The 247,359-nt window shown below is 41.4% G+C and overlaps 4 protein-coding genes and 1 non-coding gene across 7 annotated transcripts; 1 reads left to right on the top strand and 4 right to left on the bottom strand.

Annotated features, from left to right (window-relative positions):
* Nucleotides 1–7,045: 7,045 nt before the first annotated feature.
* Nucleotides 7,046–152,987, bottom strand: SAXO1 (stabilizer of axonemal microtubules 1; the record flags this gene model as incomplete). The annotated part of the gene is made up of 4 exons (XM_007176788.2): nt 7,046–8,049; nt 18,885–19,087; nt 35,187–35,366; nt 152,644–152,987. Coding segments are annotated over 4 exons (1,731 nt in total), but the record flags the coding sequence as incomplete, so codon positions are not given.
* Nucleotides 152,803–154,402, top strand: RRAGA (Ras related GTP binding A). Its single transcript, XM_007176789.3, has one exon. It carries the CDS (start codon nt 153,033–153,035, stop codon nt 153,972–153,974), a length of 942 nt encoding a protein of 313 aa, XP_007176851.3. The 5' UTR covers nt 152,803–153,032; the 3' UTR covers nt 153,975–154,402.
* A 1,617-nt stretch (nt 154,403–156,019) lies between these two features.
* HAUS6 (HAUS augmin like complex subunit 6) lies at nt 156,020–203,172 on the bottom strand. Of its 2 annotated transcripts, XM_007198565.2 has the most exons (17): nt 202,724–203,172; nt 198,041–198,136; nt 196,645–196,723; nt 196,000–196,132; nt 193,153–193,300; nt 191,687–191,752; nt 191,335–191,383; nt 183,186–183,356; nt 181,547–181,740; nt 180,685–180,811; nt 178,472–178,574; nt 172,036–172,117; nt 167,369–167,435; nt 166,900–167,076; nt 164,647–164,782; nt 161,680–162,726; nt 156,020–159,878 (listed from the first exon to the last, which is right to left on the bottom strand). In XM_007198565.2, the coding sequence occupies exons 1-17, from the start codon at nt 202,849–202,851 to the stop codon at nt 159,784–159,786; spliced, it is 2,898 nt and encodes a 965-aa protein (XP_007198627.2). In that variant the 5' UTR covers nt 202,852–203,172; the 3' UTR covers nt 156,020–159,783. The 2 variants fall into 2 exon arrangements, with proteins under 2 accessions (XP_007198627.2, XP_057404078.1); XM_057548095.1 differs by lacking the exon at nt 191,687–191,752.
* On the bottom strand, nt 167,518–167,651 carry LOC114237029 (small Cajal body-specific RNA 8). The gene has a single exon (XR_003622833.1). It is a non-coding gene; the product is annotated as a small Cajal body-specific RNA 8 (non-coding RNA).
* Nucleotides 203,173–208,494: 5,322 nt separating the features above from the next.
* Nucleotides 208,495–226,731, bottom strand: PLIN2 (perilipin 2). 2 transcript variants are annotated; one of them, XM_028165105.2, is made up of 8 exons: nt 225,602–225,655; nt 225,320–225,515; nt 223,608–223,690; nt 222,163–222,448; nt 221,195–221,376; nt 220,152–220,286; nt 218,915–219,205; nt 208,495–208,872 (listed from the first exon to the last, which is right to left on the bottom strand). In XM_028165105.2, exons 1-8 carry the CDS (start codon nt 225,629–225,631, stop codon nt 208,732–208,734), a joined length of 1,344 nt encoding a protein of 447 aa, XP_028020906.1. In that variant the 5' UTR covers nt 225,632–225,655; the 3' UTR covers nt 208,495–208,731. The 2 variants fall into 2 exon arrangements, with proteins under 2 accessions (XP_028020906.1, XP_007176854.1); XM_007176792.2 differs by lacking the exon at nt 208,495–208,872 and adding an exon at nt 226,645–226,731 and having other exon boundaries at nt 218,350–219,205.
* Between the last annotated feature and the right edge of the window lie 20,628 nt (nt 226,732–247,359).

Genomic DNA, 247,359 nt, shown 5'->3' with positions numbered 1-247,359 from the left:
TGTAAGAGATGTTACAATGCTTAGCCAAGGAAAGAGCCCCTCCAAGTCAATAGTAAGCATTGCGCCCTGCTTAGAAACTTCAAAATGAAAAAGTTTTGTTGTTGTTTTTTTTATGTCCAGGAGAGCCTATAGTCCAAAAAAATTCCATTTCTTAGTTTATAAGTCATTCACTGGCATAGATGTCAAATTTCAGTCATTTTTCAGGTATTTTGTCTGTCTATAACTCTCAAGTAGCTGCTTGCCTGTTTAAGGAGTATTTGTGGGCTCCCCTGTTTTACGGTCCTATAACATGAAATGGATGGGGTATTAGGGACATCAGGGAAGAAACCAAGCTTCCCCCTTGTCGTTGAAAGAACAGCCTTGGTCCTGATGAGGCAGGCAGGTCACAGGTGTGCAGGCGGGCTGGCTGGTCTTGGGCAGTAAAAGCCCACAAAAATCAGTGTTTTAGATTCAACCACAGGAATGGAAAGTTCCTGAATCATTTCAGTTAGCATCAAGCTGGGTTTGCTGCCACACTTCGAGGCTTGACAAGGAAAAGCCATCAGTACGTCTCATGTCGGCATCCAACCTTGTGACCCAGAGGTATGGCTTAAAGAGAAGCCCAGCTTAGCATTGCCCTGATGCCTTTTCCAGAATCCAGAGCACATGTTCTGAAAGGCTCCCCCAGTGCACCCCCAATGTGGGGAGGAACCAAGCACCTGCTCAGCCAGCCATGTGGAAACTCTGAGCCTGCCTGGCCAAAGTAAACACCCCTGTCTGTCCCCACCCCTGGTGTTTATGCTCAGAAGGGCCTCTGTCCTCCACCTCACTTCAAGGCCAGAGGACCAGATGCGGACCTGGGTGATGGCTAGGCAGGAGTGAGGAGCCAGGGGGCCATTTAATCCGCAATTAGGACCTATACACACCCCTCACCTGCCCTGACCACTTCCTCTTGACAACTGCACAGCTGAAGAGCACTTTTGGAGGAAATGGATTGCTCAGTTCATCTTCATGCCCTAAATGACCAGATCCCACAAAGGTGCACCCCTCTGGGAAGGTTCTGTTGTGCCGATCCCATTGCCTTGGAGCAGTTTGCTTCACTCCTGCATTAGTGGCAGAAGTAATGGAGCGGGATGGGGAGGACAGCTGCTCTAACCGTGTACCTTACTGCAAACACTTTCAGGGCCGTGTGACTATAACGAAAAGGCATCTGGACACAGAGCAGGGAGTGCTTGCTCCCCCGCCACCGCCCGCAAGGCCCTGGCCGGGACAGCCGCTCCTGGTGTCAGAACTGGGCTGTGATTTCCGCTTAGTGGAGGGCTCTCTCTGAGCCCCCAGACCCTCCTCCATGAAATCGCTGGTGATGTCTGAAAGGGGTAGGGAGGAGGGTGACTGGCGCCGAGGACGGAGTAGGAGAGCACTGTCTGATGCCGTCTGCACAGCCTTGGGGAATGGCCTGGGGCTCAGAGGGTAGTGGCCCAAGATCCAGGGCTCTCATCACTGCATACACTGGTTGGCCTGGCACTTACTCTACACGGACTGCCCAGGTTTGCCTTTCGGTCCCATCAGCAGTAAAAGTCACCCTCCAGGTGTGCTTTCCAGTGGAGAAGACCCCACAAAATTCCATTAGTGCAGCCCACCTTCAACGGGCCCTCTGCCCACGCAAGTGCCTTCCCTCTCCCTCACATATACCATTCAACTCTAATAAAGCAATAATGAAATCATGAAATACCACAGGGAAGAAGATGGGAGGAGGGTCATCAGTGAACAAGGGTTTTCAAGAAAATGGAAGAAGATGGGAGGTAGATGGCAGAATGAGCGTAGAGCAAAGCCCAGAATAAAAATGCTGCAGACGGGGCTTCCCTGGTGGCTCAGTGGTTGAGAATCTGCCTGCCAATGCAGGGGACACGGGTTCGAGCCCTGGTCTGCAAAGATCCCACATGCCGCGGAGCAACTGGGCCCGTGCGCCACAACTACTGAGCCTGCGCGTCTGGAGCTTCTGCTCTGCAACAAGAGAGGCCGCGATAGTGAGAGGCCCACGCACCGCAATGAAGAGTTGCCCCCGCTCGCCACAACTAGAGAAAGCCCTCACACAGAAACGAAGACCCAACACAGCTAAAAATTAATTAATTAATTAATTAATTAATTAATTATTTTTAAAAAATGCCGCAGGCATGCTAGGGCTAATAGGGAGCAGGTCTGCCAGGCAGAACCCAGTAGGGGCTCAGGATTTGAAACAGCAGGTACCATTGAAAGCAGAGGGACAAACGGTGCTAGAAATGGGGATTCAATAGCCAGGACATGGAAGCAACGTAAGTGTCCATCAACAGATGAATGGATAAAGAAGATGTGGCACATATAATACAATGGAATATTACTCAGCCATAAAAAGGAACGAAACTGAGTTACTTGTAGTGAGGTGGATGGACCTAGAGTCTGTCATACAGAGTGAAGTAAGTCAGAAAAAGAAAAACAAATACCGTATGCTAACACATATATATGGAATCCAAAAAAAAAAAAATGATCAGAAGAACCTAGGGGCAAGATGGGAATAAAGATGCAGACCTACTAGAGAATGGACTTGAGGACAAGGGGAGGGGGAAGGGTAAGCTGGGACAAAGTGAGACAGTGGCATGGACATATATACACTACCAAATGTAAAATAGATAGCTAGTGGGAAGCAGCCGCATAGCACAGGGACATCAGCTCGGTGCTTTGTGACCACCTAGAGGGGTGGGATAGGGAGGGTGGGAGGGAGGGAGATGCAAGAGGGAAGAGATATAGGGACATATGTATCTGTATAACTGATTCACTTTGTTATAAAGCAGAAACTAACACACCATTGGCAAAGCAATTATACTCCAATAAAGATGTTTAAAAAAAAAATTTTTTTTTAAATAACTAATTATGCATCACATCTAAAACACAAATTCTCAGCCAGACTGAATCAACATTTCAGTAAAGCAAATGCTATAAATATGAAAATAAAAAATAAAAATAAATAAATAAATAAATAAAAATGGGGATTGTTGAAAGAATCACTGACAACGGGCCCCACCTTCCCCAGCCTCTAGACACTGCCTGGCATAAGATCTCAAAGCCAAGCCAAAACAGGGGGCCACATCTTCAAAGACTTTGACCCCTGTGAAAATGCAACAAGCAGTAAAAGGGAGATCCTTCAAGCTATTCTTGGTGCTGTATTTATATCATAATTGGGAGGCCAAATCGAAAGACGGTTCCTGATCTTCAAAAACTACAAGTGTTGTGCCAGGGTCTTTATCCACACAGGTGGCCCCACTGTAAGGTGAACCAGGGGACAAGGGGTTCCTTGGCCACCTAGCCTTTTGACACAGGGCTGCCCCATACAAAGCACAGGCAGGAAGACACCATCGTCAGGAGTGGGACATCCCAGCAGATGCCCCCGGGCACCATATGCTAAACCAGCAGACCACATCCACCCCACCCAGGGTCTCCACACCAACTAATCCCACTATCTCTAGCCAATCAGCCTCACGCTGGGGCCCCGCCTTCCTTAAGCAGGATACAGTTTGCCATGTTTGGGCTTTAAAAGCTCCACCTGTTTTCTTCTCCAGAGCCCCATCCTCAGAGCATATTGGATTCTGCACTGGAGCAGGTTCCCTGCTTGGCCATAACTTTTCTTCGTGTTCGATTTTTGGTCTCTAATAATTTTTCTTTTATAACATGCTGAAAGCCTTGAAAACCCTGTGCTTTGGTAGGTGATTAAGCTCCCACATCATTCCCACAAATGAAAAATTCATGAAATAAATTATAAATGTGTGTGTATTTCAAGAGAAGGCAACGTGTTTGAAGTCTTCCATCATTGGAGCTTGTTGAATAGGATGCTATGGGGTATTAGAGCAGTGTGTGCACGCATGTGCATGTGTTTTCACAGCTGTTAAAGAATCTTTCTCCCACAAACTCTTATATGGGAGCCCAATACACAGAACTGATTACAAGAAGCTGCCATGGCAAAGCAGGGGAGGGGAATCAAGGCCCCATCTGCTCAGCTCACCTTCTCTCCCCCTTCTCGTGGCCCAAGTAACTTCCTAAAACGACATTTCCAGGGAGCACCGTTAGCGACCCTGCCTCGGAACAACTAAAAAGTAAATTTAACTATATGAAAAAAAGGAGGCACTTTAACTTTATAAAATATACAAAATTTAAAACATGAGCAGTTATCCTTACCTGCACACTTGTAAACACTGACCAATAAAATCACAGGTAAATTCAGCCAGGCGGAATTCAGCCATCACCACCACCGTCTTCACCACCACCGTCCTCATCCTCACCTATGTTTAATAAATTAAAGGTGAGCCAGGACTAAGTGACTGATACATACTCAATCATTCAATCCAAACAACAAAACCATGAGACCAGTATTGCTATTATCCACATTTTAAAGAATTGGACCAAGGTCTCATAGCTAGTGGGTGACAAGGGCCAAGATGCAAGCCCAGGTCTGCTGGACTCTCCTTGCACACTCTTAGTCATGGTGTTCCACTAGGACCCATAACAGCCACTTGTGTCCTTCTTTATGTGTTTTATGAATTTTTTTTACTTGCATTAACCACTTTCATAAGAAGGAGGACAGGTAGTAGAGGGATAGCCAACTCCTTAAGTCCTAAAGAGACAGGCAAGGCAGGGATGCCCTGGGTGGCTCACCTAGCCTGGGGTCACCACGGAGGTGACCCCAAATGTCCCAAAGGAAGGGCTCAGAGGAAATTTCTCACCCCAAGGGGACTCAGTGCTCCTGAATCTGCCAGGTCTGCACATCCTTCTTCAGCTTTTTCCCTTCTTACTCATCAGAAACATTAGAAAAGCTTATTAGTTTTGATATAACCACACACTATCATGTAACTATACTAAGAAGACGGGGGAGAGAAGGAAGGGATGTAAAAGAATTAATATTCCTAATCTACCAAAACAGACAATGTCTAAAATTGATGAGTCAGGGACTTCCCTCATGGTGCAGTGGTTAAGAATCCGCCTGCCAATGCAGGAGACACGGGTTCGATCCCTGGTCTGGGAAGATCCCACACGCCACGGAGCAACTAAGCCCGTGCGCCACAACTACTGAGCCTGCGCTCTAGAGCCCGCGAGTCACAACTACTGAGCCCGTGAGCCACAACTACTGAAGCCTGCGCCCTAGACCCCATGCTCCACAAAAAGAGACGCCACCCAATGAGAAGCCCACTCACCACAACTAGAGAAAGCCTGCACACAGCAATGAAGACCCAATGCAGCCAAAAAAAATAAATAAAAATAGTGAGAAAATATTTTTTAAACTTTTTTTTAGTTAAAAAAATAAAATTGATGAATCAACAGACAGCACTATATGTATATTATTTAGGAATTTGAAGGAAAATATTAGCAGAAACAGATCCAATAATTTACAATTGTTCTCTGGGGAAGTCATAGTAGAGGCCAAGGGGCAGCTACTTAAGAGACTGCTACATTTTTATAAGCATTTTAGCACCATTTGATTTTTCAAATCAAGTGCCAATATTTGATTTGTGAAAATGAAACAAAAATAATAAAACCTACCCTCCTAAGTGGTCTCCTTTAGCTTAATGGACTCCAGAAAGGAGTTCAAACAGACAGTGCGGTTTGATGTGGTTTGTGGAGCCATGCGATCTGAGCCACTGCAGATGGGGGGTGCCTGGTGTTGGGTGAAGAGCCCTGGATCTTGAAACAGAAGATCTGGGTTCCAATCCTGGCCTTGGTGCTCCAAGCTCTGTGGCTTTCAGCAAGCTGCATAATCTCTCTGAGCTTCTTTACCGCATAAGGGCAGGCATCCAGACCTGATATAACCAAGAGGATTAAATAATATAGATCCCAACCCAGTGAAGCAAACCTCGTGAGGAGAAAAGGGGTGGGGACCTGAATGTCTGGGCCAGGTAGATGAGAGCCATGGAAAGACAGACTTGGATAAGAGACATAGGTTTCTTGCCCATGAACAGGCACTGAGCTGAAATTTCCCCTCTCCCCTCCACACTGTTCCCCAGTTCTCTGAGACCATGGAGTATATTTTAGGGTTCCACAGACTCAAAAGAGAGGAGGGTATCCCAGGTGTCAATCTGCATCCCTCTGTATGAGGCTCACCCAGACCTTGAATCCATCTGATCCAGGCCTGGGCCCTCTTGAACAAAGTCCCTCCTTGACTCTTCTGAATTAAAAAAAAAAAAAATCTCCAAACTACTTAGCCTTAGGATCAAACCTTAGGCCCCAAAGAGAAACCTCCAGCCCTTTCTCCAGGACAGGATCCAGCTCACCACTGTGTCAAGCCTTGTGAGAGGTCTGGTCACAACTGTCATTTTAGGACAAGCAGGTCCAGGAACCAGCCCAAGTTGAGGCCATTTTTTCCAGGTTCTGAGCATTTAGAAGAGCTCACAGCTCAAGGGCCAGCTGCCGACTGGCAGACAACACTGCTCGTGCTCATATGTCATGATATGAAGAGGTAGAAAGATGCCCTGTGCAGCAGCCCTGGGCAGAGAGAACCCAAAACAAGACTCCAGATCAGGCCCAAGGCACTCCCACCAGGACGCGGAGGCAATGAGAGAGTCAGGCTGAAATCTCCCCGAAGGTTGCAAAGAACACAGCCTGCTCTCTGTGTAGACAGCATGTGGGGTGAACACACAGACCTGCAGATTCAATCCCCCCAAAATAAAGTTTATATTCTTCGGCACTTCATACTTGGCAAGGGTTAATCATAATGTCAATTAATACAATGATTAAATTAATAAAATACTTCTGGATGGGAAAAAAACCCTCAGAGACCAGCTTTGATTCCATGAGCACACGGTAAAGGACCCAAGAGGGGGAGACAGCAGAAGGAGGGTTAAGGGGACTAATTAGCCAGTGATTAAATGTCATTTTCCTTGAGTCAAGTGATTCTCATTTTATTCAAGTGTGCTGGAAACGATGGTGAAGATTTCTTTTTTTTCATTTTGGGGAATTCTTTTTTTTTTTTTTTTTTGTCCAACGAATAACTCAATCATCTGCTTTTAAAAGTAGTGTGCAATTTCTAAATTACAATCTTTAAAAATCAAGCTGACACTGTCAACTCCTGCTGGTTAGGATTTTCTGAATCACCTACAGAAAGACGGCTGCTCCGCCGAGAACCTGTCTGGGAAACTGGCCTGTATATTCTGTGCCCCAAAGCATCTGTTTCCTCAAAGATGTAGCCAGGAGGCTCAGGGTATGAAGCCAGGCACCTGCTCATTGCCTTAGGAGTAAAGCTGGTGGTATATGTGGTGTGGCCCTCCACAGGGATATCTCCTCGGGGGCCAGACCAGGGGGGCTTACAGCTTTTGGTAGTGATGGGAGGGCAGGGCACATAGTGGGCTCGTGTGGTGGTCAGGCAGTCCAAGGGCTCGGTGGGAAGGTTGAGCTGGGGGATGGGCTTGACTGGCTTGGTCTGCATGCTGGCCCACTGCTTATAGTCCTCTTTGGTCGTGGTGGAGCTTTCAAAGCGGCCACCCTTCTTGACCGAGAGCACCGGTCGGTAGGACTGAGCTGGGGCACCCTTAGGGTACGTGTAGTGGGCCCGCACTGTCGTCAGAAGGTCCATCTTTTCTTCAGGAGCAACAAAGGTGGCGGGAGCTTTGGAGAACATCTGGGGCGTTGGCCAAGCTTGGTACTTATCTCGAAATTCGGTGGTGTTAGAGAATGGCGTGTCTAGGGCACTAGGCCTGGCTGAAGGTTTCAAGCTCTTGGCTGGCTCTCCCATCAGGCCCCGGTATGACTCATTGTGAGTGGTAAGGCTTTCAATGGGGATTTCACAGGGTCTGAACTTCTCCGGCTCATACACATAGCGTTTCTCCATGGGGTGGGCCATGTAGCTCATCTTGTAGTTTGTCAGATCCTCCAGGGGGATGTTACAGAGCTTGAGTGCAGCCAGAGGCTTACAGCTCATGGTGTTCACCAGGCCCTTCATGGAGTAGTCATCCTGGTGTGTGGTTCGGCTATCAAACTTGGTGGACGCCGGCCGGTAGTTGCGTGGCAGACGAAGCATTTCTCGTCTTGGTTGGTTCCAGGGTAAATAATCAGCTGAAAATAAAGCAGAAGTGGTAATCACTCATAAATCCAGTCACTCAACCTGCATGTATTCCAAGAAGCCCCAAAGCCACAAGCCAATCTCCAGTGAGATGTTCCCTGAGACAAAGAACAGAGTAGATCCCTGCTACCACCTCAACCAAGGCCTTGGTGTTCCAACTTTGTGGTATTTGAGGGCTACTGTGCAGAAGAGACAAATTTATAGGAGTCTCATCATACCCACAATGCTGCATGCAGGGATTTTAGAGGGTCCACGGCCATGGGAGGATCCAGGGAATCGATTCCAACAGAGAAGTCCAACCGTTGGTTTACCCTGATCCAAGAACAGTTCCACTCCTCTAAGGGGAAGGTGGCCTCTGTGAATCAGCAAAGAGTGACTGGGAAGGTACATGCAGGGCAGTGAGACAGGGGGTTCACAACCCACCACTGCTGGGCCACCAGCCAGACCTACCAGGCCTCCCTGGTCATCTGTGGAGTGACAGCCATTAAGTCCCTATAATCCACACAAATCAAATATGGCACTCCAAGGGAATAAGGGCATTGTGTTGGCTAGCCAACTCTGAATCCACAGGGAATTCTCTTGCCTACAAGAGAATTTACCTCTTGCCTACAAGAGGTTTTTACAAAGAAAACAAAAACAGCTTCCCAGGAGTCTTTGAGGTATATAGCCAACACCAGTGGAGTCCACAGGCACACTTTCTTTAAACAGCTTTATTGAGGTATAATTTGTGTAACATAAAATGTACCATCGTTCATACACAATTCAATAACTTCTACAGAGTTGTGCAACTATCTATAATCAAAATCTAGTTATACTGAGTCACCTTGCTGTACAGCAGAAATTAACACAACATTGTAAATCAACTATACTTCAATAAAAAAATAAATTTTAAAAATCTATTTGTAAAACATTTCCATCAACCCAAAAACTATCAATCAAGCCCATCTGCAATCTTCATTCCCATCCCTGGGCAACCATTAATCAGTTCTTGGTCTCTATAAATGTGCTTTTTTCTGGACATTTCCTATAAATAGAATTGCACAATAGGTAGTGATTTGCATTGGCTTCATTCACTAAGCAAGTAATGGAGGTTTATCCCTGTCATAGCATATATCAGTTCACTCCTTTGTATTGTTGAATAGTACTAGAGTATATGGATATACCAAATTTTGTTTATCCATTCATCGGTTGATGGGCATTTGAGTTGTTTTCACCTTTTGGCTATTATGCAAATTTCTGCTATGAACATTGATAGACAAGTATTTGTGTGGATATATCTTTTCATTTCTCTTACATAGATACCAAGAAGCAGAATTGATAGGTTATATGTTAAATCTATGTTAACTTCTCAGGATACTGCAAACTCTTCCAAAGTGGGCGTGCCACTTTACATTCCTACCAGCAATGTATGAAGCTTCTCATTTCTCCACATCTTCAACACTTGTTATTATGGTTTGTTTTTTTAATTATAGACATTCTGTAGTGGGTGTTTAGTGGTATCTCGTCGTATTTTAATTTACATTTCCCTGATGACTGAAAATGTTGAGTATCTCTATATGTGCTTATTAGCCATTCATGTGTCTTTTTTGGTAAAATATCTACTCAAATCTTTTGCCCATTTTTTAAAACAGTTGTTTGTCTTATTTTTGAGTTATAAGAGTTATTTGCATATTCTAGATACAAGTCCAATAGCAGATATGTGATTTGTAAATATTTTTTCCCAGTCTATCACTTATCATTTCATTTTCTTGCTGGTATCTCTTGAAGCACACAGAGGTTTTGAATTTTCATAAAGTTCAGTTTTTTCCCTATGTCTTAGCCTAAAAGATTTAAAATTTTAGCTTTTACATTTAGGTTTCTAACACTTTTTGAGTTAATTTTTTAGTATGGTGTGAAGTAAGGCCTAAGCTCACTTTTCTGCATGTGGATATCTAATATGTCAGCACCATTTGTCAAAAAGACAAATTTTCAGCTCTTTTGGTTTGATTTTCACATATAAAATTTAGGATCACTTTGCCAATTTCTGCAACAACAAGAACAACAACAACAAGCCTGCTGGAATTTTGATAGGAATAGCATTAAATCTATAAATAAATTTGGGTGGAACTGTATCTTAACTGTATTGAATCTTCCAGTCTATGAACATGGACTCTCGCTACCTGTTTCCATATTATTTCTCTCAGCACTATTTTGTACTTTTCAGTGTACAAGTCTTACATTTATTTTTTTAAATTTATTACAAATATTTTATTCATTTTGAGGTTATTATGAAAACTGTCTTCTTAATTTTGTTTTCAGATTTTCAATGCTAATATATATTTTTTCAATGCTAATTTTTATATATTGCTCTTCAACACTGACACATTGATGAATTCATTCTAGTAGGGTTTTTGTGGATTCTTTAGGATTATCTTAACTGAGAATAAAGACAGATTTACTTCTTCCTTTCTAATCTAGATGCATTTATTTATTTGTTTTTCTTGCATTACTGCACTGGCTAGAACCTCCACTACAATGTTGAATAAAAGAGGTGAGAACTGCTATCCTAGCCATGTTCCCAATCTTAGGGGGAAAGCATTCAGTCTTTCCACATTAAGTATGATGTGAGCTATAGGGGTTTTTGTGGAAGCACTTTATCAGGCTGAGGAAGTTTCCTTCTATTCCTAGTTTCTTGAGAGCTTTTATGGGTATCAGATCTTGTCAAATGCTTTATCTGTGGCTTTCAATCATGTAGGTTTGTCTTTTACCTTATTAATATAGTATATTACATTAATTGATTTGCTGATGTTAAACCAATCTTGCACTCCTGGAATAAACCCCACAGTTTTATAATTATTGGTTCTGTAATTGTCTTTTAATTTAGAGAAAAGTATATATTTACCTATATAAGCAGTTTTATCAGTGTTCTTTATTCTTTGCATGGATTTGTGTTAACATTCAGTATCATTTTCTTTTAGCCTGAAGGACTTCCTTTATTATTTCTTGTAAGGCAAGTCAGTGAGCTACAAATTCACCCAGTCTTTGTTTATCTGGGAATATATTTTCCCATCATTTTTTTTAACATCTTCATTGGATTATAATTGCTTTACAGTGTTGTGTTAGTTTCTGCTGTATAACAAAGTGAATCAGCTATATGTATACATATATCCTCATATCCCCACCCCTTGCGTCTCCCTATCCCACCCCTCTAGGTGGTCACAAAGCACTGAGCTGGTCTCCCTGTGCTATGCAGCTGCTTCCCACTAGCTAGTTATTTTACATTTGGTGGTGTCTATATGTCTATGCCACTTTCTCACCTAGTTTCCCATCATTTGTGAAGCATAATCTTTAATAGTTATAGAATTCTTGGTTGACAGGTTTTTTTTTTTCCTTTCAGTACTTTGAGTATGTCACACCACTGTTTCTGATGAGAAGTTAGTTAGTTATTATTGCCATTTCCTTGTATGTTATAAGTTGTTTCTCTTTTGCTTTTTTCCAAATCTTTGGCTTTCAACAATTTGACTGTTATGTGAATAGGGGTGGATCTCCTTGCATTTATTCTCTTTGGATTGTGCTTCTTGGATGTGCAGATTAATATTTTTCATCAAATTTAACAGTTTTGACAATTAAATATTTTTCTGCCCCTTCTTCTTCTGGGCCTCCCATTATCTGTCTGTTGGTACACTTAATGGTATCTCACAAGTCTCCGAGTTCATTTTTCTCAATTTTTTCTCATTCTTCAGATTGGATAATCTCTACTGAGACCTCCATTTTCATGGATTCTTTCTTCTGTCAGCTCAAATCTGCTATTAAGCACCTCTAATGAATTTTTTTATTTTGATTATTGTCCTTCCAATTGCAGAGTTTTCATTCAATTATTTTTAGGATTTCCCATTATAGTATTCTCTATTTGATTGGAAATTGTTGTTATATTTCCCTTTATTTCTTTAAGCATGGTTTCCTGTTGTTCTTTGAACATATTTATAATAGCTACTTTGAAATATCTGTCTGCTAGGTCTAACATCTGGGCCTCTTCAGAGATAGTTTCTATTAACTGCTTTTTTCCTGGATCACACTTCCCTGTTTCTTTTTATGCCTCATCATTTTTTGTTAAAAACTCAACACTTTGGACAATATGCCGCAGCAACCCTGGATTCTGATCTTGCACTGGGAATAGTTTTTGCTGTTTGTTTAGTGACCTGTCTCAGTAATTCTGCAGAGTCTTATCTCCCCTGCAATGTGCAGCCACTGATGTTTTTGCTGAGTTTTTTCTTTTTAATTGATTTTATTTTTAAGCCTAGGTTCCTAAGAGCCACCCTCTATCAGCATAGTTTAGCAATCAGCCTATGATTAACCAGAAGTTACACTTAATCACCTTAAGCCACTAAGGCTTTCACCATTTGCTAATGGATCTGTGTGTGGGTTGGAGAATATAGTCAAAGATCAGGCAGTTAACAAGTCTTCCCTGGCTTTTATTTTCTGCTGGGCTGTCTCTTGTCTCCTCTGCACATGCACCAGGCATCATATTCAGCCAGGAAAGATGAGTAAATAACTAGACCCTTTCTCTGATCTCTTGAGCCTGCACACTGCCTTGCCCATATGCACAGTCTTCCAGACCACCAGGAATATGTATGAGCTTATCAAGGCCTACTCTGTGTCTGTCTCATACTCTGGATCTCTTTGGTAAATTTCTGACTGTTCTACTGGACTGTTGCTTGCTTCAAGCAGTACTGCAACCTCAGACTAACTGCATAAGTTGTCTTCCCTGGTTGTTTTGCCATTAATACCACTATTGTTTTTATTGGAATGCCTGGGTATGTACTTTACTCCAATCAGCCCCCATTGGCAGCAGAGCATCTGGTTTTCACAGCCCAGCCTGCCCAGGCAGAACTACCACACGGATGGAACTTGGGGGAGGGGTGATGGAAGCAGCCCCAGGATAAAACACCACACACCCCCACTGTTCATAACAAGGTTTAGTAGTTTTTCTTGAATAAATGGTTCTCAATTTGTTGTATGCCTTTGGTTGACTTCCAGAGTCCTAAAATGGTTGGTTTTTTACTATTTTGTTGCTTTTTTGGGAAGAGAATTTGTCAAGCGCCTCACTCTACCACTCTGTAAGGCCTGACATACCCACCCCCCAGGCACACTCTTAAGCTTATTTTAGGCTAATAATACTACCAACTATTTATTTTAAATTGGCTTCATTTTAATTGAAAACCTAATCTTTCTCCAAGAGCCATTAATGGCTCTATCAGCATCTTGAAAGCATTAGGGGGCCTTACAGGGAACCATCTCGCTGAATATAAACCACATGTTTCCCCCTCAGACTTTAAGTCTCACTGAAATGGGGTCATCTACCTGTAGATGCCTACACACTGCCTCAAGGTGCATGGCGGTGGGTAGGACAGGGTTTTCTGGCCCTCCTCTGTGACGGATGAAGTGTTAAGAAAACAGGTTCCTAAACTGAAAGTTGCCTCATGTGATTTCTGATACCCAACAATACAGTTGAAACCACATTATTATCTAACCTCCTAACTTCCTCCACCCAGCATATATTACAAAAAACCTCCACAGGACCCTGAAAACCTCAGAATTGCACATGACAAACGATTCACACGCCTGAAAAGCCACCAGTAAAAGCCCTTCAGGGCCAGAGTGTCATGTGCATAATTGGCAAGAACTTCTTTAAAAGAGATTCCATTCAATAATGTGCCTTTAAAAAAAAAAAAAAAAAACTTAGCTAAACCTAAAGCTGAGTATCAACTAATTACACTCTCAATCTTTCCAATTGCACAGTGTTTTGAAAATGTCAAAATTACAACCAAATGCTACTGGAGCATATATTACAGGTGGTTTTCTGCAGCCCAGGGAAGGCGCTGGCCATAAGAGTAGTAAGAGAAAACTTTGAATATTTTTCCTATGGAACGATAGTAAGCAGAGCATATAGACATAATATAGATGCACCCATTGAAATACATATATTTAATGACCTTGGTCTTTGATTTCTTTTTTCCACAAGAGAAACAAGTCATCAAATGAGTGATAAACCAAGAGATAAGGCAAGGATGTGGACCCTCGAAGATGCATGAGGTTGTGCAGGACCAACCAAAGGGCAGAGTAAATGTCATGGGTCTTCTCTAACCTTCACTCCTGCTCTTGGCCTGCACCCACAGAGTAACAGACCTGGTGGGGATTTGTGCAAATCTAATGCCAAACGGTGTCACCTGGAGCCCTTGTAAACAGTGATCCAGAACAATTCGTTCATTTATTCCCTCACTAAACACATCTTTGTTGCTGCATCTCCGGTGCTAAAAACTGTGAGTACATGTTTGGCATTCAAGACCAAGTTTTGGAAGCCACTATATCATATAGGTGTAATGGAAAAAATAAACCACTGAGATTATATGATATGGCAAGTATTATTCAAAAAACTAGTAAGACACATAGGTCGCAAACTGACACCTATAGGTGAATTCTAATGACAAATATGTTTTCTTTGACTACAAACTGATTTGTTTCTTTTTAAACCTGAATTTCAGAGGAGAACTATGAAATCCACCCTCAAGTACATATGTAGCCAGAATAAAACCAAAGGGTCGGGACTTCCCTGGTGGCACCGTGGTTAAGAATCTGCCTGCCAATGCAGGGGACACGGGTTTGATCCCTGGTCAGGGAAGATGCCACATGCCATGGAGCAACTAAGCCTGTGTGCCACAACTACTGAGCCTGTGCTCTAGAGCCAGCAAGCCACAACTACTGGAGCCCATGCACCAAAACTACTGAAGCCCACACGCCTAGAGCCCGTGCTCCACGACAAGAGAAGCCACCGCAATGAGAAGCCCACACACTGCAACGAAGAGTAGCCCGCACTCGCCGCAACTAGAGAAAGCCCATGTGCAGCAACAAAGACCCAACACAGCCAAAAATTTTTTAAAAAAAGAAAAAAAAGAATCTGCCTGCCAATGAAGGGGACATGAGTTCAATCCCTGGGCCAGGAAGATCCCACATGCTGCAGAGCAACTAAGCCCATGCACCACAACTACTGAGCCTGCATGCCGCAACTACTGAGCCCACATGCTGCAACTACTGAAGCCCGCGCACCTAGAGCCTGTGCTCTGCCACAAGAGAAACCACTGCAATGAGAATCCCGTGCACCCCAGCGAAGAGTAGCCCCCGCTCGCCGCAACTGGAGAAAGCCCGCGCACAGCAACCAAGACCCAACGCAGACAAAAATAAATTAAAAAAAAAAAACCAAAGGGTCTAAGCATGCCTGGTTCAGAAGAGTACTGTTGCTACTTCACTGGTATACATTCATTAAATATGTGTAAGTAGATAACAGTTAACAGGTGCCAGAAGTTTAAGAAAAATAAAAGAGAAGAAAATAGGGTTTTCTCAATCTTAACTTTCTCAGTAGGGAAAAGTCAGCCATGATTCAGTTTTAGCAGCGGAATATTGTTCTCTGGTTTGCAGAGGGCAATTTGAGATGTAACTGTTTGGAGAAGGGGAGGAATATGGGAGAGCTGGAGGTAGGAGAGATTAAAACTTAAGTATTAGATTGTTGTTTTTTTTTTCTGTGTGTTGATTTTGAGGGGTGAGTATTCTGTGGGAGGAAGTGGGGGGACTTTCCTTAAAATAACACCACTAGGCTACTCCATCCTTGCCAACCCCTAAGGAAAGCAAGGAGCATTTCTCACCCGTAGACCTCTCCTTGCACGTAGGGCAAGGCGGGGAAGGAAAACTGAGCTGAGCAGGCAGTTGTTCTGAAGAATCTCTAACTATTCCAAGATTTGTAAATCCAGGCAGCCCATAGGGAGGATGTAGAAAGTAGAGGATGTAGTTGGATGAGCCCTACCAAGTCCCTGCCCCCTCCCCCGGTGAAGGCAAGTGCTCACTCCGGCTTTGTTTTTTCCTGCTGCCCAGTGTCCATTTTTGGCCCTCCTGTAAACACTGGATGAAAAGGGAGACAAACGAGCCCTGCAGAGGCCTGAGTGCCACCCCACCACACGCCTGGTTGTGCTGACCCCTTAGTAAAACATCTGCTATGGTGCCTGCTTTGTTGAGGGTAACGGGCAAAGAAAAAGATCCCTGCCCTCCAGGAGCTTGCAGTCTAGCCAAGGAGACAAATGTTAAACAAAATTACAAAATGAATTACAAAACAAGGGAGTACAAGACACTCTTAGAGCACCTAACAGGGTGTGTTTGGTCTGGCACGGGGGGAAGGTCTGGGACTCCCTCTCAAGGTGTGATCCTTCCGCCACTCGCTGAAGGATGATGCTGGACCGGAGACAGGAGGACAGCTCTCTAAAGAGGGAAGAGCAGTGCAAATGCCCTGAGACAGAAAAGAAATGGAGCAAAGGAACTGAAAGAAGTTCCTGTGGCCGGAGCAGAGGGGCTCAGGGAGAAGGAACCAAATCTGCAAGGAAGCAGAGGAGTTGGTAAAGGTGTGGGATTTTATCCTAACAGCCATAATAATTACTTAAGGAGTTTTAGGCAGAGGTCATGTGAGACTGACGTCTGCAAAAGCCCTCTCTGCTTCCATTCTGTGGATAACGGAGATGAGCTGACAAGGTCGGAGCGATGCTCAGGCCCATGTCCAGGTGTAGACATGGAGAAGACAGGGTTCAGTTGCTGCTAGGAGGAAGCAACCGCAGGACAGAAGAGAGAGGGAGTAAGAGACGGGCTGCAGTGATATAACGTGGAATAGGCTGTATGACAGGCACAGGCGGGGCTGACGCTGAGAAGGAAGGTTGAGGCATCAGTGGGCTGGAGATCCCAGTGAAGCCAAGGACTGCCAAGGTGGGCGTAAATAGGGGAGCAAGCCAGAAGGACCCGACGGTGGAGGGCGCGAAGGTGGAGCCATGTAGGGGTATGACAATATCCAGAATGTGGCTTGGCAGAAGGCGGCTACAGAAGCGTGGAAGAGGACGACTCTGAAGGTAAGAAAGTAAAAGGACGCACACACACACACACACACACACACACAAACACACACACACACACACACACACACACAAAGAAAGAAAAAGCAGAGAAGCTAAGCCACATGCAGAATCTTCAAGAATAATAGATTTAGAGCTCCTGGAAGGGCTTCAGGAAGATTCCTACACCCCCTCAAGCCTCCCCACCTCCCCTTGGCTAAGTGTTTGGCATGGCTAAGTAAAAGCCATTATCATCACAATCACATAGACACCCACAGACATGTGACAGGAACAGTTTAGCACAGGAACAGTTTAGCACATACTTTTAAGGCAGCCACGTGCATCGTAAGCAGCAAAGTTAATGGTCACAAAGCGGGCCTCCATCCCCAAGCTCTCGGCCCTGCAGCTCGTGCTCCACGGAGTGAGCGACACGCTGCCTGCGCTACCACACCCACCACTCCACACCCTCTCTCTCCTACTAGACCATCAAGTCAAGGGCAGGTCGTTATGCTTCCTGCACAGTTCCCAATACCATGCCTGGAATGCAGGAGGTGCTCAATGAACAACGCAATCGTCCCATTAAAATGAAGTTCAAAACTGGCAAAACTAATTTATGAAGTTAAAAGTCAGCATAATGGTTCTATCCTGGGTGGAAATGGTAACTGGAAGGGAGTATCAATGCTATATGTCTTGATCTGCCTCCTGTTTCCACGTGTATTTACTTAAAATTCACTGGTCTGTATCATTATGTATTTGTACATTTTTTCTGTATGTTACTTTTTCATAATTTTTTTAATGAACCAATCTATCAGTCAGTGGTGGAACCCAACTAAGCTTAAACTTGAAATGCTTCCCTCATATAGGATGGGAACGGCAAACTGAGGCAGGGGTTGGCAGGTATTTTCTGTAAGCGGCCAGATATTAAATGTGTTAGACCTCGCATGCCATATGGTCTCTGTCTCAGCTCCTCAGCTTTGCTGCTGTAGCACAAACGTAGCCATAGATAACAGAGAAACCAAATGGGTGTGGCTGTGTTCCAGCAAAACACAGTCATGATACTGAACTTTGAATTTCACTTACTATCCACATGTTCTAAAGTAATAGTCTTTTTCTCATTTTTTTTTAAGCATTCAAAAATTTAAAAAGCATTCTTAGCTCCCTAGCTGTACAGAAACAGGCTGCAGGCCAGATTTGGCCACAAAAAGTACTCTGCCCAGCACTATTTACAATAGCCAGGACATGGAAGCAACCTAAGTGGCCATCGACAGATGAATGGATAAAGAAGATGTGGCACATATATACAATGGAATATTACTCAGCCATAAAAAGAAACAAAATTGAGTTATTTGTAACGAGGTAGATGGACCTAGAGTCTGTCATACAGAGTGAAGTAAGTCAGAAAGAGAAAAACAAACACCATATGCTAACATACGTATATGGAATCTAAAAAAAAAAGACGGTTCTGAAGAACCTAGGGGCAGGACAGGAATAAAGATGCAGACATAGAGAATGGACTTGAGGACACGAGGAGGGGGAAGGGTAAGCTGGGATGAAGTGAGAGAGTGGCATGGACTTATATACACTACCAAATGTAAAATAGATAGCTAGTGGGAAGCAGCCGCATAGCACAGGGAGATCAGCTCGGTGTTTTGTGACCACCTAGAGGGGTGGGATAGGGAGGGTGGGAGGGAGACGCAAGAGGGAGGGGATATGGGGATATATGTATACATATAGCTGATTCACACTGTTATACAGCAGAAACTAACACAACATTGTAAAGCAATTATACTCCAATAAAGATGTTTAAAAAAAAAAAGTACTCTGCACAACCTCTGCGCTGAGGGGGTGTGTGTATAAAACCCATTTCCTGGCCAGCACTCAGGCTCAGCCCGTCCTTCCCCCAACCTGCCCCTCAAGCACTCTCCCACCTTTATAAGTAGGCAGACACTCCATCTTGTCCCCGCATGGATATTTACTGTCCCGAGGTTTGATGGGGTCCACTCGACTGACAGGGTACGGGTTGTAATCTTGTTTATGCGACGTGAGCAGATCCATATTCTCTCCACTTGGGACAAACGGGTTGGGCTGGTGGATCTTCACCGGTAACACCTTGTGAGGCCCAAAATCTCTCCTGTAAGGAAAATAAGCACACATCTTGGGGGCCCTTGCCTTGGAATAAGGCTCATGGTTTCCATTCAACCCAGTTCTACAAATGCTTGCTGAGAAGTCATCCTCTCCTCTATCCCTTAACCGCTCTTCCTCCTGTTTCCCACTTTCGAGAGAGATACCGCCATTCACTCCTCTCTCAAGTCAGATGCCTTCATGGTCCAGTCGTTCACCAGGTGTGCCCACCTCACCAGCTCACCGGTGTGTCTCTCCCCCTCAGTTCAGACCCTGACCATTTCTCATGTGGGTCATGTGATAACCCATCCCCCGGGCTTCCTGCATCGTTCCCGCCTCTCCTACTTCTATCCTCATAGTGAGGTCAAAATCAACTCTCTAAAACTAAAATTGTACCCTTTCACTCCTCAGCTTAAAAATCTTCCAGATAAAACCCAACTTTCCAGCATAGTATGCAAGCCTTCCTGGACCTGCCTCGGCCTCCTCCCCAGCCACAGCTGCCCCCTCTCTCTCCCACTTCCCACGCACATTCCACCTCAGCCACCCTGGACCCCTGGGAAGGTCTCCCCTGTGCTGCTCTCTCCACCGCCCTCCCCCAACCTGTTCACTGTGGAGCTAACTTCTATTTTTCAGGTCCCACCACCTCCTTCTCTGTGCTCCCAATAGCTCCTGCTAAGATGTATCTAGTGCCTCTATTCGATCTCACAGAAAACCCAGTAGAAAAGGCCAATAAATGGAGGCAATGAACCTTTCACTTCTCAGCTCTCTGGCATCAGCACCCCCATTATTTCAGGATATATGAAAACAATGGCATAGGAAAAGCATGACACTCTTTACTAAAGAGTTTAAGAAGCGCTCTCTTCCCAAAGCATCCCACAGTTCTAAAAAGGCCAAGATGCTACTGCACCACCACCACGAAGCACCCTGCAGCACCAGGGCTCAGCCTGGGCACCCACTGCCTACCCGGGCTGTCTCCGCCTCCCACTGCCCAGGGAAAACCCTCTTCAGCTAACATTCCCCCCATCCTCCGAGAACTTCTGCTTTACACAATGGCCGGTTTTTGCCTGAAACCCATTTATCCAACTGGACAAGAGGAAGGTAGGTTTTCCCTGATGGTGCTTGCCAAAACAACCTCACCAAGGGAAGGGGAAGGCTTCCGGACAGGAAGACATCAGGCCCGAACACCAATAAAACCTGCTTCCTGGCCAAAATGCGGAGCAGCATTACCGAGCCATGCTTGACTAGCAGAGGTGACACGCTCCACTGTAACCTGTCTTGCATGAATTATACACATGGTTGTCGATAAACCCAAACCGGGGCCTGAAAATGTTTGCTGGGATGGGAGGAGGGAGTTAGGAAGCCGGAGAATTAGTCTCTCTAGGGCTCAAAGGGGGAAATAGGAGATGCTTCGGTTGAACTCCCTGTAATACCCTCTGGGTAGGTTTAAAAATACATCTCAGCAGCAGTTACCGGACCTGCAGCCTGGGCTGCCTTCTCGGGGGCCCCATGTTGGCAAATGGCAAGAGGAAGCCGAGTGACCTGAGGCGGCCGGAAGCTGACTGTGTAAGTCAGGGTTGATGGGGGGAATGGGCTAAACAAGAACCCAAGAATCAACTCCACGCTCCTACCCTTCTTAGTGCGCAAGTACCTCACGCTGGCGTCTGTTCAGTGCTAAACCAACTGCAGCAGGGAACTAGAAGCGTCAGGCCCTAGGCTTCAGAGAGAAATGGAAATGCCCAGAAAACCCTGGCTGAAAACCAGTTAACTGCAAAGTGGCTTTCGTCAGAAAGTCTCTGTTCTCAGGGAAGGGCTCCTGGGGGGAGGTGGCTCTCCTCACTCCCCAAAGGGGCGGAGTGGGGTTGGAAGCAGCCTGAGACCACACAGCTCCGTACAAACTTGTCTTCACTGACGGCTACCCAAGGGTTCAGCCCTCTTTGCTTCCAACAAAGGAGGTACCAGGGTTCAGCCCTCTTTGCTTCCAACAAAGGAGGTACCAGGGGATACCAGGGGCAGGCACTGAGAACCAAAGCTGAATGCCCAAGTTGCCCCGTGGAGCCCTCTGAAGCCCAGAGCAGCCAGGAGCGCTTTCCTGTCATGGCCCTGTCGCACCCTGGAACCCTGCACACAGCCCACAACGTTCTCTTCTGCTGTTACTTCTACTGAGGGAACCAACTTCCCCCGAGAGATACTGCAGGAACCTTCCTATAAGGCCTGCCAAGCTCTCTGGCAACTAAAACGTGCTTAATGCCCCCATTTCCTGCTGCTACAAGAAAAGAACAGATAAATGCCCACAACCAAACTCACCAATTCATGGACTTTCCTGAAGCTGGTTTCTCAAAAGCAAAATGTGATGCAGCAAAATCCTTACTTACCACGTTCAGGGAATGAAATTGTTAACTGAATCTCCTTCTCTGACAAAAAATTTAAGTTATTGTAATGAAAGTACATTTATGGGTTGAATTTACTGAGGTAGTGATCTACCTCTGAAGAGAGGAAAGAAGTTTAAAGTTTAATTCATTTCTCTTCCACCCAAAATTATTTACTGTGGCTTAAGGGTGAATTTAATCAGAATTTATGTGTTTTCTCATTATGTTTTTATGTTCAGAACATTCACTGAAACCTATCATTAACCACAACATAACTGCAGGTCCCCAACCTCACATAATCTTACAGCCTTTAAGCTCACGTAAAAGAAAAATATTTTATCCTTCCCAGAAATTGCTCAAATTTAGTAGCTTTTTTTTTTGTTTAAGAACACTCCCTTCTCTTCCTGTGGTACATTTCCTAGTCCCTGTGCCCATTCTGACTATGAACCAAAAAAAAAATTGGTCAAAGATGTTAAGTTTCTTTTAGGTGCATAGCCATAAAAGTTATCTAGTATGGAAAGCCCCGAGTTAAACTCCGAGTTAAGTAAAGGTTAAAGAGAACCTGCTGGGAAGCCATAACAATTTGACTTCCCATCATTAGGCAAAATTAAAGAAAGGCATTTGACAAGAGTCTGGCAAAAGGAAAGAAACTGTAACGTAACAGCTAACTAGGGTCATGAGCCTGGAAGAGGGAAAAGGATATTTTCATCATGATAAAGAGGATACGCAATACTTTTTTTTTAATCTATTTTTAACGTTTATCTACACAAACTTCAGAATTTGTGAGTATGCCCAGATAGTTCATCATATTAAATGGAATCCATTTTAAGAAGAGCTCCTGCCTGGAAATTAACCCATGAACTTATGATCAATTAATCTACAACAAAGGAGGCCAGGATATACAATAAAGAAAAGACAGTCTCTTCAATAAGTGGTGCTGGGAAAACTGGACAGCTACATGTAAAAGAATGAAGTTAGAACATTCTCTAACACCATATACAAAAATAAGCTCAAAATGGATTAAAGACCTAAATGTAAGACCAGAAACCATAAAACTCATAGAAGGAAACATAGGCAGAACACTCTTTGATATAAATCGTAGCAATATTTTTTTTGGATCTGTCTCCTAAAGCAAAGGAAATAAAAACAAAAATAAACACACGGGACCTAATTAAACTCAAAAGCTTTTACACAGCAAAGGAAACCACCGACAAAACAAAAAGATAACCTATGAAATGGGAGAAAATATTTTCAAATGATATGAGCAGTAAGGGGGGTTAATATCCAACATATATAAACAGCTCATATAACATCAAAAAAAACCCCAAAAAGCCTGATTAAAAAATGGGCAGAAGCCCTGAATAGACATTTTTCCAAAGAAGACATGCAGATGGCCAACAGGCACACAAAGAGATGCTCAAAACTGCTAATGATCAGGGAAATGCAAATCAAAACCACAATGAAATATCACGTCACACCTGTCAGAATGACTATCATCAAACAGAACACAAGTAACAAATGTCAGAGAGGATGTGGAAAAAAGGGAACCCTTGTACACTGTTGGTGGGAATGTAAATTGGTACAGCCACTGCAGAAAACAGTATGTAGGTTTCTCAAAAAACTAAAAATAGAACTACCATATGACCCAGCAATTCCACTCCTGGGTATATATTTGAAAGAAATAAAAACACGAATTCAAAAAGATACATGCACATCAATGTTCATAGCAGCAGTATTTACAATTGCCAAGATATGGAAGCAACCTAAGTGTCAAACAACAGAGGAATGGATGAAGAAGATGTGGTACATATATACAATGGAACACTACTCAGCCATGAAAAAGAATGAAACTGCCATTTGCAGCAACATGGATGCAGCTAGAGATTACCATACTAAGTGAAGTCAAAAAGAGAAAGACAAATACCATATGATATCACTTATATGTAGAATCTAAAATATGACACAAATGAACCTAGCTATGAAACAGAAACAATCACAGATATAGAGAACAGGCTGGTGGTTGCCAAGGGGGAGAGGGTTGGGGGAGGGATGGAGTGGGAGGTTGGGAGGGACTCTGAAGGGTCGGGCGAGAGGCCTCTGCATTTGGCACCCTATGCGCAAGTGAAACTAGATGATGCACAAAGGAAAAGAAAAAAAAGGTTCTGCTGTTTGCCTTCTGCCACAAGAGTAGCATGTCCCCAAAAGGAGCTTCTCTTTGACTCTGGTACTCCAGAATAAGAAGACCTCTGGAACAGAGTAGCCAATATGTAGCAACTGCCATGCAAGACTTAATGACAAAAACACAATCTGGGGGGACCTTCAAGATGGCGGAGGACTAACACATGGAGATCACCTTCCTCCCCACAAATACATCAAAAATACATCTACATGTGAAACAACTCCTACAGAACACCTACTGAATGCCGGCAGAAGACCTCAGACCTCCCAAAAGGCAAGAAACTCCCCACATACCTGGGTAGGGCAAAAGAAAAAAGAAAAAACAGAGACAAAAGAATAGGGACAGGACCTGCACCAGTGGGAGGGAGCTGTGAAAGAGGAAAAGTTTCCACACACTAGGAAGCCCCTTCACTGGCAGAGATGGGGGGTGGCGAGGGGAAGCTTCAGAGCCACGGAGGAGAGCACAGCAACAGAGGTGCAGAGGGCAAAGCGGAGAGATTCCCGCACAGAGGATTGGTGCCAACCAGCACTCACCAGCCCGAGAGGCTTGTCTGCTCACCCGCCAGGGTGGGTGGGGGCTGGTAGCTGAGGCTTGGGCTTCAGAGGTCAGATCCCAGGGAGAGGACTGGGGTTGGCTGAGTAAAGACATGTCTGAAGGGGGCCAGTGCACCACAGCTAGCCAGGAGGGAGTCCGGGAAAAAGTCTGGACCTGCCTGTTTCGCAGTGCGCGAGGAGAGGGGATTCCTTCCCCATGTGCCCACAGAAGGCAGAGCACCGCCTAAGCGAGCACCAGAGATGGTCGTGAGCCATGGCTATCAGCTCAGACCCCAGAGACAGGCATGAAACGCTAACACTGCTGCTGCTGTGCAGCATGCCACTGCCAGGGTCCCGAGATCCAGGGACAACTTCCCCAGGAGAACACACAGTGCGCCTCAGGTTGTTGCAATGTCACGTCGGCCTCTGCTGCCGCAGTCTCACCCTGCATTCCGTAACCCTCCCTCCCCCCAGCCTGAGAAAGCAAGAGAGTCCTAATCAGCTACTGCTTTAACCCCCTCCTGTCTGGGCGGGAAACATGCCTGAGGGTGACCTACACGCAGAGGCGGGGCCAAAACCAAAGCTGAACCCCAGGAGCTGTGCGAACAAAGAAGAGAAAGGGAAATTTCTCCGTGCAGCCTCAGGAGCAGCGGATTAAATCCCCACAATCAACTTAATGTACCCTGCATCTGTTGAATACCTTAATAGACAACGAATTGTCCCAAAATTGAGGCAGTGGACTTTGGGAGCAACTGTAGACTTGGGGTTTGCTGTCTGCAACTGATTTGTTTCTGATTTTTATGTTTATCTTAGTTTAGTTTTTAGTGCTTGTTACCATTGGTGGATTTGTTTATTGGTTTGGTTGCTCTCTTCTTTTTATTTTTTTTTCCTTTTCTTTTTTTTATTTTATTATTATTTTTTTAATTTCTTTTTTCTTCCTTTTTTTTCTTCCTTTTCTTCTAAGCTGTGTGGCTAACAGGGTCTTGGTTTTCCGGCCGGATGTCAGGCCTGAGCCTCCAATGTGGGAGAGCAGAGTCCAGGACATTGGACCACCAGAGACCTCATGGCCCCACGTAATATCAATCAGCAAGAGCTCTCCCAGAGATCTCTGTCTCAATACTAAGACCCAGCTCCACCCAGCGGTCAGCAAGCTCCAGTGCTGGACTCCCCATGCCAAACAACTAGCAAGACAGGAACACAAACCCACCCACTAGTACAGAGGCGGCCTAAAATCATACTAAGTTCACAGACACCCCAAAACACACCACCAGATGTGGTCCTGCCCACCAGAAAGACAAGATCCAGCCCCACTCACCAGAACACAGGCGCCAGTCCCCGCCACCAGGAAGCCTACACAAGCCACTGAACCAACCTCACCCACAGGCGACAGCCACCAAAAACAACAGGAACTATGAACCTGCAGCCTGAGAAAAGGAGACCCCAAACACAGTAAGTTAAACAAAATGAGAAGACAGAGAAACATGCAGCAGATGAAGGAGCAAGGTAAACACTTACCAGACCAAACAAATGAAGAGGAAATAGGCAGTCTACCTGAAAAAGAACTCAGAATAATGATAGTAAAGATGTCCAAATCTTGGAAATGGAGAAAATACAAGAAATGTTTAACAAGGACCTAGAAGAACGAAAGAGCAAACAAACAATTATGCACAACACAATAAATGAAATTTAAAAATTCTCTAGAAGGAATCAATATCAGAATAACTGAGGCAGAAGAACAGATAAGTGACCTGGAAGATAAAACAATAGAAATAACTGTCACAGAGCAGAATAAAGAAAAAAGAATGAAAAGAATTGAGGACAGTCTCAGAGACCTCGGGGACAACATTAAATGCACTAACATTCAAATTATAGGGGTCCCAGAAGAAGAAGAGAAAAAGAAAGGGTCTGAGAAAACATTTCAAGAGATTATACTTGAAAACTTCCCTAACATGGGAAAGGAAATAGTCAATCAAGTCCAGTAAGCACAGAGAATCCCATACAGTATAAATCCAAGGAGAAACGTGCTAAGATATATATTAAAAAACTATCAAAATTAAATAGAAAGAAAAAATACTAAAAGCAGCAAGGGAAAAGCAACAAATAACAAACAAGGGAATCCCCATAAGGTTAACAGCTGATCGTTCAGCAGACACTCTGCAAGCCAGAGGGAGAGGCAGGACATATTAATGTGATGAAAGGGAAAAACCTACAACCAAGATTACTCTACCCAGCAAGGATCTCATTCAGATTTGACAGAGAAATTAAAACCTTTACAGACAAGCAAAAGCTAAGAGAATTCAGCACCACCAAACCAGCTTTACAACAAATGCTAAAGGAACTTCTTTAGGCAGGAAACACAACAGAAGGAAAAGACCTATAAAAACAAACCCAAAACAATTAAGAAAATGGTAACAGGAACATACATATCGATAATTACCTTAAATGTAAATGGATTATATGCTCCAACCAAAAGACACAGGCTAACTGAATAGATACGAAAACAAGACTCATATATGCTGTCTACAAGAGACCCACTTCAGACCAAAGGACACATACAGACTGAAAATGAGGGGTTGGAAAAAGATATTCCATGCAAATGGAAATCAAAAGAAAGATGGAGTAGCAGTTCTCGTATAAGACAAAATAGACTTTAAAATAATGACTACTACAAGAGACAAAGAAGGACACTACATAATGATCAAGAGATCAATGCAAGAAGAAGATATAACAATTGTAAATACTTATGCACCCAACATAGGAGCACCTCAATACATAGGCAAATGCTAACAGCCAAAAAAGGAGAAATCAACAGTAACACAATCATAGTAGGGGACCTTAACACCCCACTTTCACCAATGGACAGATCATGCAAAATGAAAATAAATAAGGAAACACAAGCTTTAAATGACACACTAGACAAGATGGACTTAATTGATATTTACAGGACATTCCATCTAAAACCAACAGAATACACTTTCTTCTCAAGTGCTCATGGAACATTCTCCAGGATAGATCATATCTTGGGTCACAAATCAAACCTCAGTAAATTTAAGAAAACTCAAATCATATCAAGTATCTTTTCTGACCACAACACTATGAGATTAGATACCAGTTACAGGAAAAAACTGTAAAAAATACAAACACATGGAGGCTAAACAATATGCTACTAAATAACCAAGAGATCACTGAAGAAATCAAAGAGGAAATCAAAACATACCTAGAAACAAATGACAATGAAAACACGACGACCCAAAACCTGTGGGATGCAGCAAAAGCAGTTCTAAGAGGGAAGTTTACAGCAATACAATCCTACCTCAAGAAACAAGAAAAATCTCAAATAACACCCTAACCTTACACCTAAAGCAATTAGAGAAAGAAGCATAAAAAACCCCCCAAAGTTAGCAGAAGGAAAGAAATCATAAAGATCAGAGCAGAAATAAATGAAAAAGAAATGAAGGAAACAATAGCAAAAGATCAATAAAACTAAAAGCTGGTCCTTTGAGAAGATAAACAAAATTGATAAACCATTAGCCAGACTAAAAAGGAAAAAAAGGGAGAAGACTCAAATCAATAGAATTAGAAATGAAAAGTGAGAAGTAACAATTGACACTGCAGAAATACAAAGGATCATGAGAGATTACTACAAGCAACTATATGCCAGTAAAATGGACAACCTGGAAGAAATGGACAAATTCTTAGAAAAACACAACCTTCCAAGACTGAACCAGGAAGAAATAGAAAATATAAACAGACCAATCACAAGCACTGAAATTGAGACTGGGATTAAAAATCTTCCAACAAACAAAAGCCCAGGCCAAGATGGTTTCACAGGTGAATTCTATCAAACATTTAGAGACGAGCTAACACCTATCCTTCTCAAACTCTTCCAAAATATACCAGAGGGAGGAACACTCCCAAACTCATTCTACAAGGCCACTATCACCCTGATACCAAAACCAGACAAAGATGTCACAAAGAAAGAAAACTACAGGCCAGTATCACTGATGAATATAGATGCAAAAATCCTCAACAAAATACTAGCAAACAGAATGCCACAGAATATTAAAAGAATCATACACCATGATCAAGTGGGGTTTATCCCAGGAATGCAAGGATTCTTCAATATAAGCAAATCAATCAATGTGATACACAATATTAACATATTGAAGGAGAAAAACCATATGATCATCTCAATAGATGCAGAAAGAGCTTTTGTCAAAATTGAACACCAATTTATGATAAAAACTCTCCAGAAAGTAGGAATAGAGGGAACCTACCTCAACATAATAAAGGCCATATATGACAAACCCACATCTAACATCATTCTCAATAGTGAAAAACTGAAACCATTTCCTCTGAGATCAGGAACAAGACAAGGTTGCCCACTCTCACCACTATTATTCAACATAGTTTTGGAAGTTTTAGCCACGGCAATCAGAGAAGAAAAAGAAATAAAAGAAATCCAAATTGGAAAAGAAGAAGTAAAACTGTCACTGTTTGCAGATGACATGATACTATACCTAGAGAATCCTAAAGATGCCACCAGAAAACTACTAGAGCTAATCAATGAATTTGGTAAAGTAGCAGGATACAAAATTAATGCACAGAAATCTCTTGCATTCCTATACACTAACGACAAAATATCTGAATATAAAATTAAGGAAACACTCCCATTTACCATTGCAACAAAAAGAATAAAATACCTAGGAATAAACCTACCTAGGGAGACAAAAGACCTGTATGCAGAAAACTATAAGACTCTGATGAAAGAAATTAAAGACAATACAAACAGATGGAGAGATATACCATGTTCTTGGATTGGAAGAATCAACATTGTGAAAATGACTCTACTACCCAAAGTAATTGTCAGGTTCAGTGTAATCCCTATCAAACTACCAATGGCATTTTTCACAGAACTAGAACAAAAAATTTCACAATTTGTATGGAAACACAAAAGACCCTGAATAGCCAAAGCAATCTTGAGAAAGAGAAATGGAGCTGGAGGAATCAGGCTCCCTGGCTTCAGACTATACTACAAAGTTACAGTCATCAGAACTGTATGGTACTGGAACAAAAAACAGAAATATAGATCAATGGAACAGGATAGAAAGCCCAGAGATAAACCCATGCACATATGGTCACCTTATCTTTGATAAGGAGGCAAGAACATACAATGGAGAAAAGACAGCCTCTTCAATAAGTGGTGCTGGGAAAATTGGACAGCTACATGTAAAAGAATGAAATTAGAACAATTCCTAACACCATACACAAAAATAAACTCAAAATGGATTAAAGACCTAAATGTAAGGCCAGACACTACAAAACTCTTAGAGGAAAACATAGGCAGAACACTCTATGACATAAATCACAGCAAGATCCTTTTTGACCCAGCCCCTAGAGAAATGGAAATAAAAACACAAATAAACAAATGGGACCTAATGAAACTTAAAAGCTTTTGCATAGCAAAGGAAACCATCAACAAGATGAAAAGGCAACCCTCAGAATGGGAGAAAATATTTGCAAACAAAGCAACTGACAAAGGATTAATCTCCAAAATACACAAGCAGCTCATGCAGCTCAACATCAAAAAAACAAAGAACCCAATCCAAAAATGGGCAGAAGACCTAAATAGACATTTCTCCAAAGAAGATATACAGATGGCCAACAAACACATGAAAGGATGCTCAACATGAGTAATCATTAGAGAAATGCAAATCAAAACTACAGTGAGGTATCACCTCACACCAGTCAGAATGGCCATCCTCAAAAAATCTACAAACAATAAATGCTGGAGAGGGTGTGGAGAAAAGGGAACCCTCTTGCACTGTTGATGGGAATGTAAATTAATACAGCCACTATGGAGAACAGTATGGAGGTTCCTTAAAAAACTAAAAATAGAACTACCATATGACCCAGCAATCCCAATACTGGGCATATATCCACAGAAAATCATAATTCAGAAAGAGAAACGTACCACAATGTTTATCGCAGAACTAATTAAAATAGCCAGGACATGGAAGCAACCTAAGTGTCCATTAATAGATGAATGGATAAAGAAGAGGTGGCACAAATATACAATGGAATATTACTCAGCCATAAAAAGAAATGAAACTGAGTTATTTGTAGTGAGGTGGATGGACCTAGAGTCTGTCATACAGAGTGAAGTAAGTCAGAAAGAGAAAAACAAACACTATATGCTAACATACATATATGGAATCTAAAAAAAAAAAATGGTTCTAATGAACCTAGGGGAAGGACAGAAATAAAGATGCACAGAATCTGCATTAAAGTAGAGAATCTACTGGAATAAAGTAGAGAATGGACTTGAGGACATGGGGAGGGGGAAAGGTAAGCTGGGACGAAGTGAAAGAGTGGCATGGACATATATACACTACTAAATGTCAAATAGATAGCTAGTGTGAAGCAGCTGCATAGCACAGGGAGATCAGCTCGGTGCTTTGTGACCACCTAGAGGGGTGGGATAGGGATGGTGGGAGGGAGGCGCAAGAGGGAGGGGATATGGGGATATATGTATACATATAGCTGATTCATTTTGTTATACAGCAGCAACTAACACAACATTGTAAAGCAATTATACTCCAATAAAGATGTTAAAAAAATTAGAAAACACAATCCAAAAAAAAAAGCAATGTACACGGGCTTCCCTGGTGGCGCAGTGGTTGAGAATCTGCCTGCTAATGCAGGGGACACGGGTTCGAGCCCTGGCCTGGGAAGATCCCACATGCCGCAGAGCGGCTGGGCCCGTGAGCCACAACTGCTGAGCCTGCGCGTCTGGAGCCTGTGCTCCGCAACGAGAGAGGCCCGCGCATCGCGATGAAGAGTGGCCCCCGCTTGCCACAACTGGAGAAAGCCCTCGCACAGAAACGAAGACCCAACACAGCCAAAATCAATCAATCAATCAATCAAACATACGCATCTGATTCAAGATCCTCATTAAAAAAAAAAAAAAAAAAAAAGCAATGTACAGGATCAATCCAAATTTCTTGACATACACAGGGAAAATGTGACCCATTCTCAAGGGAAAAAAAAGATAACCATGAAGACCAACCCCAAGCCGACCCAGATGTTGCAACTAGCAGGCAAGGATTATACAGCAGCTATTTTAACTATGCTTAGTTGCAAAATGGAAAATAAGGTCACAATGAATTAAAAGGCAGGGAATCACAGAAGAGAAAGAGAAACTATATATAAAAAGAACCACATGTAAATTCTAAAACTGAAAAACACAACGTCTAAAATAAAACACTCACTGGATGGGCTTAATAGCAGAATGGAAATAGAGGAAGAAAGAAAGACTCAGTGAACTTGAAAATGGATGAATAGAAGCTCTCCAATATGAAGGATAGAGAGAGCAAAAGATTGGGGGAAAGAAATGAACAGAGCCTTGGGTACAGAAAAAATACTTAAAGAAAGAATGGCCAAAATGCCCCCCAAATTAATCAAAGATGCACATCAAAGGCTCTTAAACTACCCAAGCAAGTCTAGTGCTGAGACCTTTTACTGTATGTCTTAATTCTCAGGTCCAATCTATAGAGGTGAGGAAGTATATCCCCACCGAGATAGCTGTGAGTGGAGAAATATGTATTTGAACAGGAAATGTGTAATATTCAATAGGTAGGAAAAGACTCAAGCCTACTACCGTCTTGCTTCTTTCCTGGCTTTTCTAAAAGCCCTTTCACTTTTAGCTCTTCCCCCTCACACTCCTGTTTACCAAGGAGTCTTGTCAATACATGAAGGAATCTGTGCCACCAACTTTCTGCCCTCTTCCCTGCGCCAAACCCATCAAGTGTGAACCCGATTCCATCCTCCCCCTCTGCACCTCCATTTCACCCTACCCTCGGCCCCTCTCCCTTTAAGAAGAAAGGTCTAACACCATCTTGAAGACTCACCTCTTTTTTCAGAGGCTGTCCACTTTGCCCATCTTTAGGGATCTCACTTAGCTAACAAAATAACGTCCCAAAATGGGGCCCAACTGTTTTACATGGTGACATGCCTAAGGGGAAATGAGGCTTGAAGTGCAAACCTCTTATTCATAAATTGGCCTCAGGTCTACCCGAACCAAAGGCAGATCCTCTGTGAGAGAATTACTAAGGGCTGCAAGAAACAGTTCAACGTTAAGAAGGGCTGAAAAGCACAAGCATTCACCTCGTGGCACCTGCTGTAAATCCCCAAGATTTACAGTCAGTAAGAGTTGTGTGCAGCTGTAATCATGCCTCATGCTGGGATGATAACCTTTCCAGAAACCAGGTGTTTTTTGTGTCTGAGCTTAATCGCCAAACCTAGCCAAGCCACGGGCCACGTGACTTTTTCATGCAGCAGGTGGCAGCCCCGCGTCCAATCTCAGAAACTAAGCCAGGTCAGCCTTTAGATAGGTAAGCGGGTCGGACATTCTAATCATCGGAGTTCTAAGGCCAGAGGATGACAATCCGCACAGACACAGAGGTGTGCAGACACAAGGCTGACCCATCCTCTCCCCAGCGTCCTCTGGCAGAGAACCTAGATGACAGCATCTCTGCATTTCCCAATGGGGAACAGTTTTACTGTATGTATTCAGATATGGGCCAGAGTCTCTGCCGAGTTTATAAGGTTCAGAAAAGGTGGTTAGTAAAATCTTGATTTTTGTTCATTTATGTCAATAAAAGCCCACCGAAGCTCAAAAAAAAAAAGGAGGCATCCTGATAGGGGTATAGGTTTTTTTTTTTTTCAGCCTATGAAAACGTGCCCAGCAGGGTAGGCACGGGGCTGAGAAATGATGAGATTGAGGGACGGGGGAGAGAAGAGATGTCTTCTGCTCATCTCCCCCTTAGTCCTTTTTCTGGGGAAGGAAATAAAGGAGAGGAGAGAAGCATTTCTGTTCTTTTTTCTTCCCATGGGTAACCATGATCCTGGCACTTTTTCTTTTTAAGGCTCTTACGATCATTAATAAGTTGTTTTGGAAATTCTTTCAGTATCTTCATTCTTCCACTCTGGCCATATCTTAACATGAATGATTTTGTTATTCTGGCCTTGGCAGGGACAGAGAGACTTTCTGGGTGATATGTTTATTGTTGTAAGTGACACAAGGCAAGGATAATTTAGGACAGGTCAAAGGGCAAGTTTTTGTTTTGCGAAGCACCAGCGGGAAGAGGGTGGGCGTGTGGGGCTCCACTGGGGGCCTCAGAGCTAGGGGATGGGACAGGACGCCTGCTCCAGAGAAAGGATTTGTCCTCATTCTCCTGAGCTTGTGGGCAACAAGCAGAAAGCATCCCTCAACGTCCAACCCTCCAAGTACCCAAATATTTCCAGGACAATATCTGAAGCTGGCCTGTACTCTGTATCCCACAAGGCACTCTTGACTTCCTGCAAATTGGGTACAAAGAGAAGTGAAGACCAGCATCTAGAAACTGAAGGTGATGTTTGTAATCCATCCCTCAACACTGCTCTTATCCCTTCCTACCAATTACGTGTCTCTTATACATAAGCCTAGTTCCTTTCATGAGCATTGACTGTGGTTTCTTAAAACGGAAAGCAATGCTCCAGAATGATCCACTTCTCTTGTTGTGGTCTTTAGACTCATAGAAACAAAGAACGCTGTTTTCCTGGGGAAATGAAGCCCAAACTTTAAGGTTTATATTGTTTAGTAAGTCACAGGTTGAAAAACAGGTTGCATAGATTACTTTTTTTTTTTTTCATGAATCAGGACCCAGAAACCTTGTGCTGACCTCAAATCATTTAATATAACTACTCAGCATAAAGGTGACCTGATTCAAGTCAAGAGTCAGATAAGACCCTCGACTCCCTCTCATTCTCAAGCTGCCCCTGTCCAGGGGTTCCCACAAAGCCGAGGAATCCCTGGGCTTCATTCCCCACATTGTGGGTCTTTTCTGCCCCATAACCCAGACATGGACTTCTTCCTTTGGATCTAGAAGACAGCAGCTTTTAGGAGGAATACTTCATGCCTCCAACCCACATTCTCAACAGAGGACATTTCCAGGCCTATCCTGGGGGAAACTGAATGAACTGGTGTTCTGCTTAGCCAGGGTCACCTGGAACCTTTACAGAAAAGCACAAAATTGCGAGGCAAAGGGGGAAGCAATAGGAAGAAATTTTACCAGGTCTTGCAAACCTGTAATGTGCGGGCATCGTGGTAGAACAATTTCACCTCCACCGCACAGCAATCCTGCCCTGTAGGGATGAGGAACTTGGGAGGCAGAGAAGGCGCCCAGCTCTCAGGTCTCATGTGGGGACTAAGCGCTACAACCTGAAACACTGCCCAACTGACTCAAAGATGTTTCTACTCCTCTGGGTCACCAGTCACAGGTCATCACCTGGAGATCACTAACTGAGCTGTCAACAGCAGATTCTGTTAGAGCCCTGCAACACATGGAACAACCCTGAGACTGACCATGTGTCCCCATCCCCTCAGTACAGATACCTCTGGCAGGCCTGACACGCTGAGCCACGGGGTTCAGTCTCCACACAGAGCTGGAGCTCAAGAATCAGAGTTGCTAAGTCAAGGGTAATGTAAAAGGAAATAGTCTTTGTTCATATTCCTGAGGAACGTTCAAGGGGACCCCAACTCAAACTCTATAGCCTAATTTCAAAAAAGCTCAAGTTCTCTTTCACCATGACCAACATCACTACCACCACCCAAGCTGACCTGGAGCTTCTGTGCAGAAGCCCAAAGCTCCTTTTTCTGCAGGAACCACGCTCTTTCTAGTTATTATTTTCCTTTCATACTTAACTTAACCTCCCACCCTTTTGATGTAGATCAATTTACAATTCCCACCCCACAGCTCCCCCTTCCCCTGCCCCAGCCCCAAGCAAGAATCCTTTCTCCTTAAGAGGGGGCTAGGGAAAACTAAACAGGCTAATAAATGCAGGATCTTCTTTCAGAGATACAGTAAATTAACATTCAGGCATTAATAGCATGTATTGATAGTGCACGTCAATGCAATCTGAACATTAGGTTAATGCTGTACATTACTCCATTAGTGGTGTGCATTTATACGTTCACACTATTGCCCTCACCTCGATGTGGTCAGGCCTTCCATTGGCGTGCACCCTTTCTGGTACTCCAGCTTGGGCTTGAAGGACTCTCTGGGCAGGTAAGAGTGATAGAGAGGGTAGTTCCCGGTATATTCGGAGAAAAGACATGGTTTCTCTGTTTTATCATAAATCTTGGTAGGGAGGTGTAGACAGTGATGCCGCCTAATTTAAGAAAAAGAAAAAAAAAAAAGGAACGTTAGGTTGGTTACCTTCTTGGGAAGAATACATTCAGTTTGCTACCTCCTCAAAATCTGACCCAGAGTATAAAATCATGACTGCCGGCATTGAAAACAGCAGTTTAACCCTTCCTTTTCTCTACTGAACTATGTGAAGCGGCCAGAATTTCTTAAATGATCTGTAACTGCAATTGGTCAATTGTCAAAATTCCTTGAACCATAAAATGACGCACAAGCATGGCTGATGACCAGCCATCACACGTGCCATGCTGCTTGTTTAAATACTGAAATACTTCCAATACCGTAATAGGTGAATGGCTGTGGCCCCCAAGGCATCTGAGTGCCAACCTAGTCCCTCCCCTGAGACCCTCCCTCCCAATCACCCAGCAATTAAGGGCTTAACAGCTGCCCTAATGGGGGCTCCAAGGCTGTGCTCTAGGGCCAGGCTACTGTCTTCCCTCATTAGTTCCTGGGTCAGTTCAGAACATCACCCTCGCACACAAGTGGCATCACACATAGCAGAACCACCTCAGTTCTGAGTATACTAAACACCATTGACTATGTGAAACCATTTCTACATTGAAAGTCTGGCTCCTTTATTCTTTCAGGTCTCACTTCAATTGTTGCCTCCTTAGGCTTCCACTAATCATCTTTACCTAAAATACACCCCTCCACGCCCTCACCTCTCAAACAGAGTTTCTCTCATCACGTGGATGCCTTTCCCATCACTTACTCCTATCTGTAATTGGCACATTTGTGGCTGAGTTTATTATCTGTCTCATCTATCAAGCTCAGAACCTTTTTCTATCTTGTTCACTGCTACATCCCTAGTACCTCTCACATCCTGCCTGGCACAGAGTAGGCATTCAATAAACATTTATTAAACGAATACTGAACATATGAATGAATGATTAAATAAACTTTGTGCCTCATTATGCAGGTAGATGATAGATAATAATTTGAAGTTATAATTTATAGTGAGTTTTTCCATTTGACATGCATGGTAATAAATGACCTGATTATTCTACTTATAGGTGAATAAAGGGCAGCTATTTGAGCTGTCCAAAACAAAGTAGTGTATCAATTATTTAAATGCCCACATACAATCCTTGCAAACCAGCTAGGGTACCTCTAATCATCAGACACCAGCACATCAACAAAACTCCATGTTAGCGATCTCCAACTTAGTTATATCCAGAAATGGCATAGAATTTTTTTAAATGTTTTACACTAAACTGATTCTGATTACAGAAACTAAGATACACAGTATTCTGGGGCAGCACATCAGAGAAAAGAGAAAAAGAAACAGACATACAGAGAACTCATCACTGCTCCAATCAAAAGCTGGTTTCTAGGCAACAATTAGCGTGCTGCTCCCATTGTTAATAAGTTCAACCCTCTACATAAACATTGCTGCCACCACTGTTATTACTGTGTGCCTCTCTTCAACCTCCAGCCACCGTCCCGCCACCCGACCCCCCCGGGGAAAATGGTCAACACCTGCATGGTTCGTATGGATAGAGCTGCATATGAACAAGTTTATCCCTATTTTCATTTCACGTGTAGATTTGTGTATCAGATTAGGATTCCTACAAACCTCAAATCAAAAGCCAAGAAGTGCTAGTTACTCAAAAATACCTCTGCAGATATATTTTATTCAGCCACACTCTGAGAGAAAAAAAATCAAGATTTTATTAAGGGCAACTTAAGATGTTACAAATTTGTTATATTTACTTTTCACTTTTGCTATTATAAAAGTACTACTGGTTCATGGTGAATGTTTTCTATTTTCCTAATTTACAAGAAAATTTTCCATAAAATGCAGTCCTTATGATACGAATATCTGAATTTCAGTGTCAAATACACTGAAAAGTTTCCTTTTCCTTTTTTTAAAATGTACGTTGTTGGCATTTAATGTGCAAAGATCCATATTTATATTTTATATACATTTAATGAAGTATCTCCTAAGCATAGGTACACAAATAAGTGCTTTCTTTTGTTTACTAAGAAACACATTTCCCACAGTATATGTTAGACGTTATTACCATTTCTATGCTCAGAATCAGTCCAATTATCTGAGATTTCAATTTGGGCCAATTAGTACCCTATCATTTTAGGATTCCTACAAACCTCAAATCAAAAGCCAAGAAATGCTGGCGACCCAAAAATACCTCTGCAGATGTATTTTATTCACCCATACTCTGAGAGAGAAATCAAGACTTTATTAAGGGTAACTTAGATTCAGGCACTTGCAATAAAGTGGACTCCACAGGCCTAACAGTATTTTCCCTCTCTAGTGCCCTTGTTTTTTAAACCAGTAAAACTTTGCTTTTATATAACCCCCTTTCTGTATTGTTACTTTTTAAAAATGTAACATATTGTAAAGGCTCATTCCAAAAGAAAAATAAATTAAATGGCAAGAAACTACATTGCAACTGGTATTATAAGAGGGGATTTCAGTATAGCAACACACTTGCATCCAGACATTGATGTTCCATTAAATGGAATTACATCTAATATATATTTATAGGGCAGATTTTATTTATTTGACATGTTGGTAGTTAACTAAGACCTTGTCTCACTTTGAAACATCAAAAACGCTCAACCGAAAGTCAACTTTTCATCGCCTAGTGTACTCATGGTACCACCCTCTTTCCTCACCTGTGCCCACCCCAACTTGAATGTCCCTCTCAAGACAGGAAGCACCGTGTATTCACCTTGTTGGTGAAGTTTAAAGGCGGAACCCCTTTATCCAGGAGTTCCTCAAGGATAAAGACCAAGTCTTCTACTTCTGTGTTCTGGAAACTAGCCCAATACCTGATATATTTTATTTAATAGCAGATGGATAGTGTATAAGAGGATGAACTGATGAAAGAAAGATATTTACAAAGACATGACTGATTTGTTCTAACATTAGTAGAGCCAAAAGGGAAAATACAGATCAGATTCTCAGTTTTTATGGACCTAGACAGTGTCTAAATAAAGTTTATGGGATCACCATGCATGGGGTATTCAAAAGCAGTCTTAACAGTCATGAACCAAAGAAAGGAGAGACCTCTTCTCCCAGTTCTCTGATGCTTGTACTATTTTAAAGGAGCTGGTGGGCCACCTTGCTCAGGAGCACACTGAAACAAGCCAAGATGGGCCAACAGACAGAGAAGAGAAGGAGAGTAAGAAGGTTTCCTTAATCTATCAGAACTCTGAAGTCTTTCCACTCCAAGAATTACTAAAGGACCACAAGTAAGAGGAAATAATCCCGACTTTTTCTGACATTTGGTAAAGAGAGCAGTAGAGACCTTTCAATGGAACCCAGAAAAAGTTAATAGTTGACACCAAGCTAGAATCATAGAATTTTTTAATTGAAAGGGGCCATGGAAAATATCTGATCTAACGTCCCCACTACACAGATGAAGTATCTGAAGCTCAGAGAACCATGTATGTAACCTAGCCATAGAGAGAACCTAGGTCTCCATCACATCTGAATGACCAAGTATGTTTCCTGAGGTGCATCCAGCTCAAAGCCATCTAGGACTCAGATGACCCTAGAATGGATGATAGAACTTTAAGTATATAACAAGTCCCTCCAGAATAGCACCATCCAATAGAAACAGAAGGCGAGCCATGAATGAGAACCACACATGTCATTTTAAATTTTCTAGTAGCCACATTAAAAAGGTAAAAAGCAGGTGAACTTAATTTTAATATTTTACTTTTAATCCAATCTATCCAAAATACCATTTCAACATGTAATCAATACCAAAAATTGAGATATTTTACTTTCTTACTATGTCTTCAAAATCCAGTGTGTGTCTCACATTGACAGAACATGTCAGGACGACCACGTTTCAAGTGCTCAACAGCCATATGTGGCGGTGGCTTCCCTACTGGGAAGTGCAGGTACAGACAAAAGAACTGCAAGCACCCTTGTGCTGGAAGCTCCCCTACAGATGGAGGAAAGACAAAGATGCTTAGAAATATTTTTGTTCAGAAAGAGGGTATTTGCCTCTTAGACTCTCTGACCTGCATTCATGTAACACAATCAAAGGCATTAAAAGACATGAAAAATTAGTTGGAGGATTTTTTTCATTATCTCCTCACTCCACAGAGCTGAGCTTCAGTTTTATGCACCTGGAATGCACCCTGTAGCTGCTCTCTTTCCTGCCACCTCCACTTTCCCAACATGTTTCCCTTCCTTCAAGGCCCATCTTGAATGCTGCTTCCACCACCACCATCACCGCCATCACCACCACCACAGGAAGCTACTGATGATCCCACTGTGCCCTGCTACTGGCCATGACTCTCTCTCCTCTGACTGTGCATGGTGTAGTGTCCCTACCTCTTTCAGGACCCTTTACCTTCTGCTCTGCCTTGCATGGTCCTCTACTTATAAATTTTCAGGTTAAGAATTTTCATGGTTGCAAACAAAGCTGTTCATCAGGGGGAAAGCATGGTAATTCTTCCTGCCCCCAAGAGGCAGCATGAACAGTAGCTACTAGAACACAGCTCTGGACTTTTCAAACAAATGAACTTCCAGTAGTTCTTTAGAACCCAACCTGTTTGTAAGCAGAACAGCTTTTGGTGGATATGGGTGACTCGTCTTGCCTCTCCCATGGTCTTTTAGAATCCCCCGCTGAGCCCAGCCTGCTGTGGGCAGTGAGGAGGGCTCTCCACTCCAGGGGGCAGAGGGCATGGCAGAAGGAGACTCTGGAGGCAGGGAGATGGAGGTTTCCAATCCTAGCTCTGGCACTGACTGCTTGTGTAATGTGGAGGACATTATTTAACTCTTCTGAACTTCGATTTCCTCCTCTGTAATTTGTGGCTAACAACTTCTACTATTTAGTGTGATCGTGTGACTTTTTCCTCAGATACCAGAGGGAAAACGCCTAGCTCAGTCTAAGGCAAGCACTCTGATTAAGAGGCTATGTTTATTGAGCAATTACTGTACACCACATGGGCTAGGAGTTCTGTATCTCATCCCATCTAATCCTTACAGCAACGCTATGATGGAAGCACTCTTACTTTCCTCATTTTACAAACATGAAGACTGAGGTTTAAGAGATGTGATCTCACTCAAGGTGACAGAGCCAGATGGTAATGAAGTCAGGACTAGAACCCCAGGCCTTCTGCCTGGTTCCAAAGCCTGTGCTCTTAATCACAGCCATACACTGTGTGGCTTAATGGGATGCCAGCCTGTACCAAACACCTCTGTTTCCTGGCTGCTCTGATAAACCTAACGGCAGTCAATTAATAGGCAGTTCTTAGACCTACCCATTCCCCGTCCCCCTAGCTACACTCAGCCTTCCAGGACAGGATGTGCTCCTCTTTCCCGAGGACCCCAAAACCATTCTAATATAAACCAACAAATAGATGCAATTCCAAGTGCTTTTTAAAACGCTGATCATTCCACAGAACTTTCTTTACTGTCTAAACAAGACAGTGTCATTAGATAAAGTCATAACAGTAACAACCAGGAAAACAAAGAACATGGAATGCTGGGTCTCAAAGGACCCTCAAGATCAGCCAACCCTTCAGCTTCGTCAGGCAGGTGTGGGCACTGAGATGGAGGGACGCCAAGCTTCTGGCCAAGGTCACACGCTGGTCAGCGGCAGCGTCCACCCTGGGTCCCACACCACCTCCCACATAACTGACTTCCATTTACAACCTGACTTAAAACTCCAAGTACAGACTCTTAAAGGATTTGCAGCCCAGTTTTCCTTTTGTCCGGTAGTTGGGAGCCTGTGACCTGTCACAGCTGCCATGCGAGGGAGGAAAACACTTAGAGCAGAAAATGCATTCTTGGTCTAGAAGAGGCGAAGGTGCCAACCATCACCAAACCTCAAGTCAAAAAGTCATCATTCTAGGCCGACGGTTTAGAACGATTTCAGGGTGTCTGGAGTAACAAGAACTCTGAGATCCTAGAGGCAGGGTCCTCTCAGATGAGGACCTACATCTCTGGAACGGTCTTCTCCCTGAACAGCTCACAAAGCCAACCCAATTAGCCTCTGAGGATGGACAAAGCCAGTGCTTTTCCCAACGTGCATGTGTTATCTACCTGCAGTGGCTTATAAACTTTTTAAATGTTTACTAAACTTTGTTCTCTCCTATTTAGAATATACCCAGAGGCAAAGGGATAAGTGAGAATGCTTTTATGAACTGCAAAATAAGACCACTGTTGAACATACATAGATATATTTCATACCAATCTTAAGACAAGACGACTCACATTCCCCCTACCTACATCTTCTACCTAGATCTTTAAAGAAACGTTGCATTGTGAGAACTCTGAATAACTCCAGCTTATACCCTACCCATGGTGCTAGGAAATTGGGCAGGGATTATAAACTGAACCTTTGGTGGTGACTAATCCTTCAGGGGACCAGATTCTGGGTAACAGAAAGCAGGGCCATCTGGTACAAATATGACAGATAGATGCAACTGATGTACCAACTAGCGGTGGCTGCCTGAGAGCCATACTGAAAAATTCATAGGTCACAGCCAAGTTTAGTGAGGATGACCGTCTTGATTGATTAGCCATGCCTGTCAAGGGTGCTGGGGTAGGGAAGTGGGGATGGGTGATAAATATATGAATGAACCTATCAACAAAAGGCAAGGAAAGGGAGGGAGGGAATTCTGGTGGAAATGTCCTAAATGGTGACTTACAGGAATCACACGTTTGGAAGACATCTAGGAACAACAAAGCCATAAGAATACAAAGTTGCCAAGAGGAGAAAAAAGGAATTAAAAACAAGGCCAAAATCTTGAAGAACACCACATTTAGGAAGCAGGATAAAGAAGTCTCAGGAGGAAAAAACTGACAAAAAGAAGAAAATTCGGTGACAGATCAAATAAAAGATTTTAAGTGTTCAACAGTTGAATGCCTCAGAAAAATGTCACAGGTGACTAGAAAGCAGCTTCAGTAGAGTGGCTGTGCTGGATCCAAGGAATGGGTGCCGCTGAGGAAGTGGAGGAGGGGAGAGAGACCATGCTGAAAAACCTGGTGACAAAACCAACAGGAAAAGTCCAACAGGAGTTCAAGAAATTACCCAGGACATACACAAGAACTGTAAACTATGTGATTATCTTCATGCGGTATTGGGTAAAAGACGTGAAATCAGATCATCTTTGTAGGTAGAGGAACAGAGTAGCAGACAGGGATTCTTTGATGAGCAAAAACAATTGCTGGAGCCAGAGCCTGGACTACAGAGGAGGTATGATTAAGGGGGGGAAGGCGGGCGGGGTTCAAGAGACAATTTGAGAGGAGAGATGGGAATCTGAGCAGCACCAATCTGGTGGCCTTGACCCAGGACACAAAGGCATCAAGAGAAAGAAAGCGGATGAAATGAAGAGGTTCAAGGCATGCACAGGGCACTCTAGGGAGTGTGTTGAAGGGGCAGCTAGAAAAGAGTGCAGACTCGCTTCCAAGGAGTAGTGATGCCAAGGGAGAGGGGCCCAACTAGGACCTTGTGCGGCAATGCTCAGAAGCTCTGAGGGAAGATACTCTGGTTCAGCAGACTGTGAGGCAGAGGGCCTTGTGGGATGGCAGGCACCAATGAGAGGAGCTCTGCTGGGGCATGCAGCCATCAGGCTGAGTGGGCAGGAGGGCAGTGAGAGCCAATGGTCCTTTGAAAAGCCAAGAGCCTGGAGAGAGCAGCAGACAGTTATGTTCAGAGCCACAGAAGAGCACCCCAGGGGCTCTCCCTGTCCCTTCCTCCTTGGCAGTCAAAAGGAAGAAGAGTTTCTTCAGTGAAAAGAAAAATAGATGAATTGAGGAAACCTCTTCAAGAAGGTGCAACTGGTCAAGGCATCCTGAGGAGACACAGGGCAGGCATTTTGGCAATGGCCCCACTGAGTCTTGGAGAGACACACAGAAAGGACCATGCCAGTCACCAAGGCACCTTCTCTTTCCACCTCTTAGACAACCAACGCTCTGGGGGAAGGCAGGTGCCACCTGGGCTGTTCCAACTTGGCATGTCTCCTCCCCACCAGCCCTGACAACACTCTACCCAGACCCCTAGTCCTACCTGACCCCTTTCACTGCCTTCAGATTTCAGTTCAAAAATCCCTCCTGCCAGGAGGACTTCACAGACCCCTAGTCCTACCTGACCCCTTTCACTGCCTTCAGATTTCAGCTCAAAAACCCTTCCTGCCAGGAGGACTTCCCAGACCCCTCATCAGATCACGGCCACTCTGCTCATCCCCCCATTCTCACACCACATGCTGGCAGCCCCCTGCTCAGTCTGACGTCCTGGCAGGCGGGTCTTCGGTACCACCTTCGTGCCTGGCACATGGTGGGCATTCAATACTCGATTGCTGAAAGCAGGCAAGAAGAACAGGGTCAAGTACCATATGCGGCTAAGTTGTGTCCATTGTGGCCTGAGCCAGCAGCACACCTAACAAACTGTTTAAAAAGAAAACCCAGCGGCTAGATTCATACTTGTTTACCCTTGTGGCATGGCCCTTCCTAGGTAAACATAGCTTAGAAATTGGTTTTAAAAAAACAAATCCTTGACCCAATCTCAAATCACACACATACATAATTTGAGCTGGATCACAGCAAACCCTAATGTGCAAGCTAGAATTACAAAGTTTTTAGGGGAAAACACAGGCAAATACCTTTGTAAGAGTAGAAGGCAAAGATTTCTTAGGTCACAGAAAGTAATAACCATAAAAGAAGGAATTGGTTAAGTTAGATAAAGTCAAAAGCTTCTGCTCATCAAAGATACATTTAAGAAAATAAGCAAGCCACACATTTGGAAATAATATTTGCGAAACAAATATCTAGCAAAGGACTGTTATCCAGGATGTATAAAATCATCTATAACTCAATAATAAAGACACAAAAATAACAAGCAAAAATCTGAACAGACACAAAAAGATATACAAATGGACAATAAACATATACAAAAGTGCTTAACATCATGAGTCATCAGGGAGAGACAAGTTTAAACCACAATGAGATACCACTACACACATACCAGAACAGCTAAAATTAAAAAGACTAACAAAACCTACTGTTGGCTAAGTAGAGTACCAGCATTGTCATTCACTGTTGGTAGGGATGTAAAATGGTCTAAACCAATTTGGCAAAAGCTATGGCAGTTTCTACATGCTGGCCTACCTCCCAGCCCAGCAATTCAATTCCTAGGAATTTATCCAAAGAAATAAAAGCCATACATTCACAAAAAGGAGTTGGACAAGAATATCCAAAGATGCTAATTCATATAACCAAAAAATAGAAACAGCCCAGGCATCCATCAATGGGAGGATAGATAAATCGTGGTATCATCATTCAATGGAATACTAATCAGCAATAAAAAGAAGCAAACTACTTGCAGCCACAAAGCAGCAGACACATAACAGCATGGATGAATCCCACGAACACTTTTGTTGAGTGAACAGAATCAAGAGTGCATACTTTACGATTCCATTTATATGAAATTCTGGAACAGTAGGAACTAACCTATAGTAGAAAAATAATCAGCTCAGGGGTTACCACAAGGAGAGAGAGATAAGAGAATGACTGGGAAGGAGTATGCAGGAACTTTCTGGGGCGCAGGTATGGTTCTACATCTTGATAGGGATTAGAGTTACACAGGCACATGAATTTGTCAAAATTCAGCCAACACCTCAAGATCTGTGCATGTCATTGTAAATTTATCTCAAACGAAAAAGGAAACCAATATTAAACTGTTAATGACACGAATGCTGAACTATTTAGGGGAGAAGTTTACTGATGTATGTGATTTACTTTGAAATACATAAACGAGACGGACTGACAGATGGATGGAGGGATAATGGGAGGACTAGATGGAGAGGCGTGTCGATGCGGATGATAGCATCTAGGCAGTGGATATACAGCCGTGCACTTTCAAATTCTCAACTTTGTCATATGCTCAAAAAATTTATTTTTATTTTTTTATTTTTTTTGGCTGTGTTGGGTCTTCTTTGCTGTGTGTGGGCTTTCTCTAGTTGCGGTGAGTGGGGGCTACTCTTCATTGCAGTGCACAGGCTTCTCACTGCAGCGGCTTCTTTTGTTGAGGAGCACAAGCTCTAGGTGCACGGGCTTCAGTAGTTGTGGCACGCGGGCTCAGTAGTTGTGGCTCACAGGCTCTAGAGTGCAGGCTCAGTAGTTGTGGCGCACGGGCTTAGTTGCTTGGCGGCATGTGGGATCTTCCCGGACCAGGGCTCGAACCCGTGTCCCCTGCATTGGCAGGCGGATTCTTAACCACTGCGCCACCAGGGAAGTCTGCTCAAAATTTTTCATAATAAAATGTTGGAGAGGAAAAAGAGCAAGAACAAGTTTCTAAAAATCCTCCGTAGATGTGATCATGGCATTGTGGTTACGTAATATAGTGTCCACACGTTTAGAGAAGCACGGTGAAGTACGTAGGGGTGAAATGACATGATGCCTGGAATTGATGAATGAATCAAATGTGACAAAATCTTGATAATTATTGATGCTGGAAGATAATTATTGACGGGGGTTCATCTCTATTCTCATTTTTGCAGATTTAAATTTTTTTAATTAAAGAAATATTAAAACAAATCCCTAAGAGGCAGGGCCTACATGAAACAAGCATGTATCTGCTTCAGCAAGAGTTTCCCTGAGGCCAACACGGCTTTAATCCAACCACCTGGGACAAAACAGGATCTTGATTTAAGCTGATGATAAGTGCAGAGCCAGCAACCAAAGGAAGCTTTCCTTCTCACACTCTGAAGTCTGTGTCAGCTGCACCGGGCTTGTTCCCATGTGGCCTTTTAGGGTCCTCCAGCCAAAAAGCAGCAAGCTCACATACTTAACCGGAGTTTCACTCTCTTCTCAAGAAATCGAGTGAGTACCCCGTGCATTTTAGATGAAACCCAACAGCTGTGCTCAGCAAATCTTCCCAAGGCTCTCTTCCAGGCATTGCCAAAAAAAGAAAAAAAAAAAAAACCAAAGCCTCTTTAATCCCTATTTTTAAATAATAACTGTCTTTGACCCACCACCTCACCCCTAACCCAAGATTGCGTTGATGTCGAGCACACTGTAATTATTCTTATCACAGCATTTATCCCACAGTATTACAGAATGCTTGTTTGTTGCCCAGACTGGGCTCCTTGGTATGGGGAGTGGGGGGGTATCTTGTTCACTATTATATAACCAGCTAAGCATGATGCCTGGAACACCTACATGCTTCCTAAAATAGTTTTGGGTGGCTGGGTGAACAATTTGTAAAACGTGCACAGTTCACAGAGCTTTTCCATATGGTCTCCTTCTTCCTGCCACCCTAAGAGCTAAGCAGGGCAGAAATTATTCGCCTCCCCACAATATCCCAGATAAGGAAACAAGGCCAAGGGGGCATTCAAGATGCGCTCAATCTCACAGAACAATCAGTGGTAAAACCTGGGCCAGGGCCAATTTTGCTAACTCCTTGAGATGTTCTTTTCATCATATCAAATTCCTTTCTGAGGAAAATTCAAGTTGATCACTCAGAAGACGAGACACTTCTCTAACCACGATCAAAACGCTTGGAGTTACGGATCCTGTGGCCTCTGAACTGACTAAATTTAAGAGTGAACAGGACCCAATGAGCATGGATCTTCCTCGGAAAGCAGGGAGAGTAAACAGCTGGATAAACGCCACTACCCATAAAACCCCAGATGTTCGGCTTGATGTTTCAACATATTAAATGTCTCATCTAATTAATTAAGGTAAAAAGACAACAGGGGCGCTGTACACCATGTTAATCTCCACCAGCCAGCTGACATCAGCTGCTCGACATGCATTAATCTGTTGCAAAATTTCTCCCTCCAAACACGCCCCTTCCCTCATTTTGCATAAACAACAACCAAGTGCTGTTTTCATAGCCCCTTTGGAAGAATCAGGGGCTGGCTAGGATTACCCTGAGCTGTCATCTTTGAGGTCAAATTACCCCCAAGCAGCAGTTCACACAAAACTCGTCCTCTTCTCTTAGCTTCAAGTTGGGGGAAAGAACTGGAAGTTCTGGTGAATCTGTAAATAAAACACTGGCCATCAGCTGAGGTGCATGCCCTCCCCGAACCCATCCACGCACACATGAAATGCAGCCCAATATTCCTGCTTTGAGTTTCAGCAGGTGAACTGGCAACAACTTGCACGGGGCCAAAGGTCCAAAGAGCAGGTCTCCAGGCACAGCCGCGCTCCATCCCCTTCAGAAAAGCAGCCCAGCGTCCCGTCTCTAGGGTACGAGCATGCTTTATATGTCCTATACGGAGTTACCAACAGGCCTGGGAGCTGTCAAGGGCCTTGTGAATTACTGTGGAATTACCAGGAACTTCACTGTATTTATTGATATTCCATTGCCTTGGGCTCCAAAACTTGGTGCTGAGGTATCTTAGCCTCCATGCTAGGTTTTCTATGCCAAGGTCTTGTTGTGTGAAGATTTCTGGGAACCTTTCCTTCTCTAAATGTGGACCTGTCTCATGCTGTGGGTAATGAGGAGGAAATGGTTCCCATCACCTCTCCCCAGCCCCAGCCCTCCTACCCAATATCATTTCCCACCTAAGCAACCACAGAAAGGAGTACTTTTGTCCTTCACAGCAGCAAGTGGCCAAGCAAGACACGCAGACAGAACAGATCTGAATCTAGTAGCCAATGCCTAATTTCAACTGTGAGGATTTTCTCCACTGCTTGCTCATAAGCTACTGATTTTACCATCATAAACTGAGTATTCCCCGTGCCCCACTGCTGCTTGCTTCAATTCTAGAAACCTTTGGAATTTCAACTGATACCAAAATTTCAACTACTGTTATATCCTCCATCAAAAAAGATTCACCAATGCTAATCTACATTTTTTTGTCCTCTGTCTCTAAGGAGCTTCTCAAAATTTGAGCCAAACCTCCTATAATGTCATTAAAGTGAAAGAAAAATAATTTAAACAATGAGTGGAATGATTTTAGAAAAGTAGCCTTATTGAGCTAAATTTATTCCTTTGAGTACCAGAAATATTTTTAAACAAGCATTTGATTCTTAGGGACTGAAGTCACTGTTACAAGATCACCCCCCCCAAAAAAAAAAGCAGGAGGCTGAATTTCCAGTTTAATTATGACCACAGATGAGCAGCTGGAATGAAATTACTTCACTGTGCTGTGTGTTCATAATTCATATCCAAGTGATCTCTGACTTCATTAATGATTTTTCTCTACTTCTCCTCAGATGTTTAGCTTAAAGGGAAATTTTTTAAATTACCTCTTTCCAACTGTACTTTTTCAATATACTCTTCACTCTGGAAATTAAAGATTACTGATATTAACTTTATACTGATAGTGTAAAACGCACTCCTTCGATAAAACATGACCTTATAAAATGTTAAAGGCAACCCACTCTTATCTCTGAACAAATATCCTGCTTTATATCAATTGCCCAATAACCAATAACAAAAGATTCAAGTTTTACTTTGTTACCTGACAAACACACAAAGATTTCTAGCATAAAAAACCAAGTTACAGGGCTTCCCTGGTGGCGCAGTGGTTAAGAATCCGCCTGCCAATGCAGGGGACACGGGTTCGAGCCCTGGTCTGGGAAGATCCCACATGCCGCGGAGCAACTGGGCCCGTGCGCCACAACTACTGAGCCTGCGCGTCTGGAGCCCGTGCTCCGCAACAGGAGAGGCCGCAACAGTTAGAGGCCCACGCACCGCGATGAAAAGTGGCCCCCGCTCTCCGCAACTGGAGAAAGCCCTCGCACAGAAACGAAGACCCAACACAGCCATAAATAAATACATAAATAAATTTAATTAAAAAAAAACAAAACAAAACCGAGTTACAGAAATTGTACTTTTTCCTTTTTAGGTTTATATGTTTTAGCTAAAATCAGAACTTGTTAAACCCCTTGGGCTTCTGGAAGAATGCAGCGGATTTAAAGAGCATTTCTTACTGGACCTCCCAGATGCTGGCAAAGTCCTAGGGAATGAGGAGGTTAGGAGAGAACAGGCAGATATACACACACAATGGGTACTAATTCCATTCTTGATTTCTGGTAGAAGACAGCCCTTTACCAAAAAAAATGAGATTCACAAAAATAAAATTCTTGGCTCACTATCATCTTTGCAAAGTGACCTCCTCTTTCTCTTCTCAAACCACTGAAGAAATAAACACCATACGTTTCCATTAACCTGGATGAAAACTGTTCTCCATGGGGCCTTTGGCTTTTCATAAAGGTAGAAAATCCGTACACCGGTAGATCTGTACACCTTCAAAGGTAACAATATGAATACTCAACATTTATTGAGCACTGACTGTGTACAAGGCACAGCCCTTAACTCTTTATCTGTATTATCTCCGTCTTTACAACAACCTGCCCTTAGACCAAAAGGCTTACAAAAGACCCAAATCCTCAGGTTGTGAGTCAGGCTGCACAGAGCCCAGGGCTGCCAAGGGTAGTTAGAGGACCAGCTCAATGCAAAAGGCACACAAGGGCATGAACGAGGGAGTGAACCTGGGTGCCCATCTCTGAACCTCTAAGAAACCTGAGGTGCCAAGGGTGGGCCTCCCCCAAGCTTCCATGAGACTCCATCCCTTTCCTCATCCTCTCCCCTTTGCTCTTCACCTAGCTCTTTTTCTCCTCTTGGTGCCCACACTACTCTAAACCTTGAGTCCTTCAGGATTGACGGCAGAGACCATCCCTAACCTAGACAACACTCAGGCAGAGAAAGCCCACTGAGAGAACACAGTGTCAGCGGCCTCAGGTACTCAGGAACCCGACCTTCTGCAACCAGACAAAGGAAAAGTGAAAGCTACTTCCCATAAACCTTTTCACTAACTGGAATCAGGTCATAAGCCACACCCAGCAGCAAGGGGAGCTGTGAAGTCAAGGATCAGGTTTCTTTGGTCACCACAGTGGGCAACAGGCGAGACAGATGGGGATACTTTGAGTGGTCACCCAACAGAATCTGTTGTCAAAGTGATTCTAACAAAATAAGGCATTTTTATGTATTGTCATGTAGTGCATGCAGGTACCATGTAAGCATTGGTGAAAACTCTAATGGAATGATAATGGGTTTTAAGTATTCACAAAACTAATATGCACATTTATTTCCAGTTGCACACTATTAGAGAGGATTCTAAAGCACTAGCACCTTTACACTAGCAACTGTCTAGCAATTGTCAACATAGTTGCCGTAAAGTTGCACATCCCAATGGAGTCGGACAGAAATGTCATGAAATACTGCAAGCTAAATAGAATTTCAGAAATCACATAGGGGGACAAGAACTATTTACTCTGGAGTGTTGCCTTGTATTAGCTCTAAAAGACACACACACACACACACACACACACACACACACACACGAATCTCAAACAAAATGAAGCAGCCAAAGCTCAGACTGTGTCTTGCACTTGTTCCCATCGTTATATCATTATACCTCCTGGTTAAAGGGTCCCCTGGAGCTGTGCTGGATACAAAGACAAGCTGGTGGCCTCATCTGTCAACTGACTGCTGAGTTTCATTTAGCTTCTCTGGCTGCTTGAGCAGGTATTCCCATATCTGCTCCTTTCCCCTGTAGCCTTCCAAAGCTGCTTACAAAGGTGAAAAGAGACAAAAATCTTCCCGGATAGAGAAGATGCTTTGGTCTTACCTATTCTATTCTCATCCTCTGATAATCCCAACATAACATTCACAAGATAAACAATGCACAATAGTAGTACAAGTTTGTTTACTCTTCCATTTGTTCACTGATCCATTTATTCATTCGTTCATACAGCATTCATAAAGTTCCTATTATATCATGTACCATGTTGGGTGGGGAAAAGAGAAAGCACATATTCCCTGCCTAAAAGCACATATCCATTACTTCTTATCTCCACTTTTTAACATTGGTGCTCAGCATTCAGAAATGTGGGGAGGCAAAAGAAGAAGCCCTTATGCCTTATGAAGACATTGGTGGCAGCATCCCCAAGGGCCAAGAAAGCAGGCGGTAAAAGGCAGCCAGACAGTCAGGAAGATTAGTTACACTGAACAAATAAGTAAATATAGTGAGAATAAAAGGAGTCAGGTTTCTCACTCTGAGAAGGGATTTCTGAACATGGAAAGAAGGCTGGAAAGACCTCTGAGGTGTTAGATTGGAATCAGAAGTATTGGTGTAAAGTGATGGGTTTTTAAATAAAAAATAGATAAAATATTTATTTTTTCTGTATTTGTGTGTTTGTATACATACATATTTATACGCACGACTGTGTGTGTGCATACAGAAGCAATGAGCACAGTGAGAAATCAAATTTTGGTTTCTAAATATCACCCTCCACTAAAATGAATCAGAACAATTTGAAGAAAAGTTGATTTCACAGTGGGAGCAGAGAAAATACAAGATGATCCTGGGACATCTGTGTCAGAATATAAGGAAATGCTTAATAAATGATGGGCATCTGTCAAGAGGACAGAGCCAGCTTGAAGAAAACAAATCAGGAACAATTTGAGGATTAAAATGATAGTTAACAAGTTATAACCCATTGGTTAAAACAGAACCATGAATCCATACTGAACATACATATATAAATGGAGGAGAAGGGAACCCTCTTTCTTACAGTAGAAAGCCAAGTAATAAATGCAGAAATGGTGGAAATAGATTATTTCTATTCAGCAACCATGGTGGTGGTGCATGCAGGTGGGAGTCGACCATGGATGCTAAGGTTGATGGGTGATATTTTGATGAGGAACAGGATATTAGTACAGTACTGTATACCATAGTAATTAAATACAAAGGGAAAATGGCAGCTGTACAGTGGAGACACCTGGCAGACCCCATCATGACCAGATGATCAAGGTTAACATCACCAGTGATAAGACAGGTCATCATCATGTGTCTCTTGACGTGATACACCAGGAATATCTCAGTGCACGGCCTGAGTCTAATTATGAGGAAACACTGGACAGACCGAAGTGAAAGGTTGTCCTACAGAATGAAAGGCCTTTCAAGGGCATGAGACACAGGGAAAAGACAGAGGAATGTTTCCAGGTTAAAATATACTGATGTGGTAAGATAACTAAATAGAATGCATGTTCCTAGATAGGATCCTGGACCAGAAAGGAAAAGGGGACATTGTTGGAATGCTCGGATAAGTCTGAATGGGGTCTATAGACTGTACAGTGAGTACTGTTGTATCGATGCTGATCTCCTGATTGGGATGCTTCTACAATGATAATGCAGGAGGAGAGGTCCTTGTTTTGGGCGACATTACTGGTGATGAGCATCTCAGAAAAAAGATGTGTGTCATGTGTGGCCACGTGCATGTGCAGAGAGAAAGAGGGTGACCGGAAATGGAGGTGAAATATTAACAACTGGAAAATCTGAGTGAGGTGGAGGAGATACAGAATTCTTATACTGTTTTTACATTTTTTTGTATGTTTGAGACCATTGCCATTTTTTATAAGAACGCATGATATAAGAAAGAGGCCCTGATGCCACTAGGACCTGAGTTTTAATTCTAACTCAGTAATTTATTTGATCTATGACCCTAAGGAAATAATTTGAGGTTCAGTTACAGCATTTAAAATTAATTCTTGGAGATTAACCAAGAGGGCGGAGTAGAAGGATGTGCTCTCACTCCCTCTTGCGAGAGCACCAGAATCACAACTGGCTGCTGGACAATCATTGACAGGAAGACCCTGGACTTCACCAAGGAGGATACCTCACGTCCAAGGACAGAGGAGAAGCCACAGTGAGACGGTAGGAGGGGCGCATTCAGAGTAAAATCAAATCCCATAACTGCTGCGTGGGTGACTCACAGACTGGCGAACACTTATACCACAGAAGTCCACCCACTGGAGTGAAGGTTCTGAGCCCCACGTCAGGCTTCCCAACCTGGGGGTCCGGCAACGGGAGGAGGAATTCCTAGAGAATCAGACTTTGAAGTCTAGTGGGAATTGATTGCAGGACTGTGACAGGACTGGGGGAAACAGAGACCCCACTCTTGGAGGGCACACACTAAGTAATGTGTGCATCGGGACCCAGGGGAAGGAGCAGTGACCCTGGGGGAGACTGAACCAGACGTACCTGCTGGTGTTGGGGGGTCTCCTGCAGAGGCAAGTGGTGGCTCTGTTTCACCGTGGGGATAAGGACACTGGCAGCAGAGGTCCTGGGAAGTTCTCCTTGGTGTGAGCCCTCCCAGAGTCTGCCATTAACCCCACCAAAGAGCACGGGTAGGCTCCAGTGTTGGGTTGCCTCAGGCAAAACAACCAACAGGGAGGGAACCCAGCCCCACCCATCAACAGTCAAGTGGATTAAGGTTTTACTGAGCTCTGACCGCCACAGCAACAGTCAGCTCTACCCACCACCAGAGCCTCCCATCAAGCCTCTTAGATAGCCTCAACCACCAGAGGGCAGACAACAGAAGCAAGAAAAACTACAATCCTGCAGCCTGTGGACCAAAAACCACAGTTACAGAAAGACAGAGAAGATGAAAAGGCAGAGGGCTATGTACCAGATGAAGGAACAAGAAAAAACCCCAGAAAAACAACTAAATGAAGTGGAGATAGGCAACCTTCCAGAAAAAGAATTCAGAATAATGATAGTGAAGATGATCCAGGACCTCGGAATAAGAATGGAGGCAAAGATTGAGAAGATGCAAGAAATGATTAACAAAGACCTAGAAGAATTAAAGAACAAACAAACAGAGACGACCAATACAATAACTGAAATCAAAACTACACTAGAAGGAATCAATAGCAGAATAACTGAGGCAGAAGAACGGATAAGTGACCTGGAAGACAGAATGGTGGAATTCACTGCTGCAGAACAGAATAAAGAAAAAAGAATGAAAAGAAATGAAGACAGCGTAAGAGACCTCTGGGACAACATTAAATGCAACAACATTCGCATTATAGGGGTCCCAGAAGGAGAAGAGAGAGAGAAAGGACCAGAGAAAATATTTGAAGAGCTTATAGTTGAAAACTTCCCTAACATGGGAAAGGAAATAGCCACCCAAGTCCAGGAAGCGCAGAGAGTCCCATACAGAATAAACCCAAGGAGAAACACGCCGAGACACATAGTAATCAAAGTGGCAAAAATTAAAGACAAAGAAAATTACTGAAAGCAGCAAGGGAAAAACGACAAATAACATACAAGGGAACTCCCATAAGGTTAACAGCTGATTTCTCAGCAGAAACTCTGCAAGCCAGAAGGGAGTGGCATGATATACTTAAAGTGATGAAAGGGAAGAACCTACAACCAAGATTACTCTACCCAGCAAGGATCTCATTTAGATTTGATGGAGAAATCAAAAGCTTTACAGACAAGCAAAAGTTAAGAGAATTCAGCACCACCAAACCAGCTCTACAACAAATGCTAAAGGAACTTCTCAAAGTGGGAAACACAAGAGAAGAAAAGGACCTACAAAAACAAACCCAAAACAATTAAGAAAATGGTCATAGGAACATACATATCGATAATTACCTTAAACGTGAATGGATTAAATGCCCCAACCAAAAGACATAGACTGGCTGAATGGATACAAAAACAAGACCCATATATATGCTGTCTACAAGAGACCCACTTCAGACCTAGGGACACATACAGACTGAAAGTCAGGGGATGGAAAAAGATATTCCATGCAAATGGAAATCAAAAGAAAGCTGGAGTAGCTATACTCATATCAGATAAAATAGACTTTAAAATAAAGAATGTTACAAGAGACAAGGAAGGACACTACATAATGATCCAGGGATCAATCCAAGAAGAAGATATAACAATTATAAATATATATGCACCCAACATAGGAGCACCTCAATACATAAGGCAACTGCTAACAGCTATAAAAGAGGAAATCGACAGTAACACAATAATAGTGGGGGACTTTAACACCTCACTTACACCAATGGACAGATCATCCAAAAGGAAAATAAATAAGGAAACAGAAGCTTTAAATGACACAATAGACCAGATAGATTTAATTGATATATATAGGACATTCCATCCAAAAACGGCAGATTACACGTTCTTCTCAAGTGCGCACGGAACATTCTCCAGGATAGATCACATCTTGGGTCACAAATCAAGCCTCAGTAAATTTAAGAAAATTGAAATCATATCAAGCATCTTTTCTGACCACAACGCTATGAGATTAGAAATGAATTACAGGGAAAAAAACGTAAAAAAGACAAACACATGGAGGGTAAACAATACGTTACTAAATAACCAAGAGATCACTGAAGAAATCAAACAGGAAATAAAAAAATACCTAGAGACAAATGACAATGAAAACACGACGACCCAAAACCTATGGGATGCAGCAAAAGCGGTTCTAAGAGGGAAGTTTATAGCTATACAAGCCTACCTAAAGAAACAAGAAAAATCTCAAGTAAACAATCTAACCTTACACCTAAAGAAACTAGAGAAAGAAGAACAAACAAAACCCAAAGTTAGCAGAAGGAAAGAAATCATAAAGATCAGAGCAGAAATAAATGAAATAGAAACAAAGAAAACAATAGCAAAGATCAATAAAACTAAAAGTTGGTTCTTTGAGAAGATAAATAAAATTGATAAGCCATTAGCCAGACTCATCAAGAAAAAGAGGGAGAGGACTCAAATCAATAAAATCAGAAATGAAAAAGGAGAAGTTACAACAGACACCGCAGAAATACAAAACATCCTAAGAGACTACTACAAGCAACTTTATGCCAATAAAATGGACAACCTGGAAGAAATGGACAAATTCTTAGAAAGGTATAACCTTCCAAGACTGAATCAGGAAGAAACAGAAAATATGAACAGACCAATCACAAGTAATGAAATTGAAACTGTGATTAAAAATCTTCCAACAAACAAAAGTCCAGGACCAGATGTCTTCACAGGTGAATTCTATCAAACATTTAGAGAAGAGCTAACACCCATCCTTCTCAAACTCTTCCAAAAAATTGCAGAGGAAGGAACACTCCCAAACTCATTCTATGAGGCCACCATCACCCTGATACCAAAACCAGACAAAGACACTACAAAAAAAGAAAATTACAGACCAATATCACTGATGAATATAGATGCAAAAATCCTCAACAAAATACTAGCAAACAGAATCCAACAACACATTAAAAGGATCATACACCACGATCAAGTGGGATTTATCCCAGGGATGCAAGGATTCTTCAATATACGCAAATCAATCAATGTGATACACCATATTAACAAATTGAAGGAGAAAAACCATATGATCATCTCAATAGATGCAGAAAAAACTTTTGACAAAATTCAACACCCATTTATGATAAAAATTCTCCAGAAAGTGGGCATAGAGGGAACCTACCTCAACATAATAAAGGCCATATATGACAAACCCACAGCAAACATCATTCTCAATGGTGAAAAACTGAAAGCATTTCCTCTAAGATCAGGAACGAGACAAGGATGTCCACTCTCACCACTATTATTCAACATAGTTCTGGAAGTCCTAGCCACAGCAATCAGAGAAGAAAAAGAAATAAAAGGAATACAAATTGGAAAAGAAGACGTAAAACTGTCACTGTTTGCGGATGACATGATACTATACATAGAGAATCCTAAAACTGCCACCAGAAAACTGCTAGAGCTAATTAATGAATATGGTAAAGTTGCAGGTTACAAAATTAATGCACAGAAATCTCTTGCATTCCTATACACTAATGATGAAAAATCTGAAAGAGAAATTATGGAAACACTCCCATTTACCACTGCAACAAAAAGAATAAAATACCTAGGAATAAACCTACCTAGGGAGACAAAAGACCTGTATGCAGAAAACTATAAGACACTGATGAAAGAAATTAAAGATGATACCAACAGATGGAGAGATATACCATGTTCTTGGATTGGAAGAATCAACATTGTGAAAATGAGTATACTACCCAAAGCAATCTACAGATTCAATGCAATCCCTATCAAATTACCAATGGCATTTTTTACGGAGCTAGAACTAATCATCTTAAAATTTGTATGGAGACACAAAAGACCCCGAATAGCCAAAGCAGTCTTGAGGCAAAAAAATGGAGCTGGAGGAATCAGACTCCCTGACTTCAGACTATGCTACAAAGCTACAGTAATCAAGACAATATGGTACTGGCACAAAAACAGAAACATAGATCAATGGAACAAGATAGAAAGCCCAGAGATTAACCCACGCACCTATGGTCAACTAATCTATGACAAAGGAGGCAAAGATATACAATGGAGAAAAGACAGTCTCTTCAATAAGTGGTGCTGGGAAAACTGGACAGCTACATGTAAAAGAATGAAATTAGAATACTCCCTAACACCATACACAAAAATAAACTCAAAATGGATTAGAGACCTAAATATAAGACTGGACACTATAAAACTCTTAGAGGAAAACATAGGAAGAACACTCTTTGACATAAATCACAGCAAGATCTTTTTTGATCCACCTCCTAGAGTAATGGAAATAAAAACAAAAATAAACAAGTGGGACCTAATGAAACTTCAAAGCTTTTGCACAGCAAAGGAAACCATAAACAAGACGAAAAGACAACCCTCAGAATGGGAGAAAATATTTGCAAATGAATCAACGGACAAAGGATTAATCTCCAAAATATATAAACAGCTCATTCAGCTCAATATCAAAGAAACAAACACCCCAATCCAAAAATGGGCAGAAGACCTAAATAGACATTTCTCCAAAGAAGACATACAGACGGCCACGAAGCACATGAAAAGATGCTCAACATCACTAATTATTAGAGAAATGCAAATCAAAACTACAATGAGGTATCACCTCACTCCTGTTAGAATGGGCATCATCAGAAAATCTACAAACAACAAATGCTGGAGAGGGTGTGGAGAAAAGGGAACCCTCTTGCACTGTTGGTGGGAATGTCAATTGATACAGCCACTATGGAGAACAATATGGAGGTTCCTTAAAAAACTAAACATAGAATTACCATATGACCCAGCAATCCCACTACTGGGCATATACCCAGAGAAAACCGTAATTCAAAAAGACACATGCACCCGAATGTTCATTGCAGCACTATTTACAATAGCCAGGTCATGGAAGCAACCTAAATGCCCATCAACAGACGAATGGATAAAGAAGTGTGGTACATATATACAATGGAATATTACTCAGCCATAAAAAGGAACGAAATTGAGTCATTTGTTGAGACGTGGATGCATCTAGAGACTGTCATACAGAGTGAAGTAAGTCAGAAAGAGAAAAACAAATATCGTATATTAATGCCTGTATGTGGAACCTAGAAAAATGGTACAGATGAGCCCGTTTGCAGGGCAGAAGTTGAGACACAGATGTAGAGAATGGACATATGGACACCAAGGGGGGAAAACTGCGGTGAGGTGGGGATGGTGGTGTGCTGAATTGGGCGATTGGGATTGACATGTATACACTGATGTGTATAAAACTGATGCCTAATAAGAACCTGCAGTATAAAAAAAACAAACAAAACAACTAATACTAAACTTTCATTGGGTTATTTGTATGGAAATATGTTAATATAAATGTTTCAGACATTACATGAAATTTCTAAAAATCTTATATTTGTATTTGTATGGAAATATGTATGGAAATATGTTAATATAAATGTTTCAGACATTACATGAAATTTCTAAAAATCTTATATTTGTATTTGTATGGAAATATGTATGGAAATATGTTAATATAAATGTTTCAGACATTACAGGAAACTTCTAAAAATCTTATATGTTCTGGTATAATGTTATAAGTAATAATCCTAGTTATTACTTTAAAATGTATATCTCAGAAATAACTAATTTTCTTGTCAACTGCATTATTATGAACTTTCATCAAATCTTTAACCATGGTCATTTTTAAGTCTTTTGTCATTTACAGACAGTTCTGGGTGTACTCTGATGATTTTGCAAATATGTTCCTATAAAAGGGTTTCATCTTCAAGAAATTCATGGAAAAGACTCTGACAAGTACAGGTTTCTGGTAACTGACTGTACTGCTGAACTGAATGAATAAGCATTTTCAGAACTCTAATGAAAAACTGATGAACTCATAAAAGTGCTAACAAAAGATCAAGATGAAAAAAAAAATTAATTACATGGGACTGAGTGAACTGATGAGGATGAGTATAATTTTTGTGACTTTCTGTCTGAATTAAAAAAAAAAAATCCCACAAGGACTCAGAGGCAAAGAATATACAAATCAATTTTCACTGCAAAGTAAAGGAGCTGTTACAGTGGAGGATTACTGGACTGAATGTCAATATTATGACATAGTATGAGTGTGTTTCATGTTTGGTAATTGCAATCATTGTTGCTTTTGTTGTGGTCATCCATGTACAATGCTTGGTGTCAGTTTATCTCTTGTAAAAATAAAATACAGTGTGTGTGTGTGGGAAAAAAAATAAATAAATAAAATAAAATAAAATTAATTCTTACTGTGCCTCACAAAATTGAGATTAAAGTAGATAACCAATAATAGTCACCATTTACTGAGGACTTAATATTGTATGCTCGCATTTTAGAAATCCTATTTCTAAACCACTCAACAACCTGGCATAGTATTATGATTCCCAATTTACAACATGAATAGCCTAAGACTCAGAGAAATGACATGTCCTCTCCTTAGTAAAAAAGCAGGGCTCAAGCCAGGAAGTCAGCTTCAAAACCCTACCTTCATTCTACTGCACTGGGCTTTTCAGATGGGCAGCTCTTCCCAGTGTATTTAGGACGCTGAAGGAACTCGATCAACATTGATTTTCCTACCAACCACCTAGTAGAAGAGCAGATATATGATTAAATGATTATACTATAATGTGTTAACAATATTATGTATATGCAAAATGCAATGAGTAACTAAAAAAAGAACAAAGTGATTTTGTGGGGTCTGGCTCTGTGGCAAAAGGGTGAGGAGGGTTCAAAGGCAGTTATACTTAATTGATCAAGGGTGAGAAGGCAATGGAGAAGCAAGGGGAGGCAAGAGGCAAGGGACTTCAGGCAGAAGTTCGGCAGATACAAAGCCATGTCGGCGTGGTGGCCGGGGTGTTGGGGAAGCAGTGCACAGAGGGAGGAAGCCAGCTGGGGAGGGGTAAGTGATAGGTGGGCAGAAACCAGATCAGGAAGAGTCTGACATGCCATGTTTAGAAGTTGACACTTTGGGGCTTGCCTGGTGGCGCCGTGGTTAAGAATCCACCTGCCAATGCAGGGGACACGGGTTCGAGCCCTAGTCCAGGAAGATCCCACATGCCGCGGAGCAACTAAGCCCGTGCACCACAACCACTGAGCCTGCGCTCTAGAGCCCACACGCCACAACTACTGAAGCCTGTGTGCCTAGAGCTCATGCTCTGCAACAAGAGAAGCCACGTCAATGAGAAGCCCGCGCACCGCAACGAAGAGTAGTCCCCTTTCCCTGCAACTAGAGAAAGTCCGCATGCAGCAACGAAGACCCAATGCAGCCAAAAATAAATAAATAAAATAAATAAAATTTTTTTAAAAGTTGACACTTTGCCCTCTTGGCTAGGGAGGACACGGCACATCTGCTACCAGCGCCTCTCCCTACACGTCAGACATTACAAATCATCGCACTTTATGACACTTCAGACAGCCACTACCAAATAACTGGAGTTGACATCTGAAATAAAATCGTTTGCCGCCCCTGCTCTAGACAACGGGGAAACTTACAGGGGTTTTAACAGGTGGCTGGTAAGATTGGCTCTGTTCTTAATAGAGCACAACCAGCACAGCAGCAAAGATTGGTCAAGAAACAGACTGCAGGGAACTTCCCTGGCGGTCCAGTGGTAAAGAATCCGCCTTCCAATGCCGGGGGCGCAGGTTCGATCCCTGGTCAGGGAACTAAGATCCTACATGCTGCGTGGCACAGCCAAAATAAATAAATAAATAAATAAAAAAGAAACAGACTGCAGGCATGGTGACAGGTGAGAAGGCCACTACAACAGTCCTGTGCGATGTATAAAGGAAAGGTGCACATCCAAACAAAGTCAGGATTTGGTCAAACTCCAAGCTTTCATCTAGCCATTGTCAGAAGGCATATTATGGTGGAGAAAGCACATAAAGTGCTCTTCAAACAATAAAATCCAAGGCAAGCTGAAGGCTGTGCTCAGGGGACAGTGAGACCCAGGAAAACAGACTACACTAGGAGTGAAGCAGGCAGACCAAGAGAGATGTAAGTTTCACTAACCTTGAAATTCCACGCAAACATAGTTGCAAACTGACCACAGCAGTACTGTAACACCTATCAGGTATCAGGTGCTGTCAGACTATTAGTCATTCCCGGCAACACTGAGGTGCTCAATTAAAGGATATTATTGAAATGCAACTACAGTTTCTACATCTTGGGAAAAGACATGATACTTAAGCACATATTTTTTTGTTTTTTTAATTAATTTTTATTGGAGTGTGGTTGATTTACAATGTTGTGTTAGTTTCTGCTGTACAGCAAAGTCAATCAGTTATACATATACATATATCCACTCTTTTTTAGATTCTTTTCCCATATAGGTCATTACAGAGTACTGAGTAGAGTTCCCTGTGCTATACAGTAGGTCCTTATTAGTTATCTACTTTATATATAGTAGTGTGTATATGTCAATCCCAATCTCCCAATTTATCCCTCCCCCCGTTTTTCCCCCTTGGTAACCATAAGTTTGTTTCTGACATCTGTGACTCTTTATCTGTTTTGTAAATAAGTTTAAGCCCTTAAATTAAAATGCACACACATAGATAAACCCCTGTGTGCGCAGACCTAGGACACAATGAGGAAGCATTCCAACCCAGGATGTGGTTGAGAAACTGGTTTCTTGAGTTTTAGGAGCAGTGGAGTGCTGGGTGTAGTCAAGAGTACTGGGTAGAACTGGGTTTCATCTCTTCTCTGGGCCTCGGTTTCCTTGACTGGAAAGTGAGAGAAGGATAAAGATAATCTCTTCACACATAATAATGCTGCCTCTGAACTCTCCTCTCAGAATGAAAAGAGCAAGGTTTGGGAGAGCGTTCTTGCTATGAGCACAAGAATGTCAGGCTAAATCCTCCTGAGTGCGAATCTGGTGAGGGTAGCAACTCATGTCACATCCAGAAACTTGGTAATACGATTGAGAAAACTGGAAACACATTGCAAGGGAAAGCCTGGGGAGCATACTACATTCTGCTTAAAGATGCTGACTGTTTTCGAAATAAAACTTTAAAACATGCCGTAAAAAGCAACTTTTCCTCTGGGGAAAGAGTGGCCTAAAGTGTCTTTGATTGTAACTATGGGAACGGCTTTCATCTGCGCTCTTTATGAGGTTAATTGTAACTCTCCCCCAAGCTCAGAATCTTTCTGAATCTTGTGGTTGTAATCTTACACTCTGCGTGATAAACCTTCGTGTTCAACAGGCACATTCCAAAATGTTTGAACTCGTGGCTCAGAAAGCAGTCAAATGAGTGAAGGCTGATAAAAAGAAGCTCTGTTTTTGCTAGCCTGCATGCGTGTGTGCGCGTGCACGCACGCACACACACACACACAGCCTGCTGACTTCCAGCTACACCCAGTGAAAGTGCTTTATGTTTGACTTCTGCTCTTCTAAGTGATCAAGCTTCATCAGAAAGGACACCGCAACCCGCACAAATGTGAGGCACTTAGCACAATGCCTGGCTCACAGTAACCCCTCAGCAGCTCATAACTGTTATCATTTATCCTTCTTTTTCTTCATTATTGCTGATGGACTATAACACTGTTAGTATTTAGCAGTCATTGCGAGATTTATTCCCTCCAATGAGATCATCTTCGTGGAGCACATAACCACAGAAACACCCCTATGGAATGCTGTTGTGGTAGCCCTTTTTTACCAATGGGCAGAAGACAGTTACCATAAAGGTGTTGTTTATACAGAAAAAAAAAGAAAAACCCACCATGTTGTTCTTCACATTGTTTCATATAACAAGGACCTCCACTGAAAACTGTGGTTCATTTTCTCCTCCCAGATGCTAATAGGAATTAATCTCCTGCTGTACTTTCAGGGCTCCCTTATAACAGGCTCACTAGTAATAATTATGTGTGAACATTTATCGAGCATTTGCCACATGCCAGGCCCTGTGCTAATCGTTTTGTTTATTATTTCATCTTAACTACAACCCCATAAAATGCTGCTGTTATTCTCACCTACATGAGATGTCTGAGGCTTAGAGAGGTTAAGTTATCCAAGATCATTCATTCAGCGAGACACATAGCTGGCAAGGGGGTGGAACCAAACTCGAACCAGGTGTTTCTGAATCCAATGTCCATGTTCATGTTTTTCACTAGATTGTAATTACTAAATAAAGGGTTCTTAACTTAGAATCCTTAAATGAACTTCAAGGGATCCATGAGCCCCCTGGAATTGTATGTAAAATGGTATGTGTATGTCCACATTTTCCTTGGAGAAAGTCCAAAACTTTTACCGTATTTTCAAGAGTCCAGGACTCAAAAATATATATATATATATATTTTTTTTAAAAGCCCAGACTCAGGGCTTCCCTGGTGGCGCAGTGGTTGAGAGTCTGCCTGCCAATGCAGGGGACACGGGTTCGAGCCCTGGTCTGGGAAGATCCCACATGCTGTGGAGCAACTAAGCCCGTGAGCCACAACTACTGAGCCTGCGCGTCTGGAGCCTGTGCTCCGCAATGGGAGAGGCCGCGACAGTGAGAGGCCCGCGCACCGCGATGAAGAGTGGCCCCCGCTTGCCGCAAGTAGAGAAAGCCCTCACACAGAAACTAAGACCCAACACAGCCAAAAATAAATAAATAAATTTAAAAAAAAAAAGGAAAAAACTCAACTATATGCTATAAAAAAAATTTTTTTTAAAAAGCCCAGACTCACGTGGGACTATATCTTACCATCTTTATATTCTGCACCACCACTCCCCTCACTGCCCCCAGCACCCAAAAGCAGTGTCTAGTACATGATAAGTACTCAACTACCAGTTATCTAATTGACCCCATTCTCTTCTCTGGTCCTTTCTTAGTCTTTTCCCCCATGGAGACGCAATCAGAGTGATGAATTTTTTACAGTTCTGTTTTTAAGCCACACACATGTGAGAGCTCCATTAGCACAGTTCCAGGGCCCAGCCTTTCACACTGTTGCCCTTCACAGCCACACGCTACAAAAGAGCAAACAGGACCCCATCCTGCCTTCTCACCTCAGAAAACCACACATCTGCTTGTTCTGGCCTGAAAAGCTCACCTGCTGAGGGAGAAATGCCCAGCACGGCATAGCAGCACACCTGGCCCTTCTGCGTGAGCCCGAGCCCCATTTTCAGAGTCAGCTGTCAAGTAATCCTCTGCTTTATGAACAATCTCACATTTTAATAAAAGTCATTGTGCAAGGTGAGCTTTTGAAATATGTAAAGTTGGTTTGCAGTCTGCAGCTGCACTTAACAGATGCCCCAATTTCCAACTGAACCGTGTGTAATGGCTAGGAAAATAATAACCCATTATTGCACTTTGGGCATGCCTGTGTGCCAGGCACTGTCCTAGATCCTTCCATCCATCATTCTGCAATCCTCACAAGAGCTTAGGCAGATATTATCAACATTTTGCCAACGGAGAACCTGAAGTCCTATCAGAAAGCTTCAATAACTTCTCAAGAGCCAAGATCTGACCCCATGTTGGGCCAACGCCAAAACCCTAACACATCTCTATCCCTGCATGCCCCCATTTTCTCATGGAACCAAAATTATTCTGTTTTTTAGAGAAAGTTTACTCAAGTTGGAAAGTAGCAAAGATGTCCAGGCCTCAACATCTTAAGTAGCTGCAAAACTATCATTTCACAGCACTCTATCAATACTAAAATGGGATAGCATAGAATGTTTTCCACTCTTCACGAGTAAAGGTAAGAAACAACTAGTGTATTTCTTAAATCTATTCTAGATGCCTCATTAAAAGTCATTTTTGAATCCCATTATTCAGTTACATTCAACAAACAGAGGAGGTTCAAGGCACTCAGCTAGAGAGTATGGAGAAACCCAAAAGAGTGAGGGAGCCTTGGCCCCTCCATGGACCTTCCAATCAGCTGAGCAGACGAATCCCCAGATTGTTTCATACATTGCTAAAGCAAGAGAAGAACAATTTCCTAGCATGCTAATGGACCTCAGAGGAAGGAAATAAAGACAAATTGATTTTCATGGGGGCGGGGGTGGGGATGGGGGTAGGGAGGAAGGTACATAATAAATACAGAATTCATGAGGAGACAGCACCCAAGCTGAGAACGAGCAGGCTGTGGCCTGTGAGGGATGAGTGGACAAAGGTGAAGGGCGGTGTCTGAGCAAAGGCTCAGGGAGAAGGCACAAGGCCCTTGACACGATGGTCCACAACCACTCTCTGCCGGGAGTGCGTGGCCTGGAGGTGGCCGTGAGGCTGGGAACTGCACTGGGAAGGGCTCACCGACCAGCTCCATTCAGTGAGGGCAATGGGAGCTCAATGAAGGTTTTGGATTGGGAGTGACCCGATCAGCTCAATTTTCCAGCAGGATTGATCTGGTGGAAGTGTACAGAGGGAGAAGAGTCCAGAAGCAGGGGGACCAATTACAGTCATCTGGTGGTGAGATGACGAGGCCTAAACTAGAATGTGGAAGTGAGAAAGTAAGGAGTTAAGAAACGGCTGTATCAGGGGGATGCAAGGAAATTCTCCACCAGAGCAACAGTCTGAAATGGGGTGGTTAGAAAGGGAGTTTTGCTTGAGAAAGGGAAGGATTTCAGGTTTTTAAATTGATTGATTCTGATTGATTCAAGCATTTACACGTTAGGATTAACAATTTAGACTAATTTCAAAGTTTAATTGACAGGGAGACCTGGAAACGGGGTCATTCTGGAGTCATTTTCATGCTCTGAGGTTGCCGAGCTCTTTCATAAAGCTGTTTTCTGGCACCTTTTGGCTTAAACGCTCAGAAGCAATCGTAGGAACAGAGGCGCTGCTTGGGAGCGTGTGTTTAAGCAAACAAATCAGAAGTACAGTGGGAGGTGGAACATGGCTGTGGTAGGTTGTGTTTGGAATCTGCCGTTCAAAAGGAAGCTTCAGGAGATGAAGAAGGCGAGTTTCAGCAGCTCATTAATCCTCCAGACGCACCGAAACTCGTATGTGATGCTCACCAAACTCCCCGCTCCGTAAGGAAGGCCTGGCCTGCAGGGGAGCCTTGTGGCCACTGGCCCAGCTCCGAGCAGCTGCGGGAGAGGACGGAGGGGGGCCCTGTGCTGAGCTCAAGGGAAGTCTCCACCTGGGTGGGCCCAGCTTGCCTTTGGGAATTTTCCAGATACACTAGGCCTCTTCAGTATACTGGCAGATCACAAACTTTCAAAATCCCTATTTCTCCAATCTGAAATAGCATTACATTCAATTTGCGTGAGGAGGTCCATATATTTTTTGGATTCCAAACAACAAAACTTGTTCTTGAAAGGTTGCAAAGTACAGAAGAAGGGTAGAAAGAAAAAAAGAAAAACTCATTGAGAACTCAAGTATGAACCATCAGTCAACATTTTGGTACTTTACCTTCCAGTCTTTTCCACCTGCATTTTTAACATAGTCAAGAGATTTTCACCTTTAAAATGTGGTTACCCTGTAGAGCGTTATCTAAGAGCTGAGGAATACATTGACTCATGGACTTGTGAAACTCAGATCTGACCAGCCCCTAGTCCAGCACCTGACAGCAGAACAGGTGTCAAGTGTTAAACCAACTTCAAAGTCTCTCCTCAGAACCTCTGGAAACGGATATGACCACATTGATGAGCAATCACTTCAACAGAAATGCTTCTCCCCCGTGCTCCTAGTTTATTTCTTTGTGGCTATGATGATTAAATAGCTTGCTCATGGAAGGAAGGGGGAGAGAGAGGACAAGGCCGCCCCCCACTCACCCCCACTCTCAGTCATAAGATACCCTGTGGTGTTCTCATAACAACACTTGTGCATCTACATCATTTGCTTTTATGTCGACAAACACCTTGGGAGGTGAGCGAGGCTGGTCCTCACCAATTTCCAAAGGAGTCTGGAAACTGAGGCAAATGGAGGGCGAGTGACTCACCAGAGGTCATACAGGTGGTTGGGGGGCAAAGCCAGAACTAGAACTCAGGCAATGTGCCCCCTCCACCCTTTCCAGAGGGGCCCCCGAGCAGACGCCCTGGAGAAGGGCGTAGATGGAAGCTCCTCACGCAGCGGGGAACACTCCCTGCACCGGTGTGATACGAGTCATCACAGCCATCTCACCAGTCCGGCGTGCAAAACCAACTCACTCTCCCTTTCCGCACCTCCGCAGACTTCTCAAATGCACTGAAAGAACAGATATTCACAATTGAGAGTAATAACTTTTGCGCTCCTGATGTGCATCACATTTCATCTCACAGCAACCCACAAGGAGCCTGGGCCCTATTTTATAAGTATAAAAAACCAAACAGAAGGGCTCCACAACTTCTCCAAAGTCCTGCAGTAAGTTCCAGAAACAGGATCCTAAATGCAGCTCTGCACAGCTCTGCATTTTGCCACACTCTTGAAGTTCCGAGGCATTCAGCTCCCGGAAGCTGGGTGAGCTGGACCTTGTCACCCGGGAAGAGGAAAACCTTATCCCAACAGAGGCTCTCAGACCTCTCACACGCTACCCCGTGTCCCCACCGTGGCCAGGCAGGGCTGCATTCCCGAGGGCGGCCTGCAGGATGGGCGGCAGAGCCCTCACCAACCCACTCAGCCAAAACTGGCCGCAGGCCACAATACTAAGATGCCCAAGCAGTGAAGATACAGTTGTCCCCAAATCTGGAGAAAATATAAGCCCTGTCGTGTGAAACCAAGAAAACATTTCACTACAAAATGCAGTGTGATGAACTGACATGTCCTGCACCACCCCGAGTCATCGGCAGACTTCAGAAGCGTCACCATCGCAGTGGGGGGTGACCCTGAGCAGTGCCTTCCTTCAGGTGACTTTGTATGTAACATAACATAGGAGAGAAAGCAACAAGCAGAGACATGAAAAGGCAGTTCAGCTGATTTTTCACCAAGATACCTGAGCTTTTTCACCAAAGCCATTCCATTCTAGGTTAACTTGCCAGATTTAGAGATACCCGCCTTTGAAAAGAACGGCATTTGAAGACTGACCTTGGTAATCTCTCCTTAATTCATTCATGGAACTTCTATATACCCAGTTTGTGAGAGTTTATGGAGATATGAATTAAAAGCTATGATCCTTGACCTCAAGGAGCTCCAAGTCCAACAAGTATTTACGCTCCTAGGTAATTGCTTTGATGGCTGTGTTTACATAAAGCTCAAAGGGAGCACAGAATGCTGAGTGCCTCAATCAGGAGAGGAAATCAGGGAGGGCTTCCAAAATGAGGTGGTATGGGGCTAAGGAGAGTTAGCCAGATCGACCATTCGCAGGGAGGACATCCAAGGAAGAAGGAGCAAAGGTACGAAGTGAGAGAGAGCAAGGTAAATTTCCAAAATCACCATCAGTCCTATATTCCTGGAGCATAGAATGACAGGTGAGAAAGGTCAGGAGACTAGGCTGGACAAGGAGGCAGAGGCCACACCTTGAAGGGCATGCAGAGAAGCTGAACAACCTTCAGAGAAGTTTCCATTATACGCTGGAGGTGACAGGGACCCCAAATGAGTACCGAGCAGGGAAGAGAAGGTCACGTGCCTTTCAAAGATCTGTCTCTGGTTACAACGTAAAGGGTGGATTGGAGAGCCCAGGGAGGCCTATTCGGAAGCTCCTGCACCAGTTCAAACACAATTCATGGGATCCTGAAGCAGGCAGGGGTCTCAGCAGTGGAGAGCAGAAATGTTACGAAGTAGAATCGTCAGGACTTGGAACACTCTTCAGCATTCTCTGCTGTTAAAGAACCAACGCAGGCCTCGCTCTAGCGAGTATTTTCAGTGGAAACCCGAATGTTGGAAGTTTAATTACATACAGTGTTGTACATACAGTGGGACAATGGGAGCTGGACTGCATGGAGAGGTGAGGTCCATTTTGTTATTTGGTTTGTTAGCTAAACAGAGCAGCCTTGGGCTTAGGTTATGGGGCTCCCCAACTTCACCTCCTGGCACGGCTGCCCAAGGAAGAAGCGGGCCCCTGCAGCTCAGAATGGAGCCCAGAGGTCTCCTGCCAGAAGAGGTGAGAGTATTCGGGGCCACCTCTCCGTCTCTGTCTCCCCTGCCCCTTCTGTTCCGGCAGCTGCATTCCAAAGACTAATGAGAACAAGATGCAACATGGTTTAACAGTTTTGATACATTCCTTAGCAAAACATAATTTCTTTAAAAATACATGGACTGCCTTACAGTGACTCCATCAGGCAAGACACATGTCAGGGAAAAAGCATGAGAAAATTTGGCAGGTACATATAACGTGTCAATAAATTAAACAAAGTTTATTTTCACAAAACCAAATGGTCGGACTTGCGTGCAGTTTCCTACAAAGGACTAAGAATTACTCCCTAGAGAGAGTAATCAAAGTGCAATTAGAGCAGTCTTGGAATTTTTTTAAACATACTATCCTTTCTTCACACATGATTGCTCCTGCATTTTTAGCAAGGGTCCTTAACTCAGAGAAGTAGTAATGGGCTTTTCTAGGTTTGGGTCCTTCTGTGATAACATACAGTCATAAAACAGGTTTTGTGGGGGTTTTTTGGGTTTTTTTACATAAGCAATTGGTTTACAGTTAAGGCTAAATGTCCTTCACAATGTATCCACTCATCCGTTCATTTAACAAATAATAGCATTGCCTGTTGGGTTGGTCTATTTCAAATGCCGGCAACAAAAAATTTATTTTCCTAATGATGTCAATAATTTTAAGCCCCCCGGCAAGACTTTTACCACTCTGGATATTTCATTAAAATCCTAAGTTATTTGAGTAAAAGGTTTTTTTAATAAAAAGAGACTATTGTACCAGGGTGACTCCATATTTTCAAAATGCAGCAAGTGGTAAAAAACTACAAATAGAACTAGCATACGACCCAGCAATCCCACTACTGGGCATATACCCTGAGAAAACCGTAATGCAAAAAGACACATGTACCACAATGTTCATTGCAGCACTATTTACAATAGCCAGGACATGGAAGCAACCTAAGTGTCCATCATCGGATGAATGGATAAAGAAGATGTGGCACATATATACAATGGAATATTACTCAGCCAGAAAAAGAAATGAAATGGAGGTATTTGTAATGAGGTGGATGGAGTTAGAGTCTGTCATACAGAGTGAAGTAAGTCAGAAAGAGAAAAACAAATACAGTATGCTAACACATATATATGGAATCTAAGGGGAAAAAAAAAAGGTCATGAAGAACCTAGTGGCAAGACGGGAATAAAGACACAGACCTACTAGAGAATGGACTTGAGGATCTGGGGAGGGGGAGGGGTGAGATGTGACAGGGTGAGAGAGTGTCATGGACATATATACACTACCAAATGTAAAATAGATAGCTAGTGGGAAGCAGCCGCATAGCACAGGGAGATCAGCTCGGTGCTTTGTGACCACCTAGAGGGGTGGGATGGGGAGGGTGGGAGGGAGATGCAAGAGGGAAGAGATATGGGAACATATGTATATGTATAACTGATTCACTTTGTTATAAAGCAGAAACTAACACACCATTGTAAAGCAATTATACTTCAATAAAGATGTTTAAAAAAAAAATGCAGCAAGTGGTCAAAGAACAAAGAAACCAACAATTGAGGAAGTTAAATATAGTTTTCAAACAAATCAGACTAAAGATGGATGATATATGTCTCAGAAGATGGCAAAGAAACTTCGCCTTCCAGTGGCCTAACAGAACTGAAATCATCTTCTTCCAAAAAATAATATCCCACCAGGTTTACAAAGATTTTCAAGATTTTTATCTGGAAATATCTGTAGAATTTCAAAAAGATTCAACAGTAGGAGGCAAGGGGAACAAAGGCTGCTATACACAGTTGTACAGGTTATGTACTGCACAAGGATGACAGGGTGACATCTAAGAGGACACCGTTCACTTTGGAGACATCGTCAATTTATAAATTTAGACAGTTTTTCAGCAGACACTAGTGAAAGGTATTGCTCTGAAACTCAGCATGACAATTTTCTGACAGGTGGAAGTAAAACACATTGAGGAAGGGGGTGCCTGTTTCTAATTTGCACAAAGGCTTCATATGGGTAACAGTGGCTCTGGTGGAAAAGTTATGATTTCTGGATGACACAGTTCAAGTGATTCTTTGGAATGAACTGCTGCTTTGAGTCAGCTTTCCAACCCAGTGCCTTGCACATAGCACTCCTTAAATGTTTATTAAAACAAGCCACCAACATGAGTGTCAGGTACAATCAGCTCAGGTGATTGACCAGGATGTTACTGAAGACAGCATCACGATTCAATTGTTGTAGAAGCAATTGTCTCAGCACCGAGAAGAGCAGGCGAGCTTGAGACCACACACCACACCCCTTAATCCAGGGACAGCCACGTGCTTCCTCTCCCTCTTCCTCAAACCTGGAAACAAGGAACTCCGAGATGGCTGAGCTGCAGGATGGCAGCAGCCCTGATCCTTTGGTCACTGCACAAAAAAGAGCCTCTGACTTTGATAAACCTTTGTCATAACTAATGAGATGACAGGGCTTGTTTCTGCAGCACTGACTAGTATTACTTGACTAATACACTAAGGTCAAGACATGGGGCCCTGCGTCCCCCTTCCATGCACTCTCCTCAGGCTGTCCGCCTGCCCAGCCTGCCGTGACCACCTGTATTCAGTAATGCTACGGGGAAGGGGGAGGGAGGAGGAAGAGCAAGGACTCAAGAGTCTCTTACTCTCTGAACCCTCACAGCTGAAGTCTTCTCTGAGGACTGCACGCTTGCAGACACTAACAGTTCCCTTTGAGAGTGACCCCAAGTTTGAACACTGCTCTAGGATGCCTGAAATAATCTTGATGCCATGTGCTTATCCCAAGGAAAAATGTCAGGTCCTCATGGTGTATCTGAAAGGGCACAGAATGAGGAATCAGGAAGAACAGGTTTTAGTGTGGGATTTACAGCCTCCTAGTGACAGAGTGACTCTGAAAGTGCCCCTCATCTCTGATCATCACTGCCCTCTTCTTCAAAATCGGGCTAATGGTATCTTCTCTAAAGGTGATAATGAGGCTACAAAACACATGTAAAAAGAACATTTGAAACAAAGCATGTAAGCGTAAGAAATATTAACAAAAGAAGAAAAGCATCCGTTCAAACTTCCCTATATAACCTAGTTCATGAGTCACCCAAACCCCCAAATGTCCTTCCAAATTCTCAGGAGAACAAAAATATTCCTAACTAGACATTTAGGAATGTCTTATTGCACGTGTATTACGTTAGGCTATATGCACAATGCTAATAAAATTTCAGCTTACATCTGTATAACACTCTATAGTTAAGTTCTTTCATATACATGAAATCATGGCAGAGCTGTGCATTTTATATGCTGAATGTATGTTTTATAAAGCACTTGGGCCTTTGGATAATCTGTGTATATACTACATGCATGCCCATTGTATGTAACTAGGAGTATAATATTATTTAAATTATTACACGATGTATTATCATTGTATCTTTATTTTTATAACATATTAGTGGCAATATATATGATTTATACCATGCTGAGCACTTTGTCAGGAATAAAACCCCTAATTAAAGCTAGATTCAGGGACTTCCCTGGTGGCGCAGTGGTTAAGAATATCTTTATTTTTATAACATATTAGTGGCAATATATATGATTTATACCATGCTGAGCACTTTGTCAGGAACAAAACCCCTAATTAAAGCTAGATTCAGGGACTTCCCTGGTGGTGCAGTGGTTAAGAATCTGCCTGCCAATGCAGGGGACACAGGTTCGATACACGGTCCAGGAAGATCCCACATGCCGCAGAGCAACTAAGCCCATGCGCCACAACTACTGAGCCTGCACTCTAGAGCCACAACTACTGAAGCACATGCCAAAAATCAATCTATCAATCAATCAATCAATCTAGACTCCTGTGGGAAAATATGATTTGCTTTATGATGATTCATTTTATACTGGTTTCCAGATTATATAGCTACACAAATCAGGGTTCTACCTGAACACAGTTTGTGAAAATAATTAGAAAAAGAGGATATTAAAACCTTTGGAAATTTCCTCTGTTTTTAATTTTCCCCTATGGAATTTATAAGTTTTTTATTTTTAAAAGGAAGTGAGATCATTTGACTTTAAGTGCACAAAAAGCAGTTATAGAAGGAAGTTATATTGATTATAATAAGGCATGAATAATCTCTCTCTCCCATCATCTATCATTACTTTCCTGGAAAATGGCAAATATCCCACCTCCTTTTAACGGAATCATCTGAGAATGGTTTTGAGACTAGAAAATTAATAAAACAAAACGATGCCAGAACCTAACATTCTATGCCTCTTTCTTTCCCTACCCCACTGCTTTTTAGGTGAAACTAGAGAGGAGACTCTTCATCCAATACCAAAAGACTAATTCAATTAAGCTTAAACAGAAGTCCTGTTTTATATGGATATTAGTACAGTCTGCACTGATGTTTATAAAGAGCTTAGAGATTTTTAGGTTATTGATGTTATCTGAACCCCAAGTGCTCAAATAGCCATAGTTATTAATGCAGATTTATCTTAGAGAACTTCAAAAATATACATTTAATTTCTAAGGATGACCAATTCATAATTAAAGAATACTAGCTATAGGAAAATTTACTTTTTTAGCCATCATGCACACACACACCCCTGTCTCATGATACCTCATTCTTCAAATGTTTAGTCCTTTCAGACATTTTTTTTAAATAAACAACTCAAAAGTTATATCACCAAAAGAACCATAAGAAGAATATCAAATTCACTTCGTACTATGCTGAAATAAAGTTTTGAATCTGAATTATGTCACTCAAAGGTTCTCAGCATGTAGGTGGTGGGTAGCTTTCTCCGGAGTATAATTTAAGGGGCACAATAAACTCTTAACCTATCCCAAAGCAACCTCCACATCAAGCCTGAAGCGACCAGCACCTGAGCCACTGACAGTTGAGGAATGGGGAAGAGGGGAGGAGAGGAACTTTTTTGTTTGTGAGTAGGATGTACCACATAGAAGAGGTGTTTCTTTACCTATGTTATCTTCCTTAAACCTTAAAACAGCCACTTGGGCAGGTAGCATCACCTTTGTTTTATAGAGAAAGCAGATGCTCAGAAAGTAACTGGCCCAAGGCCACACAGGTACAAGTGTCAGACTGAAGCCCACATCTGATTCCAGATGCCAACCACCTCCTAAATTCCGAGACGGATTTTAATTCATAGATTTTAATTTTTCTTCTATCACCAAATAATCTGGGTCCTACTTCCTATAACCTACAATGACAGGCATTCAAAAGTAAGGAAATCAATAGGTACTTAAAGGTTATTGTATAACCTAACAAAGACTCCCTCTTAAAATGGTTACCAGAGAGGGTCCTCAGCCCATTAACACATACTAACCTATTAGGATGGGATGGTTTTGCAGATTATCTGTTTTTCACTGAGCACATTGTCTGGAAATAAAACCCCTAATTCAACTAGATTTCCATAGGAAAATATGATTTGCTTTACATTAAGGTTTCTAGATCTATGGCCACAGAAACCAGACCTGGCTCAACAGCTTCTAAAGAAATGCAAACAAGGGACTGAAAAATGCAAAAGTGGCCCAGGGCTGAGGAAGTCTGGGAATCTATGCAATAACAGCAAAGGGACACCATCAATAAAGGTCTTTTCAAAATGCGAGGCACTATTTAATCCTCAGAAGAACCCTATGAGATAGGTGTGATTTGTCACACCATCCCATTCTACAGATAAGGAAATAACGCTGAAAATTTTAATAAATTTGACTGCTTCACATAATATATTTGTTTCCTCCAAAACAAAGTACCACACACTGGGTGGCTTAAACAACAGAAATGCATTGTCCCACAGTTCTAGAGGTTAGAAATCCAAAATCAAGGTGGTGGCAGGGTAGGTTCCTTCTGAGGGCTGCAAGGCAGAATCTGTTTGTTCCACACCTCTCTCCTAGTTTCAGGCAGCCTCAAGCATTCCTTGGCTTCTAGATGTTCTCTCTGTGCATTCACATCATCTTCCCTCTGTATGTGTCTGCCTCTGTCCAAATTTCCCCTTTTAATAGGGACACCAGTCATATTGGATTAGGGCCCACCCTAATGACCTCACGTGACCTTGATTACCTCTGCAAAGACCTGATTTCCAAAGAAGGTCACATTCTGAGGTACTGGGGGTTAGGACTCTGACATCTTTGGGGGGGACGCAATTCTACCAATAACACACAGCTATTAAGTAGTCAGGCTGGCTCTGATTAACCACTCATCTATAAGCCTGAGCTCCTTGAGGAGGCCAAGCCCACTCAGGGGACAGAGTAGAGCCTTCCAAGCGAGAGGGCTGGAGAGAGATAAGGGGAGCAGGAGGCAGCAAGGGTGAGGAAGACAGGGACCACCTCTTGAGCGTGTACTATTCTACTGATTTGTTTCAAAAACCACCCCACAAATCCACTGAGAGCTTATCCGAGATCACACCTGCTGTGTGGGCAGTATGCATTAACGTCCTGTAGGAAATGCAGGGCTTGTTCAGCCTCAGCGTCTGTCCTCAGACAGCCTTCATTCAGTGGCTCAGCCGGGGGGGGGGGGGGTGCGGGGGGTGCGATACACAGAGAGCTCCTCCATAATCACTACAGTGAAAGACATCATGTCCAAGACCACATGGGAGGGGCGGAAGGTACAGCGCACTATGGAAATACAGAGCAGCACAACTTCATTCCAACTGGGGATGGCTTCAGGAGAGGGCAAGCTTTGCTATGGGCAGGTGTCAACATGAGAAGGTGTAAGACACACATCTAGAAGGCAAAGAAAGCCAATACCTGTTGAGAGCTTTAGATGGAGGGCCTATGATGCGGGGCTCTCGTGGAAGCTACCACCCTCAATCCTTACAATAACTCTAGGCAATGGGTATTCTCCGCAATTTACAGGTGAAGAAGCTGAAGCCTGGAGATTTCAGGGAGGGGAATAAGGTGAGAATCCTAACCTCCAACTCATCTGGAAACCCAAAGGTCTTACACAGCACAGGACTCAGAGCTGGCTCTCAAGAGCTACAAAACTACAAAATGAGTAAAGCCAATTCATCTTCGTATCATTTCTGACACTAAAAACAAAAGCAAAAGTATGGTTCAGCATGCAAAATCAGAAGGATTTTATTTCAAAAATACCAAGTCTGCTCAAATCCACTGCAGTATGAAATAAAATCATTTCCTGTAGCCAAAGTAGAAAAAAAATTCAGAAATGTATAAAATTGGTGATTTCTAGAAACAGAAGTGATCATGTAGCGAGCTAGGGTAGCTATGCATATGTGGGTGTGTTTGTGTGTGTGCTTTTACGTGTACATTTTTTCCTTTAAGCCATTAGAACCTTAGGAAAATTTTGACAATGATATGCCATGTACATAAAAGACAGATGGGTTAAACTTACTGTTTTCTTAGGATCTGTCTGGAGTTTGACAGCCGCACACCAGTGCACTAATCTGGGAAGATTTAGGACCTCTGCTGTAAAATTATTTATTAGTTGTTATTTATACTACGTGCTCACCAGCAGACCACCCAGTGCTGTAACAACAAAAGCAGTCACGCTGCATCTCTCCAAAACAAGCAAAAGACTACAGGGGCCACCTCTGGGTGTCACCACTGAAAGATGTGGCTTCCGGCAGGAAAGTATGTTCTATGTTCTGAAGGTGCTGCCATCCTAACAGAGACCAAGTAAATGGAAAACGCTGGGCTCAGCATGAGGGGGCTCTGGCAAAGCTGTCCCTTTGGAGGTCTCAGTTCTGTCATCTGTAAAAGGAAGGGCTGCACCAAAAGCCTCTCAGATCCCTTCCCCTCTGAATCCTGGATGTTTAGAAGACGAATCTGTTGGCAGTTGCACACTAACCCTCAGATGTGATCTGGGGCTAATCTCAGTGCCTGGGGGCCTCAGGATCTGACAGGCTGCCAGCATCTTTTTGACCTCCCAATTTGGCTTGAGTAAGCTAACAAGGCATATCTGAACATTCTTAAAGGCTTGAAAAGAAAAGCTCTTTGTATACTGCTTAATTATGATGTATTAAATATGTCAAGGTTGTGGTTCCACTAGACCATCCAAGAAGAGATCGAGTTTTTCTTTTTGAAATGTAGAAAGTAACTATAGAATGCCATGTTTCTACCACTTACACTGATTTAAACGAATAAGTATAAAAATAAATGAATAAAGTAAGCTTCTCCCCCCACCCCCCGCCCAAAAAAAAAATCCTTTGATAATCTGTAGTTTTCTTTTGAGCTATTTGTCTAAACTTTCATCAACCTAATACACAAACATCTTCTTCGGTACATGGAATTATTCCACATTAATCCCCTCATTTTTAGTGGTCAACATCTCTCTCTCAGGTTGAAGCTGGCATCAGCCAAAGTTTCATCATGAAATAACTCATTCAGGGAGCTCACCACTGGTATGGTTCAGTCTCCTAATTTTTCTGAGAGTGAAGTTACCTGTTCAGCCAAAGTCATCTAGGTCTATGGCCTGGAGTGGAACTTCTGATTCCAAGTCCTGCTCTCTTCCCATTAAAGCAAGATAGTCTCTAGGCTGGAAGGAGGGAACACAAAGGGATGTTGCCCCCATGCCCTTTCTGAAGTCTTGTTCATATTTAATGATTCCCAAACCTGGCTGCATCGCAACCATTTCTGGGGACTAAGTCCCACTCCAGGCCTGATGAATCTGTCCTACAGAATCTGCACTTTTTTCAAAGCTCCCTCAAGTCATTCAGGTTTAGAAACTGCACACTCATAATACCCAAGAAATCACAAGAATCAACTTTACCAACTTCTAAAGGCAGGAAGAGCACTTTAAGCAAGAGTGAGTCTCTTAACAAACAGAAAAAATATAAACAGATACTTATTCTATCTTGGGAAAAGGCAAAAGCATAATATAGCTGGATGTTGCAAAAGAACACAGTAAACCCTAAAATGAGGAGAAAGTAAAAGTAATCAAAACAATAATGAATTTAAAATAGAAATTTTAATAAAGGCATTCAATAATGTAAAACAATAAAATAAGTACCCTAATAAAAGTTTAATTTCCAAACATACTCAAAAGTAGAAATAATCATTTAATAAATTTCCAAAGCATCATCCATTCTCCACAATTATCCAGATTTTGCCACACTTCAAACCCCCTTTTTTCTTTGCTGAAGTATTTTAAAGTAAAGCTCAGAAATTACCCTTGTATACTTTAATATGCATGTCTACAGAAAAGGCTTTTCACAAAATTCAACATCCTTTCTTGATTTAAAAACAAAAACAAAAACTAGGAACAGAAGGAAACTTCCACAACATGATAAAGGCCATATATTAAAAACACAGACGGGCTTCCCTGGTGGCGCAGCGGTTGAGAATCTGCCTGCCAATGCAGGGGACACAGGTTCGAACCCTGGTCTGGGAAGATCCCACATGCTGCGGAGCAACTAAGCCCGTGAGCCACAACTACTGAGCCTGCGCATCTGGAGCTTGTGCTCCGCAACAAGAGAGGCCGCGACAGTGAGAGGCCCACGCACGGCGATGAAGAGTGGCCCCCGCTCGCCGCAACTAGAGAAAGCCCTCGCACAGAAACGAAGACCCAACACAGCCAAAAGTAAATATAAATAAATAAATAAATTAAAAAAAAAAAAAAAAAAAACACAGAGCTAACATGATACTCAATGGTGAAAGACTGAAAGCTTTTGCCCTAAGATCAGGAAAAAGACAAGGATGTCTACTTTCACCACTTCTATTCAATATAGTATTAGAAGTCCTAGCCAGAGAATTAGTCAAGAAAAAGAAATAAAAGGTACCCAAATTTGAAAAGAAGTAAAATTATTTCTGTTCACAGATGATATAATCTCATATGTAAAAACACTAAAAAAAATTGTTTTTACTGTTAGATCTAGTAAATTCAGCACAGTTGCAGGGTAAAAAGATAAAATAAAAACACAAAAATCAGTTGAATTTCTGTACACTAACAATGGACAATCCAAAGAGGAAATTAAGAAACCATTCCCATTTATAATAGCACCAAAATGAGTAAAATACTTAGGAATAAATTTAATTAACAAAGGTGGTGAAAGACTTGTACACTAAAAACTAAACTGTCTGAAAGAAATCAAAGACAACACAAATAAATGGAAAGACATTTCCATTTCCATGTTCATTGATTGGAAGATTTATTAAGATGGAAATACTACCAAAAGTAATCTGCAGATTCAATGCAATCCCTATCAAAATCCCTGGCATTTTTTGCCGAAATAGAAAAACTCATGCTGAAAATCATATGTAATCTCAAGGGACTCCAAACAGCCAAAATAATCTTGAAAAAGAAGAATAAAATGGGAAGACTCATACTTCCTGATTTTTAAACTTTCTACAAAACTACAACAGTAATCAAAAGAGTGTGGTACTGGCAATAAGAATACATATATAGACCAACAGAATAGAATAGAGCACTCAAAAGTAGACCATCGCATATATAGCCAAATGATTTTCAGAGGGTGTCAGGACTATTGATAGAATCTTCAACAAATGGCGCTGAGAAAACTGGACATCCACATGCAAAAGAATGGAGTTGGACACTTACCTTACATCATATATAGAACTTAACTCAAAAGGGAATAAAGGCCTAACTGTAAAAATAAAAACTATAAAACTCTCCGAAGAAAACACAAAGGGAAAGATTTGTGACACTGGATTCAGTAATGATTTCTTGGCTATGACACAAAAACACAAGCAACAAAAACAGATAAATTAGACTTTATCAAAATTAGAAACTTTTGTCATCAAAATATACTATCAAGAGAGTGAAGAGACAACCCACAGAATGAGAGAAAATATTTGCAAATCAAAAATCGGATAGGGTATTAAAATCCAAAATATATAAAAGAACTCCTACAACTCAACTACAACAACAACAAAGAAAAACACAATTAAAAAATCAGCAAAGGACTTGAACAGGTGTCTTGCAAAGGATTTATACAAATGGTCAATAAGCACATGAAAAGATGCTCAGTATCATCAGTCATTACGAAATGCAAATCTAAACCACAATGAGATACTACTTCACATGCATTAAGATGGTTATTATAAAAAAAAAATTTTAATAACAAGTGTTGGTGAGGATGTGGACAAATTGGAACCTTTGTGCATTACTAATGGGAATGTAAAAAGAATGCAGCCTCTGTGGAAAATAGTATGGAGGTTCCTTAAAAAGGTGAACATAGAATTACTATTTGATCTAGCAATTCCACTTCCAGGCATATACACTAAAGAATTGAAAGCAGAAACTCAAACAACACTTGCACAGTAATGTTCATAGCAGCATTATTCACAATAGCCAAGAAGTGGAAACAACCACTTTATCCATCAACAGATGGATAAACAAAACGTGGCATACACATAAAATAGAGTATTATTCAGCCTTAAAAAGGAATGAAATTGTGATACATGCTACAACATGGATGAACCTTGAGGACATTATGCTAAGTGAAATAAGCCAGATAAAAAAGGACAAATAGTGTATGATTCCACTTATATGGAACCTGGAATAGGCAAATTCTCAGAGACAGAAAATACAATAGAAGTTATGAAGGGCTAAGGAGATGGGATAATGGGGAGTTATTATTTAACAGGTACAGAGTTTCTGTTTGGGATGATGAAAAATTTCTAGAAATAGATAGTGGTAATGTTTGAATGTACTTAATGTCATTGAATTGCACATTTAAAACTGGTTAAAATGGTGAATTCTGTTATATTTTATCATACTAAAAAATGAAGACAATGCATTTCTTTAAAATATGGTTATTTTCCTAATCTGGTGACCTATTTTTAAGCATTTTAGAATATGTGGCCTCAAAACTTCATCAATTCTTCTAAATATTTTTAGATTCCCCTTCCCTCTGCCCCATTCCTAAATCTCACCCTAGTTGACCAACTTCTATTTAGAACAGCAAAACATTACTTTCTTTTCTTAGAGCTTATTTCTAACAATCATCATCTAAATTAGGAATCAGCAAACTATAGCTCTGGGGCCAAATTTGGCTTACCACCTGTTCTTGTACAGCATGTAAGCTAAGAATGATTTTTACATTTTAAAATAGCTGAAAAAATTAAGACAAATATTTTATGACACATGAAAAATATATGTGATTTAAATTTGTGTGATAATAAAGTTTCACTGAAACACAGCCATGCTCATTCGTCTATGTACTATCCACAGCTGCTTTCATACTACAAAGGCAGAATTGAGTAGCTGCAACACAGAGGACATGGCCTGCAAGGCCCCAAATATTTACTATCTGGTCCTTTACAGGAAAACTTCGCCAATACCTGATGTAAACAATCAACTCGAAAAAGGCCAAACTGCAATGTAAAACCACACTGAATTTTCCACTGAGCTAATGCAGCACTTGGTCATTTTTTTTTTTAATAGATCTGACATGGCCATTTCAGATTGAACTGACCTTTACTTTCACAGGTCAAATCAAAATTTCTGAAAGAAGCACAAAGTTATTTTAAAGACCATGGTGAATAAGAAATCCGGGGGGGTGGGGGAGGATGGTCACCACTATATTTGAAGAGTTGAGTAATTGTGGCAGAAAATGCTAGTAGCTACCTACCCCATTATCTATATTCCCCTTCTTCTGTGGTAAAAGAATCCCCAATTTTTAGCTGCACCAGCTAGAAAGGCTTGTATGACACTTCTGTGAAGTGTACATGATTTGGGAGTTAAGGGAGACTACCCTTTCCTGCAGCCTAGAATATGGATGTAATGGCTGGAGGTTAAACAGCCATATTAGATTATGAGGCAAAGCACTAGAGAGGGCAAGTCATGAAGACAGAAAGATCCCGGGCCCCTGACCCTGTGAGCTGCCCTATTAGCCCTGGACTTCTCTTAGGGGAAAGAAAAACAACCTTTTATCTTGTGTAAGCCACTGTCATTTCACATTTTCTAACACATGTGGTCAAACCTTGTCCTAAATACTTCAGCGGTATAAAGAAATAAAGGTACGGACTTCCCTGGTGACGCAGTGGTTAAGAATCTGCCTGCCAATGCAGGGCACATGGGTTCAAGCTCTGGTCCGGGAAGATCTCACATGCTGCAGAGCAACTGAGCCTGTGCGCCACAACTGCTGAGCCCACACGCCACAACTACTGAAGCCCATGCACCTAGAGCCCATGCTCTGCAACAAGAGAAGCCACCGCAATGAGAAGCCCATACACCACAACAAAGAGTAGCCCCGGCTTGCCGCAACTAGAGAAAGCCCGCATGCAGCAACGAAGACCCAACACAGCCAAACCTAAATAAAATAATTAATTAATTAAAAATTTTTTTAAAGTCTTGATTAACAGTAAGGTGAAAAACAATGAAATGAATAAAAAATATTAAAAAAAAAAAAGAAATAAAGGTAAAGTTGACCCTAAAACACAATTCTGAATGAGATGAATTTTAAGGACAAATATATGGCCTATTTGGGAATGGCTGAGGGGAAGGAGTCAGGTGACCCATTTGGTCAGGGCCTTACATTAACAGAGCATAACAAATGGGCATATTATGTCTCATTTAAAAAGTAGGCTGCAATTTGTACATATGCTTGTATATTTATAGAAACTCTCAGAAAAGATACATAAGAAACCAAAAACAGTGGTGCCTTAGGTAAAGGGAACTGGGGGACTATTTAAACTTTTTAGTCATGAACCTTCATTTCCTTTAAAATTGTTTTTCTTAAATCTTAAATTTCTGAAAAATAAATTAATAGTACAAATGCTGCAAACTCAAGCCTAAATTCCCTAGAATGCTTGAAATAATAATGATGAAAGATTTGGGGCAGTCATTTGTATTTTAAGATGGATTAGTTTAGTCAGATTGCTTTCCATCAATAGACTAATTATTCATTTATTCATGCAAATACTCATCGAGAGACTACAGTGTGCCACTGTCTTTATGGAAATATAACCATAAGTCAGTCACCAAACAAGTAAAACGCAAGTTGCAAATAACAAAAGGGCATTTCAAAGTCAGGAAAGAAAGGAGAAGTAATGGTAGAGCCTGGGACACAGGGGGTGCAGGCAGCCCTGGGTCTCACTGGGGGTCTTTGCACAGCCACAGGACACTGAACTCCTGAAGGATGGGGCAGCAGACAGCTAGGAAGGGGATGTGATAGAAGGACCACAGGGACCTGTAAGACATTTTCCCAAGTCTCATGTCTGACCTCTAACCCCCTGGCAAGCTGCTGCTACTGTGATGGCACTCAGCCCACCTGTGGTGTCACAGGGTGAAGAATGGGACAAATGGAGTTGGGGGCACAGAATGTAAATTGGTGCAGTCGCTATGGAATACTGCATGGAAGTTCCTCAAAAAGTTCAAAATAGACCTACCATACGATCCAGCAATTTCACTTCTGGTTATACATCCAAAGGAAATGAAAATAGGATACCAGAGATATCTGCACGCCCACATTCACTGCAGCACCATTCACAATATCCAAGGCATCGAAACAACCTAAGTGTCCATCAAACGATGAGTGGACAAAGAAAATGTGGTATCTATACACAGTAGAATATTACTCAGCCATGAGAAAGAAGGAAACCCTGCCATTTGTGACAACGTGGATGGACCCTGAAGGCATTATATTCAGGGAAGTAAGCCAGGCAGAGAAAGATAAATAGTACTTGATAACATTTATATGTAGAACAACGCAGTCAAATGTCAAACTCATAGAAACAGAGTAGAAAAGTGGTTGCCAGGGACGGGAGGTAGGAAAAATAGGGAGAGGTTGGTAAAAGGTACAAACTTACAAACTTCCAGCTGTAAGATGAATAAGGTCTGAGGAGCTCATGTATAACATTATGACTATAGTTGATAACACTATATTGTATAATTGAAATTTGCTAAGAGTGGAACTTAATGTTCTTATAAAAAAAAAAGATAAATATGTGAGGTGATGGATACATTAATTAACTAGATGGGAGGAATCCTTTCACAATGTATATCAAACCATCACGATGTATATTTTAAATATCTCAGTTTTATTTGTCAATTATACTTCAATAAAGCTAGGGAAAAAACTGTAAAAATAAAAAAATCTTTCCAATAATGGTTTAAAAAGGGGAGTTGCGGAGAGGGAAGTGTGCCCTAGCCACTGCGGGGACCTTTTCAAGGGCAGGCCAGCTCTCTGGAAGCACTTTTGAGCAGGCATGCAACTTAGCCCCTCAGCTAGGTGAACGCTGATGACAAGACCCAAAATTCATTAATCCCCAAATCAAAAGCAATTCATCATCCAGCTAATTGATGGATCAGTTTAGTCAAAATGGCCAAATTTCATACATGCAAACTTATCTCCAAACAAAAATCCATATTTTACCTTCAAATAAACAAAGATGCTTCATTTTAATCAGTGCCACACAGCTCCGGCAGACAGAACTGAATCTTATCTTTATTGCCCGTCCTTTTCCTCTCTGTGTTCAGAGAATAAAAGACTGATGCTGACAAGGTTACACTAAAGCTACTTTCTGCATCTGCAGAGGAAAAAATAATCTTTATTTTTAAAAATCTTCCAAATTTAAAAAAAAGAAAAGAAATAAAAATCCCAGCAGAGATGAGAAAGGTCAAAAGGGATTTTCAAAAATTAAGTCACCCCAAACCATCACAGCAGAAAACTCCCCAAGAAGATGTTGGTTTTTAAGCAGGGGGAGAGGAGACCCACCACTTCTGAGATTCCAGCTTCAGCTGAAACTAAAAACTCAACTAGGAATACCCAGAGATATAGCGATGATGACATAAACAGTTCACAAAGAAGCCCCCAGTTCTAAGACGTGGGGGAAACAGCAGATGCTTTTTTGGCTCTCTGCAAACTCCTGAGACCCCAGGTGGAAACTGTGAAGTAAGAGAAGCAATTTGGTATTTAAATCTGTGAGGAGAGGAGTACACAGAACAAAATGGAACAAGTATCAGGGAAAATCAAGATTTCTTGTGGTGTTATTCCCCAAGTGCAAGCACTCTGCCTACTAAAACAGCTGTGAGAAATCCTGACTTTCTTACACTCTTTCATTACCAAAGCCAGTCAGATTTTCCTTTACTCATGCAATTTCCATCACCTTCAAAAGAGAATATTCACTCTTTCAAGAAGCAAAGTCCATTAAAGTTTTTGGGGGTCGGGGGGGTGTTGGTTTACAAATAAACATTATTAACCTAAAAAAAAAAAGTCTTATATGAAGTTGAGACGTAGTAAGTTCATTTTCACTCATTCTGCACCTTACTCTTCCCAGGAGGGTCTAAAGTGCCTCAGTAGCTCTGAAGACCTCGTTGGGCGTTGAAAGCCGCATTCCGTGCAGAGACAGCCCTGACAGTGTGAGGGCCGGAACCCCCATTTCCTGCCTGCTTATGAACCAGGCTTTGCATCATGCTCACCTCGGATGCGAAATAAAGATGATGCAGGGGCTACTCACTGTTTCTTTACATTTCTGGTCCTACTACACAAACACTCCACGTAGCCACATTCCACACTTCTAGAAATCCCAATCTTTCAGAGCACGGCCAAGAAGGTGCGAGCGATTGGAGTACCCCCCAACACTGAAGATCTCCCAGAGCAGGGAGATCTTATGAGGCCTCCTGCAGGCCCTTTACTTGACTCCTTTGTATACATTGTTTGGTTAGCTGATTCTCCAGAACAGAAGCAGCTTATTAAAAAACAGGGATTAGGGCTTCCCTGGTGGCGCAGTGGTTGAGAGTCTGCCTGCCAATGCGGGGGACGCGGGTTCGAGCCCTGGTCTGGGAGGATCCCACATGCCGCGGAGCGGCTGGACCCGTGAGCCACAACTACTGAGCCTGCGCGTCTGGAGCCTGTGCTCCGCAACAAGAGAGGCCGCGATGGTGAGAGGCCCGCGCGCCGCGATGGGGAGTGGCCCCCGCTTGCCACAACTAGAGGAAGCCCTTGCGCAGAAACAAAGGCCCAACACAGCCAAAAATTAATAATAATAATAATAAATAAATAAATAAAAAACAAAACAAAACAGGGATTAAAAAAAAAAACAATTACAGGCAGGCACACTGACTTCAAACAAGGCACCTTTTAAGAGAGGATCAATGGGTCCATATTTCTGTCATCAGAAAAAAAGTTTATTAAAGAAATAGAAATGGTATATAATAGTATTTTAGGAAATTTTCTTTCAAAGTGATTTACCTGAGCAGTAAACATGGCAAACCCTGCCCTTCTCAATAAAAGGGCATAAAGAAACATTTTATTAGACCCAATTACTATGATTATCTACCAAATATTGAACTTTTAACCACATGCCAGGCTCTAGGCTAAATGCTCTACATACATTATCTCATATAATTTTTACCCTATCAAGGAACTAAGACACAGAAAGTTTAAAAATAAATGCAGGGGGCTTCCCTGGTGGCGCAGTGGTTAAGAATCCACCTGCCAATGCAGGGGACACGGGTTCGAGCCCTGGTCCCGGAAGATCCCACATGCCGCGGAGCAACTAAGCCCATGGGCCACAATTATCGAGCCCAAGTGCTGCAACTACTGAAGCCTCGCACCTAGAACCCGTGCTGCGCAACAAGAGAACCCACTGCAACAAAGAGTAGCCCCTGCTCGCCGCAACTAGAGAAAGCCCGCGCGCAGCAATGAAGACCCAACACAGCCAAACATAAATTAATTAATTAATTAATTTATAATAAATAAATAAATAAATGCAAGTCTGTCTAACTCCAGAATCCCTACCCTAGTCACTACACTACGCCGTCCTGCATTGCTCTCTCATTGCTTTATGTACATGACGAAACTGCATAAATTTTAAACTCTACAGAAATAGGAATTAAGTCTTCTACTTATCTACATAGTGCCATGAAACTCAAGCAAAGGTCAGCGCATCAAAAGGCATTTAAATACATGCCGACTGGACTTCAGTAGCAAATAACTCATTTTTTAACAGTCCTATTTCTGCAAATCCTCTAGAACTACCCAAGGAGGCATCCAAGCCATGGCCCCCTCTCTGATGAGGGAGGCAGGGATGGGCACAGTCACAGCATCAACACACACGTGTCTCTTCCTCCCTCTGCACTGAGAACCCAAGGACCATGGGTGATTTTAGCAACAAACGGACCCAAGGAGACATACCCTGGAGGCTACGGAGATTCCCCCTCAACTAAACTGAGCACAGGAGTGAAAATGACCAGAAATGTTTCCCAGTCAGCACTCACACCCCTCACCTGTCCAGAACTAAGTCTTAGACTGTAGGACCCGAGGCTCGGTCAACAGCCTTTCTGACTGAAGGCAAATTAGTGGAAAATGAAGGCAAAAATAGGATTCATAGGCTAGTATGTTATGTATCTTTAATCAGTATTAACTTTACCTAATGTCATGTGGCTATTTATTCAACCCAAACTGACACAGAAAAAAATTTACAAGTTTAACAGCCAGTTTTTTAAAAACCCAAGACCCAATTATTCCATATACGCTCTTTCTCTTCCCCCACTTTTCCAAACTTCCACATTCTTATTAAACCATTGCAAATATTACCAGCATTTAGGATGGATAAAAAAAGAAACGAGAGGAAACAATGAGGCAAAGATGAGCCACTTTGTTGCTTTAACCAAAGGCAAGCAAAGAGAAGAAAGCCAATAGAGAAAGTAAGATTTGGAACCTTTGTTTTCACTTAGCTGTACTTAAGTCACCATATGCGGTTAAGAGCTAGTTTTATTTTCTTAAACCTTTGTGATACCTTCAGGTACACTCAAAGGTGCTAAGGGGCCTCAACCCTAACACCGTCCAAAATACTTAGGCCTAAATTCATAAAACCATTTGTAATATGGGACGTCCCTGGTGGTCCAGTGGTTAAGACTCCGTGCTTCCACTGCCGGGGTCGCAGGTTCAATCCCTGGTCGGGGAACTAAGATCCCATGTGGTGCAGGGCACGGCCAAAGAAAAGAAAAAAATCATCTGTAATAGCTAAGATGTAAACAGGACCTAAAGTAAAAACTGGCACATGCGAATGTAATTTAATAATTTATGGCGTTATCTATTGACTTGTACATCTGGCACAGACCATAGGGGCAGGGCGCAGACTGAGTCAGAGGCAAACGTGGGAAGGCACCCATAGCACTGCTCCCACAAGGAAGCCTGGCAGAGATGCTCCACGCAGCCAGCCCCTCACTACAGGCAGGGGCGTCAGAACACCACAATGGGGCCTCCAAATGAGCAAATCAGAGCACTCCCCTTGCTCAGAACTCAGACAAGCAACCTGGCAACTATATTTTGGCTTCTACTGTTAATTTTTCTAAAAGCAAAGTACACTCTGGCCAGCAAAAGTGAGTTTCTAGGGCCCCTCGGCAGATACGTCTCATTCTAAATTGAGAAATAGACATTTTGGTTAACACACCAGTCTCTATTGGCCTGGTTAGTGTTAAGGCACGTCCAGGGGTGACGGCTCAGCTCTTGGGGTGCTGACAAGCAAGATTCTGTGCCAGTGAGAAGCACTGCCGAAAAATGTTAGGCTGTCTCCATGCATCAGGCATTTTCCCAGAAACAATCCTGCCTCATCAGCCTCCATCAGACCTCCACGACCCCCACCTAGGCTGAGAGGCAGCTCCCGAAGCTAACTGGAGGCCCTGCTTGCACACGCTTAGCTCAAACTGGCTTTCAGATTAACTGATAAAGATCAGGAGGGGAAAGGAGTTCGTGAAAGTGTGAAGAGCACACAGCCTGCTGCAAGCCCATTCAGCATGCAAAACGCAGGTGGGCGCCCAAATAACTTCACTACGGTGATAGGGCCAGGCTAGCAGCTTCTGCAACTTTTACTTTTTGAAAGATTATATTGCCCTCTTGTGGGATATGGGAAGGTAAAGTTTCAGGGCTCTTCCCCTTCCCTGTATCCAAGGACACTATGGAGAGAACAAGCCCCTGCTTGGGGCAAGAGCAAGACGGTCACCACTTAGGAATGTGGGCAATGGTAACTGTCACATCTTTTACTTTTTCAAGAGAAACAAAGTCCAGACTTCTTAAAAATTGGGAAATATCACATTTTAGCAACCAATTCCTTTTTGGAGGAAAAATATTTGGCAAGCTCCCCATTTGTGAACTGGGTATTGCACACTAGTCTGTAGAACAGTCTGATGAGCCTGGAAAACAGGGTGTTAGAATAGTTAGCATTCTGAGTATGGTTAGTATACAAGGTGTCAGCACAGCTTGGGGAGCCTGGGACACAGGGTGCATGGTAGGGAATAGCTGGAAAGGCAGGGTAGGGTCTTGAATGATGGAGAGTTGGTTCTTTGATCAACGGGCAACTACCAAAGGCTTTGAACCAAAGCCACGTGATCTGAGTTTTAGAAAAACTGCTGTGGGAAATAGCATTGTGTCTAGTCCCAGCCAGAGCAGAAGTGAAAAAGAGAACCAAGGAGCTCAAGTAAGCACCCTGTCCCCCAAACATGGTAGAAAACTGCAAGATGCTGTGTCTGTGGGTGGAATCTTCTTGCTGAGATTTAAGGCTTCCTGAGAGAAGAGCGCAGAGGCTCAGGAGGGCCACAGCTCTGTCTGTCGCAGGTATTACCAGATGTCTCCTCCACCCACAGTTAGAATGCGGGACCTCCCACCGTGGAGGCTCCACAGGCGGAATGAAGCCAGCGGTGCTGACTCTGCTCCTGCGGAGGTTACGGCGTCCGTGAACGAGACCACTAGACAGGCCAGGGAGAACTGGAAAGCATTAAAAACCTCCCTGCGAGGTTTGACTAATACTTACGGGGGGGGGGCGGTGGCGGTTGAAGTGAAAGGTCCTTTCCCAAGGGGGACTGAGAGGCAAGTCAGAGCTCCAAACAGAAGACACTTCTCGCTGACGGTGACGGAGGGCGATGAGTGCCCGCATCACATGTCAAGGCTGCTTCCAAACAACCCTTGCCAAAAACTCCTGTAAGAACTGACTACATCTTTACCTTGTTTCTTTTTAGTCAACAACTGAAAAGATCTGAAAGCCTCAAAACCGTGTCTCTTCTCCTTTTGTTTTTGAGGCCAATACTCCATGAAGGAGCTATGTGTTTCTTAACGGGTGGTCTGTAGCCCACCTGCATCAGAATCACGAGGGTTCATTGTCAAAACTTGCAGATTCCTGGACCCTCAGGGCCACAGAATCAAACTATACGGAGGCAGGGCCCAGGAATTCACGTCTTTCAAAGAGCTCTCCGGCGGATTCTTCAGTACACTTAAGTTGAAGAACACTGAAATTTCAGACATTTGCATGCAGGGGAAGGGCACCAGGTGGGGAAAGCTTTGTCTCTCTCCAAGGACAATAGTATAAGATCCGTTCCTGTGATACAGCCATCACTGCAAGGCTATCAAATCATAATCCGTGGTTTGAGAATGCCTCTAGCCCAGTGATTCTCAACCAGGCCGATTTTACCCCTCAGGGAACATGTGGAAATATCTGAAAGCATTTTTTATTGTCACACCTGGGTGGCTGCCACCGACATCGAGTGGCCAGAGGCCAGGAATCCTGCTAAACATCCCACCATGCACGGGACAGACCTCCACATCAAAAATACCAAAATGTGCCACAGCTGAGAAACCCTGATCTAATTTTATTTTCCTAAGTTGGTACCGAAATGTAAACAAATTAATTTTCAGCAATTTCTTATTTTAACTGCCTAACATCCGAAACCCTTCCTTTAAGGAACTCCCAACCATGTTCATCTTGTGAGAGGCGGTGCCCACCTCCAGAAACCAAAACGTAAAACACCCCTCCCAACACCCAAGTCCACAGTGAGGCCTGAGCACATGACCGAAGCACAGCAAATCAGAAACTCCCACCTGGAAATTTGAATATAGGACAAGTGATGCAAAAATAAATAAATAAAAAGTGGGGTGAGAGTGAAGAATTTGCTCCAGGGGAGTGACATCGGCAGGGCCAGGGCTACGTCCAGGGGCAGTAGCTACGTCAGCAGGATCCTCACCAGATGGTCTTTGGAGAATGACTTGGGCTGTGGCTCTGGCCTCCTGGCCTCTTCTATACCTTCCCATCTGCCATCCTCGGCTCTCCACCCTTCTCAATCATTCTGTGCATTGCACTACAGCTTTTCATTTGTTTAAATCTGCTTAAACCAGCCAGTGTTGCTTCAACCAAGAATCCTGAATACTATAACCATCCTAAAAGCTCTCGTTAGTACCAGCATCATCGTTAAAAGATAGCCACACCAAGTTCCTACACCTTATGCAGGGACTTAGAAGCTTGAGAAGCTAAGGACAGCAAAACAGAGACCCTAAATCCACACACGATAATGACTCAGAGAAGGCACCCAAGTGCACTATGGGGATGGAAGATCTGGACCTAGTCACCATGTTTTTCTTTCCTATGGTACTGTATTATGTGACGTTATTTAAGATTCCCCAAACTCCTTTTGGGGAAGAAAGCACCTTGATAAAATCCATTTCTAAATAGAGCAGTAGAAGAGAAACAGGAAGTCTTGATTCATGGAAGTGTTAGAATTTCAGGAACTGCCATCACTGGCAGCAAGGAGGGGCTTTCAAGCCCACAGCCCAGCTTAGAAAAGGCCCCAAGGTGGTGTGCAGTGAATCGTCACAAGGCGAAAGAAGCATGGGTCACTCCAGCATTGCAACGGAACACGTTTCAAAAGTCCCTACGCTGCTTGTTGGACTTGAAATACATTTCCCACTAAAGTATTGCTTCATGTGATGGCTAGAGTCCCAGGCTAGCCCACGAAAGCCTCCTAAATATGAACTTCTACATGTAGACATAATCAGGGAAAGTTATGGAAGCAAAAAACTGAAGCTCCTTTATACATTAACCGAAGGTTATCAAAGGGCTCTCAGAAAAGAAAGGGCACCAAGTAATGAGGCAGGTTCAACAGGAGCAGTGGATGGAGACAGAAGGCTCAAGTCTGCACATGTGCTTTATGCATTAAATATGAACGTCTTAATAACCCTCTTAACTTCCTTGGTTTTTCAGGCACATATGGATCTCAGCTTATTCTTCGTATCACATGTACCCATAGTTCTTTCCTCTGCAGTAGTCTTTCAAGTTCAATCATCATATTAAAATAAATGCTATGCTCCCCTTCCAGAAATCTGGGTTTTCAGTGCTGAAAGGGACCCTAGAGATCCTTTCGTCAAAGCTCCTGTCCAAGCAGGAATCCTTTCCACAGCATCCCAACAGGCACATGCCCAGCTCAAGGGTGAAAGGCAGTCCCCTTCAAGTCCCTACGGTTCTAACTGCTACAAAATTCTTCTTTCTTCGTATTCACCTCGGATAAGCTTTCCTGAAGTGACCACTCAGTGGTCTTAGTTCTACCCTCTGAACAACCCTGAACAACCCAGAACAAGTACAGGCCCTCCTCTGCAGAATATAGCCTAGTTAACTGTCTATCTGTCTACTGACCTTGTCAAGTTCAAGTTCTCTCACTTCCAGAATGCACTCCCCATAACCTGGCCTTTGTGATCACTTGCTGGTATTCTTTTAAAAATACAGTGCCCAAATGGAAAAGCATCTTTCAGTTGTGATCTGATCAAGCCCAAGTCCAAAGAAGTAATTACATCTGCTGACTTGGACACCCTATTGTCATTTAGCATGAAACGAAGTTAATGTTTCTTATCAGTCACATCATACCATCAAGACCATATGAAACTTGTGGTTAAGTAAAACCCCCAAGACCTTTTCACAAACTATGGCCAAGACAAACCTCTCCCATTATGAATATGTAGAACTGATTTTTCATCCCAAATGCAGAACTTCATGTTTACTCTTGTTAAGTCTCAGCTTGGTTTCAGGCCCTGCATTCCAGCCTGTCAAGATAAGTTTGAATCTTGACTCTGTCGTCTATCACTTGCTATCTTCTTCTCATTTTGTGTTTTCAGTACATTTGATAAGGATGACTTCTATGTCTTCGTCCAAGTTTTGATAAAAATGTTGAACTGACAGAGCTAACGATGGAGTCCTATGGCATGGTACTAGTGAAATTGTTCCAAGTAGGCAAAAAGCCATCAGTCAACACTCTAATGGGTCTGCTTGTTCAATGAGCTAGGAATCCACCTCATTATACTATCATCCAATCCATCTTTCACCAATTTCATCTTCAAGGATATCTCGGCAAGAGTCTTCAAGACGCCATTCATTTCTCCTAATCATTCTTCTTCCTACCCATTCCCTCTTATACAAAACAGCCCCCTCCCCCAACTGCCCAGTTTTTATCATGTAACTCCCACAGCTCAGCTGACTGGACCAAGAGGAAGGACCCCGGATGCCAGAGGAACCAGGTCACAGGCTGATCCAACCAGGCCCTCTTCCCCTTGAAATGTGGAAACAGTACACTGAATTCTAGTCAGTCTCTTTGGTTACCTGAAATGGTAAGCAGTGTAAAGCGAGGGCTGGGCAGCCACACATGGCCAAGGTGCCGAGTGCTGAGAGGAAGCCAGATAAGACATGCCCCCAAGATCACACTAGGCCACAACGAGGCCTGAGAAAGACATTCATTCTCAGCAGCTACTGAGTAATTTTTGGCAAACTCAAGAGAACATCTGTCCATCTTCAGCTCTGTGACACATCTCCACTTTTCCCTCACTTCTCCAAGATCACCAACAGAAGCCCCAGGAGACCTCTGCAGACACCTTCAGAACCCTGAGATAGAAATTCTCTGGGCCTAGAAAAAAAAGCTGTTATGGACAATAGGGGCTACTGCATTGGGACTTCCCTGGTGGCGCAGTGGATAAGACTCCGCTCTCCCAATGCAGGGGGCCCAGGTTCGATCCCTGGTCAGGGAACTAGATCCCACATGCATGCCGCAACTAAGAGTTCCCATGCTGCAACTAAGGAACCCGTCTGCCGCAACTAAGGAGCCCGCCTGCCGCAAGTAAGACCCAGTGCAACCAAATAAATACATATTTTTAAAAATTAGGGGCTACCTCACTGTCTGAAGATCATTAATTTTTTATTTTAGTTTTATTGTGATAAGAGCACTTAACATGAGATCTATCCTCTAAATTTTCAGTGCACAGTACAGTACTGGTGACTACAGGTACAATGCTTTACAGATCTCTAAAACGTATTCATCTTATACAACTGAAACTATATGTGTTGATTAGAAACTCCCCATTTCCCCCTCCCCTCATCCCTGGCAACCACCATTCCACTCTTTAATTCTATGAATTTGACTCTTTTAGACAACAGGATGAGTAGAATCACATTTGTCTTTCTGTAACTAGCTTATTTTACTTAGCATAACATCCTTGAGGTTCATCCATGCTGTCACATATTACAGCATTTCCTTGGTTTTTTTAAACTAAAGAATATTTTATTGTGTATATATACAATATCTTCTTTATCCATTCATGCATCAGTGGACATTTAGGTTGCTTCCACATCTTGGCTATTGTGAATAGTGCTGCAACAAACATGAGAGTGCTAAGATCTCTTCAACATCCTGATACCAATTCTTTTAGATAAATACCCAGAACTGGGATTGCTGGATCATATGGTAGCTCTATTCTTGCTTTTTTGAGGAACCCACCATACTGGTTTCCATAATGGCTGCACTTCGCGTTCCCACCAACAGGGTGAAAAGGCAACCTACAGAATGGGAGAAAATATATATCCAATAAGGGGTAACTTCCAAAATACCTAAGGAACTCATATAACTCAATAGCAAAAAGAATAACTTGATTTCAAAATGGGCCTAGGACTTGAATAGACAGATATATGGAAAAAAATGTTCAACATCACAAATCATCAAGCAAATGCAAATCAAAGCCACAATGAGATACCCCTATTATTAAAAAACAAACACTAGGCTTCCCTGGTGGCGCAGTGGTTAAGAATCCACCTGCCAATGCAGAGGACATGGGTTCGAGCCCTGGTCCGGGAAGATCCCACATGCCGCGGAGCAACTAAGCCCGTGCGCCACAACTACTGAGCATGCGCTCTAGAGCCCACGATCCACAACTACTGAAGCCTGTGCAGCTAGAGCCCGTGCTCCGCAACAAGAGAAGCCACCGCAATGATAAGCCCATGCACCACAACGAAGAGTAGCCCCCGCTCACCACAACTAGAGGAAGCCTGTGCACAGCAACGAAGACCCAAAGCAGTCAAAAATAAAATTAAATAAATAAATTTATTTTTTTAAAAAATACTATTTGTTTTTTAACAATACTATTATCAAAAAACAAAACTGATGATCACTGATTTTTAGAAGCCCAGACATGTTAAAGGACCTGAACAAGTTCACAAACCTTATCATTCATTAAAACCGGGACTAGAATGCAGACATTCTGACTCACTGTCCCAAATTCTTTCCTTAACACTACCCACTGCCCTCCCATTTGAAGCAGGATACAAAACAAGGGATTCAGTCAATTCTTTGCTTTTCATCTTGAGCTCTTGTTCACAGATTTATATAGACTTTATCTGGAGAACAGAGTTGAGATATACTTGAAAGAGAAAATGGGTCGTTTAAGAGGAAAAGTTTTGATTTTTTAAAATAATCATGTAAATGGTAACGTTTCCAAACTAAGTAACTGACCAGCACGGGCAGAAACTTAACTTGTTCCTTACCTTACAACTCAATTTGTTAACATAAGAACGAGGGGCTTTTGGATATCCTGGATATCTAAGATACATGGATATATTTGGCTAAGTGGTTAACTTGACAGCTGTTTAGAAACACTGCCATTTCCTTTTACAGAAACAATCACAGATACTTCAAAGTTATTCTGAACGAGCCCGTAAAGAAAACTCCAGAACAGAATGGTAGAGTATGCTATGCAGTGAGGATGCCTTTAATCCCTGGGTCATTGTATTTAAGACTTGGAAAGCTCTAAACTGAACAGAAACTCAACCTTAATGTTTGTTAATGTCAGTCAGAACTTGAGAAGTATAATCATTGCTGGACTCAAGGGCAGACGGCCCTACAAGGGCAGAGGGCCTCCCAGCTGTGTCAAGAGCAGATTCAATCTTTGCAGACCATCCCTATCCTCCACATTTAATCGAGGCCCCCAAGCACTTCAGCACATCACTCTGCTTTCATTCTCTGCAGAGCATTTTTCACTACCTACCAGTGAATAAACAAAATTAACACTCTCCCCTAGAGTGCAAGCTCTTCATGAGAGCAGAGATCTTGTTCACACCTCCCAGAACCTCATGACCTAGAACACAGACCAGCATCTTATTTATATTTAAATAGTAACACTTATCTATGCCTTCCGATGGACGCCAGGCATTGTTCTGTTGGCTTAATAAGGACATAAGCCTCACAACAACCCTATGAAGTAGGCTCTGCTGTCATCTGCATTTTACAGATGAGGACCCTGCGGCACACAGGAGACTGCTGTAAGATGGGTCAACGAGACACAGCTGGCAAGTGGAAAGGCTGGGATTTGAACCCAGGTGGTCTGGCTTCACGATCTGTGCTAACTCCTATACTCAGCTGGCTCTCATAGTAAATTCATCAATAAATTATCTGTTGAATTTTTTTAAATGCCAAGAATAGAGTGGAGATTATACATTTTTTTAAAAAATATTAACGAACTACAAATCCATTCAGGAGATCTAACTGAATGACAGGCTTAACGTCAGTCTGATTCAGACACTGGACATCTATTTTAACAGAAAAAAAGAGAAGGGGGGGTAGAGAGAGAGAGAGAGAGAGGGAGAGAGAGGGAGAGAGAGGGAGAGGGAGGGAGAGGGAGGGAGAGGGATAGGGAGAGGGAGAGGGAGAGGGAGAGGGAGAGGGAGAGGGAGAGAGAGAGAGAGAGAGAGAGAGAGAGAGAGAGAGAGAGAGATAGAGAGAGAGAGAGAGAGAGAGAGAGAGAGAGAAATGCTGCTTCTTAAGTACTTCTTTTGGGGAGGAGTGTTTTATCTGTGATTCACCTGCTCCAACCCGTCAGTGGCTCTCTTTGCTGTGTGAGCTCACATTCTGAGGCACGGACAGGCCCCCGTGCAACCTGCCTCCGTGGAGCTTCTGGTATGATCCCCCGCTTCAGGCCCGAGCCCTCAACGTGGGTGTGATGTCTCCATGTCTCTGTCCACCAGGCCCCTGCAGCTGGTGCAGACAAGCCCTCAGCAACATAACATTTTCCTTCAGAGCTTGCCCCGCCTGTTAAGGTATGGTTATTACCCCTGTTTTCAACTTGCACAAGCTTGCACAGTTACAAAGCGGCAGAGCCAGGATTCGAAACCGGGCAGCCTGACTCTGGAGCTTACTTTCCTGACCACCCCAAGCATATCATTTCCCCTTCCTATAGCTTGCACGGTACCCCCTCCCAGAGTGATCTGTCCCACCCCTGAAATCCTACGTCACTTATTTTATTCATCTCGTTCATTTGTAGCTTAGCTATGATTTCCCTCCATGGGACATGTCATCTCCTCAAATGAACTTTATCACCTGAAGGCCAGTCTAAGATATTTTAATATCGATGGAGGGAAGGGTGTTTAAAACTACCCAGGGCAGGACGGAATTGGAGTGGGGTTCTCTAAACTCATCCACTTAGAAACTCTAAGACTGAGTAGGTCATTTTAACGACTGTAATTTGAATTACTACTAAGCTGTACTCTGCAATTTCCTAATATCTGAAATTTGACTAATTATATATACTGACTTATATTCATTTTATAAGATTAAGGGTATATACAAACAAATATTAATTCTGATATCACAAAAAATACCATTATTTTTGATGAGCATATAACATTCAAGTGCATAAGTTCTACAATAAAAATAATTCAGTGTTAAAGTGAAAGATTGTTTTTTTTGTCTTGGCTTCTCTATCTGGATTCTGTTAAAGATAAAAAGTCACCAGCAAGCATCTATTAAAAGCTGTTCTTTGTCTTTTTTTCTTAATCAGAATTTATGAAGTCAATTTTATTTAAATTAAAAACAAGAATTCTTCTTGAAACATGTAATATCAAACCAACTCCTCGATTTTTTTTCCTTCCTCTTAATTTATAACAGAGACTCTAAGAAAATAAAATCTAAGGTTAAGGAAATTTCCATCGATGTGAAGAAAATATTTTCCAAAATTAAAATAACAAGTGCCTCCCTGGTTAACATAACTGATTTAAGTTGCAGATACATGGCTGCCCCTGAGATCACCTTCCTCCCCAAGGTCTGTGAAAAGGCCAAATCCACATCCTTTTCAACAATTTGCAAGTCCTCTATGGGACTACCTTTTTTATGAAATGCTGCACATACTACCAATGCTACATAAATATTTCATGATACATTACCCAGTCCTGGAATTTCCTGCAAGATTGCACAAAGTCTTTAAAACAGTGCACTGCAAGCCATAAAATAATCAGATATAAAAGTAAGCTGTATCAATCCCTTGATTAACCACAATTTTTTTTTACAAGAATTTCAGAAAAAGTACTGTTACTACATCTTAATCTCAGGAGAGAGATTTGCTATTTATATTACTTTACTAAAAGGCTTTTAGAATTACACCTCTTTTTTTACATCAGGTAATATTTCTCAAATGGACAGGAGCCTTTCCGTTATAATCTACGTTCAAAAATTACCCATTGTGACTTGAAAACAGATCATAGACTGAACTGTAACATCTAGCAGAGTCTGATACACAGTAAAAGATGAAAAAAATTTAATTGTTGACCTAATTGTGCCTAAAGCTTAACAAAATGTGTTCTTGTATATTAAAATTAACCTCAATGCTTCAAATTCCTTATCTGTAAAATAAGAGCTAGAGACCCCTAAGATTCATTTCAGATTTAAAAAGCTAATTAGCGGGACTTCCCTGGTGGCTCTGTGGTTGAGAATCCGCCTGCCAATGCAGGGGACACGGGTTTGAGCTCTGGTCCGGGAGGATCCCCCATGCCGCGGAGCAACTGAGCCCGTGCACCACAACTACTGAAGCCCGCGTGCCTCAACTACTGAGGCCTGCATGCCTGGAGCCCGTGCTCCGCAACGGGAGGGGCCGCCGCAATGAGAAGCCTGCGCACCCCAACGCTCGCCGCAACTAGAGAAAGCCTGTGCACAGCAACGAAGACCCGACACAGACAAATAAATAAATAAATAAATAAATGTATTTTTTTAAAAAGCTAATTAGCAATTTATTTTATCTACAGCCCTCCCCAGAACCCTCCTCCTCCCCACCCCCAGTTGCAAATTTAGTAATCTGGGACAAGAACAGCTCAGTAAACAGAAACCATCCCCAGGGAAAATGAAGGCTAAGATCAAGGAATCAAATTTCCAAGCTAAGCAATGCTCCCCATGTTGAGGGACCACCCCCCGCCAATCCCGAAAGATAATAATGTATAAGAAAGTGCTTTTAAAATTTTCGAAACACTACAGAAATGTAAGGTAGTATAATACTGAAAACTGTGAAAGGTGGCATTTTTTTCAGTAACAGGAAGTACTGGGGACATTCAGATGATCTTATTTTCTCATATACAAAAGTAGGGTGACTACAATCAAACACTCAAATCCCCCAATGTAGCTCTGTTGTGTCAAGACGATTAAGTGGTAGGATGGTTAGAAACAATTTTTAAACTGTTCCATTACTGTATCTCTACAACTCATGAATATTTTTGCTTACTTGGCATTGATTGCACTGAAAAGAGATTATAACACTTTATGGTAATAATACCGATCGCCAGATCTTGATTGTCAAGTGGAGTGCTGCTGTGGATGGAAAGCCTTGAGCTTAATTCAGGAGATGGAAAGCCTTGAGCTTAATTCAGGAAAATGCGTCTGGTTTTTTAAAACCTGCAAAGCTCATTAAAAAGTTTTATGAGGGGTTGGAATCTCCAGATTTAGATATTTGCAACACCTTCACTTTGTCATCTGTGATCTACTCTCAAGGTATACCACTTCCTGAGCTCTGCTGGGCCCTAAACTCTAATTGCTCATTCTATAAAACTTAAGGTAAATCTATAAAAAATTAAGCTGAAGAAAAACCCAGAACGAGGTGTTGCTTTCCCTTTAGGCTGATCTGGCAGTGAGAGTTGGTTGGGAGAAGGCTGCCATCTTGTGGCCAAAAGAAAGAACTGGCTCCAAGAGCGCCGCCCATTCCTCGAGCCTCTGACAGCTGCTCCCACAAAGGAAGCCTACCTATCCAGCTCTCCGTGTGCATCCTGAGCCTCCTCAGTAACAAGAACGGAGTCTTCAAAAATTAAAGTCGAGTACTTCGCTGGTGGCGCAGTGGTTAATAATCCGCCTGCCAATGCAGGGGACACGGGTTCAAGCCCTGGTCTGGGAAGATCCCACATGCCACGGAGCAACTAAGCCCGTGCACCACAACTACTGAGCCTGTGTGCCTCGAGCCTGTGCTCCGTAACAAGAGAAGCCACCGCAACAAGAAGCCCGCGCAGCACAACAAACAGTAGCCCCCGCTCACCGCAACTAAAGAAAGCCTGTGCACAGCAACAAAGACCCAATGCAGCCAAAAATGAATAAATAAATTTTTTTAAAAAATTAAAGTTGAAAGGACATTAAAGAACTATTTGCTCAAACAAAGCCTTAGGAGGAAAATGCAGTGGAAGAGGAAGAAAGAGATGTGGGCTTCCTTCCCTCCCTGGCAGTCCCAAGAGCCTCCACAAGTCTCCTGATTTTAAAAACTTGGAGGAACTGAAGCCCTGGGAGATCAAATGACTCACTCAGAAACCCCAGGCTCCCCTCTCCCACTGAAAGACTCTCTCCTCTGACCAGCAGTGTTCATCTTCACACATGCTTTTCCTCCAGATTTCTCATCACTTTTTCCCATAATCTCAGGCTGGCAAAGTAAAATATCTTCGACTTCTAAAGCTTAGAGAACACCTATATAATTCCTCTCATTCCTTCCCAACCCATTTCTGAGCAGATTTAATTGGGGGTGAGGAGGAAGCCTTCCAAATAATGAGACTCTAGGTCAGGGTCGTCCAGTGTAACTCTGCAATGATGGAAATGCTCCCTATTTGCACTGAGTAATAGAGTAGTCACTGCACACGCGTAGCTACTGAGTGTTTGGAATGTGGCTACACACATGACTGAGTACATTTTATTGAATTTCAAACAATTCAGATGAAGTTGCCACATGTTGCTAGTGGCTAACCTATGGGACAGCACAGCTGTAAACCCTGCCTCCCTAATCCATTCCGGTATAACACCTTGACAAGCAAAACCCATCTATTTATTCAAAAGGGTATGTTTTGACTGCTCTATGGAGAAGAGTTTGTTAGTATTATACGGCACACACACAAACAGAAAACATGGGCTCTGCTTTCCAAGAGTACACAAGGAGGGGAGAAAGCATGCAGACAGATAACTAGAACCATTAACAGAAAATGGGGTCCCTCTCCAATGGGGAGCTACGAGGCTCGATTAATGAGACATGCAACAGGAGGAGGGGACACAAGCATTTTAGAAAGGGGGAAGTAAGGGCAGGGGAACAGAGACGGGGGCGGGGGTCACAAGGTCTGCTTAGGGGATGCCAGGAAGCCCAATCCAGTATGAGTGGTCTTATGTAAGGGGGTCATGGAGAGAACTAGAAAGGTACATTAGGACCAGTTTCCAAACATAAAAATTAGAGACCAAGGGGAGAAAAATGAGAATAAAAAGGAAGGAACCAATATAGATTGCAAAGGAGGATGGTTCGAGACTTTGGAGATGATATGAATACTGGGGATGGTGGAGGATAACAGATGATTCAAATTTTTAAACCCAGGGTAAAAAGACAAGGATGTCCACCCTAGCCACTTTTATTCAACATAGTTTTGGAAGTCCTAGCCATAACAAACAGAGAAGAAAAGGAAATAAAAGGAATTCAAATTGGAAAATAAGAAGTAAAACTGTCACTGTTTGCAGATGACATGATACTATACATAGAAAATCCTGAAGATGCTACCAGAAAACTACTAGAGCTCATCAATGAATCTGGTAAAATTGCAGGATACAAAATTAATACACAGAACTCTCTTGCATTCCTATACACTAACAATGAAAGATCAGAAAGAGAAATTACACAAATAACCCCATTTATCATCACATCAAAAAGAATAAAATAGCTAGGAATAAACCTACCTAAGGAGGCAAAGACCTGTACTCAGAAAACTATAAGATACTGATGAAAGAAATTGAAGATGACACAAACAGATAGAGAAACAGACCATGTTCTTGGATTGGAAGAATCAATACTGTCAAAATGACTATACTACAGAAAGTAATTGACAGATTCAATGCAATCCCTATCAAATTACCAATAGCATTTTTCACAGAATTAGAATTAAAAAGTTTACAATTTATATGGAAACACAAAAGGCTCCAAATAGCCAAAGCAAACTTGAGAAAGAAAAATGGACCTGGAAGAATCAGGCTCCGTGACTTCAGACTATACTACAAAGCTACAGTAATCAAGACAGTATGGTACTGGCACAAAAACAGAAATATAGATCAATGGAACAGGATACAAAGACCAGAGATAAACTCACGTACCTATGGTAACCAAGTCTATGACAAAGGAGGCAAGAATATACAATGGAGAAAGAGAGTCTCTTCAGTAAGCGGTGCTGGGAAAACTGGACAGCTACATGTAAAAGAATGAAATTAGAACAGTCTCTAACATGATATACAAAAATAGGGGCTTCCCTGGTGGCACAGTGCTTGAGACTCCGCCTGCCAATGCAGGGGACACGGGTTCGAGCCCTGGTCTGGGAAGATCCCACATGCCGCGGAGCAACTGGGCCCGTGAGCCACAGCTACTGAGCCTGCGTGTCTGGAACCTGTGCTCCGCAACAAGAGAGGCCGCGATAGTGAGAAGCCTGCACACCGCGATGAAGAGTGGCCCCCGCTTGCCGCAACTAGAGAAAGCCCTCGCACAGAAACGAAGACCCAACACAATCAAAAATAAATAAATAAATAAATATTTTTTTTAAAAAATTTAAAAAAATAAAAATAAAAAAATAAACTCAAAATGAATTAAAGACCTAAATGTAAGACCAGAAACCATAAAACTCTTAGAGGAAAACATAGGTAGAACACACTGTGACAGAAATTGTGGCAAGATCTTTTTTGATCCACCTCCTAGACTAATGAAAATAAAAACAAAAATAAACAAATGGGACCTAATTAAACTCAAAAGTTTTTGCACAGCAAAGGAAACCATAAACAAAACAAAAACACAACCCACAGAATGAGACAAAATATTTGCAAACTAATCCTGACAAGAGATTAATCTCCAAAATTTACAAACACCTCATGCAGTTCAACATCAAAAAAACAAACAACATGCTGAAAACAACTGGCAAAAGATCTAGACAGGCATTTCTCCAAAGAAAACATACAGATGGCCATAAAGCACGTGAAAGGATGATCAACATTAGTAATTATTAGAGAAATGCAAATCAAAACTACAATAAGGGGGACTTCCCTGGTGGCACAGTGGTTAAGAATCCACCTGCCAATGCAAGGGACAAGGGTTCAATTCCTGGTCCGGGAAGACCCCATGTGCCGCGGAGCAACTAAGCCCATGCACCACAACTACTGAGTCTGTGCTCTAGAGCCCACAAGCCACAACTACTGAAGCCTGCATGCTCTAGGGCTCACGTGCTATAACTACTGAGCCCACGTGCTGCAACTACTGAAGCCCACGTGCATAGAGCCTGTGCTCCGGAACAAAAGAAGCCACCGCAATGAGGAGCCTGCGCACCGCAACGAAGAGTAGCCTCCACTCGCCACAACTAGAGAAAGCCTGCGCGCAGCAACGAGGACCCAATGCAGCCAAAAAAAAAAAAAAATTGTTAAAACTACAATGAGGTATCACCTCACACCAGTCACAATGGCCATCATCAAAAAGTCTACAAACAGTAAATGCTAGAGAAGGTGTGGAAAAAAGGGAACTCTCTTACACTGTTGGTGGGAATGTAAATTGGTACAACCACTATGGAGAACAGTATGGAGGTTCCTTAAAAAACTAAAAATAGAGCTACCATATGATCCAGCAATCCCACTCCTGGGCATATATCCAGAGAAAACCATAATTCAAAAAGATACATGCACCCCAGTGTTCACTGCAGAACTATTTACAAAAACCAGGACATGGAAGCAACCTAAATGTAAGCAACCACAGACAGATGAATGGATTAAGTAGATGTGGTACATATATACAATGGAATATTACTCAGCCATACAAAAGAATGAAACAATGCCGTTTGCAGCAACATGGATGGACCTAGAGATTGTCATACTGAGTGAAGTAAGTCAGACAGAGAAAGACAAATATCATATGATATCACTTATATGTGGAATCTAAAAAAAAAATGGTAGAAATGAACTTGTTTAAAAAACAGAAATAGAGTCACAGATGTAGAAAACAAACTTGTGGTTACCAAGGGGGAAAGGGGAGGGGAGGGATAAATTGGGAGATTGGGATTGACATATACACACTACATAAAACAGATAACTAATAAGAACCTACTGTATAGTATAGGGAACTCTACTCAATACTCTGTAATGACGTATATGGGAATAGGATCTAAAAAAGAGTGGATACATGTATAACTGATTCACTTTGCTGTATACCTGAAACTGACACAACTATAGTAAATCAACTATACTCCAATCAAAATTAATTTTAAAATGAATAAATAAATAAACCCAGGGTAAATGGACAATAGACGGCACCATTAATGGGGCAGATACTGGAGAAAGGGAACGTGGTGACTATCTGAAGGTTGTTGAAGTTGAGGTTGACGAGATAACCAGATGGACCAACAAGCACTTTGAGAAGTGAAATGAGACTGAAAGAAGAGAAGAGAGGCTGAGGGATGTGAGAGTCAAACCAGAGACCCCTGACTGAAATGGGAGTAGAGGGGCAGGTACAGGAGGAGGAGAAAGGAAAGAAGACACCCATGGACAGACTCTGCATCCAATGGGAAATAGCCCCTTTTCAGGGGTGAAGGAGAAACAGACAAGGAACGTCCCCTACTACACGGACAGGACGGAGACTTCTCACTGCACACCCTCTGTACCTCTTCAATGAGCATTCCGGGCTTCCTAACTGGAATGCATACTGGGCAAAGATGGAGACTGGATCAGATATTTCAATCCCAATGTCCACAAGAGAGCAAATTAAGCCCCAGTCCTACCTGAATGACTCAATACCTCAAGAGGAGAAGGGAGGGTATGGAAAGGGCCCCAGCAGAGGGTGAGCCGTAGAGCTTTTGCCTCAGCAGTGTGGAAAATTAGCCCTAGATTAAAACACTGCTCTGGATCCCCCTAACAAACCTTAAAAAGCAGGACCCGTGCTTCTATGTGATCTAGTTCAGTGGTTCCCAATCCTGGCAAATGGGGAAATCACCGAAAGACTGCCGGTGGGGCCCACCCACAGAGAGGATGATTTAACAGCCTGGGAAACCAGCATCACTTTAAAGCTCCCCAGGTGACACTAGGGAGCAGCCAAGGTTGAGAACCACCCACTGACGCCAGAGATGTGTAACATTTCTCACCCAGTTATTAGAGTCCCCTGTTATTCTCCCCACTACTGATGACATTTGCAATATTGATATAACAAAGTTAGCAAGCGTTTTTTGCAGCTTTCAAGATGCTAACATATTTTAAGCACAACCCATTAGCAGGAGTCTCACACACCTTATCTCAGTGACTACTTAGAGAATCCTGGAGAAGTTCAGTTACCTGCCCAAGACCCCACAATTAGCAACAGCCCACGAGCGCTGACCCCAGGGCCGCCCCTCTTTTCTGTTGCTCCTGTGCTGTCCTCAAGCCCAGCAATTCTTAGATGTCCTAAGAAGGAGGTGAAAGAAGCACCTCAGGCACTGGAAAATACAGGAAAGGAGTCAGCGGCAGAACTTTGACTACAACCCATGATTTCTCCCTGGAACCACCTGCTTCACCCAAGCATGGTTCATAAAGGCAATGGCCAGGAGAGACACCTGGCAAGGCCAGGACAACACAGTGCAAAAATAATTTCCTTTCCTTATTCTTGTTCAACTCCATACCAGTGTGGACATGAGTTTTGGAAGTACCTTACACCCCTAAGTAGTAAGAATTTCTCTGAATGAGAAACTCAGTTACATGAAAGGATTCCTCTTCCCCAAAAGGAGACCAACAAAAGATGCAAGACTTGGCCCAACCTGGCCAGGGGGGTTTGTATCCTTGTCTGACACTCTCCAGGCTGCAGGGAGGGGAGCACAAACTCTGCGGGTCTGTGCCCAATGTCAACGTCCGTGCAGCTCTGGGCGGAAGGAAAACGGAGAAGGCCTGAGAACAGCCACGTTCGTCGGGGCTGATTCAACGCGGCGCGTTAACTGCTAACACAAAGTCAGCGGCAGCCTAAAAGAGGCCGACAAGTGGGCGCATCCACCGTGGTGCTGCCTGAGCTCGAAGCTCAGGGTCAGGGCTCAGCCTAGCTTTCAGAGTCTGAAATGCCAGGTTCCTGGGCCCTAGGCGCGGGCGCGGCCGCCTTACCCGCAGGAGCACAGGTCGCAGATGCACTTCCTCTTCACCCGGGCCATGCAGAGGCCTGCAGGACGGCGCAGAGCATCCCGCGCCGCTGCCTCCTAGACCCCGACCGCCTCGCAGGGGGCGCGCCGAGTCTCCTGGGCCTTGCCAAATATCCTGAATACTGACTCCAGAGAAAACTTAAGTGACCCTTTTGCAAAGTCCGCTCTTCCGTTTCCTTCCCTGAGCAGGCCTTGCACGGGAGCAGAACACAGCGTGGACCACGCGGGCCCGGGCGACCTCCCCCTGCACGCACCGCCCCGGCCTCTGCACGCACCGCCCCCGCCTCCGCCCGCCCTAGGCCCGCTGGGCCTCTGTGACGTCACCGGGAGCACGGGTGCACCTGTGAGGTCAGGAAGCTTGCAGCAGCTTGCCTGGCAGGCCCAGGACAAAGGTCCCCCATTGGGCCTTGTTGAAACCTCAGGAAAAGCGAAGACTATGACGACTTTGGAAAGCTCGTGGGTGCGCAAGTCGGCAAACGCCCTGCTCACTTGGGCAAAAAGGCCGAAAGCCCCACCCCCATCACACTGGGTGGCATTTTCTATCTCTAGGATCCATGGTGCCCCTTGGTACAGAAAGGCGTCCATTTCCAGATCTTCCTCGTGGAAATCGATGCCTTCAGCTCTTCACATAGACCTCGCACTCTGAGAACAAAGCAGTTTCAGGGCGCCTCGGCCTTGACTGCTCGGGTGGGTGCTCAATCACTGCCCCAGGTGATAATAATGGTGCCGGGGCAGTGGTCCTCAAGTTTCCGTGTGCATCAGAATCACCTGGCTTGATAAAAGCCAGATTGCCACACCCCACCCCCGAGTTTCTGATTCAGTGGGCCTAGCAAGTTCTGAGCCACTCCGATGCTGCTAGGCCAGGGGCCACACTTTAAGAAGCGCAGTTTGGGAGATTATTTTGCCCTCTCTATAAGCAGCCTTCCCCTATTATAGTGTTTCTTCAGCTCACCTGACCCTGAGAACCACTACAGATCCTACCTAGAAACCACTGGCATCAACATCTCTAATCTGGGACCCTAGTTTCAACAAGAAGCCAGGTGATTTGAATCACAGAGCAAGCTCAGGAGACACTGCTCTGATGGGTGGTTTGGAATTAAACAGGATGACTTCCCCATTGTGGGACATGGGAGCTTCAAGTATTGACAGTCCTATGCTTGTTTTTCTTTCCCACACTTCCTCAGTCTTCCCATTAGTTGTTTTTTTATTTTAAGTATTTGTTTATTTATTTATTTATGGCTGTGTTGGGTCTTCGTTTCTGTGTGAGGGCTTTCTCTAGTTTTTTTGGCAAGCGGGGTCCACTCTTCATCGTGGTGCGCGGGCCTCTCACTATCGCGGCCTCTCTTGTTGCGGAGCACAGGCTCCAGACGCGCAGGCTCAGTAATTGTGACTCACGGGCCCAGCTGCTCCGCGGCACATGGGATCATTCCCAGACCAGGGTTCGAACCCGTGTCCCCTGCATTGGCAGGCAGATTCTCAACCACTGCGCCACCAGGGAAGCCCCCCCATTAGTTTTTGTGAAGGAGTGAGTCAGTAAGTCAGAGGCATTTTAGACCGCAGAACACTTAATATTCAGTTTTTTGGATTTTTTTCTTCCATGTTAGGCTCTAGAATAGAGATCAGCAAAGTATTGCCAACAGGCCAAATTCAGCCGGCCACCTGTCTTTGTACGGCCAGCAGGCTAAGAATGTTTTTTTACATTTTTAAATGGTTGGAAAAAATTAAAAGAATAATACATGACCCATGAAACATATAAAATTCAAGTTTCGGTGTCTACAAAATTTGTAGAAATATTCCTGATTTTGCCTCTTGGCCCACAAAAGCTAAAATATTTACTATATGACTTTTTGCAGAGAAAGTTTGCTGACCTCAGCTCTGAAAAGTCAACGAGGGAGATCCAGAGGGGAGCAAAGCTTACTGATCATTCTTAAGACCAGGGGAGGGTGAAGCTGCTCCTCGCCTTCTCAGTAGGAGGTCAGGGCCCTAAAGGGGAGGATGGAAACCTGAGGGGACAGGATGGAGACAGGGGAGCTATTGGAAGCCGAGGAAAAGCCTGCATGCCATCCCCTGCCATTGACAGAGAACATCACATGGGCCTTACACAGGAACTACAGTGATGAACACCAGCCTTCTCTTGACAGCTGTCTAAACATTATCTATGAATCTTCCAGAAGAAAAATGTCACACTCATGCCCCCAGACTTGGATGAGAACCACCCCCCCCATTCAAACTGCCCTTGTGGATAGCAGCATTGTCAACAACCCATGGCACTCCCAACTTCTCCCATCCCTGCTCTCAACAGAGGGTGGAGATCTTGAAAGATGAAGATGGTATGGATAAAATGGCATCAACACTGGTACTTTTGTAGAGCTGGTGCTGGACAAGACAAGCTTTCCTCCCCCTCCTTGTTACAATTACTGCCCATATTTTGTTAGTTCCAGACAACTCTACCCTTACTCATATAAACAACTCTCTAACCCTGTTCCAAAACATCCTTGCCTATGAAGAACTTACTGTCACTTGCTATGCATTAAACACCTTTGCATACTTTCCCTTAAGCTCTCTTGTCTATCTCTTAAAACTGACATAAATCTATCTTACCCATATTGCAAACAAAAACACTGAAGCTAGGAGGTAAACTCACTCAAGATCACACAGCTAATGAGTACTAGAGCTGAGATTCAGGCCCACTTTGAGCTTTCTTTTCAAACTTTTCCTCCCAGGAAAAAGAATGAATGGGTAAGCTAGAGATCTTAGGGACCACTGCAAATGGTATTTTATCTTAATTTTATATTTACTTCTTAATATGTCCATCTTTAATATTTCCCCAAAATCTTTTTGTAAAATTGACACTCAGTGAACCTATACAATTTCCTGTGGCCTTAAAACCCATCCAACCCCAAACTCACAGCTGTATACCATCGGAAAATCTACTCTTTGTAGAGCACCGTTAAAAATCTATAGTTACTCCTCTGAGTACAAAGCACTTTGGCAAACATTGCCTTTTTTTTTTTTTTTTTTTAATGAGGATCTTGAATCAGATGCGTATGTTTGATTGATTGATTGATTGATTGATTTTTGGCTGTGTTGGGTCTTCGTTTCTGTGCGAGGGCTTTCTCCAGTTGTGGCAAGCGGGGGCCACTCTTCATCGCGATGCGCGGGCCTCTCTCGTTGCGGAGCACAGGCTCCAGACGCGCAGGCTCAGCAGTTGTGGCTCACGGGCCCAGCCGCTCTGCGGCATGTGGGATCTTCCCAGGCCAGGGCTCGAACCCGTGTCCCCCGCATTAGCAGGCAGATTCTCAACCACTGCGCCACCAGGGAAGCCCCAAACATTGCCTTTTATACCATCTTTAATTATTTGCAATTGCTAAACTTCATTGGCACCAGTAGAAGACTAGCCCATCATGACACATAAATCGGGCATCTACCATTCATTCCACAAACACTTATTGATCTCCTATGATGAATCAGACACTGTGCTGAATGACAGAGACAAGGAACAGGAACCTCATGGAACTTAATATAGAAGGAGAAGCAGGTGACCAAAATAGTGCCCAAGTGTATCATTATCAACTATGTTAAGTATCAAGAAGGATAAATAGGGGGACCTGGTGAATTCTATCAAATATTTGAGAAAGAAGTAATACCAGTCCTACACATGATCTTTTAGAAAATTTAGGAACACTTCCCAGTTAATTCTGCAAGGCCAGTATTACCCTGATTCCAAAGCCAGACAAAATTGTCACGTGAAAACTACAGACCGCTATCTCTTGTAAATAGAAATGTAAAAATCCTTTTAAAATATTAGCAAACTGAACCAGCAATATATATCAAGGATTATATGCCATGACCAAGAGGAGTTTATCCCAGAAATACAAGGTTATTTTAACACTGGAAAATCAATTAATGTAATATACCACATCAATAGAATAAAGGACAAAACTACTTGATCTTCTCAATGATTCAAAAAGGCATTTGACAAAATCCAGTAACCATTCTTGATTTTTTTTTTTTTTTTTACAGAATCCTCAGGAAATTAGGAAAAGAATGGAACTTCCTCAACCTCATAAAAGGCATTTACAAAAAAGCTACAACTACCATCAGGCTTAGCAGTAAGACTGAATATTCCCTGCCACTGTGAGAAACAAAACAAGATGTCTGTTCTCACCACTTCTATTCAACACCCTACTGGAGGTTCTTGCCAGTGGAATAAAAAAAGAAATAAAAGTTAAAGGCATTGGGTTTCCCTGGCGGTGCAGTGGTTGGGAATCCACCTGCCAATGCAGGGGACACGAGTTCGAGCCCTTGTCTGGGAGGATCCCACATGCCGCGGAGAAGCTAAGCCCGTGCACCACAACTACTGAGCCTGCACATCTGGAGCCTGTGCTCCGCAACAAGAGAGGCCACGATAGTGAGAGGCTCGCGCACCACGATGAAGAGTGGTCCCCACTTGCCGCAACTAGAGAAAGCCCTCACACAGAAACGAAGACCCAACACCGCCATAAAATATTTTTAAAAAATAAATAAATTTAAAGGCATCCAGATTGGGAAGGAAAAAATAAAACTCTATCTACAGATGACATGGTCCTATACGTAGAAAATCCTAAGAACTCTACACACACACACACACACACACACACACACACACACAACTACCAAAAACAAAAAAGTTAAACAAAGCTGCAGGAGACAAGATCAATTACAAAATCAATTGAATTTCTACATACTAGCAACAAACAATCGAAAAGTTAAATTAATAAAACAACACAATTCACAATAGCATAAAAATGAATACAACACCTAGGAATATATTTATCCCTTAAGTACAGGACTTTTACAGTGAAAACTACAAAGCATTGCTGAGAGAAATTAAGATATAAATGAATGGAGAGATATACCATATGCATGGATCAGAATATTTAATATTGTTAAGAAGGCAATTCTCCCCTGATTTACAGATTCAGTGCATTCCCTGTCAAAATCCAGCAAACTTTTTGTTACAGAAATTGGTGTGCTGATCCTAAAAATGTATACAAAAGGCAAAGGACCTAAACTAGCCAGAAAATTCTGAAAAAGAACAACAAAAAAGACTTAAACCCCCAATTTCAAAATTTAGTATCAAAACGATAGCTAAAGTAATCAAGACAGTATGATATTAGCTAAAGATAGACATACAGATCAAGGAAAAGAATGGAGAATCCATAAATAAACTCTTAGATTGGTGGTCGATTGATGCCAAAAATGTGTCATGGCAATTCAATGAGGAAACGATGGTCTTTTCAACAAATGACACTGGGATAATTGGACATCCATATACAGGAAATTAAAAAAGGAACTTAAACACTCACGCCACCTCATACAAAAATTAACTCAAAATACACCAAAAACTTAAATGGAAAACCTAAAACTCTAAAACTTCTAGAAGAAAGCATGTAAGTAAATCTTTGTAACCTTTGTTAGACAAAGATATCTTAGACATACACCAAAATCATGATCCACAAAAATAAAACACTGACGTATTGGACTTTACAAAAATAATTTGCTCTTCAAAAGACACTATTAAGGGAACTCCCTGGTGGTGCAGTGGTTAAGAATCTGCCTGCCAATGCAGGGGACATGGGTTCAATCCCTGGCCCGGGAAGATCCCACGTGCCGCGGAGCAACTAAGCCCATGCACCACAACTACTGAGTCTGCGCTCTAGAGCCCGCAAGCCACAACTACTGAAGCCTGCATGCTCTAGGGCTCACGTGCTATAACTACTGAGCCCACGTGCTGCAACTACTGAAGCCCACGTGCATAGAGCCCGTGCTCCGGAACAAAAGAAGCCACCGCAATGAGAAGCCTGTGCACCACAACAAAGAGTAGCCTCCACTCGCCACAACTAGAGAAAGCCTGCGCACAGCAAAGAGGACCCAATGCAGCCAAAAAAAAAAAAAAAAAAATTCTTAAAACTACAATGAGGTATCACCTCACACCAGTCACAATGGCCATCATCAAAAAGTCTACAAACAGTAAATGCTAGAGAAGGTGTGGAAAAAAGGGAACTCTCTTACACTGTTGGTGGGAATGTAAATTGGTACAACCACTATGGAGACCAGTATGGAGGTTCCTTAAAAAACTAAAAATAGAGCTACCATATGATCCAGCAATCCCACTCCTGGGCATATATCCAGAGAAAACCATAATTCAAAAAGATACATGCACCCCAGTGTTCACTGCAGAACTATTTACAAAAACCAGGACATGGAAGCAACCTAAATGTAAGCAACCATAGACAGATGAATGGATAAAGAAGATGTGGTACATACATACAATGGAATATTACTCAGCCATACAAAAGAATGAAACAATGCCGTTTGCAGCAACATGGATGGACCTAGAGATTGTCATACTGAGTGAAGTAGGTCAGACAGAGAAAGACAAATATCATATGATATCACTTATATGTGGAATCTAAAAAAAAAAAATGGTACAAATGAACTTGTTTACAAAACAGAAATAGAGTCACAAATGTAGAAAACAAACTTGTGGTTACCAAGGGGGAAAGGGGAGGGGAGGGATAAATTGAGAGATTGGGATTGACATATACACACTACATAAAACAGATAACTAATAAGAACCTACTGTATAGTATAGGGAACTCTACTCAATACTCTGTAATGACGTATATGGGAATAGGATCTAAAAAAGAGTGGATACATGTATAACTGATTCACTTTGCTGTATACCTGAAACTGACACAACTATAGTAAATCAACTATACTCCAATCAAAATTAATTTTAAAATGAATAAATAAATAAACCCAGGGTAAATGGACAATAGACGGCACCATTAATGGGGCAGATACTGGAGAAAGGGAACGTGGTGACTATCTGAAGGTTGTTGAAGTTGAGGTTGACGAGATAACCAGATGGACCAACAAGCACTTTGAGAAGTGAAATGAGACTGAAAGAAGAGAAGAGAGGCTGAGGGATGTGAGAGTCAAACCAGAGACCCCTGACTGAAATGGGAGTAGAGGGGCAGGTACAGGAGGAGGAGAAAGGAAAGAAGACACCCATGGACAGACTCTGCATCCAATGGGAAATAGCCCCTTTTCAGGGGTGAAGGAGAAACAGACAAGGAACGTCCCCTACTACACGGACAGGACGGAGACTTCTCACTGCACACCCTCTGTACCTCTTCAATGAGCATTCCGGGCTTCCTAACTGGAATGCATACTGGGCAAAGATGGAGACTGGATCAGATATTTCAATCCCAATGTCCACAAGAGAGCAAATTAAGCCCCAGTCCTACCTGAATGACTCAATACCTCAAGAGGAGAAGGGAGGGTATGGAAAGGGCCCCAGCAGAGGGTGAGCCGTAGAGCTTTTGCCTCAGCAGTGTGGAAAATTAGCCCTAGATTAAAACACTGCTCTGGATCCCCCTAACAAACCTTAAAAAGCAGGACCCGTGCTTCTATGTGATCTAGTTCAGTGGTTCCCAATCCTGGCAAATGGGGAAATCACCGAAAGACTGCCGGTGGGGCCCACCCACAGAGAGGATGATTTAACAGCCTGGGAAACCAGCATCACTTTAAAGCTCCCCAGGTGACACTAGGGAGCAGCCAAGGTTGAGAACCACCCACTGACGCCAGAGATGTGTAACATTTCTCACCCAGTTATTAGAGTCCCCTGTTATTCTCCCCACTACTGATGACATTTGCAATATTGATATAACAAAGTTAGCAAGCGTTTTTTGCAGCTTTCAAGATGCTAACATATTTTAAGCACAACCCATTAGCAGGAGTCTCACACACCTTATCTCAGTGACTACTTAGAGAATCCTGGAGAAGTTCAGTTACCTGCCCAAGACCCCACAATTAGCAACAGCCCACGAGCGCTGACCCCAGGGCCGCCCCTCTTTTCTGTTGCTCCTGTGCTGTCCTCAAGCCCAGCAATTCTTAGATGTCCTAAGAAGGAGGTGAAAGAAGCACCTCAGGCACTGGAAAATACAGGAAAGGAGTCAGCGGCAGAACTTTGACTACAACCCATGATTTCTCCCTGGAACCACCTGCTTCACCCAAGCATGGTTCATAAAGGCAATGGCCAGGAGAGACACCTGGCAAGGCCAGGACAACACAGTGCAAAAATAATTTCCTTTCCTTATTCTTGTTCAACTCCATACCAGTGTGGACATGAGTTTTGGAAGTACCTTACACCCCTAAGTAGTAAGAATTTCTCTGAATGAGAAACTCAGTTACATGAAAGGATTCCTCTTCCCCAAAAGGAGACCAACAAAAGATGCAAGACTTGGCCCAACCTGGCCAGGGGGGTTTGTATCCTTGTCTGACACTCTCCAGGCTGCAGGGAGGGGAGCACAAACTCTGCGGGTCTGTGCCCAATGTCAACGTCCGTGCAGCTCTGGGCGGAAGGAAAACGGAGAAGGCCTGAGAACAGCCACGTTCGTCGGGGCTGATTCAACGCGGCGCGTTAACTGCTAACACAAAGTCAGCGGCAGCCTAAAAGAGGCCGACAAGTGGGCGCATCCACCGTGGTGCTGCCTGAGCTCGAAGCTCAGGGTCAGGGCTCAGCCTAGCTTTCAGAGTCTGAAATGCCAGGTTCCTGGGCCCTAGGCGCGGGCGCGGCCGCCTTACCCGCAGGAGCACAGGTCGCAGATGCACTTCCTCTTCACCCGGGCCATGCAGAGGCCTGCAGGACGGCGCAGAGCATCCCGCGCCGCTGCCTCCTAGACCCCGACCGCCTCGCAGGGGGCGCGCCGAGTCTCCTGGGCCTTGCCAAATATCCTGAATACTGACTCCAGAGAAAACTTAAGTGACCCTTTTGCAAAGTCCGCTCTTCCGTTTCCTTCCCTGAGCAGGCCTTGCACGGGAGCAGAACACAGCGTGGACCACGCGGGCCCGGGCGACCTCCCCCTGCACGCACCGCCCCGGCCTCTGCACGCACCGCCCCCGCCTCCGCCCGCCCTAGGCCCGCTGGGCCTCTGTGACGTCACCGGGAGCACGGGTGCACCTGTGAGGTCAGGAAGCTTGCAGCAGCTTGCCTGGCAGGCCCAGGACAAAGGTCCCCCATTGGGCCTTGTTGAAACCTCAGGAAAAGCGAAGACTATGACGACTTTGGAAAGCTCGTGGGTGCGCAAGTCGGCAAACGCCCTGCTCACTTGGGCAAAAAGGCCGAAAGCCCCACCCCCATCACACTGGGTGGCATTTTCTATCTCTAGGATCCATGGTGCCCCTTGGTACAGAAAGGCGTCCATTTCCAGATCTTCCTCGTGGAAATCGATGCCTTCAGCTCTTCACATAGACCTCGCACTCTGAGAACAAAGCAGTTTCAGGGCGCCTCGGCCTTGACTGCTCGGGTGGGTGCTCAATCACTGCCCCAGGTGATAATAATGGTGCCGGGGCAGTGGTCCTCAAGTTTCCGTGTGCATCAGAATCACCTGGCTTGATAAAAGCCAGATTGCCACACCCCACCCCCGAGTTTCTGATTCAGTGGGCCTAGCAAGTTCTGAGCCACTCCGATGCTGCTAGGCCAGGGGCCACACTTTAAGAAGCGCAGTTTGGGAGATTATTTTGCCCTCTCTATAAGCAGCCTTCCCCTATTATAGTGTTTCTTCAGCTCACCTGACCCTGAGAACCACTACAGATCCTACCTAGAAACCACTGGCATCAACATCTCTAATCTGGGACCCTAGTTTCAACAAGAAGCCAGGTGATTTGAATCACAGAGCAAGCTCAGGAGACACTGCTCTGATGGGTGGTTTGGAATTAAACAGGATGACTTCCCCATTGTGGGACATGGGAGCTTCAAGTATTGACAGTCCTATGCTTGTTTTTCTTTCCCACACTTCCTCAGTCTTCCCATTAGTTGTTTTTTTATTTTAAGTATTTGTTTATTTATTTATTTATGGCTGTGTTGGGTCTTCGTTTCTGTGTGAGGGCTTTCTCTAGTTTTTTTGGCAAGCGGGGTCCACTCTTCATCGTGGTGCGCGGGCCTCTCACTATCGCGGCCTCTCTTGTTGCGGAGCACAGGCTCCAGACGCGCAGGCTCAGTAATTGTGACTCACGGGCCCAGCTGCTCCGCGGCACATGGGATCATTCCCAGACCAGGGTTCGAACCCGTGTCCCCTGCATTGGCAGGCAGATTCTCAACCACTGCGCCACCAGGGAAGCCCCCCCATTAGTTTTTGTGAAGGAGTGAGTCAGTAAGTCAGAGGCATTTTAGACCGCAGAACACTTAATATTCAGTTTTTTGGATTTTTTTCTTCCATGTTAGGCTCTAGAATAGAGATCAGCAAAGTATTGCCAACAGGCCAAATTCAGCCGGCCACCTGTCTTTGTACGGCCAGCAGGCTAAGAATGTTTTTTTACATTTTTAAATGGTTGGAAAAAATTAAAAGAATAATACATGACCCATGAAACATATAAAATTCAAGTTTCGGTGTCTACAAAATTTGTAGAAATATTCCTGATTTTGCCTCTTGGCCCACAAAAGCTAAAATATTTACTATATGACTTTTTGCAGAGAAAGTTTGCTGACCTCAGCTCTGAAAAGTCAACGAGGGAGATCCAGAGGGGAGCAAAGCTTACTGATCATTCTTAAGACCAGGGGAGGGTGAAGCTGCTCCTCGCCTTCTCAGTAGGAGGTCAGGGCCCTAAAGGGGAGGATGGAAACCTGAGGGGACAGGATGGAGACAGGGGAGCTATTGGAAGCCGAGGAAAAGCCTGCATGCCATCCCCTGCCATTGACAGAGAACATCACATGGGCCTTACACAGGAACTACAGTGATGAACACCAGCCTTCTCTTGACAGCTGTCTAAACATTATCTATGAATCTTCCAGAAGAAAAATGTCACACTCATGCCCCCAGACTTGGATGAGAACCACCCCCCCCATTCAAACTGCCCTTGTGGATAGCAGCATTGTCAACAACCCATGGCACTCCCAACTTCTCCCATCCCTGCTCTCAACAGAGGGTGGAGATCTTGAAAGATGAAGATGGTATGGATAAAATGGCATCAACACTGGTACTTTTGTAGAGCTGGTGCTGGACAAGACAAGCTTTCCTCCCCCTCCTTGTTACAATTACTGCCCATATTTTGTTAGTTCCAGACAACTCTACCCTTACTCATATAAACAACTCTCTAACCCTGTTCCAAAACATCCTTGCCTATGAAGAACTTACTGTCACTTGCTATGCATTAAACACCTTTGCATACTTTCCCTTAAGCTCTCTTGTCTATCTCTTAAAACTGACATAAATCTATCTTACCCATATTGCAAACAAAAACACTGAAGCTAGGAGGTAAACTCACTCAAGATCACACAGCTAATGAGTACTAGAGCTGAGATTCAGGCCCACTTTGAGCTTTCTTTTCAAACTTTTCCTCCCAGGAAAAAGAATGAATGGGTAAGCTAGAGATCTTAGGGACCACTGCAAATGGTATTTTATCTTAATTTTATATTTACTTCTTAATATGTCCATCTTTAATATTTCCCCAAAATCTTTTTGTAAAATTGACACTCAGTGAACCTATACAATTTCCTGTGGCCTTAAAACCCATCCAACCCCAAACTCACAGCTGTATACCATCGGAAAATCTACTCTTTGTAGAGCACCGTTAAAAATCTATAGTTACTCCTCTGAGTACAAAGCACTTTGGCAAACATTGCCTTTTTTTTTTTTTTTTTTTAATGAGGATCTTGAATCAGATGCGTATGTTTGATTGATTGATTGATTGATTGATTTTTGGCTGTGTTGGGTCTTCGTTTCTGTGCGAGGGCTTTCTCCAGTTGTGGCAAGCGGGGGCCACTCTTCATCGCGATGCGCGGGCCTCTCTCGTTGCGGAGCACAGGCTCCAGACGCGCAGGCTCAGCAGTTGTGGCTCACGGGCCCAGCCGCTCTGCGGCATGTGGGATCTTCCCAGGCCAGGGCTCGAACCCGTGTCCCCCGCATTAGCAGGCAGATTCTCAACCACTGCGCCACCAGGGAAGCCCCAAACATTGCCTTTTATACCATCTTTAATTATTTGCAATTGCTAAACTTCATTGGCACCAGTAGAAGACTAGCCCATCATGACACATAAATCGGGCATCTACCATTCATTCCACAAACACTTATTGATCTCCTATGATGAATCAGACACTGTGCTGAATGACAGAGACAAGGAACAGGAACCTCATGGAACTTAATATAGAAGGAGAAGCAGGTGACCAAAATAGTGCCCAAGTGTATCATTATCAACTATGTTAAGTATCAAGAAGGATAAATAGGGGGACCTGGTGAATTCTATCAAATATTTGAGAAAGAAGTAATACCAGTCCTACACATGATCTTTTAGAAAATTTAGGAACACTTCCCAGTTAATTCTGCAAGGCCAGTATTACCCTGATTCCAAAGCCAGACAAAATTGTCACGTGAAAACTACAGACCGCTATCTCTTGTAAATAGAAATGTAAAAATCCTTTTAAAATATTAGCAAACTGAACCAGCAATATATATCAAGGATTATATGCCATGACCAAGAGGAGTTTATCCCAGAAATACAAGGTTATTTTAACACTGGAAAATCAATTAATGTAATATACCACATCAATAGAATAAAGGACAAAACTACTTGATCTTCTCAATGATTCAAAAAGGCATTTGACAAAATCCAGTAACCATTCTTGATTTTTTTTTTTTTTTTTACAGAATCCTCAGGAAATTAGGAAAAGAATGGAACTTCCTCAACCTCATAAAAGGCATTTACAAAAAAGCTACAACTACCATCAGGCTTAGCAGTAAGACTGAATATTCCCTGCCACTGTGAGAAACAAAACAAGATGTCTGTTCTCACCACTTCTATTCAACACCCTACTGGAGGTTCTTGCCAGTGGAATAAAAAAAGAAATAAAAGTTAAAGGCATTGGGTTTCCCTGGCGGTGCAGTGGTTGGGAATCCACCTGCCAATGCAGGGGACACGAGTTCGAGCCCTTGTCTGGGAGGATCCCACATGCCGCGGAGAAGCTAAGCCCGTGCACCACAACTACTGAGCCTGCACATCTGGAGCCTGTGCTCCGCAACAAGAGAGGCCACGATAGTGAGAGGCTCGCGCACCACGATGAAGAGTGGTCCCCACTTGCCGCAACTAGAGAAAGCCCTCACACAGAAACGAAGACCCAACACCGCCATAAAATATTTTTAAAAAATAAATAAATTTAAAGGCATCCAGATTGGGAAGGAAAAAATAAAACTCTATCTACAGATGACATGGTCCTATACGTAGAAAATCCTAAGAACTCTACACACACACACACACACACACACACACACACACACAACTACCAAAAACAAAAAAGTTAAACAAAGCTGCAGGAGACAAGATCAATTACAAAATCAATTGAATTTCTACATACTAGCAACAAACAATCGAAAAGTTAAATTAATAAAACAACACAATTCACAATAGCATAAAAATGAATACAACACCTAGGAATATATTTATCCCTTAAGTACAGGACTTTTACAGTGAAAACTACAAAGCATTGCTGAGAGAAATTAAGATATAAATGAATGGAGAGATATACCATATGCATGGATCAGAATATTTAATATTGTTAAGAAGGCAATTCTCCCCTGATTTACAGATTCAGTGCATTCCCTGTCAAAATCCAGCAAACTTTTTGTTACAGAAATTGGTGTGCTGATCCTAAAAATGTATACAAAAGGCAAAGGACCTAAACTAGCCAGAAAATTCTGAAAAAGAACAACAAAAAAGACTTAAACCCCCAATTTCAAAATTTAGTATCAAAACGATAGCTAAAGTAATCAAGACAGTATGATATTAGCTAAAGATAGACATACAGATCAAGGAAAAGAATGGAGAATCCATAAATAAACTCTTAGATTGGTGGTCGATTGATGCCAAAAATGTGTCATGGCAATTCAATGAGGAAACGATGGTCTTTTCAACAAATGACACTGGGATAATTGGACATCCATATACAGGAAATTAAAAAAGGAACTTAAACACTCACGCCACCTCATACAAAAATTAACTCAAAATACACCAAAAACTTAAATGGAAAACCTAAAACTCTAAAACTTCTAGAAGAAAGCATGTAAGTAAATCTTTGTAACCTTTGTTAGACAAAGATATCTTAGACATACACCAAAATCATGATCCACAAAAATAAAACACTGACGTATTGGACTTTACAAAAATAATTTGCTCTTCAAAAGACACTATTAAGGGAACTCCCTGGTGGTGCAGTGGTTAAGAATCTGCCTGCCAATGCAGGGGACATGGGTTCAATCCCTGGCCCGGGAAGATCCCACGTGCCGCGGAGCAACTAAGCCCATGCACCACAACTACTGAGTCTGCGCTCTAGAGCCCGCAAGCCACAACTACTGAAGCCTGCATGCTCTAGGGCTCACGTGCTATAACTACTGAGCCCACGTGCTGCAACTACTGAAGCCCACGTGCATAGAGCCCGTGCTCCGGAACAAAAGAAGCCACCGCAATGAGAAGCCTGTGCACCACAACAAAGAGTAGCCTCCACTCGCCACAACTAGAGAAAGCCTGCGCACAGCAAAGAGGACCCAATGCAGCCAAAAAAAAAAAAAAAAAAATTCTTAAAACTACAATGAGGTATCACCTCACACCAGTCACAATGGCCATCATCAAAAAGTCTACAAACAGTAAATGCTAGAGAAGGTGTGGAAAAAAGGGAACTCTCTTACACTGTTGGTGGGAATGTAAATTGGTACAACCACTATGGAGACCAGTATGGAGGTTCCTTAAAAAACTAAAAATAGAGCTACCATATGATCCAGCAATCCCACTCCTGGGCATATATCCAGAGAAAACCATAATTCAAAAAGATACATGCACCCCAGTGTTCACTGCAGAACTATTTACAAAAACCAGGACATGGAAGCAACCTAAATGTAAGCAACCATAGACAGATGAATGGATAAAGAAGATGTGGTACATACATACAATGGAATATTACTCAGCCATACAAAAGAATGAAACAATGCCGTTTGCAGCAACATGGATGGACCTAGAGATTGTCATACTGAGTGAAGTAGGTCAGACAGAGAAAGACAAATATCATATGATATCACTTATATGTGGAATCTAAAAAAAAAAAATGGTACAAATGAACTTGTTTACAAAACAGAAATAGAGTCACAAATGTAGAAAACAAACTTGTGGTTACCAAGGGGGAAAGGGGAGGGGAGGGATAAATTGAGAGATTGGGATTGACATATACACACTACATAAAACAGATAACTAATAAGAACCTACTGTATAGTATAGGGAACTCTACTCAATACTCTGTAATGACGTATATGGGAATAGGATCTAAAAAAGAGTGGATACATGTATAACTGATTCACTTTGCTGTATACCTGAAACTGACACAACTATAGTAAATCAACTATACTCCAATCAAAATTAATTTTAAAATGAATAAATAAATAAACCCAGGGTAAATGGACAATAGACGGCACCATTAATGGGGCAGATACTGGAGAAAGGGAACGTGGTGACTATCTGAAGGTTGTTGAAGTTGAGGTTGACGAGATAACCAGATGGACCAACAAGCACTTTGAGAAGTGAAATGAGACTGAAAGAAGAGAAGAGAGGCTGAGGGATGTGAGAGTCAAACCAGAGACCCCTGACTGAAATGGGAGTAGAGGGGCAGGTACAGGAGGAGGAGAAAGGAAAGAAGACACCCATGGACAGACTCTGCATCCAATGGGAAATAGCCCCTTTTCAGGGGTGAAGGAGAAACAGACAAGGAACGTCCCCTACTACACGGACAGGACGGAGACTTCTCACTGCACACCCTCTGTACCTCTTCAATGAGCATTCCGGGCTTCCTAACTGGAATGCATACTGGGCAAAGATGGAGACTGGATCAGATATTTCAATCCCAATGTCCACAAGAGAGCAAATTAAGCCCCAGTCCTACCTGAATGACTCAATACCTCAAGAGGAGAAGGGAGGGTATGGAAAGGGCCCCAGCAGAGGGTGAGCCGTAGAGCTTTTGCCTCAGCAGTGTGGAAAATTAGCCCTAGATTAAAACACTGCTCTGGATCCCCCTAACAAACCTTAAAAAGCAGGACCCGTGCTTCTATGTGATCTAGTTCAGTGGTTCCCAATCCTGGCAAATGGGGAAATCACCGAAAGACTGCCGGTGGGGCCCACCCACAGAGAGGATGATTTAACAGCCTGGGAAACCAGCATCACTTTAAAGCTCCCCAGGTGACACTAGGGAGCAGCCAAGGTTGAGAACCACCCACTGACGCCAGAGATGTGTAACATTTCTCACCCAGTTATTAGAGTCCCCTGTTATTCTCCCCACTACTGATGACATTTGCAATATTGATATAACAAAGTTAGCAAGCGTTTTTTGCAGCTTTCAAGATGCTAACATATTTTAAGCACAACCCATTAGCAGGAGTCTCACACACCTTATCTCAGTGACTACTTAGAGAATCCTGGAGAAGTTCAGTTACCTGCCCAAGACCCCACAATTAGCAACAGCCCACGAGCGCTGACCCCAGGGCCGCCCCTCTTTTCTGTTGCTCCTGTGCTGTCCTCAAGCCCAGCAATTCTTAGATGTCCTAAGAAGGAGGTGAAAGAAGCACCTCAGGCACTGGAAAATACAGGAAAGGAGTCAGCGGCAGAACTTTGACTACAACCCATGATTTCTCCCTGGAACCACCTGCTTCACCCAAGCATGGTTCATAAAGGCAATGGCCAGGAGAGACACCTGGCAAGGCCAGGACAACACAGTGCAAAAATAATTTCCTTTCCTTATTCTTGTTCAACTCCATACCAGTGTGGACATGAGTTTTGGAAGTACCTTACACCCCTAAGTAGTAAGAATTTCTCTGAATGAGAAACTCAGTTACATGAAAGGATTCCTCTTCCCCAAAAGGAGACCAACAAAAGATGCAAGACTTGGCCCAACCTGGCCAGGGGGGTTTGTATCCTTGTCTGACACTCTCCAGGCTGCAGGGAGGGGAGCACAAACTCTGCGGGTCTGTGCCCAATGTCAACGTCCGTGCAGCTCTGGGCGGAAGGAAAACGGAGAAGGCCTGAGAACAGCCACGTTCGTCGGGGCTGATTCAACGCGGCGCGTTAACTGCTAACACAAAGTCAGCGGCAGCCTAAAAGAGGCCGACAAGTGGGCGCATCCACCGTGGTGCTGCCTGAGCTCGAAGCTCAGGGTCAGGGCTCAGCCTAGCTTTCAGAGTCTGAAATGCCAGGTTCCTGGGCCCTAGGCGCGGGCGCGGCCGCCTTACCCGCAGGAGCACAGGTCGCAGATGCACTTCCTCTTCACCCGGGCCATGCAGAGGCCTGCAGGACGGCGCAGAGCATCCCGCGCCGCTGCCTCCTAGACCCCGACCGCCTCGCAGGGGGCGCGCCGAGTCTCCTGGGCCTTGCCAAATATCCTGAATACTGACTCCAGAGAAAACTTAAGTGACCCTTTTGCAAAGTCCGCTCTTCCGTTTCCTTCCCTGAGCAGGCCTTGCACGGGAGCAGAACACAGCGTGGACCACGCGGGCCCGGGCGACCTCCCCCTGCACGCACCGCCCCGGCCTCTGCACGCACCGCCCCCGCCTCCGCCCGCCCTAGGCCCGCTGGGCCTCTGTGACGTCACCGGGAGCACGGGTGCACCTGTGAGGTCAGGAAGCTTGCAGCAGCTTGCCTGGCAGGCCCAGGACAAAGGTCCCCCATTGGGCCTTGTTGAAACCTCAGGAAAAGCGAAGACTATGACGACTTTGGAAAGCTCGTGGGTGCGCAAGTCGGCAAACGCCCTGCTCACTTGGGCAAAAAGGCCGAAAGCCCCACCCCCATCACACTGGGTGGCATTTTCTATCTCTAGGATCCATGGTGCCCCTTGGTACAGAAAGGCGTCCATTTCCAGATCTTCCTCGTGGAAATCGATGCCTTCAGCTCTTCACATAGACCTCGCACTCTGAGAACAAAGCAGTTTCAGGGCGCCTCGGCCTTGACTGCTCGGGTGGGTGCTCAATCACTGCCCCAGGTGATAATAATGGTGCCGGGGCAGTGGTCCTCAAGTTTCCGTGTGCATCAGAATCACCTGGCTTGATAAAAGCCAGATTGCCACACCCCACCCCCGAGTTTCTGATTCAGTGGGCCTAGCAAGTTCTGAGCCACTCCGATGCTGCTAGGCCAGGGGCCACACTTTAAGAAGCGCAGTTTGGGAGATTATTTTGCCCTCTCTATAAGCAGCCTTCCCCTATTATAGTGTTTCTTCAGCTCACCTGACCCTGAGAACCACTACAGATCCTACCTAGAAACCACTGGCATCAACATCTCTAATCTGGGACCCTAGTTTCAACAAGAAGCCAGGTGATTTGAATCACAGAGCAAGCTCAGGAGACACTGCTCTGATGGGTGGTTTGGAATTAAACAGGATGACTTCCCCATTGTGGGACATGGGAGCTTCAAGTATTGACAGTCCTATGCTTGTTTTTCTTTCCCACACTTCCTCAGTCTTCCCATTAGTTGTTTTTTTATTTTAAGTATTTGTTTATTTATTTATTTATGGCTGTGTTGGGTCTTCGTTTCTGTGTGAGGGCTTTCTCTAGTTTTTTTGGCAAGCGGGGTCCACTCTTCATCGTGGTGCGCGGGCCTCTCACTATCGCGGCCTCTCTTGTTGCGGAGCACAGGCTCCAGACGCGCAGGCTCAGTAATTGTGACTCACGGGCCCAGCTGCTCCGCGGCACATGGGATCATTCCCAGACCAGGGTTCGAACCCGTGTCCCCTGCATTGGCAGGCAGATTCTCAACCACTGCGCCACCAGGGAAGCCCCCCCATTAGTTTTTGTGAAGGAGTGAGTCAGTAAGTCAGAGGCATTTTAGACCGCAGAACACTTAATATTCAGTTTTTTGGATTTTTTTCTTCCATGTTAGGCTCTAGAATAGAGATCAGCAAAGTATTGCCAACAGGCCAAATTCAGCCGGCCACCTGTCTTTGTACGGCCAGCAGGCTAAGAATGTTTTTTTACATTTTTAAATGGTTGGAAAAAATTAAAAGAATAATACATGACCCATGAAACATATAAAATTCAAGTTTCGGTGTCTACAAAATTTGTAGAAATATTCCTGATTTTGCCTCTTGGCCCACAAAAGCTAAAATATTTACTATATGACTTTTTGCAGAGAAAGTTTGCTGACCTCAGCTCTGAAAAGTCAACGAGGGAGATCCAGAGGGGAGCAAAGCTTACTGATCATTCTTAAGACCAGGGGAGGGTGAAGCTGCTCCTCGCCTTCTCAGTAGGAGGTCAGGGCCCTAAAGGGGAGGATGGAAACCTGAGGGGACAGGATGGAGACAGGGGAGCTATTGGAAGCCGAGGAAAAGCCTGCATGCCATCCCCTGCCATTGACAGAGAACATCACATGGGCCTTACACAGGAACTACAGTGATGAACACCAGCCTTCTCTTGACAGCTGTCTAAACATTATCTATGAATCTTCCAGAAGAAAAATGTCACACTCATGCCCCCAGACTTGGATGAGAACCACCCCCCCCATTCAAACTGCCCTTGTGGATAGCAGCATTGTCAACAACCCATGGCACTCCCAACTTCTCCCATCCCTGCTCTCAACAGAGGGTGGAGATCTTGAAAGATGAAGATGGTATGGATAAAATGGCATCAACACTGGTACTTTTGTAGAGCTGGTGCTGGACAAGACAAGCTTTCCTCCCCCTCCTTGTTACAATTACTGCCCATATTTTGTTAGTTCCAGACAACTCTACCCTTACTCATATAAACAACTCTCTAACCCTGTTCCAAAACATCCTTGCCTATGAAGAACTTACTGTCACTTGCTATGCATTAAACACCTTTGCATACTTTCCCTTAAGCTCTCTTGTCTATCTCTTAAAACTGACATAAATCTATCTTACCCATATTGCAAACAAAAACACTGAAGCTAGGAGGTAAACTCACTCAAGATCACACAGCTAATGAGTACTAGAGCTGAGATTCAGGCCCACTTTGAGCTTTCTTTTCAAACTTTTCCTCCCAGGAAAAAGAATGAATGGGTAAGCTAGAGATCTTAGGGACCACTGCAAATGGTATTTTATCTTAATTTTATATTTACTTCTTAATATGTCCATCTTTAATATTTCCCCAAAATCTTTTTGTAAAATTGACACTCAGTGAACCTATACAATTTCCTGTGGCCTTAAAACCCATCCAACCCCAAACTCACAGCTGTATACCATCGGAAAATCTACTCTTTGTAGAGCACCGTTAAAAATCTATAGTTACTCCTCTGAGTACAAAGCACTTTGGCAAACATTGCCTTTTTTTTTTTTTTTTTTTAATGAGGATCTTGAATCAGATGCGTATGTTTGATTGATTGATTGATTGATTGATTTTTGGCTGTGTTGGGTCTTCGTTTCTGTGCGAGGGCTTTCTCCAGTTGTGGCAAGCGGGGGCCACTCTTCATCGCGATGCGCGGGCCTCTCTCGTTGCGGAGCACAGGCTCCAGACGCGCAGGCTCAGCAGTTGTGGCTCACGGGCCCAGCCGCTCTGCGGCATGTGGGATCTTCCCAGGCCAGGGCTCGAACCCGTGTCCCCCGCATTAGCAGGCAGATTCTCAACCACTGCGCCACCAGGGAAGCCCCAAACATTGCCTTTTATACCATCTTTAATTATTTGCAATTGCTAAACTTCATTGGCACCAGTAGAAGACTAGCCCATCATGACACATAAATCGGGCATCTACCATTCATTCCACAAACACTTATTGATCTCCTATGATGAATCAGACACTGTGCTGAATGACAGAGACAAGGAACAGGAACCTCATGGAACTTAATATAGAAGGAGAAGCAGGTGACCAAAATAGTGCCCAAGTGTATCATTATCAACTATGTTAAGTATCAAGAAGGATAAATAGGGGGACCTGGTGAATTCTATCAAATATTTGAGAAAGAAGTAATACCAGTCCTACACATGATCTTTTAGAAAATTTAGGAACACTTCCCAGTTAATTCTGCAAGGCCAGTATTACCCTGATTCCAAAGCCAGACAAAATTGTCACGTGAAAACTACAGACCGCTATCTCTTGTAAATAGAAATGTAAAAATCCTTTTAAAATATTAGCAAACTGAACCAGCAATATATATCAAGGATTATATGCCATGACCAAGAGGAGTTTATCCCAGAAATACAAGGTTATTTTAACACTGGAAAATCAATTAATGTAATATACCACATCAATAGAATAAAGGACAAAACTACTTGATCTTCTCAATGATTCAAAAAGGCATTTGACAAAATCCAGTAACCATTCTTGATTTTTTTTTTTTTTTTTACAGAATCCTCAGGAAATTAGGAAAAGAATGGAACTTCCTCAACCTCATAAAAGGCATTTACAAAAAAGCTACAACTACCATCAGGCTTAGCAGTAAGACTGAATATTCCCTGCCACTGTGAGAAACAAAACAAGATGTCTGTTCTCACCACTTCTATTCAACACCCTACTGGAGGTTCTTGCCAGTGGAATAAAAAAAGAAATAAAAGTTAAAGGCATTGGGTTTCCCTGGCGGTGCAGTGGTTGGGAATCCACCTGCCAATGCAGGGGACACGAGTTCGAGCCCTTGTCTGGGAGGATCCCACATGCCGCGGAGAAGCTAAGCCCGTGCACCACAACTACTGAGCCTGCACATCTGGAGCCTGTGCTCCGCAACAAGAGAGGCCACGATAGTGAGAGGCTCGCGCACCACGATGAAGAGTGGTCCCCACTTGCCGCAACTAGAGAAAGCCCTCACACAGAAACGAAGACCCAACACCGCCATAAAATATTTTTAAAAAATAAATAAATTTAAAGGCATCCAGATTGGGAAGGAAAAAATAAAACTCTATCTACAGATGACATGGTCCTATACGTAGAAAATCCTAAGAACTCTACACACACACACACACACACACACACACACACACACACACAACTACCAAAAACAAAAAAGTTAAACAAAGCTGCAGGAGACAAGATCAATTACAAAATCAATTGAATTTCTACATACTAGCAACAAACAATCGAAAAGTTAAATTAATAAAACAACACAATTCACAATAGCATAAAAATGAATACAACACCTAGGAATATATTTATCCCTTAAGTACAGGACTTTTACAGTGAAAACTACAAAGCATTGCTGAGAGAAATTAAGATATAAATGAATGGAGAGATATACCATATGCATGGATCAGAATATTTAATATTGTTAAGAAGGCAATTCTCCCCTGATTTACAGATTCAGTGCATTCCCTGTCAAAATCCAGCAAACTTTTTGTTACAGAAATTGGTGTGCTGATCCTAAAAATGTATACAAAAGGCAAAGGACCTAAACTAGCCAGAAAATTCTGCAAAAGAACAACAAAAAAGACTTAAACCCCCAATTTCAAAATTTAGTATCAAAACGATAGCTAAAGTAATCAAGACAGTATGATATTAGCTAAAGATAGACATACAGATCAAGGAAAAGAATGGAGAATCCATAAATAAACTCTTAGATTGGTGGTCGATTGATGCCAAAAATGTGTCATGGCAATTCAATGAGGAAACGATGGTCTTTTCAACAAATGACACTGGGATAATTGGACATCCATATACAGGAAATTAAAAAAGGAACTTAAACACTCACGCCACCTCATACAAAAATTAACTCAAAATACACCAAAAACTTAAATGGAAAACCTAAAACTCTAAAACTTCTAGAAGAAAGCATGTAAGTAAATCTTTGTAACCTTTGTTAGACAAAGATATCTTAGACATACACCAAAATCATGATCCACAAAAATAAAACACTGACGTATTGGACTTTACAAAAATAATTTGCTCTTCAAAAGACACTATTAAGGGAACTCCCTGGTGGTGCAGTGGTTAAGAATCTGCCTGCCAATGCAGGGGACATGGGTTCAATCCCTGGCCCGGGAAGATCCCACGTGCCGCGGAGCAACTAAGCCCATGCACCACAACTACTGAGTCTGCGCTCTAGAGCCCGCAAGCCACAACTACTGAAGCCTGCATGCTCTAGGGCTCACGTGCTATAACTACTGAGCCCACGTGCTGCAACTACTGAAGCCCACGTGCATAGAGCCCGTGCTCCGGAACAAAAGAAGCCACCGCAATGAGAAGCCTGTGCACCACAACAAAGAGTAGCCTCCACTCGCCACAACTAGAGAAAGCCTGCGCACAGCAAAGAGGACCCAATGCAGCCAAAAAAAAAAAAAAAAATTCTTAAAACTACAATGAGGTATCACCTCACACCAGTCACAATGGCCATCATCAAAAAGTCTACAAACAGTAAATGCTAGAGAAGGTGTGGAAAAAAGGGAACTCTCTTACACTGTTGGTGGGAATGTAAATTGGTACAACCACTATGGAGACCAGTATGGAGGTTCCTTAAAAAACTAAAAATAGAGCTACCATATGATCCAGCAATCCCACTCCTGGGCATATATCCAGAGAAAACCATAATTCAAAAAGATACATGCACCCCAGTGTTCACTGCAGAACTATTTACAAAAACCAGGACATGGAAGCAACCTAAATGTAAGCAACCATAGACAGATGAATGGATAAAGAAGATGTGGTACATACATACAATGGAATATTACTCAGCCATACAAAAGAATGAAACAATGCCGTTTGCAGCAACATGGATGGACCTAGAGATTGTCATACTGAGTGAAGTAGGTCAGACAGAGAAAGACAAATATCATATGATATCACTTATATGTGGAATCTAAAAAAAAAAAATGGTACAAATGAACTTGTTTACAAAACAGAAATAGAGTCACAAATGTAGAAAACAAACTTGTGGTTACCAAGGGGGAAAGGGGAGGGGAGGGATAAATTGAGAGATTGGGATTGACATATACACACTACATAAAACAGATAACTAATAAGAACCTACTGTATAGTATAGGGAACTCTACTCAATACTCTGTAATGACGTATATGGGAATAGGATCTAAAAAAGAGTGGATACATGTATAACTGATTCACTTTGCTGTATACCTGAAACTGACACAACTATAGTAAATCAACTATACTCCAATCAAAATTAATTTTAAAATGAATAAATAAATAAACCCAGGGTAAATGGACAATAGACGGCACCATTAATGGGGCAGATACTGGAGAAAGGGAACGTGGTGACTATCTGAAGGTTGTTGAAGTTGAGGTTGACGAGATAACCAGATGGACCAACAAGCACTTTGAGAAGTGAAATGAGACTGAAAGAAGAGAAGAGAGGCTGAGGGATGTGAGAGTCAAACCAGAGACCCCTGACTGAAATGGGAGTAGAGGGGCAGGTACAGGAGGAGGAGAAAGGAAAGAAGACACCCATGGACAGACTCTGCATCCAATGGGAAATAGCCCCTTTTCAGGGGTGAAGGAGAAACAGACAAGGAACGTCCCCTACTACACGGACAGGACGGAGACTTCTCACTGCACACCCTCTGTACCTCTTCAATGAGCATTCCGGGCTTCCTAACTGGAATGCATACTGGGCAAAGATGGAGACTGGATCAGATATTTCAATCCCAATGTCCACAAGAGAGCAAATTAAGCCCCAGTCCTACCTGAATGACTCAATACCTCAAGAGGAGAAGGGAGGGTATGGAAAGGGCCCCAGCAGAGGGTGAGCCGTAGAGCTTTTGCCTCAGCAGTGTGGAAAATTAGCCCTAGATTAAAACACTGCTCTGGATCCCCCTAACAAACCTTAAAAAGCAGGACCCGTTCTTCTATGTGATCTAGTTCAGTGGTTCCCAATCCTGGCAAATGGGGAAATCACCGAAAGACTGCCGGTGGGGCCCACCCACAGAGAGGATGATTTAACAGCCTGGGAAACCAGCATCACTTTAAAGCTCCCCAGGTGACACTAGGGAGCAGCCAAGGTTGAGAACCACCCACTGACGCCAGAGATGTGTAACATTTCTCACCCAGTTATTAGAGTCCCCTGTTATTCTCCCCACTACTGATGACATTTGCAATATTGATATAACAAAGTTAGCAAGCGTTTTTTGCAGCTTTCAAGATGCTAACATATTTTAAGCACAACCCATTAGCAGGAGTCTCACACACCTTATCTCAGTGACTACTTAGAGAATCCTGGAGAAGTTCAGTTACCTGCCCAAGACCCCACAATTAGCAACAGCCCACGAGCGCTGACCCCAGGGCCGCCCCTCTTTTCTGTTGCTCCTGTGCTGTCCTCAAGCCCAGCAATTCTTAGATGTCCTAAGAAGGAGGTGAAAGAAGCACCTCAGGCACTGGAAAATACAGGAAAGGAGTCAGCGGCAGAACTTTGACTACAACCCATGATTTCTCCCTGGAACCACCTGCTTCACCCAAGCATGGTTCATAAAGGCAATGGCCAGGAGAGACACCTGGCAAGGCCAGGACAACACAGTGCAAAAATAATTTCCTTTCCTTATTCTTGTTCAACTCCATACCAGTGTGGACATGAGTTTTGGAAGTACCTTACACCCCTAAGTAGTAAGAATTTCTCTGAATGAGAAACTCAGTTACATGAAAGGATTCCTCTTCCCCAAAAGGAGACCAACAAAAGATGCAAGACTTGGCCCAACCTGGCCAGGGGGGTTTGTATCCTTGTCTGACACTCTCCAGGCTGCAGGGAGGGGAGCACAAACTCTGCGGGTCTGTGCCCAATGTCAACGTCCGTGCAGCTCTGGGCGGAAGGAAAACGGAGAAGGCCTGAGAACAGCCACGTTCGTCGGGGCTGATTCAACGCGGCGCGTTAACTGCTAACACAAAGTCAGCGGCAGCCTAAAAGAGGCCGACAAGTGGGCGCATCCACCGTGGTGCTGCCTGAGCTCGAAGCTCAGGGTCAGGGCTCAGCCTAGCTTTCAGAGTCTGAAATGCCAGGTTCCTGGGCCCTAGGCGCGGGCGCGGCCGCCTTACCCGCAGGAGCACAGGTCGCAGATGCACTTCCTCTTCACCCGGGCCATGCAGAGGCCTGCAGGACGGCGCAGAGCATCCCGCGCCGCTGCCTCCTAGACCCCGACCGCCTCGCAGGGGGCGCGCCGAGTCTCCTGGGCCTTGCCAAATATCCTGAATACTGACTCCAGAGAAAACTTAAGTGACCCTTTTGCAAAGTCCGCTCTTCCGTTTCCTTCCCTGAGCAGGCCTTGCACGGGAGCAGAACACAGCGTGGACCACGCGGGCCCGGGCGACCTCCCCCTGCACGCACCGCCCCGGCCTCTGCACGCACCGCCCCCGCCTCCGCCCGCCCTAGGCCCGCTGGGCCTCTGTGACGTCACCGGGAGCACGGGTGCACCTGTGAGGTCAGGAAGCTTGCAGCAGCTTGCCTGGCAGGCCCAGGACAAAGGTCCCCCATTGGGCCTTGTTGAAACCTCAGGAAAAGCGAAGACTATGACGACTTTGGAAAGCTCGTGGGTGCGCAAGTCGGCAAACGCCCTGCTCACTTGGGCAAAAAGGCCGAAAGCCCCACCCCCATCACACTGGGTGGCATTTTCTATCTCTAGGATCCATGGTGCCCCTTGGTACAGAAAGGCGTCCATTTCCAGATCTTCCTCGTGGAAATCGATGCCTTCAGCTCTTCACATAGACCTCGCACTCTGAGAACAAAGCAGTTTCAGGGCGCCTCGGCCTTGACTGCTCGGGTGGGTGCTCAATCACTGCCCCAGGTGATAATAATGGTGCCGGGGCAGTGGTCCTCAAGTTTCCGTGTGCATCAGAATCACCTGGCTTGATAAAAGCCAGATTGCCACACCCCACCCCCGAGTTTCTGATTCAGTGGGCCTAGCAAGTTCTGAGCCACTCCGATGCTGCTAGGCCAGGGGCCACACTTTAAGAAGCGCAGTTTGGGAGATTATTTTGCCCTCTCTATAAGCAGCCTTCCCCTATTATAGTGTTTCTTCAGCTCACCTGACCCTGAGAACCACTACAGATCCTACCTAGAAACCACTGGCATCAACATCTCTAATCTGGGACCCTAGTTTCAACAAGAAGCCAGGTGATTTGAATCACAGAGCAAGCTCAGGAGACACTGCTCTGATGGGTGGTTTGGAATTAAACAGGATGACTTCCCCATTGTGGGACATGGGAGCTTCAAGTATTGACAGTCCTATGCTTGTTTTTCTTTCCCACACTTCCTCAGTCTTCCCATTAGTTGTTTTTTTATTTTAAGTATTTGTTTATTTATTTATTTATGGCTGTGTTGGGTCTTCGTTTCTGTGTGAGGGCTTTCTCTAGTTTTTTTGGCAAGCGGGGTCCACTCTTCATCGTGGTGCGCGGGCCTCTCACTATCGCGGCCTCTCTTGTTGCGGAGCACAGGCTCCAGACGCGCAGGCTCAGTAATTGTGACTCACGGGCCCAGCTGCTCCGCGGCACATGGGATCATTCCCAGACCAGGGTTCGAACCCGTGTCCCCTGCATTGGCAGGCAGATTCTCAACCACTGCGCCACCAGGGAAGCCCCCCCATTAGTTTTTGTGAAGGAGTGAGTCAGTAAGTCAGAGGCATTTTAGACCGCAGAACACTTAATATTCAGTTTTTTGGATTTTTTTCTTCCATGTTAGGCTCTAGAATAGAGATCAGCAAAGTATTGCCAACAGGCCAAATTCAGCCGGCCACCTGTCTTTGTACGGCCAGCAGGCTAAGAATGTTTTTTTACATTTTTAAATGGTTGGAAAAAATTAAAAGAATAATACATGACCCATGAAACATATAAAATTCAAGTTTCGGTGTCTACAAAATTTGTAGAAATATTCCTGATTTTGCCTCTTGGCCCACAAAAGCTAAAATATTTACTATATGACTTTTTGCAGAGAAAGTTTGCTGACCTCAGCTCTGAAAAGTCAACGAGGGAGATCCAGAGGGGAGCAAAGCTTACTGATCATTCTTAAGACCAGGGGAGGGTGAAGCTGCTCCTCGCCTTCTCAGTAGGAGGTCAGGGCCCTAAAGGGGATGGAAACCTGAGGGGACAGGATGGAGACAGGGGAGCTATTGGAAGCCGAGGAAAAGCCTGCATGCCATCCCCTGCCATTGACAGAGAACATCACATGGGCCTTACACAGGAACTACAGTGATGAACACCAGCCTTCTCTTGACAGCTGTCTAAACATTATCTATGAATCTTCCAGAAGAAAAATGTCACACTCATGCCCCCAGACTTGGATGAGAACCACCCCCCCCATTCAAACTGCCCTTGTGGATAGCAGCATTGTCAACAACCCATGGCACTCCCAACTTCTCCCATCCCTGCTCTCAACAGAGGGTGGAGATCTTGAAAGATGAAGATGGTATGGATAAAATGGCATCAACACTGGTACTTTTGTAGAGCTGGTGCTGGACAAGACAAGCTTTCCTCCCCCTCCTTGTTACAATTACTGCCCATATTTTGTTAGTTCCAGACAACTCTACCCTTACTCATATAAACAACTCTCTAACCCTGTTCCAAAACATCCTTGCCTATGAAGAACTTACTGTCACTTGCTATGCATTAAACACCTTTGCATACTTTCCCTTAAGCTCTCTTGTCTATCTCTTAAAACTGACATAAATCTATCTTACCCATATTGCAAACAAAAACACTGAAGCTAGGAGGTAAACTCACTCAAGATCACACAGCTAATGAGTACTAGAGCTGAGATTCAGGCCCACTTTGAGCTTTCTTTTCAAACTTTTCCTCCCAGGAAAAAGAATGAATGGGTAAGCTAGAGATCTTAGGGACCACTGCAAATGGTATTTTATCTTAATTTTATATTTACTTCTTAATATGTCCATCTTTAATATTTCCCCAAAATCTTTTTGTAAAATTGACACTCAGTGAACCTATACAATTTCCTGTGGCCTTAAAACCCATCCAACCCCAAACTCACAGCTGTATACCATCAGAAAATCTACTCTTTGTAGAGCACTGTTAAAAATCTATAGTTACTCCTCTGAGTACAAAGCACTTTACCAAACATTGCCTTTTTTACCATCTTTAATTATTTGCAATTGCTAAACTTCATTGGCACCAATAGAAGACTAGCCCATCATGACACATAAATCGGGCATCTACCATTCATTCCACAAACACTTATTGATCTCCTGTGATGAATCAGACACTGTGCTGAATGACAGAGACAAGGAACAGGAACCTCATGGAACTTAATATAGAAGGAGAAGCAGGTGACCAAAATAGTGCCCAAGTGTATCATTATCAACTATGTTAAGTATCAAGAAGGATAAATAGGGGGACCTGGTGAGTTCTATCAAATATTTGAGAAAGAAGTAATACCAGTCCTACACATGATCTTTTAGAAAATTTAGGAACACTTCCCAGTTAATTCTGCAAGGCCAGTATTACCCTGATTCCAAAGCCAGACAAAATTGTCACACGAAAACTACAGACCACTATCTCTTGTAAATATAAATGTAAAAATCCTTTTAAAATATTAGCAAACTGAACCAGCAATATATATCAAGGATTATATGCCATGACCAAGAGGAGTTTATCCCAGAAATACAAGGTTATTTTAACACTGGAAAATCAATTAATGTAATATACCACATCAATAGAATAAAGGACAAAACTACCTGATCTTCTCAATGATTTAAAAAGGCATTTGACAAATTCAGTAACCATTCTTGATTTTTTTTTTTTTTTTTTTTACAAAATCCTCAGGAAATTAGGAAAAGAATGGAACTTCCTCAACCTGATAAAAGGCATTTACAAAAAAGCTACAACTACCATCAGGCTTAGCAGTAAGACTGAATATTCCCTGCCACTGTGAGAAACAAAACAAGATGTCTGTTCTCACCACTCCTATTCAACACCCTACTGGAGGTTCTTGCCAGTGGAATAAAAAAAGAAATAAAAGTAAAGGCATTGGGCTTCCCTGGTGGTGCAGTGGTAGGGAATCCACCTGCCAATGCAGGGACACGGGTTCGAGCCATGGTCTGGGAGGATCCCACATGCCGCGGAGAATCTAAGCCTGTGCACCACAACTACTGAGCCTGCGCGTCTGGAGCCTGTGCTCCACAACAAGAGAGGCCACGATAATGAGAGGCCCGCGCGCCGCAATGAAGAGTGGCCCCCAATTGCCGCAACTAGAGAAAGCCCTCACACCGAAACAAAGACCCAACACAGCCATAAAATAAAAATAAATAAATAAATAAATAAATAAAGTTAAAGGCATCCAGATTGGGAAGGAAAAAATAAAACTGTATCTACAGATGACATGGTCCTATACGTAGAAAGTCCTACGAACTCTACACACACACACACACACACACACACACACACACACAGAACTACCAAAAACAAGAAAGTTAAACAAAGCTGCAGGAGACAAGATCAATTACAAAATCAATTGAATTTCTACATACTAGCAACAAACAATCCAAAAGTTTAATTAAACAACGCAATTCACAATAGCATAAAAATGAATACAACACCTAGGAATACATTTACCCCTTAAGTACAAGACTTTTACAGTGAAAACTACAAAGCATTGCTGAGAGAAATTAAGGTATAAATGAATGGAGAGATATACCATATGCATGGATCAGAATATTCAATATTGTTAAGAAGGCAATTCTCCCCTAACTGATTTATAGATTCAGTGCAAGCCCTGTCAAAATCCAGCAAACTTTTTCTTACAGAACGTGGTGTGCTGATCCTAAAAATGTATACAAAAGGCAAAGGACCTAAACTAGCCACACAATTCTGCAAAAGAACAACAAAAAAGACTTAAACCCCCAATTTCAAAACTTAGTATCAAAACTATAGCTAAAGTAATCAAGACAGTATGATATTAGCTAAAGATAGACATACAGATCAAGGAAAAGAATGTAGAATCCATAAATAAACTCTTACATTTGTGGTCGATTGATGCCAAAAATGTGTCATGGCAATTCAATGAGGAAAGGATGGTCTTTTCAACAAATGACACTGGGATAATTGGACATCCATATACAGGAAATTAAAAAAAGAACTTAAACACTCACACCACCTCATACAAAAATTAACTCAAAATACACTATAAACTTAAATGGAAAACCTAAAACTGTAAAACTTCTAGAAGAAAGCATATAAGTAAATCTTTGTAACCTTTGTTAGACAAAGATATCTTAGACATACACCAAAATCATGATCCATAAAAGTAAAAAACTGACGTATTGGACTTTATAAAAATAATTTGCTCTTCAAAAGACACTATTAAGGGACTTCCCTGGTGGCGCAGTGGTTAAGAATCTGCCTGCCAATGCAGGGGACACCGGTTCGAGCCCTGCTCTGGGAAGATCCCACACGCCGTGGAGCAATTAGGCCCGTGAGCCACAACTACTGAGCCTGCGCGTCTGGAGCTTGTGCTCCACAACAAGAGAGGCCGTGACAGTGAGAGGCCCACGCACCGCGATGAAGAGTGGCCCCCGCTCTCTGCAACTAGAGAAAGCCCTCGCACAGAAACGAAGACCCAACACAGCCAAATTAAATAAATAAATAGCGTTTCCTTTAAAAAAAAAAAAAAAAAGAATCTGCCTGCCATTGCAGGGGACATGAGTTTGATGTCTCGTCCAGGAAGATCCCACATGCCGCGGAGCAACTAAGCCTGTGTGCCAAAACTACTGAGCTTGCATGCCACAACTACTGAAGCCTGCGTGCCTAGAGCTCGTGCTCCACAACAAGAGAAGCCACCGCAATGAGAAGGCCGTGCACTGCAATGAAGAGTAGCCCCCACTCACTGCAACTAGAGAAAGCCTGCACACAGCAAGACCCAACGCAGCCAAAAATTAATTGATTAATTAATTAATTTTAAAAAAAGACGATTAAGAGAATGAAAAGACAAGTACAAGCAATCCTGAGAAAGAAAAATGGAGCTGGCGGACTCAGACGCCTTGACTTCAGACTATACTACAAAGCTACAGAAATCAAAACAGTATGGTATTGGCACAAAAACAGAAATATAGATCAATGGAACAGGATAGAAAGCCCAGAAAGAAACTCACGCACCTATGGTCAATTAATCTATGACAAAGGAGACACAAATAAACAATGGAGAGAAGACAGTGTCTTCAGTAAGTGGTGCTTGGAAAACTGGACAGCTATATGTAAAAGAATGAAATCAGAACACTCTTTAACACCATACACAAAAATAAACTCAAAATGGATCAAAAACCTAAATGTAAGGCTGGATACTATAAAACTCTTAGAGGAAAACTTAAGCAGAACACTCTTTGACATAAATCACAGCAATATCTTTTTTGATCCACCTCCTAGAGTAATGAAAATAAAATAAATAAATAAACAAATGAGACCTAATTAAACTTAAAAGCTCCTGCACAGCAAAAGAAACCATAAACAAAATGAAAAGGCAAACTTCAGAATGGGAAAAAATATTTGCAAATGAAGTGACCAACACAGGATTAATCTCCAAAATATACAAACAGCTCATGTAGCTCTATGTCAAAAAAACAAACAACCCAATCAAAAAATGGGCAGAAGACCTACATAGACATTTCTCTAAAGAAAACATACAGATGGCCAAAAAGCACATGAAAAGATGCTCAACATCACTAATTATCAGAAAAATGCAAATCAAAACTACAATGAAGTATCACCTTACAACAGTCAGAATGGCCATCATCAAAAAGTCTACAAACAGTAAGTGCTGGAGAGGGTGTGGAAAAAAGGGAACCCTCTTACACTGTTGGTGGGAATGTAAATTGGTACAACCACTATGGAGAACAGTATGGAGGTTCCTTAAAAAACTAAAAATAGAGCTACCATATGATCCTGCAATCCCACTCCTCGGCATAATCCTAAACCATAATCCTAAAGGATACATGCACCCCAATGTTCACTGCAGCACTATTTATAGTAGCCAGGACATGGAAGCAACCTAAATGTCCACTGACAGCAGAATGGACAAGGAAGATGTGGTACATATATACAATGGAATATTACTCAGCCATAAAAAAGAATGAAATAATGCCATTTGCAGCAACATGGATGGACCTAGAGATTATCATACTAAGTGAGACAGAGAAAGACAAATATCATATGATATCACTTGTATGTGGAATCTAATTTTTTTAAAAAGAAAAGAAACAAATGAACTTGTTTACAAAACAGAAACAGATTTACAGATATTGAAAACAAACTTATGGTTATCAAAGGGGAAACATGGCAGGGGGAGGGGAGGGGAGGGATAAATCAGGAGCTTGGGATGAACACACACACACTGCTATATATGATAGATAACAAAGGACTTCCCTGGTGGTGCAGTGGTTATGACTCTGCACTCCCAATGCAGGGGGCTGGGGTTCAATCCCTGGTCAGGGAACTAGATCCCACATCCATGCCGCAACTAAGAGTTTGCATGCCACGACTAAGGAGCTGGCGAGCCGCCACAAAGGAGCTGGCAAGCTGCAACTGAGGAGCCTGCTGCAACTAAGGAGCCCACCTGCCACAACTAAGACCCTGCACAGCCAAATAATAAATAAATAAATAAATATTAAAGAAAAAATGATAGTGCCTACTTAAAAAAAAAAAAAGATAGATAACCAACAAGGGCCTACTGCATAGCACAGGGAACACTTGTCAATATTCTGTGATAACCTATATGAGAAAAGAATCTAAAAAGGAATGAATATATATACATGTATAACTAAATCACTTTGCTGTACACCTGAAACTAACACAACATTGTAAATAAACTATACTCCAATAAATTTTTATTTTATTTATTTTTTTTATTTTAATAAATGTTTATTTATTTATTTTTGGCTGTGTTGGGTCTTCATTGCCGCACGCAGGCTTTCTCTAGTTGCGGGGAGCAGGGGCTACTCTTCGTTGCAGTGCGCGGGCTTCTCATTGTGGTGGCTTCTCTTGTTGCAGAGCATGGGCTCTAGGCACGCGGGCTTCAGTAGTTGTGGTACATGGGCTCAGTAGTTGTGGCTCATGAGCTCTAGAGTGCAGGCTCAGTAGTTGTGGTGCATGGGCTTAGTTGCTCTGCAGCATGTGGGATCTTCCCGGACGAGGAATCGAACCCATGTCCCCTGCACTGGCAGGTGGATTCTGAACCACTGCACCACCAGGGAAGTCCCTCCAATAAAATTTTAAAAAAGAAAAAAAAAATTGCTACTATGTGAGTGACCACTGAAGCAACTTGGAACTGATGTCAGTGATAAGGCCAACAGAAAGAAAATAATTTAGTGAAAAATTAAATAAAGAATAGTTGATAAAGGAAAATAAAAAAGATAAGTATAGACTGAGAGAAATACTTGCACATCATTTATCTGATAAAGGACCATATCCAGAATATGCAAAGAACTCTTACAACTCTTAATAACACAACCCAATTTTAAAAGAGCAAAAGATTTTAAGAGATACTTCATCTAAGAAAATATATGAATGCCTAACAAGCATATGAAAATATACTTGTGCAGAAAAGAGTTAATAAAGCAAGCCTGAGACTGCTATGCTTAGAAAGTCCTACTTGCAAGGATTGCCCTTGTCTAAGAACTTGGATCTCAGGAGAGTTCCCACCATTCCCTAGTAACAATAACTCACTGTGCCTAAATTGTAAACAATGTAGTTTACACTGAACACCTACTTTCCTTCTAGGAACCTGAAATTTTGGTGCATGGTAGGTAAATGGTGCCTACATGACTGGCCCCCAATAAAAAACCTTGGGCCGGGCTTCCCTGGTGGCGCAGTGGTTGAGAATCTGCCTGCCAATGCAGGGGACACGGGTTTGAGCCCTGGTCTGGGAAGATCCCACATGCCGCGGAGCAACTGGGCCCGTGAGCCACAACTACTGAGCCTGCACGTCTGGAGCCTGTGCTCCACAACAGGAGAGGCTGCGATAGTGAGAGGCCCGCGCACCGCAATGAAGAGTGACCCCCGCTTGCCGCAACTAGAGAAAGCCCTCGCACAGAAATGAAGACCCAACACAGCTAAAATAAATAAATAAATAAATTTATTAAAAAAAAAAAAAAAAAATCCTTGGGCCCTGAGTTCCTAATGAGATTTCACGGTAGACAACATTTCACACGTGTTGTCACAACTCATTGCTGGAGGAATTAAGTATATTTTGTGTGACTCCACTGGGAAAGGACTTTTAGAAGCCTGTGCCTGACTTCCTCCAAACTTTACTCCATGTGTCTTTTCTCTTTGCTACTTTTGTTATGAGTTCTTTTACTGTAATAAATCATAGCCATGAGCATGACAACATGCTAAGTCCTGTGAGTCCCCCTAACAAATCATGGAACCTGGGGGGTGGTCTTCAGGACCCCCAACACAATGTATGACATCAATAATCATTAGGGATATGTAAATTATAACCATAGTGAGACTCCACCTCACATCCATTAGAATGGCTATGAACCAACATTGTTCCCAAGGAACTGAAAAAAGTGGAACTCTCATGCATTGCTGGTAGGAGTATAAAATGCGTCAGCCACTTATGAAAAAGTTTGGTAGTTTCTTTAAAAGTTAAACATATACTTACTGTAACTCTACCCATAGGTATTTACCCAAGAGATATGAAAACATGTGTCCATACAAAAACTTTAATATGAATGTCTATGGTAGCATTATTCATAATGGCATAAAAACTGGAAGCAATTCCCATTTCCATCAACTGGTGAATGAACAAAATGTAGTAGTATATATTCATACAATGGAGTACTATTTAGCAATAAAAATAAATGCAATACTGAAACATGTTACAATTTGGATGAACCTCAAAAACCTTATGCTAAGAGAAAGAAGCAAGATACAAAATAACTATATGATTCCACTTACATAAAATTTCTAGAGAAAGCAAATCTATAGAGACAGAAAGCAAAACAGTAGTTGCCTGGGTCTCAGGTTGGGAGTAGAGACTGACTGCAAACATAAGCAAGAGAAATTTGGTGGGGGGTGGTGTGATAGAAATATTCTAAAAATGAGCTGTGGTAATGGAAATGTACCTTATATACAATGGATGAATTATGGTAGGTAGATTATACCTCAATAAAGTTTTTTTAATATTTCAATTTCAGTGGTGTATAGTTGATTTACAGTGTGTTAGTTTCAGGTGTACAGTCAAGAAAGATTTTTTTTAATTTATTTATTTATTTATTTTTGGCTGTGTTGGGTCTTCGTTTCTGTGCGAGGGCTTTCTCTAGTTGCGGCAAGCGGGGGCCACTCTTCATCGTGGTGCGCAGGCCTTTCACTGTCATGGCCTCTCTTGTGGCGGAGCACAAGCTCCAGACGCGCAGGCTCAGTAGTTGTGGCTCACGGGCCTAGTTGCTCCGCGGCATGTGGGATCTTCCCAGACCAGGGCTCGAACCCGTGTCCCCTGCATTGGCAGGCAGATTCTCAACCACTGCGCCACCAGGGAAGCCCAAGAAAGATTTTTTTAAGAAAAAAATCACTTGTAAAAAGTCCCCTTCCGTGTCATTATCAAATTATTATTTAGTTTTGAATAATTTAGGTAAAGATTTTTCTTATTTCCCAACAAGGTGGTAGATTAAACATACAGATTTATCTTTCTCTCTCCAAAATCCCACCAAAATGAGAGTAATGGGAGGACAGGGTATGGACAAAGATAGAATAAGAGATAATAACATCAAATTTGGGGAAGCAGAAAAGCACAGGGAAGAATGGTGCCTGACTTAGCTGACCCAAGAAAACTGAATCCTTAGCCAACAGCAAAGAAAGCCAGGAAGAAGAATTATTTTTACCACAGAACCTCCAAAATGTTCAAGATTCAGCAGCATCAGTGACAGTAAAACACTAGAAACAGAAGGACTGATTGAAGACCTGTTTAAGAAGCAGTTAGAGGATATATGGTACAACACAGGGAATGTAGCTAATATTTTATAATAACTATAAATGGAATATAACCTTTAAACATTGTGAATCACTATGTTGTATACCTGAAACATATAATATTGTACATCAATTATCCCTCAGTAATTTAAAAAATGAAGCAATTAGACCCACAGATCCCCTCCCCAATTCCAGATAGCCAGGCAACTGCTCCTCTCCCACTAATCCCAAACGCTATCAGTTTTTATTCCCTGAAAAGAGTAAACCATAGTGTCTCTGAATTGGGGGAACACCAAGGACATTGAGGAATGGAGTACCATGTTGAAAACAGGAGGATTAAGTGAAGTCTGCCTATAAACTGAATATTAGGACCCTGGTTTTCTTCTCCTAGAATGACCAGAATGTTATTTATCAGGCTTATATTCATCCCAGCCCAGCAGAAGAATCTTGGAAGAATCAAAGCAAATAGAACAAGTCTAAAGATGCAGGCAACAGAAGTTTCCTCAAAGAAATGGCTCAGCCAGATGACTTTCCAATGAACCTCATAGTCTGCCAGTGCTACCCACAGGCTTTAAATGAATTTAAATAGGAGTAGACAGCCAAAAATCACTAGACAACTGAGGAAAGTTTCTAACATGAAAAAGACAGACTAAAACAAAACAAACCAACAAAAGAAATTTGGAAGAAATCAAGACTAAACAGAGATGAAAACTTTCTTTAATGTTATCAATATCCTCAAAGAGGTAAAAGATGTTTTGTCCAAGAAAATAATTTATATTTGTAAAGGAACAATCAGAAAAATAAATAGCCTATGGAAATTTAAAATATGATACCAAAATTTAAAACTCCAAAGAAGAGATAGAAGATTAAGATGATGAAAATCTCCTGGAAAACAGAACAAAAAGACAAATAGAAAATAAGAAAGGGAATATAAAAGCATTAGAGGATAGTTCATGAGATCCAATATCCAGATCACTGGAGTGTTGATAAGAGAGAACAGAGAATACAGAAGAAATGTATCATCAAAAAAGTCCAGAACATTTTCCAGAATTAAAGGACATGAGAAGGCCCAACACAAAGCAAATTGGGGCTCAAAGTTTCAGAATGCCAGAGATAATGAGAAAATCTAAGTTTTTAAGAGAGAAAAAATAGATCAATAATAATAATAGTAAATAGATCAAACACAAATTAACGGGCATCAGACTTACTAGAAACTAAAAGACAATGGAGTAATGCCTCTAAGACTTTGAGGGAATATTATTTCCAACCAACCGAATGTCAGAGTAAAAATAAAGACAATTTCAGAAAGGCGATGTCTTGAAACTTTTATTGCTCTCATGCTTTTTATCAGGAAGCTACTGGAGAATGTGTTCCACCAAGTGAGTGAATAAGGTAAAAAATGAGGAACGGATAGGATCAAGGAAAAAGGGTACTTAAGAAAGGGGAAGGAAATCCCAGGATAGTGAAAGGAGATCATTTCACCTATAGAGGAGACACTGAGGATCCCAGAACAGATGTCACCAGGGAGATGAAATTGAGTTTGAATGTAATGAGATTTTCCATACACTATTTTGTATTATGACATTTTGCTGTATGTTTTATTTCCATAAACTAGAGCAAGGGAGCATTTTTTAACTTCTTGTCTTGTACACATGTTAACATAGTGCCCTACACGTACTAGATATTCAAAATTTTTTTTAATTACAAGGTATTGTTTTATTTTTTTTTTATAATTATTATTTATTTTTAAAATTTTTGGCTGCGTTGGGTCTTTGTTGCTGTGCACAGGCTTTCTCTAGTTGCAGTGAGCAGGGGCTACTCTTCGTTGCGGTGCACAGGCGTCTCACTGCAGTGGCTTCTCTTGTTGTGGAGCATGGGCTCTAGGTGCACAGGCTTCAGTAGTTGTGGCTCGCAGGCTCTAGAGTGCAGGCTCAGTAGTTGTGGCGCACAGGCTCAGGTGCTCCGCGGCATGTGGGATCTTCCTGGACCAGGGCTCAAACCCATGTCCCCTGCATTGGCAGGCGGATCCTTAACCACTGTGCCATCAGGGAAGCCCAATATTTTTTATTTTATTTTATTTTTTTCTGAAAAGCAGCACTGTTTTTAATGAGTTTTAGTCCAGAATACAAAGCAAGGTGCTAGTTGTTGCCTCAATGATAGTACGATGATAAACAATGGCTTTTTCTTCCCCCATTAGGCAAGTTACAGATGTGTATCAGATGGACAGGATGAGACATTTGAATAAGTGAATGGAAGAATGGAATACCTATATTTGTAGAGTATAGCACACTAAAAAGGGCTGTATGGTGGATCTGGAGTATCCTAACTTAGGAAGCTTCAGTATCCTGAAAACACTGATAAATTCTGAATGAATGATACTGAATAACACTAATTCATTCATCTACTTAAAGACCAAGGACAGAACAATGTTATATTTTTAGGGGGGCAGTATGGCCTATTATTAGGCAAGTAGACCCTGCAGTTACTCTATATGAGTTCAAATTTCCATTTCAACAACTATAACTAAACTATATTAATGGACACATACTATTAATTGAGGTAAATTATGACATCAATAGTATAAAATGTGGAGAAGAGGTAAAAATGGAGAGTTCTTATACGCAAGTGAAGTTAAGTTTTTATCAGCTTATTTTAAGTCTATTTTAGACTGTTAAAACTATAAGATATTTTATGTAGGCCCTTTGTGATCACAAAGCTAATGCCTATAGAAGTTACACAAAAGAAAAAGAGAAAAGAATCGAAACACTACAAAAAAAAAACACAAAGGAAGATAACAAGAGAGAAAAGAAGGACAAAAGAACTACAAGACAAAGAGAAAATAGTTAACATAATGGCAACTGTAAATCCTTCCCTATCAATAATTACTTTAAATGTAAATAGACTAAACTCCCCAATAAATAGATACAGAGTAGCTAAAAGAATATGAAAACCAAGATTCAACTGTATGCTGCCCATAAGAAACTCACTTTAAATCCAAGAACACACATAAGCTAAAAGTGAAGGGATGGAAAAAGGAATTCCATGAAAATGGTAACCAAAACAAACAGGAGTGGCTAAACTTCTATCAGACAAAGTACACTTTCAGTCAAAAAAAAACAAAAAACAAAAAACTGTCCCTAGAGACAAAGAAGGTCACTACATAATGATAAAAGGGTCAACTCAACAGGAAAATATAACAGTTATAAATGCACGCACATCCAACATCAGAGCACCTAAATATATTTTTAAAAAATATTGACAGATCTGAGAGGAGAAATTAACAGCAATACAATAATAATATGAGACTTCAATACCCCACTTGCAATAATAGACAGAACATAAAGACAGAAAATCAATGAACAGTGGACTTGAACAACACTATAAACCAAACAGATATATACAGAACTTTTCACCAAACAGCAGAGGAATACACATTCTTCTTAAGTGCATACAGAAACATTCTCAAGGATAAATCACATTAGGTCACAAAACAAGTCTTAAAAAATTTAAGATCAAAATCATACCAAGTATCTTTTCTGATCAGAATGGAAAAACTAGAAATCAATAAAGTAAGAAAGCAGGAAAATTCACAAATACATGGAAACTAAACAACACACTCTTGAATAAATCACTAGGTCAAACAGGAAATCAAAAGGGAATTCAAAAAATGTCTTGAGACAAAAGCAAAAACACAACGTACCAAAACTTATGGGATGCAGCAAAAGCAGGACTAAGATGACTTAGGACGAAGTGATGAAAACCTACCTTTAAAAAGATCTCAAATAAACAACCAAACTTTACACCTCAAGGAACTAGAAAAAAGCAGAATAAACTAAACCCAAAATTAACAGAAGAAAAGAAATAATAAAGATCAAAGAAGAAATCAATCAAATAGAGAATAGGTGGAAAAATCAACAAAACTAAGAGTTGGATTTTTTGAAAAACTAAAACCAACAAACCCATAGCTCGAGTAAGAAAAATGAGAGAAGACTCAAATAAAATCAGAAACGAAAGAGGAGACATTACAATGGATGTCTCAGAAATAAAAAGGATCAGAAGGGACTATTATGAACAATTATGTGTGTATAAATTAGATAAGCTATAAAAAATGGATAAATTCCAAGAAACATACAACCTACCAAGACTGAATCAAGATGAAATATTGTAGAAAGCCTGAACAAACCAGTAACATATAAGGAGGCTGAAGTAGTCATCAAAAACCTCCAAAGAAAAATCCAGGACCAGATGACTTCACTGCTGAATTCTACCAAACACTAAAAGAAGAATTAATATCAATCCTTCTTAAAATCTTCCCCAAAATAGAAGGGACTTCTGTGGTGGTCCAGTGGTTAAGACTCCATGCTCCCAATGCAGGGGGCCCAGTTCAATCCTTGGTCAGAGAACTAGATCCTTCATGCTGCATCTAAGAGCCCGCATGCTGCAACTAAAAGATCCCACATGCCACAACTAAGATCCCACATGCCACAACTAAGACCCCATGCAGCCAAATAAATAAATAAATAAATAAATAAATTTTTTTAATGGAAGTAAAGGGAATACTTCCAAACTCATTCTATGAAGCCAGCATCACCTTGATAACATAAGAAAAGAAAATTGGAGGCCAATCTCTCAGATGAACACAGATGAAAAAAATCCTCAATAAAATACTAGCAAACCAAATTTAACAACACATCAAAAAGATTATACCAATTTCAATTTATCCCTGGGATGCAAGGCTGTTTTAACTTATGCAAATTAATCAATGTGATACACCACATTAAAATGAAACATAAAAATCACATGTTCATCTCAATAGATTCAGAAGAAGCATTTGACAATGTTCAACATCCATTTGTAATAAAAATTCTCAACAAAATAGGTACAAAAGAAAATTTCCTCAACATAATAAAGGCCATTTATGAAAAGTCACAGCTAACATCATAATCAGTGGGGAAAAACTGAAAACTTTTTTCCTAAGATTCGGTACAAGGCAAGGATGCCCACTCTTGCCACTTCTATTTAACATAGTACTACAAATACTGTAAATATCAATCATACAAAAGAAAAAAAAAAGAATAAAAGGAATCCAAATCAGAAAGGAGGAAGTAAAATTCTCACTGTTTGCCAATGACATGATCCTATACATAGAAAACCCTAAAGACTGCCCCCTCCCAAAATTCTTAGAACTAATAAACAAATTCAGTAAAGTTGCAGGATTCAGAATCTATACATCTATACACAAAAATCAGTTGTGCTTCCAAAAACAGACACATAGATCAATGGAACAGAAAAGAGAGCCCAGAAATAAACCCACACACTATGGTTAATTAATCTGTGACAAAGGAGGCAAGCATATACAATAGAGAAAAGATAGTCTATTCAATAAGTGGTGCTAGGAAAACTGGACAGCTACTTGTAAAAGAATGAAAATAGAACATTCTCTAACATGATATACAAAAATAAACTCAAACTGGACTAAAGACCTACATGCAAGACTGGAAACCATAAAACTCCTAGAAGAAAACATAGGCAGGGGCTTAAGAATCCGCCTGCCAATGCAAGGGACACAGGTTCGAGCCCTGGCCCGAGAAGATCCCACATGCCGCGGAGCAACTTAGCCCGTGCGCCACAACTACTGAGCCTGAGCTCTAGAGCCTGCAAGCCACAACTACTGAGCCCACGTGCCACAACTACTGAAGCCTGCGCACCTAGAGCCCGTGCTCCGCAACAAGAGAAGCCACGACAATGAGAAGCCCGCGCACCACAACGAAGAGTAGCCCCGCTCACTGCAACTAGAGAAAGCCCGCACACAGCAACGAAGACCTAACACAGGCAAAAATAAATAAATAAATAAATTTATTTTTTAAAAAAAGAGAGAAAGAAAATATAGGCAGAACACTCTTTGACATAAATTGCAGCAATATTTTTTTGGATCTACCTCCTAAAGCAAAGGAAATAAAAGCAAAAATAAACAAATGGAACCTAATTATACTCAAAAGCTTTTGCACAGCAAAGGAAACCATCAACAAAACAAAAAGACAACCTATTGAATGGGAGAAAACATTTGCAAATGATATGACAGATAAGGGGTTAATATCCAAAATATATAAACAGCTCATACAACTCAACATAAAAAAAACAAACAACCTAGTTTAAAAATGGGCAGAAGACCTGAATAGATATTTTTCCAGCGAAGACATACAGATGGCCAACAGGCACATGAAAAGATGCTCAACATCGTTAATCATCAGAGAAATGCATGGTAAAACCACAGTAAGATATCACCTCACAATGGCCATCATTAAAAAAAAAAACAAGTAGGGACTTCCCTGGTGGCCCAGTGGTAAAGAATCCGCCTTCCAATGCAGGGGACGTGGGTTCAATCCCTGGTCGGGGAACTAAGATTCCACATGCAGCGGGGCAACTAAGCCCACATGCCACAAACTACAGAGCCCACGTGCTCTGGAGTCCGAGTACCACAGCTAGAGAGAGAAAAAACCTACACACCACAACTAGAGAAGAGAAAACCCGCACAGCACAACCAGAGAAGAGAAAACCAGCACGCCGCAATGAAAGATCCCTCATGCCTCATCAAAGATCCTGCGTGCTGCAACTAAGCAACTAAGACCCGACACAGCCAAAAAACACAAAACACAAATAGATGACCTAAATGGGAAGGAAATCCAAAAAAAGAGGGGGTATATGTATACATATAGCTGATTCACTTTGCTGTACAGTAGAAACTAATACAACATTGTAAAGCAACTATACTCCAATAAAAATTTTTTTAAAAAACACCACAAATACCAAATATTGGTGAGGATGTGGAGAAAAGGGAACCCTTGTACACTGTTGATGGGAATGTAGGTGCAGCCACTATGGAAAACAGTATGGAGGTTCCTCCAAAAAATTGAAAATAGAATTGCCATATGACCCAGCGATCCCACTTCTAGGTATATATTCAAAGGAAAGGAAATCACTATCTCAAAAAGATATCTGCACCCTCATGTTCATTGCAGGATTACTTACAATAGCCAAGATGTGGAATCAACCCAAGTGTCCACTGATGGATGAATGGATAAAGAAAATGGGATTGATATTAATATATCAATAAATATCAGAGAGAGAGGAGAGGGAATTCAGCCATAAAAATGAAAGAAATCCTGCCTTTTGCAACTACAAGAATGGACCTTGAAGGCATTATGCTAAGTGAAATAAGTCAGACACAGAAAGACAAATCCTATATGATCTCATCTATATGTGGAATCTAAAAAAACCAAACTCATAGATGCATATTGGTAGTTGCCAGAGGTGGGGTGTGAGGAGGTTGGAAAAATGGGTGAAAGTGGTCAAAAGGTACAAACTTCCAGTCATAAGATAAATAAGTTCTGGGCATGTAATGTACAGCATGGTGACTATAGTTAACAATACGGTATTGTATATTTGAAACTTGCTAAGAGAGTAGATCTTAAAAGTTATTATCACAAGAAAAAAATTGTAACTATGTGAGGGGATTGGGTGTTAACTAAGCTTATTGTGGTAATCATTTGGCAATATATACATATATCAAATTATTACATTGTATACCTAAAACTAATACAATATTACATGTCAAGTATATCTCAATAACACTGGGGAAAAGGGGGAAAAAATCACCATAATCCAATATATGTACTAGAAGAATTTAAATAAACTGAATGCTAAAGACCAAAAATGTTCAACTTTTCTAAGGAACAGTAGGAATTCTTCCGTTGATATATTTTAGCTAAAATTTATGTAAATATCCACTTGTAGAATATGGTGTTACAGAACATTCTTACTGGCTCAGAAAACTGAAGATGTGTTAAGTTTTAAACAAAGAAATCAAAAGAAATTTTTTTACATTAAAAAAAGCAGAAATGGAGGTTTATATATACAACAAAATATTATTCAGCCTTTAAAAGGGGGATCCTACCATTTGCAACAACAAGGATGAAACTGGAAGGCATCAGCCTGAGTGAAATAAGCCAGACACAGAAAGGAAAAACCTTGCATGATCTCACTTGTCTGTAGAATCTAAAAAAAGTCAAATACATAGTAGCAGAGAGGAGAATAGTTATTACCAAGTAGGGGGAAGTGAGGGTAATGGGGAGATAATGGTCAAAGGATACAAAGTTGCAGTTATGCAGGATAAGTAAGTCTAGAGATCTAACCTACAACATGATGACTATAGTTAACACTGTATAGAATACTGGAAATTTACTAAGAGAGTAGATTTCATGTGCTCTCACCACATACACACACAAAAATGCTAACTATACAAGATAGGTTAGCTTGACCATAATCATTTCACTGTGTATATCAAATCATGGACACCTTAAATATATACAATTTATATTTTAAAAATAAATTGCATTTCATTATGTAATAGACGTGTAACTTCGTAGAGTTACCTAACCCCTGTAAGCTTCGATTTACTGACTTGAAAATGAGGTTATTTATTCATAGGGTTATCGTGAGGAGTAAGTAATGTTCTATATTAGAGTTTCCTCAAGCTTTGGAATTCTGATTATAAATCCCAAAGTCTGAGACTACCGAGAAAGCAAGTGTAAGAAAGGAACTTGCTTCCAAGTGGAAAAAGCACTAACTGGGAGTTAGGATATCTCCCGGGAGGGATTCACTACCATTCAGCTGTGTAGCAATGGGCAATCACTTACTTCTGAACATCTGTACAGTTTTTATCTCCCCTGTCCTTGTACTGAGTAAACCAGGGAATCTGAGGAGGCCTAACTGGGCGGAGAAGTTAAGCCTTCTTCGGCTTTTCCCTGTCTGCTGCTCAGGCCTAAAACCACGCAACAGCACACCGCGCTCTTAAAGCGCCTAGTGGTGCGCTGGGGTTTTTTCGGCCACGAGATGGCAGCATTCTCCCAACTGCCCACACACGTACAATTTGCAACCGTAAGCCCCGTTTAAATAGGAGAACAGAACACCAGAGTCCTGGGTTCACCTTCCATTTTCTCTTTCGGGTGGGCCCTGATGCGTTTCATTAAAACAGCGGTTTATCAAAGCTCGTTGGGCAGCCACGGCCGAGAGCGCGGGTTCTCGCGAGATCGCCGCCGGAAGTGGGTGGCAGCGGAGACGCAGAGACTCTCTTCTCCGGAAGGCGAGCGTTTCTCTGTAGCGCCTGCAACCGTCTATCCCACGGCGCTCTCCCCCGAGAAAGAACTCACCGGTCGCCGCCTTCCCAGCCCCGAGCTCGCACCTTCGGCTTCCCCGGCTGCACAGCTGCACGGCCCGGCTGTCGGACCCCCCGCAACCCCCGGCCCCTCCCTCCCTCCGACCGCGCTGCAGTTAGGCCGCGCCCTGAGGCCCAGTCCGCGGCAGCTCCGGCGGGTGATGCCAAATACAGCCATGAAGAAAAAGGTGCTGTTGATGGGGAAGAGTGGGTCGGGGAAGACCAGCATGAGGTCCATTATCTTTGCCAATTACATCGCTCGCGACACCCGGCGCCTGGGTGCCACCATTGATGTGGAGCACTCCCACGTCCGATTTCTCGGCAACCTGGTGCTGAATCTGTGGGACTGTGGCGGTCAGGACACCTTCATGGAAAATTACTTCACCAGCCAGCGAGACAACATCTTCCGTAATGTCGAGGTTCTGATTTACGTGTTCGACGTGGAGAGCCGCGAACTGGAAAAGGACATGCATTATTACCAGTCGTGTCTGGAAGCCATCCTCCAGAACTCTCCTGATGCCAAAATCTTCTGCCTGGTGCACAAAATGGATCTGGTTCAGGAGGATCAGCGTGACCTGATTTTTAAAGAGCGAGAGGAAGACCTGAGGCGTTTGTCTCGCCCGCTGGAGTGTGCCTGTTTTCGAACATCCATCTGGGATGAAACGCTCTACAAAGCCTGGTCCAGTATTGTCTATCAGCTGATTCCCAATGTTCAGCAGCTGGAGATGAACCTCAGGAATTTTGCCCAGATTATTGAGGCCGATGAAGTTCTGCTGTTCGAGAGAGCGACGTTCTTGGTCATTTCCCATTACCAGTGCAAAGAGCAGCGTGACGTCCACCGATTCGAGAAGATCAGCAACATTATTAAGCAGTTCAAGCTGAGCTGCAGTAAATTGGCCGCTTCTTTCCAGAGCATGGAAGTTAGGAATTCTAACTTCGCTGCGTTCATCGACATCTTCACATCAAACACGTACGTGATGGTGGTTATGTCAGATCCGTCGATCCCTTCTGCAGCTACTCTGATCAACATTCGCAATGCCAGGAAACACTTTGAGAAGCTGGAGAGAGTGGATGGTCCCAAGCACAGCCTTCTTATGCGTTGAATATTGCCAAAATGCGCTCTCTGAAAATGCTGAATTGCCTTCCCCCTTTTTCTTTTAATATTCATAATGTCGTGTGCTTAAAAGTGGGCTTTGAAATGTGTGCTGCTTCTTCCATCCCTTTCTTCCCTTCTCCCCAGTCTTTAAGCCTTGGACGCTATTTACTCAGCTATCCAGTAGAGCTTCAAGATGGCCTTTCTGAAAAGTTGGTATGGTGTTAACACTAAAGTAGGTGGTGGTGTATGTGTGTATGTGTGTTCTGATTACCTGGTTATAATAGATATACACATCAAAGCCTTTACAATATCTTCCTGTATTCCTTACAAGGTTGCAAAGGTGGAATGTTATTTTATCAGCAAGGTATTAAAATGCATTTATAAATTCTTTTTGGCTTCAACCATGAATAAACATTTGCTGTTAGCAATTTAAAATATGGTCTTATTTGAAATAATTTGAAGGTGGTTAATATTAAAGCTATAGATTCTGACTGCCCGCAAGTATTGCTTAACTGGTAAGTATGATTTTCTGATCTTGGCTCCCATCACCTTAACGATGTTTCACAGCAACTGTAGCAGTGTGGTTAAGAGAACGGTCTCTGGAGCTAGACCACCTGAGCTGAGTTAGTATTCTAGTCCCTTCACTTACTAGCTCTGTGAACTGGGCAAGGTACTTAATTTTACTGTGCTTGTTTCCTCATTTGTAAAATATGGATAAGGATAGCACTACTTCATTGGGTTAAGATTAAATTAAAACAACATGGAAAACATTTAGAATGGTACCTGGCACATACTCAGTAATGTGTCAGCTGTCAATACCACCCACTGAGCCATTCTTCCTCCCCACTCCCAAATTACTGGATGTGAAGCCTAGCTAAATATTTAAGCCCTTACTAAATCCCAGGTATTCTTAAATACTTGATGTGCATTTTCTTACTCAATCCTCACAACCTGTGAGGTAGATTACTTTTATCTGTTAATAGATGAGAAAACTGGTAGGACCTTATAAGGTTATACAGCTGAACCTAGGCAGTATAATTGCAGATCCTCCCCCTCTCCTAACCGTTACATGCCACTACTAACTCCATTGACAGAAAAGTTCATCATAAAAATCCTAGCTTTTTAGCTGTAAATTATTCCTTCATATAAGTTCCCTTATTTTATAGATTGAGTAAACTAAAGCCAGGAAGTTAAGTGACTTCTCTCAAAGAATAGTGTTTCGCTTTGGGCAAGATCACTTTCCCATCTGTATTTGTCTGGAAATTGGATAATTTTGAATCAGATTCTTAGATTACATACTTTTGGGAATGAATTCTAAGGTTCCTATTTTGAATTGGCAGTGTGGTATAGTGAAATCAAAAAACAGACCTAAAGTGCCCCGTTTCAGCCGCCTCATAGATTGTTTTAAATGAAATCTAAGTATCTTAGAGCTGAAACACCTCTGATCAACTCCTCTCACCTCTCATTTTACAAATGAGGCATTATCTCTATTTACAGACATTAAATATAAGTGATAGGGAATTTCCAACCTTTATAAAGTTATTTAACATTTATTAAATCCTTTATAGCAGCACCTGTGAATGACAAGATCCCTACCCATAAACAGCAAGAAGCTGTTCAGATATGTTATTAAGCTAGTCTAATTAGGGCCTTTGGCAATAAACTAATATAGACTCCAAATGAACTCTGAGGGTATATATGTACTTTTAAAAATCATTTTGGGGCTTCCCTGATGGTGTAGTGGTTAAGAATCCGCCTGCCAGTGCAGGGGACACGGGTTCGAGCCCTGGTCCAGGAAGATCCCACGTGCCGTGGCGCAACTAAGCCCGTGCGCCACGACTACTGAGCCTACGCTCTAGAGCCCCCGTGTCACAACTACTGAAGCCTGCGCGCCTAGAGCCCGTGCTCCGCAACAAGAGAAACCACCGCAATGAGAAGCCCGCACACCACTACGAAGAGTAGCCCCCGCTCGACGCAACTAGAGAAAGCCCGTGAGCAGTATCAAACACACAGCAAAGCCAAAAATAAATAAATAAATTTATAAAAAAAAAATCATTTTAAAATACATTTAATAAATCTAGAGCTAGGTGGTATGAACGTTTATTCAAGACTAGTATGTAAAACATTTACAGATAGTCCCATGGAGGACTCACAAATATTTTAAATTCAGGATGTGGATTTAACATTCACAGTGCATAAGGCAAAAGGTTTATCAACTATGTATCTGCAACTTAACGTGAAAGAGAATTTTACTTTAGCAAATACTTTCTTTACATTAAGGAAAATGTCCTTAAACATATCTTCTTTCATTTTAGTATACTCAGAGTAGGGGAAAAACAGGGTTTCCTTTTATACAGGTCTCAAGAATTTAAATAAAATTGACTCCATAGATCATGTCCAAACACATGGTAAAGAATGGTTTCAAAATAATTGTATTTTTGTTTTCAATTAAATTCCCCCAAATTGATTTTAACAAATAGTCTTTATTCCACTTGGTAACATTTTTCATGTTAAGCCACATTATATGCTTGTCCTCTTTAAACATTTAAAACAATTAGGACATAGGGGCATTATCTGAAGTTTCAAACTGATAGAGAAGTCAGTTTACACACCATCTTATGAATAGTGAATAAAACAAGGTATATTCTGCTGTGAATGTAATGAGAAAAAGTACTCTTACAGCAATAAAGTAGCCCTCCCTCTTTACCATTACTTTAATTCCATCACACAGAAGGCAAAGAAAACAATTCCAATACTTCAATATTGATCTGCTAAGGATGATCTATGGCCCTTGGAGTATATGTATGTATGGACACACCCCACACACACATCTATGTAAGTATATGTCTGTATGTATTTAATCAATACAACTGGAGAAGTCACAACCATGAAAAAATACAATAAAAGCAATAAATGAAAAATACTAAGTGAATAAAAGTTAACATAAGCCATAGGAGATTTCAGAGAACGGACAGTCCCATGGATAAGAGACTAAAACTTCAAGGTGAAAGTGAGATTTGTTCTGAACCCTCAAGGACAAACTATTAACTGTGAAAGGCTGGGAGGTGAAGGTAGGATATTCCAGCTTCAGAACTGTGCATTAAGATTTTTAAAGACACATGCCCACCAAAGCATTTCAGTAAAAAAAAAAAAAAAGGGAGATCATAGTGGAAGGGGGAAAAGAGGAATCTATGGCGAAGACCTTATTTATATACCTTTAAATTTGAACTCAATTCTGGAATTAACAATGAACCATTAATGGAATTTTAAACCAAGAAGTGATATGGTCAAAGCAGTCCCTTAAGGTCAAAAGGCAGGTACGCAGGCAATATTGGATAAGGAAGAGGAGTCATAATCAAAATGGTTTAGGAGAAAGTGACAAATCTAATATACTTTTCTTTATACTACTGGCATACAAAGGACAGGGAAGAATGCCAAAAACTGTCAGCCTATCACAGGTGTGACTCACTTAACAACGATGTGGTTTTTGTAAATCCATTAATATCCAAAGATATTTTGGTCTTGTGATTCCCAGTAATTCAGGGCCCACACTTACTGGTGAACTTCAGCTTCCTTATCAGAGAGCTAAGATCTCTAAAGCAGAATGTAATAGTGTACCTAACTTCTTTAAGATACCCCAGAGCTAAATGTGAATCTGTATCCCCTAGCAGTGGCTCTCAAGCTTTTTATTGAGCCTAAGAATTACCAGGGAAGCTATTTAAAATGCAGATTTCCAATCCTCACTTTGGACCTACAGAATATATTTCTTAAGATGTATCCCAGGTAATTCCTCAAGTCCATCTTAGACCTAAGTCATTTAAGCTCCCTAGCTTTGGTATCATAACCTGTAAAATAGGTACAATATAACTATCTTACAGAGGTCTAAGAATTAAATGATATATGTATTATTAAGTATCCAGGAATAGCTCTGGCACTTTGTAGATGCTAATATGATAGCTCTACCGTCTCCTTAGCATGTTAATTTTGGATTTACCGATACTAGGTTTCTTAAGACTGGAGGACAGTTTCCCAGTAGACTTACACAGTCCCTATTTGTTCTGTTAATAAAAGAATATGGCACCTTAGGAGAAGCTTTTCTCTTCCTCTTTCTTTTCCACTGCAAAGAAGGTAGTTATTTGTGCTTTTCTTCGGTCATTTCTCACAAAAAAAGACTGGCCTTCAAACTTGGATCAAACAAGCAACACAGAGAAAGTAAGCCAAAATGAGTGAAGAAAGACGAAGTATTAAGCCCATCCACTTCCAGAACTCTTCCCTTCAACTTTTCTCCTCTTCTTGCCAGTTTCTTGGCAAACTGGACAAGGCTGTGATGGTTAAGAGTTGAGGCTAGACACAGGGCTGCTGTAGGTGCTACCACCCTTCCAGTGTGTGCTTAACCTCCTGGTTCGCAGAGGGCAATGTCATGTATTCACTTGGATGCTAAAGACAAGCCCTTTTCTTGGCCAGGGGGTCTGACTACATGAGGCAGGACACCGTACAGAAGGCCTCACATCTGACTCCCATTTAGAGTCCAGAAGGCCCACTCCTGCAGCCATATCCGACATCCTGGCCTTTTAGTTACTTCTAGGAGGTCTTGTTGGTATATTAAGGAAGGAAAATAGGGTCAAATCCTAGCTTCACTACTGACTTAGCTGTGTAACACTGAACAAGTTATTTAACCCCAAATTCAATTTTCTCAAGTTAATTTGAAGCTATTCTGTAGGCAGTGGGGAACTGATGGTTTTTCAGGAGGAAAGTAACAATCAAAATTAGCTCCCTTAACCTGCTGTATAGCACAGGGAGCTCAGCTTGGTGCTCTGTGATGGCCTAGTTGGGTGGGATGGCGGGTGGAGGGCAGGGAGGTCCAAGAGGGAGGGGATGTGTGTATGAATATAGCTGATTCACTTCACTGTGCAGCAGAAACTAACACAACATTGTAAAGCAATTATACTCCAATAAAAAATTTTTTAAAATAAAAAATTTTTTTAAAAACTAGCTCCCTTCCCCAAAAACAGTGCCCCTCCAAAAAAAACCAAACACAGACTAATTTTTTAATTTACATTTTTTGTTAAAATAAAAAACTAGAGTTAAATTCTCAAAGTCTAAATTAGACTAAATATAAAACTGCTATACAACCCACTGAATGGATTTATAGTTAGTGTCCCTCAAAAGTATCTAGTCATCTTCCACCTTTTTCCTTTTTTCTAAATTCATTCTGCTCCAGTCTTCACTATCATCACATGCACTTTATTCCATCAAACATCATTTTTCAGGATCAACCTACCTGAATAATCATTAAGCCTCTTTAGAGCTTTCCCAAACTTATACTTTGTCATTTTGATTATACACCCCAAAGCATTACTTTCCTCACTTTTTTTGTTTAGTACCAGAATGTTGTAAAAAGAAACAATAAAAGTTGTTTATTTCCCTAAAAAGAAAGATCAGTATATCCAATGGCTATTAAGTTAACCACTTAATAAAACACATCAAAAACTACTCATCCTTATGTTAATTAACTGAAATTAGAACATACTGAATTAGTTAACCTAATACTTTGCCATTTACTTCATGCTTACAAGATTATGCAAGAAACCAAAATGGCTTCTCATAACTTGTTTGCTTTCCAAATACTTCACATTTCAACCCCATATCCATAGAGAGAAAATCCAAACATACTCTCCTTACTTAAAATCAGTAGAGAAGGCTAAAAAGCATTATTTAGGACTTTTTTAGACCCTGAAAAAGTTACACTTCCAATGTGTATTTAAATTACAAATGTTTTTATCCTGTGACATTGCTTCAACTTAAGTTCATCATAGTTAAGTTGACTGGGCTACTGCTTCATCTTTCAAGTCAGATGGAGATTCTTTTGCATCAAGGCTCTTATTCAAGATTTCTTCTTCTGCAAAATTGACTTCAAAAAGAGAAAAAAGGGTAAGCAAACATTATGAGGAAAATATAGGACAAATTCCAAGTAGTAGCAAATTTCAGTAAAAAGTTCACATGCAAATATGTAACTGCAATAAAATTACCATTATTCTGGGACTTCCCTGGTGGCACAGTGGTTAAGAATCTGCCTGCCAATGCAGGGGACACAGGTTCCTGCCCTGGTCTGGGAACATCCCACATGCCGCAAAGCAACTAAGCCCGTGCGCCACAACTACTGAGCCTGCGCTCCAGAGCCCGCGAGCCACAGCTACTGAAGCCTGCACGCATACAGCCCGAGCTCCTCAACAAGAGAAGCCACCGCAATGAGAAGGCTGCGCACCACAACAAACAGTAGCCCCCACTCGCCACAACTAGAGAAAGCCCGCACGCAGCAACAAAGACCCAACTCGGCCAAAAATACAGAAATGAATTTTTAAAAAAAAGTAAGATGGGAGTAGGATGGGCCCTTAACCTACAGGACTGATGTCCTTATAAGAAGGTACACAGAACACAAGGGGAGAATACCATGTGAAGATGGAGGCAGAAATGTGTTATGCTGCCACAAGCCAAAGAACAACTGGAGGTTATCAGAAGCTAGAAGAGTCAAGAAGGATCATCCTCTAGTGCAGGGGTCCCCAACCCCCGGGCCGTGGACCACTACCAGTCCGCAGCCTGTTAGGAACCAGGCCACACAGCAGGTGAGTGGCAGGCGAGCGAGCGAAGCTTCATCTGCCGCTCCCCATCGCTCACATTACCACCTGAACCTCCCCACCCCCCCACCATGGAAAAATTGCCTTCCAAGAAACTGGTCCCCGGTGCCAAAAAGTTGGGGACCGCTGCTCTAGTGGCTTCAGAGGGAATACGGCCATGCCAACATCTTGATTCTGAATCCTAGCCTCCAGAACTTGTTTTCTCCAGAGACAAAAAATTTGTTGTCTTAAGCCACCCAGTTTGTGGTACATTGTCACGGCAGCCCTAGGAAAGTAATACAATGACCTACCTTGTTTTGTCACTGCACCGCCATCAAATTATTTCAAATGAAATCACAGATACTATATTCTTTTATTTATTTATTTTTTTAAATTCAAATTTATTTATTTATTTATTTATTGGCTGTGTTGGGTCTTCGTTGCTGCGCACAGGCTTTCTCTAGTTGCAGCGAGCAGAGACTACTCTTCATTGCGGTGTGTGGGCTTCTCACTGCGGTGGCTTCTCTTGTTGCGGAGCACGGGCTCTAGGTGCATGGGCTTCAGTTGTAGTGGCACATGGGCTCAGCAGCTGTGGCTCGCAGGCTCAGTAGTTGTGGTGTGTGGGCTTAGTTACTCCGCGGCACGTGGGATATTCCTGGACCAGGGAACGAACCTGTGTCCCCTACATTGGCAGGCAGATTCTCAACCACTGTGCCACCAGGGAAGTCCCACTATATTATAATGATATTTAACATAGCGTTTCTCAACTTTTTTAGAACCACCTTCCATTAGCCAAAAAGATTTTGACAAGGTTTACTTTCAGTAGTTCGTATTACAAAAGCAACAAGTTTCGGGCTTTTGGTTTTGTTTTCCACCCCTGTCCGATACCAATTGTAAGCTATATAAAAATCACTAGACATTCTGAAAGTACCCATAAAAATGATGGGTTCACTCTTCTCATCCTAGGTGAAGGAATAAGGAGCATATTTTGTCACATTAACAATAAAGATCGTGTAACATTCACTGCATGCTATTTTTAGGAGAAGGTGAGAGAAAACTTCAGCAGGTTAATATGCACATTATCTAGTTAAATCTTACCTGTTAAATTAGGTAGAAGTTCTCCAAGACTACATGGTATTGTGGTCCTCAATCTTTGTTCCACTGGAGAAAACTTAATTAGTGGTGAAAGAGACCGTTTTCTTTCACCAAGGGACATGCGTGAAGATGGTTTTGTATAGTCAATGTGCAAATCATGAGTGCCCAAAAAGTTAAGCATATCATCAGTTTGCATGTATTGGGAAGTAAGGCTCAATTCTGGTTTGTGTCTTTCAAGTGTTTCAGGATTAGAGAGGCAAATTTCTTCCCTTTGCTTGGACAGAGATTTCTTCAGAGCTTCATATCCACTGCAAGTAGCCTGTAAATTAAAGTCTGATTCTGGAGTATTCTGTCTTCCTCCCACAGCACCTTCTGGGAAAATGCCACTGTGCATAGGACTATTTGGTTCCAGTTTAAAATTGGCCTCTGTACTACTGGAGCTATTAAGACTTAAGTGACCAACTTCTTCTGGAAGAGTTTCATGTAATATGCCAAAATCACTATCTTTAAAACTGGAACTAATTCCACTTGATATCTGAAAAGAGTTCCATAACATACTTTTATGCATGGAAAGATCTTTGTAAGAAGCTCTCGAGTGGTCTGATATTTTAATATACTCTTCTTCACTGCGACCTATCACATCTCTCCTATTGCCTACAGCAGGGGAGAATGTCTCTATTTGGCTAGTTTCTAAAAACTTGTTCTGTAAAGCTGTACATTCCAAATCTTGCTTACAAATTATGTCCTTATTTAACAAATCTGACAGATTTTGTGTTGTTGGTTCACCTATGCAACTGGTTACCACAGGTTTCTGAAGCACACACTTGAGGCAATCTGAAACAACTTTCTCTTCAGGCAAATGAGAATGGCTAGAATCGGACACAGTGGTTGCTGAGAAAAAACTGTCCACATTAAGCTCTTTTTGATTATGCACCACAGGTAAGGATTCTGGCAATACTTCTCTATGTTCAGTATCCATTTGAATTGGTTCTGTACTTCTGTTATCTTCTATTTTAACAGCTTTTCTCCATGAGCTCCTAATTTCACTTACTAATTAAATGAAGGGGGAAATAACACAAGTTATTAATAAATTCCCAAACAGAACATGCAACTAAACATTTCATTTCTAGTGCTTAAGATAAAACTGCTGACTCAGTACATGTTCATAGATATGCCAGTTGGGTGACAAGGCTCCACAATATACCAAAGCCCAACAACATCAAAGAATTCCATCTCCAACTGACCATACACAAAAAATGAAAGGTGTTCCTGAAATGTGCATATACTTTCACACAGCACATACAAATCACATGTATTAAAGAGATATTTTCTTAACCATAATTCAAAAAGAGTCATGTACCACAATGTTCACTGCAGCTCTATTTACAATAGCCAGGACATGGAAGCAACCTAAGTGGCCATCGACAGATGAATGGATAAAGAAGATGTGGCACATATATACAATGGAATATTACTCAGCCATTAAAAGAAACGAAATGGAGTTATTTGTAGTGAGGTGGATGGACCCAGAGTCTGTCATACAGAGTGAAGTAAGTCAGAAAGAGAAAATCAAATACCGTATGCTAACACATATATATGGAATCTAAAAAATAAATAAATAAATGGTTCTGAAGAACCTAGGGGCAGGATAGGAATAAAGATGCAGACGTAGAGAATGGACTTGAGGACAAGGGGAGGGGGAAGAGTAAGCTGGGACGAAGTGAGAGAGTGGCATAGACTTACATATACTACCAAATGTAAAATAGATAGCTAGTGGGAAGCAGCCACATAGCGCAGGGAGATCAGCTCGGTGCTTTGTGACCACCTAGAGGGGTGGGATAGGGAGGGCAGGAGAGAGATGCCAGACGGAGGAGATATGGGGATATATGTATATGTATAGCTGATTCACTTTGTTATAAAGCAGAAACTAACACACCATTGTAAAGCAATTATACTCCAATAAAGATGTTCTTTATAAATAAATAAATAAATAAACAAATAAATAAATAAATGGAAAAAAAGATATATTCTTGCCCATCTAGGCCAGGGTTTGGCATGCTTATTTATTTATTTATTTATTTATATTTATATTTATATATACTTATATATATACAGCATACACACACACACACACACACACACACACACACTTTTTCTGTAAAGGGCCAGACAGTAATACTTCAGGTTTTGCAGGCCATCTTATCTGTGGAAACTACTCAGCTCTGTCACTGTAATGTGTAAGTAGCCATAAACAATATGCTGACAGATGAACAAGGTTGTGTTCAATACAACTTTATGTACAAAAACACACAGGGTGGGCCAGATTTGGTTTGCAAGACGTAGTTTGCCAACCACCAATCTATACAGTGGCTAGGTTCAACCTGAACTGAATCCATTTAACTTTGGACATGTCATTTCTAGTGGCGTAATGGAAATTATATTTAATCACTCACCCAGGATGATGCGCCTACATGAGGACAAGAACATCAGAACTCTGCCCACACAATATAGGTTGTAAGAAGAAAGTACGGGCGAGTCTGATTAGCTTGGGAGAGGTAGGTAAGATCTCTGTGCAGAGTTTCTGGCTGATGCTGCTGGTTGCTGACTGCAAGAGTACAGCCTCCAAACTCTATAAATGTTGATCACAGATCAGATGTGGAGGCAGAGGGTATTTCTGAAGTGATCAACTAAAATATTTTCCAGGAAAAAGCCAAGTAAAACAACTAAAACAAAATTGTACAGTTCTAGGGCAAAATAATACTGCTGAAGGACTGCCATATAAGTGACAGTGCCCACAGTTGATATTTCAATAAAAGTCCCCCACAGGAAAACAAACAGAGCCAATGCCACTAAATTCAAAGATACAGAAAAAAGTTTTAAAGTGAGTTTCCAAAAGATCTGTCAGACCATGGTTCTAATAGTAGTAATGTCTAAGAAAGAAACTAGTGACAAAAAACATTATTAACTTACTCAAGTTTTCTGGAGTTCGGGGAATTTGATTCCTTGTTAAGAACGGGTCGGAAACTAGAGAGTCAATTAGTCCCTCTAATATTACTTCTTCTCCTTTAGAAGGCTGTGGTGAATCAGATAAAACTGCCCTTGCAACCTAAAACAGAAAAGAAAAAGTAAAGCAAAAATGACCAAGCCCACTGGTAGAATGCAACAAAGGCCCTGATAAGAACAACAAGCACAAAAATAAACTCAACAATGTAGCTCCCAGACACTGCATATAGACTCTTCAGGCACAATCCTATTAAGGTGAAATCAAACCCCAAACCCGTTTCCTCTCTTATCTTAAATGGATATCCTGTTACACAGGAGAGAAAAGATAAGAAATCTTTATACTTGGAAAGATTTAGATATAGTTCTGACTGCAGTGATCTGAACTACTATCTGCCACACTTTTGAGCTTCACAATTCCATATCTGCTAAAATGACTGGTTCTAAAGCATGCAGGTTCTTCTTAATCATAATCCACCGCATGGTAATACCTCTACTAATAAACACAGTACATTCTGACAACAAACTTCTTGGCCAGAAACCTCATCATCAGACATAAATTAGTGAAAACATAGGGATACATTTCTAAAATAGAGAAAAGAAAGTGTACAATATGAAAACAGCACTCTGTATTAACAACATTTTAATAAAACCAGAAAGCAAAAAACAAGCAAATTAAAATCTCTGCACCCTGAAATCCCTAAAAAAGAAACTGCCTACAACCATAATCAAACTGACTCCAATTCACCCTCCTCCATGAAAATAGAGGGCTCCTTAGAATTCTAACACTAAATATTCCTTGTCATAAACACTATTAAAGAGAATTAATTTCACTTTACTTTCAGAGTTTTATGAGATTTTAGGGCTCTCCTCTTGCATCCTATCTCATTCCACTGCTACTGTAAATTCTTTTAACCAGAAAATGTGCCTTTCCTCCCATATCAGGAAAGAAAAAAAGAATGACTAATCATCTTTTCTTTAGTATAGAGTCAATCAGCTAATACAGAGAAACAACAGAACTTTAGAGATTTAAAAATATTTAGAGACCATGAAACTGGTCCAACTTCCTCAAGTTGCAAACAAGAAAAATGACTGACAGCCAGCTCTCTTATTTGGACAATATTTATTAACTTTTTTCAGGATCAAGATAAAGGAGGGAACTCCAATACCTCAATCAATATGCACTAAACCAAACTTTTCTTTCAGTCTCTCAGGAATGTAAAACAGCTGATTTATTTTCTGGCTGTTTATCCAAATTCAAACAATGGGAAATATGTAATAAAAATAACATTAAAGAATGGCCTGACCATTTCATTTGTATAAACTGAGTTCTGTAATACTCAGCAATAGTCGTATTATGTGGTCACTTGCCCGTGAAAAGTAGAAAAGTATTAAGGAACAGAGCTGGTTAAGAAAACCAAGATCATAAACAATCATGTATTTATTCACTTTTGAAATATTTAAAAAGCAGAAGGACAAAACCTTCACTCGGTGATAATATATTGTATAGTCTTTGTTCTAAAATTCAAAAAAAGAGGAAGCTCAGCTAAGCAACAGATAACATTCACAGAGTATTTTAACAAGTATAATCATTGGGTGTATTTATCCAACAATTTATGTAATGGTTAATTCCAAAAATATTATACATGTATTATTTTTATACTTTTGGATAGATATAGAATGGGACATGGGTTCTAAACCATGGATATAATCTTAACTAAATAAGTTTATTTTATATCTATTTCTACTTTTGGGGAGGGCCAATTCTGCTTTAACCATGATTTTTATTATCTGTGACCTCCTTTCCCAAATTACACCTAATCAATAATTAACTGTGGGCTTCCCTGGTGGCGCAATGGTTGAGAGTCTGCCTGCCGATGCAGGGGACACGGGTTCGAGCCCTGGTCTGGGAAGATCCCACATGCCGCGGAGCAACTGGGCCCGTGAGCCACAATTACTGAGCCTGCGCGTCTGGAGCCTGTGCTCCGCAGCAAGAGAGCCCGCGACAGTGAGAGGCCCGCGCACCGCGATGAAGAGTGGCCCCCGCTTGCCACGGCTAAGGAAAGCCCTCGCACAGAAACGAAGACCCAACACAGCCATAAACAAATAAACAAATAAATTTATTTAAAAAAATAATAATAATAATTAACTGTACTTTACTTATAACCCCAACACCATTGAGAAAATGACATTTCAGTATACTTATTACAATATTTTTCTAACCTCTTCTACCAGATGATCTTGCTCTTTTTGGAATGGATCACTTTTTTTAGCTGGCAGAGACCCTCCAAATGCACTACTCTCTGCAATATTTGATGATGAAGAGTCTTCAGCTTCAAATTCTGGTGTTTTCTTAGAAACTGTTTCATTTTTCTCTCTAGGAGTTGTCAACTTCGTGTCCTGAAGAAGATACACATGTAATGTTAAAACCTTAATAATTGTACCTCATCTTCATTAATGTTTATCTATAAAAGGTTAACATTATTGTAAAATTAAATGTTCACTGGCAGTTTAAAAATTCCAGTATTCCCATTTAGAAGTAATAACTAATGTGTAAACAGGAATGGTACATAATGTGCACATACTAGGAAATGTGAAAATATAAATTTAATTGGGATATCAACTAAAGTAAAGAATATTTTATCATATGTGAGTATGGTCAGAATTAATTTTAAATTGTTTTAAAATGTACCTTTTCAAGTAGTGTAACACTGTTTCTATCTGATGGTGAAATGGGCTGCAACAGAAAAGAAGCAGGGCTAAAAGGAAAAAAAATTAATAAATCCAAGTTATGAGTAAGAAAGAATTCCATTCACTTGATGTATTTGAATATTCTAAGGAAACTGTCTGCCCCGTATCTGTCCGTTACGATTTCACTCAATTCGTCCCGGTCATCAAAAGGCAGTTTATTATTCTAGGGAAGTACAGTGACAATTAGAGCAGTACTTCAGCCCAATTTGTGTATCAGCCTCCCAAATTATGAACATTATCCTTACCCACTATGTATTTTAAGTCAACAGCATTTTTTACAAGGGTTGGATGACTTGATGAACACTCAAAAACTTGAGTACAAGGTAAAAACAAATTCAATTAGGGACTTCCCTGGTGGCGCAGTGGTTAAGAACCGCCTGCCAGTGCAGGGGACACGGGTTCGATCCCTGGTCTGGGAAGATCCCACATGCTGCAGAGCAACCAAGCCCATGAGCCACAACTACTGAGCCTGCACTCTAGAGCCTGTGAGCCACAACTACTGAGCCCGAGTGCCACAACTACTGAAGCCCCTGCGCCTAGAGCCCATGCTCCGCAGCAAGAGAAGCTGCCGCAATAAGCCCGTGCACCGCAACGAAGAGTAGCCCCCGCTCGCCGCAACTAGAGAAAGCCCATGCACAGCAACAAAGACCCAATGCAGCCAAAAATAAATAAAGAAAAATAAATTAAAGAAAAAAAATTCAATTAACTAGAATCACGTTATTACAATGTCCTCAGGCTTCAGACCACAGAAGCACTGTAGCAGAGACTGTAAGATTCTTTTGATATTTCAGGTCCAGAATCAATTTCTCTTATGCTGAATTTTCTATAGCAAATACATTACACTTACAGTAAAGTCAATCAATGCGAATTTGCTGCATTCCACACATAGTGTTCCTTAATCTCTTAGATTCTCTTGTCCCTTTTGGTAAACATGAAAACCTTATGCATCTTTTCACTATAATTACAAAATAAGTTGTTAAATTTTTTAAGCCTTCAAAGTAATGATAACTTTATTTATCTTCATCTTGAAAGTGCCTTCAAATTCAATCATGGATTGGGTCTGCTCACTGACCAAAAAGCTTTTCTATTCTAGGTAAAATGGAGGCAGGATTACCACAGAAACCAACTTCAACATCAAGCATGCCGGTGTTTTTCTTTCTGTTCATAGACAGAAAAGTACAAAATTAACAACTTTGCAAATATTTTATATAATAGCAAATATGCCTTTCAAACTTTTTCAAATGTGCCCTTCTTGAAATCTACCTTCCAAACATAATTCAAAATCACTGAAATTGCTCGTTTCAACTTCGCCTCGACAGGATATAATCTAGATATCTAAGGCAAAAGATTAGTGATTACTATCTAGTGTCATTTTATCCACATTCTTCCCCAAAATTGACATTAAAATGATCAGAAAGCCCTCTGAAGCAGGGCCAGCAAGCTATGGACCAACGCCACTAAGATGCCACCAAAAGACTGGTGAGCTCCTTGAGGATGAGGACTATGTCTTACCAAAGGCTATTCCCAAGTCCTAACACAGTGCCTGGCGCTTGGTAGTGCCACACGATGGATCAATGAATAAATGTCACTTGAAGATGAGGTTCTATGGATGCCACCAAATTTTTCTATCTGAATCATTCTTGCAGAGTCTCATAATAGAGAAAAATGGAACCACATTCTACACCTCCTCTCTCTCATTTCTGAATTGGCAACATGCTATTAGCCTTGTGAATATCTCAATTCAAGTCAACTTCAAAGCAGCCCTGGCTCAGTCCTTACTCTCTACCCACTTGCCAGGCCAAAACTGAGGCCCATGAAATCCAGATAAAAAGGGTATTGATCCCACTGTGGAAATTAACCCTAAAAGCACTACCAAAAGAAAAAAGACATGCTTTTTATAGCAGCAAAAATTTTGAGGAAAACCTAAAGTCTAAAAATAAATGAAATGTTAAAAAGCTATTTTAAGCGGTAATATAATGTTAAGTAAACATACACATACACTAAAAAAACTGCATTTATGCTATGTTAATGTTGAGAAAATTTTGTATTTTAGAATACAAGACTTTGGAATTGGAAATAAAGTCTAAAAAAGAACTTGGGAAAGAATCTGAAAAGTGATTTATTGGAAATTGGAAATTTTAGCTAATTATTTTTTATTTTCACTTCTTGTTGTTGTTATAATATGTCTACAATTAACAGAGAAATAATAAAAAGAGAAAGGAAATAATAAAATGAGATTAGAATTCAATTTCTAAGACTAAGGATGTTTGTTTGGAATGCATGCAAGATCATACTGCCCCATCTCTGAAATGTAGTAAAGGAGAAACTGTAGAGGTTAAAGGTCTAGAAGAACTGTATCACCACCACTAGAAATATCATGGAACCCTCCTTTCCAGAAACCACTGCAAAGAAAGGTAGTACCCAGAGTGTATAGCAAAGGCATCATCAATCACTGAATTCTGATTGTAAGTATGGTGCAGCCTCCATGAGCTCACTCTGATCAAAACCAAGCCAGGAGATTTATGGAGAAGACTACTTAATATTTTAGTACTTGCGAATGAAAACCACATGTGAAAGGGCAAACAACACACTTACTCTAAAAACTACATTCATCTCATGTTTTTTAACTGCATAATTATATTAACCATATCCACATATGAATTTCCCAATTAACTACACTGATATTGATGTAAGATGATGCCACTACAAATAAAATATTTAGTATAATAGCTGAACTACATGCCAAAAAAAGGGTATTTCTTTAAGTGCAGTCTATCCACATTACACATGAAACATTTTATTACAAAATACCTTTTACAGTAAAGAATTCTGAGCAACATGTTTACTTCCATATCCCAGTAACTCAACTCTTTACCTCTCTTCTGTTCTATTAGGCAGTAATAATCTTTCATTTCCCATTAAGCGTTTATCCCTCATCACCAAAAGCCTTCCTCTACCTCCTTTCAATATCCCAACCTATAAGTAAAATAAAGCGTGAAAAGACAGTTAAAAGATCCAAGAGCTTAGAAAAGGATAAATGTGGAAGTCAAAATTATTTAATACAACTTTTTCCTATATTAAGAGAATTCTATTTGAATTAAATTCTTAGGGGCTGAGCATCTGGCTCCTGTAGAATTCTGACAGTACATCTTAGTACAAAATTCTACTTCAAGAAAGAATCTTGAGGTTGAATGGAGTTCATAAATAAAATCAGATTTGTGAATTAATCTACTAACTCCATCAATCTTTAGTCCAGCAAGAGACTTTAAATCAAAATATTTAATCTGCTCTCTCAAGGACAGACAGACCAAAAACATAACTGAGATCAGGAAGCACCAACTATTTCCCTCTAAGAGGCATGCTTTAAGAACAACTGTGATAAGGGGGTAAAATTAGCAAGCCCAATAACTTTACAATTTCTTCACTTTACAAGGTCTTCACTGCAGATTTCATTCTATTTCTTTAGGTACTCAGAAATTCAACATCACACCCAGATCTAAGAACAAAAATAAAATTCTCCCACAAGTAGTCCTGACCTCCTGTGAACCAGAAAATTTGCAGAGGAAACTGCCAATAGCATAATTTCACATGTAAGTTTTACTCTAGTTATGGTATTTCAACTTATTAACTTATTAAGAGTATACAGAATGAAGGGGGCCTCAAGTCACTTAAAATTTAGAATTTTCTTTTAGAATTATCCTAAGTATTTTGTTTCCATATCTGTGCTTCATTAACATGGGGAAGTTGAACTGAAAATCAACTATTTAAATCAAAGGTTAATCAGAAAAAGCAAAATAATAAAGGAATCTATTTAGCATATCTGTGTTTGACTGCTACCTAATGTTTAGTTTCAATAAGGGACAAACACATTCACATTTAGTTTAGAGATTTCTGCTTTTATAATCCGGCATCAGTTTATTTAAGGGATAAGTAGGATAATAGAGGAAAAAAGACAATAAAGTAAGAATACTCCTAGTTACAACAAACTAACTAGGTTCAGTTTTTTCATATGCTAAATTTTGGGATTAGATTGAATCAGAAGTCTTCCCAAAAAATTTTTTTTTAAGTACAGAACTCTTTTTATCAAATGGCATATAAAGCCCCAATATATAGTACAGATAAAGGAGTAGGCTGCTCAGGTTGAAGTGGGAAAGGCTGAAACAGTCACAGGTTAAATTTGATTCATCCACAGCACCAGAGGGCGCTGCAGAACACAGACTGAAAACTACCAACTAGATCATCTCAGAAGTCCCTAAACTCTTGGATTTAGTCAACAGCCACAAGTGATTTCAAAGACGTTCACAGACACAAAAAGGCAAAAATTCCCAAACTTGCATTAGATAATTTTCATACATGTCTTTTTCTTCAAAAATTAGGTAATCCCCGTGAGTACCAACATTTAGATAAGAATAGAAGGAAAAAAATGCCCTTGCAAAAGAAACGTTGAATCTTTCCTGAAAACGTGGATCCACAGTAGGAAAACACTGTCTGGTTAAGAGAAGAAAGTTATGAGCTATCTCACAGTGCAGAAGCTTGAAAGCTGGCTGAAGATGGGACTAAAATTAATTAAGAGAAAAAAAATCAATATGAAAATCAAATTTCTTTTACCTGTTGGCTAGATCACATTTAGTTTCCAGTATATCACTTGCCCTTCTGCAATCATTTTCCTGGATATCTTGCTTACGTGTATCTAAAGGAATAGAAAAATTAATTACTCTTTAATTATGTTTGTACATTCTAATATTCAGAGATCTCTTGAAGTTCTACAACAACTTCTAAACAGAAGAAAACAAAAATAAATCCTAATAGGAAAAGACAATTATTCAATTATTAAGTATAAAGTAGTATGCATGACAGTGATGGAGAATATGTACAATAGGCTTTCCTAGAAAGACAGCTCACACAAACTTTCCCAAAAAGGGACAATCCATAATTCTCAAGTATTATACAGCCATGCTTCATGTTTAAGTACACAGATAATGCAATTACCACATAAACCAGCCAAAAAGTTATAGTACTTAGCATATTTTAGCCCAGCACCTAGGACATCAGTCAACCTATGTATTTATTCTTCAACATATCATTTAATAACTATGTGTCGTTACTGCACTAACAATGGGAAAAAGAAATTAAAAATGGAGATCTGTCTTCAAGGAGTCAGTACAGGAAAGACTATTGACAAGTACATACAGAATTATGGTATACTGCTACAGTATTATGATACAAGTATGCACAGAATGCAAGGAGGCAGAAAGGCACCTGGCCCAGAGTGGGGAACATGAAGAAGCCATGAAAGTACTAAGAGAATAAGTTGCATGTTTCGTGTGCCACAGCATAAGGTATATCTAGTGGAAGCATGATAGGCATTGAAATTGATGACAAAAGCCATGGCTGTATTTCCAAGGATTTGATATTCCAGGAGCTCCTCTTCTTTCAACATGTTAGCTTCTGAAAGACTATTTATACATGTGTCCAAAGTGTTACTGTATAAGAAGCCAATGTGTATACTATGTAAAGTTTTCCTTGTAATTCATCATAATGCCACCTCATAACATTCTCAATACCCTATGCTTTTGAACCTACTAATTATGATGGAGTTACTGTTATTTATAAAACATTCCAAAAATAAGCACAAATACAACTATACCACAAACTTAGTAGACAACCATTAACTAAAATGATGATGATATAGTCAACATCTTGTTATAACCTGTAATGTTAAAGAATTGAAAAAGAATATATGTGTGTGTGTGTATATATATATATATGTTCCTTTTCAGATCACTGAATCACTTTGCTGTACACCTGAAACATTGTAAATCAACTATACTTTAATTTTTAAATATTTTAAATTTAAAGATTTTTTTAAAATAAAAATGATGATGCACAACTTTAAACACTATCTGGTGGTGGTAGGCAGAGTTCATGCACATTTGTTCTGGTATGAAAGAAAGTCTGTAAGGTAAAAGCTGCTAAGTGAAAAAGCATCTAGAGCCTTTTTCTCTTTTCCAAAGGTGATGGGTGATGGAAAGCCACTGGTGGGTATTACACCAAGAGGTGAAAAGGATCATATTTACATTACAGGAAGATCACTGACAGCCATTTGGAATATAGAACAGATAGACTACTGGAGGCAGAGTAGCTAGTTAGAACACAATCACATGCAAGAAATGATGAAAACTAAACTTAAGATGCAAAGATAGCAAAGGAGGGCACAGTCATAATAGTGCATTTAGGAGGTTAAACCAAACTGAACTCACCACTACAAAGCAAACGAAAATAAAGCAGACACTGACTCCTACCGTAAAGACACTACAACTACTAAATAAAATGTAAGAAAAAAGGAAAGCCCAGAAGAATAAAAATCATCACGTGACAGAACCAAAGATGGAAAGCACAACAAGCAGGGTAAACTTAAACTGAGAAACAAGGGCTCAGTGAGGCAGGCTCCAGGGGCTGAACACAGGAGATTTAAATGCCTACATGGTAACAAGAAACATCATCTCAGGCCTCTCAGGCTGGGATCTGAGAGACTGCCATAAGACAAGACACTGCAAAGACTGCTCTGCCTCTGAAAAGGGATTACAAAAATTCTGCCAACTGGACAGGGAAAGCCTGCTGTCTACCTGGACTCCTTGGTGAAAAAAAAGTATAGAAGGAAGGAAGGAAAGTCATCTAAAACCTAGCCTATTCAAAAGGAGGTGTGAAATCCATAATTATACTGGCTACTTGTTTTAGGAATCCCAAACCAAAGACATTAACTGGTCTAGTTCAAGAGAAATCCCTGGGACTCTTGGCCACTCTGTAGAGACCCTTCTGCAATCCTGGGCCCACATGACTCCTCCAGAGGTGAGGGACCCACTGAAGTTGACATTTCATTCAAATATTTTAATATTAATATTTCAATAGAACATCAGCAGGCAGAGTCTACAGGAGAAGTACCTGAAATGAAGAGATACTGGGAAAACTGATAAAGATAAAAATCAGTACATTTAAAATGGTCAACAAAAAAGAAACAACAGGGGCCATAATGAAAGAAGATGACACCATGAAAAAGAATGGGCAGTTTTGAAAAAAGAAGCAAATAAAGAATACATTCATGAAAACTAAATACTAAATGGACAGGTGAAAAAGGAGATTAAACATAAATAAAGAGATAATTAGTGAACCATAGAGAGATACAAAGAAAATACCCAGAATGCAGGTCCAGAGTTACAAAGAGGTTGTAAATATGAATGAGAATTTATGAGATATGGGGGACAGAATTAGAAGTCCCAATAATATGAGGTATAAAAGAAAAGGACCAAAAGAATGAGAGAGGGGGGTAATATTACAAGAGATATTAGTGAATAAGTTTCCAGAATTGAAGAAAGATACGAGCCTTCACACTGACTATGCACACACAAGTTCCAAGCAGGCTAAATAAAAATCAATCCACATTTAGATTCAGCTCAATGAACCTGCATAATACAAAAATAAATAAGTCTTAAAAGCAACCGGAGATCAAAAATTACCTACAAATGAATGACAATTAGACCGACAGCAAATGTTTCAAAAACAAAAGAAGGCAGAAAGCAATGAGATCATATTATTAAAGTCCCAAGGAAAAGTAAGTGTTGATCTTGAATCCAAACTATCATTCATGAGTAAGTAAAAATACAGACATTTTCAGAAAGACTAAGAGATCTTACTATTCAGGGTCTGTCACTAAAAGAAGTGAAAGATATACTTCGAGATATACCTCTCAAAAGGAAGGAATAGAACAAAAGTAATATTGACAAAAAAAAATCAGTATATGTACTGGTAAATCACACACAATGATTGTTAAAAAGAATATCTATCAATGTCATTTTTTTTTTAAGGGGTAGGGCATTATCCTAGAATAAAAGTCAGTAAGAGGACGAAACAACCATATACAATGAGTGAACCCTCCTTGGATCCTGGTTCAAAAATAAACATTTACAAAGAACATGTTGGGGGATAAGAGAAATTTTATTTATAAACTTAAGAACAGGAGAATGGTATATGTATGGTTAGATCCAAAGTAAAATTATTTTTATAAACATATATCAGAATAAACTTAAGATTTAGGATAGTGGTTACCTCTGCAAATGCAGAATGAACGGTCAAGGACAAGGGGTTAATATCCAAAATATACAAATAGCTCATACATATCAATATCACAAAAACAAACCCAATCAATGCATGCCACAACTAAAAGTTCACATGCCACAACTAAGGAGCCCGCAAGCCGTAACTAAGGAGCCCACCAGCCGCAACTAAGGAGCACATGTGCCACAACTAAGGAGCCAGTGAGCTGCAACTAAGGAGCCTGCCTGCCATGACTAAGACCCGGTGCAACCAAATAAATATTTTTTTAAAAAAAGGGCAGAAGATCTAAATAGACATTTCTCCAAAGAAGACATACAGATAGCCAACAGGCACATGAAAAGATGCTCAACATCACTAATTATTAGAGAAATGCAAATCAAAACCACAATGAGGTGTCAACCTCACACTTGTTAGAATGGCTCTCATTAAAAAGTCTACAAATAATAAATGCTGGAGAGGATGTGGAGAAAAGGGAACCCTCCTCCACTGTTGGGGGGAATGTAAATTGGTGCAGCCACTATGGAGAACAGTATGGAGGTTCCTTAAATATCTAAAAATAGAACTACCATATGATCCAGCAATTCCACTCCTGGGTATATGGGCGGAAAAAACGAAAACTCTAATTTGAAAAAACACATGCACTCCAATGTTCATAGCAGCACTATTTATAATAGTCAAGACATGGAAGCAACGCAAGTGCCATCAACAGATTATTGGCTTAAGAAGATGTGGCATATGTATACACACATACACACACAATGGATATTTCTCAGCCATACAAGAGTGAAATACTGCCATTTGCAACAACATGGATGGACCCAGAGAATATTATGCTTAGTGAAATAAGTCAGACAGAGAAAGACAAGTACTATACGATATCACTTATATGTGAAATCTAAAAAATAATACAAATGAATTTATATACGAAACAGAAACAGACTCACAGACACAGAAAGCAAACTTACAGTTACCAAAGGGGAGAAGGAAGCGGGGAAAGGGACAAAGGAGTATGAGATTAACAGATACAAACTACTTTAATACATAAAATAGATAAGCAACAGGATTTACTGTATAGCATAGGGAATTATAGCCAATATCATGTAATAGCCTATAATGGAATATAATCTGAAAAAAAACCCCAAAATCACTATGCTCTACACACCTGAAACTAAAATAATATTGTAAATCAACTATACTGCAATTAAAAAAAAAAAGAATACTCAAGGAAGGGTGGATACTCAAGGGTTAACTACACTAGTACTTTAAAAAAAAATCTAAAGCAAATATTACAAAGATTTGACAAGAGTGTTCAGTAAACAGGTATTTATAATATTCCTGTACTTAATATGCTGAAATATAATTTTTAAAATCCACTGAAAAGAAAAATCACTTCAAGAAAGATGTAATATGTAAGGTATAGGAGGGAAAAAAGCTGTTTTACTTTAAGCAAAGTAAAGTGGTTTACTACAAAAAGTATAAAATAATGTTGAGGTTCCCCAGCCCAGACCAAGGCTCTAGAGGAAGAAAAAAAAAAGGAATCCCAAGAGAACAAACTCTGCAATGTCTGAAGGAAAGGGTTACCCCCAAAGATCCTATCAAACACTCTTAAAATGTGGACTTCTAACTAAACTTCATAAACAGACAAATATTCCCTCACTCTGAAGGTGACATAGAAATCTCCAGATGGACGTGAGGACGATTTCATGGTTTCACAGGGCCTAAACTAAGTATGCCAAGAGTACAAAGGCCCTTTCCAAGCTGAAGTGAGAACACAATGGCAACCAAATATGCCAAGAACTATCAAAGTAATTCTATCATCATAAGCAATGCTCTGTATCTGAAGCTCTGTATCTGAAGATCTTTTTCATTCATCAAACTATGCAGTCTTTTGTGTCTACTCTTATGCTGGCGCCTATCCTTGACCCTTGCTCTCTGGTCTATGATCCTTCCCAACTAGTGTCCTCCCCACATACACCTGACTCCCAAACCAATCACCTATCCTAGCTGTGTTCATCCTTTTTCTTCCTAAGTCCTGTGCTAACTGCTGCCACAACCGATGGCCTGCCTAAACTCAACTGTGACCTATACTTATTACCTGCTCCAGACTGGCTACATAATTCATACATTTTTTATTCATTTATCCCTCCACCTATCTACCTTACATTTACTGAACCCAATAAAAATTTCTTGTACACAAGTACCAGGCAAGTGGTGAAACTGAGTATGAAATGGGTATTAGATATTGTAGAGAAATTAATTTTTTAGGTGTGATAATGGTATGATATTTGAGGAAACTGAATGAGATAATTATTAATTTTAGGTGTAATATTAGTATGGTAATTAAAGAGGAAAAAGTCCTTATTTTCATGGGAATGCATGCTGAAACACTTAGAGTGAAGTGTTAAGGTCTCAGACTTACATGGTTTAGCAAACAAACATACACATTTAAAGCAAAAATCTCAACTGTTGAAACAAGCAACAGTTAAGTATTCAGGTAATTACTGTACTATTCTTTCATGTTAAAAAATTGTGGGCTTCTACACAAAACTTGTAAACGAATATTTATAGCAGCATTACTCATAATAGCCAAATGGTGGAAATAACCCAAATGTCCATCAAAGGACGAATAGATCAACAAAATTCAATTCAATCATACAACAGAATGTATTCGAACAAAGTAATGAAGTATCGATACATGCTACAACTTGGATAAACCTTGAAAACACTGTGCAAAGTAAAAAACTGTGCAACTGAAAGAAAGGAGACACAAAAAGCCTCATGTTAACTGAGGCTCATATGACTGAAATGCTATGTGCATTTCACCACAGTAAATAACTGGGAAAAAAACATGAAAGTTTATAAAAGAACTATTATGATAGTGAGAAATATTAATGAGAGGGAAGTTTAAAAGAGAAAAAAATAAATAACCAACCTGGAAGTGAAGCAGGGTACTGCAAAAGAATACTCTTCGCATATGCTTCTTCTGAGGCAGGATCAAACGAAAGGGGAGACATAGGTGGTAAAAGATCCACAGCCTTAAAACACAGAATTTGTTATTTTGAAATATACACACTTTACTCAGTACCACAGTAACAATACTAAGTAAATCTATGAATGGATGATATTTTTTTCCCACAAAGAAAGAATTAGCAAACATACAAATTATCCTGTAACTATTTTTAAACTAAGGAGTATGATACTAGGAACAAGAGGGCTACTTTGTCCTCCAACTATGCCTCAAATGTAATAGTACCTAAAATAAAGAGGAATGTCTCAATTTCTTTCTTTTTTTTTTTTTTAAATTGTAATCCTTACTGTTACCGGCCAAAAACTCGGGACCTAAACCCTGTTGTCTTTGTTGAAAGATGAACCAACTGCAGGGAGAGGTTTGAGATGCACTGGCAACAAAGTGAGACTTGCTCTTCACTGAGATCAGAAGTATTAAAAGGGGATTGCACATTGTCCTTGTTTAAGTCACTTATTAAATGCCACTCGGACTTCTAGTCCGGGTGTGTCCCATGGAGACTCCCCCCACCACCACCTCCCGCCATAGTTGTGAAGATCAGAGCAGTGCTTTGCAACAAACTAAATTCTCAATGTGTTCATAGGGATTGTGGGGCTTGGTCTTTGGTCAAAGGCTCAGCCATTCCGAGGAGTCCTACCATATTTTTGCTTCCTGCTCTAGTAGGTTTAGTTTCCTGGGTTTGGGGTGAGACATGTGGACTAGAGCTGTTAGATTGCACAGGGGACTGAGTGTTCTTCAAGTTCTGCATCTCCGGGCATGCACAGACCCCCAGAGGATGGTCCAGGTCCCTTCGTTCTGACGGGCAACTTTACCATGTCGAGCTGTTGTGTTTACCATGTGCGTTTGTTACCTTTTCATCCTCATCTTTCTCATCAGAAACTTGTGGTTTTACTCTTTCAGGTTCTTTTTCTTCTGGTCTCTGTTTGCTAGCTAGATCTTTGGGTTCATTTCTGTGCCTCTTTTCATTTTTGTCTTCTCCTTCATTCATTTCAGCCTGAGCTCCTCCAGGCCTCACATCTCTGTCTGGCTCCTCCTTAGATTTCTGTTTAGGTGTTAGTCCTTCGGTTTGACTTCTGAGTCTCTTTTCTTCCTGGAGGTGACCACGCTTTACTTTATCAACTCTTTCTTCTTCTTCCACGTGTGTTCCTGGTCTTACTCTTCCCGGTTCTTTTGCAGGGAGTGGTCCAGCAACTTGTTCTCTGGATGTAACTCTACGTCTCTTTTCCTCCTGGTCTTTTTCTTCTTCACCGACAGAATCATCTGATTTTGCTTTTTTTAGGGTCTTCCTCAGGCTTCCGTTTGGCAGGGCCCCTTGTGAAATGAGATGTGATGGTGGTCTGCCTGGTAGTTTGCCTTGTAATCCTGGGGCTACATGAGACTTCAGATTTTCTTTCTCCATCGGACTTGCTTCTCCTGGGCATGCAAAGTTTGGAAACAGGTCTGGGGGACTTGTTTTTCTCTGCTATTTCCACTCTGCGGCCCTCACCACTTGTCTGGCTCCCGTTTCCTAGACATCCATTCACTTCTCGACTGAAAGCATGAGCTCCGTTCTCCAAGGACAAATCTTTATCTTAAAGGGATTTGACTTTAGCCAGGTAGCCCTCCTCTGATAATTCTTCTTTATGTAATTTGGTTTCCAATTCACATAACTGATTCTTTATTTCTGTCTGCAGAAATTCAGGCAAGAGAATTCCATTTCTCCTTCACGCATTCCTTTTCTGTTAAACTATCTCTTTCCAAATCTTTGAGCTGGATGGTCTCGATGATTTCATGAGCAGCATCGTGGGGTTTGTTGTAGACCGGCAGCGGCCACGGGTAGACGGCAGGCTCGGCCCCCACGGGTGACTTGAGCCTCAGCTCCAGTTTCTCCCCGATCTCATTTTCTTTTTAATACAATCCACTGAATCTAAAAATATTAACTATATCACAACAGCAGCTTAATGAACATTCTAATATGTATTTAGAAAAATCACAGAAACCAAAATATTTGAACTTTAGGCTCAGATGCAAAGATGACAAGCATACACACATATAGCATTTCCAGGTCATTTGTAACATGATAAATCAAGAGTTTGCAAGAGATTAAACTACTCTCCAAAAGTCAAGTCAATATTACTTACTGGAGTCCAACCTTTAATTAGACTGAAAGGAGACAGGCCAAGAAATTCTTCCCAATTTTTATGCCATTCTTCTTGTTTTTCAACAATAGAATGTCTTATAGTTGTGAGATCTTCTTTTATTTTATACCTGTAATGGCATAAAAAAGAACTTCATTCAAAATATGAATATATAAAAAGAAGCACTGAGAAAAAGTGTTGAAGTAAGAATACTATTGTTTGTAGAGAAAGGGCAGAAAGTATAACTGAAAGTTCAACCAATACAGCACACCTAAATTGCATAAACTCTCCCATTGAGAGTTCAGAATCTAAAATACCTTCTTTCCTTTTAACACCAAATAGCAATCATACATCTATACTCCATTTATCTTTAAAAATATTGGGTTGGCCAAAAAGTTCGTTCGGGTTTTTCCCTAAGATGTTACCCAAACGAACTTTTTGGCCAACCCCATACAATTTTTTCCTGGTTCTGAACTCAAGCTGAAATTCTACTCCTACTCTCTATCCATTTCTAAAGAGAACTCATACTTCCCGGTCACCCTGCTCAATACAAACAATTTTTCTGAAACCTAGTTTTATTAGTAGACCCTACAAAAGAAAAGCTAGAGAAGTCAGCATTATCTGATAAAGAATTAACACTCAGGGCAAATAATATACTCCAGACAAAAGAAAACTACATTAATTTTCCTTGCTACTTCATGTGTCTCTCTAGAAGTTGGTGACAAGGTTTTTGAGTACAAGTAAAATTTTCACACTTGTTTGCCAAAGCTACTGAGTTGTTAACTAAACAAGAATTGTGCTGAGAAATTATCAAAACCACCCTACTCCTACCCCAATGAAATAACAGAAGAGCTTTCTAGTGTACCTCATATGCTTCAGATCTGACAATCTTTCTCTCTGAACTTTGGTCTCTTTTTCAAGGAAGTGAAGGTCTATTGTCAGTCTTGCTTGGTTAGCCTGACAATGTTCATATTTCATTACTTTCAAGACTTCATTTAATAACTGAATAACTGTTAAGAGATTCAATTTTCCAGCCTCATAAACATTTCCTATGTGCAACTGAAAAAAAATAGTGGTGAACTACAGATTGTTAACATAATAAAATGCTACAAATATATATTTACATTTTTCACTATTATATAAAAAGGTTACCTTAAAAAAGAGGGGAAAAAAAGAACAAATGTCTACCCAAAAATAAAACTATGTAAATAATTCTGGCCCACAGAAAACTACTGTGGAAGAATTAACACGCCATGCTACATTTTTATATCATGCAAAAAAAGCTGAAACTAGAATAAAAGAAATGCAAATAAGTGGAAAGCAAACTAAAGACTGAGGAGAAAGATCAGGTTTGGAGAAAGATCATGAATTCATGTTTTACCGAAAGTTGCAAATTAAAGGACCCCTAAAGGTTGATTCCAAACTTAGACATGTTTATTTGGCCTGCACAGTTCCAATGTGTTAAAATCATCTGAATTAGTTGCTAATATTTTTTAAAATCACAGATTTCACACAAAATTAGTTCCCCAAAGATCTCATCATTTCCTACTTTACCCCTATTGTTACACATAATTAGTGTACTTCATTTATATAGTATTACCTGCCTAGCCCCTGTAGGAATCTGAGTTTACAGATCCTGATTTTTATGTACTCTGAATTTGAAGTGCCTGACATGTTACCTATTAAAGTGAAAACTCTTCAGGGTCACAACAATATTTTATCTTTATATCCCCTTCACTATAATAATACCTGGCACATAGGAGATGCTCTAAAAATTTTAAGTTTACTAAGAAAAAAAAAACGTAGGCTATTCAGATGGAAATGTCCCATAAGCAAGTGGAAATAATTTGATGTAGTTTGGGTTGAAGGGGAGAGACTGGAAATACCAATCTGGTAATATTATTGTATAGGAGGCTGATGAAGCCATGGAATTGGGTAAGAAAATACAGATGGATTTATAATGTGGGAAAGAAAAGGGGGCATTAAAGGAACCATGGGGAACATGTTCATTTAAAAGTTAGAGAAAAAGGAACCAGTGGAAAACTGGAGACAGCAGTCTGAAACACCACAGGAAGGCAAAGACACTGAGGTCACAAAACCTAAAGGAAGAAAAAACCTTAAAACACTTAATAGCATCAAGATGAAAGAAAAACGAGAGAATAGAAGAGTTTTTATAAAGAAATTTAGCATTCAGGAGATCATTGGTGCTCTCTTTGAGAATTTATAAAGAACTAGGTATCATATCATCTTCCTACTAAGTACCTTCTACTCTCTACACTATATGATGTAGTGCCGTACAAGGTACGGACAATGAATAAAGGTTGATAGATGTGAATATAAACACATTCAACAGTACCCCTCTTTATGAAAGATTTACCAGATATATTCACAAAGGTAAATTCCGAAAACAGTAGATAAACATTGTGAGAAAAACAATATACAATATATAAAAAAATTATGTGAAGGGAGTTTTCTCAAAGCTCCCTTAATTATCGAATGCTTACCTGACACATTTGTTTCTCAATTTTGTCAAGTAAGAGCCTTGGAATATTGATAGCAACATTAGTTCCATCTAAAGTATATTGGTTAACAACACTAAGGACTGAACTAACAACTTCTCTCTCTTTTTCCAAAACCATGAGTGTTTCATTCACTGAAGCCCACAAAGACCGAACCTTCGAAAACAGAGACAAATTATTAAAGTCTATATATAATCTATACATAAAGATATGTAAAATACAAATATATGTTCATTCCTAGGAACAAATTAGGTATTCCTGGAATGGCTTCTGGTAAGAAAACTAACTATTTTAACAGTCTAAAAGCACTGATATTACTTTCAAGGGCACTTTAAAACTAAAGAATTTCTCAGGAGAATCTAGCCCACTATGATTTGCAAAACGTATCTAAGAAACCTTATACTACGGAGATGCAATTAGCATTTCCTCTATTCTGACATGCCATCAGGGAAAATAAAAGATTTTCAGGAGAAAAAGAAAACACTACACATCAATTTTAAGGGTCATTCAAGTTTCAAAAAGTTAAAATGCTGAAAACCATATATTAACCTAGGTTTATTAAATTCACATACAAGAATGTTCACAGCACTCCTATTTGTAATACTCAAAAACTGCAATCAACCAGAAGAACTACCTTGAATAAAAAATATACTTTCCTATAATCATAAAATAGAACATTATACAGCAATGAGAATGAACACATACAACAGCATGGATAAAACAGCATGAGTGACAGAAGTCAAACACAAAAGAATATATTCTATACACTACTCATTTACACAAAGTTCAAGAACGGGCAAAACTAATCTTTAGCATAAGAAGTGAGGATAGGGCTTCCCTGGTGGTGCAGTGGTTAAGAATCTGCCTGCCAATGCAGGAGACACGGATTCGATCCCTAGTCCAGGAAGATCCCACATGCCGCGGAGCAACTAAGCCTGTGCGCCACAACTACTAAGCCTGCACTCTGGAGGCCGCAAGCCACAACTACTGAAGCCTGCGTGCCTAGAGCCCATGCTCCACAACTAGAGAAGCCATCGCAATGAGAAGCCCATGCCCACGCATCACAACGAAGAGTAGCCCCTGCTCACCGCAACTAGAGAAAGCCTGCATGCAGCAATGAGGACCCAATACAGCCAAAAATAAATAAAATAAAATAAAATAATTTTAAAAAAACAAACAAAAAAAGAAGCGAGGATAGTGTTTACCCTTGGAAGGAAATGGTGGTGAATGAAAGGGGGCTCAATGCTCCTGGGGTGAAGGTAACATTCTGTTTCTTTAACTGGATGCTGGTTACATGGATGTGTCCACTTTGTGAATTTTGTCAAGCTTCACACTTACGATTTTGGCACATTTTTATATGTATGTTATGCCTCAAAAGAATTTACGTAAGCGGGAAAGAGGAGGGGAAACACACTAATTATATTTGTGTTACTGTCTGTGTCTTCTCACAGTACAAAGTAAAGTTGTTTCCCCAAAGGAAGACTCATTGGCTGGGCATCTAAAGATCTCATAGGATGGCATTTCCTTGGTGAACATACAAAGATCCAGGATCTGGTTCTCAGATTTTTCAAATCTAGAAGTTTACCTTCTCAATGGCTCAAAGTTGAATGGACTCAGGGAAAACCGAACATTACCCAAACTCAAGAGAGACTGCTATGAAAACTCTTAATGGGTTTCATACCAACCTAACCTATTAAGCCTACAATCAAAAATACTACATTCAGGAATAGGAATATTCATATTCACTAAACTGGAAGCTCCATAAAGGAAGTGACTCTGCCTGTCTTCTTCAGTGCTCTAGTCCATAATATCTAGAAGAATGCCTAGCAAATGGCAGGTGATCAATAAATATTCACTGAATTAATGAATAATTACTTCCTGAGGAGGGCACTCACCTTTTCCAGTGACAAAGTGCCTAAAAAGCCAAATTAATACCCCAAAGCAGCTTGGTGACCACAGAATCAGAACAAAGAGCTTGAGAGAGATTTCATCCAAACACAAAGGCCTAAGAAAACACTCCTACCCACATTTGTTAAAGCCAACCTCTGAAAGCCTCAGATCATTTATATCTGCCAGATTCCTCTCTACTGCCATGTCAGCCTCAACATGACTTCTCATCTTTCTTCCATATTTACCATCTGCCTTCACGTAATGTATTTTATTTAGATAAATATTACTGATTAAGTTAGAATCAAGCTGAATTTTCCCTGCTGGCATGAAAGATTTTAAATTAACCAAATTTAAACTGGTTAATTTAAAACTGCTTTTGTATATATTTAGTCTGATAGATTATAAGCTAATTTTTCCATTATATTCAAGTGTTTTAAAGGCACCCTGTTAATACTTTTATACATATATCACTTATAATGAGTAAAAAAAGAAAAACAAAAACACTGTTACAAAGAGAGATATACGAGTTCAATTAAGTAAGTAAACACTGCATAACACAAAAGAAAGATTAAATTTCTCCCTTCAAAAGTTGTCTTGACCAGTCCCTCCCATCAGGAAGCTTCCACAAGCCTCTTAGGTAGCCTCACCCACCAGAGGGCAGACAGCAGACGCAAAAAGAACTATAATCCTGCAGCCTGTGAAACGAAAACCACATTCACAGAAAGACAGACAAAATGAAATGGCAGAGGACTATGTACCAGATGAAGGAACAAGATAAAACCCCAGAAAAACAACTAAATGAAGTGGAGATAGGCAACCTTCCAGAAAAAGAATTCAGAATAATGACAGTGAAGATGATCCAGGACCTCGGAAAAAGAATGGAGGCAAAGATCGAGAAGATGCAAGAAATGTTTAACAAAGACCTGGAAGAATTAAAGAGCAAACACCTAGAAGAATTAAAGAACAAACAAACAGAGATGAACAATACAATAACTGAAAAGAAAAATACACTAGAAGGAATCAATAGCAGAATAACTGGGGCAGAAGAATGGATAAGTGACCTGGAGGACAAAATGGTGGAAATCACTGCCGTGGAACAGAATAAAGAAAAAAGAATGAAAAGAAATAAAGACAGCCTAAGAGACCTCTGGAACAACATTAAACACACCAACATTCACATTATAGGGGTCCCAGAAGGAGAAGAGAGAGAGAAAGGACCTGAGAAAATATTTGGAGATTATAGTTGAAAACTTCCCTAACATGGGAAAGGAAATAGCCACCTAAGTCCAGGAAGCGCAGAGTCCCAGGCGGGATAAACCCAAGAAGAAACATGCCAAGACACAAAGTAATGAAATTAACAAAAATTAAAGACAAAGAAAAATTATTAAAAGCAACAAGGGAAAAACAACAAATAACATACAAGAGAACTCCCATAAGGTTAACACCTGACTTCTCAGCAGAAACTCTACAAGCCAGAAGGGAGTGGCACGATATATTTAAAGTGATGAAAGGGAAGAAACTACAACCAAGATTACTCTACCTGGCAAGGATCTCATTCAGATTCGATGGAAAAATCAAAAGCTAAGAGAATTCAGCACCACCAAACCAGCTCTACAACAAATGCTAAAGGAACTTCTCTAAGTGGGAAACACAAGAGAAGAAAAGGACCTACAAAAACAAACCCAAGGGGCTTCCCTGGTGGCGCAGTGGTTGAGAATCTGCCTGCTAATGCAGGGGACACGGGTTCGAGCCCTGGTCTGGGAAGATCCCACATGCCACGGAGCAGCTGGGCCCGTGAGCCACAATTGCTGAGCCTGCGCGTCTGGAGCCTGTGCCCCATGACGGGAGGGGCCGCGATAGAGAAAGGCCCGCGCACCGCGATGAAGAGCGGTCCCCGCACCGCGATGAAGAGTGGCCCCCGCTTGCCGCAACTGGAGAAAGCCCTCGCACGAACCGAAGACCCAACACAGCCAAAAATAAATAAATAAATAAATAAATAAATAAGAAAATCCTTTAAAAAAAAAAAAAAAACCCAAAACAATTAAGAAAATGGTCATAGGAACATACATATCGATAATTACCTTAAATTTGAATGGATTAAATGCTCCAACCAAAAGACACAGGCTTGCTGAATGGATACAAACACAAGACCCATATATATGCTGTCTACAAGAGACCCACTTCAGACCTAGGGACACATACAGACTGAAAGTGAGGGGATGGAAAAAGATATTCCATGCAAATGGAAATCAAAACAAAGCTGGAGTAGCAATACTCATATCAGATAAAATAGACTTTAAAATAAAGAATGTTACAAGAGACAAGTAAAGACACCACATAATGATCAAGAGATAAACCAAGAAGAAGATATAACAATTATAAATACATATACACCCAACAAAGAAGCACCTCAATACATTAAGGCAACTGCTAACAGCTATAAAAGAGGAAATCGACAGTAACACAATACTACTGGGGGACTTTAACACCTCACTTATACCAACGGACAGATCATCCAGACAGAAAATTGATAAGGAAACACAAGCTTTAAATGACACAACAGACCAGACAGATTTAACTGACATTTACAGGACATTCTATCTGAAAACAAAAGATTACATTTTCTTCCCAAGTGCACACGGAACATTCTCCAGGATAGATCATATCTTGGGTCACAAATCCAGTCTCAGTAAATTTAAGAAAACTGAAATCACATCAAGCATCTTTTCCGACCACAACTCTGAGATTAGAAATAAATTACAGAGAAAAAAACGTAAAAAACATAAACATATGGATGTTAAACAATACCTTACTAAATAACCAAGAGATCACTGAAGTCAAAGATGATTATCAAAAAATACCTAAAGGCAAATGACAAGAAAAATACGACAATCCAAAACCTATGGGATTGGGTGGGATAGGGAGAATGGGAGGGAGACGCAAGAGGGAGGAGATATGGGGATATAGGTATATGTATAGCTGACTCTGTTATAAAGCAGAATCTAACACACCATTGTAAAGCAACTATTCTCCAATAAAGATGTTGAGAGAAAAAAAAAAACCTATGGGATGCAGCAAAAGCAGTTCTAAGAGGGAAGTTTATAGCAATACAATGCTACCTCAAGAAACAAGAAAAATCTCAAAAGAACAATCTAACGTTACACCTAAAGGAACCAGAGAAACAAGAACAAACAAAACCAAAAGTTAATAGAAGGAAAGAAATCATAAAGATCAGAGCAGAAATAAATGAAATAGAAACAAAGAAAACAATAGCAAAGATCAATAAAACTAAAAGCTGGTTCTTTGAGAAGATAAACAAAATTGATAAACCTTTAGCCAGACTCATTAAGAAAGAGAGGGAGAGGACTCAAATCAATAAAATTAGAAATGAAAAAAGAGAAGTTACAACGGACAATGCAGAAATAAAAAGCATCATAAGAGACTACTACAAGCCAACTCCATGCCAATAAAATGGACAACCTGGAAGAAATGGACAAATTTTTAGAAAGGTACAACCTTCCAAGAATGAACCAGGAAGAAACAGAAAATATGAACAGACCAATCACAGGTAATGAAATTGAAACTGTGATTAAAAATCTTCCAACAAACAAAAGTCCAGGACCAGATGGCTTCACAGGTGAATTCTACCAAACATTTAGAGAAGAGCTAACACCCATCCTTCTCAAACTCTTCCAAAAAATTGCAAAGGAAGGAACACTCCCAAACTCATTCTACGAAGGCACCATTACCCTGATACCAAAACCAGACAGAGATACTACTAAAAAAGAAAATTACCAACCAATATCACTGATGAACACAGATGTAAAAATCCTCAACAAAATACTAGCAAACAGAATCCAACAACACATTAAAAAGATCATATACACCATGATCAAGTGGGATTTATCCCAGTGATGCAAGGATTCTTCAATATACACAAATCAATGTGATACACCATATCAACAAATTGAAGAATAAAAACCATACGATCATCTCAATAGATGCAAAAAAGCTTTTGACAAAATTCAACACCCATTTATAATAAAAACTCTCCAGAAAGTGGGCATAGAGGAAACCTACCTCAACATAATAAAGGCCATACACGACAAACCCACAGCAAACATCATTCTCAATGGTGAAAAACTGAAAGCACTTCCTCTAAGATCAGGAACAAGACAAGGAGGTCCACACTCGCCACTATTATTCAACATAGTTTTGTAAGTCCTAGCCACGGCAATCAGAAAAGAAAAAGAAATAAAAGGAATACAAATTGGAAAAGAAGAAGTAAAACTGTCACTGTTTGCAGATGACATGATACTGCACACAGAAAATCCTAAAGATGCTACCAGAAAACTACTAGAGCTAATCAATGAACTTGGTAAAGTTGCAGGATACAAAATTAATGCACAGAAATCTCTTGCATTCCTACACACTAACAACAAAAGATCAGAAAGAGAAATTAAGGAAACAATCCCATTCACCACTGCAACAAAAAGAATAAAATACCTAGGAATAAATCTACTTTAGAAGGTAAAAGACCTGTACTCAGAGAACTATAAGACACTGATGAAAGAAATCAAAGATGACACAAACAGATGGAGAGATATACCATGTTCTTGGATTGGAAGAATCAACATTGTGAAAAATGACTATACTACCCAAAGTAATTGACAGATTCAATGCAATCCCTATCAAATTACCAATAGCATTTTTCACAGAATTAGAACAAAAGTTTACAATTTGTATGGAAACACAAGACTCCGAATAGCCAAAGCAAACTTGAGAAAGAAAAATGGAGCTGGAAGGATCAGGCTCCCTGACTTCAGACTATACTACAAAGCTACAGTAATCAAGACAATATGGTACTGGCACAAAAATAGAAATATCGATCAATGGAACAGGATAGAAAGCCCATAGATAAACCCACTCACCTACAGTCAACTAATCTATAACAAATGAAGCAAGGATATACAATGGAGAAAAGACAGTCTCTTCAATAAACGGTGCTGGGAAAACTGGACAGCTACATGTAAAAGAATGAAATTAGAACACTCCTTAACACCAAACACAAAAATAAACTCAAAATGGATTAGAGACCTAAACGTAAGACCGGACACTATAAAACTCTTAGAGGAAAACAGAGGAAGAACACTCTTTGACATATATCACAGCAAGATCTTTTTTGACCCACCTCCTAGAGTAATGGAAATAAAAACAAAAATAAACAAATGGGACCTAATGAAACGTGAAAGCTTTTGCATAGCAAAGGAAACTATAAACAAGACGAAAAGACAACCCTCAGAATGGGAGAAAATATTTGCAAACGAATTAACGGACAAAGGATTAATCTCCAAAATATATATACAACTCAATATTAAAAAATGCAGCTCAATATTAAAAAAACAAACAACCCAATCAAAAAATGTGCAGAAGACCTAAATAGACATCTCTCCATAGAAGACATACAGATGGCCAAGAGGCACATGAAAAGCTGCTCAACATCACTAATTATTAGAGAAATGCAAATCAAAACTACAATGAAGTATCACCTCACACCGGTCAGAATGGGCATCATCAGAAAATCTATAAACAATAAGTGCTGGAGAGGGTGTAGAGAAAAGGGAACCCTCTTGCACCGTTGGTGGGAATGTAAATTGATACAGCCACTATGGAGAACAGTATGGAGGTTCCTTAAAAAACTAAAACCAGAATTACCATATGACCCAGCAATCCCACTACTGGGCATATACTCAGAGAAAACCATAATTCAAAAAGACACATGCACCCCAATGTTCACTGCAGCACTATTTACAATAGCCAGGTCATGGAAGCAACCTAAATGCCCATCGACAGACGAATGGATAAAGAAGATGTGGTACATATATACAATGGAGTATTACTCAGCCATAAAAAGGAACGAAATTGGGTCATTTGTAGAGACGTGGAAGGACCTAGAGACTTTCTTATACAGAGTGAAGTAAGCCAGAAAGAGAAAAACAAATATCATGTATTAACGCATGTATGTGGAATCTAGAAAAATGGTACAGATGAACCAGTATGCAAGGCAGAAATAGAGACACAGATGTAGAGAACAAACATATGGACACCAAGGGGGGAATGGGGTGGGGGGGGGGCGATGCATTGGGAGATTGGGATTGACATATATACACTATATGTATAAAATACATAACTAATAAGAACCTGCTGTATAAAAAATAAAATAAAATTCAAAAAAAAGTCTCACCTTTTGAATTTTCTCTTGTATATTACTTTGGTCATCATAGGGTTCCATTCTAGTTAAAAATTAAATAATCTCATTAGTCAATAAAAAAACCATATGGTAATTTACCATCCAAAAAGCTAATTAATCTGCAAATCCACCCGCTAACAACCATTCCTATTAAAAGCCAAAATAAAATTCAAGCTCAAAGCTATCATAATTTATTAGAACTGGACTAGGAATCAGAATTATGTTCTTGTCCTATTATCAACTAGCTATTGATATGTTATTTTAACTAATCTCAGTTTCCTTACCGGTAACATGCAGGAGGCTAAACTAGTATCTCAAGGAACTTTCAACTCTAAAAGTCACTTACTTTTTTATCTGGTTTTGCTGTCCTATACATTCTGATCTCAAATTTTGTATTTGTTTAACTGATAATCTGCAAGAAAACATAAAAAATGACAACTGTAAATCTATTACAACTAACTAGTATAGCCTGCTTTGATATTTTCCCTCATTTCATATCTTTGCTCAAGGCCTCTGAGGACTACTCTTCCAAATATACCCAACAGCCAGTCATAAAGGGACTCTAGACTCCCTTTAAGAGTTACAGGAGTGGTCTAACATATAGGCAGCTATTGAAATGGACCAGGACTTCTTGGCTCATATACTCTCTGACTTCAAGTAAAACTGTTGGAGGTCAGTTAAGACTACTCCGCTCTCTTATCCTTATCTCACATACCTAGGGGATAATTTTAAATGTTACCTAAAACAGGCAACATTGTAGTTTTAAGGAGATTTCAAAGGATTTTGTAGCTTTTGGAATAGATAACAGCATTTAAAAAGTTATCTTACTATAGTTGTTTATAATTGTAAAAAATTGGACACAATTTATGTCTTGAGAGTAAGAACCTTGCTTGTCTTGTTTAATGTTGTAGGACTAGTGTATAACCAATATCCAGCACATAGAAGTAACTCAAGAAAAAAAAGTGCTGAATAGATGAACGTAAATATAAGACAGTATAAAATGGCTAAAGAAACTATGGAATACCTCTTCAACTAAGACACTAAGTAGAAATTAAAAGTAATACATTATGGCAATATGGAAAAATTTATAGAATGAAATATTAAGAGAAAAAAGGATACAAAATAGAATAAGCACTATAATTACAGCTTAAAAATTTATTTCCATGTTTAAAAGAAAAAGCACCTAAAGAAATTGAGTTTTTGAACTAAAATGATATCTTCCTTTTCTCTAAACTTTCATTTACAGTATGCCTAAAGTTTTAAAACATTTTATTCAGAAGTTATCAGGTTTTAAAATGGAAAGATAACAGCCAGGGGGTTTGAGGTAGACATGAATTATTGCCATTGAAAGGATATTGATGAGGGACTTCCCTGGTGGCGCAGTGGTTAAGAATCTGCCTGCCAGTGGAGGGGACACAGGTTCGAGCCCTGGTCCGGGAAGATCCCACATGCCGCGGAGCAACTAAGCCCGTGCGCCAAAACTACTGAGCCCACGTGCCACAACTACTGAAGCCCGCGCGCCTAGAACCCGTGCTCCGCAACAAGAGAAGCCACCCCAATGAGAAGCCCGTGCACCGCAACGAAGAGTAGCCCCCACTCACCGCAACTAGAGAAAGCCTGCGCACAGCAACAAAGACCCAACAGTCAAAAATAAATTAATTAATTAAATAAATAAATAAATACTGATGGAATTAAAAACTAAAAAAATAAAGTGCATACATCAATGGGTTAAAAAAAAAAAGAAAGGATATTGATGACATTTGTTCAAAAAGAAAGGAATTTACATTTTCTAACTTTCAAAGTATTACTTACTGTGCATTTTCCTGGTATTTTCGGGTAACACAATCTTCTCTTTGCAAAATTTGTAAAAATCTGTTACGTGCTACATGGCATCTGGCAATGCACTTGTGCAAATCTTGTGGCTTTAAGTTAAATGTCTCTGTAAAATGTACAGAAGAATCTACACAGAACACAAAATATACAAAACTTAGACTTACAAGCTAATAAATATAAAAATGTGAGATTATTGAGAGATTAACAACCTCATTTAACTAACAACTCCTTAAAAGCTGGTATGCCGGGCTTCCCTGGTGGCGCAGTGGTTGAGAATCTGCCTGCCAATGCAGGGGACACGGGTTCGCGCCCTGGTCTGGGAAGATCCCACATGCCGCGGAGCAACTAAGCCCGTGAGCCACAATTACTGAGCCTGCGCGTCCGGAGCCTGTGCTCTGCAACAAGAGAGGCCGCGATAATGAGAGGCCCGCGCACCGCGATGAAGAGTGGTCCCCATTTGCCGCAACTAGAGAAAGCCCTCGCACAGAAATGAAGACCCAACCCAGCCATAAATAATAAATAAATAAATTTAAAAAAAAAAAACCCGCCTGCCTTGCAGGGCCTGGGCCGGCGGGAAAAAAAAAAACCAAAACAAAACAAAAAAAAAATATATGGTTCTCTCCATTTAAAAAAAAAAAAAAAAGCTGGTATGCCACATACACAAAAAGATACAACTAATTTCAGCAAAAGCAAGGATGACCTATTTTTAAAGGAGGCAATAAAAAAGGATATCTGAAGTTGAGGTATTTTACATAATTAAAAATTCTCAGAGTCCATGTGCCCAAAGTAATTCTTAATATCACAGCGTGATACATCCATGAACAAATACATCATTACACATAAGCAACTTCTTAACTGATCTTTTAACAACAAAGGAAGAAAATCAATTAAAAGAGATGAGGTGAGATCACATCACCTTCACTGCTGCCATCAGCGTACCTTTCTTCCTAGTAAGACCAACAGGACAAGACAACCAAATAAAACCAATCTCCATTTCTCAAGTAATTCTTGGCTATGTTACTAATGATCAAAGCAGACCCTGAGAACAATCCATCTAAACATTTGACAGGCCAGGTTTTCACTGTAATAAAATGTAATAAATCCTACTTTAAGATTGCAATACAATAAAGATGGATATTCTGGAAAATAGTGACCCCCACACCACACTTAACATTGTAAATCCAGGTCCTAGATTACCCGCAAAGAAATAACCAAAACTCCTAAATATTTAACAGGGGATGAGTTCGCTGGATGTAGAAGTCACCTAGAGACTGAATATGTTGAATGAAACTGCTTTAAATGAGAAATATGACAACCCATGCTTAAAAGCCTTATGTACAATAAACTCTTGCTAAATCCAAATACACATAATTCATATAAAATAGTTTGGGTTACATGTAACTGGAATAAATCATCTAATAGAAAAGCTGGTAAAATGCTTACATTACATTAAATTTAAAATATGTAAATGCTTATAAAGCAAGATCACATGTACATGTTTTAAAAAATCACACACAAAAGATAAACTGGAAAAAAGGTATGTGTTTGGGTGCATATATACATATATATATATGCACACACACACAATATATACTTGAACATACACAAAATGATATATGTATAAAGTTTGTCACTGTAGCATTGTTTTTATAGCAAAAGATTAGGAAAAATGCCAACTGTCAGCAGAACTGATTTCAGAACAAATGTGTGATTAAATACACTGACACATCCATTCAAATATGCAGTTCTTAAGAGAGAGACAGAGTAAGGAAGATCTATGAACTGACATGGGATGATCTCCAATGTACACTGTTCCATAAAAAACACAAGATTCAAAACCAGATGTATGTCACCATTTAGGGTTTAAAAAAAAAGAATATATACACATTTGCTAGTATTATTCATTACAATGGTTGCTTCTGGGAAGGGAAACTAGGTAGTTAGAGATGGAAGACAGACTTTTCACTTTCTGATTTTTGAATCATGAGAATCTATCATTTATTCAAAATAATTAAAACATATAATATGTGCATTAAAAAAACAAACAAACAACAACAAAAACACCTAAAAGAAAACAAACCAAAATGTCAGCAATGGTTGCCTCTAGAAATTGGAAGATGGGATATTATTGCATCAACTTTTCCAGTTTTTACCTCCCATGTTTTATGAGCATAACTCAATTAAACTGAGCAGCATACTTAGTAAGCTACAAATAGCATTCTTTTAAGTCTTAGCTGAAAAACCCAATATTTTGTTTCTGTAATTTAGCAAATAGATCAAATCCCTTTAAAACAGCAATTGTGAACCAAAATATTCCAACACATTGCCAGTAGCCAAAATAAATCTCTCACAAATTCAATACAACATTTAATACAATGAATTATAGGTAAACTATAACCTGCAGGTCTAACCTGGCCCACTGGCTGTTTTTCTGAGGTCAGAAAGCTAGGACTGCTTTCTACATTTTTAAGGGGTTATATTACAAAAAATAAAAATAAAAAAAACCTCACAAACAGGTATATGTGACAGACACTCTTATGTGGTCCACAAAGTATAAAATATTTACTGTCAGGCCTCACACAGAAAATGTTTCCCAACCCCTGTATTAGAACATAAGAAAATAATCTGTATTGCTACCTATGTTCATTACAAGAGGATTTCAAACTACAGTTCCAATAAAATATTAACCATTTGCCTTTGGAGGTAAAGTAATATTTTTATCTTATTTTATTTTATTAAAATCTCTTAATGATTCACAAATTGTAAAAAAATAATAAAAACTTAAGAATCAAAACAGAAAAAACTCCTACTGTAAGTTTAACTTACTTTTAGAATGGGTTTTTATATAATTTATTGCAACAAATCTTGCAAAGTGATACATCAGATGAATAAACTTAGGACCACCAGGAGAAAGAAATAGTGAACCAACAACTTGAGGGAAGTTACTTCCACATTCAGCCTATGGAAAAAAGAAACAAGATGATTTGAAGATCTTAACAACAACAACCTTTATATTTACATCATACTGTTTTGAAGCATAACAGGGTTTACCAGAATTATTCCATTTGAACCACAAGTTGAATTTTTGAATCCTGCTAAACTCTTGGTGGACTCAGTCACAAAAAGCAATTAAAATTTAAAGCCACAATTATTGATACTATTTGGGGATATAAGCTAAAATAATCTATGGTAAAAAAAATTTTTCTTTAAACAAAAACTGTGATATAGATTCCCAGGAATTCAAAAATCTATTTCTAATGCATTTAGCCAACAAAGCTGGCTTCCCAGAAATATACAGAATCCCAACCAAAAACCACCAGAAAGTATTATCCTGATTAGTATTTCTTACTTATACTGTTAGCATAAAAGCATTAAAAAGATTTCACCTCTAAAAAAATTAATGTACCTCAATAAAGCCAGAAAAAAAATTACCTCTTAAATGTTTGCATCTTTCAGAAAGAAAATACTTACAGAAATCTTTTTTAACCATTCACAGCAATGTTTTCGGAATTCAGTATCACTTTTTTGGTCAAATGGAGGCCAACAAAGTCTTTAAAACAAAAATAAAAATTAGAATTATGAATAAAAAACCAAACTCAGCAAAATTTTAAAACATCAAATTTATCTCCTATACTAGAAATATTAATGCTAAATCAAGGCTAACATTCATAAATTTCAACTAAAGAGAAACACCAACCTGTAAGAAATTAGGTCTTTTTCTTTATGAATATCTATAGGGTTGAATTCAGTTTAGTGCAAATAATCAATGAATATATAAGTTAAATATAGGGATGAATCACTATTAAAATTACTGAAAATCAGCTAAAGAAGACAACACTCAATGAATTCACTGGACTAATGCATAAAGATGGTAAAAATAAATTAGGATAATAATGCCTGGGGAAAAAGAGAGAAAAACACATGGTTACACATGAAAAGCACAGAAAGAATGGCATAAGAGATCATGACACCTAGAGATAACCTATATTACAGTCAGGGGTGCTACTGTTTTGTGGACAAACAAGATATGAAATTATTAAAAATTCAGTTTTAGTCAAAAATAATGAACTCTAAAATTTGCCTATTGCTTTCACCTTATAATGTTTTGTCTAAATTTTTATTCTGAGGCAATTATTTGATTAGGGTCCCATTTTTTTTTGTATTTCTATAGCATAACATACATGCTATATTCATAGAAAAATATTAAGTATGCAAAGAAAAAAAGACTAAAAAGCTGGAATGTCAACAGTGATATTCTCTAGTTGGGTTTAGCAATAATTTTTACTTCCTTCTTTAACTTTTTCTGTATTTGCCGAACTGGTTAAAGTAAGCTGTATTTTGTTTATAATCTAGAAAAAAAATCAAAAAATCTATTTTTATTTGAGCAGAGGAAGCCCTATACCTTAATGATAGGGATTTCGAAAATACGTTTCAAATACACTTGTTCTCCTGGTCACTCATAACTTTACCTACAGGCAAAATATTAAAAATAAATTATCACAAATAAAAACAATGCCCTAAACAATGGACTTACTATATAAGAGGATGAGGGCACAATATAAATATTACAACAAATTTGAACACTTTTTCTTATAGACGAAACCCAAATCACATGCAAAATAACTCAGAACCAAGGCTAGTGAATATTCACATTTTTATATTTTTATTTTAATTTACAATAATTTTACAAAAAAAAATCACTCAGATTTATAAAGGGTAAGTACTAAATTTGTAAGACTCAAGCCTAATTTTTATAACATCCATTCAAAATAATAGTTGAAGTCCAAAGTTGAAATTCTGGCTTATATAAAGTCATAATCCCTTTTTAAATCCCTTACAAAAAGAAAATGAAATAACTTTTACTCACTTGAAAACTTCTTTAGTGAGAGACTGGTCAAGTGTTTGAAACAAAAAATAAGAAACTATCTGAAAGGCATCACGGTTCAACTTGTCAAACATGTTCCTAATGGTTTAAAAAGAAATAGAAGCAGGAAAAAAAAAAAAGAAGAAAAGAAAAAGGTTAATAAAACTAAGCATCATCAAAAGCTGTGTAAGAGTCTGACCCATTAATATTTTTCATTCTGTTCAAGAGGTCAAGGCAAATTAATTTTTCTAATTCATGTATATATTTATAAACAATTAAACACATACAAGTTTTTGTTTTCATTCTGAAAATGTAGATCGAATAGAAGAAAACTAGTAGAACTTGGCTTTACCGCAATGAAAACATTCTACAAAAAGAAAAGGAAAGCCTACTCAGGTAGAGAGAAAACCATGGCCTAAGATATGGTGAAAATGATGATACACACCAACATGTTCTGACAATAAAAACAGCTAAATATTTATTGAGTTTATTATTTATCAGATATTATTTTAATTAAGCCTTTTACAAGCAGCAACTCATCTAATCTTCATTGCAATCATATGAAGTTAATACCTGTGCTTGCAGCTTTAACATGAAGTATTTTATCTAATCCCAACATTAGAAAGCAGTTTGATTATCCTCATAATACAGATGACATGACAAATAGATCTGAGTAGTCCCGTGAACACATAAAGCTATTTTCCTGAAATAAGCTTTTTTGAGTTGGAAAAAAAGAGTTAACATTAAAATTCCCATGCTTATACTTTTGTCAAACAACTCTTTTATCCTTGGAATGTTTCTATTCCTCAACAAATACAAATGAAGTTCCTACCTCCTTATCATCTCTCAAACCTGTTATTTTTTTCATATAGTATACTGTTCTCTTCAACACTTCTAATTTTTAAAAAGATATTTGTTAAAGGTTTGCTCACCCACTGGACTGAAATTTTATACGGGAAAAGTTTACGTTTGCTCTGTTCACCACTGTATACCCAGGTCCAATACTGTGCTCAATTAATATCTGTTGAATAAACAAATGAATGGGGGGCTGAGGTGCCTTCTGGTTTGCTCCGGGCAACTGAAGGCCTAGTAGAGCCTGGGCTGATTCCATGGAGGGGGCTGCTTATGACCTTAAGGGTCGGTGTGCTAGAGAGAACTGCAGGCACCTCCACCCTCCTCCACATTTAAAAATGCAGCTGGAAATTAATGGACGGAACAATCTGATTCAACAAAAGACTGCTGCAGCCATGTTCGCCCAGCAGATGCAGTTTACGCTCCAAAATGCTCAAATGTCATCACTTACTTCTTTTCCTGTGACTCCACCCCTGGCAGCTAATCCTGCCATGGCTTTCAATCCCTACTTACCACATCCTGGGATGGGCCTGGTCCCTGCCGAACTTTTACCAAATGCACCTGTGCTGATTTCTGGAAACCCACCTCGCCCACTGCCAGGAGCTGCTGGTCCAAAACCGATGTGTTCAGATAAACTGGAGGTATTTGTGCAGAAATATATAAATCTCTATAGGGCAGATATTAACCTTATGCATAAACATTCTTAGAGCCCAATGTTTTGAATGCTTTAAATAAGTACATCTGAATTTTAAGCTTATGGAATATAACCTCAGAAAAATGTTAGACAATTTACTACTGCAATTTTACCCTGTTATAAAGTGCACGGTTGTACAGTAGGTCAAACAATATCTTAGTGTACCCAGCCACAGACCGTGCATCTCCTTTGCTATGGCACAGAAAGTCTGGTGGGAATGCTCCTTTTAGCCAGCCTCCAGCTTTGCAGAATGGGGTTACTGTGTTCGTTGATGAGTCTCTACTTTCTAGAATAATCAAAAAGTCAGCTCTATTGGCAGCTCCTTAAATGCCTTGCCATGTATTGAACTGGAATCTGTACATGTCCTTTAGTCATGGTCCACAAGTCTGCTTGTAAAAAGCACATTGTGGGACTTCCCTGGTGGCACGGTGGTTAAGAATCCGCCTGTCAATGCAGGGGACATGGGTTCGAGCCCTGGTCCAGGAAGATCCCACATGCCGCGGAGCAACTAAGCCCATGAGCCACAACTACTGAAGCCCGCGTGCCTAGAGCCTGTGCTCTGCAACAAGAGAGGCCGCTGCAATGAGACACCCACGCACCGCAACGAAGAGTAGCCCCCCGCTCGCCGCAACTAGAGAAAGCCTGCTCGCAGCAACAAAGACCCAACGCAGACAAAAATAAATAAATAAACAAACACACACACACACACACACACACACACACACACACACACACACATTGCTGTGTGATAAAGACACATCTTGGACCCTAACAAAATAACCCCCTCTTGCAAACTTAGCTAATTACACTTCAGGCTGTGTATCAAGTGGAGGATTAAAAACTGGTTTTCAGCAATACTTGCATTTCAATGTAAGGAAAGCAGGCAAAGTCTTCCTTTGGGAAGACTGGATTTTTTCTTCCTTGGAATAGAAATTTTGTTTAGGTTTATATCTCATAATGAATATGGCTCGACATTATCCTTCAGCTTTTAAAATTTTTCCTAAATAGATGACAAAAGAATGTATACTGTTGCTTTTATACATTCACTGGCAAAATAAATAAAAGCGAATCACCTTCCAAGCAAAAAAAACAAAAAACAAAAAAACGAAAAAACAAAAAAAACCCACAAATGAATGAATGACCTTTCCTTTCCATTCCCACTGACTCCTTAGTTTAGGTCTACCTAACTGCAAAGCCCTGATTCCCCCTCTAATCCATTCTCTGTAATACAACCAGAATGATTTTTCCAAAATGCAAATCTTTCGGGCAAATGCCTAGGAATGGAATTGCTGGATCATATGTTAAATGTACATTTAACTTTATAAGAAAAGTGGCTACACAATTACATGCTCACAGAAACTAGAAACACATAGAACTGCACACCAAAAAGAATGAATTCTAACATATGTAAACGTAAGTGAATCAAAATTTTTTTTTAATTTTGAAGTAAATTTGATACCACATTCATGCTTAAAGCATTTTAAAGGGGACATCTGTTTTAGTATATCCCTCCCACTAACGAACTGAGACAACTCTAAAGACATGGGGCGGGGGGGGGGAATCTATGAAAATGTTTTAAAAAAAATATATCATCACTGAACCAGAACTTGACAGATTTTATTTAATTTTCAAAGGCAGAAAGAAGACTGCAATTGAATAAGCCAGAGCAGAGAAAACTAAGATTGCCAAAACAATAGAGAGGATGCAGTGGCAATGGGAACCATCCTCAGGGGAGGCCTGGGAGAAGCTTTAAGCTTCTCTGCCATACGGGGGGCATCAAATCATGTGAGATAGGTGGCGCATTTATTAATACATAACCATAACCTGATAAATGCTACCCACTGGTTGTCAATTTTTATTTATTTATTTATTTATGGCTGTGTTGGGTCTTCGTTTCTGTGCGAGGGCTTTCTCTAGCTGCGGCGAGCGGGGGCCACTCTTCATCGCGGTGCGCGGGCCTCTCACCATCGCGGCCTCTCTCGCTGCGGAGCACAGGCTCCAGACGCGCAGGCTCAGCAGCCGTGGCTCACGGGCCCAGCTGCTCCGCGGCATGTGGCATCTTCCCAGACCAGGGCTCGAACCCGTGTCCCCTGCATTAGCAGGCAGATTCTCAACCACTGCGCCACCAGGGAAGCCCAGACTGGTCGTCAATTTTTAGACTAGACTTCTAGACAAAACCTTTCTACATGTAAATAGTAGTAACTTCCAAACAAATAGTTACCAAACAAAACTTAATTACAGCTCTAAACCTTGACAGTAAAACAGTGCTAATACAGCTGAAAAAAGTCAAGAGGGAGAAAGCAGAGGAGGGTAGGTAAGCGTAGGTGCGCTAATTATCGTATAAAGAATAGCGGCCTTCACTGTGAAATTACATCGTGGGGAATCCAGAGATCCTTTTGAGACTGATACATCAAGAAACACAGGTCTAAGCACATTATTTAAATACTGCCACAAGAAAAACGGAAATAACGTAATTACAAAAGTCAAGAAGATTGAGAACAGGAGATAGCCTATGTATCCCAAATTTTCCTTGGCCTATAGTGGGCAAGATAATAGAGGCTGTCTAAAGTTGATAAGTTAAGACAAAGAAATATAAACAAAGCATTAAGTTCTATGATGAGATCTGTAACATCTGTAGCAAAGCAGGAAGAGGCTTTTTTTTTACTTTTCATCTTAATACCACTCTCTACTAGTTTTTGGCTAATTGTGGCAGGCTTTCAGCCTGCTATTTCAGTTAGTGAAAATTATAAACTAAAGATCAACTACCTTGAAAGTCTCCCTCGAGTCCTAAAGGCGTTTGCACCTAACGGAAGGCGTTCCCGAGTCCCTCCATTACCAAACCGCCACCTCTCCCTCGACTTCACAGACCACCCGGCTTCACTACCAAAGCAGGAATAAGCCGCCCCTTCAGTTTCGCCCCAACTGCAGACTCTACTCCCCTACAAAGCGCTCCCGGCAAGGTCCCGTAACAGTCTCTTGCCACCCGGCTAGCTGCCACTGGGAGCAGGTACTTTGCAGCCAGTGCCGGGCCACAGTAACCGACTACTTAATTCATCAACCTACGAGGTCCGCAACAAGGCGGGTCACGCCAGCATGGCCAGGCTCAGACTCCCCCGCCCCGCCGGCCCCGGCCTCCTTACACTCCGAGGTGCGTGTGCGACACGATCTTTCCACCGGCTACGGTCGCCGAGCCCGGCTCGAAGCCGAGCGCCTGCAGATACATCCAGAGATGCTCCTTCTCGAAAGAAGGGACCCAGGCCGAACTCATCTTCGCGGTAGGCAGGGCCCGGCAAAGGAAGAAAGCGCAGGCTCCAACGACTGAGAGGGCCCCTCAGGCTTTTTGCCTACGGGCAGCCTGAGATGGCGGCGGCCCCTCCATTGCCACCGCCGGATCCTCTCTCGCCCGGAACCATTTCGCCTCAAATGGCCTCAAATGCCTCAAATGGCCTGAGACTCTAAAGTCTCAGGGAAATAGAGCCTCTAACAGTAGTACGGCACAGCGGCCAAAGCACAGTCACCACAAAACGAGCGTCCCGCGCTTCCGGAAAAGCGGTTTGCGCCGGCGCCGCCCGGCTTCCGGGGGAGGAGGGGCTTCTTTAGAGGACCTTGTCTCCCGCCACGCAATGCACCCCTGCCTCGGTCTTTTCCGGTCAAGACCAGCCGAGAACCTACAAGACCCACAAGGCTTTGCGGGGCTGGCGAACTTCCTGGTGATTGCACGCTTTTGCTGGCGTCCTGCGGCTTCGCGTTTTCTGATCTTTTTTTCTGATCTTTGTGGTTCCTTTTGCCTATTACGTCAAATAAAAACCATAAGCTGGTCACTGTAGTAGAAAAAGCATTGGATTTCCTCAGCTGTTCGCACTACATGTTGTAACCTGAGCAAGTCGCGTAACTTCTGAGCCTGGGATCTATTATGAGTAAAATCTTGTTTGCCCTCAAGTGCTGAATGTTCCTTTCATCTCCTTGCTTTAAGAAATCTGGGGCTTCCCTGGTGGCGCAGTGGTTGAGACTCCGCCTGCCAATGCAGGGGACACGGGTTCGAGCCCTGGTCTGGGAAGATCCCACATGCCGCGGAGCAACTGGGCCCGTGAGCCACAATTACTGAGCCTGCGCGTCTGGAGCCTGTGCTCCGCAGCAAGAGAGGCCGCGATAGTGAGAGGCCTGCGCACCGCGATGAAGAGTGGCCCCCGCTTGCCACAACTAGAGAAAGCCCTCGCACAGAAACGAAGACCCAACACAGCCATAAATAAATAAATAAATGCTTAAAAAAAAAAAAAAGAAATCTGGCTCTCCCCTACGCATACACCTTTCCCTTGCAGCCCTGTCAATTGATGACTGCTTTCTCCTCCGCATGCCATATACAGCAGAACCTGGAAATGGGGTGGAGAGCCTACTTATTTCTCATTAACACTTTAGGCAATTATTGCCTCACTAAAACCACCAGCTCATTTGAAAAGTATGCTGTCACCCACAAGTCTTCCTTGTGGAGGTCAAGTGTAAGATCTCCAGGTTGCTGGACCTCATTCTGAGATTTAGCCCTTAATTCTCTGTCTCTCCCAACATCACTCCTGGAATAATTTTTGATGATTTCAATATCCATGTAGGTAATCTTTCCAATGCCCTGGCCTCTCAGTTCCTCGAACTCTTCTCAGCATCCTGGCCCCTTTCTGTCTTTGCCAGATTTATCTGGCAGAATCCAAATGGCTATTATATCAATTCTCTGCCTACTCCGTACCTGCAGCTTAGCAGCTAAATGCAATTATGATGCCTAGCATTACCCAAAATTAATGACAACTGAAATAGACTCTTAGGCCTGCCCTCTCCACCCTATTTCCCCCAAATCTCACTCTCCATACAATTACATGTATATTCTTCCCTCCTTTAAACTTCCAATACCCCCTTCTTCCTCCTCACTCTCAATGATGTCCTTTGTTCTTAATTGATAGATGCTTCCAAAAAAGAACCTCCATCAACAGTTTACCAACCTGCCTATATCTTTGCCCATATAGTCTTCCTTGTCTTTTGGTAATCCGGGTGAATCAGGTTGTGCCTACCTAAGACCAGTCCTCTCACACATTCGATGGACTGTATTCCCTTTCTCACACACAAGGAGTTTGCTCCAGCATTTGTCCTCTACTCTCTCCTGCAGCATCATCAGTTCTTCCCATGTATATAAACATGATGTAATATCTTCCATCATTAAAAAAAAAAATCCTTTGACCCCAATGCCTTTCTAGCTATCAGTCCATTTCTCTCCATAGCAAAACTTCTCCAAAAAAGTTATCTATATCCACCTCACTGCTAGTGGTAACTTTCCAAAGCCACTTGAATCAATTAGGGTTCTTTGGTTGCAAGCAGCAAAACTGACTCTGAAGGAGTTTTATCGGATGGTCCTGAATAGCATAAATAAAGAACGGAAAGGCCAGATAATAAAGCTCAGGAAACAGCAGGCCCATGTGCCACGCCACTCAAGATTTATACCCCAGGCACTCCAATTTACTTTTTAAAAATAGCGTAATGTATCATTATAAGTGAACATCATCATAACTATCACCCAGAACAGGAAATAAAAGTTCTCCATCCATTCCAGAAACCTCTCTTTTCCCGAAAAATAACCACCATCCTCACTTTTATAATAACAACTTCCGGGACTTCCCTGGTGGCGCAGTGGTTAAGAATCTGCCTGCCGATGCAGGGGACATGGGTTTGATCCCTGGTCCAGGAAGATCGCACATGCCTCAGAGCAACTAAGCCCGTGCGCCACAACTACTGAGCCTGAGCTCTAGAACCCACAAGCCACAACTACTGAGCCCGCGTGCCACAACTACTGAAGCCCGCACGTCACAACTACTGAAGCCCGTGCACCTAGAGCTCGTGCTCTGCAACAAATGAAGCCACCGCAATGAGAAGCCCGCACACTGCAATGAAGAGTAACCCCTATTCACTGCAGCTAGAGAAAGCCCATGCGCAGCAACAAAGACCCAACACAGCCAAAAATAAATAAATAAATAAATTTATATTGAAAAAATAATAATAACTTCCTTGCCTTGTCTTGTAGTTTGATCACCCAAGTATGCTTCCCTAGACACTATAGTTTAGTCTTGCTTTTTTTTTTTTTTTTTGGTCTTGCCTCTTTTTTTATTTTTTTTTTAGTCTTTCCTGGGTTTGTTTGTCTGTTTTAAGTTTTTATTGGAGTATAGTTGATTTACAATGTTGTGTTAGTTTCAAGTGTACAGCAAAGTGATTCAGTTAAACACATACATATAGCCACTTTTTTTTTTTTAACTCTTTTCTCATTTAGGCCATAACAGAGTATTGAGTAGAGTTCCCTGTGCTGTACAACAGGTTCTTATTATTATCTATTTTATATATAGTAGTGTCTATATGTCAATCCCAATCCCCCAATTTATCCCTTCCCACGACCCCTGGTAACCATAAGTTTGTTTTCTACATCTGTGATTCTACTTCTGTTTTGTAAATAAGTGCATTTGTACCCTTCTTTTTAGATTCCACGTATAAGCGATATCATGATATTTGTCTTTCTGTGTCTGACTTAACTTCACTCAGTATGACAATCTCTAGGTCCATCCATGTTGCTGCAAAAGGCATTATTTTGTTCTTTTTTATGGCTGAGTAATATTCCATTGTATATATGTACCATATCTTCTTTATCCATTCCTCTGTTGATGGACATTTAGGTTGCTTCCATGTCCTGGCTACTGTAAATAGTGCTGCAATAAACATTGGGGTGCATGTATCTTTTTGTGTTTTTTTAATTACACATTTTTCTCATTCCCCCTCCCCTTTTTCTTACAATTAATCTGTTGAAGAACCAGGGCTATTTGACCTGAATAATGTCTCCTGGTCTGGGTTTCACTGATTGCATCCTCATGGTACAGTTCAACATGTTCCACTGTCCCTGTCCTCTGTACTTTGTTCGAATTGGCACCTGGATCCAGAGGATTGATTGGACTCATGTATGATCACTTTGGCAAGATTAGATGATGGTTGGTACATGCTTTTTCATCAGGAAATATGTAATATCTCTGTTTATGCCATTGACAAGCAAAAATGCTAAGTGCTTAGATCCATTATTCACAGGTGATTGCAAAATGTTGAAATTCTCATTTATCATTTGTTATGGGCTGAATGTTTGTGTCCCCCCAGCCAAATTCATATGTTGAAACCCTATTGCTCAATGTGATGGTATTAGAAGGTTGGGTCTTTGGGAGGTAATTAGGATTAGATGCAGTCATAAGAGTAAAGCCCTCACGCATAGAACCATAAGAGTCACAAGAGGGTTTGCTTCCTCTCTCTGCTCTTTTCCATGTGATGATACAAAGAGAAGTCAACTCTCTGCAACCCAGAAGGGGGCCCTCACCAAAACCTGACTCTGCTGGCACTGGCACCCTGATCTCAGACTTCCAGCCTCCAGACTGTGAGAAATAACTGTTTGTTGTTTAAACCACTCAGTCTAAGGTAATTGGTTAGAGCAGTCCTAACTGACTGAGATATCATGTCTTTTTCATTTGTCAGAAGGAATACTTTTATGAGAGAGGTTTTCCCTCATTTACTATTTGTTTACCTAGTGATGAAGACATAAAGAAGGATAAATTATTTTTTAATTTTTTTTGCCTCACCATGTGCAGCTTGCAGGATCTTAGTTCCTGGAACCTGCACCCCCTTCAGTGGAAGTACAGAGTCCTAACCACTGGGCTGCCAGGGAATTCCCAAGAAGGATAAATTCTTGATTCTTTCATTTTATTTTTTTAAACTATACCTCCAGCCCTAATCTTTTCTTTTTTTTAATATTTATTTATTTATTTGGTTGCATCAGGTCTTAGTTGCGGCAGGTGGGCTCCTTAGTTGTGGCTCAAGGGCTCCTTAGTTGTGGCATGCGAACCCTTAGTTGCAGCATGCAAATTCTTAGTTGCGGCATGCATGTGGGATCTAGTTCCCGGGCCAAGGAACAAACATGGGCCCCCTGCATCGGGAGTGCGGAGTCTTAACCACTGCACCACTAGGGAAGTTCCGGTTCTTTCATTTTATTTACCAGTTTTCAAGATAATAATTGGTTTGCTATCATCCCCTGAAAGTAATCAATTAGGTTGTTTATATATATAGACAGATATAGATATATTTAGATTTTGATGGGGTTCATGTTTGCTGGGGTTCAATCTATTGCAATTATTATCCTTATTGAAGTTCAGATTGTCCCATCTTTAGTCAATGGGAACCTCTTCAAATCAGCTTCTTTTCTATCTGAAATAGCAAGAAGTTCAAGGCTCATTTTGTACATTTCCTGCCTCAGACCTGGAATCAGCCATTTCTCCAAGAAGCACTGATTTCTTTTAGTGGGAAAAGGTATTACAATACCTTTTTCTGACAAATGAAAAAGAATTACAATCTGGACACTGGGGGCGCTCCTCAATACTGGTTTGGCCATTGTTTCTATAATTTATTTAACTAATACTTATTTAATGTTGTTCTGTGCCAGGCATTGCTCTAAGATTTTATAAATGTTTATTTATTCTTCATAACAAACCTACTATTATCCTTATTTTACAGATGAGGAAATTGAGGTACAGAGAAACTAAGTTATTTGTTTAAAGTGACATAACTAGAAAGTAGAAGAACCAAGATTAGAATCCAGAGTCTGAGCCTTTACCCATCATTATATGCTTCCTCCCAGTTGACCTGTTTTTTAGTCATATGCCTACCCCCTAGGCCAGGGGAAAGCAAAAAGACCTTGACTAGCAGACGCACTGAGACCCACCCCCCCCCCCCAAAAAACATAAAGGCGCTGTTACAAGAAGAAACAGGAATGAATCCTGGGAGGAAAAAAAATAGTCCACTATATCAGTTTTTAAAAAAAACACTCTGATTCAAGATTATACAGCCCATTTTTATTATAGGCATTTCAAAGATTAAACTTTGAAGAATTCTATAAAATAATATATGATGCAGAACGAGACTCTTTTCCAAAAGTTTGGGTCAATCAGAGTTTCATTACAATTAAGACCAAGTAGCCAAAAAAGAGATTAACTCCCAACAGATTAATCCCCAAAGCCACAGGAATAAATACATGAGCAAACATGAAATTTAATGTGACACAAACTGTGTATTCAGCAAAAGGAGATTTTTCTTATTAGTTATTCAACATTTTGCCCTGAGAAGGCTGAGGGCCATTGGCATGTGAATGATTTGGTCCATCCTCCTCTTCCAAAGCTATAATATCTGGAATTTCATCAGTCTCAGATGTCAAGTCTGTGATACTGAAATCAAGTACCTGTAAAAGAAGAATCTTGGATATTAAAACAAACACTAATGAAGTGAGTTGTCAAGTCCAGGTGAGCTCTTAGAAACATAAATTACTGCATGTGCATGAACCTTACTTTGTCCGTAACTATGCTGTCTTCAATATGTTTATAGTCTTATTCCCACAATTCACTCATATTATAAAAGCACTAAGGAAACTTCTCTTTAAAAGGAAACCAACTAGGGCTTCCCTGGTGGCGCAGTGGTTGAGAATCTGCCTGCTAATGCAGGGGACACGGGTTCGAGCCCTGGTCTGGGAAGATCCCACATGCCACGGAGCAGCTGGGCCCGTGAGCCACAATTGCTGAGCCTGCGCGTCTGGAGCCTGTGCCCCGCGACGGGAGGGGCCGCGATAGAGAAAGGCCCGCGCACCGCGATGAAGAGCGGTCCCCGCACCGCGATGAAGAGTGGCCCCCGCTTGCCGCAACTGGAGAAAGCCCTCGCACGAACCGAAGACCCAACACAGCCAAAAATAAATAAATAAATAAATAAATAAGAAAAATCCTTAAAAAAAAAAAAAAAAAGGAAACCAACTAGTGGTAGAACGAATTAAATGAAAGCTTTTGAAAATACAAGCTATAAAGCATTTCTGGTTATTCATCTGTCTATTTTTCTATTATTCTCTTAAAACCAATAATACTCCTCTTTTCCATAAGTTTGATTTCCAATACTATAAACCCTTTGGGAAGTGTCTAGGAACTAAGGAAGCAAAAAGGTCTTTGAATAGTTGAAATAGCCATCACAAACCCTAGCTCTTCTCTGCATAGGAAAGGCTTTTAGGGATAAGAAGTTCTATTAACTGTTACTTTGCATACAATTTTGACAAGCAAAGTAATACTTCTTAACCAACAGAAGATTAGAAGCAGAAAATTAGTAAGGTATAACAAGTTACTAAAGGCTAAATCTTGATAGCAGAGGAAAAAATTTGACAGAGGCAAAACAACTAACAGTAACAACAACAAAAAATATCCATCGAAAAATAGAAGGGAAAATAAGGAATTATTGTTTAATGGGTTTATGCTTGGGATGATAATAAAGTTCTGGAAATGGATAGTGGTGATGGCTGCACAACACTATAAATGTACTTAATGCCACTGAACTGTATGCTTAAGAATGGCTAAAATGGTACACTTGATGGTATGTATATTTTACCACAATTTTAAAAAATAGTTAAAAGACAAAACACAAAGCGAGAATCTTGCTTTTTATCGGGTCCCTTACCTGGCTGTTTGTGGCCGTTATTGCACTTTTCCGTAAGAACCCAGGTACTCAGAGGACTGTCTGGTCTGAGGTAAAAACTTCCACTACTTATTCCTGAGCTTTCTGTTTGGGGAGATCAAACTACATTCTAGATCTTCATGAATGTTCACTTTTCAAAGATTATACCCAATCTGACATCCACAAAAGCCAACATTGCTTATATAAATTGATTCAGGGCATTAGCCAGGCAAGTCAACTATTGTAATTTTAGCCTTTTTAAGTTAAAAGATGTACCTTGCTTAGCTCTCTGTTTGGATCTATTTCTATTAAATGTATATTTTAACATCCATTATCACTCTGTTTTTAATAAATGTAAAATAGAACAGGAAGCTACAACACAAGAAGATATAGAGAGAGGGGTTTTCTGGACCCCAAATAAGGAAGCAAGCAGCAGTTCTCTCCTATCAGTGGCTAGATTGCTAGAATGGAAAAAATAAGCACTTCGACATCAGTAAGACATTGGACTAAATCCCCACTCTTGCACTTACTTCTATTCAACCTCAGTTTCCTCACCTGTCAAGTGAGGAAAATACCAAATTGATTGCATTGCAAGTGAGGAGTAAAGATAGTATATGCCTAGCTTGTAAAAGGTGCTCAATACATAGCAGCTTTAATTCTCTTCAGTTTCTTAAATACCACCCTCTCACACACACAAACCTCCAAAGTCACCTATAGATCAGGTAACTACTGGCCTAAAGTAGAGTTCTTTGCAGAAGATTGGAGATTCCACACTTAGGATTTAGGAAAAAAGCCTCACCACCACCAAAAAAAGTAGCTCTAGTCCTTGAGATGACTTAGGAGAGCCATATGAATACTTCACCTTCCATATATCCAGAATGAATCAGAGTATATAATTTTCATTATTCGGGACCATCACCAAGACCTATTTGGGGGGCTGGGAAGGAAATAGGGGAGGGTGGAGCAGCTAAGAAGTAGCCACGATCTATCAAGTTTCCATGGCGAGTTTAATTTAAAATGTAGTGGTTGTGCCTGACCATCTTCATAGGGTTTTTAGAAATGTGGCACAAGAGAAATCATTTCACAGATTTATAAAATAAATTCCTTTTCCATTGGCATAAACAACAATAGTTTGGACCATCAAAGAAGGAGTGTAAGGAGTCTTTTGCTGAGAATGCCCATCAGGCATTCTGAGGCCAAACTCAGAATCACATGCTTACTATGAAATTAATGAGATAACCATAGTCCCTCCCTGCAAGGACATTCTTTTCAAGAAAACCAAGTGACCCTGCCAGGGTTCCAGGGAGTTGCATAATTTTTGCAAGTTGTTCACCATACAACCATAAGGGGGCACCACTCATTCATAAACTTCACTGATTCCTGTATTTTTTTTTTTTTAGAGAGATTCTTTTCTAGCCGGAGCTCCCCAAAGTTGCTAACTGGCTGTCTACGCTCCCCAGATGGCTTTAATTTATTTATTTATTTATTTATTTATTTATGGCTGTGTTGGGTCTTCGTTTCTGTGCGAGGGCTTTCTCTAGTTGCGGCAAGCGGGGGCCACTCTTCATCGCGGTGCGCGGGCCTCTCACTGTCGCGGCCTCTCTTGTTGCGGAGCACAGGCTCCAGACGCGCAGGCTCAGTAGTTGTGGCTCACGGGACCAGCCGCTCCGCGGCATGTGGGATCTTCCCAGACCAGGGCCCGAACCCGTGTCCCCCGCATTGGCAGGCAGACTCTCAACCACTGCGCCACCAGGGAAGCCCCATGATTCCTCTATTTATTATGACAATTTTCCAGAAGGTGGCACTACAAGTGTTGAGGATAAGGTGCCATTTTCTAATTTGCATCAAACTCCCAGAAGAAAACATAGGCAATACACACTCCTTGACATTAGTCTCAATAATATATATATTTTTTTATCTGTCTCCTCAGGCAAGGACAACAAAAGCAAAAATAAACAAATGGGACCAAATCAAACTAAAAAGCTTCTGCACAGTGAAGGAAACCTTCAACAAAATGAAAAGGCAACCTGCTGAATGGGAAAAGATACTTACAAATGATATGCCCCATAAGGGGTTAATATCCAAAATATAGGAAAGACTCATACAGTAACTCAATATCAAAAAGCCAAACAATCCAATTAAGAAATGGGCAGAGGCCCTGAATTGGCATTTTCCCAAAGACATACAGATGGCCAACAGGCATAGGAAAAAGTGCTCAACATCATTAATCATCAGAGAAATGCAAATCAAAACCACACTGAGAGAGCTTCCCTGCTGGCGCAGTGGTTAAGAATCTGCCTGTCAATGCGGGGGACATGGGTTCGAGCCCTGGTCCAGGAAGATCCCACATGCCGCGGAGCAACTAAGCCCGTGTGCCACAACTACTGAGCCTGTGCTCTAGAGCCCACGAGCCACAACTACTGAGCCAGCGTGCCACAACTACTGAAGCCAGCATGCCTAGAGCCTGTGCTCTGCAACAAGAGAAGCCACCACAATGAGAAGCCTGCGCACCGCAAGGGGAAGAGTAGCCCCCGCTCACTGCAATTAGAGAAAGCCTGCTCTCAGCAACGAAGGCCCAGTGCAGCCAAAAATAAAATAAATTAAAAAGAAATAAATTTATTTTAAAAAAAAAAACCACAATGAGGTATCACCTCACACCTGTCAGAATAGTTATCATCAAAAAGACAAAAAATAACAAGTGTTGGCAAGGATGTGAAGAAAAGGGACCCTTCATGCCCTGTTGATGAGAATGTAAACTGGTGCAGCCACTATGGAAAACAGTATGGAGGTTACTCAAAAAATTAACAATTAGGGACTTCCCTCATGGTCCAGTGGTTAAGACTCCTTGCTCCCAATGCAGGGGCCTGGGTTTGATCCCTAGTCAGGGAACTAGATCCTACATGCCACAACTAAAGAGATGCCACAACTAAAGAGATCCCACATGCCACAAGGAAGATCCCTCCTGCTGCAAATAAGACCCAACATGGCCAAATAAATAAATAAATAATTTTTTTAAAAAATTAACAATTGAACTACCATACATCCTGAAATCCACCTCTGGGTATTTATCTGAATAAAATGAAAATATATATGCACCCCAATGTTCATAGCAGCATTATTTACAATAGTCAAGATATGGAAGCGACCTACGTGCCCATCAACAGATGAATGGATAGACACACGCACACACAATGGAATATTAGCCATAAAAAAAAAAAAGTATGAAATCTTGCCATCTGCAACAACATGGATAGACCTGGAGGGTATTATGCTAAGTGAAGTAAGTCAGACAGAGAAAGACAAATACTGTATATCACTTATATGTGGAATCTATAAAACAAATGAACAAATGTAACAAAACAGAAACAGACTCACAGATAAAGAGAACGAACTAGTGGTTGCCAGAGGGGAGAGGGATGAAGGGGATTAAGAGGTACAAACTAGCAGGTATAAAATAAATAAGTCACAGGGATATAATGTACATCACAGGGAATATAGTCAATGTTTTATAATAACTTTGTATGGTATGTAATCTACAAAAACATCGAATCACTATGTTGTACACCTGAAACTAATATTGTAAACTATACTTCAATACAAAAATTTTTAAATTAAGCTAAATTAGAGTAGGTCTTTCTAAAATGACATTTTATGGAGTCCACACCAAAGGTCTTGTTAAATTTTGTTTTTACTATTATTATTATTATTTTTTGGCCACACCGCGTGGCTTGTGGGATCTTAGCTCCCCGACCAGGCTCAGCAGTGAAAGTGCAGTCCTAACCACTGGACCACCAGGGAATTCCCAAGCGTCTTGTTAATTAAAGTAAATTAAGAGTAGCTTTTTTAAAAAAAAATTATTAATTTATTTTGGTTGCACCAGGTCTTAGTTGTGGCAGGTGGGCTCCTTAGTTGCAGCACATGGGCTCCTTAGTTGCAGCACGTGGGATCCTTAGTTGCGGCATGCGAGTTGTGGCATGCATGTGGGATCTAGTTCCCTGGCCAGGGATCAAACCCAGGCCCCCTGCCTTGGGAGTGCAAAGTCTTCTTAACCACTGTACCACCAGGCAAGTCGTGCAGCTCTTTTTAAGATAAGACATTTTATGGAGCCCACACCAGATTTCTTGTTTGGAAAGAGTAGGACTGTTGGTAACCCTAGCCCTATCTTTGTTTCAGATTAAAATCATTTGTTTCCTGTTTCCTTCATTTCTGAAAGTACAGTCGTTGGACCACCTGCATTAGAATCGCCTAGGATGTCTTTTTGTTTTTTTTTTTTTAAGCGATGCTTTTTAAAAGTGCAGATGCCTGGTACTACCTCCAGACCTACGAACCAGATTCTGTAGGGGTGGAACCCAGGAATCTGCATTTCATCAGTGTCCCCAGTTGATAATCCCTGGCATAGACAAAGAGGGCAGAGGAAGGCTCACTGACAGACGGCATGGTTTTATCCATGCTAAGAGCTCACTAGGGCCATTTCATACAAGGGAGTCAGTCAGATAGATATATTAGCTACCTCCTTACTGAGTTGTCCTGTGCTCTAACCTGAGTAGAGTAGACAACAAAAAAGGAAAAGTGCTTGATTCATACTATTCAACATCTACTCCTATTAATGCTAAGTTATAATTTAAATGGTTGGCTAGAAAAAAATAAAGAAAACAAATGGTCGGCTAGAATCAAAAAGTCAGATAACAGGTGTAGGTGAGGATATGGAGAAATCAAAACCCTCATGTACTACTGGTGGGAAAGTAAGATGGTGCAGCCACTTTGGAAAACAGTCTGGCAGTTCCTCAAACAATTAAGCATAGAGTGACCATATGACCCACTAGTAATTCTACTCCTAGGTATATACCCAAGAGAAATGAAAAGATCATTTACATGGTAACCATTTCTTCATCACTGACATTTACACAAAAGCACCATTTAAACTATTCATTACTCTTGTAAAATATCAATTAACAACACTATCTACTACCTTCCTCACTTTCTTAAATTCTAGAAAACATTTTTTTCAGTTAGCCAAGAAACATAGATACTATGATATGGCTCTCATATCTTTAATGTGGCTCTCTCAAACAGCACTTTCATAAAATCTGTACCAAGCTAAACAACCTAGGTCTATTCTACAAGACGAGGCTCCTCTGTGAGACTTAAAACCTTTCATTATATTATATCCCATTTCTCTGTAATCTGTAGGCCCAGTTTAAGCAAGTTAAGCATGGAGGAGAAATCCCAGGCAATTGTGTCCCCTCCCCCAAACATTGTGCTTTCACACTGCCACCCCATCATTTCACTTAGCCATCTTCCTGACAATCTTAACAACTAAAGATGCGTTGCGTTAATCAGCAATCTCACCTGTCAGATTCAACAGGGCCATGGGCTGCCTGCCTCTTACTACCTTATCATCAATTGAGGGTGTGATATTCCTAGTCTGCCTTTTCCACTTGAGCACCCGGCCTCTGCTCAGCAACCCCTGGATAGTGAACAAGAAGGCCTCAACCCCAACCAGCCCTAAAAATATGACCTGAACCTATCCCAGTAAGGGTCCAGTTGACACAATTTCTTCTAGCCATCGGTAACTTCTCAAACATGAGGGAATGGCATCAGAATCTCAAAAGGTAAGCAAGGGGAACAGGAAAGATACCATAAAACATCTTTTCTTTGGCCTAAGTTGACCTCAAGCCTGATATGACTTCTTATTCTTCTCCTCCTCTGCGAATAGCCCGATGCTATTTCCTTTCCAGTTTCTCCATCTTTCAGATGAAGTAGGCTGCTACAGGATAGCCTGGGAACTTAGACATCCAACAGTGGAATTATCCAGCATCTTTTCCTTACTAAATAGCAACTGTGAAAATATGATAGGATATCCTACATTATAGGATACCTGTTGGGAAGGTGGACACTTAAAGCATGAAGGTATTGCCCTTTGAGATACAAGCAACAAATACCTTGGTTTATAAGGCAGGGACATCTCACAAGACCATCACCCATGCAGGCCTCTGTGCTAGGTCACTCCTGGAGCTGGATCAGGACTGAGGCCCAGCTGGCCCAGTCTCAAGTCCACGAGAGCCCAGGAAGGTCAGGCTGGCAAGAGCCCTCCTTTCCATCCCCCACCTGCTCTCCCAGGCATCATTTAGACGCCATTTCTTAGATTTGTGCACAAATATCTATCCTTCTCCTTATTCCTCCTTCCCTCACCAGTCATCTCCATGAGCTAAATGATACTCTAAAAGGGATATCTCAGGTAAATCAAATTTTAGTTTTTCCTGTTTCACTTCATTATTCCTTCAATATCTATCATGCCTTATCAAAATGGATATATTTTCCCAATCATGATCTCATATTATATACTCACTACTCACTCTGGAACTGGCCAGTTAAAGACACTATGTGTCACTGTCCCACAGAAGGTATCCTCATGACTAGTGCAAAATAGAAAGACACCCTATCCTCAAACACTTCACTTCCATCTGTTGAAAAACATCACTAATTTTACTTTACAGATGATAAAACTAAGGCTAAGACATTAATGGCTAATATACCATGTTCCTTTTTTTGCCCAGAACTAATTAGAAAGTTCATATTATAATTACATGCAAAGGAAAGAAGTAGGCTTGAACACTCAGGCACACTACGCCAGGCTTCATGTAGCCAAATATTCAAGGACCTGCCATAATTATAGACTGTGCTAGGCTTAGTCAGCTTTTTTCCCCTCAAAATAATTGTCCTCTTTGGGAAAAAGTTTGTTAAACTAAAACTGCCAGTTTATGCAACAATAAAGCGAAGACATCACAAATTTTGAGACATGTTGACAACAAAACGAAATGCATGTAGGCACAAACTTGAGACACAAAGTCAGACAGACAAAACCAAGGGCAGTGCTATTCTTCCAGAAACTAAGAGAGGTCTCTTTATATTCTGTCTTGCTCATGAAGAACAGCTTTGAGAAGTCTGTTTTTCATAAGCAATTCAGTAGGTACTATAACTCTTATGAAGGGGAGACACAAAGGTTTATGTTCAGTATAAGAAAGTCTGTGTACAGCTGTAGTATATAAATTTTCCAACCATTTAGAATCAACCACAAAATACCAGCCTTGAAGTTTTGAGGCAAATGACAGCAGGATCACATCCAATTTGGACTAATAAAAAAAAATTTTTTTTAAGAGGTAGAGTCTCTAGAAAAACCAGTCACTAGGGATGGGCAGGCCAGTGCATGGATTGGTTCCACCCTGGAGGCCCATAAGTCATGACAGTCCACCGTCCCAGAAACCAGAGCTTCCTTAGCTTCAAGTATCTCAGGGAGTCCCTCCAACTGAGCTCACATGTTCACTGATTCCCGGAGTTACCTCAAGGGGGAAAAATTTAGTTCTCTAACTTAGTAAGCTTTGATAAGTTTATTCACACAAGTCCATGTAAAGTTATACGCTGCTTCCTTGTTTTCGTGGGGAGACAGGGGTGAAGCAGGGTAGAAAGAGGAGACAAATTTGACGTAGACTTCAGTTCTGCTGAAGGGCAGGACAGGCAGAAGCATGTAGCTCTATTTCACAAGTTCTAAGACTGGCTTTTTTGAAAAGGTTTGGCATACTGCAGCTTTGTCATGAGGAGATCCGTATTTCCTAAATAATTAACCCACACTGAGGGGATTAGAAGTCTGGACACCCTAGGTAGGAGGTAGGAAGAACCCTTTTCTACAGGGGGTCCAAAGTCTTTTTTTTCTAATTATTCTCATGTGGTCTTCTAAAGGCATCTCACCCACAACTGAGGTTAGTGATTTCTCCCAATATGACAACATGGTACCTTAAGTCCAGCTGAGACTGGACACTGAACAACCTCATTCCTTACACGTTAGATGGCCCCTTGGCAAGAAGTACTGCTACCTTTACGTGAGACTGATGCAAAGAGTCACTGCTTCCTCTCGGCTCTGATTTCTTTTCAGCAAGGCAGTCAGTCATAAGTGGCTCCTTCTGCTAGTTTAAAAACCTGTTCTCAGGGGTGAAGTAAATGGGCAAATGAAAGGAACCACCACCACCTAATAAAATTCTTATAGGAACGTTAGCTTTTAATTTGTTTAAAACCTGTTACCAAACATTCCATTTTTAACATTAGTCTTCCAATGTTATTACAAATTCCCCAACAGCCCATTTGAATTCATGTGTATTAATAACCCTGTCATGCAGGCAAAGCAGTTCCAAGAAAGCCACACTAAAAGCACATGTAACACACAGCATAAAACTGATCTATTCTGCAGTGAATTTTATTCAATTCAAAGGGGGCATTCCCCTATGAAAAATAAAAAACTGAGGGTGCACAAGCATGCATTGTGAGACAAACCAGTGCTGAGGCCTGCTCAGACCAAACGAGAGCAGACACGAGTTCGTACAACAGCGCACATGAAGGTGTTTTTATTCAATACAAACAGACAGCAACAGTGGCAACAGAATGAGGCCATAACTGCACTGGAACATTTTGTGAGTTCTGGATAGGCTCTGAACAGTCTATCGTTCTTTTCTTTCCAGCCAAGTAAACAACAGAACTCATCCATTAAAGTGGAAACTTTAAAGCTCTTAATCCAGTTGGCAATGACTACAATAGAGGACCTTTTTTTCTCGATAGCTGCTTCCCCACTTCAGAGTTGTCTAGCAGGTTTCAACGTAAGAGGAGGTGTCATCCGGCTGGCTGCCCTGTGTGTCGCTGACAGGGACAGGTTTAATGTGTTCTGCGCTCAGGCTGCCGGGCCTCCTGGCTGTACCTTGCGCCTGAGCACGCTGAGACTCAGTCACCTGAGGATAAAAGGGACCTACCAGCCAGTTGAGGGGTGTGTTGTTAACAAGATAATCCATCACATCATCTAAAGACTCCTTCATTTTCTGCAGCTGCCCCTTGCTGGAAGCGAGGAGGCCGTCAGACACTTCCTTAAAGGAGGCAACGTTGCGAAACACTGAGTAGATGTCGCCAGCCATCACCCCCAAGTGGTTGGCCTGATCTTGGATGTTCTGCGGTAACCCCTGGATGTTGGACAGGAGGGTGTGGCACGTGGTCTGGAGCTGCTGAGTCAGGTTTTGGGCAATAGCAAGAGTACGTGACTCTATGTGCTGAAAGTAAGACAAGTTTAAGAATTAGCAGTGGATCCAACAGTCCTATGTATGAATTAGTTCACTTACAGTCAGCTGGTTATACATCCACCACACATGTGGATTCTTTAACTTTTTAAAATCCTCGTAACAACCCTGAGTTAAGCAGTATTATTTCACATTTCATAAACATGAACGTAAACTTAGAGTTGAAATAACACGCCCCAGTTAACAGCTGGAGTGTGGATTTGAACTAGTGCCTGAGTCTTCAAAGTTCACGGTCTTAAGCTGAAGAAACCTAACAGGGGAGACCACACAGAAGGAAAATACACTCCATATTAGTAGGGCAACTTAGATATTCTCTCCTCAAGTGAGATATGATATGAACAAACAGTTAATATAGATTTCAAGGGCAAATGCATACTAGCTTTTGGAATGCAAAGAACCACGTTCTAGGACTACAATATGCTATTTCTTCTGTCTGGAACATTCGTCCCCTTATTGCCTTTTCACCTAGTTTATTCACCCCTAGGTCTCAGCTTACCACTCATCTCTTCCAGCAAACCATCTGACTCACCCGTCCTCACTCCAAGGATGAGTTAGTACCCTTCCTATGTAGTATTCTCATAGCAACTATATTTATGCTATCAAAAAAAACACTATGACAGTAAAGATGCCTGTATGCACTTAGTCTGTACCCATTGTAAGGGAACGCCCGTGTTTCTCAATTAGTTGTATCCTGATAGGGACAATATGCCTATCTGTAAATTGTTAGATACAGTTGCACATTTTTGCTTTTCGGTCACATAACAGGCAACCTATGTACACTGTATTGTTCAAACTTTTGATAGAGAAGAGTATTCTAAGAGGAATAATAAGAAACTTATTAGTAAGTTTCTAGTAAGAAGTTCTTAATAGTAAGAACTTCTTCAGAAGCTGTAGTGGATGACGGTCCCAGTTGTCTCACCTCAGCACAGTGGGATTCATCTGTATCATCATAGCCGATGCTTCTCTTCCACTCCAGCCAGGACAGATAGAGCTTATCCTGAGCACCCTGAATTTTCTGGTTGGCATTATGCACATTCTTCCTGGCAAATTCAATCTAGAACACGTTGAAAGAAGACAAAGGAACAAACTAGTCAGACATTCTTGTTAGCCTGTTCTCAGATCCATGATGTAAATCAGCCAACATCAACTCTTACAGAAATTCTTGGTTTTTAAGGAGACCTATCCCTGATACCATTGTTATTTGTTATCAATATGTGTAAGTCAACCAAGCAGTCACAGTACTCATTGCCTCTTATTTAATTATTAAACCACTGTCTCCAATTTACCTCCAGTTTAACACAGGCAAGGCAACTGAAATTTAATACGTGTAAAATATAAAATTACAAAATAGAAAGGAACTCGAACTTCCTCTTCCCTGTTGCCAGCCACCTACTTCCCCTTCCAAGAATAAGCTGGTTTCTAATGGCCATACAATACATACTGTTCTGTAACTTGGCAATCCTTAATGGCTACACAGTGGTCTTTTGTGATGTATCAATGTAATCAGTCCCCTATTAGTTGATGTGCATTGTTTATACTCTTTTGCAACTCTGAACAAATATACTTATCTGTAGGATAAGTTTCTAGAAGGAAAGCTGCTCCAGGCATAGGTGTGCCTGTAACTTTCCTATAAGAGTCCCTTGAATCCTCTGGAAGTGCAAAAACACAAGTACTCCTCTTTCTCTACACCGTCGCCCACAGCATCTAACTTTGCCGGTGCCATTGGACAAAACCGGAATCAGTAATGTGACCCCTCAGAGTAAGATTAACGCCACTTCATATATTGATATTTCAGCTATTTATACTTTCTTTTTTCTGCGAGTTTTCTGTATACTCTGCCCATTTTTCTATTGGATTGTTCATAAGGTAAGATTAAAATTCTTGGATTTCATGATATGTTTACTCCCAATCCTCGAGATAAATGAACTCACTTCAGATACCTTTAAAGGAAGTTGTACTCACCAGGTTGACAGTGGAATGGAGCTGAGAAATGGTCTCTTGGCTTTTTTGCTTAGCTTCTTTAACCCTGCTGAGGGCCTGCTGGTAGGCCCATGAGCGGAGCTTGGTGGACAGGGATCCCAGTCTGATATAATAACTTGGCTTCTGAACAGGATCAAATCCTTCCACTTTTTTGGCTTCTTTTTCTGAAGTTATAGAGAAGTGACCAAAAAAAAGAAGTCCAGGATCACAGCTCTAAGTGACAAGGCCTGGTCTCTCACCTGGATCTTGACTTTGTTGATGCCACTCACCTAGCAATCATGGACCCCTCTTCCCAAGATGCCTCATGTCTGCTGCTGGGCTTAGCAACCCAGAACACATCCCTATGTGTGACACATGTCACCTACACAGGTCTCTTCCCACTAGAGCTTCTTACCTGGCACAGAGTGAGCACTAAATCTTTAATGATTCTATACAGCAGCCCATTAAGGACAATCCATTTATAGAAAGTATTTCTCTAGGCTAATTTCTCCGGAAGTTTCAAGACTTACTACGTACAACTCAGTGTGAAACTGAAGAGTGCCTTAAGAAGGAAAACTATAGAGACAGAAAGATTAGTGGTTGCTCAGACAGTGGGGGTGGTGGGGGGATGGAGACTGACTGCCAACAGGCATGAAGGATTTTTTATCTTTGGGGGTGATAGAAATTCTATAACTGGATTGTGATGGTCATATAACTGTAAATTTAGAATGAAAACAGGTGAATTTTTTTGGTATATAAAAGTATATCTCAATAAAGCTGTTTAGAAAGATTGCTTTAAGATATAAAACATTGGGAGTTCCCTGGTGGCCTAGTGGTTAGGATTCTGGGGCTTCCACTGCCATGGCCAGGGCTCAATCCCTGGTCAGGGAACTGAGATCCCACAAGCTGCATGGCACAGAAAAAAAAAAAAAAAGATGTACAACATTATTTCAAGAAAAAAATCCAATTACCTAGTTCATCCTTGGTGAGAGGGAGGTACTGGTCTACCAGCAGCTCTGATCTGGTGAGCGCATTTTCTACTCCACTGCTCACCAGCTGCATCATCCGACTTCCTAGGACTATGTTAATGCCGCCACTGACCACGGATTTGGTCTTCTCCACACTGCCGGTCACTGTTCCTTTGGTCTTGTCCACCACCCCAGTGATTGTGCTGGCCACAGAATCCTTGGCCCCAGTCACAGTAGTCGTAACAGCATCTTTTGCCCCAGTCATGGCTCCTTTGGCATTGGCCACAACCTACAGGGAAAAAAGCAGATCATTCGCCTGGTGAGAAGCATAAAAACCTAGTTAAGTTCTTAACTAAGGTAGCATAGTTGAAGAGTTAAAGAATGAATCTGGCCCTTTTACTTTCTAGTTGTAGGTCTTAGACAAGTCACTGAGAGTTGATGAGCCTCAATTTCCTTATCAGGTATAAGTACCCTACTTGCCACCACTCAAGGGTTGTTGGAGGACCAAATGAGGGAAACAGATAAAAAATTTGTCAACTTGTCAAGTTTTTTGTCCTAATTAATTAATTTTTAAAATTTATTTTATTTTTGGCTGCTTTGGGTCTTCATTGCTGCACGCAGGCTTTCTCTAGTTGCGGCAAACGGGGGCTACTCTTCGTTGCAGTGCGTGGGCTTCTCATTGCGGTGGCTTCTCTTGTTGCAGAGCATGGGCTCCAGGCACATGGGCTTCAGTAGTTGTGGCGCATGAGCTCAGTAGTTGTGGCGCACGGGCTTAGTTGCTCCACAGCATGTGGGATCTTCCCGGACGAGGGCTTGAACCCATGTCCCCTGTATTGGCAGGTGGATTCTTAACCACTGTGCTACCAGGGAAGCCCAAGGTTTTTTTGGTTTTTGTTTTACACTAGATGAACCTATAGTAATTAAGGCACAAGGAGTACTCTAGAGAAAATGGCATTTTCCACATTGACATGCTTATACTGAGCCCCTCATGCATGCCTATAAGTATAGACATAGGTATCATGTACACCTGGCCCTATGCACACAGCCCCAGGCCAAAACACAGGCAGAGGTGTCAGTTCTCCATCCTACTAGATGTGTTTTCAGGTACCAAGTGAGAAAAGGCTCTATTTACCACCTCTGCATTTATCCAGTACCACATGGGAATCAGTGATTTGAGAAAGCAATTTCACCTACAGAGATGAAGCCACAAATTTAATAGAGATCAGACTAAAGGTATTCTAGCCCAAAGGTGGAGAGTTCATCTCTGCTTCTTAAGACAACCTGACAACAGTTCAGGAGGTAACGGAGTGATCATTACTCTTTCAAAAATATATCCAAGGTAGGGAACAAACAAGTATTACCTGTTTATGGTCTGCACAGCCTGTGTTAAACAGATAAAACGTAAAAATGTCAGGTGGCAAGCCTCAGCACTCTTGTCCCAAGCTCACCTGGTTTGTTGGCTGATTCAGAATAGGCAGTTTCTCCTCAATCCTGTCTAGCCCCTTACAGGCATAGGTATTGGCAATGGCAACTAGAAGAATCACAAATGATGAAAATGTTAACAGTCTGGGTAAGAGTGAATATATATCTTGAGCCTTCATTCTTACTATAAAAAAATTTACCATGCAATACTTTGCCTGGTTTCTCTAGTCCAGAAAGAAGATTCTTGCCAGGTTTCTGGCAACTTTCTTCTACTGACAGGGAAATAAGGATATGGGTGTGGGAAGCGGGGGGAGCAGCAAGCAGAGGCAGTGACAGGCCAAGTAGGACGCTGGCCAAGAAGCCTCTTACTCATCAACTGTTCCCTAAGGTTAATGCCAAGAGAAGCCAGGCTTCACCTGAACCCTCATTCGGGGAACGAGGTATATGAAAACTCTCAAAATTAGCATCTCCATGCTAGTTTAATCCGCACCTACACTTAATTCAGTAGGTGGCAGTGTACTTGGGGTTATCACCAGGGAACAGTATGCTAACAGCACCCTGGATCTCCCTAAAAAGACCCAGATTTTAGCCCAAGCTCCCCCCACCCCCCAACAATGACCAAGCCTAGAACTAGTACTATACTCATTTGGGAAGTAGCAGAGTTGGAAAACTGATCTCTAAAAGGTTTCGTATAATTCTAAAAGTCCACGACATAACCACTTGGGGGAATGATTTAAACCCTTATTCAAAAGTAGTTCATAATGTGGAGAAATTGAAAATTCCACTCCTAGGTATATACCCGAGAGAATTGAGAACATACGTGCACACAAAAACTTGGGCACAAGTGTTCACAGTAGCATTCATTATTCATAATAGGCATAAAGTAGAAGCAACCCAAACATCAACTGATGAATAAAATATGATATATCCATGCAATAGAATATTAAATTATTCCATATTAAAAAGGAATGAAATACTGATATGACGCTACAATTTGGATGAACCTTGGAAACATTATGCTAAATGAAAACTAGCCAGTCACAAAAGACCACATATTTTATGATTCAATTTACATTACACGTCCAGGATATGCAAATCTATGAAGACAGAAAGTAGATTACTAGTTGCCTAAGGTGGGGGGGAGGGGGATGGGGAGTGACTGTGAATGAGTATAAGTGTACATTCACTGGCATTCACAATACTGTTCACTCACAATATTGTGCAACCATTACCACTATCATTTGCAGGACTTTTTCATCACCCCAAACAGAAAGTGGTATGAGGTTTCTTTCCGAGGTGATGAAAATGTTCTAAAATTGATTATGGTGATGCCTACACAACTCTGTGAATATACTAAAAGCCATTGAATTGTATGCTGATGTTATTTTATTTTATTTTTTTTAAAGCAGTTCACATATACTGTGTAGTCCCAAAGAAGTCAGCTATTTCAGTTCACTCACTCTTTCCCCATATGATCTCACTTGCCAACACAGAAGCATCTCTGGGGGATTTTTTTGGTAATATCATAACGTCTGCCATTGTTATGAAGCAGGCCTTCTATAACAATGAGGGTCACCTGGCAGTTTCTCAGGAAAGGCAGCATGTGTCTCAGGAAAGGCTGAGGATTCCCTGATGTGTACTTAAGGCATAACACTGGCATTCACCATATTCAAGCCAGCTTCGGGCTCACTCCTGATGAGTACATAGGACTAAATTTTGAGGGGAAATCAAAACTCACTTTGTGGCTCTAGCTTTTGGATGATTGGCAGAGCACTCGTCACGGCCACCGAGGTGATGGTCTTCACGCCCTTCTCTGCCATCTCACACACAGACTTCAAGTAGGGATACTGATCCTTCGTACTGATGTAAGCCGAGGAGACGAGGTCATATGTGGAGCTCACCAAGGGTAGGTTGGCCACCCTTGTCACCACACTCTGCAACCAAGGAGGAGGGAGAGCTTAACTTCCAAAACACACTGGGGAGGGAAAGGAATCAAGAAACTGCTATTTATAAATCATACCGGCTGTGGTTCAACTGCAACAGATGCCATTTTTCTTCTGGAGAAAGAAAAAATCTGCAGAAGAGAAACTTGCTTCAGGACACTGTAATAAGACTCCCAGATTCATTCTCCAACCGAAGCAAATGCTAATTTCAAGTAGAGCAAAATTCAAGATCAAGTTTAGTCTGCATTTCTTCCCACCCTCTGGCTCTCAGAGCTCTCCTCTGGGCAAACTGTTCTGAAAGAAGGTTCTTAAAGCTCACGTGTACAAGTCACCCACTTAAAGTGTTCAATTCAATGTTTTCCCCACCAGAACATTAGAGATGCCTTTTGAAGATAAATATCTGTCCACAAAAATGCTAACCAAGTTAAAATCCATGGTAAAACTAAAGAGATATTCCAAGTAGAAGACATCTTGGACAGTCAGGACGATCAAGATGGAGCACTTTGGTGGGGGGCGGTGGTTACTCCTTCTTTGTCAAAGAACTGAAACGAGTTCAGGGGACACTAAACACACGAGAAAGGAGGTGCTCCGCGGAAATGAGAAACTTTTCCGGACGCTTTAAAATGTCAATTTAGTGTCCCCAACGATCCACAGCCACACAAAACAGCCTCACTGCTAAGCAGCAGAGCTGGAAAGTTAAGAACCCACCACTTCGGAGCCAATCAGTTCACCCTCCGGCCAAGGGTCCCACTTTTACAAGAAATGAGAACCACGCTAAAGGCGGAAATCAGACGCCAGCATCAATAGCCCGTCTGTCACTGCGTACCCCACAAAATTCTAAGACGATTTTCTCACGCGTTTCCTTTTAAATAATGTCCTTTCGGGACGACTGGAAACTGTTACCCGCAACCAAGCCAAGAAGCTACAATCGCACTAAGGCAGCGTGCAGAAAAGCAGCCTGAATCAAGGAACAAAAGCGAGGCTGGAAAGCGCAGGCCCAGGAGACAGCCCCTTCTCAGCCGGGGCCCGGAAACCGCCACGAGGCCGCCAGCGTCCAGCCTGCAGCCCGCGGGGGGCCGAGCCACGAGGAACCGGGACCGCAAAGGTGGCGCGCACCCACCGGCCGGCAGCAGCTCAGAGACAAGGGTCCAGCGGATCCGCGCGACGTTCACAACGACTGGCCCGCGGGCGCCGGGCTATATACCCCGCCCCGCCCCGCCCCCGAGCCACGTGACCGGCGGCTCCCGGACACCCGACCCCCAGAGGCCGGGCCGAGTCCCGCCACCTACCCCCAGCGCAGGGCCGCCTCCAGGGGTGGGGGCCCCTTTCGGGGTGGGCGTGGCGGGGGGGGCCCTGCCTGGGTCAGGGGTGCTGGGGTTCCCCGGACAAAAATGCGGCCGGCGCCCACGCTGGATTTGTAGTTTTGCAAAAGGCAGTGGAGGAGTCGCGCGGACAGACGAACAGTAACTAACCTGTTGATTTCCACCAGTCCTCAGAATAGAATTGTCTCTTAAAATGGAAGCAGTGGCGTCTGGACTGATTTATAACAACTTCTAAAGTTTTGTGAAATTCTAAATGATGACGGACGTGTAGAGATGGCTGTTTTGCTGCTCTTTTGACTTTAAAGTCACTTCCTCAAACATCCGTCTGATTTAAAGTTGAATCGGAATTTCCAAAAAAGGGCGCGAGAATACCGTTTGTTGGTTTTTTTGTTTGTTGGTTTGTTTCAGCGAGACTTAAACCCAAATCACTCCGGGTTGATAGCTGCCTATGATTACTATGCAAGATGGCTTTTTTTTTTTTTTTTTTTTAAGAAACAAATCAACGTCTGAGTCCCAGTTTCTTCTTGTGTAAAATTCAGGATTTGAACCAGATTATGTGAGCAAACAAATTGTGCAACTGCCCCATCCCGGGTAGGGGCTCCGTGGACCGCTCCCCGAGTGAGTGGCCTGGGATCTGATGACATCGCCGAGGGCCTCGGCCTCCCTGCTCCCTCTCAGGGAAGGTAAACAAGAAAGGACAGGTGGGAGGTGCGAGGGGGAACTGGCGCCGGGTCCTCGGCCTCCGGAATTGGGAGCAAGCAGACGTAGGGAGGACGCAGGAGCCTGGCGCCGGCCTTTGTCAAGTTACAGAGTTTGAACTGTGGGAAACCCTCAAAGGCATTTACCTTAATTACGTAACTAATGTTGCATGCACAGAGATACTGTGCATATTTAAAGCTCCAAACCGACCCATTAAAAAATGTATCCCTTATACACGACGGAAGACATCTGGAGGCCCCCAGCAATTAAAACCAAATATTGTGTCTTCCCGCCCCCCCTACACACACCAGGTCATTCAAAACAAAATGCAGTACTACCATGAAATAACTGTTAGGAAGTCCAAAAATTTATGAGTTTTTTTCTCCTATGTTGACATCTTCAATGCTTTACGCAATCAAGTTATTTTTTTCTCTTCTTTTTGCTGTTCTGTCTTTGTTGGTGCTCTAAGCAGATGTTTAGTGTGCCTATTGTTAATGTCACCACCCTGATGTAAAACAACAGGAATTTGAGTGATGATGGTGAGGGTTTTTTTTTTTTTTTTAAACTTCTCAGTATTCTGGCCTCTTATTTTGCAACAGAAGGCTCTTGCCCTTTCACCTGTAAATGCCTCCATGCTTTTTACTTGTTTTAAACCTGTGAGTCACTTGATCTCTTTAAGGATCAGCAAGCTTCCTTCTGCTTTTCTATACCTGAGAAGGAGAGGGCTCCAGAGACTAATGTTGGGGTCAATAATAACACCCAAGTCCTCCAGGTGATTCTGTTAGTCTCTAACGTTTGAGAACCTTTGTTTTACAGAAGTGATTTTTCATAGTTGGTCTCGGGACTAGTGCATCAGAATCACCTAGGGTGCTTGTTAAACATTCTGTCTCCTACCCAAGCCCTACTGAGTTAGGAGCTACAGGGGGTGAGGCCCAGGAGCCTACATTTTTTAAAATACTTTCTGTACTAACACCGCTTTACTCTTCACAAAGCACTTTCATATGTTCCTCGTTGTTTGAGCCTCACAACAATCTGGGAACTCAGTGTAATAGGGATTATTACTCCCATTTTAATAATGAGAAACAGTCTCAGAGACATCAGGTGATTTTGCCCACAGTCATGACTCACTAAGTAGCAAGTTAGGTGAGACTAGATCCCAGGGACATAACCTGAGCTAGTTACCTAGTTGCTCTTTGCCTTAGTTCCTTCATTTAAAAACTGGAAATAATAACAGTCCTTCATGTTCTAGGTAAAGGGTGTATGGTTATTCCTTGTATGTACTAGTTTTTCAACTTTTCTGGGGCTTTAAATGTTTCAAAATAAAAGTTTGAGGATACTACCCGACAATGAGAGAGAATGAACAGACCTATAATTACATGCCATGTAAGTGAAAGAAGCTGCATACAAATAATACTGTACAAAACAAGCAAACTAAGCTCTGCTGTCAGAAGTAAGGCTTGGTAGTTGCTTTCGATGGTGGGGTGGGCTAGTAACTGGATGGGGCCACGAGGGGCCTTTTGTGTGCAGATAATTTTCTTGTTCTGGGTGCTAGTTACATGTGTCTGCTCTTCTTGTGAAAGTTCATTAAACTGTACACTTTATTTTTTATACGCATGCTATACTTCTCTTTTTAAAAGTTTTGAAAAGTTGAGAAGAGAAAAAAATAGTGGTGCTTACTTCATAAGGTTTTTGTGAGGAATAAATGAATCAATACATTCAACAGAGTAATGCCAGGCACATGGAAATGGTACCTATTGTTTGGTTTTTTTGAATTTTTGAATTTTATTTTATTTATTTTTTATACAGCAGGTTCTTATTAGTTATCTATTTTATACACATCAGTGTATACATGTCAATCCCAATCACCCAATTCATCACACCACCACCACCCCACCACGGCTTTCCCCCCCTTGGTGTCCATACGTTTGTTCTCTACATCTGTGTCTCTATTTCTGCCCTGCAAACCGGTTCACCTGTACCATTTTTCTAGGTTCCACATATATGCATTAATATACGATATTTGTTTTTCTCTTTCTGACTTACTTCACTCTGTATGACAGTCTCTAGGTCCATCCATGTCTCTACAAATGACCCAAGGAAATGATAGCTATTATTAATGTTTTCTAACCACACCCAGAGCCTTTTTGCCCAAGAGAGCCTTGATCACAGGGGAAGCAGAAGGGGCTCCAAGGAACGGGCCATATCCCAGGTCCCACCTGATCTTCCTTCCTGGACTACAAAGTATGAGAGACTCTGTTGACAGAGACACATTTCTTAGAGTTTGTAGCAACTCAACCTGGGTGTATTACTGATACAAAGTAATAGTAAAATAGCAAGAAAAAGAAAATCTGACTTGAAGTTTCCCCTTCCAGAGGTAGGGCAACTGCCTCCTTCTCCACCCCTTATCCTTTTTTCTTCCCTTCCACAAAAGCACTGTATGCTCCAGCTGCACCCTCCTGTATCCCTGCCTCCGTGCAATGCTCGCTCCCTCACTGACCTCTCTCTCTGGACAAACCCTTGTTGCCTCTGCCGGGAGTGCCTGCCCAACTGGCAAACTCTACTCACTCTGTACTACTGAGCTCTTCACTTCCGTGAGGCCCTCGGCTCCAAGATCACTAGTGAGTAGCAGAACCGGGCCTGCAACCAGGTATGTATGACTCCTAGAGTCTACACGGTTTATTATTACTCGGTGTGTGCTCTTAGGCAGTAAATACACTTGACCCTCAGTGCCTGTAAGGTGAAGGAGTTAGATGATATCTAGGGTTCCTTCCAGCTGTATTATGTTAACCCCCAAAAATAACAATACCTTACCTTGTGTATAGCTTTACAATGTCCTTTTTTTTTTTAATTTTTTTATTTATTTATTTTTGGCTGCGTTGGGTCTTTGTTGCTGTGCGCGGGCTTTCTCTAGTTGCGGCGAGCGGGGGCTACTCTTCATTGCGGTGTGCAGGCTTCTCATTGTGGTGGCTTCACTTGTTTCGAAGCATGGGCTCTAGGCAGGCGAGCTTCAGTAGTTGTGGCACACAGGCTCAGTAGTTGTGGCTCGAGGGCTCTAGAGCACAGGCTCAGTAGTTGTGGTGCACAGACTTACTTGCTCTGTGGCATGTGGGATCTTCCCGGACCAGGGCTCGAACCCGTGTCCCCTGCATTGGCAGGCGGATTCTTAACCACTGCGCCACCAGGGAAGCCCAGGAATCTTAATCTGGTTAGTTATATCCCTTGAGGAGGAACTAGGACTCTGTTTTATTGCTGAACTATTGTCATTACTTTTCTTGCTTAGCTGCTTTTTCTTTGTTTCTGTATTCGCTCATTTCCCTAATTAGCAACTGCTTTGCCTGCTCTCTGGAACTCAGGGAAGGCCTTGGAGACTAAAGCCTTTTTTTTTTACCAACAAGAAACGGGGTGAAAGGGAGGGGCTTTTGTACCTGGGAGGTCCCCACAGGGTCCTGCTCCGTTTCACTCCCCCCTCTTCTTTGATACTCCTCAATCCTGAGGGGAACAGAGGCAGGACAAGGAAGGGAATACAGTTTTGGATAGAGAGGTTCATCAGAAACTCGGGAGGGGAACTCGGTTTCATACCCAGAGATTCTGATTCACCTCATTTAGGAAATAGTCCAGAAATGTTTAAAAAGTAGCCCAGGTCATTCTGATGCAGGTAATCCAAGAACTATACTTTAAAAAAACTGCATTTGGGACTTCCTTGGTGGTCCAGTGGTTAAGACTCTGTGCTTCCACGGCAGGGGCATGGGTTTGACCCCTGGTCGGGGAACTAAGATCCTGCATGCCTCTTGGTGCTGCCAAAAAAAAAAAAGAGAGAAAGAAAAAGAAAACTGCATTCAACTACAGTATTATATATAGAAGGGATAAACACAAGATCCTACTGTATAGCACAGGGAGCTATATTCAGTATCCTGTGATAAACCATAATGGAAAAGAATATGAAAAAGACTATATATATATATATATATATATATATATATATATATATAAATGAATCACTTTGAAGTACAATAAAAATTAACACAACATTGTACATCAGCTATACTTCAATAAAATAAACTTTTTAAAAAAGAAAACTTCATTCAAACCACACTCTTCTGAGAGACCAAGAGGCTGAGGGATCTGCCTAAGGCACCGCAGCGGGCAGAATCGAAACTAGAATGTGAGGTGTCCGACTCCATGACCTTTCCGCCATGTACACAAAAATACAACTCAACAATAAGTCCGTTTTATGAAATCATCTTGGCATGAAGAATTGCCGTTTATAACATAGGTTTATTGATTTAAACTCTAACTCGAGCTTACTGGCCAGCCCCAGCACTAAAAAGAAAGCCCGTTCCCAACCTCAAGGCCTAATAACCCCAAGAACATATGATTTGGGGGTTGCTGGAGCATGACAGTTTGCTTTGCAGGATGAGTGGTCTTTGTCCCTGGTAACCTAAGCAGCTCTGCTTGGAGGCCAGGTGCACTGTGTATCCAGATCGCAAACAGTCAGCGCCTGACCGTGGGGAGATAAAAGCAGGCAAAGTATTTTCTGAGGGCCCCTCACCTACTCTTTCAGCCCCTTTTCTCCTCCTTTGAGAATCCTCCTTTCCCTAGGTGCTTTGAGTCTCCCTACTGCAGTATCCTCTCCCCAGCACCCTCCAATCCTAACAAGCCTGTGCTCTCAACTAAAAAAAAGTCAGATGCATTTCATAAATGAATTCAAACCCAAATGCTAAAGACTAGTTTATTAAGTGCCCTCCCCTAGGGGCATTTACAAGTTAATAAAAATCTTTTTTTTTAACAATTTATGAAATATATTCTCATGTGAGGTAGGAAGGACATGCTATGCCTATTCTGTGTTCTGACTCAAAGTCACTTGTCCAAACCGCTTATTAGGTTTGTAAGCAGTAGAGTTAAGTCAAAGATCCTGTCTACAACCTTTCAGCTATATCATGCTATCTCTGAAGAATAAACGTCAAAGGTCCCCAGTAAGTGTTTGTTGAATGAATATTCAAATAAAGAGCAAGAGGAAATGAGGTAGTAAGAAAAGAAGAGGATAAAAAAAAAAAAAAGATCAGGGGCATTTCCTCAGGGGACTAGAAAGGAATTGTTCTTGGTAGATGGGGAGGAAGGCTTTGTGAAATTAGGAAAGCCTGCCCCAAACAGACACACCCACGCACACTGCCTTCCATACACTACCTATGTGTCAGTCCCCAGGCTTGATCAGTTCCCAAAAGACATCAGGCCTGTGGATAAAATGTTTATTTCTTTTTTGCTCTTTCTCAGGAATTAAGAATCATAGGTCATTTTAACTTTGGGCCACCAAGCCCAGATGATAACCCTAGAATTTTAGAGCAGGAAGAGATTCTACTGATTATCTAATCCAGTGGGTCTTTATGTTCATCTTCGTGGATGAAAATTGTTTGGGGCACAGATCTTCAAACAAGCACCTTCTCCTGGGATGGCTTCTTCAGCAGTTTTCTTGGAGGCAAAAGCTGTGGGCCAGCTACCCTTGGAAAGTGGTCCTTTGGGCCTGGCTTCATCTTTGAAAAGATGCCTGATCCTTCCATTTCTCTGAGCTCTCTTTTGGTCGAGGGCAAGGTGAGAAGTAGGGGTAGGAGAGGAGTGATTTTTGTTTTTTGCTTAAGTATGTTAATTTTGGAAAGATGACTGAGCCAAAAGTTTTGGGAATGACAGCTATTATATTCACTCTCAACCTCCACATTCTAGCTCTGGAATTAGATTTGGCAAAGATGCTTTTTCTAGGTTGGCTTTTGACAGAGCCAATATTAGCAGTCCTTAATGACTCAACAAAAAACTGAGGAGGAAATTGTGGGAAACATGACTTTACCGACAAAGGTCACTGCCATTTCGAGAATCCTCCCACTCTCTGAGCTGCAGAATGAAACCCTCAAGGTCAGTATCCATTTTGTCATCCAAGTATGAGTCATTCCTTTTAACTGAGCCAATTAACCAAAGTTCCACATTTGATTTAATATTTCATTAAAGAAAAATCCAAAAAGCTTCACTAAGTAAAGACAGGGTTACATCAGGATCCAAAGTTCAGGAGACATACACAGCCACACTACTATAAACGTTATAAAATTCATCAAGAATTCAGAATTGATCTTCTAAAATTTAAGACCATACTGATAGGAGTAGTCCTGATATTATTTTAACAGATCTGTATTTTTTCTATGTAGGTGTATTTATCTAACTTTCATTTTCATAAAAGTGGGTTTATATTACTAATATTATTCTGTAGCTTACTTTTTTCACTAAATATATCATGAACATTAAATATTCTGCAATTGGGGACTTCCCTGGCAGTCCAGTGGTTAAGACTCTGCACTTCCACTGTAGGGGGCGTGGGTTCGATCCCTTGTCAGGGAACTAAGATCCCACATACTGCGAGGCCTAAAATAAATAAATAAATAAATAAATATTCTACAATTGTGTGTGCAAGGTGGCTGTTTACCCAGTCACCCACATGATTCCAATCTAAGCAACATGACTTAGATTGGATATATCTCTGAAGACAAAATACTTACAAACACTCAAGGAGGAAATACAGAAACAGCTTGGTTTGAAATTCGGAGGCTAGAAATGTCATAGCCCATTTGAGGATCAAACTAAAGCAGTGCTAATCAAGGTCCAAGGACTTTGCTCTGTGGATCAATATAAAGCTCTTTTTTAAAAACAAATTTCCTCAAAAAATGTAAGTAAAAAAGAATGCCATTTGACAGAATGTGTATTTAAATAAGCAAAGCAAACTAATTTATTATCTCCTTCACAATCTGTATTAACAGAATGTATTTTCATACTTTCATAAAGAAACATCACAGCTCTATGTGTATTTATACAGAAGATAAGGATTACAGATATCTAAAACCCTCAAGCTTGCCACCAGGATTGAATAAAAATAATTCATGGTCAAATGTTTTTGAAAAATACAGATGATAAAGCATTTCTGTGAAGAAAAAAGAAAAACATCATAGTTACCCCTAAGTTGAAATAAAAGGAGAAAGGAAAATTTTCTCATACAACTATATAATATCTATTTATTGAAAGCTTATTAAAGCAAGAAGATTTTAGAAGAAAATATGCCAAAATGTTATAGTTATCATTTGTAGGAGGATTACTGCTCATTTTTTTTTAGTGTTTACCTCTATTCTCTAAAATGAATATCTATTATTTGTGGCAGAAAAGGTCTTTTCATAAATAATCTTTTTATTAGGTTATACTTAATGCTCAAAAACAAAACAATTAGCCAGAGGAGTCACCAATGATTGCTAAATTTCACCTAGCAACTTGATTACAGAAAACCAGTAACTGAGTACGGCTTACTTGTTCTAGAAAATCCAACTGTGAGCATTTACACACATAGCTGAGTCAGGAACTCCCACAGCTCCTTGGAGATGGCCAGTTAGGGAGCTTCAAAATTACAAGTCTAATTCATAAACCAAGACATAGTCTCTCAAATGTTCTAGAAAAGTGTGGGTGTGGATGTGGGAGCATAGGCTGAGCAGAGGCAGCTACAGTATCACAGGACCCATTCCTAGAGGACCCTTAGACCCCTACATCTACCTTTTCCAAGCAACGTGTATCCCCAACTGCTCAGCACCAATCTCTGGAACTGCTTGGTGGGTGGTACATCCCTAAAGGCCCATGGTTTCATGTCCATGAGGGTGTCTAAGTTAAAACTGTGGGTTCCCAAACAACCATTTACAAAAGGACTTCTCCTCAAGCCATCACTCCAGGATGTCCTTGCTAGGGATCTAAGACATGGCCCCTTCCCTCACGTGCTCATAAGAACTTCAGGGATCCTTGGGTGGAAATCACATCTAGGCCACCATGTTCTTGACAGCTCTCCAGCAGGTGAGCACATATGTGGCTCATAGCTCGTAACCATTCCATTTATTCATTCATTCATTTATTCATGGGATAATTCTGATTAGGGCATTCTGTGACTGAACTAAATTTTAACATATTCACGTTAAATAAATGATGTGGCTACCTAATTCATAACACAGTTTCCTATAAAAGATAAAAATCAGGAGCATTTCCTAGAAATGGAGCAGGGGCAATTTCATCACATTTATTCTGGCTGGCTGTCTCTCTCTTTTACATACATACATACACACAGCCTGGTTATGTATACCCCAAACTGTCAAGGAACGTCAGTTTGAAGTGGGTGCAATTTTTTTTTTTTGGTCAGAGATACTGTGTATTAAGACACAATCTTTCAGAGAAAGATAAATTCTGTATGGTATCACTTATATGTGGAACCTAAAAAATACAACAAACTAATGAATGTAAGAAAAACGAAACAGACTCACAGATATAGAGAACAGATTAGTGATTACTAGTGGGGATAGAGAAGAGGGGAGAAGCAATATAGGGATAGGGGATTAAGAGGTACAAACTATATAATGAATAAAATAAACTCTAAGGGTATATTGTACAACACAAGGAATATAGTCAATATTTTATAATAACTATAAGTGGTGTATAACCTTTAAAAATTGTGAATCACTATATTGTACACCTGTAACTTATATAATATTGTACATCAACTATACTTCAATTAAAAAAATGAAAAACGAATTATCAAATCAAAAAAAAAAAAAAAAAAAGAACTGCTACAGAAACTAGAACATAGGAAAAGAAAAAATAAAAGACAATCTACTTCAAAATCACAAAGTATGTCATCTTGAGAGAGACATATCAAATAATTGGCGATGGCAATTTGGGGTAGGAATGCAGAGATTGTAAAAAACTTCTATTTTCATATTATATATTTATTACAACATTTGAAAATGTTTAATGAGCTGTAGTTCCAACTTTGTAAGCAGAAAGCATAACAGAGAAAATTTAAAAACAAAAAGCATCATACGTAGTGTGAGAAACTTGAGCTTTCCCACTAAGATCAGGTACAAGACAAAGATGTCCCCTCTCACCAATCCTTCTCAACATTGTACTGGAAGTTTTAACCAATGCAGTAAAACAAAAAAAGGAGCTAAAAGGTGTACAGATTGGGAAGGAAGAAATAAAACCATCTTTATTCACAGATGACACGATAGTCTATGTAGAAAATCTAAAAGAATCGACAAAAGAATTCCTGGAACTAATAAGTGATTATAGCTAAGATTATTGCAAGATACAAGGTTAATATACAAAAAGCAGCATGCACATCCCTTAGCAATGGATCACACATTGCCATCACTAGCTTCATGCTTTCTTGTGACAGTCCTGCCTATCACTGAGAAGCCCTAATATAATCTCCCAGCAGCTGTGGGAGTCCATGAGAAGATTTGGCAGCTTCTTACCAATCATCTGATTAGGTAGGAAATTGTGCAGATATAAATCTTGGAAAGAGTAGAAGCCCCCTGGGCTTCCTCTTCCTGTGACTCCTTCTCTTGAGTCTGCAGGCACTGTCTTCACCTGTCAGAACGGGCAGTTTCCCTTTAGGCCCTTGCACCCCACTCCTCATCCCCCACCTTTTGTTTACATTTGATTCCCCAGGCTACTCAGGAAATGGCTAATGGTCATAGGGGTTTAATCTAAATGGACTCTTGGCAACAACAAACTTCACGCTTAGTCAAAGACATGTGTTAGAACTGGACTGTTAGGTAGAGCTCTCAGAATGTGTGGGTGAAGAATGCTGGAAGCGAGATGAGGAACTTTCGTGCTCTTGTGCTAAGAGCTCTGTGTGCTCTTAGCAGTGCATACTGCCAGGAAGCCAAGAACCCATTTTCCGTGATGCCCAAAGTACACTACGCTGTATTCAAGGAGGCCCTGCCACGTAACAGACGCAACAGAGGGAAAATTCGTGCCTCCTACTCTCGAAGACACCTAAATATAGTTAATATCTGAGGATTCTGACTATTGGAAAGAGGCAAGGTAATGTCGTTCCTTCTCTCTCTCTCATTCTCTCTCACTCTGTGCATGCACTTGCACACGTAAGGTACTGATTCCTGCTAATCACCAGTCTGCTCACATACATACACGGTTCCTTAACAACATTCTTCATTTCTTCACCAAATCAAGTACTGCTGCTCGAGTTGTCACTTTCTTTTGGCCTTTCTGGCTTTGGTTCTCCTCCGACTCTCCAGCCACACTTCCTGTCTCCATAGGGCCACGTGAGCAGGAGGTGAGCATTACAATGCTCCAGTCTGCTGCCTCTGGGGGTTGCTTCCACAGACTCAATTCTTTCGAGTTGCTTCAGAATCCTCTCCACCATCCTTACTTTGTAGCCCTTCTTCCATGCATCACTTCAGGGTCAACCATTCCCAGAATATTGGCCACTAAGGGGTTCCTGCTTTCTTTCCCAGTCAAGCACACACTGAAGGAAGCCCTGATTATTCTGACAAAACATTCTGTGCATTCAGAATAAACTCTTGATGGCGTCCTGGAAACTTGTGCGAACAGCCAGCCAGATTGCTGCCAGCCAACTCCAGGAAGAACCAAGTAAGGGCCTGCTGGTTCCTCTGCCTCCTCACCCCACCCCCCATGTTAAATGGGCTCCTGCTCACAGCTTACAATGTCCCCATTCTCCTGGTGACACCATTTCAACAGACTTAAACAGCTTCCCCTTTAGACTAGCATCTGTGGTTTTATTATATTCCCTGCCAAACCATAAGGGCATCCTGCAAATGGTAGGTAGTTCTTCTGGCCTGCGTAAATTCCGAGAATCTCTAGGCTGGCCAGCATAAAATAAACCCCAGAGTGTTAATAAGGGCAATGAATAGTGGAGATGGAGAATGGTAGAAGACAAATCATCTTTTTTTTCTAAGATTTAAGTGTATTTACTTTGGGCTGTGTTGGGTCTTCGTTGCTGTGCGCAGGCTTTCTCTAGTTGTGGCGAGCGGGGGCTGCTCTTTGTTTTGGTGCCCAGGCTTCTCATTGCGGTGGCTTCTCTTGCTGCGGAGCACGGGCTCTAGGCATGGGGGCTTCAGTAGGTGTGGCATGTGGGCTCAGTAGTTGTGGCTTGCAGGCTCTAGAGCGCAGGCTCAGTAGTTGTGGCACACGGGCTTAGTTGCTCTGCGGCATGTGGGATCTTCCTGGACCAGGGCTCGAACCTGTGTCCCCTGCATTGGCAGGCGGATTCTTAACCACTGCACCACCAGGGAAGTCCCAACAAATCATTTTAAAAAGACAGCAACAACTAAAGAAACCTCAAAGTCTGCATATAAACCAATCAGAAAGTTTTATGAAACTGCATCTTATAAATTTACATAATTTAATAAAACACAATCATATTTTTATTTTTTTAATTTTTAAAATTTTTTTATAGAACAGGTGATGGAAAGATTTTTTCTTTTTATAAGTTTATTTATTTATTTTTAGCTGTGTTGGGTCTTCGTTTCTGTGCGAGGGCTTTCTCCAGTTGCGGCGAGCGGGGGCCACTCTTCATTGCCATGCGCGGGCCTCTCACTATCGCGGCCTCTCTTGTTGCGGAGCACAGGCTCCAGACGCGCAGGCTCAGTAGTTGTGGCTCACGGGCCCAGTTGCTCCGCGGCATGTGGGATCTTCCCAGACCAGGGCTCGAACCCGTGTCCCCTGCATTGGCAGGCAGATTCTCAACCACTGCGCCACCAGGGAAGCCCACAATCATATTTTTAATATGATAAAATAATTTTCATTTACAGCCTATGCAATATGCCAATCATATATACATAAATATTTTTAATAATAAAGTATTAAATATGACAGCAAGCTGGTAGGAAGAAGGATGTGCCCATCTCTTTATTTAAAGTTGAAATAAATTTCATGAAAAGAAAGACAACAAAGTGCATTGATTAGAAGCACAGCCTGGAGAGACTTCTCTAATGGCCCAGTAGTTAAGACTCTGCACTTCCACTGCAGGGGGCAGGCATGGGTTCGATCCCTGGGTGGGGAACTAAGATCCCACAGGCTGCATGTGGTGCAGCCAAAAAAAAAAAAGTAAATTAATAAAATAAAAAGAGATTATACGGACATTATTTTTAAAAAAATTTAAAAAGCACAGCCTGGAATCACCCACCTAGATCTATGTTTGATGCCAAAACAGTATTAAACTTAAACTTACAGGAAATGCCTCTAAGGGAAAATGGGGGAGCCAGGAGAGGCTGGGAGAGCCATCAGCCTTTGATGCAGGCCTCCCCGGGAGAGAAGAAGAGAGGGAAGAAAGGCTGGCCTGAAGCATGTTAGAGTGCAGTGTACGCTAATGGAAGTTCAGCAAAGCTGCTGCGGACCCCTCAAGCCATCAGAGGAATCCCGAGCTGGCCTTAATATCACTGCTGCACTCATTACCGGCTGGGAGCAACCCATGGGAAGCATGGCCTCAGCTCAAACACATGGATGGATTTCAGACACAGCAGGAACCCTCAATCAATTACTTCCTGCAGTTGGAAAGATATCTGAGTGGTGTACCTTACGGCCACCATACTTTGTTTCCTCTTCAGGTAAAACAGGACAAAATCCATGCCTGCTCACCTCCTAGGGCAGTTATGAACACTTTGTAAAGTGTGGAATATGTAAACTAATATTTACACACGACTATGCCCCTGTCGTGAGGTGTAATTCTTCACTCCCTATCTGTCTGCCTCACTTAATGCAAGCCTGCAGCGTGGTGGGGTCCCCCATACCTCCAGTCTGCCTCTGAAACCCTCAGTCTTCTGGGCTACCCAAACTAGTTACTTCCCCTCCTCATGGCGGTGGATCTGGGTTTGTGAGAAACAGAGGTGGCCTTACCTTCCTTATAAGTGGACAGGGCACTGCTGCTGTTGACTCCCTTTCCATTGACTCGGGAAGCGCCAAAATTTGCCCGTATCCGGGCAAATGACTGTCCTGAACATACTAGGTGTCTTATTCTTGATGCTCTGGCTGCTGCTGTCTGTACTGAATTTGTGGTATCTGGTTGCAGTGCCCCCTGCGTACCTGACCCCGCAGAAGAGGGGAGGACCAAGATGTAAGGGTTGTGCAGGGTATGTAGGGGTAGAGTGTGTGGTCAAGATGGCTGCTCTCTTGCTCTCTTTCTCCCTGTACATCGCCTGCCTGACCAGTGCCCGCTTCACCCACACCTACTCACATGACCGACCTTCCTACGTACTTGTCCCTGGCCCCAGCTGGTGATAGCTTATCAGAGGGGCAGTGAGTGGCGTGCCCCTCTACTGGTTTCCCTGGTAGCTAATGAGCCCACCTGATGTCAATTCCCCTGTAACTGGTAATTCCCCATCCCGCATCCCCAGCGAAGACCATGCCACCACCATGTCCTGCCTGCCCAGCGCCTCCTACGGTGGGGTGTCGCTCCAGGACCTTGTTTCAGACGTGTAAGCTCCCTCATCCATTAAACCACTGATGTCTCTGTTGCTGACTCCCGGCTCTTTCTTCAGTCTTGAAGCTGGGCAAGCGCAGGCCTTGTAGGCCTGTGGGGTGCAGCCCAACAGTCATTAAATTGGGTTACTGTGTGCTAACAGCTGGTTCTCCAACTCAGCTTTGCCAGTGTTTGGTTAAGACAGTGGAGGGTAGGGATGGTGATAAGTAGAACAGAAAGACGAGAAGGGCAGGTAGGAAATGGCAGTAGCAGTAAGATACAGTAAGTCCCCTGCATAGGAACGAGTTCCGTTCTGAGAGCGCATTCTTAACTCCAATTTGTTCGTAAATCCAACAAAGTTAGCCTAGGTACCCAACTAACCCAGTCGGCTATATAGTACTGTACTGTAATAGGCTTATAATACTTTTCACACAAATCATACATAAAAAACAAACAAGAAATAAAGAAAATATTTTTAAACTTATAGTACGGTGCCTTGAAAAGTACAGTAGTATGGTACAACAGCTGGCATACAGGGGCTGGCATCGAGTGAACAGGCAAGAAGAGTTACAGACTGGAGGAGGGAGAGGAGGTGGGAGATGGTAGAGCTGAAGGATCAGCAATAGGAGACGGAGGGCAAGCTGCAATTTCACTCACGCCTGATGTTGATGGAGCGCACGTTCGCATCTTTCAAAGCTCACAACTTGAATGTTCATATGTAGGGGACTTACTGTAGATGGAGGGCTTTGTGTCCTAACAAGTTCATGTCATAGTGGTTAACAGTACGGGCTCCAAAGCCAGGCTGCAGGAGGTCTAAATCCCAGTTTCCCTATTAAATAGCTCTCCAGTATTGCCTTAAGCAAATTACATAACCTCTCCGTGCTTCAGTTTTCTTGCTTTTATAAAATGGAGATAATAATAATAGAACCCATCTCTTGTGAGTAACCCTAGAGGGCTGACAATAATACCTAGCATGTAGTAAGGGTTCAATACATATTAATTATCATTATTATCACAGGATGAAAAAGATAGGCAAGTGCTGTTTTCTATGGCTGAGATGGAAGAGCGATTTTAACTTTAAATGTATGTGCTAATATTTCTGATGTATTTAGAGATCTCAAATATCAATATATTAAAAAAGTATTAGGTTCACTGCAGTACTATTAATAATTTCAGGGAATCACATATCTAGGTGAAAGTTCACAGAAGAATATGTGTTATTGCAACACAAACTAGGCCAAAGTTCAGAGCTAGATAGAGTTGCTAAGGTTTTCATTCATCTTATCATGCTACCAGTGAACATTTTAGCACCACAAAGTGGACGCTCAACAGGAAATGACTCAAATCTAGAACAAAGTTCGTCCCATACACAATGAAAAGTTGTGCAAGGCAAAAACAACGAGTGTTAAGTGTCACGCAGGATGTGCTGATACTCTGCTCAAGTTACTCTATGCAATCAGTCTTTGCAAGAGTCAGGTCATCCTCTCACTTTAGAAAAGCTTTCCATTTGCCCTAGACACTTTTACCCCCTGGGTTACTTCCCAAAGTACATTTACCTTAAACCAACAAGCAAAGAAGAAAAATGTCTCAAGTGCTCTGAGTTTATTATTCCCTTTTTCTAGCGTCTGTAATCAGGGTCATATGAATATAGATGAGGCTCTTGGCGAAGATCCCCTGAGGAGATTGAGTGTTCATGAACTTAAGAGGTTAAGAGTGGCTACACCTGGGGCTGTGAGCCAAGAGTCACAGGGGCAAAGGCCTAAAGTATTCTCATAAAATTGAGAGGGCTTAATGAGAATCATCTTCTCAAATCAATCAATGACATGGGGAGGCAGATCAATGTAGAAGTAGTTTTAAAGTCAGACAGACCTCAGTTATAGTGCCAATTTCTTCCTCTGCAAATGGCATATGAACCTGGCAATTCATTTCAGCACTGTTTATAACGACGAATGACTAGAAATATACTAAGTGTCCACCAGTAGGAGACTAATTAAATAAACTATGGTAATAACCATGTAGAAAGTTATCCAAGTGGAAAAATATATAAATTTTAGCAGTGTATAAAGTATGTACCCTTTGTGAAAAAACTAAAAGAGGGAAAATACTTCCTACTTTATATCTGTTTGTTTATGAAATAAAATGTCTCTGGAAGAATATTCAAGAAACTAATAAGACTGATTGCCTATGGGAGGGGAAGTGGATGGCTGAGAAAAAGGTCGAAAGAGAAACTTGTTCTTTCAATTGTAAACTATGTGATTCTGTCACATGTTCAAAAATTAAAACAATGGTTTGTATACAAAAAGTAAGGCACTATATATATTTGGAGAAAACTTACAAAAAGGAAAAAAAAGAATCCCAGTTTTCCTTTTTACTAGTTATACAACCTTGAACAAGTTATTTAACTTCTGTAGAGCTCAATGTCCCTGTGTATAAGTGGGGATAACAATAGATCCTATCACCTAGGTTTGTATAAGGATTAAATGATTAACTATAAATGTACATCAAATGATTAAATTTACATTTAGTGGTACCATGCCTGGCACATAAGTACTAGGTATATATTAGCTATTAACATTATATTTGTTGGGATTCTGCTCATGAAGTCACTATTGAGAGATGGCAAAGAAACAGAAGACCCTGGCTATGCCTGTAAGGAGCTCAAAGATATATATATATACATACATACATACTCCCCTCCCCCCCACCTTAGTAATCAGTAACTCCATTTTTCCAACAGTTCAGGCCAAAAATCTTGGAGTCATCCTTTTTTTTTTAAATATTTATTTATTTATGTAGCTGCACTTGGTCTTAGTTGTGGCACGAGGGATCTTCGTTGCCGCGTGTGGGATCTTTTAGTTGCAGCATGTGGACCCCTAGTTGCAGCATGTGGGACCTAGTTCCCTGACCAGGGATCGCATCTTGGCTCCCTGCATTGGGAGCGTGGAGTCCTAACCACTGGACCATCAGGGAAGTCCCCTTGGAGTCATCCTTGGATCCTCTCTTTTTCTCACAATCCACATTTAAACTATTAACAAAATCTGCTGGCATTATCTTCAAAATATTTCCAGAATCCAGACCCTTGTCACTTCTTTCTTCCATACTACCCTGGTCCAAGCCATCAGCTTATCTTGCCCGGCCTTCTACAATAGTCTCTTAACCTGTCCTTTATGGAAGCCCCATCCCCACACCCTCCTAGTCTATTCTCATCACAGCATCAATGTGATCCTCTGCTCACAACCCTTCAAAGACTCAACTCGCTTATAATAAAATCCCAAGACTTTAAGACATGATCTGGCCCCGCTGCTTCTCTGATCTTAACTCCTACTCTTCTTACCGTTTGAACCACACACTGGCCTTCTTGCCATCCCACAAGAGTATGAAATTTGTACAACAAAAAACACTTATTCAAATGATTGATATAGAACTCTGCAACCAACAATTAGAGAAAAATTATATTTTTTAAGCACAGGAGGATCATTTAATAAAACTGACAATGTACTAAGCCAAAGACAGTGTCCAAAAATAAAAAATCAATACAGTAAGTCCCCTACATATGAGCCTTCAAGTTTTGAGCTTTCGAAGATGCGAACATGTGTTCGCATGTCCAATCACGTAAGTTAGTTCACGTGTCTGGTGTACATTGTCACCTGCGTGCATCCTCTACAAATGGTTGTGCTTTTGTGTACTTTACTGTACAGTACTGTATAGAGTACAGTACTGTATAGAGTACAGTAGTACAGTATCTTTATTTCAAGCCCAGGATGTCCAGAAGCAAGCGTAAAAGCAGTGGTGATGTAGCTGGTACTACTGTACTTTTCAAGGTACTGTACTGTAAGATTAAAAATGTTTTCTATATTTTTTGTGTTTGTTTTTAATGTATTATTTGTGTGAAAAGTATTATAAACCTATTACAGTTCAGTACTATATAGCCAATTGTGTTAGGTGGATACCTAGGCTAACTTTGTTGGACCTACGAATGCACTCTCAGAACGGAACTTGTTCATATGTAGGGGACTTACTATATTATATAAACCAGATCCTCAAATCACAATATGAGGGCTTCCCTGGTGGCGCAGTGGTTAAGAATCCACCTGCCAATGCAGGGGACATGGGTCCAAGCCCTGGTCCGGGAAGATCCCACATGCCGCGGAGCAACTAAGCCCATGCACCGCGACTACTGAGCCTGCGCTCTAGAGCCCAAGAGCCACAACTACTGAGCCTGCATGCCACAATTACTGAAGCTTGCATGCCTAGAGCCCGTGCTCCGCAACAAGAGAAGCCACCGCAATGAGAAGCCTGCGCACCCCAACGAAGAGTAGCCCCACTCGCCGCAACTAGAGAAAGCCCACACAGCAACGAAGACCCAATGCAGCCAAAAATAAATAAAATAAAATTAATTAATTTAAAAAAATCACAATATGATAAAATGAAAACTCAATAACAAAAAGATAACTTAAAAATACAAGTCACCCATCCTTATATGGCCTTTGATTTTCAAGAAAGGCACCAAAGCAATCCAAGGAGTAAAGTTATTTCAATATATTATGCTGAAATAACTGAATATTCATATGGAAAAAAATGAATCCTAACCCTTAGCTCGCAGCATACGCAAAACTTAAGATGGATCACAAGCCTAAATGTAAAAGCTAAAATCATAAAGCTTTTAGAGGAAAACATGAAAATGTCTTCATGACTTGGGATTAGGCAAAATTTCTTAGATTGAACACAAAAAGCAATGACCACAAAAGAAAAACTTATAGACTTCATCAAAATTAAAAACTTCTGGTCATCAAACGTCACCCTTAAGGAAATGAAGAGGTAAGCCACACACTGGGGGAAAATATTAACAAAATATATATCAGATAAAGGTCAGGTATCTAGGGTATATAAGGAACTCCTACAACTCAATAATAACAACAACAACAACAAAAACCCAACTCTTTGGAAAAAAATGGGCAAAAGAGTTGAATGGACACTTCACCAAAGAAGGTAAGTGAGTGGCCAGTAGCACAGGAAAAGATGCTCAACGTCATTAGTGATCGGGGAAATACAAGCTAAAACCAAATGCGATACCACCACATACCTACCAGAATAGCTAATGGTGAGGATGTGAAGCACCAAAAATTCATACATTGTTAGTGGTAATTAGAACTTTAACGTATTTTAAGGAAACCTATTTGTGTGTTTCCACTGAATGTTCTTCACATTGATCAACATATACGAAAGACAGGCAAAAAGGAAAAAGATCCGTGTGCCACAGAAAAAAATAGCTGGTTTTCCAAGGACAGAGTGTGATAACAGGGGGAAGAATAATGGCAGCAGAGTAAATAATAGAGAAAAGGAGTAGGAGTCAGGCAAAACATGGGCTACGAGAAGGAAAAAGGCAGTCAGGAGGAGGGGAATCCGAGCGGGAAGCCACTTAAATGAGGTGATGTATAAGTGCCTACAATAGTGTCTGGCACAAAGGGTGCATAGGATCCAAATGTATTTATTAACTATAAATCAAGAGGAAAATTAAAGGAGGGAATTCCCTGGAGGTCTGCGCTTCCGCTGCAGGAAGCATGGCTTCCATCCCTGGTGGTCAGGGAACTAAGATCCCGCAAGCCTCCAGGGGTGGCCAAAGAAAAAGGAAAATTAAAGGAAAGGCCAGGTATTCAATAACTGTTCCTTAAATAAATGTCTAGCTGCTCTGGCAATGTATACAAATAAATTGGTTGTAAGTATTCTGTGCTAAATTCACATTGCATTTTTTTCATAATTCTATTTTTATTTTAGCGTGCTATTGTTTTAGGTCTATTGTTGAGTCAGCAAGGGATTTCAGGATGTAATTGAGTTTCTCATTTTCCGGCAATGACCATGTGAGAGGCAAATGAGAGCCTTTTACCGAAGGGCTTTTTTAATGTGTAAAAATGAGAACAAATATTAAGTGGGTCAAGTAATCCACTTGTGGCTAAATAAAATTCAGTCTTCATCTGATGAAACCAAAATTCACTATGAAACCAGGATTACACTCAACGTTCTATACTGAACTGTGGTGCTAAGCCAGAACACTTACGGCGTGGGAAAGTCTCTTACTGTGCCTCAGTTCCCCTGTGCAGGTTGTGAAATACACAACCAATTAAAAGTGATTTTAAAGCACTTCATGGGAATTCCCTGGCGGTCTGGTGGTTAGGACTTGGCGATTTCGCTGCCGGGGCCAAGTTCAATCCCTAGTGGGGAACTAAGATCCCCGAAACCTGCGCTACGAAGCCAAAAAAGAAAATAAAGCACTTCTCAAGAAAGATGGGAACAGGGGGTGGTGAATGCCAGGACTTTTTTTTCCCAAGGGGAGAAAGAAATATGACAGAGGAGGGGGAGGGAGAAGATGGCGGAAGAGTAAGACGCGGAGATCACCTTCCTTCCCACAGATACAGTAGAAATACATCTACACGTGGAACTGCTCCTACAGAACACCCACTGAACGCTGGCAGAAAACGTCCGACCTCCAAAAAGGCAAGAAACTCCCCCCGTACTTGGGTAGAGCAAAAGAAAA

This window comes from Balaenoptera acutorostrata, chromosome 6 (genome assembly GCF_949987535.1).
Source record: "Balaenoptera acutorostrata chromosome 6, mBalAcu1.1, whole genome shotgun sequence".
In the NCBI taxonomy this organism is placed as follows: Eukaryota; Metazoa; Chordata; class Mammalia; order Artiodactyla; family Balaenopteridae; genus Balaenoptera; species Balaenoptera acutorostrata.
The sequence above is the reverse complement of the archived record's forward strand: the minus strand, read 5'-3'. Positions and strand labels throughout refer to the sequence as shown.

Coding starts and splice junctions, on each gene's coding strand:
- RRAGA (XM_007176789.3), top strand. CDS start 153,033: ATGCCAAATACAGCCATGAAGAAAAAGGTGCTGTTGATGGGGAAGAGT.
- HAUS6 (XM_007198565.2), bottom strand. CDS start 202,851: ATGAGTTCGGCCTGGGTCCCTTCTTTCGAGAAGGAGCATCTCTGGATG. Junction 196,724..198,040: donor CTCACTAAAGAAGTTTTCAA/GTGAGTAAAAGT, acceptor TTTGTTTTAAAG/ACTTTGTTGGCCTCCATTTG. Junction 180,812..181,546: donor TCAGATCTGAAGCATATGAG/GTACACTAGAAA, acceptor ATGCCATTACAG/GTATAAAATAAAAGAAGATC.
- PLIN2 (XM_007176792.2), bottom strand. CDS start 225,631: ATGGCATCTGTTGCAGTTGAACCACAGCCG. Junction 225,516..225,601: donor TTGCAGTTGAACCACAGCCG/GTATGATTTATA, acceptor CCTTGGTTGCAG/AGTGTGGTGACAAGGGTGGC. Junction 223,691..225,319: donor CCAAAAGCTAGAGCCACAAA/GTGAGTTTTGAT, acceptor TGATTCTTCTAG/TTGCCATTGCCAATACCTAT.